Genomic DNA, 243,793 nt, shown 5'->3' with positions numbered 1-243,793 from the left:
GTCAACCCAAGGGATCAAAGCTCTTCCATACATGTCCCAAGTTATTCAGACACCTCCCCCACCGCCCCCTGAATGAAAACCCCCGGGGAGGGGCATCGCTATCTTTCCACCAGGCCCTTTCTCCCTGGGTCACTTTGTGCCTTTTCCCAGATCCGGTACCAACTTAGGGACTTGACCAGCTTCTAGCCTCTCCAGGGTTTTCAGGACGCCAGGGTCTGAGGGGTACAGACCCCATAGCCCCAGGCGCCGGTTCCCCCCTGGCAGAAGCCCGCCCGGGCATGCTCAGACCGCGCAGGTCCGGGCGGCGGCGGGGGGAGGAGGGAGCGGCCGTGGCGCTGGGGCCCGGGCGGAGCTGCGCAATCGTCTGAGCTGCGCACCGACTGGCGGCCGGAGCGGAGCCCACAAGTTGCCGGCAGCGGAGCGCCGCCTCGTCCCGCTCTCAGCTCCTGCGCCCACCGGGCTGCGGCCGGCGCCAGGACGCTCAGCCTGCAGACGCTGACCCCAGATGTGACAGCGGGACCGCAGCTCCCTCTCCTTCCGGGCGCAACCCACAGAGTCTCGCCAGCGTCTCTGCCAAAACCCCAAGGCTGGAAGATGTGGCAGCCGGCTACTGAGCGCCTGCAGGTAAGGGGCACCCGAGAGGCCCCGGGGCCAGCCTGGAAGAGGAGGTGCTGGGTTGATGTAGCCAAGGTGATGCTTTGGCTCATTTTCAGGGATCTACACCCCCATTACACCCCTCCCCAAGACCCCTCATCTCCACAATTCTGTAAGATTCCTCTATGGGAACTGGATGCTTGTGTGCTCAGCCCAGAGCTCCGAACTGATCCAGGGTCATTGGATGATGAAATTGATTAAGGGGCTGCTTCCAGCCTTACAACTTTTGGCCTGGAGGTGTTGGTGCGTGTGTTGATATAAATAACATTAGACTTTCTGAACAGCATTAAAGGTTGCATCCCGCTGACACAATTTACTGGTTGGGGTTAGGATATTTGAATTCAGATCCCCCCTCTCTCTCTCTCTCTCTCTCTCTTTTTTTTTTTTTTTGTCTCTAGGAAAAGACAGAACAAATGATTTGTGAAAGCACGCATTTGCCAATATAATTTGGAAATGTCGAGCTTGGTTTGGCTTGGTCGTGGTATGCGACATATTTTCTTTTTCCCTTATTCATTGGCACTCTCTCCCCTTCATGTCCCCTAAATCCAAGCTTCTGCAGATATTTGAAAGGCAAAAGTTAATTTCAGCCAGGAATGGGGATGTCCCGGCTCATCCCACCAAAAGTTTTTCATTGCTGTCCCTTGACATGCCACGGGGTCTTTGATTTAGTTTCTGAAACTAGGCAGCTGGGAGAGCAAGGTAACACAAGAAAAAGGGGAGTTTCCCCAGATAGGACTCATTCAGTGACACTTTGGTCCTTGGGATGGCCCTGGCTGAAAGATTTGATGACTGCCATTTGCTCCCAAATACTCTCCAGGGGGACAGCAGCCATTCTCTAAATCCTGCAGCTAGACTTTTGGCAGACTCCGGGCTACACTGTTGTGTAGTAAACTTTGAAGAAGTGTTTAAGTGGTAAAAGTACAGTGGGATGAGTATTGTCTGGAGACTTAGGTTAGAGAGGCCAGGATCCTGGCTGACTTGGGAGGGTTCTCAAAGAGCATTCCAAGCTCCAAACGCAGACAGCCCCTCAAATGCTCAGCAAAGCCAACCCTGCCTCCCAGTCTTTATCCACAGTGTGAGCCTGCAGAGGGCATTGCATTTCAGAGAACCAGATTGCCCTCACCTCACACACAAAAAAAGGCCCTTCCCAATGGTCTCCAGGGCGGTAGCTTAGGGCGAGCATGTTCCCACTTATAGAGAGACCTGGATTCCAGGCCAATCCCTTCAGGTCTCAAACAGATTAAATCAACCCACTTGGCTAGCTTTGGAGTTGAAGACGTGGTGCCCAGTCTCCTGACCCCCTCTCTAGTTTATTAAGAGAACATCTGAGTACCCCCGGGGCAACTGGCACAAGGTAATCTAAGTATATTTTATAAATGGTATCAGATGTCACTGGTGCATTTGAATTTCTCTCTTGGTTCAAGGCCTGAATTCGATTCTAGAGAATCAGAACGAGTGAGTGGAGGTGGTACCTGCCATCCAAGTGCTGAGAATAGGTCTTGGAAGCCCTTTTAGAGATGTAGTCACGGGCCCTCAAGGTGGTGTGTGTTGCCTGGACTCCTCTGAGGTATTTGTAGATTTTCATCTGTTAAAATTATTTTTCCTGGACCATTTCATTCCTCTCAGCTTTGCAGCTTATGACCCTTGGCGGGCAAGTAGTCTGGTGCTAATCCTCTGTGGATATTCTTCCTTGATTGACAAGTTTCCTTGCCCTTCTGGAAAACATGCAGATGTATTTTGTCGTGAGCATCTTAGTTAGGGTATACTGTGAGTTTGCTTTGTATTTCAAGGGGCTGTGTTCAAAGAGCCTGGATTTTAGGTTTCGAAAAGCTGTAGTAAACAGGGTTCATCACTGTGGAATAGCCTGGCTCTGTTGCAGGTGAATAACTACAGCCAGGACCACTGCATGGCTCCAGATTTAAAAATCAATCTTAAGTCTTGAGGTTCCTAAAAGCAAGCCAAACTGGGAGTATGTTCTTCCCGCTCATGGCTTCTTCCCAAATCGCTCCTGCATTCTTCTTAAAGACATGTAGTTTATGCATTTCTTTGCTTCTTTGAGAGGAAGCTCTTGAGGCTGAGCTGGTGGGAGGGTTGCTTGTGAGAAGTCCTTAGGCTGCTTGCCTCAGTGTCTCTGTCAAATGGTTGTCTTTGTAGTGTCTTTGCTGTCTGAGATGGTCTCCAGCTCCCTGTGGCTCTCCAGGTATAATCATATAGATACAATAGCTCCTGGTTCTGATGTGTTTCCATGCTCAGATACAAGGGCATGGACAAGATAATGGTGGTAGTATTGGGTAGGGAAGATCAGTGAGCCCCGCTTTTCAGCAATGCCTAAACCCTGCTTTCTGCTCACAGATTTCTTCAACCTTGTCCTGTAAACACACCGCATTTCTCCCCTCACTGATTTTCAATACAAACATTTTGAGAGGAGCCAGAGCACAGGAAATACTTCAAGGAGGCATTTCTCAAACTTCCCAACAGGACTAGGCCATCCATCAGTTGTATAAACACCTAGACACAGGACAGGTACAGGAGCAGACCATAGCGTCTTTTCCTACTTGATTTTTTATCAGTTCCCGCTGGGAAGCTCAGAGGGTCTGGGAATGTGGCCCAACTTCCCTGAGCCCAGACGTTCACCCTCTGACTGACTGTCTTTTCAGTGAATGCAGCGAGGGTTCAGGAGCCTAGGGAGTCTTTCATCAGACTGAATGGTCATTGTCATTATTATCTACTCGCTAACAAAACAACGATGACAGTAACAAAATGCTACTGCTATTTTCTGCCGATTTGAAATTTAGTTCTATGACCCAAATCCAGTCTAGGCAAATGGACCTGTTGCCTTGGGCTGGGCTGAGCTGGGTAATTTCTCATTCAGTCACAAGAATTGTGGCCACTTCATCTGCTCCCTTGAATGTTAAAACTGCTGTGTTGTACTCAAGTTCTTTCCTGGGCGCTTCTGCCATTAAACATATAACGAGATTGAAAAAGACACAGAGACTTAAATGGCCACCCCAGTTTTTGTTTTTTTAAATGTAAATATGAATTCTGTCCTGTTTACCTTCTCCTCTGCAGAGCTGACTTTATTTTCCTCACAGAGACTCGTGAGAGTTATAGATTTTAAAAGAGACTATTGGAGGCAGGCTCTTTTCAGACAAGTGGAGGGGATGGGACTTTCTTTCAGTAGAAAAGGCAATGTTGTCTTTTTTGTTTTTTGTTTTTGTTTTCAAATGGAGATATTATTTCAGCTTTGATACTTCAAAATCTGCCTGAGTTTTCCAGTGGATTTAACGATTCGCTTCTCAAACAAAACCAGGTAAGGGCATTGTAATCACGAGTTACAACCAACCTGGAAGTCCTTAGAGGAGAGGAAGGCTAGCGACTCAAACCAGACTGTCAAGAGGAAAGAAGCCCACAATCCTTAGGCACCTGCGAGTGCATTGCTAGGTTAGAGAGGGACTTGCTCATAACAGTGCATGGCAGATAAGTTCTAGCAAATTCCCTGACTACATACAAAGCACCTTTTCATAAGATGCTCTGTAAAGGTTTCAGCCAAATCATTTCTTCCATGTTTTATCCCCACATCTGGGTTTGTTTGCTTAAGATTGGAACCCTTCTTTGCATCTTTATTCTCATTTTAGCTCATGCCTGTGCCTTGGATAAAATGAGGAAGCACAGAAAGAAAGCCATGGCTGCCGGCCTTTACTTTGGTTTCCTGTTAAGTTTCTGGCTGATAAAGAGGTTGAGATTTCTATTGAGACCTTGGCTGGTGTTGTGACTGTGTAGCTGGCAGAAGCAACTTAATGGAGGGCTTCACTTTGCTCACGGTTTGGGGGGAACACAGTCTACCGTGTTAGAGAAGGTGTGTTGGCTCAACTGACTCCATGGTGGGGGAACGTGCTTCTGGGATTCTCTACCTTTCATACCTCAGAGAGACAGCAAACAGAGAGAGGCTAGGAGGAGGGGTTCAGACTCACTACTCAATGGCCACCCAGCTTCTTCCAGCTACACCCCCACCTCCTACAATGGAGCCACTAGTTGGGGACCAGCCTATGCATGAGCCTATGGGGTGGCATTTCACATCTAAACCATGACCAAAGTTTTCCACCAAAATGTTCCTTGAGTGATTTAGAGGGGGAAAGAGCCTACTGTTCCCCAGGATTGTCTTGTTATGCCTGCTGTATCTTTTCCTGATGCTGAGTGGATTGTTCCAGATTGATTTCTCTGTTATCGTGGCGGTTTCCCTTGTCCCCCGAGAAGCAATAGTGACAAATCCTCTCTCACAGCAGCTGGAAACATTAGACCCGGCTCATCAGGCTGAGCGAAGGCTTGGGCAGTTGGACACTTTGCCAGGACAACTAAATTGACAACAGAAACACAGATGAGAGTGGGGAGGGAGAGCAGCCTGTTTGTGTTCTCTCTCTGTGGCACGGCATTGAGTTTTATATGAATTATCTGGATCATTTATTTCCCATATCCATTTTTATTCACATTTTATAGATAAAGAAATGAGAGGACAGAGAATTGAGTTGTCTAGTCTGACTTTGAACTCATTCTGTATCCCAGGCTAGCCCCAGGTTTGTGATCCTCCTGCTCCAGCTTTCTGAGTACCTGGGCTATCAGCCTGGTCTGCTTTCACATTTCCAATTGCAGACATGTGGCTGTCTGTGTTGATCCAGGGTTCCCTAAAGTTTGACGACTCAGGTCTTTGAGAGAAATAAGTACTTGATTGCATGATGACTGGGATTCCCAAGTTTCCTTTGAGATGCTTTTCCAGTGGAGCACATCGAATTTATCTGAACTGGAGGCTTTAAGTCAAACTCAGGTACCTGGACAGTCTGCCTGAGTTCAGGTAAGACTTAGGCAAGGGGGATGAAGAGAGGCGGGAAAGATCTAGAGTTTATGCTTCAAATAAGAAGCCCCTTTTCAGAGGCCCTGTCTTCCCACCAAATCTACCCTAAATTCTGCAATTTTTGCACCTTTTATCATGAAGCACAAAGCTAGAGTAGTCATTAACTGCTGCCATCCCCTTCCCCAGAATTGAGGTGCTGTTTTCTATCATTAGCTTTCTCCAAGCCAGCAAAATCCCCACTGAATGATTTGCGAAACACAGGTATTGGAAGACTCCCTTTCCTCTAACTCCCCATTGCCTAATGACAGCCTTTTGTTGACCTTTCTGGTTTACCTTCCAATATTGAGCAACCTTTGCATTTTGTTTGATGTTCTGAATTATCTCTCCCCAGCCCCTTCCCTGAACACTGACTCCATTCTGCCCTGTCCCTTAGCTCTGGAGGAGACGCAGTAGAATCACTGTATAGCCCTAAAGTCACTAGAAATCAGTCTGTCTTCCACAGGACTGCAGTGTGACTCCCTAAATAGCAGTGGGCCTGGGCCACCGTATTGGCCAGCAAATAAAATGAATTCAGAGTTTCTCAATGGCTACAGTGTGCCTCTGGTTCCCCAGGGGCACAGATCTGAACAGAGCCACCACAGAGGGAGAACAGGAGGAAATAGTTGAGGTGTTTGTCTAAAGTCTTCCTCAAAGTCCAATGTAATTAACTTACCATCATCTAAACTAAAACCAGAGCTCTGATCCCAATTTAGCAGCTAATTAGTGATAAAAACACCATAGTATGTTCACCAGATCTGACCTCTAGGCCGGAAGACTGACAAGGGAGGTGTCATAGCAGAGGGAAGCCAGAGTTACTTCATAATTTTGGCACATTTCAGTACTCCAGTGTCTCCCCACACCTCCCTTTCCATATGTAATGACCCAGACCCTGCCCCCACTCCCCTGCAATCTTCTGTTTCTTTGTGATCTCACCTCCATAAGAGGCCCTCCCGCAATAATGTTATTGATTAAATTGTTCCAGAAATCGGGCATCATTTGGCTAAAATGTAACCAGATATGTAAACTGTTTCTTTAGAAATAACTTTGATTTAGTCGTTTGCTAATAAACAACTAAATCCCGGTTGCCTAATGTAGTTTAGACTCTGTGTACTTGCGTGCGCTCGTCGATGCGCGTACAGGTATGTGTGTGCACGTGTAAACACAGAGGACAGAGGGCAACCTTGGGAGCTGTGTCTTCGGAGCTGTCACCCTGAGGGCTGTTTTTCTGCTTTGCTTTTTGTTTTTTGAGACAGAGTCTCTCATTGGCTGGGTGCTCATCCAGTCTAAAGAGCCGGCTGACCAGTGAGCCCCAGGGCTGCCACTGTTTCCACCTTCCCAGTATTGTGATTAAAAGCACACACCACCTTGAAGAACAAATTTCGATCCTGCGGCTTAGGTGGCAGGAACTTTCCCCATGGCACTGCCTTGGCAGCCCCATCCATTAGCCTTTTAACTTCTCTGAGTTTTGTGTTCTCTGTCTATGCCTCAGAAGTAGCTGCTTGGCAGAGGGTTAGGAATATCGGATACCCTCACTGAACAGAAGTGTGTCTCTCAAAGCTGATGTCCTGTGTTCTCTCTCATCTGCCATGATCACACACGCATATAACAGAAGGTGGGCATGAGAAGCTTCTGGAAAGGACAGATACCGTTGTGTACTCTGGAGGACTCAGTTTTTGTCTCCAACCTGAACTTAGGATTACTTTGGTGTGTGTTGCAACTTTCACTGTCTCTGAGACTTCTGGCTTCCTCAGCTGGAAGCTTTGTGGATGCTGTAAATTTCTCAGTGGTTGGGTGTCATCGGGGAAGTTCCTTCAGTCTTGTCCGACGGGAAAGTGTGAGCCATTGCATGGAGTTATCCTCACAGTTGGGAGTGGAAAGCATGGGGCCAGTGTTTGGCTCTGCCACTCTTTCAAACATTTCTGAGAGTGAGGGTGGAGCTGGGAGCTGGGTTGTGTCTTGGAAGAAGGTCACAAGCTCTGTGACCCTGGCCACTGGGTTCTCTATTTTGGAGTGGCCGGTCTGGCTGTGAGAGTCTTGGAGATGAGCCTGTGTTAAGGTATTGCTACAACCTTGGTTTCTGCCATGTCACAAACATCTCTAGTGACATTGATCGTCTAAGATGACTCTTAGAAAGTCCCGTGTATTATGGGGGTTGAGAGCCATTTCTCTAGGGGAATGTTTTAGCTCTTACAGGATTCTAAAAGTTTCCAAATCTGTACTTGTTCTCAGTTATCCGTACTCATTCTCAGTTATTCAGTTATTCTCAGTTATACAGTTGGGAGAATGAAGCTTCCAGGGGCTCTGAGGGATACAGTCACCCAAAAGGACAGTAAAGAAAGGGATTGTGAGCAGGAACTTATCAGTGATCATTACATATCCTGCCAGCTTCAATTAATGTTGGGAGACAATAGAAATATTATTATCTATTTGTTGCAAACTTGATTTCATAGACAGTGGTTATTATTAATGATGTTAATGCTGACAGTAACCAGTTTTATATAACATTAAGTTTATCAGTTTGTTGTGTTGCTGTGATAAAATGCCATGCCCAGAAGAATAATTTATTTTGGCTTATGGTTCCAGAGAGAAAGAGAGAGAGGGAGGGAGGGAGGGAGGGAGAGAGAGAGAGGGAGAGAGAGAGAGAGAGAGAGAGAGAGAGAGAGAGAGAGAGAGAATAGCTGTACACTCTTTCAAAGGGCATCCCTAGTGTCTTACTTCCTCTAGAAAGGGTACACTTCCCCAGACATTGCTGCCAACTGGGCACCAAATATTTAAATATCTTAGCCTATGGGGGACATTCTCATTCAATCCAAAATACAGAGTCTCTGGAGCTTCCTTAAGTAACCTCCCACCCCTGCCCCCACCAGCATTTCTTGGAGGAAGAGCTTCAATCTTGGCCTTAAGCCTTCATCCTATATTTTATACTTATGTGTGTCATGTAGAAAATGTTTTGCTGTGTATCGAAAGGATGCCGAACCCCTAAGGAGAGAGATTTTTTCTTTTAATGGTGATAGAATGGATGACCACAGATGCTGGTTATCTCATTAGCTCTCCTCAGCCCTGCATTAGTACCCTCTGCTAACAGAGCCATGACTGGATCAAGACATAAGATCTGGCCACACCCATCTCATCACACATTGTCTAAGCATTTTCAGAGATCAATTTTAAATACTATACTATAGGAGAAAAATCTACTCTCTTTCCAAATAACAAATGAAGCTTCTTGAGGAAATAGCATTTCCCTCTTTTCTGTCTTCTTCCTGGTCTGAGCATAAATGTGATGGCTGGGATCTCAGTAGCCATATTGTGATTCTGCAACAACAAAAGATAAAACTAAAACCATACCATAAGGAGTTTCACTGGTAAGAAGGTAGGAATTTGGATGGTTAAACAGCTGGGGAACCTACCTACCCAGGAGAAGTTATATTGGAGTGCGCCATCTTCTTTCATTATTTAAGCACGCATGTTATATATTGTTATTCATGACTTTGACAGAATGAGTCAAATTCAGGTTCAAACTAAGGTCTCCAAATCTTACTGTTATGGGCTGAACTGTGTCTTCCCGACAGTTATGTTGAAACTTTAACCTCTGATACCTGCAAATATGACCTTACTTGAAAAAAAATGTAGATGCAATCAGATGAAGATGGGGCCAAACTGTGGTATCACAGGACCAATGGCTGCTGTCCTGGTAAGGACAGATTTATAGGCATGGGGACTGCAATGAGGATGGAGGTAGAGGATGGTATTCTGCTGCTACAAGCCCAGGAATGCCAAGGATCGGTAGAAAATGCCAGATACTGGGTGAGTTCAGGAAACATTCTTCCCTGAAGTCTTCGATGGAGCATGGTGGGCCAACTTCTCTAGTTTTGCCTTTTAGCTTTCTAAGCTTGAGGGAATGCATCCTGTTGTTTTCAGCTGCCTAGTTTGTCTAATCTCCTTGAGTGCTAGGAAGCTTGCATGAATAAAAGCCTTCCCAGTTTGTTCATGTGTGTCGCCAGTTTGCCTGTCCCCAGATGTCACTTGCTGGGTCACAGTGTGTTTCCTTCTTCTATTAGCTAATTTAACTTTGAAAACTGTGGAACCAGAGAGAAAACCTAAGCGAGCCGTATTTGTTCTTCCGTCCTCTTCTGATCAGCCTTCCAGGATGAGCCTGACACCTTGGATGTGACATGTGCTTTGTCCCTGAAGGCAGGGACTCTGGGAAATGACAGAATTGCTCTTTGCTATGAGGACAATAAACCTCAATACTAGACAAGATTTTGTGTTGTGATGTTGCCTTGAGGTGGAGCAGGTTGGAATTTCTCCACTGGACTGGATCCAAGTAGGATTCAGAATCTTGTTCTCAAATATGCCTGGTAGACCAGGCTGGTTGAACTCTGCTGCTCCCCTTCCCAATTGGGAAAGCACGCTGATGGCTCAGGGCGCGTGCTTTTCACCCTGACCTCCTGGGCAGATCATTATACTCTTGAACCTGCATACAGGTTGACTGTGTGTGGTTCTACAACTTTTGTATTGTCTTTGGTCCCCACATCTGTTATTTTGAAGAAGGATTAATGTACCAGGAGTCAGCAGATAGTCTCTCCTGTCAAGTTCATCTTTGAGGCTTAGCCTAAAGCCTTCATATCTTTTAACCATGGGAGACACAGACATTTTTCACTCATAGGCAGTGAAGACAGGCCATCTGTATCACTGTCCAGTTGTCCTTTGGCCTCTGTCTCTTCAAGGGGTAAATACTGTCTTGGCTTTTATTCTTTTTTTCAGAGGCAGGTATTGCTGTCTGTCTAGGGATGGGGGAAAATTGAACAGTCACTGGGAGCAAGAGTGTCACACTGCTACTTACCCTGTACGAGCCCTCCTTTCTTTGTAAATAACCAGCAAGAAGCAACAGAAGGAAAGGTTTCTTTTCGCCCGTGGTTTGAGTGGATACCATGGGATGACATGGTGGGCAGAGCTTTTGGAAATCCCACAGTGGTGGCAGGCAGAGGTTTTTCATAACTGGGTGGGTCAAGCAGAAGACAGATCTGAAAGCACTCAAGTAGCTTCTTTCCCTTTCCCCTCTCATTCAGTCCTGCATCACAGCCCATGGGATGGTGCTAAGCATATACAGGAATGGATCTTTCCCTACTTCATGTACCCCGGAACCTCTCCCACAGACATGCCTAAGAATGTGTCTCCTGGGTGATTTCAAACCATCACATTCCCTCAGGATAGAACCTGTCTTATTCCTTCAGCGACAAACCGTTCTCTGTGTTGCTCTATTATTGTAGTCCGGGACTAAAGGTGGATCTTCAGCCCAGCATATGTGGCTGTCAACGCATTGGGAATGGCCTGCCTTCTGTGGTGTAAGTAGCATGCTGCTGTAAGACCACCTTTACTGCAGAGAGTGGACTATGGCATTCAGTGTCCCTGAGCTTGTTCCCCGAGGTTTGAGCTGCAGGCTGTGGGATATGGTCTTGAGAGATGCTCCTCTTTGTTTTTGGAGTTGAATTCTTGGCCTCTGAGTAATACATTCTCTAGGGTTGCTCACACACCACCACAATCTGAATGGCTTAAGTGGCAGCAGTGAAGTGCATCCTGTTTCTAGAGGCTGCACTCCAAGATCAAGGCATGGTGTCCTTCTGAGGCTAAGAGGGAAAATCTGTTGCAGGCCTTTGTCTGGCTCTGGTAGTTGCTGGCATCCCATGGCCTATGGCAACATAGTTCCCATCTTTCCATGGCATGTCTAAATTTCCCTTGACACAAGCACATCCATCTTGCTATATCAGAAAGCTAACTCACTCTAGGATGCTGTCCCATTAACCAATTATAGGCCAGACCACCCAAATTTCCAGACTAAGTCACTTTCTGAAATACTTGGGTTAAGATTTCAACACAGGATTATATTTTCCTGTGTGGAGCAATCCACAACACTCGGTAAAATGCTTACTTTTGGCTTCCATCCACTGATGTATTTCTTCCTATTTAGTCAACCATCACAAACAAATAAAACCATGAATGGTTTCAAAATGGAAGTGTACATAGCGGATACAGGGCTCCATCTGCTGCACGCTATGGCCACTATTTCATACTTGATTGAATTTACTGTTGTGTAAAAGTATCTGCTTAAGGTAACAAGTCAGACAGTTTTAAGGTATGCAAAGAAATTAATAATCCTGTGCAGTGTCCTATCCCAAATCTAATCATGTAGAAAGTCTTCTGTGGTCTAGCTTAGTGGTTGTTTTCTGCCACTTTCTCTGGGAATATTTAAATTTTTCAAATGCACTTTTTAATCCCACTTTCTCCTTTTTGAGGGTCCTTTATTTTTTAGGCTCGCTCCCTTTAGTGACAGGATATAATTCTGTGATGGGGTGGGATACAATTCTGCGATTTGGCTAGTCATTCCTTTGTGAGGGAGTGCTTGGGGTATGTACATGTTCTTTTGTGCTTTTTACTTAAATTAGTGTTGTAAGAATTTCTCCATATTGGGCTAGGGAGACAGTTCAAAAGTAGAAGGCTCTACTAGCATGAACAGAACCCTGGGTTCAGTGTACCGGACTGTAAGACCATTGGAATGTTGTGTAAATGGAACCATTACTGCAATCCAGAGGTTGAGCATAGCATCACCTACAGAATCCTTGAGTTAGACAGAGGTTTTATAGGATAATGACAGATACACAATAACAAATTGGACTGCATCCAAAATTTAAAATCTCGTTCTTTCTAAAAGATACTAGTGAGAGAACAAAAAGGATAAGAGAGAAAACATTTGCGTGCTGTGTACAATAAAGGACTTGGAATCTGGATATATAATACATTGTTAGGGCTTAGTAATAGGGTATATAACTTCATTATAATGGGCATATTGCTTGCACAAAGACGCCACATGGTTGGCAGATAAGCATGTGAAAAGATGTTCAATGCCATGAATCCCTGGGGAAATGAAAACTGAAGCCACCAGGAGGTATCACCATATGCCACCCGAATAGCCAAAATTATGAAGGCTTTTACCAGGGCCAGAGAGATGGCTCGGTGGCTAAAGGTGCATACCTTCAAGTCTGACATCCTGGGTTACATCCCCACAGCCCACATGTTGGAAGAAGAGTGATACCCATAAGTTGTCTTCTGTCTTCTGCATGTATCTTGCGTTGTACACTCCCTCTAACCCCCACAAAATAAATAGCTGTAATGCAAAACAAATATATATATTATATATATAAGGCAGACACCAGACCGAGTGTGAGGGAGGGTGTGGAGAAATCAGAACTCTCCAGGCACGATCTGGCAATACATTCTCCATTTGCTTTCAATCCTGAATTCTGACAATTCTCTGCGCCTTCCATTTTCTTTTCAGTGGAAATTCAAACTTTAGCCTAGAATCTGAACAATTAACTCTGGTGTGTGTGTGTGTGTGTGTGTGTGTGTGTGTGTGTGTGTGTGTGTTATTGTTGTTCTTTTTTTTCTTTTATTATTGTTTAATGTTCTCTACATTGAAATGTCTCTTCATTTAATTATTGAATTGACTTTTTAAAAGTTTTATTTATTTATTTATTTATTTATTTATTTATTTATTTATTTATTTTTCTGTCAAAGACTTACTGTAGCTCAAGATTGTCCGACTTTGTGCTGTACCTTCTCAGCCCACCCACCTTTCCACTCCAAGTGCTGGAGGTACAGGCATGTGCCATCACACTGGCACTAAATGACATGTTCGGATCCATTCTTGTTTACCTAAAGATCTTAGGGTAAAACCTGTGGTTGGACAAGAAATCCAGATGAAAGGTAGAAAGCCAGATCTGGGATCTTACGAAGCCTTCATTTTTCATGGCCTTGCCTCTCAGTCAAGCTCCATGCTCATGTGACTGGCACTTCTGCCTAAGGTTCTGGTTTTCTGAGCTGGCTCAGATCTCAGGGCCACGTTAAAGCCCTATATCCCAATGCCCACCTCCCGTCCTGTTGTTTATAGACACAGAAAGTATTGCTGGTACCAGGGTCCACTGCTATCGCCCTATGGCACTCTGGGCCATCACCTCCTGTTTTATTTTGTTTTGTGTTTTGTTTTTCTTTTCTCTCAGGATAGAAAGCACAAGAAATACATCAACAAAATCATGTGTGGCTTTGGATTTTAACTTGTGAATCAAAATAATATGCCTAGCAGATGGAAGGGCTGGAAACCTTGAGAAATAACTCAGGAGAATGGGAGCTGTGGTGTAGATAGGGTAGAACAACTGGATCAGCAGCCATTGACCCGCAACGAAAAGCAGCCTCATAAATGGCTTTAAGCTAAATATTTAAACATGTTCCTTCCATGGAGGAAGATTTGAGGCATTATACTCAATCTTCCTTACATTTGAGGCAATAAGACTCTGAGAAATATATAAAGAGGCCAGGCAGCAGATTGTGCAATCTGGGGCCATAGTGACATGACAGACACTGTTTTTAATTAACTGGAAGAGAAACACAGCTAGGTGTCTGCTGTAGAGCTGCCTGTAGAATGGTAGGTATTTGCTCTTAACTATATTCTCTTTGGAGTGCAAGCAAGAGTCAGTCTTCTTCCTCCATGATGGCCACAGGGAGATAACTCAGGCTGTCAGGCTTGGGTACAAACACTTTTACCTGCTGAGCCATCTCAGACCCTTTTTATTAATGAGGTCGATTGAGGAGAATGAAAGATGGGTAAGAAAGCAGGAACAGGGAGTAAGGGCAAGTTGAGAAACTAATGACTGTGTACCCACTGATGAAACAGAAAGGTCATGGGGACCACAGCCATTGGATCTGGAACATGCAGAATTCAGAGTAAGAAGTCATGGGTTAAATGCAAGTCTTGTCCTTTTGTATGTCAAGCACAGCCAACACAGCTCTCACCTGCTCAGGGACTAAACATCTGTAGATCTCCACGCTGGTTTGGACCAGCATCAGCATTCACATAAAGATTCCAGATGCCAGACTGATATAATAAGCAATCCCCAAAGCTGCAGTTGGGGACAAATGTAAAATGGCGAGAATCGTTTGTCATAGACTGTTGACCGTGAGAGGATGGTGGGGTCTTGGGTGGGACACCCACGCTTGCACACCTTGCCTGCCTACTCACAGGGAATTGCCTCAGGGCCTCTGCTTTATGTTTGTGTAGATATTTTCTCAACCTGAAAATGGGGATAACGACATTTAGCTCTTGGCTGCTATGAATGTTAACTGGAGTATATGGTCTGTAAAGAGCCTTGTGTAAGCTCTACTACACCACTGGGCTCAGTAAATTCTAATTTAGCTCCAAGGATAAACACGGAATAGAAAAATACAACTTTAGAGTCAAGTAGAGAATAGAGATTTGGTGCTTCCCATGGAGCTCGAGTTCAGAAAGTTGTTCACATGGATCTTACTGCAGAGAGTCTGGAATTTGAACAAGTTTGGGAAGCCATAGGTAAAACGAACCAAGTCTGGTCACATACGACAGAACTTCTCGTGGTCTTAGAGGCCAGTGCTCTATGTGTTTCCAAGAGAGAGAGGTGATAGGCCCAGATCCTTAAGAGTGGAATTTCCAAAGCCCTGGGAGCCTCAGTACAGAACCTGGACTCCTTGAGTTGATAACACGTGGACTGGAGGTTTGGCTCCAGCTTGCAGAAATGCTGCCATTAGTTCTTTCGGTAGATGTTAAAATCTTACAATTTGTTTCTGGGGTTGAAAAATGCCAGGACTTTATAAGGCAAGTTGGATTTTCTGATTCTCTTGAAGATAGGAGGGTTGGGGTAAGCTTGTGCTTTACTTTAGTAGAGCAGCGCATGGAGCCTCCAGCTTGTGCTTTGTTAGATTACATGGCCTGTTGGCCCTTGTAGGTTCCTGAGCTGGGAACCCAATATAGTTCAACTCCTTAACTTTATGAAGGCATAAAAAAATGAACTTTGGGTTGACTTAGAGTTGAAGTCACGACCAGATTGCTTGGTCTCCTGAGTTAAGAAAGTGGGAATTAAGACAGCTTCTTCTTCTTCTTCTTCTTCTTCTTCTTCTTCTTCTTCTTCTTCTTCTTCTTCTTCTTCTTCTTCTTCTTCTTCTTCTTCTTCTTCTTCTTCTTCTTCTCTCCTCCTCCTCCTCCTCCTCCTCCTCCTCCTCCTCCTCCTTCTCCTCCTCCTCCTCCTCCTCTCCTCTTCCTCCTCCTCCTCTTCTTCTTCCTCCTCCTCCTTCTTCCATTGCTCAATAAGTTCCACCATTGTAGTATCATAGTCCCCTCTTCTCTGGGGACATGTGTTTTAGAGTTTGTATGACTGGATCGGGGATACTCAACCAGCCCTTGTCTCCTGGGTAAGCGCTGGCTACTCATTAGATTTCTGAAACCAAAGCCGAGGTAGGCGTGGAGGCAGGAAAGAGTAAGTGGCTACTTTTAATTAGACAAAGACCACATTTCTTTGTCTACGACTCCAGGCAGCTGAACCTCTTCCAGCCAGGGTATTTGGCTCATTGTGGGGGTGATGCCAAACAGTGGAATAGAGGTGTTCCCCGAAAGGAGAATTCCAAAGGCAAGCGGGTGGTTGTTAATTTGATGGGTTTCAACATGTGTATTATCGGCTCATGCAGAACCATTCGGATGCAGTTTCAGAAAACCGAAAGTAGAAGACTTCCTCAGGATGGCCAACCCTTCATACCTAGAGCATCCCTGTTGTCATCGAAAAGATGCTACTCAACACTTTGCAGCCATTTTCTGGGTGCACTGGGAGCCTCCTTGCTTCCGTGTTGACTTAGCTTCACCACCACCCATTGCTAGGACAGATTTCATTATATTTTCAGCAAACCCAGTATCTAGAATTAACTCACAGAGTGTGGTGATGCTGTAGACCTCTTGCCCTCAACCCATCTTCTTGTCTGATAGATATGTCTTTCTTGGATCGGGAAGTTTCCATGATCTGTTTGAGAAGGATTCACTGATTGTTGAAGCTTTGAAACAGTTATCTGTTCCTCCTTACGTTTTTGTGTTCCATTAAAATATAAGCTTTATTAACTTTTCTTAAATGATTGCACATGACACTCACACTCAAATCTATCTATCACCTTTCCATATGCCTACCTACATATATTTGTGATTTAGTTACTTTGTTGTTGTTGTCACTGCAGTAAATTACCACGACGAAAGGCAACTTATGGGTTTATTTTGGCTTACAGTTCCAGACAGTTAGGTGCCCCTAAGGGTGGAAAAGGCTTGGTGGCAGAAGCCAGAAGCTGAGTAATCACATCTTGCCTAAGCACAGGCAGTAGAGAAAGAGAACAGAAAGTGGGACAAGGCTATAAACTGTCCATGTCCATCTCAGTGACATACTTCTTCTAGCAAGTCTCCACATCCTAAAGATTTCATAATCTTCCAAACAGTGCCACCAGCTAGGGACCAAGCATTCCAATACACGAGCCTGTGGGGGACGTTTTTCATTCAAACTGCAATGCCATCCATCTATATTATTGGATCTATTTTCCCAGGGTGGCTCTAAAAACTGGAAAATTTTCTGAAATATTTTATGCCCAAGCCTCTTGTTCTAAGAACAAAATGAAAGGGTAGGGTTGTCCAGAGAATACAAAGTCCTAGATAATATGCAAATCCAAACTACAATTGTGCATTCCACCCCTATTCTGAGATGGGTAGCATTGGATTAATACAGGATAAAATCATTTTTGGAATATCAAATATAAGATAAACATGTCTTTGAAAGAAGACCAGAATTAAACCCCTCAAACACCACTCATATAAGAAAAGGAGGGGCTTAGTCACATTTGGAAACTTAAAAGTTATAATTAAAATTATGAAGTTTTGCTCTCTGAATGTCCTGGTAGCTCAATCAAGGTAAGCAAGAAAAGGTATTTAGTCTTACTCCACAGTATATGAGTGCAGCTCAGCTCACACATTGCCTCATCTCTAATGGAATGGATCACAAGGTTCCTTTTTCCTTTCTCTGTGTACAGTGTTTGTGTGTCTCATACTGGGATTGGATTTAGAACCTCACACATGTGAGACTATGTCCCCAGTGTGTCCCCAGTGTGTCAGTCGGTTCTTTGTAGGAGATGGTGTCCTGGGTAATAGTATTGATTGTAGTTTTTTTTTTTTCTTTCCAAAAGTGTCTCTGGGAGTTGAGAAATAATTCCACAGAAACACAGAGATGCTTATGTGGAAGTTGAAGTGACTTCTGGTTTTATTCATTCGTTTCTGTCCAGCTTCCTTCTCCAAGTTCAGGGCACAGTATTGCAATTGCCCAGGTTAGACTATGTTTCTCCTACTCCAGTGTGGAGACTGCTTAGTGGGTGTGCATTGTGGGGGCTGGGAGGGGGGTGTTGTCAGCTCATTGACATGCAATCCTTTGCTCTAGTTCAGTGAGAGTCCCCAACTAGATTAATCCCTGGAGTTGGAATACTTAGTACAGCAAAAAAAAAAAAAAAAAAAAAAAAAAGAAGAAGTTGAAAGGAGCCCAGTTGCCCATCCTGAAGCCAGGGACCTTGGTAAGTAAGCTACAGCTGGTACCATGGCTCTCCACAATAGAGTTCTGATGGACATACAGGTAGAGCTTTCCCTTGAGCATCGATGTTAGTTTTTGGTTCCTTTCCTAGAAAGCTGTACAAAGAGCTGCATATGCCTACTGGGAAGAGCTAAGGGGCAATACATTCCTCCTATCTACATGGCCTGACTTTATTAAGTTACTGAAGAAACATAATCCTTAGTCTGACATATTCCTGGCCTATGGCTTCCCCGATCTGGTCCATCCCTGGAAGATTTCCATCCATGTTTATCAGGGTGTGGGCCTGTTCTTGGCATCTGCTGTAAATCTTAAGGTTTTTGTAACTTGGCTATTGCTCCCACCTTGCTGCCAAATCTCTGCTCTGGAAAAGCAGAGTGTCACCACTGTTAAGTAAGGATGATTTTACTGCACCCGAAACAATTCAAGCAGTTTTGGTGCACATCACACAGAGAATCCATCTTGTTTGTGAGTCTGGAATGGGGATAGTATTTAGCATGCAAACAGCTGCTTGGACCAAGATTGTTAAAAAGACATGGTCTCAGGCTGGGTGGGTTCTATTTCTTGAGGAACATTTGTGGTTGTTGGTTAACAACGTGAGTGGCTCTGTAGGTTCATCTAAGGACAACATGGAATTCTTTAGGCCAGAAAGTTAAATACCTCTGTCTTTGGCAGTCTGACCTTCTGAGGAGAGACTGATCTTCTCTAGTCTTCAAGAGTCACTTTGCTACTTTGATTTAATGCAAGGCGGAAATCTTCAAAACAAAGCTATCTGGATCCAGGAAAGTTCATCTGGCATTGGTTAGTTTGGCGAGTCCCCCACCCTGCTTCCCACTCACCCTCTGTCTACTGTCTAGGAACCCGATGCTTTATAGAAAATGAATGGTGTTGCAGAAAGTGAGAACCTGGGGAAGCGCACAATCAAATCCCATTTGAATCGTTATCCCTCCAAGGGGTTATCCTTGGAGGGGCTGCATTTAAATCTCCAGGTGTAGAGTCTAGCCTGGGTCTGTTTTAGGAAACTGATGTGAGTGTTACCGTTGAGTAAATTTTCTGGAAGAAATGAGTCTGGAGAAGGAAGAGTACCGAGTTTGTAAACATCTACTGATTCATCTTTCTACGTCTCTGCTGAGTTCATGCTAAATAGCGCGATGCAGATCTGTTTGCTGCTTGGCTCAGAGAATTGGCATTTTTTTTCTTCACAACATAATTTAATGCCTTTGCTCAGCAGAGGTTGACCCTTGAGCTGTGTGTTTGCTCTGAGCAGAGGGCATGCGTGTTGGCAGGCTGCTGTGGAGTAGGAACAGCATCCAATGAAAACTTGGAGGGAGTCCTTTGGAAATAAAAGTTAATTTGCATTTACGAGGGTCTCAGTTTTATATGCAAGGTGGAATTGCTCTGAAATTGGGGTCCACTTCTAGCCTCACTCTCCTCTCTTGGCTCTCTCCTCTCCCTCCAATTTTAGCTGGTGAAGTTCAGTCTATCCCTAAATTTCTTTCCATTCTCTAGAGAGTCATTGAGCCTATTGAATATTTTTTTTTAAAATAGTTTTTCCAAGGGGTGATCGCCACCTCGCCTTTCTCTGCTCTTGCTTTTTCTGCAGCTGTGGGCTCTTGGCTAGCTGGAAGTCACAGCCACACTGAACAAAACCAAACTTGGCTTCAAAGCGTTTGCTTTGTTGTTTTTCTTTCTTTTATTTTTTTCCCCTTTTGGCTTTTAGTTTCGGGGGGGTATTGTGTTTGTATTAGACGGTCATCAAAACTTATTTCTTGGGTTATAACTGAAGGGAAAGTTCTGGAATGTGACTTAGGGGTAGAGTACTTGTCTGTCATGTCTGAGGCTTTGGGAGTTCCAATACCCAGACTTGCAATAACAGAAAGAACAAAAGAAGGCATGCGTGGGAGAGAGAATTAGGAAGCATTGTTATGTTGATACTTTCTTATAAGATGCAACAAAATATACCTGGTAACTTAGCAGGTGCCTGTTTTCCTTAGAGAGATGATGCTTTTTAATCTTTTAATTTCAACAATTGGCCCCCTGAATTATGCAGTTTAATTTTGATCCGAGCTCTTAATGATTACTGGTCAATTATAAAAGGCACGATAGAATGATAATTTCATTATCTTCTTCATTTCTCTGTGTACTTTAGAGTTGGAATGATTTTTAATGTGACACACTTTTCATAATTGTTAGCACTGGAACAATATCACATATCTAATATGAGCAGAATTCAGAGTAGGAAATTAAAAGAAGATTAAGCTTGGCTAGAGTAGAAAGCAAACTTCCTGGCTATATGAGAGCTGGTACCCTGGGGGCTCAGTAGATCCTGGCAGAAGTGTAGACTCCATCAAAGTGTTCTTGTTGTTCTTTAGTAATTCTTGACCAGTGGATCTTGGAACTCGAAGGCTTACGGATTTACATCAAAACAGTCATTAACCATCTGTTAGAGCTAGTCAGATTTAGGCTGTACATGTCCAGGTTCCTGGTTTCTTATTAAGAATGACATCAAAGCCCTCACAGAGTGTGAAGTAATGAGGAAATTTGATTTAAAACAAAGTGATAGATCAGGTGAGAGGAGATACACAGTCAAGACTGACAGTGGCCGTATGAACGAGGGCACGTAAGGACCTGGATTACTGGGCTTACAGAGTTCGGGAAAGGGATGTGTTTGCTCACCAGGGGAGCAGTTTGGGTGGTATTCTACTTTGATTGACAGGTCTAGATTATATTGATCTTTGTTCACTGATGCATACATGACTTCTTATAACGCGTTTATTTTAATCGTATGTATGCCCAATTATGCACAGGAATAAATGGCAAATGAGAGCTTATCTCTAAGACGTCACTTTAAGAAAATGAGAGCTTATCTGTAAGACGTCACTTTAAGAACGTAGTCTGCCCCCTCCCAAGCCATTCTAGATGGGATTGCTCACTGCTTGTGGTTTCGGGATTGTGTGCTGGGTGTGTTGAATAGAAACAGGGCATTATAAACATATTTCTAGGGAAATAACTTAATTCCGCTGTTTGCAGCAGATCTAGGTATAGCCTGATGTAGGTGTGAGGTCTTAGGTGGCTCACAGGTTGTTCTGAGAAGGATGTGAGCATAGCCCAAGTCCCAAGTTGCTAATTTGCCTGTCTCACTTTAGTTAGTGTACTGAACATTTCCTGTGAGAAGATGCGCCTTACGATGTGTCAGCTACTTTTCAAATGATCTAGCTTTACTAAAAGAAATCATTTCTGCACATCCTCATCTATTCGTAAGGGCTCCCAAATTGCCTGCATATTTTCATTCATTAAGCATCAAAATTCTCAGGGTGGGTCAGGAATAGTTTATTTTTAAAATTAAAAAAAAATTCTAAACCTCTTTCTATATTGCATCGAACCAGTCAGATGCAGTTTTTTTTTATTATTGGATATTGAAATTTTACTGAATATCTGGACCCTCACAGTTTCAATGGAGTGGAGAGTCTGTTGTATTTAAGGATGTGGCCCCTTATAGGTCTATCCCATGCCAGTGCATGATCCCACACCCAGAAGTATATGGGCCACACAAATTGGAGTCAATGGGTTACTAAATAAACAAAGGGAGAAAAGAGGACATGAAATTGAGTGGGTGTAAGGGAGGTAGGGGTGGATCTGGGGTGAGCTAAGGGGAACTGTGTGTACCCAGGGTAAATATAATTAAAATGCATAGTATAAAATTCTTCAGGGATTAATAAGTGTTTAAAATATATTCATGACGATATAGAATTCATAACCAATAGATTAAAATGACAACAACAAAAATAACAGCAGCCCCAAAGTAATTGTTATTCCCTCCGCCATTGGCATCTGAAGCTTCCTCCAGAGACACAGGGCACTCTCCACAGGCCGTTCTTGAATCTCTGTTCCTCTTTGGAGTTTCACGTTCCCTCTGTGTCATAGACATGGCGACTATGAAAGTTATCCAGCATTTTTTCTTTCTGGTTTCCTCCGAGTAGAACTTTCCTATTGTGATGCAGGTCCTTCTTTATCCTCAGCCAGTTTGGGGTTTCTTCATGCTGAGGGCACACACCCCTTCCTTTTCTCCTCCATCAGAGCAAACCTTCTTCATGCATAAGTTGCTATGCTCCTTCGGAAGAAAGTGCAAGAACTGACCTTTTTTTTTTTTTTTCTTTAATAAAGGGGATTTCTTATCCCATCTGACCAGCTGGAGATTGGGAGTGAAGTGGTAGAACTTGGAATAATCAGGAAACAGGAAAATTTTTAACAATTTTAAAGATCCCTTTAGCTGAAGGATTTAAGACATATGTAAAAGGTACTCCCCCTGCCTGATACAGACGTGTGGTGTGTGTGTGTGTGTGTGTGTGTGTGTGTGTGTATGTGTGTGTGTGTGTGTATGTGTGTGTGTGTGTATCTCTGTGTCTCTGTCTTTCTGTCTCTGCGGTGTGTGTGTGTGTGTGTGTGTGTGTGTGTGCATGAATATGTGTGTCTTAATGTGTGAATCTTCGTGTCTCTGTCTTTCTGTCTCTGTGGTGTATGTGTGTGTGTATGAATGTGTGTCTTTGTGTGTATATCTCTGTGTCTGTCTTTCTGTCTCTGTGGTGTGTGTGTGTGTGTGTGTGTGTGTGTGTGTGTGTGTGTGTGTGAATCTTCATAGTTTTTAGAATCCACTCATATTTGGGCTTGTTTGGTGGACAGTCCCTCCCTTGAAACTATTTATTGCTACTAAGGTTTGCGGCACAGCCAGTCCTACAGATAATAAATGGGTGTGTGTACCCACAGCACAGCATAAATAGAGTGACTGACTTCAGCTTGCTTATTGTTATGCTGGTATGTAAGCAATGGGGCTTCACTCCTCAATTACGTGTACGCATGTTTCTGGGGAACGGAATATAGAATATAGGAACTTGAAAATGGACCTGGCATTCCCTCATTTTCCTGTAAGCATTTTTTTTTCAGATGTTACATTGAATGAAGATTGCATTAATTTGCATAATTTCCACTGTAATGTTATTTCATGGCCTAAGTGCTGACAGCTATGGAGTTTGAAACATGATTTCTTTGGATGAGCTGGCTGAATTGGCTCCCTGACTAATATGAATTTGAAAGATAGCTGGTAATTACTTAAATGAAAAGGGCTTATTTAGAGTGGCCCTGGGTGAAGTGTTCTCACTCCTTAAGCTCCAAACTGCCCAGACAGGAATCCTTGGTGACTGTTATGTGCAGGTTTTATTTTTATTCTTACAGAAAAGGAGAACAAACAACCTTGTTTTTGTGTTTCAGTCCAGACACAATAGAAGCCCTTGTCACAATTTGGTCAGCCAAACCAAACAGACAGCTGAAACACCAAAGATAGTTTATAACCATCTAAACCAAACCCCAGATGTGGAGGGATGTATTGTAAAACATGGAAGAATTCCCTTGGCCTATATGGGCCTAGATGACGGGAAAGGGGGAGATGATACATCCGGAGACTGTCATGAATCTTCAGCCCCATCAAGTGCTCTCTTTATGACTTTGGGCGATTTATATAAACCCAGGAGCCCCGTTTTCCCCAGTCATTCAAATGAGCAGGATCATCTCTACCTCATGCAGTTCTGAGTATGAGATGAGATCACATGAGTACAAATATTTTTGTGAAATACACTTAAGTGTTTATTAGCTGGAAACGAATGCAAGGACTGGCACATCCTCCCCGGATTTCCTTAAGTAGCTCATACAGTTTGCACTCTGGATATCACGGATGTCTAAGGCTATGTCAGATGTTTGGTTACATGTGTGCAAAGACCTATTCTGACAGAAATGAGAGCTTTTCTCACACAGTCAGGAGTTTCACTGTTTGGTAGAAACTGGTGAGGGGGAAGGAAGGCAAAGGAAAACACAGTGCCTTTTTGACCTCAGTAAGAAGTGCTTAAAAGTCTATGGCAACTTCATCTTTTCCGAGAGGCCTGAGGTATTCAAACCTACATGGTTTCTATCTTAACCCTGCTTAGAATAGTGAGACTTGTATGTAAGATTTATTCTATTCTATTTTAAAGGGGAAGGGGGAAGAACTCTATGAGGGGGCACCAGGAGGGGGGCGGCATTTGGGATGTAAAATAAAATAATTGATTAAAAAATAAATTTACAGGACTGTGTGCATGTCTCTGGATGTGTCCTCAATGTGTGTGTAGTGCCCAGAGAGACCAGAAGGGGCATCAAAGCCCCCGAAGTTAAGGGTGTTTGTGAACTATCTGAAATGGGGGTGCTGGAAAATGTACCCCGGTTCTCTAACAGAGCAGCAAGCACACTTAGTCACCCCCTCTTCAGCCCTGGGGCCTATGGTTAAGAAATAAACCTGACAAATTTCTCCACTAGGAAACAAATCAGAGAGAGCAAGCACAAGGAGGTTTTTGTAGAGCATTATTCAAGAGACTATGTAAACACTTGGATTAATTTAAATACCAGTTAAGTCTAAAGGAAAATTTGTTTCCTGGCTGAGATGAATAGATCTGTGGGTCAGAATTTGACATTGAGGCAACTGAGAAGCAAATTAATCACTCCTTTATGGTGCCCGAGTCTTCTGCCCGTGAGATTTTGGAGGCTTTCAGGATTGTTGTGAGCTCCAAACTCACTAGTGCCCTGTTGGGCTCCTTAGCTATGCAGTCTGAGGTAAACATACACTGTGGTTGCTGATGTAGGAATCTTCTGATGGGGACTCAGAGGAGAGTGTTTAGGATCTGTGGTTCTCATGAGGAAGTGAGAAAGGAACAGTGGCTTGTTCACTCACATGTGTGCCCACACAGACTTGGATGCACACACTTTCTCAGAATATACTCCCTCATAAAAAACAAAGCAAAACAACAAAACCCCAAATGGGGCATGCCTTCTGTAGGTTAGATAAAAAAGAACATTTTCATTTTGCAACAAATACATTATTTGAGGACTGTAAAAATATAATCTACATAATCAAACACGCATCATCAGCCTTCTTATAAAAGATTGCCTGGTTTAGTTGAGTCAGGGTGGAGATAAATTAAAGCGTTTGGAAGGGATGATCTTCTTTTGTCTAATGATGCTGTCTGAAAGGTGGAATTTCAGGAAAGAGGGTCTTGAGTGACTGGATAAACACTGTTGCACTTGGTAGCTTCAAGGGACACCCTGCAGACTCTACCCAACCCCTGCTTCAGGGCTGGCCTCAGTTGTTTGTATGATGGTGTAAGAACGAGGGACACATTTTTGCAGTTGTTGCAGTTGTTTCTATTTGAAAAATCAATCAATCAATCAATCAATCAATCAATCAATCAATCAACAAAACCCCACCACCAGCAGCAAAAAAAAAATGTTGGACCACTTAAAGTTTGACCTTAAAAGAAAAAATCTGTGGATCACAGGGTCCTCTTGGCCTATGCTGCTCTCTAGATAAGGACCCTGCCTTCCATGCTTGGTGTGGCGACTCCAAATGTTCCTAGAATTGTGGTTATGTAAGATTTCACGTCTGCGCTGCTGAGAACTGAAAACTAACATATTTTGTTTACCCAGTGCTGGTTTTTCTTTATTCCCATGTTTGTATTATAAAAGAGTAATTTAGTTCTAGAAAAAGTACATGTGGGGCGCTGTGCCAAGGCCTAGTGCCAAACATGAATATTGTGATTAAAGTATGCCATATTAATCTTTTGCTTGACAAAAACCTAGTGAGGGTGGTTTTGTTGTTCTTATTAACATAGATAATAAAAAAAGAAAGGCGTTAGACCCAAAATGCATGAGCTAGGAAGGGCTGAGAGTTATTCTGCTAGACTCTGACCAGTGTAGATGTGGCCTTGATCTTGAGAAAACAGATTTTATTCCTTTGATATGGGAGGAATGCAACTAAAGATAATTGAGATTAATGTTATGTTTGGCAGTTTCTCTCTTTTGTGTAGTGATATCAGTCCAGAGACTTAATATTTAAAATAACACACACATACACACACACACACACACACACACACACACACACACGCACACACACACACACACACACACGTATAATATTATTTGTGGTCATGTAAAATTTCACTCATGCCCTGCCTGTGTGTCTGTCTGTCTGTCTAATATATGTATCTTCTATCTATCTAAGGTATATGGTATGATAATGACAAAAAGGCAATATTTATTAGTTGAGAGACTGTTTCCTTCCCTTGATCTCTGAGGCACACTTTGTATTGGGCATTGTCTTTATTCTTTGGAGCTCACAGTTTTGGGGTACACTAGACCTGCAAATGAGTAGCCCTAGTGCAATGGCATCGGTGCTGTTGTGAAGAAGAGTTATGAACCCTGTGCCACGCAGAAACATTTCACAGAGCAATAAAACCCTGCACAGAGGAGAGGTCCCTTCACGAAGTTCAAGAACCTTCCACAGAACATGGGAACCCTCGACAGGGGAGAGGACCTTCCGTTAAGTAGGTGAACCCTCCACAGGGGATGAGACGTCCCTCAGAGTAGGGAAACCTCCAGAGAAGACAAGGATTTCTCAAAGAGTAGAACTGTCCATAGAAGACAGGACTCTCCGTGGAGGAGGGGGTGGGAGGTGTTTCCTAGTCATGGGAAAGATCCTGGGCCCAGCTCTGAGCTCAGGTTTGTCCAGATTGTAGTACGTATGACCTGGCGGCTGGACAGCATGAGGATGCTGGAGCAGAAGAGTGCGAAATCTCAGCTAGAACACAGGGACAGTTTGGATGATTCTTCTGTGGGATGTTTCTGATCATGGACCCCATCATTTGAGATCACTTAAGAAAGTGATCTTAAAGAAGACAAAAATTTTATAGATGTTAATTTTAGGAAGATAATTTTTATAGTGGTATGGAAATGTGTTAAAAGCTGAGGAGAGAAGGTAGTTAGGAGGCAGCAGCAAGTGTGGCGGGCCTAACAGGATGAAGACATCATTGTGAGCAGCGACCGGAGCTGAGAGGCAGATATGGCGGGAGCTAGAAGAGCAGCATGCACTGACAGCATAGGAGAAGGCTAGGCCATGCTGGGGTGCGTGGTAGGCTAGACAGAAGAGTGGTGAATGAAGGCACACGGTACCTGTGGTACCCATGGGTAGAGACAGTCAGGTTCTGGAGGAGAGGGAAAAGGTTGCAGTGACCGTGAGATAGTCTGGGTACAAAATCATGATTGCTTAAGTGTGTAGGCATGCAGAACATGTTATGTGATGTAAGCTAAGTCATGGCACACATGTGAGTCCTGGCCTCTTACCAGACAGAAAAGGAAGGCTATATTTCAGTTGCTGAATTAAATACTCCTTTGTACCTCATGATCTAAAGGCCAAGGTCTGTTTCCCTAATGATAACTCTGTGCTTGAGTTGCTTGATGCTATATGTGTCTTATGGTAAAGAGAAGTGACCAGTAAAGGTTAATGAGTTTGCTAAAAGTGGTGAAAACAGAGCCAAATCAGATTTATATTATACTGCTATACTTGATTCTTAAAAGAAGACAAGTTTGATGGGTTAACAGCTGAAAAATTAAGAACACATCAATAGATAGGTGGATAGGTTGGGAAGTATTTTGGTTCTTCTTTGGTCTTTAAGACTTTTCTGTCTGTATGAGAGTGATTTAAACTTGATTTATACACAATTGCACGTGTGTGTGTATGTGTATATGTGAATGTGTGTATGTATGTGCATGTGTGCATTTATATATGTGTGTGTGCATAGCATATATGTGCATGTGTATATGTGTATATGTGCAGGTAAATATGTATATATATATGCATGTGTGTGTGTTTGTGTTTGTGTGTGTGTGTGTATTGTTTAAAAACTTCACTGACTTTTTAGGAAAAAATAGTTCAAGTATCTTTCAGAGTTATAATGGAGGAACTGGCCATACTGAAAACCTGTGCTTACATAAAGAATTATTTTCCCTATTATCTTTGTATGTGGTGTGCAATATTTACATTTTCTATGGCTCGGTAAACAGAATTTTATAGCTTTTCTGGGTAAGAGTAAAAATTTTCATTTTGACTGAAGACGAAAGCAAGATTCATCCTATGAAGCAATAAAAGGCAAGCTCCACAAGTCCAGTACAGGGTGATTGATGAGTGATGGTGACTGCTCCTTAGGTTATAAAGCAGCAGTCCCGTTACCACCCTCCAACGGCAGAGCTCCCATGATCTAAAACAGATCATCCAGTACAGTTAGCACAGAGTAAAATTATGGCAGGAAAATGAAACATAGAGACAAGAGAAAAAGGAGTCAGTTAAAACAGGCCCTAAGATGACACAATTGGAAGAGCTGTGACAAATTAGCTGCTATGCATATGTCCAAGGAACTGGAGTTACATTCCTGGTGCTGTAACAAAATAGCTTGGCCAAAGCAACTGAAGAAAACAGGTTTATTTTCGTTCCAAGTTTGACTTGAAGAAGCCAGAGCAGCAGCAGCAGCAGCAGCAGCAGCAGCAGCAGCAGCAGCAGCAGTGGCAGCAGCAGCAGCAGCATCATGGAACAACTGATTACATTGTGTCTGCAGTCAGGAAGTAGAGAGAAACGAATGCTTTTACCTTCTTCTTTCTAGCTGAGGGAATGGTGGCACCCACCTTTAGAATGGGTCTTCCCACCAGGTTAACCCAACCAAAATAATCTGTTACAGCATAGCCAGAAGCTTGTCTCTTGGGTCATTCTAGATCTTGTCACACTGACCATCAATTTTAGCTATCACAGACATAGGAAACTGCATTTTAATGAATCATCTATATAAGTTTCCCACATTTGTTAGAAAATATTAATTTTCAGATTTAGACCCCCCCCAAAAAAAAACTCAATGAGGGAAAGAAATCAAACAAAACCACATGTAGACAGATTATAGTTAAAAGGCAAAGAGTCAAAAACGTTGAGGAAGTCATGAAGGCAGTGGTGGAAACAATGTTCTGTACATTGGAGAGCAGTGGCAGAAACGACCATTTGCAGAAGAGAGCGGCAGCGCCTTGTATGTGTTGAAGAAGAAGAATGTTCTGTTATCTCACAAGTCTATCTGGGGAGATACACTGCATATATGAAAACTAATTTTCTGCTTCCTTCGTTTGGTGTGTTAGTTAGCTTACCATGACTGCAGCACAATAATTCAGGCAGCTACTGTGTAAAAAAAAATAAAGTTTTATTTAGCTTACAGTGTCAGAAGCTCAAAATCCAAGATCAGGTAGGTCCTTGATATGAATCCTGGTTAGGGCAGGCATAGAAGCTCATTCTTCTGGGAGCTCACTGAGGGGAAAGAGTTACACCTCAAACAGGAGAAGTTGGGGAGATGTTCTGCAACTCCTACCAAAGGCATACCCTATGAATTATGGATCTCTTTTTATGCCCTACTCTTAAAGGTTCATAATATCTCATTAACACTGACATTCTCAGGGCCAACCTTTATATATGTACTTTTGAGGACCCTCTACATAGAAAACTTTTGGGAATCAATGAACTCAAAAGAATAACATTCAATATTGTTTGAGTTCTCAGTCATTGTGAAGTTATAAAAATTACTGTTTCCCATCCATTAACTTCCAAGTGTTTGGGTGTTTGTGTTGTTGATGTTTACCATGAGCTATTTCTTCACAGACTGTCTTGTGGGGGTTTGTTTGAGAAATACTTCTGGGAATGCTCAACTTCAGGAATGGAATTTGATTACATTTATTCCTTATGTTTATTTTTTATGATATTCCACGTTGAAGTGATTTTAGGAAATAATTAGCAATGTAGCCTTCTGAGTCTATAATCATGAAAATGTGTAGTTTTATCTGTATTGCCTTTTCTTTCCTCTAATAATGCACTTTCAGAGTTGAATGGCTTTGGGTTATTGCCAGGTGAAATACTTTCCAGCAGGGCTAAACTGTTCTGTGTTGCTTTGTTAGACTATTTAGGTATACATGGAAATAGAATTCCCACCTAGAGTTTTCTATGCATACTTTATGAGTGTAACAGTGTCAGGAATATAGATTGAATTGCATTACAATAAAATCGTTACGTTTTGGGTCTCTATTTCATTCGAATTTATGCGCACTCTGTGTGTAGTTCTATACAAGGTATTGCAAAGCAAGTGCAGCCAGAAGCAAGTTGTCAAAGTGCTTCAGGACTAATTGCAAGTGATTTGAGCAACTTACTAAAGAAGAACTTCTATGTCTTGAATTTAATTTAGTGATGGATTAAGTGGCTTAGTCCTTCTCTGTGATTGAATGATCTACTGTTGGCTTCGAGGTTGCCAGGGACCCAGAGCTTAAGAGATACTCATTTGCTTTGAATTTGTTTGCTGTCCCTATAGCTCCTTTTCTAATTCCTAAAAGTCTAATATATTCCTTTTCTCCCATGGCTGAGTTTGAGTTCCTCCCAGACTCCTTGTGCCTTAAGACTGATTGACTATGGTGGTGACTGACTATTACATGGGTATTTAAAAGTATGCTAGGTCCTGAGAGCATAGCTCAGCTCATAGAACCCTTGTCTAGCATTCTTAGAGCCCTGGATTCTACCCCTAGTACTGCATAACCTGAGAACAATGGCACATTGCTGTAACCCTTGCACTTGGGAGGCGAGTCAGAAATGATAGGAGGATCAGAAGTTCAAGGCCACCTTTGCTCACATAGCAAGTTCAAGCCAGTGAAGGATACACAAGACCATCTCAAAAGAGATCTGTCCCTTCAGGGAAAAAAAAAATTCCATAATGCATTCATGTATTTGCATCTTTTTCTCTCTTATTTCCTCAAGGAACTGGTGATTCCCAGTCTCTTTTTCCTTTCTAGCAGTGGCTTACTTGGTAATCCCAATGTGTATTTTGGCTCCACCTGCCAGTGTATTAAATCTGAAATTTGCCAGCAGGGTTTCCAATCTGTCCTATGGCAAGCTACCTGTCCTGGAGAATCTGCAGCTCTAGGGAGATTGAGAACCACTATCCAAAGATAGGAATTTGAATGGCTACATTATTCTGTTGATCACCTAGCAGCAGTAGTGAAATAGAATCCAGGGGTTCTAGCAGGGGTGAGAACATATCAGGATGAGACCCATGCTTCAGGTTAGTAAAGTATGCTGGCAAAGTGTTATATTTACTGAGTGTTTTTCTTGTGGATCAAGCCTTCTTATGGATTCAATTCCTTTCATGCTTGATAGCATCTGATGGGTCTGCACCGTCCTCTCTCAGGTCTCAGGTCTGCACTGTCATCACTGTTGTTTTACAGTAAGGAGGAACTTGGCCACTGTCAAGTTTTGTCATGGTTCCAGGATTTTTGGTGCTTGTCAGTCAGTACTAAGTTTGATGCCATAAGTCTGCAGTGCTACTACCTAAGATTTCAAACCAGCCTGTCATCTCCTATCCCTGTCTATGTAGCTCCGGTAAGGCCATGGGATTGTTTGTTTCTTTTAAAGTTATGCAAGAAGTGAAGCCAAAGTTCATGTGCTTATAGATAAGCTCCCATCTTACCCATTTATTTGTGGGCTTATTCGGGCTCCCCTTTAGATGAATATCTAAAGCTACCTTGATCAAGGCGAGTAAACATTAAACTTTATTGCTTTTGTAAACAAATATTTACAGCTTCTTTTCTTTGGAATGTTTATCTTGTTGTGTAAGTAATAAATTCAACTGATCTTTTATCTTTGGGCTCTGGCTTGTGGTTTTTGAAGCTTTCCAAGATCAACTGAGTAGAGATGTGGTTTGGCATTTTAAATAAAAGAAATGGCATCTGTGCAGTTGGATGCTTTTAAAAGCAGTTACTGCTTCAATGGAGATCCCTTCCTACTGGTTGAAGCTCTCCCTTCCTATCTTAAAAGCTTTATTGGATGATGAACGATAGCTTTTAAGGTTTCATTCATGAGAATTGAGGGCTCTACTTTACCTCTAAGGTATTTTGTTTTCTTAACCACCACCAATTAAAAAGGAGGGCATGATGTTTTAAACATGTATGAAGTGGAGAGGAAGAAGGTCCCTAAATTACATTTTAAAGTGACCATATGGCAATATAAAAGCCAAAAAAAAAATTGAGAGTAACCTTCAAAGTTACCAGTGAGTTTTAAGGCAGCCCCATCATTCCCTTCATGCAGATTCAATTTAGCAGGGGAGAATAAAGGAAGGACATTGATTAAAAAGGAACAATTGATTTCATTGTGCGCACGTCAGTATGAATGAGTTACAGTGTCGATATAAATTAACTCCAGTATTAGTAATTCCTCAGACTTCCTTCCCACAGCCCATTTCAATAATTGAAGGCTTGTCAGGCATTTGTAAGAAAGGTACATGCTCATGTGCATGTGTGGGTGAGTGTGTGTGTGTGTGTGTGTGTGTGTGTGTGTGTGTGTGTATGTGTGTGTGTGTGTGTGTATGTGTGTGTGTATGTGTGTGTGTGTGTATAATGTGTGGATAGAGGGGAAAGGAAACTATATATTTCAGAAATGTCAATCATATGCTCCTTCTAGGGTAGCTTTCAGTTTTAAGCAGACTTCCTGTTTAGAATGGGCATAGTTTGTCCTTCCTTGGCTTTCCTTGAACCTATGTCCTTCAGCCTTCTTTCTTATACCACATAGTCACAAACAGGAGTAGCTCTGTTTTGACTTTTTTCACATATGCTTTCTATTGCAAAGTGTTTACAGATAGCTGACTGCTCTCTCTGTCTCTGTCTCCCTCTCTTCCCCTCTCATAAATCCCACGTGTTATCTAGGGAACAATGCCATAATGCTTTTAGAGATCACACTTAAAAGAATGTAAGAATGAGTAGAGGTGGTTCTGTGAAAATTTTTTTTTCTTTTACACTCAAAGTCACAAGGAGACTGTGAATTTGAAGCCATTATGAGGTACATAATGAGTTTAAGGCCAGCTTGAGTTGTACAGTGATACTCTATCTCAAAGAAACACGGGCTCGACTAGGCCTCCATGGCAGAACACTTCTCAGCATGTGCGATGCCCTGGATTCAATCCCTCCACACTTCAAAGTGTAGCTCTGCAAGATTTCACTCCTTTAATAAGTACTGAAAATTCTTCGTGACAGTGACAGTGAGGCACGTGTCAGATTCTGTGACGTAGGAGAAAATGTTATCTCCTGTGCCCTGTGGCTATTTTATGACTTCGTGTCAGCCTTTGTAGCTGAAGGTGCTTGCTTCTGCTACAGTGAAGATAAACCTTCAAATTCAAAATGGAAACCCATGTGAACATATGGGATCTGGCTGTTCTTGTCTCCTTTAGCATCCTTCTATTGTCCTGGAAGCAACCTCCTAATGACTTGGTTCACTGACTGAGGTGTAGGCTCCCAGTTTTGTTTCCTTGAGGGCCAGTTTCAGGACCACAGCTTTCTGGGCAGCTCCCCTGTTCTGCCTGGGTAAGGTTTGCCCTGATTTCTCCAATCTTGATTTTAATTTCTTCCTTCTCAGGGGAGGAAGTCACTCCTTCTGAAAGCTCCTCCCACTTCCTGTGTCCAGATGAGCACCGAGGTGGCTTGGGTGGGGAGGGATTCAAGAAAAAAAAACTGTATTGTAAAAGAGATGACAGAGATGGGAAGAGAGGCGAAGAGAGTAGAGAGGAGTCTGGACCAAAGGAAGCTGTGAATAATAGTGATAGATGAATGTGTTCCAACTGGCATGGTGGCCTTGACAAGCTGAACTTCCAGGATACAAGGGAAATTGGACTTATCATCGTCAGTGATGTAGGAGTAAAGATCGGTATTTTGTTGAGGGTTTATTATGAGCACCCATGCTAGGTGCCTCAAATACTTCTTCTGCTACGCTAGCAATAGTCTTTCAGGATAGATCTCTTGGTGTAGCATGATGACCAGAAACTGTCAGCTTCCTGATGTGGTTCTCTTGGCTTTTTATCCAATCAACTCTTACCTGTTCCCATCCAAATTTCTATCATTGTCTTCCCCTCTCTCCAGTCCCTGACATTTAAGAATATTATGCATAGTTGTTGTTGCTTGGTGTAATAAATTATTGAAAGTACAGTGGATTAAAATATTACAGAGGTGTTACATGGGTGGGTCAGATAGAAATCTAGAATGGGTCTCACTAGACGTAAGTGTCTGTAGCTTGGAGTTTCTTCTGGGGGCTCACAAGCAGGATAAATCTCTTTGCCTTGTCCAGCTGCTAGCAGCTTGGAGGTGCCCTGCTGTGTTCAGGGGCAGCCAGGATTATCTCATGTGGTATCAGTCTGTGCTGAGTGTTCTTCCTCCCCGTTTGACACGTGAGAGACTCCTGTGGTTACACAGGGCTCCGGTGTGAACTGAGTGTGAAGTGCACACCCAGAGCTTTGGGTGTAGAAGCTTGGTTCCTAGCACATGGTATTATTTTGGAGGTTCTGGAAACTTAAGAGATTGGATATAGTTGGAAAGGGAAGATCAATTGGGAAAGGCTAAATCCTGGGACATAGCTTGTTCCTCATGAGGTAATCTCTCTCTCTCTCTCTGTCTTTCTCCCCTTCTTCACCTCCTCCCCTTTATCTCTCCTTTCTCTCTATTTCTCCTTCATTCATTTCCACCATGAGCTTCTGCTCAAGTGCATAGGACCAGGTGACCATGGACCGTGAGCGAAGTTAGAGCTCTCCTCCTCAGAATGGATTTTCTTAGATATTCGGACACAACTATGCAAAACCAGCTAATACAGGCCCTCCTAGATGAGGTTGGATGATCACTCCACTTTAAAATCAGATGATCAGCAATCACAATTCCATACACAAATCCAATCCTGCCCTTGTATCACCATATAATTAATTATCAGACATCAGGTATTGGGATGAGGGTGTCTGTGAGGGGCAGTCTATGATTCTGCCTTTTTTTTTTTTTTTGGTAACATTACTCGGCAAAAGGAACTTTGCATGTGCAATTAGGATGATGATGTTTGAAATCAGATTATCCTATATCACCCAAATCATCGCAATCATGTGACTCCTTCAAAGCAAAGAACATTCTCAGATGGGAGTCGGAGCTGTAACAGAGGGGAAGGTGACAAAGGACAGACAATATCTGAGTCAGCCTGTGCCCTGCTGTGCCCTGCTCCTGACTCTTTTGGAATTTGTTTATATTCAGTCTGTCTGTCTCACATTCACAGAAGGCCTTGACTTCCATTTCATTCTGTTTCAAGCCCAAGGCCCAACTTCACACTCTAGCAGCCAGGTGTTCAATTCCCATGGACCTACCTCCCAAAGTCCAAGCAGTTTCCTGTGGTTTATTTCAGCAGCATCAAGGTCTTAGGCCTTGCTCTATGCTCTGCCTTGATTCATGTTCTGCCCCAGTTGTCTCTTCTCCCTCTTCCTCTTTTGAAGTTACTTTTGTGTCCTCGAAGCTCTGACTGCTCTGACCACGGTGCAGATCAATCCCATAGCATCTGTAGACTTTGGCTGAGTATCGTCTTATTTATTAGATATTCACCATTATTTTGTGATTGTTTCCCATCCAAGCCATTGCCTTTCAAGGGAGGTGCTTCTTAGGGAACTTTGTCAACTACATAACATACTTCATTGTAACTATCAATATGTATAACTGACTGACTTACAGAAAGTATTCTTTTAGAAAAACTAGATGCATGTGGCCATTTCCTTATGATATAGTTTCGTCCCCAGATTCAGTGCCCTGGTTACTTTTAGGTACTTGGACTTGAAGACTCTCTATTTCTTTCTTTAAAAAGTCATTTATTTGACTCTAATTTTATTTTTTAAAAATTTTGGAATCTCACATCATGTACCCTAATCACTTTCACCTCCCAGTCTTCCCATATCTGCATCCACATAACCCCCCGCCCCCCCCACACACACATAAGAAAATAGAAAGGGAAAAATCTATTCCGTGTTATCTATATATTCACTGGGGCATGGTCAAATTCCTAGTGGCCTTCCATCTTTCCCCACCTGCATCCACACCAGAAGCCATCAGCTGAGGATAGTAGTGTGGTGGCCTTTGGAGGGGTGGGGCCAGCTTTCTTGACTCCATGCTGCCCGTATGTCAGGGGAGAAGAAAGGAAGAACCTCTCTTTCTATCTGCATTTACTCAGGGTCTCTAAGGCCTTGCCACATGCCTGTCAGCCTTGACTCTCTGAAGGGTCCTTGTTAGAACATTTTATGTAATTTTCATTCTTGCAGTCTCCCTATATATGTAAAATCTCCCATTCTGCTTTGGACAACTAAAAACTAATCTAATCAGAATAACTCAAATTATGAGGTAAGATTATTATTAAACGGAACATCCAACAGATATTCCTACTTTAATAATATGAATAATAACACACATATTAACCATTGTGTTTTATTTTTAAAATTTTATTTAAAAATATCAAGCAAAGGGCTGGTAATTTATGAAGAAACCCATTGCCTTCCCCTTGTGCCCTCTCTGATAGTAAGGGCCTTGGCATGTATCAACTGAATGGGTTCAACTTTAGGAAGAAATGAAACACCAGCCTATTTCTGTGGTTATGAGAAACTGACTTGAGAACCTCCAATTTCATTTCAGAACAATTTTTTGTTGCTTTAGCTTGCAATAAAACAGTTCCCACATAAATTCATATAACTCATACTTATAGCAATTTCCTGTTTGTGTGAATGGCACATGACCACACATATTTGTGTAGAAGATACATGCAAATTTGTATGTTTTGATGGAATGCAGATAAAGTTGGATGACATCAATTGATGACCTCTTTCTGATAGCCATCTATATACAGGAGTGAGGAGTGCAACATTTGCATGTATTTGTTCCAGGTTCAATAGTTAAACTTGAAGGCCCATGAGATGGTGTTAGTTGGTGACTGAATTGTAAATACTCTTCTCCTGAGTGGGATGATGGCTTCACATATGTTCAGCTACCCTGACCTTCCTTCTGCCATGAGAACATATAACATTTCTCCAGTTCAGAGGATGTAGCCCTCATCAAGTAGCAGAATTGCTAGTGCCTTGATCTTGGGAGTGAACTAGGCAAGGGTAAATATGGGTGATTTTTCCCTTTCTATTTAAAATTTTATTTATTTTGTGTATTCAACTGTTTCATCTGTATATATGTTTGTGCACCATGTGTATGCCTGGTATCTGCAGAAATCAGAAGAAGGCACTATATCTTCTGGCCCTAGAGTGACAGACAGTTGTGAACCATCATGTGGGTGCTGGAATTGAACCCAGGGCCTCTGGAAGAGCAACCAGTGCTCTTAATCACTGAGCCATCTGTCTGGTCAGTGTTCTTTTTAAATTAACTAGACTATGACATTTTTTAAATAGCAGTTCAAATGCCCTAAGACAAAGAAGGAGAAGAAGAGATGTGGGAGGTGAATTCTGTAAATGACATTCTATGTCTAGAATATAAGGATGCAATGGTGGATATAGATATTATGAAATATATCATGTGGGAGTCTTACCAAGGTTTGGGAGTGCCAATGTAGTTGTAAGACTTCTTCTTTACCATAAAACTCCATGTGGTCCCAAAGCCACACAATGTTGAAGTTATTTATGTCTCTACTTCTCAGGCAGGGAGCTAGCCCTAGGCAAGTGTCTCAGAGTGTCTGATCTCTACTGTCTTTATCTATAAAATTGGATTTATATTTTCTTTGAAGATCTAGAAAGCATATATAAGTCATGTGTAATTTTCCTGGAAGGTATTAAGCAAGTGGCTTCTCCATGACATAATCAGTGTGATGGGAGATAAGACATACTCAAGTGATGACTTATTCCCAGGGTGAGTATATCCCACAAAAAGGAATCTTCTTCCAGGAGAATGGGACCATTTGACTGTGAAAATTACAAAAGAAGGCCAATTTGGGGCATGAGTGGCTCTCCCATAAGCCAAGGGGAGAGCTCGGTTCTGAGGTCATTGAGTTAGAGGTCAATGAGTTAGAGGTGTGTGCTGCACTTGAAACAGACCTTGCCTATTTGTGGGCTGGCTTCACTGGTGTACTGGCTACTAGTGGAAGCTCACCTCTGGGCCTTCTGATCCAGTTTCCATGAGGAAAGAGGTGGACAGGGGTGCAAGCATTTTGTTCTGCCTTGTTACTGCTTTGTCTTCTGCCATGAATAAGATTACCTGACGTGGCTGATACTCTCCACACAAAGCTTCCATGATTGTTAAGAAGGTTAAATGGGGCTGCAGAAATAAGTCAGCAACATGCTTATCATGAAAGCATTATCTTGAGTTGGAGCTCCAGAACCTGACTAAAAGAGTCTGCCTGGCATGGTGGCACATGTTGGTGACGGCCCATCCCAGGATGGAGAAAGGTAGATCCTTGGGGCTCACTGACAAGCTAGCCTCATCTACCTGGCCAGATCCAGGCCAATGAAAGACCCTGAATCAAACCCAAAGGTAGATGGCTGCTAAGGAATTGACACTGAGATTGATCTCTGGCTTCTGCGTGTGTGTGTGTGTGTGTGTGTGTGTGTGTGTGTGTGTGTGTGTGTGTGTAATTTAAGGAAAGATTTATTTACTTTGGCTCACTATTTGAAGCCATATATATATATATATATATATGTATATATATATATATTCTATAGTGAAAGGAAAGATAAGGTAGCAAAGGTCTGAGGGAGCTGGTTACAAGATCCTTACAGTCACGAAGTAGGGAGAAATGAATGTTGTGGTCATGCCTTTTCTTATTTACTGAGTCCATGGAATGATCTGCCCACACTTGCGGTGGGTTTCTCCACCTAAATTAAACTATATGTTCCCTGCCTTGGGTCTTTTCTCCTAGGCAGTCCTAGATCCTATCTAGTTGAGAGTATTAACTATGACAGCAGGTAAAAAAAGGCCAATGACTTCCATGGTATTTTTATGAAGAGGTGCTGGGGACACTTTTCAGTTTAATAAATACATTGATTCATGAGAGAAATAGAAACAAAAGAAACATGTCATATGTAATAAGTTTCCACTCATACCCAATATACAAATATATACACTCCATAAATATGATGAGTATGTGGAACATGCTTCTTTATAAATTAAATTGTGCTGGTTTTGAAAGGTGGATTCTGATCTGATTCAAAAAAACAGAAAATAAGATACTTTTTTAATCCCAATAACTCAGCAAAACATTACAAGCAAATATTACAAAAGCCTCAAAGGCAGAAATACATTTCTCTCATTGATTCAGATCCCACTAGGGCCCGGGCTTTGAAACAAACAGTGGAGTCGTAGTGCTGACAAACCAGATAACTTAAGGGCACGTTATACCAAAGGGGCTCATAGAAGTTATCCACAGAAAAACTTCCAATTGTAAAAGGAATAAACATGGTTTTTTTGGATATGAGTGGTGTTTAATCTGAACGTGCAGTGAAGGCCAAGAAAGGTTCACATTGCCAAGCACAGGGCAGACTGAGGAGTTGCTGCACTTCAAACCCTAGAGCTATCTGCCTTACCGGCCAAAACTCATTGCTGTAGCTCCCCACCTCCAGCTCTCCCTCCCTCCCTCCCTCCCTCCCTCCCTCCCTCCCTCCCTCCCTCCCCCCCTCCCTCCCTCCCTTTGTGCTTCCACCCCTCCCTGCTTTCCTTCCTCTTTCCTTTCCTGTTTCCCTTCCCCATCTCTTTTCATTCTTTTATCCCTTCTTGTCTCCTCCTATTCTTTCCTCCCTCTTCTTCCTCTCCCTCCCCAACCCTTTCAATGCCATACATAGTACAATGTGGGACACACTTTTGGCATCAACTCACAGTTTCAAATCCATTTTTATTTTATTTTATTTTAATTTATCCACGGATGCATCTGAACTCTTCCTGGAAGTGTGTTAGAGATGATTTTTTTTTTTTGGTTTTAGATTATTATTAATTCCCAGGTCAAAGTTGAGCATCACAATTAAGGCAGTGTATAAGTAGTGAACTCAAATGTTAGGAAAAATATCAACAGTTGTTTGGCTTTATGATGTCTAAGGCAGAGCTTTCTCCCAGCATGCTTTGTATGTTCATAAAAATATTAATACATACCATATGTGTAAATTAAAGAGCCAAATAAAATTTAATAGATCACTTGAGTCAAGGTATTGACTAAAATGACTGCTTTATGCCAAGTTCTGATTGGAAAATATGAACATCACATTGTAGGGTACATGGGTCATAGACGGGATCACACCTCGGAAAACTAAAGGTGAAATGTTGCTCCATCAGTAAGTGGCATAAAAGAGACTAGTAGTATACAAGTGATACCTACTTGCAAGTCCATGGATAGTCCACATCTGGGTGGTCTTCACTGTTGATTGAGTGGAAATTATATAGGAACTTATTGATCATACTCAGATGACCCCAGTTGTTTCAAACAATGTAAAACATCCAGTCACTTTTTAAGTTGGGGTGTGAATGTGCCTAATGGACAGTTTCGAAGCCTGCAGTTCAGAGTGAAGCCATGGGAGCCATGTGGCTTCTAGGTTACCTCAAATGCAGACTGACATGTAACACTTCTTGGAGAAATCGTGTGGTTCCAGAGCAAAGCATGGATTTCCTTGCTGGCTGTTCATGGATTCGTTCATTTCCTTATACATTGTGGCTCAGCCCCTACTACAAATGGTAATCTTTTGCTAAACACAAATTAATTTAGTGGTAGCACTAGGCCATCCTGAATGTCACTGAGACAGGCTCAAGAAACCATAACTTTCTTGCATTTCAACAGACTCCACACTGTTCCAAGCCAGGGGCTGCTGTTTCTTTGAGATAAGGTATGTTTCTCGTATTAAGTAATGCTAAAGACTTTCAAGGGATCTGGTCTCTGCCCATGGAGAGCTGAATGTTTTACAAGCTTCCCAACTCCCAGTTTGCTTATTCTCATAATAGTTCTGTGATTGGCATTCACACACTAGTAGTCGCCTTTCCTGTGGAGAAGGAAGTAGAGAGTCTCTAAGGTCATTTCAGGAAAGCAACTACAACATGGTTTTAATAGATAAATCTTTGCTTAAGCAGCTAGTGCATTGTTTTAACAGGCATGTGTTTAAGTATTAAGAGTGTGAAATTATCTTTTTATGTGTGTTTTGGATGCTCGTAGATTTCCCATACCTTTACAATAAAGAATATATCCACTGAGAAACAGTTTTAGAGCAGAAAACATACTCAGATACACCCGAAGGTCCTTAAAACTTTGAATATATTATCTTTTAATCTGTAGTTTCTCAACATGCTTTAAAACTACAACTTACATATTTTCAAGATCTATATGTATGTATATACATACATTAAGTAGAAAAGGAAAATTTAGTTTTTGTGATTATATTTTCAACTTAAAAATGTAATTCTCTTAACATAAAAGTGCTCTAAATATGAATTGTGAGCTGTTGGATTGTTCTAAATCAACTGATTGACGTGACTCTCTGTGACTTTAGGTCTTGGGTTGATTAGCTGCAGGTCCTTCCCATTGTGGATTAACAATTCCAAAATAAATATGAGTTCACCTCATAAAACCCTTCAAGCAGTGGTTAAACCAAATAGGAATTCAAACCTCTATATTAATTTTTTTATTACACCTTGTGTAGTTTCATGTCAACTTGGCACAAGCTCGAGTCATTTGGGAAGAAAGACTCTCAACCGAGAAAATGGCTTCATAAGATTGGCCTGTAGACAAGACTGTCCAGCATTCTATTGACTGATGAATTGATGTGGGAGGGTCCAGCTCAATGTGGGTGGTGGCAACCCTAGGCAGGTGGTCTTGAGTTGTATATGAATGCAAGGTAAGCCGTGAGGAGCATGGCCTCTGCTTGAATTCCTACCTCTAGGTTCCGGCCCTGCCTCCTTTAGTGATTAAAGTATTACCTAGAATTCTAAGACAAGTCTTTTCTTCCCTAAGTTGCTTTCTGTTTATGATGTTTTATCACAGCAATAGAAACCGTAAGACATGTTGTTTGTGTATGTGTGTTTGTGTATGTGTGCATATGTTTGTGTGTGTATTTGTGTGCATTTGTGTATATGCATGCATGTGCAAATGTGAGACTGTAGGCAGATTCATGCCACAGCATGTAAGTTGAAGTCAGAGACAACTTGCAGGAGTCAGTTCTCTCCTTCTGCTATATGAGTCCTAAAGATTGAACTCAGACTGTCTGGCTTGGCAGTAATTATCTTACCCACACAGCCACCTCCGCAGCGTAGTGTCTTGAAAATTAACAAAGGTAAACAAGACAATTTAAAAAACAAACCAAATATGTATAGGTGACTCCTGGAAAAAAGAAGAATAGTGAATAGGACACATATTAAAATATATAAATGCTTTAGTATATCAGAGACTATAAGTTGAAAGGAAAAGACAACAACAACAAAATACCCACAGGTGTAGAGATGAGCAGTTGCTGGTCCCCAGCTGTTAGCTTCTTGGACATGGCCTCGGAACTGAAGACATGCTCTGCGTTTTGATGTTGTCAGATCTTTATGTTGACTTTCATCCTCATGCACTTGCGAGAGAAAGCTGCAGCACTTCCAGTGAGAAGTTTATGTTCAAGGAAGGAGGAAAAAAATAAGATTTTTATAAGGGAAATTAGGGATTTGGCTGGTATCCCCAGTACAATTCTATTCACATTATACTGTTCTCTCCCCTTCTTTTCATGTGTATGTGGTGTTGGTATATTGTGGATGTGTGTCCACATGGGTACATGTGTTCACAGGAGTGCATATGTGTGCATATGGGAGAGATGCACACACCCATTGGTGCAAGTGTGTCTGGAAGCCGGAATTGGGTACCAGGAATCTAACCCTTTCATCTTGCTCCTTCAGACAGTATCTCAAACCCAGAATTTGCAGATGCAGCTAGTCTCTCTAGGCAGCTTGCTACGAGCTCCCCCTTTCTGAGGTGGGAATTACAGACTAGCTGTATACCCACCCAGCATTTAAGTGGGTTCTGGGTATCAGAATTCTGGGCCTCTTGCTAGCCTGGCATGCATTATAGTTGCTGAACCATCTCCTTCCCCCTACACCCTTTTGTTCACTTTGCATCCTATTGGCTAGAATTATATCCCAACCCTACCAAGCTTTCAGAGCACCACTAGTCTCTGAAGGGGAAGGCTAAGGAAAGTGGGAATGGATGGTTGACTCTACTTATTCACTTTACATCCCACTCACTGCCCCCTTTCCCGGTCAGCCCTCCTCCTACAATCTTTCCCCCACTCCCGCTACCTTTCTCCTCTGACTGGGTGGGGGGCCCCTGGGTATTCCCCTCCACCCAACCTGGCACTTCAAGTCTCTGCTAGGCCAGGCAATTCCTCTTCCTCTTAAGGCCAGACAAGGCAGTCCAGTTAGTAGAACATGTTCCACAGCTTTGGGGACAGCCCCTACTCCAGTTATTCAGGACCCACATGAAGGTCATGCTCTACATCGGCTACATATGATGTGGGAGACCTGGGTCCAGCTGTGTGTGTTCTTTGGTTGGTGGGGAGAGCCCTAAGGATCCAGATTAGTTGATTCTGTTGGTCTTCCTGTGGAATTCCTATCCCCTTTGGGGTCCACAACCCTTCCTCCTATTCTTCCATAAGAGTTCCCAAGCTGCATCCACTGTTTGGCTGTGGGTGTCAGTATTTATCTGAATCAGCTGCTGGATGGAGCCTCTCAGAGGACAAAGCTCCTGTCTGTATGGTCCAGGATTCTAATAGAGGTAGAAGAGAGGCAGCAGGATAATGGAGCTTATTTTTTAAAAAATTATAATTTAATTACAATGTTCCTCCCTTCCCTTTTCTCCCTCCAAACCCTTACACATACTCCTTCCCAACTCTCCTTCAAACTTTTTTCACTAATCATTATTGCATGCATATATGTTTATATACATATATACATATTCCTAAATATATATATTCCTAAATATAATCCATTACATATATATACATATACATACATATTCCTAAATATAACTTGATCAATCAGTATAATGTTACTAGTATGTATATTTTCAGGGCTGACCATTGGTACTAGATACCCAGTTGGTGTGCTGTTCCCTGAAAAAGGACAATCTCTCCTGTTCCCACCTATCCTCAGTTACCTGTGTTCTTTGTGTAGGGTTGTGGCCTCACAGGACTTTCTCCTTGCAAATCCATATGTTCCCTGGAGTCCGCTTTGTTCAGCTCATGTTTGGGTGGTTCTGCTGATGAGACTCTAAGGCGTTAGCTTCTGTCGTTAGCTGGAGGCACAGTCTCACAGCAAACCTTTGGGTCCTTTGGCTCTTACCGTCGTTCTGCCTCCTCTTTTGCAACGTTTCCTGAACTTTCAGCATGGGGTGTTTTGTATCCACTGGGACCGGGCTCCACAGCTCTGTGTTGTGATTGATGTGATTTCCTGTAGTGGTCTCTATCTGTTGCAAAGGGATATTTTCTGGATGAGGGGTGAGTGCTACATTTTTTTTTTCTGTGTGTCTAGGGCCACATGTATGCAGATTGTTGTTAGGAATTATACTGCGTTAGTAAACTAGTGACCATAGATCCTCCTCCAGGAAGCATAATTTTGCTAGCACGGAGTAGTTAGCTAGGTTTCCAGGAACAAGCACGGTCTGCCTCTTGTTGAATGGGTCTTAAGTTCAATTAGAGAGCTTTTGGTTACTGCTTAAGTATGGGCGCTTTTTACTGTATCTGTATGTTTATTGTGCCGTGCTGCTTGTGGTATGTTTCATAGACATCATCAATGGGTAGAGCTCTTGTTTCTTATAAAACATACACATTTCTAAGTAGCCTTTCATTTTGTATGTTTTTAAAATTTTGCACATATCTGTTAGTTGCTTTATATTTATCTGCCCAAAGCACCAAATTCTAAATTCTAATCTGGAGATGGTGCTCTTACAATTAGGAAAATGTGGCACCATTAGAAGTAAAATGTATGTGTTATGAATTCTTTCTTCTGCATCACCATTTTAATGCCATTGTAGTGACAGTAGAACGAAACGATTCTTACAGGGACCGCTGGCCTCCTCGAGTTCTACCGTTATATAAACCACAAACACAACACCATCCATTCCCCCTGAAATGGTCCCAACCTCAGAAGCATGTGAGTTTATTTTGGATTTGATTTGATTCTTGGCAAGTTTTATGAGAAACATCGGAGGAGCCTGGGGAACTTGCAGTGCTGAGAGGCCTTTTCAGCTCTGGTTTCCTCATACATTTGGGTGTTGGTGAGCTGTCTGCCAGGACACTTTGGACAGAGCTCCGATGGAATGAACATGGCCAAGCTGGAAGGGTACATACCTCAGATGTGTTAATGGGAAACATCCCAGGAGCTCAGAGGCCTAGCAACTTGGGTGGCGTCACATGGATTTGGGAGGTGTCATGCTGTGCTGAGTTCTGCCAGGGTATGTGACAGCAAGTCCTCTTGGCCATCCAAACTAGATTGTTCTGGTAACTTTTAGGTTCAACCATATATCCCTTGATTTATGTATGATCATTCAGAAATCAGTAATAAAATTTTTGGAGGGGAAATTCTATACTTCTAAAAGCAACTGTTAAACTAATTCTTAAAACAGGAAAAAAAAAGTCCAGGGAAAGTTCTTACCTTTTGAGTAGGCCACAGACCTACATGGGAAGTGACATTGCTGTGTAAGTGACAGGGCTGAACTAGCTGATGTACCGTGGGAATTGGTACCATAAACACCAGTGGGTACCAATACTCAGGGATGATTAAGTTTTCTATGAAATGGTGTGCCGTTGTCAGTTATTTATATATTATGTCGACACATGCTTCTGTGTACTTAAATCCTCTCTAGATTACTGACAATTCTAATATAAAATGTATCTTATATGTCAGCTGGGCTGCCTGTTTTACTTAATGTTACTCGACTTTTCATTTTGCCCATTTAATGACCTACAGATAACGCTGGTCTGTGTTTGTGAATGAAGAGCTGAGGAATTGACTCAGAGATTAAGAGCTCTTGTTGTGTTTACAGAGGACCCAGGTTTGATTCCCACTACCCCATGGCAACTCAGCCATCTCCTAACTACAGCTCCAAGGCACCTTGGCGCCCTATTCTGGGCTCTGTAGTCACTGCATGCATGTATGCATGTACACAGAGGTGCATATAGGCAAAACACACACATGGCATAAAAATAAATCTTAAAAAAGAAAGTTTAATAAGGTTTAAGTAAACAATGCATGAATCAAAACCAAAAGGGAAAATCTTTAAGTAAGTGGGCAATATTTTCCAGAAAAAAAATTTCATCTGACATACCAAATACTAAAATTAATTTCAAGTTATTTTATTTCTGGGGACAGACATGAGCTGAATGGGAGAATGGCTGTCACCGTGGGCTCTTGTCCTCACAGAGGGAGTTGCATTGTTGAGCTTTGGAAGTATTTTTTCATCCAGTTTCATAATAGCTCCCTGCCCCCATCTTACAGATGAGATAGTTAAGGTCCTCAAATCTGCTATTGGGGCCCCTTAGCAGATGAGGATACAGCCCAGTGGGATGCTCTAAATTTCTATCTTCAGATTCCACAGCTGCCTTGCCCTGAGGTTTTGTGTTTTTTTCATATTTATATTAAAATACCACAAAGGAACAAGTGAGAGGTTTCTATACAGAAGATTTATTAGAGTACCAATAGATGAATAATAACGCAGCACAAAGCAAACAGTAGAACAAACCAGAGGAGGCATTTACACCTGGCATGATTACCAAAGGGTTAAATTTTGTCGTGTATTTTAGTTGACACACATGTAACACCACGTTGATAAATCCACAAGGGGCATAATAAACATCAGAATACTATGACTGAATCTACTTCAAAATTTGAGCTAATCAATAATAAAAGATATGGAGATTAAAATATTAACTAAGTTTCACTTTACATGCTTCAAAATGAATAATTTAGAAAAATTCTTTCGACCAATGATAGAAAGTTATAAGGCCCTTGATGTAGTGACTATGAGATATGTCCTGTCTCTTTGGAAAAGCAATTTGTCAACAGTTATAAGGTTCATGGAATTTCCACACCCTTAGATGCAGCAATTCCATTCCTGGGAATGTGTCCTGAAGGTCTTATTGAAAGGACAACAAGATTGACGTATAAGAAAACGTTCACTGTGGCAGTAGCTATAGTGGTGAGAAGCTGGAAGCCACTTAAAAGTCCTCAGAGAAGTGACTCAAAAAAAAAAAAAAACAAAAACAAAACTACAGGATCATGTGCCTGGGGAATTCTGTACAGAAACATAACTGGTGTGGATGGATAGGGTGGGGTGTGGAGGGGGGAGCAGGAGGGAGAAGGGAGAGAAGCAGGCTGTCTGGACTTGGTTGATATGGTAGTGTAGGAGACCCACAGGCTCAGGAGAGCTGATACTTTGGGTTCCAGTGAGTTCTGACTTCAGGTATTCTCTTGAAGATGTTAGGTAGAAAGAACGAGTATTTCTTATCAAGCTTGAATTTTAGCAAGACTTTCAACATACTGAATGACTGTGATCCACACTGGGAGAGAAAGCGACTTTATTTAGCTTACCAGTTCCAGTTTAATGCCACTCGGAAACAACCTTGCAGATCTATGCAAATATTCTCCTTGACCAGGTACCTGGGTACCCTGTAACTTAGCTGATGTAATCCATGAAATAAACCACCACAGCCTACATAGCCATTGAGTTAATCATGAAAACCCCTGGTAATGTAAGAATGCTAATGATACGAGCTGAGAAAAGGAACCAATTAAAATGTATTCTGTGTATTTGATTTCCAAAAATGTTATCAGTAAGAGTAATCACATAAAAATAAAAACTGTGAATGAAATGGAATGGAAGTTAGCAGCTCATTTTAGACACTCATATGTGAAGTGTGTGTGTGTGTGTGTGTGTGTGTGTGTGTGTGATATTTATTGGAAAGAGTAGAATTCTGGATGAGTGAAATCTCAGGACCAGGCTGAATAGATGCAATGGTGCCGAGTGCTGGAAACTTTCATGGCTCATACTCAAGTAATTGTCCCTAGAGGGACAGAATGTATACAGAAGCTATGCATGAGCGCTCAAGGCAGCTGACTCTACATAGGCTTAACGTACAACTTTAAGTGGCTCAAAATGAAACGACCAGGTGTCACTTTGTTTGGAACTTCAGGGAGCTTTCAGGATATAAATTCTTCTATTCCTTGGGTTGGAAAGTCCTGGACAAATTAGAATGAGTTGTTCACTGGATAAAATATGCAAACTGAGATGGGAGTTCTCTAAGAGGGGTGAAAGATGAATTAGGATAGATGCATGTGATACCGTTTCGTAGCAATGTTAAGAACACGCCAAAAGCTGAGCAGTTAATTCAGTGGAAGGGAGTTGGGGATATTGTTTGAAACTATTTTGTATTAGAAGCAATCAACTGACATTCTGCAGTAGTTGGAACATAGTTTTTTGCTGTTTTTTTTCTTTAGCTTAAAAAAAAAAATCAAGTCAGCTACCCAATCAAATTCTAGCAAATAAACCTCTGGTGAAAACATTGACAGTTTTAATCTAAATGGCTTCCTTATTGAGTTTTCCAATTACTGTTTTATTTATTTGGTTTTAATTTTATGCCAAGGGGAATACAAACCTATAATAGCACCTCATTAATTTGCACTAATGGGTGGTAGAGTTCTGATTGGTATGTGAGAGCATGCTGTTTAAACACACACAACGCTAATACATCTGTGGCCTTAGAAAACACCTCTGTCAATGGAATGGAGCCCACTGAGCTCTGAAGCCACTCCTTCTTTTCCCAGCTGAGCCCTGACCACTCCCACCTCCTGGCATTGGACTCCCACCACCAAACATTTCTTGGTGCTGCCTTTCAACTGCATTGCTTGTTGGTTCACTGGAGAGCAGGGTCTGTTGGTGTTTTGGTGGTCAACCTGTGTGGAGTTGGAGACAACCTCTAGCTCTCCATGACTTATCCTTCTGTGAGGAAAAAAAATGGTGTTTGTGAGTCAAGGAATCCCCAAGGGTTCTTAGGTCTGAGACTCTCTCATGGCTAATTGATACAAAAGGCACCAGGTCCTGTGCCTCAGTTTCTCTGTATAGAATGGTTTTTGGCGTCACAGAGTTTAACGACAGTTTTGTATAGATTGCTGCAGACTGCATACACACCACACGTTTATTATCATCCTCCATCATATGTCTGTTAGTTATGGCACTCATGTCTGCTTATGATTTATCTATCATCTGTCAATTATCTATCTATCTATCTATCTATCTATCTATCTATCTACCTATCTATCTACCATCTGTCTCTCTGTCTGTCTATCTATCTATCTATCTATCTATCTATCTATCTATCTATCTATCATCTGTTTATCTAACCATCCATACAGCTATCTGATCTATATACTCATCTACATACCTATTTAAGTATCTATTAACCTATGTATCTTCTATATTTCTACCCACACATCTATCTATCTATCTATCTATCTATCTATCTATCTATCTATCTATCTTCCATCTATCATCTGTCTATCTGTCTAACCATCCATACATCTATCTCATCTATTATTCATGCATACACCTATTTAAGTATCTATTGAGGTATGTGTCTACTATTTCTATCCATGTGTCTACCTCTCTATCACATATCTGTCTGTCTGTCTATATCTATCTATCTATCTATCTATCTATCTATCTATCTATCTATCTATCTATCTCTATGTACTTATTTTCTTAGGAAACAAATGTGGATTTTTTGTTCAAGTGCAAGAATTTTATAAAATTATCTATAAAAATCTATGTCATGGTCTTTGACCTTATTCATATACTGTTTACTACCAGCACCTGCTATACTCTAGCCTCTGTTTCAGCCCTCCTCTTTGGACCACTGAAAATGAGTTAGTATTTAAATGAAATCGCCATTTAATGAAAACAAAGAGCTGTTGTAGGATGGTAGATTTGGGGGTGTACAGTAGTGGTGAGCTGCAGTTGTTTGCAGTGAGTCTGGATCTTGTAGGGCATCCTTAGAAGAGCAAATAGCATACAAAAGAGCTTTGAGAAAAAGGAAGACAGGCTTCGAGAACAGGCTAGTTTCATGGACCTGGGAGATCCATGATAAGAAGGGACAATGCTCTTGTATGAGAACAGGGACCATGCTCACAATGACTTTATAGTGCTGTGATGAGCAGACTTTCTTTCAAAAATTATTTTTAATTATGTGCTTCTCTGTGTGTGTCTGTGTATGGGGGTATACACATGAGTGCAGGTCCCTTCAGAAGTCAGAGGTATCAGATCCCATGGAGCTGGGCTTCTGGGCCGCTGCAGAACTCTTCATGTGGATGCCAGTAGTTGAGCTCTAGTCCTCTCTGCAATAGGAACTCTTTATAGCTTGGGCATCTCTGTAGCTCTAGCTGAGCAGATTTTCTGATGGTGATAGGACGCTATTGCAAAGATCTGAATAAATGAGGTCTAAATGAGTCAGTATGTGTGCAGCTTGGATGTGGCTTAGGAGTCTTCTGTTTGGTATCTTTAAATTAAGCTTTTGGAGGTCTTGTGGGTTAAGATATGCCATCGTAGCTCCTCTCAACAGCTGCCAACCATATACTAACCATGACCTTCTTGAGAGGGGACTTGTGTATTCATTAGCTTCTACCCTATCTCCAGATGGAGCTCTTTCTTCCTCCCACTCCTCTAATTCTCTGACCCCAGAGAGATTAACAAATCTCATTCACTTCAGAGTCAGGGCCAAAGAATGGATTATTTCCAAGTGTATTTACTTGATGCTGTTCTCTCTCCAGCAAGGCGCTATCATTAATTACAGCAAAACAAACAAAGCAAATCTTCAACAGCTGAGCTTTGTGTCTTCAAAGACTCCCAAACCTCATCAGCATAAAATAAATTAAATTTGGTGCTTACCTCGTGCACACATCCATTCTGCTGGATCTTTTGATGCCATATTACTGTTTGTGTGGCTCACGCTACATTACTGTTGGCAGTGCGTCCTGCAAAGTTGTCCCTGGCTTTGGTCTAGACTGCCTCTTGGTCCTGGAAGAAATCAGTGCCATCCTTAATTGGCTGCTTCAGCCAAGAGGCTGATGGAAAGGAAAGGACATTTGTAGCCAGCCTTTCCCACAGTGTGTGATATAAAGTCCAGGACTAACCTATCGTGCAGTGGTTGCCTTAGCCTTTTCTGTTTTTAAGTGCTATGATTGAACCCAGGGCCCTCTGAAGGCCAAATTGCTAAACCCAGGCCTAGTTACCTACCTGGTCTCCTCATTTATCTATTTAAAAGCTAAATCTAGGTTACTGTGTTGGTGTACACCTGTAATCCCAGCACTTAGGAGGCTGAGACGGGAGGATTGCCATGAGGCCAGCCTGTGATAAATACTTTTTGAGTAGCCTATGGGAATACACACACACACACACACACACACACACACACACACACACACACACACACACACATATAAAACGTATGAAAAAATCCAAGTTTTCTTGAGATCTACAGTGTCTGCTCAAGTTATATTCTAATAGAGAGTTCTAAGTAAAGACAAGACAAAACAAACAAAAAAACCTACACAGTTTTGTGTGTTTTTAAAAATCTTCCCTCCTTGAAAACATTTTTTGTTTTAAATGAGAGAGCTTGAAGGTTCCCTTTCTGGGGAAGGTTAAAGGGAAATGACAGTGAGAACGTCCTTTGTGGCTTTGACTTTCGCACAACAGTTTCCTCATCTGACAAAGCATGGTGTGCTAGGTTCTGTGAGAAGACAGTTTAGGAAATATCAGCAGAATAGGCCAGATGACTCAGGAGGCAAAGCTTTGGCCACACAAGCCTGATGACCTGGGTTTGAATCCCCTGAATCCTCATGAAATCCTGGTGCAGTAGTGCAAATGCCTTACAGAGAGATGGGAGGCCATGAGAGAAGGCTCAGAAAGGGCTGGGGGCCGCTGGCTTGGGTTACACTCCAACGAAGAGACCCTGCCTTATACAAGCTGGAAAAGTGATAAACAATACTCAAGGTTATCTCCTGACCTCTTTGGCCCCATGCTTTATGGCTAAGCACTTTTACACACTTAGTCATATCTCCAGCTCTTTCATCAATTTTCTCATCTTTCCTGCAATACATGCAGTCATCTGGATGCTGGCCATCATGGGGTATTATGTTAACTTTTCTTTGGCCACTATCTCTGTTGCCCCTCTCATCATCATTTTGGGAGGCAAAGACAAAAGCACTCAATGGTCTCCAGCAATGTGGTTAGTGATATGGTGCCAGGCACACAGACTGACACGGTCTACTAGGGTCTCTGAAAAGAAACCTTAGGCGAGTGTCTGCTCCTTACATGTGTCCACCCATGATACCACTGCTCAACCTGTTGAGGGAACATCCCTGCAGGGATCTTATTTGCCACTAGCCATTGTTAAAAGCTATCCTCCTAGTTTGTTTCGCTAGTTAGTTTGGGAGCCTGCAATTATGATTATAAGGTTTTTCTTAATCCCACATGCCCAGCTGTCAAGACTGAAATGAGGTAGGTCACTCGCCGAGAAAGCCATCTTGTTCCATAGGAACTCTGCTGTTTTCTTACTGGCACTCAGTGATCTCCAAGCCAGGTTCAGCAGAGATAATTCAGGCGCCTCAGTGAGTCTATGGTAAAAGGCGTTTGCATCACTTAGAAAACATAACAGAATGGTGCTCCAGATGTCTGACCATGTCAGTGATTGAATTTTAGCACATTGGCAAATGGCCAGCACATTGATTGGAGACCTATTATATATATTTATATCTATTGTTTTCTGGCTTCACAGTATAATTTCTACTGCCGAGTCTATGTACACACTTGGGCTTTATAATGTAATGTGTATCTCATCATATCTGCACCATGAGGCTTTGAGTTTAAGCTCAGTCCTGTCTATATACAGGGTTTTCCTGAGAACACCACAGTGAGACATCAGTCAGCACTCAGGTATCTACAAGGAAGGTCCAAAAGTAGCTGTGAGGCCCAGACTTTGCTCATGGTCAAGAATTTTCATATTATAGCCACGTACTGTAATGCTTGCTTTTAATCCCAGACCAGGGTAGTTGGAGGTAGGAGGATCCTAAATTCAAGAACAGCCTGAACTGGATAGTAGGTTCAAGGACAGTTAGGACTACATAGTCAGACTCTTCCCAATTAATAAATGGTTGAACAGAACAAAAACTAAATGGAGACAGGAGCCTTCTGGTTCTACTACATTTAACTGAATAAGCATTTAAAACTTTTAAAAATGGAATTATACTGAACATTACTGAAATACAAATGATACAATAGGAAAAACACACTGCAAAACATTTGACAAGCTAACCATCTATTTTATTAATATATGATTTTACAGCTGCTATGGAAAAGACAAGCAAGGCCCAATAAATAGTCAAAGAGAGAAAGTGTAAGCTTGCTGTAGACATGCTAAAAGATGTGTTGCTTCCTTTGATTTAAGGACTATGTTCTAGTTAGCTTTAACTCTCAACTTGTCACAACCTAGAATCACATGAGAAGAGAGTTTCAGTGGAATTGACTAGATCAAAATGACCTGTGGGAAACGTCTTTATTAATTGATAGAGGAGAGCCCAGCCCACTCTGGGTGGCACTACTCCTTAGGCTGGTAGTCTTGAACATTCAGTAAGCCTGTTCATCACCCGTTGACTGACATCCTGTGATTCCTGCTATGCTTCTTTGGTGTGAAGTAAGCTCCTGGATAAAAGGAAGCACTATGTGGAGTAGCAAGCAGGCAACACGGGTGCTTTTAACCATTGATGTGATGTGACTATCTATTTGAGCTACTGCCTTGACTGCCTTCGAATGCTGGGCAGCAACCTGGAATTGAAAGCAAATGAAATGTTTTCCTTCCTTGAGTTACTTTTGGTTATGGTATTTGTCACAGCGACAGAAATGAGACATGAGCAGATTGTAAGATACAATAGTGGAAATCTGACTCTCCCACCCTGACACTGCTCACTCGATTGTATTTCTCTACCACCAAGGCCCTGGGATTTCAGGTCGATGCTATAGATGCCTCTTATATGGGTGTTAAGGATCCAATCACTGGTCATACTCGTGAAGCAAGTGCTTTATCCACTAAGTCATCTCCCCAGCCTTGACTCCCTTTTTCCCCACTGTGACCAAGTAGATACTGAAGTGATAAGAAGAATTTAAAATTGTCGATATAATTATGATATTTAACAATTAATTTATTGTCATGATTCTCTTTTAGTGACAGTTCTTGGCTGGCTTAAGGAAAGCAACAAAGTGCATGGTATATGTTACATTTTTAATTGACTAAGCTTCTATATGTCTGTCTCGACCTAGTTTAGCAGCATGTATTTATCATGTTAAGGATAGAGATTAGAATGAACATGTAATGTTTACCCTGGAGAGAGACAGGAGTTTGTGGCTAGTAAAGATTTGGAGAATGAGCTGCCGTAGACTAGACTATGTGGTCAGCATGTTACTGAGAAGCTGATTGGGGGAAGCATTGTGAACAGAATGTTATTCTTGCAATGGGCCTGGAGGCTGACTCAACACTTCCTCTGCCTTTCTGGGCTTAGTGTTTTGCCTCTGTGTTTGGCGCCGATACTCTGAATTCAATTTCCCTAATTGAAAAAAATCCAGTGCTTAAATCAGATGGATGGTGTGGATAGATGTATTCCTTGAGAGAAATGTCACTCAAAACAACCAGAGATCCTGTTGGAGTTGAATAGGGTTATGACTGTATGGCTGATCAGGCATGGAAGGAAGGTTTAGGGGTGCCCCAGTATGCTGGGCTCATGATCTCCTCAGATACTTTGGAAGTTTGCTTTTGATCTGTGAATTATAAAGACTTAATAGGGTCAATTTACCTGCTCACTATTTCCAAGTTGGTTCAGTCATGAAACCCAGGTTGGAGTTAACCTACTCTGTAACTTGGGTATGCTCGCTCTTCTTTGCTCATGTTGTAGCATTTAATGAACCATGGTGAATATCAGTATTCCTGTCTCGGGGCATCATCATTCTTTATTGCTGGCTACAAAGGGGATCATATTTGGACTGGGAGTTTCAAGAATGAGTTCAGGAGCTCAAGGTCCTGGGATGAGTTTAGGTGGATGTGAATTTTGTGGTGGGGAAGGGCACATACACAGGATAGGGATGGGGGTAGAAGTCTTTCCCTCTGATTCTCTTTTACATTTGCCTTGCTGTGCTTTGTGATAAGGACAGTTAGTTTCCTCTTTTGTTAGACAGAGTAATGTTATCTCTCATCTGGTCAGGCAGTGAGTAAATGAAGAACCTTGTAAAACACTCAACAGAGTTTCCAGATGGTTATTACTTCTTCACCTTGTGGTGCAGACATTCAGAAGGCAGCAGCGACTCCTAGACCCAACAAAACCTTTGAGGACACCAGGAGTGGGAAGGGAGCTTCAGTTTATCTTTCTGTCTTATTCCTACTGGTAGTTTTACATAGATAACATTGTGAAAAATAGCAACATGAACTAGAACATTGGAGAATGCCCCTGGTCATTAGACCACCTCTTTGGCCCCAAGTCGAACACAGAGATTTACCTCGGGCTTGGACCTATTCCTTGGAGAAATTCTTATAGATTTTACTCTTTCTGGTGTATGGGATTCTGGGATAATTTTATTTTGATGGGAGGAGAAAAAGAAAAAAATCTTGCAGTGTTTTAATGCTGTATCCCTCTGTCGGTGGTAGAATATTGCTTCATTTTCAAGTGAACTTCAAAAAGTTGTACTTTGAAAGGGAATTATAAATTTCTCTTGAAGGAACTTTTAGACTCTTAACCTAAGGGCACAGAGGCAATTCTCTCTTTAACACAACTCAGGAGCACAGTATTACAACATAAAAAGAAATCACATAGGTAGTGGCTTCAACTGTGCATTTCTTCATTTTTCTGCCCTGTGTTCCTAAAGCCCAAATTCCAATGATAAGAGATTATAATACAGACCCAGCTTAAAAAGAAACCCAGTGGGTCTGGATTTGTTACATAGTAAACCAGTCTAATGCATTCTTTATTTGTGAAATTCAAAAATTAAAATTTATTCCAGAAGAATGAGTTTGAGATCTGCTAAGAGTCTCACTTGTTGAGAAGTCAACAGCATTATGTCCAAACACCAATTCAGGAAGAAACTCACCAATTTAGAATAAAATTCCAATTCATCAAAATTCACTGAAGAGCTGGAGATGCAGTTCAGTGGTAGAGCATTTGTCCATCGTACACACAGCCTTGACACCGGGGCAAAATTGCAGATTGTATCCAACATTTTTCTCCAAGCTGCATTGGTAAGATATGCATAAAGCTGTATTATGCTGCTTTTTGCTGGAAAAGTTGTTTTCCTGATAACTTCCTTCATGCGGAACACCCTCAAGCAGGTAAGATCATCTGTCATCCAAATGGTTCCGCAAAGCCCAGGAATCATATTCTATGGGGAGATATGGGAGGAGTTGCCCTCTGCATGTCAAATTGCTTTGACTTTGGGACGGAGAATAATGCACCTCCCAATAGCTTATGAGAACATGTCTAAGCCTCGTACAATTTATGTTCACACCAGTAATAGACATGGTCAACCAACTCTCAAATCTTGCTTACGCTGTTCAAGAAAATCACAGACCTATAAGTAACTACTTTTTTTCACACGCCACAGACACCTGAAGATTTAGCATTTGGAAAGATCACCTGTGCAGTCAGTCAGACCCATGTCCCTGCCACAATATTTGTCCATAGATGGGCGAAGGTAGAGGAAGATTGACAGAGGATGACACAGAGCTTTCGTTTCTCAGCAGCTTGTGGGAAACATTGCTGTCAATGTTAAGCAACTCTTTGCTGCTCAGCTTTCTGATTTGTAGTTGACTTCTCTCTCTCAAGCCAGCCTCCAGTATTTCTTCACAGATTTCTCGGGACATTTTTCTTTTCTGTAATCATTTTGCTCTGCTTCAATCTCCTCCTTCCACTTTTAGGAGAGTATAGTACATTACCACGAGAAATAATTTCTTTTTTCATTATAAGACCGTTTTATTTGAAAAGGGATTTTAGAAAACACTGGTTAATGTGATTTTTTTTCAGCAGTGGCTCGATACAGCCACAGAAAGCTTGATTAAATTTTAATTAAAGTAGACTTAATTAAATCCTATTGGGTGAAGCAAATAGAAAAAGTAATTAACCCTCCTTAACTGTTTCTACCAATCCTCTGCTCAGCTTTCAGGTGTCTCCCCTGGAGGGGACTGCTGCTGGGAACAGATACCCAAGTGTGTCTGGAGGGATGGATCCATTCCCCGATTCCACAGTTCACTGGTGGCTTCTATATTATATCTGATGCACAGTATTCAGTCATTTTCTCAACCAAATATTGTCACCTAAAGGAAAGGGAAATAAAAAAGTTGCCCTCTTTGAACTTTATATGTATTTGTACAGCAAAGGGGATTGAACAAAGTGCTGTGATGTCTCCTACCCAGTGTATTTCTTTTTCTCTAGGGTGACCCTCTTATATACACTGCCATATTCTCACCAGTTTTTCCTAAGTTCGATATTTCCATTCTGATTCCAAACATTTGTGGAGGACACTGGAAGTAGAAAGAAGGGCAGGAAGTAAAAATAGAGGATGCATGTCAATGCAAAATTGTCATCACCATTTTTGGTGGGGAGACACCGTGTGAGTTTGAAGCTGATAGTTATGTGGGTTGCTTTTCAGAATGTTCATTCCTTTTCTCATGTAGGGATATTTTCTGACAGCTTTTTCACCAGTCTGAACTTGAGCATCTTATGAACATTCTCAGTGAGACTTCAACTGCTAAGTAATTGGCATACAGCAAGCCGATATAACTGAGCAGGCACAGGGATCTACTCCAGTCAGTAGAAAAGACACATTTCTTTAGGAGAAATGAAGTAAGAAGCCTTCCACTTTCTCTGGAAGTAAAGAAAGCTTCAAGGTGATAAAAGATGCTGTCTCAAACTCCAGGCATGCTGCCTATTTACCCGCCTGCCTGCCCGCCCATCCATCCATCCATTCCATCCATCCATCCATCATCCATCCATCCATCCATCCATCCATCCATCCATCCATCCATCCATCCATCCATCCATCTATCTATCTATCTATCTATCTATCTATCTATCTATCTATCTATCTATCTATCTATCTATCTATCTATCTAATCTATCTATCGCTGTGGTTAATAGGCTCTAAAACCTAACATAACATATAAAATGTATAGAGCGCTTGCCTAGCAAGTGCAAGGCCCTGGGTTCGGTCCCCAGCTCCGAAAAAAGAAAAGAAAAAAAACCATATAAAATGTAACATTTCCAATCCTTAAATGCTGACTTTTTAAGTCACAATCCAGAGCTGGATTCTTAGGCAGTGGCTTTCTTCTATGTGGTGATTAGGTGACTGATTAGTTCTCCCTTTCATGATGGTCCCTACCCCCAACCCTGTGGTCCCATGAGTGAATCCAAGCATAAGCAAAACAACATTTTTTTTTGCTGGTACTGATATTTCCTTAACATTTTAAAAATCTTTGTTCCCAATAGAAATGTCATTCTTTGCTATTGTTCTTTGAACATAGGCTCTCATGTAGCCCAGGTTGGCCACAAAATTGTAGATCTGAAGCTCTCCCTGAAGTCTTCATTTTCTTTCCTTCACCTTCCAAGCACAATACTGTGTACTACCACGCCTAGCACAATTTCTTTATGTTTTTATTCTGTTGTCTAGAACTCGGTCATTGGTTCATGCCTAACTTCAGATGGTGGGGAAATGCAATTCATCTTTGTTCCCAGAAAGGAGGAAAATAGATTTTAGGGATCAGCTAGCATCTCTTCCTTAGACACTGTCAGGGGTAGGGCACATACTGACTGACCAGCAGGCCACACTTGCCTTACCATGCATTTCACTTGACTGATACAGTGCTTGTAGAATGTTTTCTTTAAATGTCAGCAAGCACCCAAAGATCAGGAGATTTCATATCATACGTCGTTTTCTCAGATGTGGCCTTCAAATCTTGAGAGATGGGCAACATCCATCCTTATTCTGGTTTGGCACTGTTGTCTATAACTAAGTAGAGCCTTTGAGGGGCACACGGTCTCTCGTCTCTCTTAGAAATCATTATTCAAGCCTCAATTTCCCCTCTCCCTTCTACCCACTAAGGCCAGATATCAAGTTTATTTACAAAACAATGCAGTTACACCAGATGTTTTCTCCTCTCATCTCTACTTCTGTGTGATCTTACTCGAGGGTGGGAACTAGAGTGTCACAGCTCATTACCACCTGTCTCTCCTTCTCCGGTCCTCTCTTATGACATTGTAGGAGCCACAAGGTACATTAACTTTGACAGAGACAGTGAAGAAATAATATCATTCTTGCTGGTTAGAATGTGTTTCGGTGAGTTTATAAAATCACAAATGTTATTAGAAGGAAGGAAGGCAAGAAGGCGAGGCAGGAGATGAAGAAAAAATGTGTGCTATTCTTATAGAGTGAAGTTTCAGAGTCTCTGCTTAAAATCCTGGCTGCCTTATGTTTTCTAAGCTCTGTTATATCACAATAGCAAATGGGATCCTCTAGAACCAGAGGGTGGGGAATGGGATATTTATGGTATTTATTTATTTATTTATTTATTTATTTATTTATTTATTTATTTATTTATTTAGAAATTGTTACTTAGTTTTCTTACACAGACAGGGTAAACCTCATGAAGTTTCCCAGATGGAAACAGAAGGAGTCTGTTCCTTGTAACCAAGGAATCTGCTGTACCAAGTATGGCCCCACGCATCTCCCTCCCCATTCTACCCTCTGTGTGTTTCTGGGCACTTGTTCTTTAATAGTACAAAGGGGTCTTAAAGAATGCAGAAGATTCTAGAGGCTTTCTTGAATGGAGCCAGGTACTGAAGTTAGAGGTAGAAAGATCTCTTTTTTGGTATAGAGATTTAGACAGAATGATTAGATATTTTTGGAGGAAGAGAGGGAGGTGGAAGGGAGATAGAGAGGAGGAGGAGAGGGAGGAAGAGGGAGGAGAGAGAAGGGAGAGGGAGAAAGGGAGGGAGAGAGAAGTTGTAAAGAAACCCTTACCCCCCAGAAGTGTGTATACCTTGTAATGTATATCTAGAATTATAAGTAGCATGCTAAACTGAGGGGAGTCACTGTGACATAATCCCTCAGATTGTATATAGGATCAGAGATTATACAGTACAATTTGCTGTTTATCAAACACACTGTGATAGCCCATTAGGGCAGGAGGCACCACACTGATCACAGGCACCATTCAGTGAGAGGTAGCTGAGACTCCACAGGCACATGTGGTGCTTTCTGATCTTTGCCAAGGAAATATCTAAAGATGTAAAGTGCTGAGGCTGTAGGCCAGCCAACGGCGAGTATCTCTGTTACGCATGCAGTAGTATCTGGACTTTCAGGAAATGAGTCTTATACATGCAACTTGCAGCACATCTAACAAAAGCACCTAAGAATCTCTGGCCTAAGACAGTTGCCCAAAGAGGAATAACTAATAAATAATATTCACTAGGGAAAGCAAAACTCAACAGAAGAAGGAGCAGTTTTACTGTCATGCTTGAAGAGGCTTGAACCATTGATCTATCAAGCCACCATCATAACATAGTCTTCTCCACCTTGCTTTCTGAAGTGTAGTCTTGGGAGGGCAGTGTCCAATGACTTGAAAGATATGACTCGATAGACATGCAGCACATCATGTGCCACCCGTAGTCTACTGACCCACTATGAGTGTCAGCAGAGGTCCTTAGTGAGTCACTAAGATTGAGGATCACCGTCTTCCCCATCCACTGTTAGAAGGCAGGTACTTTCTAAAGAGATAAATAAGCTCAGAAGCATGTTTCTGTAAATATGAACCTATGGCGTGTTGCCCAGCAGAGCTCAGACCTGGGGCTAGTTGGGCAGAAAGTCTGCAGGTAGGACAAGTGGTAGGAATCCATCACATTGCGTCTGTGGACTGCTTGCTTTTGTACGTCCGTCAATAGTAACTTCACTTAGGACGTCAGGGATAAAGAGCTACAAAAGAATCCATTTAGCCTAGACCGTAAAAACACAATAGATTACTTCATATGGATGGAATCCTATTCAATGACTTTTTGATCATGAAGAAATTTATCTTTCAAAATCTCTCTGTGGGAGGAGGTGATTTATAAGTTGAATTTAAAGGAATTCCAGATAATACAGTCTGTTTAACGCAAATAAGCTTTTATACTCTCGATATGTGGTTCATCACTCACGTCCCCTCCTAACAACTGTGAGGTGGACTATAATGAGTGTCTCGTTGCTAGCAATATATATTAGCGATTGGCTGTTGTAGTTATAGCATCCTTCATCTTTTTTTTTAATATACATGGGAGTGTTGCTTCCCTGTAAGCAAGACTTGCTGATTGGCTTTTAGGAAGATTCTCAAGAGTCCAGCCTGGAAATAAATTTGAGCACCAAAATTTAGCTCAGCAAGTGGTATATATATTTAAATTTTGTTGTTGCTCTTATTAAGGAAAGAAACATTTACATTTTCCCCCAAAGCACACAGGATCTATTTCGGCATCAGCCAGCAAATGCGACGGTAATTGGTGTGTAAGCCGTTCATTCTCCAAGTTTTCTCACGGGGCATAATTTGTCTGTTATTTGTCAGGGATGGGTTCTGGGAGACAACACTCCCATTCATGACAGGCACAGCAAACGCACTAAAACATTATCATAGCTGGGATTAATGGTCCACTATGGATTTATGTCAAGAATGTTAATGATTTGTTTATGAATAAGTGGGCCTGTCGCATGGTGAAACAGTAGCCTGCAGGAGTGCTGAATGGACAGTTTGCTCGCACAGGATTCTCGCAGGAAATAAATCCTCTTGCCAGCCCATTCGCCTCTCTAAAAGTAGCTACTGTGTGGGATCTGAAAGGTGCTTTTTACCTCACTAAGTCCTGTGCTTGTTTCCATTCCTCCGAAAACTCGAAATTTAGTTCATTTAGGATGGAGAAACTAGTCTTTGGAAGACTGAATATGATTCCATTTTCTTTTTAAATTAAAGGTTGTGGGAAAAGAATAAATCAATTTAATCTCTCACTGAGAAACCCTCACACCAAATTTTTTTTGAAGCACACATTTGCAGTAGGTTCTAATTGTTAGATGCAAGTGAGTATTGCCACTAGCAATATGGAGTCTGGCAAATGAGGAGTAGATCAAAACTATATACTGCTTCATATACATATGTAGATTTAAAAGACCCTAGTTTACATGATTCCGTGTGTATGTATGCATGTACTACTTGAGTGACTGTTAGGATGCAGTTTAATGATGTGTATGCTAGCTACTTATTAAGCATTTGCCTCTTAAGGAATTCCGTATAAGAGAAAGGCTTTCTGTTAAAGGAAAATATTCTGTCTATGTGAAAAAACATTCATTTTTCTTTTCACTTTGGAATGGAGTTAGTGTTTGCTCGGCTGGGAGGGAATGCATTTCAGTAGTCAATCCCTTGCAAGCATGAGGGCCCACGTTGAACACAGAACCCTATAAAAGTGACATGGTAGGTACTTCATGCTGGTAATCTCAGCACTGGGGAGGTAGAGACAAGAGACCTGAGCCTCATGGACCAGACAGTCCAGCCCATTGGTGAGCTCAATGCCAACGAGAGAGTCTGTTTTCAAAGAATGATGGCATTCCTAGGTTGGCACCTGAGGTTATCCTCTGGCTTCCACATGGACACTCACACCTGTACCTCCCACCCGACATACACACATACATTTAAAAAAGAGTCAGTGTGAGTCAAGGTTTTCTTGAGGTTAATTGGAAGGATATTTAGTAAAACTTCAAAGCCATTTTGAATGAAGTATTATCATGTTATCTCCGAAGTTTCACACTGGCTGAGATGGAGGACCAGGACGTCCCAGCTCCTCTCTAAGCAGAAGTGATGCATACTGTCTGGTCAACAATGATGCCACCTGCTTAGCCCGAAACCATGTTGATCTCATTTCCTTGATCCTTAGAGCAGTCCTGTATAAAGGACTGTGTGGAACATAGAACCACAGCTCTGGGTCCTAACTGCATGCACAATCTGCTGTTCAGGATACCACAGGTCATAGGCTGTGTGGTCCCACCCCTATATCCCTCTCCTCTTGACTATACTGTGGCTCCCAGGTAGGTAGATGAGGTTGTTGAAGGATGTTTGAAATAAAACAAAAATCATAGGGTCAGATGATAAATAGAGAACTTCTCAATAGGGTATCAAAATCTTTCATGAGGTTGTAGATTCTTGGATTGCATTCAATTCTTTGGCGAGCTAGGTGAAGATATTTTGTTTATTTGTTTTGGCTTTTGGTAGTACTGGGGTATGGTGGCCTGAATTTGGGGCCTTATGCTTGTGAGATATAAGACAAATAGTCTACTAGTTACAACAGTCCTAGTTTGATCATTTTTGTAATACGCTAGATTACCAACTATAGGCGCTTGTCTAGTCATGCATGGTTGGTTTAAACATACTGATTTTTTTAATTGACATCATTACCATTGTCTTTTTATCTGGGTAATAAACATGGTGCTGAAGGCAAGGGACTCACATTCCTAAGGGCTCATTTAAAGAACTTGCTTAACCCTGCTCATTCCTAACTGCAGTCCTGGCAACAAACAGTAGACATATATGTGGACCTGAATTCTCCTGATCATGCTTAAGTTCATCAGCTTCATCATGGAGAACTTCCCTCAGGTTAAGAAGAGAATGGCTATGTTTAGCGAATCTATTAAATCCTGTTTTCACATTGCAATGGCTTTCACTACTTTAGGCCCTCTTATTCCAACAGGTCTGAACAGTAGACTATTACAGTAATATCCAGGCAGCTGACTACATCTGAAGGGTGTTTTGAGCATCTACCCTGCCGAATGGACATTTGTCTCCAGGGTTTGAGGAAGGAAAGATGCACCAACCCCAAGTTGGATGCTAGCAGAACTGAGAATGTCCATCCGTAGTTTGATCATGACCAGGATTCAGCAAAGACAGAATTCCCTGATCTGCCACTGTGTGTGTTTCCAGCTCTTGAATGTTGACACGGGGACACTCTGAGCTAATGATGTGCTACTAGAAATGTCAAATCATAGCAGCCCAGTGTACCAGCAGTAGATCAGAGTCATATGCATTTATGCTGTTTGTTTCCTTTCTACTTCTCTATCTTGGCTGAAGAAATGTGATTTTAGGAAGAAGGAGTTTGCAGAGGAGAACAGAGATGCCTTCCTCTATCTCACTTCTCTGTCAGGAATGAATGGTTTTCCTGGGAGCTCAAGGACACTGACCATCCAGCACTGGTGTTCATCAGAAGTACCAGGAGCTAAAAATGGAGGTCCATTTTTCTATCCAAGTACCCTCCAACCCCCTCTCCTATAACCAGCACTCCAGAGGCATCTCAAAGGGAGTGAGCTCTGTGTATGGGCTTTGTAAAGGTATAAGTCAAACTCCCGGGTTTCTATACTAAGTCTGTACTCTATCTCTGGGTATAGGGTATAGGACCTATATAGTTTTACTTGGATTTCCAATGCTGCCCAAAGTCTAAGATGACTTTATAAGACATTGTGGATAGAATGAAGATTAGTGAATGAAGAAACCTCTTTGTGGTTGAAAGGAAATTTGATCAAATTCATGGGCAAAGTGATAAAAGCATATCATATACTTTTAGAATAAACTGTTTTTACATTTCCACTGAGAAAAAAAATTCCTATTAAAGCACCATATATAATTTTCACTACTACCTAATAAGAACTGATGACCAGAGCTTGTGGGTTTATGTTCTGATATGATTATTATTATTATTTCAAATTTATATTTATTTTAAAGTACGTGACTGTATGTTCTCATGTATGAGCAGATGCCTGCCAAAGCTAGAGACGCCTCTGGACCTATAATTACAAGTGGTCAGAAGCTACAGGGCATGGGGTACTGGAACCAAATTCAGTTCCTCAGCGAGAGCGGTACTGCTAATTTCTCCAGCCTACTATTATATTATTATGTCTCACCTGAGCCAGGTCTTGTGGCATCTGTAGATACTTTCTGAATGGATGACTAGCCACAACTCTTACAGCCAACTGCCTCAGCCCAATACTCCTGGAAAATTTTAAGCCCATACCCAATCCCTTGTCTGTTATTCATTTTCATAGGAACAGTGTTCATAACCCAGGGTAGACATGGTCATGGCATAGATTAAATAATCATGTTATCAAAGAAGCTGGCTTGAATTCCAAGAAAAATTCTTCTTCAAGGTTCAAAGAGAGAAGTAAATAAAACTCAAATGGATGCCCGCCCTGAATTTTGAGCCTCTCCACTCTCTAACACATTTTGGAATGTGGCCTTTTAGTTTTGAAGCAGTGTTGAAAATTGTATTTTTTTAATGCTTCTAGACAGCTAAAGGAGCTAGTTTTTCTTTAGGGATTGCATGATGGTGATCTTTGTGATGGTGATCTTGTCTCTTTTTGAAATGCTGAACAACTGTTTTCCAGATTTCCTGTGACCAAAGAAATAATTTAATCACTGGCTTCAATTTTATTTCTCTTTACATAATATTAGGTAGCAGAGAGAAAAGTCAGCCCATCCAAACCCCCCAAATACTAATATTGTATAAATTGTAGTAACATGACTAGAGCTGAGGTAAGGAACATTTGATCATGACCATAAAATGCCACAGAAACCAAGACAAAATGCAAATCCAAGCCATAGGGAGATGGCCACCCATGCTTATCAAGATGGTCACAGTCAGAACATAGAGAATGGTGTTTGCGTAGATATGGAATACCTTGTGCACTATTGGCAGGGATGTCAAAGGATGTGGCTGCTGTGTAAATACTATGGATTTTCCTTAATAGTTATAAATACGATTACCATATGGTCCAACATCGATATTTGCAGAGTATTATTCACACTGATTAAAGTTTGGAAGCAACAGGGTATCCAGTAGGGAAGGAATGGTCAAGAAAATGTGCCGTTTTACACCGTGAATTGTACTTTGGGTTTTATGTGGGAAAACAGCTTTGGCAAATGTTACAACGTGGATGAAACTTACAAAGTAAAATAAGCCAGACACCGAAGAACACAGGCTATGATGATTCCACTATTGTGAGGTTCATGTCAGGACTGAAAGCATTAGGACGCAGACAGTGAAAGGATGGTTGCCAGGGTGGGAAAGGGGAATTGTTTTAGGAGGGTTGACTTTTCCATTGGGAAGACAGGGAGTTCTGAGATCGATGGTGATGGATTGTCACACAGCAATAGAAATGGATTTAAAAGCACCAAGGAGCACATGGAAACACGACTAAAGCCTTGTATCTTACATGATTTGCTTCTTACCAAGATTTTAAAAATATCAAAGAGAGGACCTGATTTAAAGGCGCTTTCATACGGTTCTTAAAAATATCTTTCCTGAGGCTGAGGAGTTGACCTAGTCTATAAAATGCCTGGTTCACAAACCATCAGGAGGATGTGAGTTCAAGCCCTAGCACCCCCATTAACAAACAAACAAAACCAGTCATGATGGTGCATGATGGTGTTATAATTTTAATGTTGGGAAAGTAGGAAAAAGGAGGATCCTGGACCTGACTGGCCAAATTAATGATCTAAAAATACAGTGAGAAGTTCTGTCTCAAAAGAATAGTGAAGAGAGATTAAGGGAGATACCAGAAGTAGACTTCTGTTTTCCAAGCATCTGCACACACGCATGTGCACACGACTCCCCTGTCTCTGTCTCCTTTTTCTTTTTCTCTGGATGTCGTGGACTTAAAACTCTGTAAATGATATTGCAGGCTCAAGAGGCTAACCGAGGGTGCTTTAGTTAGGAATCAATACTATTCTTCAATTTCATTAACAAATGATAGTTCAAATCTCCTCAAGCAGTCTATCAGGGTAAATGTAGGGGCTAGAATAGAGTTCCAAACCAGGCCAGTTTCTCCTCCTCTTTGAACCTGATAGCTCTACCAGGTTAAGGATTGCTTTTGGTCTAGAACTCCAAATTTTACAAACTAGAGCTAGATGTGGGTAGTTTTTGTTGTTTGTTTTAGTGCGTGGCAATAATTTCATAGTAATGAACCTCATGGTATAGAAAGACACTGAACCCCTGTGAAGATTCAGGGTTAATAACTTTGGTGTCTGCCCTGTTCCTAGACCTTCAGCTATGGACAACCACAGGCTTCTACCACTATTAGGCTTTGTGACTGCTTATGTGGTTTACCTAATTCCACAATAAAATGCTTACATTTCGAATGACAGGGAATACATTTGTTTATTTATTTATTTACACTCCAGATTTTATTCCCCTCCTGTTCCACCCCCCCTTGAGGGTTCCACATCCCATACTCCCCCTCCCTCAGCATTCTTCCCTCCTGTCTCCATAAAGATGTCCCCACCACACCTACCCCACCAGACCTCTAAACTTCCTGGGACCTCCAGTCTCTTGAGGGTTAGGTGCATCTTCTCTGACTGAACCCAGACCCAGGAGTCCTCTGCTGTATATGTGTTGGAGGCCTCATCTCAGCTGGTGTATGCTGCCTGTGCTCAAGTGGAAAGAGGTCTCAGGGGTCCACGTTAATTGAGACTGCTGGTCCTCCTACAGGTTGCCGTCCTGCATTTAAAAGACTATTAAATGGTTCAGGGACAACCATTTCATCCTTGCAGTTGAGGTAATTAAGTCAAAGTAAAGAAGGCGACAGGGTTGATGGTTCTAAATGCAGGCAATTGAGGGATTGGATATACTGGCGACACCACAGGAACTCATCAGTAGGATTGTAGAGACTCCTGCAGATGATCTGTTGCTACAGACAGAAGCAGATATAGCTACTCCCAGTTATACTCAGGGACTTAGCCCAGCAGAGTAACAGCTGAGAGGGTAATTAAAGCCCTAGATGGAGTGAGTTCCTTTATCAAATCTATATTGTATGGGGTCCAGAGCGAAGTTATTTCAGCCCTCTGTAATGATTTTATCTGTGGTATTCTGGGGAAAAGAAGGAAAAGGATGTCCTTTTCTCAGCTAGCTCCCCATGCAGACCCTCGTAAGGACTTGGTTTTAGTAGAGAAGGGGTGCTACTCTGGTGTGCTCTCATGAGGAAGAGTTTTAGTAGCCATGTAGACATGTGCCGAGGACTCTCTTGCCATTGGGACTTGGATGTGCTGGATGAATGAAAGAGCTGAGTGCTTACCAAAGCAAAGAACTGCCCACACGAGCCGTGTTCCTTCTCCAAGTTGTGGGGCTACAGATGGCATCAGATCAGGGCGAGTGACAATTCCCTCTTCTAAAGATGCTGATGCCAAGGTACAAGGACGGAAACACCGAGAGTGTTAAAGTCTGTGTATGTATGAAAAGTACACATGGCAACGTTTTTCCTGTATAAATATGTTGCTATTTGAATACAAGGTTTTGGTGTATGATATGTGTTTCATTATGCAGACAGGCTCTGACTTCAACATGCTGAAAAATTATTGGAATGCCGTTGAAATTGTCCTTGGTAGAAAGATATCCATGTGTTCATCGAGCGGTTTAATTAGGAATTTCCCATTTGTGTCAAAGATGCATTTTCTATGGAACGTGAAGGCGCTTTTAAGGTCAACCATGGAGATGATGTATAAATTTCACTTTTCTATTTGAGGAAGTGTCTAGCCTTAGAGCTGGGGAGATGGGTCAGCAGACGGAAGCGCTTGCCGGTCAGTTTTGAGGACCAGAGTTCAGATGCCCAGAAACCATGTAAATGTCTCTAATCTCAGGAGGCAGGGAATAAGATAAGTGCCCCCCCAACAACAAGGTGATTAGCTAGCCTAGCTAAAACAGTGAGCTATGGGTCAGTGAGAGACCCAACCTCAATAACAAGGTAAACCATGATCAAGGAAGACACCCAGCCTCAGTATTCACACATGCTTCTGCACATGCATGCACAGGTACTCACGTGTATTTGAATGTACACACACATGTATATGCCTAAGTACATCCCAATGAACCTCTGGTTGCTATGCTAGGTACCCAACAGTGAAACCAACACAACTGGGGGAGAGCGACTGAACTGTTCATTACTCTCCAGGGGCTGTCACTCTTATACTGGAGATAAAGAGCAAACATTCCGACCATTAAAACAAACCACCACAGTATAATAGCATAGCACCAGGCAGTGCCATGCTATACAGGAGATAAAATGAGACAATGTGATTCTGGGGAGGGGGTTGTTTTAACTTAGAGGGACTTTGACTATGAAACATAAATATTCATAAGGAGGCTGTCCCATGGTCCTGGTGGGAGATGCATTTCAGGGAGAAGAAACAGCGTCTGGAGGGGTGTGGGGGCGCTCATGTTGAAAACAAGTGTGATCATGGTCTTTAGATCTCTGGGAGTGAACAAAACTCTGAAGGAAAATGAAGTTGGAAAGTGGTCAAGAGATCCTGCCAAGCCATAGTTGGGAGTTTGGAAGCTATGTTCCTCTCTGTGCTACCGTAAAGTCCCATGATAGGAGGTTTAGAATTTCAGCATTTGATTGATGGGAAGCTCATGGTGGGTCTTAAATAGTTGACATAGAATGAATTCTCATAGAAGGAGAGTATCTCACTATGCTTGGAGGATAGACTGTGGTGAACAAGAAAGGAGGTAAGAGGTCACTTGTGAGATGTTGTACTAATGTAGCTAAAAAATGGTGGCCACAAGAGTGGAGGCGAGGAATGGTGATTGGTTTGGGGGATATTTTTTGATTATAGACCCAATAAGGACTATCAGTAGATTGGGTTCAGAGAAAGAAGCTGTCTCTTAGAATTTTAGCTTAAACAAATCAGTGAATATTTGTACCATTCATGAAGAGAACATAGTATATCAGCTCTGGTGGAGGGCAGATGCTAAATTAAGTCACTGCACGCCATGTCTTATAAGCTGTACAGTGTAACTTGGGGGTGCAACTTTTTGAAACTCCATGCAAAGCCCCTGTGTTTCGTTTCCTTTGTAGTACAGTGGGAAAGGTAGATGATAAATTCTGAGAAGAAAATATTTGTTTGGAAACCTAAGATGGCTCTCTCAATGTGCCAATATTTTATAACCTCCTGTTACACTAACCTTGAAAGTAGTTTTTATAAGGGAGTGGCTGGATTTCCAGGACGATCTCAGAAAATGTTCATTTCAGTTGCTCCTTGCTACCTCAGTTTATAATCTTGGGTTTGAGCCAGAGCGCTTGATGCTAAATTGGTTTGGCTTTTCAGGGCATTGACTTAAAAAAAAAAAGTGAAATGCCTTTGAAACGGTTATAATACAATCATAAAAGGAATAACATGATGATCCAATAAATATCAACACTTTGTGATTTGAGGAACTGAAAAAAAAATTCCTACATCCTAGGCAAGGCATTGCCATTCTTGTGCACCCACTGTGAACTTGAAAGGAAAGCAGACGGGCTGTGCTGCTGTCCTCTGGGGTAGTTTGGGAAGAAACTTTGGCTACACTGCGGTGCCCCTCACCTTCCTTTACCATTCAGTACAGCATGGATAGCACTAAACACAGAGTCTTATCACCTAAATCCGCCACATTTAAAATGCAAGATGGAAATTTTGTTTTATAAATAAAAAGGAAGCTTACAACTTAATCTATAACCACAAGCAAAGAGTAGTCACCAAGTAGTACAGTGCTACTGACAAAATTATATAATGAATGGCTCTTCTTAAGATTCCCGTTAGGAGTTTTTGTTTGCTTATTTTTTAGAGTTGGACTCTGTTGACATCAATGCCTAACAATTTTTCACTGAAAAAAAAGGGGGGGTGATTTTCAGTGTGTGCTTTAATAAATAAAACAAAATAAAATCTAAGGAGCTGTTTCTTTTACTTACGAATTTTACTGAATGTTTGTAAGCATTCTTTGTCCTACCAAGAGTTATCAGATTTGATTTCCATCAGTTTAAGTGGCATTGATATTTACATAATTCAAAGTCTTCTTATGCCTCTTCTACCAGCATCCCCTGTCTAGTTCTTAAAGTGGCATGTGTGTGCTAATGTCATTGTGTTTTCTGGTGCATTTCATGCTTTCTTCTCCTTTGATTGTATGTTTTTTTGACATACAGCATCATAGATCAAAGCAAGCACATTGCCTGGAGTCCGTGTCAGCATTTCCTGCATGGTCTCTTCAGGAGTTGTGCAGGTAGCACATAGCACTGACAGTATGCAGCCCAGAGTGAGAATCTGAAGTGGGATAATCTGGCCCATTTCTATATATCTCATAGCTGATATACTTAAACTATTTTGATCGTATAATTTTGAAAAATTTAAGTTTTGATTGTTTCCTTCTTCTACATGCTTTATTAAAGTTTTTTCTCATCAGCGATTCAGAAATTATAGATATTTTTCTCTGAAAATAAGGATTATGTAATTAATGTTGAGGCATGGTTTTGAGTGGCAAAAGCTATATTTTTTTTCTTGCCAAAATTTACAAATAAATGGTGATTTATTCCAAGCATAGGTGGAAGTCAGTTTTTTTTCTTTCTCTCCTTTGTAGACTTTAAAATTATTTAAGGGTTCTATATTTAGGCTATTACCAAGTCATTACTCTTGGATTATATGTATTTCCTTTCAAGATACAGTTTTAAGATTTTAGACTCACAATAACTAACTACTTTGCAAGTCAGTTCTTTTATATTATAATTGTATGATGCTTGGGTTTTAATATTTCTATTTCTTTTAATCTTTACTTTTAGTATATGTATAGAAAAGAAAAGTGTGTGGCATACATTGCAATCAACATAAATGATCCATTTTTAATTATTTTTACTTTTAATGACCTACTTCGATACAGATATAATATGCAACATGTATGACTTTAAGTTAGAAGCATTTACATGCATTACTACAACTCATGTGTTTAAAACTCTTTAAATAGAATTATGACAAAAATAAAGATTTCCACAAAAATGAAAACATATTAAGCACATTAGCTGTAATAATACATGTAAACAGATATAATTTATAACTGGTACCATGTTGGATCATTAAGATTATTAAGTTGGAATAACAAAAGACTGAGGTGATGTCAGGTACTAGAGTGAATGCCAACTTAATGGTACGTGGAGGTGAACCCTACGGAGTTATTTTAAAAATTAATGATTACCTCTAATATATATTACTAAGCTAAAAGAAACTGAATAGGGAAGATTGTCTATGGTACTTTATCACTTAAGGAAAACTGTCAAATTATGAATGGAAAAATGGAAAAATTGAATATATATGTGAGAAGTTTGGAATCATACAAGTGTTCATGGTAAGTGTTCATGTAGGCAAAATATAAAATACAGTAATCTGAAAAGTGAGGAAGGAAATTTGATAGGATTTCTTTGCTATTTTCAGTAATCTTTGACTTTAAGTAATATTGTACAGTGAAGATGTTGACAGTTTTACTCTGGTCTCACTTTTATGCAATATATATGCATAATGAACATAAATATATTTATCATGTATATGAATAATAATTTTTGGATCTTTACGAATCCTGCATAGCACGTCTTTCCTCTTGCTACTTGGTTGCTTGCTCTTGTACACATCCTCACATATATGACCAAATACACAGAACAATAGGTACATTTGATAAATACTGCAAAATTAAAAATAAGCACATCATTGTTTTAATGTCACTAACAATCCTTATTTTTTGTAGATTTGAGTCCAGGATAAAATGTGAACCTTGCTATCCTAATCTTGAGTGGGAAATATCTCCCCATGCACCCAGGCAATTCCTGTTGCATGTTCTGGGTTTTTGAAAAATTTCTCAGAGAAGGTGTCATTCTATACACTATCAACTCTATAAAATCAGTTTGTAAAACTTCCCTCGGCTTTCTGTAGGAAGCAGTATGTGAAAGCCTGCTTCCATATTTGCCTTTCTAGTGACATTTACTTTTCTTCATATCAGTCTGAATTTTTCAAGGGCTCTGTGCTGCTCTTTTCTCCGTTTTAAAGAGAAGTAGCCAAAACCATAAGTTTTGCATGTTATGACAACACTGTGGCTGTAGGTCTTATGTCATATGTTTCTTTAATCCAATTAGACCAGAGGTTCTATACTTTCTTCTTTCATTTTTCCCTTCCTTCCTTCCTTCCTTCCTTCCTTCCTCCCTCCCTCCCTCCTTCTTTCCCTTCCACCCTCCCTCCCTCCTTTCCTTCCTTCCTTTCTTCTTTCCTTCCTTCCTTCCCTCCTTTTACTTTTTTAAAACTTCTGAACTCAAGATTAACTAACCATCTTGAAATTACTTTTCGAAAACTCAGAAGGCTCTCTGAACCCTTGGAATAGCTCTGGCTCAGCTCTCAGCTTAGAACAACAAATTAAATTTAATTCCCTCCCAGAATTTTCATTAGGCTTTCTGAGCTATAACTTAGTACCAAGGGACTAAAGATTATTTTTGTTATACATGGGGGCAGTAAGTCCTCTTTGACAGTATCTTTCCATTCTGCAACTTGAATGTCCTTTCCCAATATTTCTTGCCCTCTGGGGGAGTCACTTTGAAAATAACATATGGCTTCCCTGTTCATTTTGTGAAAAGAGTGTTTAATTTGGCTGGGAGCAAATTGTACTTGACATCAATTTTACTTGTTTTTCTTTCTGAAAGATCTCCTCTAAAAGGTCATTTTCCAATAAGGCTACATATAATTTTATTAAGTGCATACTTTTTATGTGTCAATTAAATTCTTCACACACACACACACACACACACACACACACACACACACACACACACACACACACCAAGAATGAGCAACAAATAGAACCCTCTTCCAAAATCCTCCTGGGACTTGACTCACAGGGCAATGATATTATCACGCTTGTTTACACGTGGTTTTTGTGGTTAACTAACAAGGACTAGGAATATGTTGCTATGTTTCTCGTTAGGTGACAAAAGCTAATTTGACTTCCCTCCTTGAACTTGGGTTGGCTTTTGAGACATGACAGTAGAATGTGACAGGAAGAACTGTTTTTGATTTGGGGAATTGAGGAGGATGAAATCTGGCATCCACTGTCTGTACCCCTAATTTGGACTGTGTTCCCTGGATTCCTGAGTGACCAATGATGTCTGGTCACCGTGATAACAGACTGGAGAAGTCAAAGGCCGGAACACAGTCTTCTAGGAGTTTTGAGGTTCAAAATTGTAAACATGTGATACTTGTCCTTTTAGAGTGATTTGGGTGTGGGAACTGGAGACGTAGCCCTGCTGTTAGAATGCTTGCTGGGCATGGAGGAGGCTCTGGATTTGATTCCCAGCATGCCATAAGACCAAGGGCTAATACTTGATATCCTAGTGCTCAGGAGACGACGGTAGGAAGATCAGAAATTCAAACCACGCTTGGTTACCTGGAGTGTTTGAATCCAGATCGTGCTACTGTGTCTCTCTCTGTGTGAAGCAAACACTACAATGATTGGTTTGGCAAAGCCATACGGCTAGTTAGAGGTGGAACTGGATGCTGAATCTATGTGCTAACTCTTTGATACTTGATGTGCCTCTTAGACTCCATTGACTCACTCCTTCTTCGGTCGACGGGATTTATTTTACTTCGATTTGACTTTAAAACTCCTTCAGAAATCTTAATCCAGTTTAAAAGTGCTGCCTCATGTATTGCATAGCGTTCCCAGGTGCTTTGAACCTATTAATTTTGGTTGAAGTATTAAGAGGGAACATAAGCTTATGAATTAATATGTTGAGAGAATTGAAAAATACCACTAAGCTTTCTTAGGTCTTAGTTGCAGGGTGTGTGTGAGCTGTTGAGCTCGATTTATTCATTTAAGGCCTGGTGAGCCTCTTAGAGAAACCTCAGCGTGTAGTGCTGGGCTCTGTGCTGTAGCAGAACCGAGAGGGGAACTGGGTTGTGTAAGAGTATCAACCCACAAAAAAAGAAAAAAAAAAGTATCAACTCCCTTCCTCATGGGAACACACTTAGAAGCTTAGAAGTACTGGGCCCTATGGCTGAGGTGGGGACCCCCGAGCTGTGTACTAAGGGCTTCCTCTCGCCAAGTTGTGTTCTATTTTTATTGAAAAACCAGTGCCCTCCTCCTTCCAGGAAATATGTGATAATGAAGACACCTGAGACTCAAGTGTCCTTGAAGGGTCAAGGTCATGGAAGCTGCCTCCTGTCAGCCATGCTGAAAAACTCAAGCAACAACTTCTGATTCTTCAATCTCAAATTTTTCCTTTTATAGCTCTGCCCCAGGGTCTTTTAAGAACGTTCTCCCATAATAAAACCCTTTTAGTGACATTTTAATATGTTATGCTGTGTCCTGGGTTAAATAGTATAGCAGTATACCTGGATTTTATTTGCAAAGGTAGGGACTGTTAATCACCAAGGACAATCTTTGTCTCATTAGGGGATACTGTGGCCCTTGTCCACCAGATCATTTCATACAGTGAAAATTTAATAAATAATCTAGCTGCCTCATATTCTTGAATGTGACTGAAAAACTAACTACCACAATAACCCTAAAGTTCCCTCCTCCAAACCAAAAGCAGTAATGTGCTTAGGAAATTAATGAGAAGGCTTGCCAACAAGGAGTCTGTGTGCTATTCTAACAAGAGTCAGCTATGAGCTATTGACGTTTGAGTACAACATAGTCTTACTCCTTCCCTTGACTTTCAACAGACAACCCTCTGTCCTTGTGATCCTCGTTCCACTAAAACAATAGGAAGGAGGAAGTTATGTGCCCCTGTCCCCTATGGTTATTTGATGACAGACTCAGCTTTGTGTCTTAGCTCACTTTCATAGCTTGCAATGTAGCAACATCATATGCTGTTATATTTCTGGTATCAAATCCAGTGTAGACATGCTCCTTGGACAGACAAACATACCCTTTCCATCCCTGAAGTTTGTGAGGTAGTCCAGTACTGGTCCAACTTGGTCATTTGTATAATACAACCACCAGTGTTTAGATACTGAATACCTCTCCCACATTTTATAGACTATGTGAACTAAAGTATTTGCTTTCACTGATTATTAAATTTTCACACCTCATTAAGTAGTACATTTATTTAAAGGAAATATTTAATGCCCTTGACCTCCATAGGAAACTAATGTCATTTGCCATAAGTGAAAGAAAGCAATACAAATAATTATAGTGGGGTTAAGTTTCTAAATTATTATTTCTGAAGTCCCTGAACATAATAGAGTCAGTATACTAAAAGGAGAATCAGTATGTAAGATGGTCACAGGATACTGGCATAATATTGACACATTCTGGCTGTGATGGTCTATGGCCCCCATAGACTCATGTGTTTGAATGCTTGTCCCAATTGGACTGGCACCATTAGGAGGTATGGCCTTGTTGGAGGACATGTGTCACTGTTGGAGTAGGCTTTGAGGTATAATATTCTCAAGCTATGCCCAGGGTAGAACACAGTCTCCTGCTGCCTGTGGATTGAGATGCAGAACACCCAGCTCCTTCTCCAGCACCAGGCCTGCCTGCACGCCATCATGCTTCCCACCATGATGAGAATGGTCTGAACCTTGGAAGTGTAAGCCAGCCCCAATGAACTGTTTCTCTTTTGAAGAATTGCTGCGGTCATCGTGTCTCTTTGCATCAATAGAATCCTTAACTAAGACACTGCCTGATGCCAGCATGGAAAGGAATTCAAGTAAAGATACAATTTACACATACCAAACTATATCTGCCCAGTCCAGCTATATCAGTCATCTCCCGAAGCACAGGATCTTAACCACATTTGAGACTTATTGATTAGACTAAGCTTACTTCACTCATATTTTTTTCTTATCTGGCCCAAACTTTAGTAGGCAGCTATGCACCACTTGAGATTCTGCATCCTTTCTCCTACAACTGTACCAAGCATCAAGACTGGACAGATCATTTGCATGACTGAGTGATGTTATTAGTCTAGTTTTCACACTTAAACTTATGGGGTCCCATAGGCAGTTTTTGTAAGGACTAGGATTGGTGCAGTCCTGGGAATATACACTGGGCATGTGAAGCATTATGCTCAGTTTCCGCATGCATCTGGGTGAGGGCATTCTTGGCATCCTTACATAAGAGCAACCTCTAAAGCTCATCTCATTGTTCTACGTTGTGGCAAATAAAATGTGTGTGAAGAAATACATAGGAACTTGTGCAGGTTCTTATCATGGTTTAGAGGTGATCTTGAGGTAGGCAAGCATAGGGAATACTTTAGCAACCTGGAACTCTACTTGGTTTGGGCTATGCATAGATCGCTCTTCTAATAATGCTATTGGCAGTTTTAAACCCTTTCCTACACATACTGTGAGCAAATACCTACCACTTTTCACACAATGCACCTAACAACCTGTTCTCAATTTAGGATCCCCCATCTGCATTTGGCTGTATGCCTATCTTACTCTGTACAATAGGAAATGTCTCTTTACTTAACAATCCTCACATTTAGATTGTGTTTGATCATGTTGATATGTCTGGGTATGAAGTAGATAGACAAGTGGAACCTAAACTAGTTTTGGGTGTTTGTGCAATAGAGCAAAAGTGTGTGCTTTGGTGAATTTTTAGGGAAAAATCTATTGACCATCTTATTTCTATATGTAGGAATGCATATGATTAGAATCAAATGTATTGGTGAGGAATATATGCAGCTGACAATAGTTATATAATTCAATCTGTCAATCAAAACAGAGAGCCACCCAAACTACATTCTAGTAGCTAGCCCTTCCTTCCTTTAAATTCCATTAAAAGAAGCCCAGCCAGTAACCTGGGACCCTTGAGTACCTTGACTCATGTGGCCTGCTGTCAATCCTGACAGTGTGCTCCTTTCTAAACTGAACTTTGCTTTGAGCAAAGTATTCTTGCTATTTTGCAATCTAGGTATGTCTTTAATTCCTTCCTGAATAAGACACCAAAAACATGCAAAGACCTAACCTAGATTCCGAGCACCAGTAACATCTAGGAAGTTCCAGTTTTCCAGGTTTGGCTTAGATACATTCTCTGTTCTCGGGGCACTCAACGAACTCTAGTAATTGCCATTGGGACATTTTTAATGGGAAAAAAAAGACTTCACATAAATATTTAAAAGCATGCTTACTAAAGACTAAGGAGATTTAAGGAGCAATTAATTCATTTAATCATTTCTTGTTGTAGATTCAGGGTATAAAAAATCAGAATTTCTTTAGCAGCACCATGTTCTGAGTGGTACTGCTTTTCTTTCAACTTCTGCCCAGTTCTTCCCTCCCCTTCCTTTTCCTGCTATTTCTCTGCCCCTCTCTTTCTTTCTCTTCTCTTCTCCTTTGTTCCCCAAAGGAAAGATAAGTGCATTCCAAAGTCTCCAGTCATGGACAGGTTTTCTTCTTGGGTCCTGGTGCTGGAGGAGCATAGCTGACTATGAGAATGAATGGAAGCCAGTCGTACAAAACTAAAGTAGAGATGGCTCTCAAGATGAAGATTCTAGAACGAATGAATGACTTAGACTTCAGTCACCCCATCTGGATGCTTGTATTCAGTGCTATATAACTTATGTCAGAGGTCAAGATAGCTGAGAGAACTGGATTTAAAAGCCAAGATCACACTGGCATGTGCTTGCCATGCAAGCTTGTATTTATACCTCAGAACCTGTACACAAAACCAGGTATCATGACACATGTAATCACAGTTCCAGTGAGATGGTGACAGGTGAATTTCAGGGACTGACCACCTTTCAGGGCTCTAGATCAATGAAGAAACTTTCTTTCAAGAATCAAGGTAGATAGTACGCACACAGACACACACACACACACACACAGAGAAAGAGAGAGAGAGAGAGAGAGAGAGAGAGAGAGAGAGAGAGAGAGAGAGAGAGAGAGAAAGAGAGAGAGACACAGACACAGACACGGACACGGACACAGACACAGACACAGACACAGACACAGACACAGACACAGACACAGACACAGACACAGACACAGACAAACATATAAAAACATATAGAAATGTGAAGGGTAAAAATATTGACAATGATGGGGTGATACCCATGTGTATAATTCAGCAAATATCTGTAAAGCCCTTTCTGTGGATTGATGGGGATGAGCCTAATTATAATATCTTTAATTTTTTTTTATTAACTTGAGTATTTCTTATATACATTTCGAGTGTTATTCCCTTTCCCAGTTTCCGGGCAAACATCCCCCTCCCCCCTCCTCTTCCTTATGGGTGTTCCCCTCACAACCCTCCCCCCATTGCCGCCCTCCCCCCCATAGTCTAGTTCACTGGGGGTTCAGTCTTAGCAGGACCCAGGCCTTCCCCTTCCACTGGTGCTCTTACTAGGATATTCATTGCTACCTATGGGGTCAGAGTCCAGGGTCAGTCCATGTATAGTCTTTAGGTAGTGGCTTAGTCCCTGGAAGCTCTGCTTGCTTGACATTGTTGTACATATGGGGTCTCGAGCCCCTTCAAGCTCTTCCAGTTCTTTCTCTGATTCCTTCAACGGGGGACCTATTCTCAGTTCAGTGGTTTGCTGCTGGCATTCGCCTCTGTATTTGCTGTATTCTGGCTGTGTCTCTCAGGAGCGATCTACATCCGGCTCCTGTAGGTCTGCACTTCTTTGCTTCATCCATCTTGTCTAATTGGGTGGCTGTATATGTATGGGCCACATGTGGGGCAGGCTCTGAATGGGTGTTCCTTCAGTCTCTGTTTTAATCTTTGCCTCTCCCTTCCCTGCCAAGGGTATTCTTTTTCCTCATTTAAAGAAGGAGTGAAGCATTCACATTTTGATCATCCATCTTGAGTTTCGTTTGTTCTAGGGATCTAGGGTAATTCAAGCATTTGGGCTAATAGCCACTTATCAATGAGTGCATACCATGTATGTCTTTCTGTGATTGGGTTAGCTCACTCAGGATGATATTTTCCAGTTCCAACCATTTGCCTACGAATTTCATAAACCCGTTGTTTTTGATAGCTGAGTAATATTCCATTGTGTAGATGTACCACATTTTCTGTATCCATTCCTCTGTTGAAGGGCATCTGGGTTCTTTCAAGTTTCTGGCTATTATAAATAAGGCTGCAATGAACATAGTGGAGCACGTGTCTCTTTTATATGTTGAGGCATCTTTTGGGTATATGCCCAAGAGAGGTATAGCTGGATCCTCAGGCAGTTCAATGTCCAATTTTCTGAGGAACCTCCAGACTGATTTCCAGAATGGTTTTACCAGTCTGCAATCCCACCAACAATGGAGGAGTGTTCCTCTTTCTCCACATCCTCGCCAGCATCTGCTGTCACCTGAGTTTTTGATCTTAGCCATTCTCACTGGTGTGAGGTGAAATCTCAGGGTTGTTTTGATTTGCATTTCCCTTATGACTAAAGATGTTGAACATTTCTTTAGGTGTTTCTCAGCCATTCGGCATTCCTCAGCTGTGAATTCTTTGTTTAGCTCTGAACCCCATTTTTTAATAGGGTTATTTGTTTCCCTGCAGTCTAACTTCTTGAGTTCTTTGTATATTTTGGATATAAGGCCTCTATCTGTTGTAGGATTGGTAAAGATCTTTTCCCAATCTGTTGGTTGCCGTTTTGTCCTAACCACAGTGTCCTTTGCCTTACATATCTTTAATTTTTTAAAATGATATTTTAACTTTTTTAGTGCGTGTGTGTGTGTGTGTGTGTGTGTGTGTGTGTGTGTGTGTGTGTGCGTGCACTTCCCATGGTGAACATGTAGGTGTCAGAGGACAACTTGAAGTCTGTTCCACCATGTAGGTTTAGGGGACGAAACAACAATCATCAGGTGTAGTGACAACTACCTTGACTCACTGAGATATCTTGATGGCCCCAGAACGCATTTGTAGGAGAGAATAGATAGGAGGGAAATAGGGAAGTTGAAGAAAATATAGAAATCTGAGTTTTGCTACCAAGAGGGTAAGAGAAAGCAGCAGTTGGCAGAAATGGGAGAGGCAAACTTAAGAGGTGGTGTTTTCTGTGGGAAACAATAGGATGTTTTTCCTTAGAGAAACACTAGGAAAGAAAAGAAGTACTATACAGGAGGAAAGAGTGGCCAAGATAGCATCTCAAATAGACAGGAAGCAATGTAATTAGAGTACAGGACTGATACTGGTTCCGGTGTTTAGAGTGAAGGACTGAGGAAGCACAATGCAGGGCCTCGGAGATGGGCAGATGCTGAGGGACCTGTTAGCCTCTGCTAAACTTGAACGGATTCTTATCTGCATCAGTTTCTTTTAGAAAGAGGAAAAGTTCCCAGCACTGCAGCTGAGGTAGCAACACTGAGTGGGTTGTGTTAGTACAGGTTCTTGGGGAAGCAGAACCTGTGGGAGACAGGAGATGACTGAGTATGGATGCTCAGAAACCACTAGGTCTGTAGTCACAAGGTAAAGACTCGGAAAAGCAAAGATGCAGTTCTAGTCCCAACCTAAAGCCCTGAGAAGCAGGCGAGCCAGCTGTGTACCTCGTAATTAAAAATCCAGGAGGCTTGAGAATCATGAAAAACTGAGTGCTCAGTCAGCCAAAGGTCAATTTGCCAGCCTGTGTAGCTAGGCCGTCCATATTGTTTTACTTAGGCCTCAACTGAGTGTTGATGGGCAATCTTCATGAGAGGACCAATCTACTTTACTCAGTCTACCAATTCAAGAATTAACCTTAACTTCAAATTGCCTTTAGAGATGCCCAAAAGGGTGTTTGATGAAGTATTTGGGCACCATCACCCAGTTAGGTTGATACATGGGTAACTATCACAATGGTTTACAAGCAGCAGAAATGGATTTGGTCTCAGTTGGAGAGGTGAGAAATTCAAGTGTCAGCAGTGCTGGTTCCTTCTACAGAAGAATCTAGTCTATGCTCTATGCGTTTCCCTCTGCTTCTGGTGGTTGCTGGTGGGTTTTAGCATTCCTCAACTTGTAGGCACATCCTTGTAGCCTTTACTTGCTGTGTTTATAGTAGAGTCCATCTTCATTTATGATAGCCTTACTTTTACTTAATCATTTCTATGACCACCATATTTCCACGTAATGCCACATTCATTTTCTTAAAAGCAAGCACCTAAACAGGCTGAGAAATAGTTTTCAGTTCATAAGAGGAGGCATGGCCCTCAGGTGATGGTGGGTTGGGTGTGGGGCATATCAGTGATGCAGAGAGCAAGGGAACAGTGGATTGAAAGAATGAAGAGGGATTGCTCAACAGTGGGGACTGCCCACTTGGCTTGGTGGTTGTGAACTGCACCCAAAAGCTATTAATCCAGCCAGGGGAGCTATGTGCATGCACCCATGACTGGAGCAGAAAGTTGTTTTGCTAGTGTTCTTCTCCAAGGGAATTTGATGTAGTCATTATTAACCCTAAACAAAAGGAGCTTGCTATGATTATTGACCTTGAAAAGTTAACTGGGTAAGAAACGGTATGAGAGAGTGAGTCACAGAGACCAGGTAGACGAAGGCTTCAGGATGTTGAGGGCTTGAAGATGGTAGGAATCCACCGCCTTCTTGAGAGTCAGGAGATGGTGGGCAGCACTGGATGCTTAATATGGAGCTGTGGCCAGTGTTTCTAACTGCTCTAAATTCAAATGTTTTTTTCCCAAACTACTCTGGCATAATTCTGGGAGGTTTCCTTTATTACTTTATATGTTCTATAATCTGTATGTTTTAGATAACTTTAGGTTCTAAGCAGAACTCAGAAGATAAGGAGTACAGGTGCCACACACACACATGTACACACATGCACACATGTGTGTACACATACCTCTTATCTTCTTTCACCCATGCACAGCATCATCAGCATCCTCCCCGAAATTAGTTCATCTACCACAATTGGTAGGCCTCTCTTGACACATCACAACATCACAATCACCCAGAGGTCATGGTTTACACCAGGCTTCATTCCTTTGCACATCTCTGAATTTGAACACATTTGTAGTGACACGTATCTGCCTCTTTACCATCATCCCAGCCATTTCCACTTCTCTAAAGATTCTCTACACTTGGCTCATTCATGCTTCTCTCCCTCTCAGTGTCTGACAACCACTCATCTACTTTGTCTCTATGGCTTTCAATTTTCCAGAATGTCTCAGATTTGGAATCTTTACAGTAGGCAACTCACTCAGATGATCTCCTTCACTTAGCAGCAGGTATGTGACTTTCCCTTTCCTTCTCCAATGATGCCACTCAATCTTTTTCTGTAGGTGGATTCAGGAGGCGATTACCTTTCCTTACAAGATGTAATGGGTGCCATGTTCATAGGGCTTGCTATATTTCTTAGGTCTTCATCACTTGGTTGACAGGCATCCGTGGTAATATCTACAGAGAGAAATAAAGCAGAGTGTCATTTCTGAGCTATTCTGTTGCAGTTCAGTGGTCCATAACTTTAAATACACAATTTGCATGCTAAGGATACAGAAGAGATTTGAATCCCTTAATATTCAGTATTGATGTCTTGGAGAGATATCCAGAGAAATGGCATCAGGGCAACTTCTTCTCTTCACTGTTATCTTGCTATTTATATGCACATCTGTACGGACATAGATTAGTCACTTCATGTGGTTTATTAATCATTAGCAAACCAATATTTGTAACACTTGAAAATATTTGGTACACAATTTAGTCCTCTAAGCTAGTCCTTATACACATCAGTCAGTTGGCACTCTAGAACACAATGAGACCATTTGAAGATTTCGCAACAACTATTGAAGCAGAACTTTAAAGGATAGGGGTGTCTGATTTGGAATTGGTCTGACTTGGAATCTTTACACAAAAGCATGTGGTTGGAGCCATCATGTGTTTAAGCACTAGAGAATTATCCAGTCCCACTGAAGGGGCGTGTGTGTTTGGCATGCATTTTGGCTTATGCTGGCTGAGATTAGAGCCCTTGAGAGGCTCTGCTGAGCAGAAAAGGGATGGAGTGAAACTGGGCAAATTGAGCTGTTTCTCAGCAAAAGACCTTGTGAGCATGGAGAATCTAGGCTCCCGTGTTGCTTAGATTGGGGACAAATCCAGGACAAACAAATGATAGGCACGTCTGCAGCTGTCTTCAAATAAGTCAGCCCAGCAGGATGTGTTCTCACACTGTAAGATAAAGCCTGCCTTTAGCTTGTGTCTAGCAGCTACCTTTTCCTTTAAGAGAGTTAAAAGATAGACGTTAGACAGACAGACAGACAGACAGATAGATAGATGAACTGGGAATTTTGCAGAATTGAGTTTCTACCAAAGAGAAAAATACAGTTTCTTTCTCCTCCTCCTCCTCCTCCTCCTCCTCCTCCTCCTCCTCCTCTTCCTCCTCCTCTTCCTCCTCTTCCTCCTCCTCCCCCTCTTCTTCCTCTTCCTCTTCCTCTTCCTCTTCCTCTTCCTCTTCCTCTTCCTCTTCCTCTTCTTCTTCTTCTTCTTCTTCTTCTTCTTCTTCTTCTTCTTCTTCTTCTTCTTCTTCTTCTTCTTCTTCTTCTTCTTCTTCCTCTTCTTCTTCTTCTTCTTTTTAGAATCAATGGCTGGGCACAGCAACTAGCATCCTAGTTGCCTACCTAGACAGCTCCAGTATGTCAGGAAGCTGAGGCAGCAGTCTTCAGGCTTCTGGCCCAGGAACATCTGACAGACCTTGAAAAACAGGAATTATTAAGGACTAGCTTATTCTGTTTTGGCAGAACTAAGCTGTCCTTTCCTGTAACTTGTGTCCTCTCAAGAATGGTTCAGGTTTGTAGGAGAAATAGGCAATTTTTGCCCACTGTCCACCTAGCCAAAATGTACAACCTCACCAGGAGGTAGAGATGCTCAGCTGCTTCTTTGAATCCACAAATGGGAAGCTGTTAGGAGTAGATATGTCTCAACAAGTGAATAAATAACATTAAATGTCACATTCTGTGGATGTCTGACATTTTTGAAAACTATCTATGTAAAGTAATTTGGACTGTTGTCCACTAACTACTCTCAGCTATTTGTAATTAAAATATCTTGAAAACACCCTAACAGTAAACTCAGAGCCATGAATTTGCTATCTGGTGCATAACTCAAAGGCTTAAACATCTCAGATCAGTTTGTAATGGCATTAATAGAAGGACTGGGTCCAAGCCTTGTATTCCTAAATGTGTTGTATTGGCATAATGCCTATAGGAGAGTAAGAATATTAATCTCAAGTATATATCTATGATAAATTCATAGCAATGAAAACCTTTAATTTGTATCAAAATAAATTCTGTACCAAAGTAAGAAATTATGAATTCGACTTAGTAACTATTATAAACATTTATACCAAATAAGATTATGGCTACACAATCAATTATAGCTATTTCCTCCCTGTTCAAATCATGACCATTTCTAAATCCCCCAGAAAGACAACTTAGAATAACCACCTCCAGACCCTCGAGTCCAGGGAACTGGGACGACAACTCTTCGTAACTACTTTCAGTGGTATATGGGGGTTGAGATATCATTGGGAGGGGGCAGGGTAAATGGGGGAGTTGTTTGGCCTTAAGAAGGCCACACCAATGATTGGTGTAGTCTCTGATGTCTGTGTCCTGACTGGATCTGGTTGAAAGTCCCTGAGATCTGGAGTTCAAGCAGGTCAGTTCAGCATGTCTGATGATGAGCTTCACCAAAACTGTACATTCTGTAATATATAAATCTCAAAACAAAATTTTTGTGTCATCAAGATAACTTTTTGTTTGACTCTCTGGAATCTAGTTCTTCAGGAGGTCTCCCTTCATCATACCTGATCCATATAACTCTGGAAGGTGTATAGATACTAATCATCTTTCCTAAAAGCCCAAAGATAAAACATTTCTCCCAAATCAGCATTTCCTTCAGTTGGCAACCAGGAAAGATTGTATCCTGTCTTCTCTTTCATAAGAATAATAAAACAACCCAAAACCACATAATCCTACTCATTTTGATAGTAAAAACAACACAAAGTAAATGAACGACTAAGCAAATTAGTATTAGCCTATTTTAGGCCTGTTCTAATCTGTCATGCTAGGAAATTAACCCAAAATTCCTGTGGAGCCCACGTTCAAAGAATATGAGTTTCTGCTAGAGTTTAATATACCATCTATCTGTTATGCTGTCTACCTTGAGTCACAGACTTCTATTAATACCCATTCATAGCAGGCAATTATAACTGCTCTCGACTTGGAGTCAGTGACTAATTTTCCCTATCCTAGTTCCAAACCTCAGAATTTTATAAATTCACAGTTAAATCAATATCTGCTGCAGGAAGTAGGCAGCTTCCGCTCTACAGCTCAGACTCAGAGCAGCCATCTTGTCTCTTTTCACAGCAGGGTATTCCAGAGACCTCTTTCTTTGTTTCAAGTTTCCTGAGCTTGAGACATCACATGACTCGACTCTACCCAGCTTGCCAAACCTCCAAATTTCTAGCTAGATTTTTAGCTAAAGGCTAAGGATCTTAAATTTCTAGTGGATTCTTGTCTGCCATGTTGGACATCATCTGTTATGTGAAATAATAATAAAAAAAAATGGCACCATCCTACACTATGCTGGCAGGGCACTGGAGGGCCTGGCCTGCTCTCATCTTGGTAGACTCTCTGACCCCAGAGCTCTGAAATCTCTCCACCTGGCTTGCTGATTTCCCATGGCGGATCAATGCACCAGCCCCATGCTTCCAAATTCCCATGGCTGGCTGGGGTGACCCACCACCTTACCTTTCTCTGGAACTCAGTTGAGTCACTGTGTGAAGGAAAACACCACACGTTCTTGGTTTAGAACCAACAGGTACCTCAATCACTGGGGGCAGTAGCTAGCATCCTAATTTTTTTTTCTTTTCTATTTTTCGGAGCTGGGGACCGAACCCAGGGCCTTGCGCCTGATAGGCAAGCGCTCTACCACTGAGCTAAATCCCCAACCCGCCTAATTTTGTAAGCTATTCTAAATATAACTCCTCTAGTGGTGAATCCTGATGGATTCGTCATCTACACGAGGGGGGGGGGTTGCTATATTTTGTCCTCCAAGCTTTCCCCGTCCAAAAGTGAAAAATACAATTTCTAATAGGTTAGTAATGGTAAGCTCTATATTTTCTGAAAGATGTTATTATGCCTTTATAAGCGGTATAAAACTTCAGTTATGTTTCATTTAAAACTTCCGGTTGAGTCTCCTCAAGTCCCAGCAGCTTCTCTCTCTTTTGTTGGTATTTGCCCTCAGCACTAACTTTTGAGCAGTGATAAACGTCAACAGCCAAGGATGTTTTCTATTGTCTTCCCAGGGTCAGAATGGGTAGACTCTGTTTTCTGATCACACAGTAGGGTTAATAAAAACCATTTTATCTACTGGTCCTCAGGCTCTTTTGAGAAGGATCATGCTATTCATTGGCCAGTTTTTTTTCCTTTTTCCTGGTTTAGGGGAACCCCAGGGCACACACGTTTGTTGTGTGAATGCAGGTAGGTGCAATGCCTCAGTCTAGGGAGCGACAGCACTGGCAAGATTTGTTGGGTCTTGGCGCCTAGGCGGAAATGAGTCTATTCCATTGCTGGACATACCCAAAACAGAGTTGTGAGTGTGAGCTAGTGATCAAAGGGGTGCACACACATTTTCTTTAGACCACGATTCACATCTGACCTTTGCAGAGGGTGTAGTTCAGGATTGGGGCCATTATCTCTGTAAAATCAGACAGGGCTTCACTCTGAGGCCAGCTTGGCTCCTTTCCTGATTACTGCAAGTGTGTGTCCTCCTCAACCCTGAGTGATACTCAATGAGCATGACTGCTTCCCACCTTCCTTCTTAACTCTTTCTATCTCTTTTGCATCACACCAAGACTCTTTGCTCTGAACTCTTTGAGAACAGTCTTTCTTCCTGTCTGCCTCTAGTATTTGACACTGGAATGATAAAATCTAGTCTCACTATGAGGAGGTTAAATGCCTTTATATCTAATACAATACACTTTGCTGAATCCAACTAAGAAATAGACACGCATGAGCAGCCCGTTCTTTCTTCTTTTTTTAAAAAAAATGTGTATAGTGACTTAATAAAGACGATGAGCCACAGAATTCAGGATATAGACTTAGAAGAGGGCTAGAGTAACTCACAAAGTTCTCCAATGAAAATTAAAGGTAGGGAAACAAGATAATCACTGCTAACAAAAAATTATGACCCTGGTATTTTTCTTTTAAAAATTATTGAAGACAATACTTGTATTAGAACTCTTTAATACATTTTCGAGGTTCTCTGTCCCCTGGTTTCTGCTAAGTCTAGGAGAGGATATGTGCTTGCTGGACTGTACCTGCCCCATGCTTATGTGGCCCTGTGATGGGCTGATTCTATGGTCATCCCCGTATGTTGATAGCAAACTGACGTTTGAGGGGTTAAGTAGACTTCCAAGGTCATGCTCTAAGAAGAAGTGGGTTAGGGGATTTTAGCTCAGCATCCATGAAGTAGGCGTGACTCATCAGAAGTAAAGCTAGTCATAAACAAGCTACCTGTGGGTTCTTTCAGGCCCATAGTAGATAGTTTTGCTACCTTTGGTAATTGCTTGATCAGAAAGGAAAAACACAGGAAAATATCATATAAATTGAATATTTGTGTATGTGTAAGAGCTATGTGGTATCTTTCTCTTCTTTATTGTAAGATTGACTAAAACATAATCAACCGGGGAAGACATAAGAGCTGCGGAGGTCTACCCAAAATAGTTGAAATAAAACCTAACTGATCTGCAGACGGCATTATGGGAAAAGACCTTGTACTATGAAGTATCATTGGCAACCTCAGTGTCAACCACACTTTGTGAGACTTTTTAGGATGTGGGCTCTGAACGCAGGGACTTGGATACCTAAGTGAACTAACATATAATGAAGGCTGCACTGGGAAGGCATTAGAAAAATCATATGCCTCCAGGGCCCAGTCAGAAGGGTGTGTGACTGAGCTGAGCCAAATGGAACCAATTAATGCTGCTTTGCTCATGGACTGAGGTTTGTTTACGAAGACCATTTGCTGGTTGGAAGTCGAGCTGGTTTATCTTTCTTGTTTGTAATTTAATTTGCTAATTGTGTGTGTGTGTGTGTGTGTGTGTGTGTGTGTGTGTGTGTGTGTGTGTGTGTCTTAAAGTTTGTGGGAACTTGGGATTAAACTGCCGAAATCCAGATTTTATGAGCATGTTGGATGCAACTAAGGAAATGTAAAAGTTGTTTGAAATTTACATGCTAACTGTGCACCTGTTTTCAATTTGTCGCTTTGAAAGCCGTTACTTTTTGGAATAAGTTCAGGAAGCCAGGGTTGTATTTGAAGCGGAAGATAGAAGGCAGCAGGCATCTAGATGCCTAAATCCATTTTAACAAGTCACAGAGCTCCCCGGGGGTTCTCGCTCCCCCTGTTGCAATCAGTAGGGGATTTTATGGGGGACTGTGTGCCCAATGTTTTTATACCCACCTTTGTGGCTGCATATAGAGCAAGCTCCACTAATACCATAAAATAATCCATCCTAATGATTCTAAATCATAGATATGTGAGGCATGTTCCCGGTCAGTATGGAATTAAATATGGAGGATGGAAGCCACAATGAGTAAGAATCTTATATGTTTTAGAGCAAACTATCATTTGCTTAAAAACACTGCAGTTCAAGAGGACCTGTGTGGCCTAGGAGAGGATGTGTGAGAATCCCATTTTCTCATGTCATGACGCTGAGTCTGTTTCCCACCCTATATTTTACTCTTTTGGTTCACTTTTTAAAGGTTGCATATATATGGATGGTTTGTCATTTTCCCCCGCTTCTTGGAAATACAGTATTCTTGTTTATGGAGACCTGGGATGGTTTAATTTACAAGTTAATTAGATCATTAACAAGAGTAACCTTGTTTAAAAAATTATATCTGACAAGAACAGAAAAGACCTTTCTCTCCTAATTAGTGACTTGGTCACCTAATAATCAATTCCTTGTTTACTCAGTGTCTCCTCAATGTTTAGACTATGGGACAATCAATGAACAAAGCCTACTTCAGATGGGGTAGGAGATGGGTAAATATATAGTAAACCTACTATGTGGATTGGTTAGCTTTGAGTAATGTCTACAAGCATGTCCTGTTTTTTGTTTGTTTGTTTGTTTATTTTCTTGATATGTTTCAAATCAATCTCAAATTGGTTAGTTAAGTTGGCTAATCCTTTATTGTGCCAGGAGCCTTCAGTTTGGACATGACTCCAGGAGGCAGCTGGAGTAGTTAGCAGGCACCTATTGTCTGCTTCAAGATGGCCACTTCAAGAACTGGTGATGTTTTAGAGGAATAGTTGCCATTCAAAATGACTTTCCATCGCTGTGAGTTGGTGCTGATGTTGGTGAGGACCTGAGATGGGATATCCTGGTCAATCCCTTTGTTTGCTTGTTTGGGGGGGGGGGCTGTTTGAGCTTTATAATAGCATGGCAACTGGATTTTTAGTTCACTGGTTGCACTGGAAGGGACATAGAAACCCTCTCTAATAGTAGGTGTTTCAAATAAATTGCATCTAAATTGACCTCTTTTAGTACCCATTGCTTATTCTCACAGTGTTTCTTAACTTGTATTGCCCTTTTGTTATCATTTAATACACTTTCAATGAGTATAAATTTTAGATTTTGGCTAAGGATTAGAGGCATTTTAGGATTTATAATGGAAATATTTGTAATACAGAAAAATTATGTAAAGCATAAATGTAGTATTTCAGTTTCATGGGAGGTAGGGAGGTGACTGGGGAGAAAAGTGTCCTTGAAGGAAGGCTCAATTGAAGGGACCACTAATGTAAGAAAGTCTGAGAACAAATGCCACCGTCTGTCCTCTTACACCTATGGTTCTTCCTCTTACCCGTCTATAGCATCTTTCAGCTGGTTGTAAGAAGCCTGCTTCTCTTCCTAACTTACCTGAAAGCGACATCCTGGGACTTTATGTCACATACCTACAAAATGCTCACAATCAACATTTGGTAGCCTGAATTAACATGGGAGAAGGGACAGTGGACTTGGTCTTAGTTAGGGGGTTTTCCAGAACTAGTAGCTGAGATAAAGGGTTGAGTTCAAATGCATGCTCGCTCAGCGTAGGAAGCACTAATGCCAGTGAAGGAAGTGGATGTGGAAAGAGACCAATGGAAGGGATGTCATGACTTCCGTTGCCATAGGGATGTGAGGGGAGTGTGACCTTTAGAAAAAGACTTGGAAAAATAAAACTAAAGCAATACACACACAAACAAAAATTTGCCCTCCGTAACTCTGCTAAATCATTTCAAGCTCCTGGCTGCTGAGGTGGGAATCTATACTCTCATTTTCTCATCAATTGCTTGAGGACTCCACAGGTGTGAATTCTGTGAAAGCTTGTTTCTGTGGCTTTGGAAGGAGTCCTGGGCCCACGGGCAAGGCCATCAATAGTGTTGGCTCTGCGCTGCCTTTGTGCTTTGTGATTAAAACAACCTTTGACAAGAGGATGGATGACCTGTGTGAAAAGGGGTGACTCTCCATGGCAGTATCCCTGGTTGGAGTTCTGCTTAGGGAAAACAGGAAGAATATCTCTGGCGTTCAACTTAGTGGGCTCCTCCAAGAGTGGCTGACTCAGTAAGAGGATTAATGAATTTGGTTTAATAACCCAGTGTGGGAATTTAAGAGGTGTGTTTTTTATTGTGTCAACTCAGGGGAGACACAGGGGTTGGTAATGAACCCTGACAGGTGTTAGGTGTTCTTGGCCTTTATAACCTCAGAGAAATAAACCGACTAACCACAGAGCAAAACTGTTGTTGTTGGCAGCCTGTGCTTCGTATTGAACCATTTTTATTTTATTTTATTTTATTTTTTTTGTGACTGTGTAGCTTAGAACTCTTGCCCACTGAGTTCACCCCTCCCAGGTCAGCCTAAGTCCACTGGCGGCTCCCCTTGAATATTTAGGATTAGTTAGACTCATGAGGAGTGAAAACAAACCGTATCGATGGATCGTGACCCAATACAGTATCTTTGTTTAGGTAAGTGGGCAACATTGAAGGGTCTACCTCCCTTTCTTGTTATGAGATGAGCTCTACCCACTGCCTTTGGTGTATATTTTAAAATCCTAGATGCTAGCCCATCATAACATCGCTGTATTTGGAGAAATACAAAAATAAATAAACAAATAAAAAAAGAAAAAGAAAAAAAGAAAAGAAAAGAAAAGGAGGGAATGAAATTGCAGACAGGTTGTTCACCAGGGTCCTAATCCAACATGACTACTCTCTTCACAAAAAGTACATTTGGACACAGAGCTGGATACAGAGGGAAGGTAATGTGCAAATACACAGAGTGAAAAAATGGATATGTATTTGGACCAGTGCAGCTACAAGCCCAGACACATTAGGGATTTCTGACTGAAAGTAGGGGAGGCTCGTTAGCTGGAGCCGTCAGTGAGTTTGTATGGTGCTGCTGACATCTGCTTCCTACATCTAACCCCTAGACTCAATAGATGAGAAAGGTATTGTTTAAACCAACCACTTTCTGCTATTCTGTCCCAAAGCTCTCTCCATCTCCCCCACTCCCTTTTTTTCTGCCACCAAACTTTTTCAAATAATCGTCTTCCAGGCTTCTGACTTCTTGTACCCTTCCTGTCACCTGCTGCTCCTGCCAATATTTTAGGTGTGCCTCGAGTTCTCCCTGCACATCCGACACTCACTTCACTCAGAGAAAGGCTGAGAGCTCCTTCCTTGCACAGCGAAAACACTTGGTCGTTTGCTCACTGCCATGGTTTGAACTCTTGGCCGACATAACAGGGGCTTAAGAAAGACCAGCTACAAGGCAGCCTGCCGCCCGGAGAGCTTCTCTGTACAGCAACAGAACCTGCCTTGCCAGAGGGAATTTGTGAGGGTTCAGCAGGACTTAAGTGTGTTGTAACCATTGCATCCTCACAGCACAGGGTCCCAGTGCGTTTCTGTATTGGCAAATCTAAAGCAAACACATTGTCAAGGGGGTTTCTAGATGGAGTAGTCTGACAAAGAAATGGAAGGGAGGAAGTGGGAGGGGAATGGCATGAGTGACTTCAGTGGTGTTTGAGTGGAGATAGTGTTCTAACATTCTTATTGCACTCTTCCTGAACCGAGTGCTTATTCATTTATTTATTAAACATTCATTTGGTCACGATCATGAGCTATTTTATTAGGAACTGGAAAAATGAAAAGGAGCCAGTGGGTAAGCAGAACTGTGGGGTGTCCTAGCCATGAAAATAGGAAGTATTGTGTATGCTAAAATCCAGCTAAAAGGTAAGGAGAGAGCTGGCTCTGCTTTGGTCACAAGGTGAGAGGACGCAGAGACTTTCAATAGATGCATTGGTCATTGAGAAGACTGTCAGCACAAAAGGAGACTTGCTGTTTCTGGAAATGTGAGCAACTTTTACTTTAAAAAACAGAAACTCTCCGAACGGCCTCAGGCCTAGCAATTAAATCCTCTACAGATGACTTTGGAGGACCATGCCCTCTGCTGAGTCCTTCTCAGAGTGAACTCTGGCTTACCAAAAGCTCTGGCAAATCACCTTCCTGACCGCTTGAAGCCCAAAGAGAAAATTATTTTTAGTTTCCTTCTAAACTGCCAGACCGATGCTCATTCCTGCATAGCCTGGTCCACAGGTCTCATCTAGCACAAATGAAGTGGAAGAAACCCCAAACGTGTGGGAATAGAAATGGACCCATGTTTAGAGTACTGGTGGGCATGTGCTGTGTGTTCTGATGAGCAGAGCACACACAGTGACCACGAGGCAAAGCCTGTGAAATCTGGATGGGAAGGTGCTCTTGAGGCTGTTCTTGGGAACCAAAATGAAATCCTTTGGGGAAACGTGAGAAGGCATCTGGATATTAAGATCATGATATTTGGTCTGATTTCTAAAGCTTGCATTGTTTTGTGTCCTTTTCATTTTTTTTTGAAAAAATATGTTTATTCAGATTTGTCCTGATTCCCTGCCCCGAGCCCTCACTCTTCCAAGAGAAAGATCAGCACGCTGTGTCCTCTCTCGCTGTGCCCTTGCTTTGATTGGGGTTTCAAAGGCAACCTTTTGTTGTATGAAACTCTCCTCCATCAAAGAGTGACATGATGGGATCTACTCCACCTGTGACTTGCTACTATTGTTACAAATAACTTACATGGCACTGGCATGAAATCCATGTGCACTGGCTTCTTAAATGATAGAAAATACAAATTAACAAAAAGAACTAAGAGGATAAAAAAAAGCTACAAGTAGTCCAGCAGCCTAGGAATAGCTCATATTCATATGTTTGTATCTGTGCTTTGAGATATTGGTAAGTGGTTGTCCAGAAGGGAAATGATAAAGACTTATGGGTATGTCTCTCTGTGTGTATGTATGTATGTATGTATGTATGTATGTATGTATGTATGTGTCTGTGTAAATGTGTGTCTACATCCGTGTCCTTGTGTGTATGTATATGTGTTTCTATGAGTCTCAATATGTGTATTTGCATGTGTATATATGTGTATTTGTATGTGCATGTGTGTGTTACTGTGTGTCTCTGTAGATGAGTATGTGTGTGTGTATACATTTACAATAATACTCTAACAAAAGCAGAACAGATAGAATTTTTTTTAGGCATTCTGATGTGAGAACCCAGAGTTTCCTAATATCCTGATACTTTTCTCCCCATGGTGGTCATTTTATACCTACAGTAGTAACTAACACACATGCATGCATGCATGCCCGCACACACACATGTACATATTCTCCTTTTTTAAAAAGTATAGAATAGAGTTTATTCGAGGTATGGGGAGGGGAGTTGAGAGGGTAGTAGATACAGAGAAAGGCAGAGAGAGAGAGAGAGAGAGAGAGAGAGAGAGAGAGAGAGAGAGAGAGAGAAGAGGAGTAGAGGCAGGCCATAAGGAGACAGCATGTAGGGAGCGAGAGGGGGAAGTGAAATGGGGAGGGGGGGAAGGGACAAGAGGACAGAGTTGAGAGCAAGAGTGCATATCTTAATTTTTAAAGAAAGATGTTTTATGAGAAGTCAGGAAAGACTCAGAGAAGTGTACAGAACCTAACCGCAGTCAGATATTTTGATGCATAGTAGAGCTAGTATTTTGGGAGTTCTAATGCCTTCTGATTCATAGTATAATTACATTGATACCACAAAATCAGGTCTGTTAGGCAGGTCTAAAGGACCAAGTGACAACTTCTTTGTCTTCTTCAGATAGAGGTAGCAGAAGAGACCTAGGAGAGCTGAGAACTGAGGCTGCTGTCATCTATATGGAATGTCGATTTTAGTCATGGTTGGCCTCTCACTTCTCTGGGATTCACTTTCTTTTTCAGGAGTGAAGGAGTTTCCCAGAGTCACCTGGAGAGTGCGTCTTAGTACTATGGAATTTCCCCAGAGGGCTGTAGATCTGTATTTCTACATTGACTTATGAAGGAGGCTTGGGGTAATAATGTCTGTGGGAAAAGCTGGTAGAGGAGGGAGGGTTGCTAAACACATCATATATGAGAGATATAAGTATCTAGTTGAAAAAAACTTAAGGTTAGAGGGATTGATAGACAGTGCTGGGGTGCATTTCAGAACATTTAATGTATGTGTTCCGAGCATTCTTTGATGTGCTTTGTTTTTTTAACTTACTAAAAATAAGAGTTTTACTGGTTTCTGCCTAGGATGTGGACAGCTGGACAAAGGATTGCCTTCCTCTTACTAACAAGAAAAAGTCAAAGAATTAGTGAAATAATAACTTCTCTTAGACACATAGAAGCATTCGTTGCTATGAACTCCATAAAGAAGTTTTGCTGTTGAAGGTTAAAGATGTACTAGGCTATGGTCATAGCGATCAGCTGTTAGGAATCCATTTACTATCATGTCCCTATAGCAGTAATAATAGTCATAGTAATAGGTTGTCACCTATGGCCTATGTCATGGCTAACCACAGTTTCTTCCACCTAATAATGGTGACAGATAGGAGTGTCATCTTGTTAGTTACTTCCATGACATTTGTGTCACTGTTACACCAGCAGGCATGTCTTGTCAGTCACTACTGTGACTCAGAGTTAACAGATGCATACAACTGATGGTTATTCTTCCTCTCCAAAGTGTGCACAGCATCTTCCAGCAGCTTGAAAGCTAATAAGTAGGGATGAAACTTACAGATGAGTACTAACTTGATTTCTTCATGTTCTGCAATATAAGTATGTGGTGTATGCAGCCAAAGGGTCTTTCTGCCAAGTTGTATATTGAAAATAGCCTGTAATGTATGGGGATCAGCTGGTCTACTCTGTCCAAAACTATGAGAAAGTAACCCATTGTTAGGTTAATTTGTGTTAGGTCTGGGACTTTTTTTTTATTTATTAGCCTGTGGCATAGCGCGGGGTGGGGAGGTTGTAGCCCCATTACAGGGTAACTCTGTTTAAACTCTTTCTCTTCGTGATCTTTAAATTTTTCAAGATTTCTACCTGTTATTATTTATGGTACTTCTGCCTATCTGTAGTTTTTAAAGGGTAAGTTCAGGTTACTCAACTGGGAAAGGATACTCCTCAAAGGTACCTGCTCTCCTCAAGGCATCACATCAAGGTATAAGTCAAGTCGTACCATAGTGTGTCCTTGTGGAGGTGGTTGCTATGTCACTGGCAGGTAATATCTTCCAGGTTCTGTAGTTTTCTTCGTAGATACATCTGGGGAGATTTTTAAAGACAGTAGAAAGATCTTGATTTTCATCCCATTTGGTTTATGAATGACATGTCTGAACATTGTGGGTTTTGCTAAATGATGACTTTAGATTTATTGCTTCATGTGTATTTACTGTCTTGATTCTCTTGTAGGACTGACTTCATCCTTCCTCTTGCCCACCCTCCACCTCTCCCTTTTTCCTTTCCACTTCCTTTCTTCCCTGCAACTTTGTTTGCCACCATACTAACATATTCAAATTAGTAATGTGCATAGATGTTTATTGTAGCTTATTGATTATTTTTATTGCTTCTCCAATTCCCTAGCATTAGCTAATGAGAGCTGCTTCTGCTGACTTTCAGGGCTCTTTTCAAATTGTTCATCTTTTTATGAGTACTTTTGTTACTTGAATTCTGGAGTTCCTAAATGGTCGCCATCTGATACAGAGTAAATCAGTGTAACCTTTCAGGGTTCTTGGTTTTGTTACAAAAAAATTTAAGAATGGATTCAATTGGAAGCATAAAGACAATTTTAATATATTTTAAAAGAAAGCAATGAAGCCTTGAAAGCTGTAAACTTCAGCAGCTACCAAGAGGAGGAAAATAGAGGAGAGAAGGGGAAAAACCATGGCATTGGAGGGCAGATATCTGGCTGGGAGACAAGCAGCCATATAGTGAAAAACACCAAGAAGCTACAGAAAAAAGTAAAAAATGTTAAGGTAAGCATGATTATAAAAGAGAAGAAAAGGAGAAGCTATGATTTTCTGAATTAGGCAGAAAAGCAGGCAGCCTGTAAGTCACTGCATTAGACGAAGGAGTTTTGTAAAGGAAAAGTATGATATCTCTATAAGGGAGTAATCAATATGCCAATCTTTAGAATGACTTAAGGTGAGCCCAGCTTCTTAGGAGTTGTCCTTAGCTTAAGTGAGTGAAGCAGCCTAGCTGGGATGAGAATCTATTCTCTAGATTGGAGGTATATTTTTCTTCCAACACTTTCTTTATGATTTTATAAAAGTACTTTTCATCTTTTAAAATGTTTTGCCCGGGGTTGGGGATTTAGCTCAGTGGTAGAGCGCTTGCCTAGCAAGCGCAAGGCCTTGGGTTCGGTCCCCAGCTCCGAAAAAAAGAAAAAAAAATTCCACAATAAAATGTTTTGCCCATTTGGGGTGTGTGTGTGTGTGTGTGTGTGTGTGTGTGTGTGTGTGTGTGTGTGTGTTCTGTGCAAATGCATAGTGGAAATCAGAGGACAGCTTGCAGGGACTGATTCTCTCCTACTATGTGGGTCTTGGGAATAGAAATCAACGTATCAGTTTTGACAGTGTCCCTCTACCTGTTGAGCCATCGTGATGGCCTTCTAATCTCATTTTAAACTTTTCTTGCCCAAGCCTTACATGTCAGCCATTTATCCAAGGACGCTATTGGCTATTAATTTTATATCCATTTAAGATTAGACTCCAAAATCATTACAAAATATCAAAGTTTTGCGCAGTCACAGATTTTTTTGGGGATGTCTTTGGACTCTTAGAGATCAGACTTCGAGTGTTAATATATTCAACCCAGAATCCTTTTTCGGTAGTGTAGAAGACCAGCGAAAGGAGGGTGAACGGTCATATGGACCTATTCTTCCTCCGAGAAATAGCTTTGCTAGGGTATATAGGCCGTCCGATGAGTTATACACTTAAGTACACTGTTTGGTAAGTTTTGATGTTTTTATGCATTGATGAAATCATTCCCAGACTTTTTTCTCATGATCCTTCCTCTCGTTTCTCCCTTCCACATTGTTCCCACCCAATCACTGCTGTCAGTTCCTTCCTATGCATTAAGATATATTTTCCAGAATTTTCCATGAACAGGATCATACTCTCTGTTCTCAGAGTAACTGTTTAATGAGTCACCCTTGCTGCAGTGAATATCAGTATTTTATTCCCTTTCATTTTCTGGTGCATTTAAAAAATCTTTTAAGCGTATTTTTAAGTCTTTCATCTAATAAGGAAAACTTGGGCTGCTTTTAGATTTGGCTGTTGAAAACATAACTTTTTTTATGTGCATATACCCTAATCACCAATTTGTTTGTTTCTAAACTATATGATTTTTGTATGTTGATCATATATTATTGTTCAACCTTGGTAGGCTCAGTCATTGATTTAAATAGTAGTTTTGATTAACATGTTCTTGTGTATAAGTCTTAAGTGACTCGTTGGAAATACAGACGTTTTATATTTTCTTTTCTAATAGGGAATCTACTAATTTCTTTTGCTGGCTTTACTGTACTGGCTGTTGTTGTTTATTTCATGAATTACTTGAAAACAAGTCAATCCTTTGGAATCTTCTTCTGAAGATTTGCAGGGAGCCACAGGGTCTTGCCCAGGGACTTGAGTGTTGTACCCAGAGCCCCGTGGTTTCTGAGTTTCCACCTTAATTGGAATGAATATGCAGCTTGTACAGCTCTGTGTGCCTATCAGGAAGGGCGATCTCTAATCCTTTCCAGCAGTTCTTTTCCAGCCTGAGAGAGTTTCCTTCCATGCATATGCTGATCAGCTCTCAGCTGAATATTCAAGAGGATCTCTCTCTGTGCATTTCTTCTCTTTGTTTGACCTCTGTCTTCTTAGTTGGAGGAGAGTAAGTGCTGGGCTCTAACTATTCTCCTCCACCTTGCACCTGTGTCCTACAAAGGTCTGCAAGGTTAGTAGTGTGACAATCTCTCTGGGTTGTATTGTATCTCTAAGGGGTGGACTTTGTTGACAGATGGCTAGTCCCTGGAAGATTGTTGTTTCAGAGTTGTTCAAGGTTGTCTTATAACTTTAAGTGAGAACCCCTCTCCTCCCTGCTAATCCATGCTACAGAAAAGCAGAAGTAAAAACGCAGAGCTTACCCAGTTAAATTCTTATTCGGTCCAACAAAACTACAGCACCAGGAGTGAGGATGAGTTAGACAAGGGTCTGAAGTGTATGTATTCCTGCCCACGTGTATTGAGTTGAAGGATGGACAGCAGCGTTGGCCTCTTTGTATTATCGTTTGTTGGTATCTTCCACTCAGACCCTCTGTATTAAAGTTTCATAATTTAAGCACAATAATTTATTCCAGCTATGCTCGAAATTTTCTTTAGGAGAGAGTGAAACTTTTATTTTGTGTTTCTAGTGTTTGCCATTTTTACATAAGAAATTGCAAATCTAAGTGCTTTTTAGGGTCAACCAAGTAATGGATAGGAGTGAACTGAGGAAGACATAAAATGACTATTAAAAAGGCCACTGGTACTTATTCAGGAGAAGAAATCTTGCCCTGAGGGTGAGGGGAAACTGCGGTCAATTACAGAGGAAAGTCCTGGGTCAGTAGAGGCAGAGGCACCATCCAGCAAGAGTTAATTATTGCCTTGAGGGAATGCACATTGTTTTGCAGATCTGTTGCTTTTCCAAGTGAAATAGAAAGCAGATTTTAATTATTTATCTAACAGTTTTTGAATAGCTTCAAATTTTAATCACAATGCAATCTTTGAATCAAATAGCATATAAACCTGCAGGCCAAATAAACCTTTCAAATTATAGTTTGCAATCCATGCTTAGCAACAGAAGAATTGCTTACAATTAGAAAGACTAGAAAACTAACTTTTACTCATAGAGAAGTAGCTTAGAAGCTTATAGAAATGACTTAGGAATAAAGTATACCTATTTTTTTTTCAAACTGATCTGAAATATCCATATATCTCAGGGTTTCCATTGCTGTGAAGGGACACCATGACCAACACAACTCTTATAAGGACATTTAATTGGGGCTGGCTTACAGGTTCTGAGATTCAGTCCATTATCATCAGTATTGGAGCATGGCAGCATCCAGGCAGGCATGGTGCAGGAGGAGCTGAGAGTTGAATGTCTTGTTTGGAAGGAAACAGAAGACTGTCTCCCGTGTGGCTAGGAGGAGAGTCTCAAAGCACAACCCCACAGTGACAAACTTCCTCCAACAAGGCCACCCCAACTCCAACAAGGCCACATCTCCTAATAGTGCCACTCCCTGGGCCAAGCATATTCAAACCACCACACCATACATACAGAGGCACACGGGCTCATACACATACACACAGTGGGTTCTCTTCTCCATATCTTTCTGGTGTCATCCTCTGTTGTCTTTCTTGGTCAGTGACATAAATGATCACATGTGCTACTGTGACAAAACACCTGAGCAAAGCAACTAATAAGATACTGTCTGTCCCATCAACAGGAGCTTGAAGCAGGGTCACATGGACTCTTCGGTCTGGACTCAGAGAAGAATTATTGTGCCTAGGTGTCCTCTTCTTTCTCTTCTGCAGCCCAGGACCTCAACCTAGGGTTGAGTCACTGATTCCACTCACTTTTAGGGTGTGTCTTTACTTATCCACTAACCTAATTAACATAATCCTTTACAGACATGCCCAGGGCTAGCTATTCCTGAAAGCTATTCTCTAGGTCAGCAGTTCTCAACCTCTTGTTGGAGGCCCCCAAAAGACCATCGGCAAACACAGATGTTTACAGTATGATTCATAACAGTAGCAAAATTACAGTTATGAAGGAGCAGTGAAATAATTTTATGTTTGAGGGTCACAACAACATGAGGCGCTATATTAAAAGGTCACAGCTTTAGGAAAGGTTGAGAAGCACCGCTCAAGGGGATTCCGGAGCCTGTCAGGTTGGTTATTGATAATAACCATGGTAGTCAACAACAGAGCACACGATAGATACATTTCAATTGTGTTTCATTCTGAAAGGCATGGCGAACTCATGGGATCTGCAGGGACGTGAATTAGGCTTTTGCTAGATGTAAGCATACAGTATGCACCTCCTGGCTATTATTAGTCATTTTCCAGCCACCTTGATTTTCAGCTTCACTGTGGTGATGCTGTGGTACTCTGGGTTTACCAGCCATAGTCCCAAAGTCCAATAGTCGTTTTCCTGACAGTTCAGACCCGCCCAAGAGAGATGCAACAGTGTTTCCTTTTAGTAGGAAAAGTAGAGTTCTTAGAGAGAGACCATATTCGCCTATCTTTTATGATTGTAACATCTTGTTATAATCTATCTTTTATTGTATTAGTTGTGACTTTTTAATCTCTTACTCTGCCAGTTTACACATTAACTTCATGCTAGGTATGTACGGGAAAGGAAAAGCAGTTTACCCAGGATTCCGTTTTACCTGTAGCTTCGTTCATCCACCGGGAACCTGTGAATAAGGGAGGTATAGTCTAGGAATTCAAACATGATTTTGTTAATATGTATATGCACATATACATGTGCGTGCATGTGTGAGTATATGTTTATTTATATACTTAACATAGGCACACAACAACCACCCCGAGTGAGGAAGCCTTTGCTTCTATAGTTCTTTCACTGACTTGCTGGCTGGGCATATAGAACATTTTTATGTTCCTCCTATGTATTTTCTTGAGTGAATTTGTTATGTTGAAGACATAAAAATGCTTCTACAGTCTAAACTGTGAGTAAATTTGGTTGTGCGAACACAACTATTTTCAGTTAGTTTAATAATAGCCCACAGGCAGGCTTTTAGACTCCTGGGTGTTTAGGTATTGGTTCTTTAAATGAAGCCTGTACTGTTTTGAGTAAGGCGTTCAGTGGGAATGACTGATTTGTAACCTGAACATAAATGCTAATATTCTATAGGTCTTTCTTTTCTTGAAACAATAGTTTGATAGACTATATTAAAAAGATAATTCTTGAAGTTCAAATGGTCCAATTTTGTATTTGTCTTCTAGATTAAGGGAGACTATCCAACTGGGATTAATTTTCAGAAAGGGCAAATTAAATAGACAGACATAACCCTTTACATAAAAATACTTAAATAAAGGTACAACTTAATTGAGCAAATTGTTCTTTATTTACTCTTGATTACTCCTAATTATGAACAGATTGTTTGCTATTTAGTTAAAAAGTTATTTTGCTTTTAGGCTTGTTCTGTGAAATGCAAGAACAAAATATTTGGAAACTGAAATTTAAAAATTTTATATAAAAATAGGCAGAATATCTTATAAAAGTGACCAAAGAGCATCACCATGATTTCTTTTCTCATATTCGGGGCCCGATTATACTTTACTTAAAGTAAATTTAAGCTTTATTCTTTTTACATGTGCTTTTGACTGTAGTTTCAAGGCCTGCTGGGTCCTCTCTGCTTGCACAAATTAGCAATTGCTCAGAACACTGAAGTTTTCTATTACTCTGCTCCCCCAACTTGTTCCTCCAGGTCCTCTTCAGAATATGTAGCATTTTGAAGCATGACTAGAGCTCTGTTGAATCAGTAATTCAGAAGTTACAACCGACCACTAGGGTTGGCATCAAGAAGTAAAGAGGGTGAAAGATTAAAACCATGAACCTGTCCCAATTTGAGGATAGAGTTCCGCGAATTTCATTTAAAAAAAAATGGGACAGGACTTGCCTTCCAGAGAATGCTTTATGGTTTGGATACTGTATCAATACAAAGGTGAGATACACCCAATTTGAATTGGTAAAATATGTAAATCCCTGGTGGCTAAACTGTGAGAGATTAATGTCTGAAAAGGCATAGAAGGCGAAGCCAACTGTAAAATTATACAGGGCACAGTGATTACCCCGTCCGCATAATGGGGTTTGATTTAGAGGCTCTATTTTGGGATCCCACAGAAAGCAGCAAGTGCAGAAAGCTGGGCTTTGTCTCATTTGTCTAGGGCAGTGCCCTAATTTTTCTCCCTTATTCACGTCCCCTTATGAATGAATGACACATTTTCTTTATGGAGCTCTGGGCAGCTTTGGTTCAGAGGCAGCCACAGTCTTTCCAGCCTCTGCTATGCTGCTCCACTTCTGCAGCCTTGAGATAAAGCTACCAGGTTGCATGTTCCAAAGGTGCATTCTCCTCATTGCACCCACATAGCTGGGCAAAGAGCTGGTGACGTCCCTTCTTGACCTGTCTGAGTCTAGCATTTGAGGACAAAGTATACATGTTGCATGCTTAGAACCAGCGTGTGATGAAGTCATGCTGCACACAGTAGGATGCTGTCAGACACGCCTACATTTTGCTACATCTTTGAATGAGGTTTTGATCATCATTGGGCATTCATAAGCTTCTTAATATTGCCGTTTTTGGTGAATCCCACATTCTGTTATGGGGTTGCAACCCAGTTTGTAAAGCAATGTTTGAGATTGTGAGTGGGTGCTTTACCATAGTGTCTTAATGGTTCAAAGAAGTATGAAGCTCACTTTCTTTTAAATGATGGTATGCTTGTGTTTCTATGATTTACAAGTGTAATTGCATACCAGTTTTGTTAAGGGCTGCAATTTATTTTCGTGTGTGTGTGTGTGTGTGTGTGTGTGTGTGTGTGTAATATAAATATGATTATAAACCATACACATTTAAATTATATCATATATACATATATTCATATATTTGTATATATGTATATATATTTGATTATAAATACATTATTTATACATGATTATAAATACATTGATTATAAATAAATTATATTTGATTGTACTACTTATTTTATTTGCAAGAATTGGATACCTGTCAGGTCCACTAAAGCAGGAAAAATAATGTATTGCTTCATCGTAGTGTAAGACAGTGTGAATATATGAGTGTCATATACATCCAGATCCAATAGCTAAAGGATGTCAAAGTGCTGTCTCTCCTTGTTACAGCTTTTATGCCTCTTCCCCATTCAAAAGTATATCAAAGCTGGCCATTTGGTTTCCTAAAATGTGGCCATATCCATCAAGTCTCAAATAGAGGCACAGAACTAGTAGCATATACAGATCCCGCACCATGGAATTAGCGTTTGCCCTCATGGGAGCTGGCTAGTTAAGCCAGAGGTTGAGACTGGAAGGCAGACTGCCAGGAAGAATGGGCCGGGACTCCCAGACTTGGGCTCTTCTACAGTAGAAGTATTCTTCCTCACCAGGGAAGCCTAAGCTCAACTCTTAAAGAGTCTTTCAATAGGTTGTTTGGACCCCATCAGATCATCAAGATAGTCTCCCTTACCTTAAACTTTCAGTCTTGTCTACAAAACACCCTCACAGCAACACCCGGGTGAATGTTATGCTTAGTTACTGGGCACTGTGGTCTAGACAAGTTGGCACATATATTTGCTCAGCAGAGTGGTCATTTGAGGACTCCTGAAATACAGGCTTAGCCCTGCTGTAAATGCTGAAACCTTTGCACCCTTACATGAGTTGTGTGCAGTTAAAGAGCTGACCATGGCAGTTTACTTTTAGATGAATATTCTTATATATGTATATTATTCAAAATAATAGGATGTCTAGGAAGGCTTAGATGAGGTAGCAAGAAGATAAGCCTCTGAACTTTGATTTAGAGATCATCGCTTTAAATTTGTGCTTTGCATTTTCCTTTTGGCACATTCATTTTTTTTTAACCTTCCAGAATGTTCCTCAGATCTTTGCGGTTAGTAAGGCAGCATTTTAGGACCCTCTGATAGTTCATGAATTTAAGCAGCCTGTACATTTGTGTTTCTTATGTTTTTGGGAAAGACACAAGATAAAGTAACTACAGGATTTGATAGAGATGATAAGGTGTGGGGAGGGCGTGGGGAGGGCGTGGGGAGGGCGTGGGGAGGGTGTGAGGAGGGTGTGGGGAGGGTGTGGGGAGGGGAGAGACAGTGCTGAGTCTGTGTGAGCACAGCTCTCTACATAATATGCAGGCTCCAGTACAAAATGCAAATTCAGTGTCTCCTAATCAGAGCCCAGGAAAAACACATAAAGCTTCTGCTTGGCTCTTGAATCTTTCTGGGAAGGTCTGTGTGGTTTCTTCTTATTATTTACTATTTAATACTGCTCCAAGGGAAGAAAAAAACCAGGAAGCTTTGGGTGACTGGCATGAGCTTTGGTGGTGCTATGTCCACCTCCGATGCGAAGCTAGGGGTATGGTAACAGCTTGTATGGTTGGCACTTTCTAATTGAGACTGGTTTGCTTCTGTCCAAAGACAGAAAGTGCCACAGGACACTGCCCTGCCTATTTGAATTTTATTTCTAGATATGTGCTCATTACACTTTACCTTGGGCCAGGCGACGAGCAGGGAATGATTGTAGGGGGCAGTAACTGTGGTGGACACACCTCTCTTTCTTCCTGTGCATTTATTTCCCTGTGGGTTGCTGCCTGATACAATGAAGGGAAGCATAGGAGAGGCCTCCTGGATTGCTGTGTTTCTAGGACACAGCTGACTTTGCATCTGAGGAAAATTCTGACTCCTAAGGGTGGCCTCTTGGGCTATCTGTATCATCAATTCCTCAGTCATAGGCTTAACTTCTTACCTTACTCTCACCTTGACTCTTGATGAATTCTAGGTATCTGGTCCCATCAGAATTCTCAGTCACGGGCATCACTGATATAAGTGGGAGACAAGGATTGAGGAGATCCATGCTGTGACTGTCTCCTGAATGACTGTGCCATGCACCATCACTTGAAAAAGACAAATCCAAAGAGACAGTTACTAAAAGTTTTGTAACAATCATACTAAACCAAGCAAGAAGCCCCATCGGGGCGTGACTTCCTTGAGCGCGGGACTCTGTGTGATTGCATGGGTTGCATGCTCATGAAGCTAGGCATAGGCAACAAAGGCTTTTGTGAAAGTAAGGGAGTCACCCTGCCAGACATGTTGGGTAGAAGCAGCATGGCTAGAGGTTCCAGGTCCCATGTGTCTTTGGTGTAGTCTCAAACACTAAGGCAGCCACTGTGACTGGATTCATGATTGGAAACATGAGGTTGAGAAATGGAACCAGAGAGACAGTTAGGCTTCTGAATTATGAATAGCATCAACGGGTAAATTAAGGGCTTTGGATTTTTCTATGAACAGATGAGGATAGGAAAATTTGGGCACATTTTAGTTTTAGTAAAGGCATGGCATACTTTACCGTAGCTGGAGTTTAGAAGAACCATTTGGCTTCTGTGTGGTGATGATTTATACAGGGGGGCTGTTGGAGTGAAGGAAACAAATATTCTAAATGAGGATAAAACCTCAGACTGGGTGGTATAATGTCCTGGTTAGTTTTTATGGGCAATTTGAAGGGGTTTAAAGTTACCTGGGAAGAGGAAACTCCAACTGAAGAATTACCTCAACCACATTGGCCTGTGGCCATGTGTGTGAAAAATATGCATGATTAATGATTGATGTGGAAGGACCTGCCTACTCTGGGACATACCGTTCCCAGGTAGCTGAACTTGAGACAAGCCTGTGAACCAGTCAGCAGCATCTCTCCATGGTTACTGCCTCCAGATTCATATCTTGGGTTCCTATTCTGACTTTCCTCAGTGACGGACCAACCTGGAAGTGTAAGCGGAAACAAACCTTCCCCTCCCCAGGTTGCTTTGGGTCAGAGCATTTTATCATAGCAACAGAAGGGGAACCAGAACACACAGATAGCAATGGTTAGACAGAACCATACTGAGAACAGTTTTTAAAACTGTTGCATTGGGCTCCCTATTGCAAAGAATATGTCCCTAGAATTTTAGCTGGAGACAATGGAGAATAGCCTACTGTGTAGAAAATTTCCTAGAGTCCTATAGCCAGTTTGGGAGGTTTTCCGCCATTGAGCCTGTCATTTGTCCTTTCCTGACATCGTTCCTGGTGATGCTGAGTCTATACTGATCATATCTCTGAACGTCCATAGCCATGACACCTTGGAAAAGCTTCTCAGATGATAAAGTCTTGCGTGAGATGATGCCCCCATGAACTTGTATTTTTATGTTCCTGCTAGGGACTGACTGTTCCCCACAGCGTCATGTTAGTCCAGTCTTCATAGGATGTTGCCCTCTCCATTGAATAGTATCTCTCAACCTCACTCCCTACAACACACTTACCAAGACGAAGCATTTGCTACTAGGTTTGATGTGCAGTCGAATCAAGGTGCACGTCTAAGTGATTTAACTCTCTTGGTTTATTTTCTCTGTCTTTAGCACTTCCAGACCATGCTGAAGTCTAAGTTGAATGTCCTAACACTGAAAAAGGAGCCCATACCAGCAGTCATCTTCCATGAGCCGGAAGCCATTGAGCTGTGCACCACCACACCGCTGATGAAGGCAAGGACTCATAGTGGCTGCAAGGTACAGTGCAGGAGGTCAACAGTGTTTCTTTTCATGGGCCAGACAAAAGCATGTCTGACATGAGGGTCTTGTTCTGTGGTGTTCATGTTTTAAGAATGCAAATATCACATGACTAGCATGCTTATGGAGTGATGCCAGTTTGAACTCACATCTTGATTTTTTTCTCAATAATAGATTATTTCTCATCATTTTGGGGACATACACCAACAATGTAAATATTGGTATGCACGAATAAAATAGTATTCTTATTGTTCTTTCAGTGGCTATGTGGAACTTTGAGTTTCAAAGGGAATTTTATATTTTAATATTTATTTTTCAAGTGTGTGTGCATGTATGCGTGTTATGTGTGTGTGTGTGTGTGTGTGTGTGTGTGTGTGTGTGTGTGTGTGTGTGTGTGTATGCAGGTGCTCTTGGAATCTGGAGGACAGCATTGATAGATCTCATGAAGCTGGGGTTTCAGGCAGTGGACATATGTGCTAGAATCCAAATGCCAGTCTTCCGCAAGAGCAGCAAGCGCTCTTGAGTTTTAAGCCATCTTTCCTGTCTACAGAGAGTTTTATCTCTCATGGTAGTTCTTCCTTTTGTATTTGCAATCTGAATAAAACATGTCTTAAAGAATGAGAATTCCCAACCCTGAGTAAAACAAAATACTTCTCCAACACTTGAACCTTCCAAGTCCCTTTGTGGGTTATTTCTTTCCTCAAAACTTATACTAATTAATATTTATGCCTCAGAATCTATAAAAGCCAAAACCAAACCCAACCAAAACAAAAGAAAAAACCAAAACAAAAAAAGAAAGAAACAAACCCCCAAAGCACCTTTTTCATTCATGCCAACCATAATACTGACAGAAAAAAACTAGAGACAAAATATTCAATTTTGGTAAGTTTTTGGATTTTTTTCCCCCCTCATATCCCTTTTGTTTTTCTTTTTTTGGTTGTGTTAGTGAATATAGAAATAAGTTTAGAGATACCAAAGAAAATATGTTTTATGTGTATTTGCCTTCAGGAGTTTGTTTAGAGTGGAGAATATATAATCAAGGGTAAGCAAATGCACATTTGCTTATGACTTTTTTTTCATCTCTTGGATCCACCACTCTCCTTATTTGTTGTTGGAGAAGCAGGTCTTACATAGCTGTGGTCAGGTTGGAACCTGCAGCCATCCGGGGTGACAGTAATCTGCACAAACCCTCACACACACCCATTCATTCCACACATAGTTACTGCATACTCAGTGTCTGACAGGCTCTGGGGCAGAATGTGGGCAAGACCCACAACATCTTTGTGGAATTTTAACTGCTAGTTTCGAGTCACGGGAGAAGAAAACACATGTACTCATCCATTAGCCGGTGAGAGCCAATTTGTAAAGCCCTTCTGGAAGTGCCTACAGATTGAGAAAACTAGGAATTCTGGATCTCTCATGTCCGTGTGGGCTTGCTGTCCCTTTGGAGGGAAAGAAATGGGTCGGTGTGCTTAGAAGAGTGAGGAAGGTTGACTGGGATGGGGAGACTGTGTGAGTGGCCTTGGGTCTACTATGTGTAATTTTTCTGGTGAAGAGCCAAGGTGCTAGGGAAATATTGATGGCATTTGCCAAGTTACCGGAAATCAAAACTCATGTACACCTTTTAGCAGATGTGCTTATGCCATTTTAAACTCAGTTACTGTTAGAGAAGATGGCGGTGTCCTGAAGCGAGATGAAGTAGGGACCATTGTAAGGAGGACAGCTTAAGTTGATGAAGCACACAGATTGTGCTTAAAATGTTTTTTTTAAAGTTACAGAATGAAAAGTAGTGGGCGATGACTTTACAGTGCCAGCCTGGTCTGCATTGTGAGTTTCAGGACACTCAGAGTGATACCCTGTCTTAAAAACAAAATAAAACAAAGCAAAATAAAACAAAACAAGTCATAATAGCCTCATTCACACATGAATGTTGTGTGTGTGTGTGTGTGTGTGTGTGTGTGTGTGTGTGTGTGAGAGAGAGAGAGAGAGGAGAGAGAGAGAGAGAGAGAGAGAGAGAGAGAGAGAGAGGCGATAGGAGGGAAGGAAAAAGAAGGGAAATGGAGGTAGGTAGATGGGGGATTTTCTAGGAGAATAAAATTGTATAACCTTCATTTTTTCTTTCTAGAAAGTGTATAGAGTTCAGCATTTATCTTTCCTTCCATCTACATGTACTGCTCTTAAGCTGTATTCATTCATTTATTTCCAAAAGGATACTGGGGAGCTGGGGAGCTGGCTCAATGGTTAAAGAGAACACAGTGCTTTCTGCGAAGACCAGAGCTAGGTTTCTAATGCTACTCTCAGGTGACCCACAACCACCTGTAACTCTAGTTCTGTGACAGAGGTCTCAACTTGTGTGTCACTGCCCCTTTGGAGGTCAGTGACCCTTTGACAGGGGTAGAATATCAAATGCTTACATTATAATGCATACCAGTAGCCAATTACAGACATGAAGTAGTAATGGAGGTAATTTAGGGTCGGGGGTCACCACGACATGAGGAACTGTATTAAAGGGTCACAACAGGAGGAAGATTCGAAAAGGATGCTCTAGGGGATCAGACACCCTCTCCTGGCATCCAGAGCTTCTCTCGCTCATGCAATGACCATATACACATATTCATAACTGATTTTTTTTAAGAAGTTGGGGAGAAGTGGATTTCCGGTAAGGAGATTGCAAGGGTCATTGTGTAGGTGTCAGTATGTGTGGCCAGCAGGACAAAGGGTGGCTGCCTGTAATTTTAGCTGAATTGAGGGGAGTTTCATCTGTAGCCAAAGTGAAAAACACCCCATTAGACCATCAAAGAACCATGTGAACTCTGCATCCTTACACATGGTAGAGATTCCAGGCATGGATAATGAATGGCACTCCTAGAGTCAGAGATCAGGGTCAATAGTGCTTCAAGTCTCTGAGCAGTTCTGTTTTATCTGACCCTTCTATTTCGAGGAAGAAAGCCTCCAACACGTGATTCTCAAACTGTGTGATATCGACTTCATACCCCTAAATTTTAACTGCAAACATACCAAAACTGTCTTTTTTTTTTTTCAAGGATAATACCATGTTTGTTTTCAAAGTCATATCCCTTTGTTTATTTTTTAAAGGTTACATCTTGGAAATTCTGACATTTCTGTTTAAAAATCCCCAAGCCTCCCTCCCCCTGCTTCCCCCGAGTCATCTTCAAGAACAAAGTCTAGTGTTTCCTCTCTGCTTCTTGCCAGTGAGTAACTCGGCTCACAAAATGCCAGCTGCAGAAGGAACTCTCTTCCCGACTCCTGAGCCCCAGGAATAATGAACATAATGTAGCTGGCCCAGCTGCAGGGCCAGTGTTGGGGACCCTCCGTCTTTACACAGAACTGGTTCTTTTTTCTCCTAATGGCTCCTAAGACGTACTTGCATAACTTTTAATTTGGGAAGGGCGAGAGGCAGGGAAAATCAAAGGGGAGGGAGTTGGGAATGGTTTAAGGTCAGCATTACAGAGACCCTCCCTCGCTCATCTCCGATATCCTGCTTCCCTCTGATCTGTATTCTCAGTGGGTCCTGGAGAGACTGCTGTGCCAGGCTATTCATGTCTGGGGCAGCTGGGGCTTTGTGTGTTTTCCTCTATTGCTGCTGCTTTCCTTTTCTTCGGGGTAGCTTTTTTTTTAAGCCACATAGCCCACTGCACCCCCAGGACTCTTGCTGGGGCTGCTTCGAGCATCATAGGGGCCGCATCTGATTTTGCAACAGTGGTGACAGCTTGTGGCCCCTGTCTCTTGCATAATGGGATTCTGGGTGGCTTCGCCTTCTTAGTCTGCGTTTATTGAATCAGCACACACTGAAAGTTCACCATATGTGGGGATCATAAAGAAAGGGGTTGTAGGAAGTGAGGTGGGCAAACAGGCAGAGGGAATAGGAGGAATGCTCAAGCACATTCACCTCAACTCCTTTTCTTTAGGAGAAGGTCTTCTGTATCCTCACTGTGGGGTGACAGTTAACTCATATGGAGTGTGTGCCACACATGTGTGTCTAATGGTTAGCATGTAGAAGTCAGAGGACAACTTCCTGGGTGTTGGGTCTCTCCTTCCAGCAGGTGGGTCCTGAGGATTAAATTCAGGTTGTGTTTGTCTTGGCACCAGGTGTCATTACCTGCTGAGTCATCTCACTAACCCAATCACAGGGACCTCTAAATACTATTGCCTATATCAGAATCCCCAAGGATTTTTCTGCAAACTTTTCCATTGATTATTTTTCCCTTAATTAATTTGTCCATTTAATATCTCAGTTGTAGCTTCCCTCCTCCATGTTTCACTCTTACAAGTCCCTCTCCCACTACCTTCTCTCCTTCTCAGAGAATCGGAAGTCCCCCTTGAGTACCACCCTATCTTGGGACATCTAGTCACTATAGGCCTAGGTGCATCCTTTCTCACTGAGGTCCAACCAGGCAGTCTAGTCAGGGGAAGGGGATCCAATGGATCTGGGATAGGGGAGGCTCCACGAATCTATTAGGGTGTCTCTAGCTGTTATACCCAGAAGTGGGGGATATGGACTCTGAAGTTCCCGGGAACTTCTATTCAAATACTAAGTGTTAGTGACCAAGGGTAGGAGGCAGCACTCAAAAATCTACCATAAAATTTACCTAAATTTAAGGTAGTTTGGTGCCTGAGAACTTTACCCACAGAGGGGTGTGTGAGAGAGGTAATATAAATGTAATGCTGGCCAACTGGCGCTTTATGGTCCAAATGGGAGTCAACAAAGCAGATCGTGACATCTGATGGGGAATGGCTGTGGAGTCTCTGCACACATGGGTGTTCTGGGTCTTTGTCTTATCCTCCAGGGGGCGCTGTCCTACTTTGCACAGACTCAACTTCCAGGCCAGGTCTATGCTCCACAGTTCTGATAGAGATTATGTTGTTATGATAATGATAATGATCCTGAGCAATGATTTAAAAAAAAAAACTAATACAGAAATTGTGATCCTGGATGCACCTGTTTGTTGACACGTTTATTGTGTTTCCTAGTATAGAGTGAGTTTATCCTCATGACAACTCAGCCGGCTAAGGACATGTACACCCCAACATCACAGGGGAGCTAGTTGAGACAGGAAGGCATCCCTAATCCTGTCTTTGGCACCCAGTGAAGAATCGACAGAATCCACCTTTGCCATAGTCTATGTAGTAATGGATTCTGGTACTCCTTCACAACCAGACTAATGCTACATCCCTCCATTGGTCCTTTTTGAAACATTGACAGTTTGTATCATCAAATTTCAAGTCACTTCTTTTATACATACCTAAGTTTCTGTGCTGTTTAGGACTTAGAGCCAGGGCAAATGTCTAGTATGGATTCTTTCCCCACATTTCTATTTTACTGAATTGTAATTTCAATTACAAATTTTCATTGGGTACTATGTGCAATGATTAAATCAGAGTACTTAATGTTTCTATCCATAGACGTGTAAAAAGTTGTTGACAGAAGAATTACTGAAAGGAATGTAGTACTGTGTTCATTTCAATAGGTTACATATGATATGTGCTGGTCAAACCATGTTAATTAATACTTTAAACATTTTATCTTCATTGTGGGTTCAGAGTCTTTTAAGTCCTCTTTAATATTATCTATAAAGTATGTAATAGTTGGTGTGAACCATAGCCATTCCACTCTTCCCTGAACACTGAGACTTTCTTTCTTCTGCCTTCTGCTTTCCACACTGCCACGCTCTCATTTCACTCCTCTCCATCCCATCCTCTGGAGGTCACCACTGTGCATTGCCACAGAGTTGTCATATTTTAGCAACCACACAAGATACACAGCTTTCCATAGCTGTGACCAAATATTTGATATCCGCAATGCAGATGGAGGAACGAATGATTTTGGTCCGCGGATTCAGATGACAAGTGCTCGGTCCTGTTGCTTTGGGAGAGTGACAAAGCTGAACATCATGCTAGGGCGAGCATGGTAGAAAGAGAGCTGGGAGAGGAGAAGGGGAAGGGGGAAGAGAAAAGGGGCCATGTTTCCAGTCTTCACCAAGAGCACCATGCATACCCTCTTCTTCCCACCTCCCTCTCTTTACCATTTCCTGACAATGACCTCAGCTGAGGACCACCCTTTAAGACACGATCATTGGGTGTTATTTAAAATCTTAACCACAGGGCTGGGCAGGTAGCTCAGTTGGTAAAGTACATGCTGAGCAAGTAGGACGACCTGAATTTGGGTACTCAGTGCACAAGGCTGCTGGCCATGGTTGCGCTCGCTGGGCATCCCTACCACTGTCTAGGTGAAGGCTAACTGCAGAGGAAGATGGATCCTGGAAGCCCGCCCACCATGAGCATCCTGCCTGCCTGAATTGATAAACTTACGCTAGGCATGAGACCCTGTCTCAAAAAATAATGATGAAGAACAATTGAGGGAAGACACTCAGTACTGACCTCTGCCCTCCTTGTCTGTGTGTACACACACATGTGTGCACACACACAATAAGCAGTAAATTCACCAGACACTAGTGTCGCATACACACACCACACAGGAAAAATTAATATCTGAACCAAATGACAGAGAACATATGTTTGGTCTTTCTGATTCTGGTTTATTTTTCTTAATATACCATCCCCCAGCTCCATACACTTTGCTTCAGAAGATCCCATTTTCTTTATCTACCATGTCTATTTTACCAGTTTATCCACTTTTGGGCATTTAGGTGGATCCCTTTGGTGGTTTGAATAGATATGGTTCCCATAGAATTATATGTTTGAATGCTTGGCCCATGGGAATGGCACTGTTAGGAAGTATGGCCTTGTTGGAGTGGGTGTGGCCTTGCTGGAGTAAGTGTGTCACCATAGGGGTGGGCTTTTAAGGTTTCTTACACTCAAGCTCCACCCAGTATGAGACACAGTCTCCTGTGACCTGTGAATCAAGATGTAGAACTCTCAGCTCTGTCTCTAGCCTGTATGCCGCTATACTTACACCATGATGATAAAGAATGAGCTTCTGAAACTGTAAGACAGCCCCAATTAAATGGTTTTCTTTATGAGAGTTGCCTTGGTCATAGCAATGGTCTCTTCTTGACAATGGAAACCCTTACTAAGACAATCTCTTATCTTAGTTGTTATTGGGACTTGTTTAGCAAAAATATGAGTATGCAAATGTCTTAGTAAGCTGTTGGTATAATTTCCTTTGCATCCAATATCCACATGTGGGGCAGCTGCCTCATTTAGCAAGTATGCTTTTTGTTTCTTGAGGACCCTCCGTTCGGTTCTCCATTACGGATTTACTGTTTAACGTTTCTGTTCAAAGTGCAGAGAATTAGAGTTGTCTTTCTTGCCAGCATCTTTTGTTTTTAGAGTAAAACCATTCTCACTGAGGCGAGGGCTTATTCGACTACAGCTTTGGCTTACATTTCTCAGATGCTAATATAGTTGGCTAGATGTGATGAAAGTGTTTACCATGACACTTTCCCTGATGGAGACATTTATTTCTATCTCCCCATTTTAAATTTGGATTATTTGGAGATTATTTTGTTAATTGCATTTTACATATTTATATAATCTATATTTATATAATTTATATAATTATATGTAATACATTTATAGAATATATAAATTTATTTATATCATTTATTACTTATAGGTTGATGTTCTGCATGTCAACCCTCTGCAAGATGAACGTTTTGAAACATTGTTTTGTCCCATTCTGTAGGCTGTCTCTGCTTTTTTTCCCCTGTGCTGTACAAAGATCCCAAAGATACAGTCAGGAAAGCAAATAGAACGAGTGTGTGTTATCTGTTGGTCATGCTTATTTAAGCGCAGGAACTTATCTTATTTAATTGGTATAGAATTTTATCTTTCCTTACAAAAATTAGGAAGCAAGTGTGCTAAATATTGTCTACCTTTACTCAAATCACACCAATAATTCAGTTTCTCCAATTCAGTTTTCTAAAGAAAAGGGACGACCTACAGTAAAGGCGATATACCTTATTATACAATAGCTAATTATGTATAACATGAAATATTCTACATGTAGCATAAAATTTGCTAGGTAGACTCACACATAGATGCATGCACACATACACACATGCATACACGACCCCAGCGAGCCCAGTGAGTTCTCATATATCCATGTCGATGCTTTGTAAAGTCATTCCATAGAAATCCTCTCATATTTCACGACACTCACAGGTTTGAACCAACACGTCAGCAGTGTGGTGGCAGGGGATTGTGACTTGTCCTACATCGTGTGTCTCTTATCTAAAGGATTTTATAAAGCCCATCATTTGTGATCATTTCGGAGTATAAGGACTTGAAGAAATTGAAGGAGCATAACCGGAGGGAGCGTCTCAGTGCTAGAACTGAAGGCCAGGGTGCAGGAAGGCAGGCCTCAGGTAGTTAGTGTCAGTTTGGAGCTGAGTTCATCTGCCTCACGTCCGGATTTACCCAGTCCTCACCATACACCTTCTCAGTGCAACTGGAGATCGTGAGGGATGGATGCTCTCCTGGGCCATGATCCTTGCTTTGAGCACGGAACATAAATGAGGAAGCAGATGACACTCTTCCTATTTTCCTTCCTTCTCTCTCGCTTGCCTACTTCCCCTTCAGGATGTGACCCTGTTCTCTCTGAAGATTGTACGCCACTTTCCTTGAGGTTCTTTGAATTCAGCTGGAGCAGCAGTACTCCCTTGGCACCCGGGAAGGAAGTATGTCTTCGGCTTTCTAGTGCTGGGATAAGGCACCATGGCCCAGAGCAACTTGGAGCAGAAAGGTCTTATTTTATCATACACCTCCAGGTAGTCCTCTACTGCTAAGACAAGTCAGGGCAGGAACTCAGGCAGGGCAGAGATTTGGAGGCAGGGACTGAAGCAGAGGCCACGGAGTGGGGGTGCTTTAGTGGCTTGCTCAACCTGCTCTCTTATACCATCCAGGACCACCCACCCAGGGCTAGCACTGTCCACAGTGAGCTGGGCCCTCCTGCATCAATCACTAATTAAGAAAATGCCCTACAGACTTGCCTAGAAACCCCATCTCCCAAAGGCATTTTCTTATTTGAGATTCCCTCTTCTCAAATGATTTTAGCTTATGTCAACTTGACATAAAACTAGCCAGCACAATGTGGTTGATTGATAGTTTCATGGGACTGCAACAGAAACGTTTCTGAGCTGGGGGGTTTTACTGACCATATCATCGAGTAGTTAGTTATATAAAACAGCCAGTCCAAAAAGTGAAACCCAGCCACTAAACTTGTGATAAAAGCTCCCGACTTGGACTTAAACACACTTAAAATCAGCACCACATGCATCTGTTTCCCACATTTGAGATTTTGTGTTTATATGACCTGGTGTGTATTTAATTAGGATAGTCATGCTCTGGCACTTTTTCTTCTCACTTTAAACAAAAGCTAATCACATATTTTTTTTACCCATTACCTTCCATTCACATACACGAATCCAGTGATTTCTAATTATGTAGATTTTCCTTTTCAAAATAAACGTCTTATTTGAATATCAAGACAGAATTTAAGTAAAACGAAGACTAACACATTAGTCACTTTTGTGTCTGACACCAGCAATTCAAGCAAAGGAAAGGCTTATTTTGTTCATGATGGCTTAGGCTTGTGTTTGTGGCTGCTTGGTCCTGTTCAAGTGCCTAGAACTCTTGGCAGCATAACTCTGTGCTAGGACACTCAGTCACGGGATGATGGAACCTGGACAGAAGAACTAAAGCAGCAGCCGGTGCATCCTATGGGATGTGCTTCTGGTGACCTCCTTCCTCCCTCTTAGACCCACACCCTCTCGTCGCCCTCTGAATTAGGCTGTCGTATTTTGAGTTCATCAGAGGATGAATCCATCTACTCCATCAGAACCCTTCATCTGAAATGTTCCAGAAATATCATCATGACACACCCAGAGAAGCGCTTCACTGATCTCCTAGACGTTACGCAATCCAATGGAGTTAACGGTGGGCAGTAACTATCACAAGCTGAGATGCACAGAGTAGACTTAGGGTCTTTATTGTTAATGTCCCTCAAAGTCGGGGCGGGGCACAGCTAATCCGTGTTTTCTTTCTTCTTTCGAAGAGTCTTCTGTAAGCAATCTAAACACTCCTATTTCTTGCCCCTTTAAATTTGAGGGGGAAAAAAACTGACAGTAGCTAGAAGCTGTTGTTTAACAGATAAGTTTTAATTTAAAACTAAATTAATTATTGTCAGTGGCCACCGGGAGGTCAGAGGACAGTATTGTAAAGTCTCCTTTACTCTCTCCACTTTTATATAGTTGTGGAAATTGAACCCAGTCCCCCAAGCTTGCACTGCAAGAGCCTCACTGAGCCTTCTCATGGACCCTAATGGACATGATTTTAATCTTTCTTGCAATGGTCACTCCCTGTGGACTTGTGAATTTCTTTAGATTTTTCCTTCCTTGAATCTATTCTCCCACCTCTCCCCAATCTTCTTTTCTAGGTTTCTTTCCTCATTTTTACTGCAGACTCTTTAATTGTCGGGGCATTAATGGAAAACAAAGATAAACAAAAACCTCGGATGCTGTGGGCTGAAATAATAGTGAACTCGAACTATGGTAACTGAAATGATTTGGTTTCTCCTCTGTAAATTCTAACAGGAGGGTTGACTGCCATGCACTCTGGGGATTCACCTAGAGGTCTTGCTCTGTAATATCAAATGTCTGCTTGTCCTCACGTGAGGAGTTCTTAGTTTGGTTTGTTTTATGATAACACAAGTTGGCTTAAGAAGTCCAGGCCCAAACTCGGCCCAACCCAGTGCACTGCAGAAGGCTTCGTCCTAATATTGCAAGCAGTTGCCTTCAAATCTATTCTGACCATATTGGACATGTTGCTTGTCCCCCCAGAGAGCAGGATTTATCTTCAGAGCACTGATTATTCTGGATGCTTGGGCTCTGTGGAGGTGCTCTGCTCTGGAGCTGGGAATGATCCAGTTTCCTAGGACATGGCAGTTACTTCACTAGAAAGAGGAAAATATGTGCCTTGGGAAGATGTGCTGCCATGCCCAACTTAAAAAAAAACAAAAAACAAAAAACTTTTTAATTGTTTTTTTTTTTTTCAAGACAGTTTTTCTGTGTAGCCTTGGCTAACCTGGAACTTGCTCTGTAGATCAGGCTGGACTCAAACTTATAGAAATCCACCTGCCTCTGCCTCTGTAGTGCTGGGATTAAAGGCATGCATCACTACCTCTGGGTTCCAAACTTTTTAGAATTTTGTTTGTGGAGGTTTAACTAGCCAGTCAGTACTTTTACCGACTAAGGTCTCATCTCTCCAGCCCAAAGGTATTGTTTCTACAAGACTGTGTGAAAACCAACTAAGAGTCCTGGTTCTCTTCTTGGTTATGCAGATGACGTGAGGAGCTACTGTGTGTTCTTGCTGCCTTGGCTTCCCTGATAATGATGAATCATACCCTAGAAACAACTGAATTCTTCCATCCTTCAAAAGTAGAATAGTGACTCCCAACTTTTATTTAGAATATTAGAAAAAAAATACACTCTCTGTTATTAGTAAACCCCGGGTAATATGGTATAGATAAAACTTTTGATATGATTTTCTTAATTTTTTTGCTTACTTTTATTTTACTCAATTTTTAATTTTAAATCAACATACCTTTAAAATAGGTTTTAAAGGTGGATAGGGAAAAATTCTTCATATATGAGAAGTTTGTCTGAAAAGTTATGTGCCAGAAACTGTGTCCTAAGTGGTGATTTTTACAAATAGCCTCTTCTCAGCCAGTAACTTGGGCATTTGTCTCTTCCTGGGCCCGGATCAGAATTTCCACAGTTTCAAGGACAGTGACCTTTTCTGTCTAATTTGTGGCTTGTCTTGTGTGTCAGACTTGCTGGTATGCTCAGCATAATAATTGCAGGCTTACTCAAGTGCACATGAAAGAATTCTGTTCTGGTTTTTCTGGAGGCTGCTTTATGGCTTCAAACAGCAAAAGTGTGTATTCTCCCAACATTCTGGGAACCAGGAGTCAAAAAACCAGCTCCACTCGGCAGATGTTAAGGTGATACCAGAGCCATGATCCCTCGGAAGGCTCCAGGGGGAAATCCATGCTTCATCCTTTGCTGCTTGTGGAGGTCGCAAATGTTCTTGGTTTGCGGTTCCATCACTCCAGCCTTTGCCTAGGTGGCCACACTGCCCTTTTTCCTCCCATGCCTTCTCCCTCTCCTGTCTCTTACAAGGATACTTGTAGCTGTATTTAGTACCCCATTGAATAATCCAAGATAACTAACCCTCTCCAAGTCATTAATAAAACCTGCAATGATCCTTCTGTGTTGTGGTAAATATTATTTGGGGGTTTCTACCCCTCCCTTAGATCATTTAGTTCCCAAATAAAAAGACACAAAACCTTTATATTTGTAATAAGCCTTAAAGCACTAGAGATGGGCAAATGTCAATCTTCTTTGCTATTTTGTCTACTTCTCTGTCAATAATCCTGAGATATCATTTGCCAGGTTCTACCTCTGCTGCAGCTCCTCCAGGTAGCCAGCCCTCATGGCTGTGTCTTCCCAATCCACCTATCCCATGATGCCTTCTTCCTCCTGCCTCCTCTCTCTCCCCATGGTCTCTGCCTCAGACCCCAGGCCCAGGAATTAAAGCTCCACCCACCTCTCTTCTGCCCAGCTACAGGCTATAGACATCTTTATTCACCAATAGTTTTAAATTAAGGAGCAAGGTTGGCACAGCAAAAGCTGGCATCCATGAGAATTCCCTCTTATTGAGGCAATTAGACATTGGGATACAGAACTTAGCATTGCAATACATAGCAACAGACCAAACCTCAACAAGTCTTCCTTATAAAATAACATTTAGAGGTTCCAGGGTTGCCATCTAATGTCTTTGAGTGACATTATTGAGCTGGTCACAGATGACCTTGTACTTAGAGAATTCTAGAGATTCAGGCAGTTCCATGATTATGTCTCAATGTGTATTATGGTATTGTCTACTGATCTCTGGAGGACACCGGGATCCGAGAGTGTGTAAATACCTTGGTTGCATGGATTCCTCACGATATGTCATACAGTTCCAACACTCTTCAAATGCTTGCTTTTCTGTGTTGGCTGTAGAATAATGACATTGTCAGAACAGATGTGTGGGATTTATTATTTTTAAAAGGTATTTTGACCAACAGTTGAGTGGATGGAGCCCAAGAATGGATAGAACTCATCATATAATATTTATATGTTCACATATATATATATATATGGCATATAATACACATAAATAATGCTTATATACAGCTCATTGTTTAGACTAAGTTTGCCATTTCTTGAGCCTCAGAAAATTATTTCATTGGGTTTTAGAAAACTCTTGAAACTAGAAAAGTGAGGAAGACTATTCTGTGGAAAGGGCATCTTGCCATTATGTTGCTTGAAATGGTTTTGTTTTTTCTTCATTTCTTTTCTGAAAAAGAGGGTTTTTAATATTCTTCATGGGGTGGGGATGCATAAAGATGGCTCAGTGGTTGGCAGCGTATACTACTCTTACTGAGGGCCCTCGTTTGGTCTCCCATCCATATGGTGACTTACAACTATGTGTAGCTCTAGTTCCACGGAATCTAATGCCTTTTTTTCTGGCCTCCACAGGTACACATATGGTGCACATACATACACACATGCAGGTACTTAAATATGAAGTTAAAGTAAGGAAATCTTTAAGAAATTAATACAAAATCTATATGGAATTTGGATTTCATATTCTTGGTTCTGAGCATTTCAAGTCATGGGTCAGTGTTGTTAAGTATGTTAAACATTCATGAAAAAGAAAAGAAAAGAAAAGAAAACAAACCAAAAAAACCCAACCTTACAGTTCTACCACTGTGAATTGATGCTTTGGTGACCATTCCCAGAAAATCTTGAAGCATCATTTTGAACACAGGATGGAAAATATGTTTACAGTAGAAAGCCTGGGGAAAGCCCCTTTCTAGGTTGGCCACTCCCCTCCCCCAGAGAGTTCATGTTTGGACTGTTCATTTCAAACAATTTGTTGGCTTAAGTCTGAATATTTTAGTTTAATTAATATTTGAATGTTGAACGTATTTCTTCAGAAAGTTTGTTCATAATTCTGTATGTTTCTTGCATATATTCTATGGATAAACTATTGTTCCTGTATGGTAAATTCTGATGGTTCGGCCCACAGAAACACCACATAGAAAAGAAATTAAAGTGTTGAAAACTCATTAATGTTGTATTTCCAGGTTTCTAGACTCTTAGAAGGTTGTTAACAACCTTCAAAACAAAACTCTAGTTTATTCAATAATAATTTGTCAAGACCTTCTTGTTTATACATTTCTGAGTGAGCGTTCTCAATACCATTTATTTTCCCCAGTGTTCCATTCACTTTTTGCATGAGAGGTATCTGTACAGAGGAAATGATCGTAATCAAGGTCAGCTTGCTATTTTAAGACTATAAACTACTATCCAAAGACTATACATGGACGAACCCAGGGCTCCAGCTGCATATGTAGCAGTGAATAGCCTTGTTGGGCACCAATGGAAGGAGAAGTCCTTGGTCCTGCCAAGGTTGGACCCCCCGGTGTAGGGGAATTTTGTGGGGGAGCTAAGAGGGAATGGATGGGGAGGGGAACACCCTTATAGAAGAAGGGGAGGGAGATGGGATAGGGGGCTTATGTACAAAAAAAGACTACTTTAATTCATTATTTTGCTTAATGGAAAACTGAGTGTTACCAAAGTGTCTGGTTAGATTGATAGTCACAGACTGCTAAATTAGCCTCGTGTAAACTCTGATTTTCATTTCTAATTGTTTTTTTATTCCTTCAGTTTTAATGCTATCCAAGTTACAGTCACAGAGAAAGAGAATACAGTGGTGCGAAGTACTAATCATAAAATATTTTTTGTTTGCCCCTCATAAACATAGTTATTTTAGGTGTTTCTCCTTATATTTATTTTCATATTTCCAAATGGTTTCTCCACCACTCATGTTACATAATATCTCCTGTTCCCTATTCTGGTAGGTAGAGATTTGGGCCACTAACAACTTTACCCATTGTTTTTCTGCTGGTTTTCTTACATAATTATTTCTGCAAGTTCAGTTAAGTCATTATCTGAGAGGTAACTTCGTGTCCTTCAGTGCACCGTGATTTCATTCCTTACACTGAAAGCTCTTTGAATCTCCTGTTTTGTTCTTGTACTTGGAAGTATTATGGTTCCATTCCATGGTATATGAGCTTTCCTTCTGTTTATCCATCTGATGGTTGTCTCAATTTGGAGACTCTGGCTCCTTGGTAGTTTAAGCAACTCGAAGTAGAATCCTGATCTCCTTTCCTAAATCGAGAAACCTTTTGAGAGATAGGGACACATGATATAAACGGAGATGCTCTATCTCAGGCTAGTAATTCTGCTTCGGAGGATATGGCCCCTCTGTGCAGGTTCAGCTGCTCTGTACGGCTTCCAAATCTCTGCCCCGGCCTCTTCTGTGTGACTGTGTTCTTTCCCTTTCATTTTGTGCTTTCTTTATATAACTTCAAATTTTTCATTATGAGTTTGGGAGAGAGGGCGAAGATAAATATTTAAAGTCCTTGCCATCTGTGCCCACAATCCCTCTCTGAACTATTAAAACCTCCCTAAAATTAATTTAAGCTATTTGAACCTTTCTTTTTAAAAATATCTTTTTTGGTGATGGAAACAATGAGGTTTAAATTCACACTTGAACACATATTTATAAGGCACCTGGAACTTTTGCCATAACCAGACCTATATGAATACATAAAGGTTGCTATGGAGATCCAGACCCCCTTGGTTGAAAATAAAAGCCAATAAACTATAAGCCAATGGGGTGGTGAGGAAGATACAGATGTTAAAATTTCAGTGAATAACCCTTTAAAGAGGTCACAAAATACTTTTTAAACATGGAGGGGCAGTTCTTATTAGATTTCTGGGTGTTTGAGCAGGAGGCAAATGCTGCTGTGAGGGTGGGTGCAGATGTGGCTTTCCTTGCTCTACTGGATGCTCACTTCTTTGTTTTTACTGAAAATATTTTACATTCATTTATTTGGCAAGCCAAGTGATGTCTGGGCTCCTGTGCATACCGAGTTCTGTAAATGAGACATTAGTCAGATTGGCATTTGTGAGTCATCAGGCATCTTCATAAGCCAAATCGGGGGATTATAAAATCATTTACTCAGGAAATGGTGGGGATAAATGAAATTTATCATCGTGGGAGCCAGGAAAGTTACCTTCTGAGCTAATGACCTCACTGAACCTGGGGGTTTTATTATTTATTTTTTCTGTGTGTTCCATCTCGATGGATTATGCATTTGCTTGAAAAATTGTTTCTGTGACACTTGGGGATAGTGCTAGAAATTCTTCGTCACCACCTGCTATGTCTGCAATGTCTGCGACGCCCTGGAGGTGTCATTTATTATCACAAAGGCATTTTCCTATTACTGTGTTTACAGGATGTGTGCTGATTCCAGCAGAGAGAGCATCAGGTCATTCCAGGCTTACCTCCGAGTCCCCCATTTTGTTTCCCTCATTCTCTCCTCCAAGCTAGTCGAAGTCCTTGTATACCTTGGTCTTACCTCCAATGTTAACCCTCCACAGGCCCAGGTTAGAAATACCACAGGAAGGGCTCTTTAGGGCTCTTGGTATACATTTTCTGTTAAACAATCTCTTGCTTTGATGACTTCAGACACCCCCTTTCTGTAGGAAAGACTTGATGAATCCACAGTCAATACATAGAGAGATTCTGGCATTCCATCCAGAGAAGCAGGAACCCCTAGTGTCCACACCTATCAGGATCCCAGAAGAATCTTTAATCAGGGATCACACCACCTACATTCTCCTAAGATCCAGAGAGGAAACACAATCCCAGGAACAAAGCATTCACTCAACAAAACAAGAGCAGATAACAGCTTCTAGAATTACAATGTTCCCAAACCTGGATGTCTAGACCCTACTGTAGCAACACAATCAATATCAGATAGGACACTATGTCTCCACTAAAGCCCAGTAACCCTACCACAGGAAACCCTGAGTGTTGTTGCAACACAGTTGAGGCACAAGCTCTAAAAAATAGCCTTTATGAATATGATACAGTTTGTAAAGAGGAGAGGAATAAATACCTAATCTATGAAAACACAAACAAAAAGTGGAAATAAATGAATAAAACAGTTCAAGACCTGAAAATAAAAAGAGAGTCATTAAGAAAACCCAACTGGAGGTTTTCATTTCATCTGGAAATGAAAAACTTAGGAAGTTGAACACGAACTGCAGAGAGAAGTCTTGCCAACAGAATATAAGGAATGGAAGACAGAACCTCAGGTATTAAAGACATGATAGAGGGAATAGATGGCTCAGTCAAAGAAAATGTTAAGTCTGAAAAGATTCTGGCACAGTACTTCTAAGAAATCTGGGACACTATGAAAAGACCAAGTCTAAAAATAAAAGGAATAGAGAAAGGAGAAGAAACTCAGGTGAAAGATACAAAAAGTGTTTGCAACAAAATCATAGAAGAACATTTCCCTAACCTAAAGAAGGAGATACCTATCAAGGGACAAGAATCATACAGAACATCAGATAGACTGGATCAGAAAAGAAAGTTTTCTTGGTACATAATAAAAACTAAACACATAGAACAAAGAAAGAATATTAAAAGCTGCAAGAGAAAAGGACCAACTAACATATAAAGAGAAAAGAGAACCCTATTAGAATAACATCTGACTCCATTCAGAATTGAGACCCTAAAAGCCAGAGGGGCCTGGACAGATGTTCATAGACTCTAAGAGACCACAGACACCAACCTAGGCTGCTATACCTAGCAAAACATTCAATCAAAATAGATGAAGAAAATAAGACATTCCGTGATAAAAAATTTAAGTAATATCTTTCTACAAATTCAGTTCTATAGTAAACACAAGGAGTAAATTATCCTAGACTGACAAAACAAAAGAGGAGAAGCACACATACGCGCGCACACACACACACACACACACACACACACACACACACACACATACACACCAGCACCACAACAAAATAACAGGAATCAACAAACACTATTCATTGATATCTCTAACATCAATGGACTCATGTCCTCAATAAAAAGATAGGCTAACAGAATGGATTTGAAAACAGGATTTATTCTTCTACTGCATCCAAGAAATATACCTCAACTTCAAGGATAGACAGCATCGCAGGGTAATAAGGATAGAAAAAAAAATTCCAAGAAAATGGAAGCTCATGTAGTTACTTTAATATCTGACAGAAAAGACTCCAAAACTAATCATAAGCGATAAGGAAGGATACTACATATTCATATTAGGAAAAAATCCACCAAGAGGGTATTGAAGTTCTTAATGTCTATGTACCAAACACAAGGGCACCCACTACTACAGCTTAAATCATGCATTGATCCTCAACATATTCACAGTGGGGACTTCTATGTCACCTCATTGTCACCAATAGATAGCTCATTCTGAAATTTCCTAGAGGTTCTGAAAATAAGTTATATTTTTTTGTGTGTTTAAGTAAAATGTTCTGTAAATATCTGTTAGGTTCATTTGACTTATAATGTCTGTTAGGTCCAGCATTTCTCTGTTTAGTTTTTGTCCACATTACTCATTGAAAAATGGGTCAAGACAGAAATTAAGAAAGAAATGAAAGACTTCCTAGAATTGAATGAAAATGAATACACAGCATACCCCAAATTATGGGATGCACTGAATATGGTTATAAGGCACAAGTTCATAGCACTAAATGCCTGCACAAAAACATTGGAAAGATCTTGTACTAGTAACTTAGCTGCACACCTGAAAGCTCGTGAACAAAGAGAAGTCACAAACGAAGGGGGAGATGGCAAGAAATGAACTCAGAGATGAAATCAATAAAATAGACACAACAACAAAATGATATGGAGACTCACTGAAACAGAGTTGGTTCTTTGGGAAAATCAAGAAGATTGACAAACCCTCACCCAAATTAAATAAAGGGCGGAGAGAGAATATCCGAATTAACAAAACTGAATAGGGGACATAACAACAGACACCAGTGAGTACACCACTCCTGGTCACATGCTTAGCCATCTCCTTTGGTCTAGTCATAACAGAGAGAAATAGCAAACAACCTAGATGGTCTTCAATAGAAGAATGGAAACAGGAAAATGTGGTATATTTACATCATAGAGTATTACTCACCTCTTAAAATGAAGTCATAAAATTTTCTGGTAAATGGATGGGACTGAAAAAAAAGTCCTGATTGAGGTAACCCAGTTCTGGAAAGACAAATACGGTATGTATTCAGCTATATGTGAATGTTAGCTGTTGCCATTGGTAACCAAACTATAATCTTTATAACCACAGAGGTTAGGTATAGCATAAGAAATTGAGGTGGGGTTGGGGCAGGAAGATCTTCCAGAAAGGGAAGAGAATAGATAGAAAGGGCAATGAGGGGTAGTATGGAAACCCAATACATTAGAAGCTTCCTAAAATATATACATATATGAAGGCTGTCTAAATGAAATTACTAAAGAATTGTGGAGACAGAGCCACAAATGACCATGTGTTTTCACTAAATGAAGCTTCCAGTACCACGATCAGATTACATTTCATTGAGGATGTTGGATGTAGGAGTGCCATGGGAATCCATAAACAACTCAGACCAAGAATACAGATTGCTCTCCCCAATCTGACGGCAAGGGCTCATTGCTAAAGATAACTAAATAACTCACTGACTGCTGAGAAGTCAACTGGTACCTACACAGAGCCTTCGCCCTTACATTCTAGCATCTTCAGTCCAGGAAGATACTCTGCCAAAAGAGAAACATAATCACCAACCCAGCCACAACCCTTCGAGGTACAATAGTATCCTGTCTGCAAGACATACTAGTGTAATGGTGGCCCAGTGCCTGAGGGAGTAACCAGTGTCTGGTTTGACTGAAGGCCAACTCTAGGTGATAGAACCCATAACTGGCACTGCTTGAGTGACCAAGAGCCTGCGACTAGATAGCCCAAGGAGTAAAACCAAACACTAGTTTCTAAAACACCACCAACAAAATGTACCAAGAAGAGATTCCTAATTACATTCTGCTATACTCGCAGATTAGAGCTTTGCTCAGCCATCATTAGAGAAGCTTCCTCCTTCAGCAGATGAGAACAAATACAGAGACCCACAGCGCTAAACACTCAGCCCTAAATTTTCATCAGTCTCTATCAGTTTCCTGTCCTCAGGGCTCAGGGAATTCTGCAGAAGAGAGATAGACGGAATGTAAGAGCCATACATAGGAGATGAAGTAAACCAAGGCGAGAGGACCTCGAGATGAACATGATGGACACACGTATGAATTTGCAAAGATTGAGGCAGTATGCATAGACCCGGGAGGGGTCTGTACTAGATGGGGTCTTAGAGCTGAAAAAGATGTGGATAGATGTCCCAATTTCTAACCAAGAAGCAATCCCCTATTGTTAACTACTTCTAAACGTAAATTTAGTTTTCTACAAGGGAGTCTCATGGGTAGACTGCACGCCCAGCAGTAGATTGCTAACAGAAAATGAATTTAGTGGAATCTTTGGAGAGTCCTTGTCTCATAATGCCACGTCAGGATTCTTCCTGATTTTCTTATTTTAATATTTTTCATTTTGTGTGTATGTATATAATATACAGAGGCCCACAGCCCTAAACATATGCACTATACAACTATACAACACACACACAATACAATATTCTCTTCTTTTATACTATAGGTCCTTTATATATCTATATTATGGCTTTATATATAAGATTAGTATTTCTATGGGATTCCTGAGTTTGTGAATGAGTGATGTTTCCAGCTTCAAGGTCCTGCACCTCTTCTTGGGCTCTTTTCCATTTGTTTGTCTTGTTCAATTTCGATGAGTTGTTTTTGTTTTATTTTGTTACATTACATTACATTATGTTTTATTTTATTCTTATCCCACAGAAGCTTGTTTGCCTTCTAATGAGAGACAACAACGGGGAGGATCTGGATGGGAGGGGAAGAGAGGAGGAGCTGGGAGGAGTAGAGAGAGGGGAACCATAATCAGAATATATTGTGTGAGAAAAAAATCCATTTTCAATAAAAGGAGAGGGGAGGGAGATGGAGAGGAAAAGGGAGGAGGAGAGGGAGAGGGAGAGGGAGAAGGAGAGGGAGAGGGAGAGGGAGAGGGAGAGGGAGAGGGAGAGGGAGAGGGAGAGGGAGAGGGAGAGGGAGAGGGAGAGGGAGACAGATCAGTTGACAATGTGCTTCTTCTCACCAAGTGTGACCTCCCAAAAGAGTGAGAGCGGACACATCCTAGCACCACGTACCTGCCGGGTTGTGTTGAGGCAGAGTCAAAGACTGACATGGAGACCCAATAGAACACTAAGAATTTAGTTTATTTCCTCTTAGCCCTGCAGCCTCCTACTCTGGACTCTACAGTGGTTTTCCTTTTTAATGGCATGCTCCCTTAAAATAAAACATTAATTCTAATTAAAAATATATTAACATCCAGGTTCAGGCTAAACCTATGTGTCAGCTATTAGGCATCGTGTATATTTTAAAATAGTTAAGTCAGGAGTAAAGGATACCTACCGTATGTGTATCTTGTTGGTTGCAGTGGTTTCATAGCAAGGTTAAGACAAGACCCTTCGTGAATGATAGTGGGCACAGATCCAGGCTTCTCATGGGATTCGTAGCTTTATGAATGTTCTGCTGACTTCTTTTCAGGTACTTGGATGTTCTATTTACTCCACTGTAAACTCAGGGCCCTTTTAGTCATGTGACACTGTCTATGTGATACTGGCAGGTGGATTGGCCAAGGCTATCATGTCAACTTCTATAGTAAACACCAGGGATGCTGAACTTGTGTTATATTTTTGAAGATAAAATAACTGCTGATAGAAATATATGTTTTCTTTCAGCAGTGCAATCCCATTATGCTGGGTGTCTGGCATGTATTCTGTAGATGATCGCCCAGGAGTTCTGGCTGAGGGAGATGAAAAATTCCTTTGGTTTTGTAGAAGAGCATGAAAATGCATGCACAATTGCCTGCTGTTGTTTGAGGGGTCAGGTAGTTGGATCTAGAACAAAGCCCGTCCTGAATCCTGAATCCCAGACAGTGGGTGAGGCTTAGTAAGACTACTGGCAAACGGGTTTTAAAGCAGCGTTGGCGTTGAGCCTTCTTGGTGTTTGGACCAAGAGATGGTGACATTGTTCCCCTCTACTGCATCAGAATGAAATGTATGAGGATGAAGGACTTAAACGGAAATGTGACTCATGTAACTTTACCTACAGTCTAAGATTCCGTGACAGGTGGGACCCAGTTAGTATAGCCACAGTGGGTCACCAACGCTATTATTTGAAGATAATATTTTAGCTCTATTTGTTTTTAGGAACAATTTGCCCCTGGTATGGGGAGATTTAGACAGAAAATTATTATAGTTGTTCACCAAGTAATACATGTTCCTGGAAGAGAAAGATGCTAAAAGCATGTCATCTTAAATATGGAAATCTATAGATTGTGTTTAAATAAGACAATGCATTTTCATTGCATTTACAAACTAAATCCTTCATTAGTTGATTAGCCTGTAGTGATTGCGTTTTTAACAGTCAACATTAGATTCACACTAATAACGATGGTGCTTAAAGCCTCATTGTAAAGAAAGTGTCATTGGGGAAACTTTCTTTTTCCCTGTTCATAAACGTGGCTGAGTGCTTTTACAGTCATATAAAGCAAGAGAAAGAATACATACATCGAGGGTGGGGTGATGCTCAGTGAGGGAAGTTCTGGAGGTTGAAACATGAAGAGCTGAGTTTGGAGCCCAGGACCCATGTAAAAGCTGGGATCATGGTGGCACAGGGTCTGCAGTCTTTGTACTGGAAACAAAAGGGTCCCTGAGCTTGTTTGCTAGTCAGACTCGCTGAATTTGTGATCTCTGGGTTCAGTAAGAGATCCTGCCTCAAATCCTAAGGTAGAGACAGTATGGAATATACCTGAAGTCCTAAACTGTGGGTTCTTCATGAACACACACCCCTAAATACACACCCCCTAAATATACACACATATACACTCACATAGTTAGACACATATACAGACACATATTGGAATGGATAAACACTGGGACTCTGGAACCCACTGTGCTAGCTACAATCGCCTTCCCACCTGGCACGTATCACTGTTGCCTCCTTCAGAGGTTCCAGGACAGAGCAGGGACCTTTTGCTGTCCTTTATTCTCTGAGCCCCTGAACCTGTTCTACTTTTCCTCAGAATGGGGTTTTTCAGTGTGAGGAGAATCCACATGCTCTGTTGCCATTCGGCCTTCTTCAGTCATCTGTAGAAGGCAGGTGCTTTGTCTACCCTAGGTAGAGAGGTTGATGGGGATACTGTGTCCCAGCAAAGCCTCTTCTGGTTTCTCAAGACAGTGTTCATCTAGTACAACTTCCGATCATCTTGACATGTCTCTGTTTGTAAATTAGCCAAGCAAAGTACTTCCCTTATAGAAAGCATACCTCTTGTCATTGGTCTATGGATTTATGGGATTTAAATTACCTGCATAATTAAGGCAGATGCATTTGCCCTAAGTACACATACTCTGTCTGCTTCTACATAGAGCACTTGCCCTGCCTTTAATGTTACTTGGCTTATTATTATTATTATTTTTATTACTATTACTACTGTTATTACTATGATGTTGATGTCTGTGAGTGTGTGAGGATGAATTTCTTTTCTGGGATATTGTATATATCCCACCCTTTGTTCATCTCTCTGCTTTGATTCAGGAAATACTTTGTTTAAACTATTAATATTTCATAGCAAACACTGGACAGGACTTGGTGTCCTTGATTTGAAATCTGGTTGGTATTAAGTGCTAATCCTCCAGTGAGAGGGAAATGGCCTCTTTACAGTGAAGAGTTACAGTGAAGAGTTACCTATAATTTTGAGACAAGGGATGATAAAAGCGTAAGTGAACATACTTTGTGGAAACAGAACCACACGTTCTTTCTATTGAGGTTTACTAGTCCCAATTAAGCTCCTTACCCATACAAATATGCATAGTGTGTTAGACAGCGGTCACTCTGGTCCCTTTGCTCCTTTGTTCCTGGCGTTCTCTCAAATGTATTAAATGGAGCAGCTACTCAGGATGATTCAGAAAAGGGCACCGCCTTGTACATCTTATTTTCCTTGAATTTGATGACATGCACAGAGATTTTTGTGATGGAAGGGAAAGGATCATGAACTTAATTTATTAAGGCTCTTAAAAGTATAAGAACATTTTAAAAGGGCTTTGGGCATTTTTTCTCCGTTGTGGGTGAACTGAGGCAATGTAGTAGAAAAATCTCCATTTGCCTTGAGGGAGCTTGTGTCTGCACAGGCTTTAGCTCACGCCTCATTTCTTCACCAGAAACAGGTCTCCTGTGTGGACGTGCGATGGATGTTGTTATAGGGCATACGAACCTGCTGTTTAATGCTCGACGTACCATTGTTCCTGTCACCTCCAAGCTGGTTACTGTTTTCTCCATTGCTGCTGCTTAGCGTGTTGGGCTAAAGGAGAGGGAAGACTTTTGAGGGAATTCTTTGCTGAGTTTCCTCCGGGAATCAAATAGCACTAATAGCTTCCTTTGTCAATGTGTGTCCCTGAGGCTCTGGATAACCAGCCAGTAGATTTAAATCAAAGGGAGAAAGTGCCAATCCTTAATTGATTTTTTAATGGAGGGTAAACAGTCCATTATCTGTTGTCCTCAATGACCATGGAGAGACTGCAGAAGCTATTTTCCTAAGTAGGTGATTTACTTGGGGGGGCAAGAGTATGTGACTACATCTAGGAGAGGAGACCATTGCATTTCTAGAATGATCCTCTTTATTTAATAACTGCCAAGGCGTTAACAAACCCAGCTGTGTGGCTGCCTATTGTTGTAGAAAAGTTGCACTAGATTCAGTGACGTCAAGCAGTAAATTAAGCAGATGTTGGAGCTCTGGAGGTTCAGGAACTTGGTGTGGCTGTGCCGGCGAGAGCTATTGACCAGGTCGGTGGTCTGCACTGATAGCTCACCTGACAGCGTGTCCCTTGCCAAGCACACTAAGAATTGCTGGCAGGATTTGACTTCCTAGAGGTTGGTGGCCTGATGATTTCAGGTCCTGGGTGGCTGTGTGCCATGGCTTTTCTCAATTCCTTGCCACAGGAATGTCTGCCTGGAGTTGTACACAGTATTAGAACTGGCTCCCATGCTGGCAATGGAGGGAAAGAGCCACAGAAGGACAGACTGACAGAAAGCAGACTCTTTGGAACCAGAAGCTGGGGGTAAGCTACTGAAAGCGAGCTACAGCCCTGTTCAGCCCATGTTCAAGGGAAGACTATGGAACCTGGGTTTTGGGGAGAGTAGGCTATTGAGTGCTGACTTAGAAATGACATGCCACAAATTCTGACGAGTCTTTGGGAGGCCATTCTATTCACTAGCCAACAAGAAGAAAACAAGAATGCTGCTAACAGTGTTGAGGTCTGTGTTTCACTCAACTGCTCTTCTTTCCTGAAACACGATCCATTCTGCTTCTGGCCCTACATACCCTTTTGAGCAGCCTTCCTGACTCAGTAGGATGGTTCCACACACACACATCAGCTCCCCACCCCCACCCCAGCCCCCATACACACACTTGTACCTCCAATTCACCCTCTTAGATTTCTGGACATGCTGGAGGCTGATCTCACAACAGTCCTATCATTGCTGTAATCAGTGTTCAGTGCCTTTGCTGCCTCTGCCCCAGGATCTCTCAAGGTTGTCATGGGCTGTTGGCTGCGACAGTGGTTCCAAGTGAAAGGTCACCTGCCTCCAATTTCATATAGTGCTTTGCTTCAGGTAGCATTTGGGGCGGGATGGCACCTTTGTAACAAGGCAGTCTCTTTGGCCATGAGTCTCGCATAGCTTCTCTTTTACTGTGCCGCTTACTGTACATAGAACAAACATTACTATCACCACCACCACCAGCACCACCACCACTACCATCACTATCGTCATTGTCATGTACATGGAGGATGTAATCTCTAATCAAATGAGCCTCTTTTTTTTTTTGGAAAGGAGAAATGTCCCCCAGGCAGGTGGTAAAGGGACTGTTCTCTCCTTCATGACTGTGTTAACTGCCTGTCTTGATAACTAATACAGGAGGCTGATACATCCTATGGCAATTATCAAAGGTTCTATTCACCTACTTAACCTGGAGTCCATCGCCAGCTTTGGACTTTTGGATCCAGAAGCCAAATTCTATTTCTGGCTTTCCATAATTGCCTATCCTTGAACATCACCAGCTGGGTCTGCCTCACGTCCGGGGAGTGGGAGGAATATTCACCTGCCAGTATATTCACCTGCCAATATAGTGAGTGTTCAATGAAACGGTGCCTATTCTGCTTCCTGCCCTTACTTTGATTTGTTTTAAATTTCTTCAACTCAAATACTAAGACCTTTCTATGATTGGTTTTCACTCCTGCCCCTTTTCATACATCCCATAAACTTTACCACTTTCACCTGGCCAGAGGTTACTGCCCAGTGGCATTCAGTGTGTCCATCATTGTTCCACGATATCAGCACACTCTCCCCCTCATCGTCATCACCCTACAAAGAAGCCTCTCTGCGATCCAGCACTCTTTTTCCATCTACTTTGCCCACAGCCCTTGGCAACCACTAATCTACTTTCTGTCTCCACAAATTTGCCTATTCTGGATGTTCCATTTAAAAGAAAAAGGAATGTACAAATACATGGTCTTTTGTGTCTGGTTTCTTTCACCGAACATAATGTTTTCAAGGTGTCTCAATTGTTTTCGCTTTGCCTAACTGTCACACTGATGTGCGTTAGTCACAGGAAGAATGGAACGGGAGAAAATAACTTGAAGTGTATGCTCTCGGAACGGTGGGTAATGGCAAGATTTTCCTTGTGGGAAGAGGAGCCATGTGAACCAGCAAAGCTCTAGAGAAAGGACCGCAGGATGGTGCCAGTCAAGTCCACCTTCCAAGGCACAATGCACTCCCTTCTCCCTCATTCCCTCCACCTGCACTTGTGTCTGCCTCTACTTTTTCCAGCTTCTAGTTTCTGGCTCTGTCTTTCCTTCCCTTTCGTTCATTTGTCCTTTCTATCATTGCTTCTTTGTTTCTTCTTCTCTCTTTTGTGCCCCTTGTATAGAGGGCCCAATGGGTTAGAACTCAAAATTTTCTCTTGCGGCGGTTTGTCCCAACAGCCGAGCAAAAGTCATGTACATTAAAATTCTCGACATAAGAAATTGGTTTTTTTAAAATGTGTAATGTGCCATTTGAAAGAATAAAGTCATTACATTATGCTTGGTAAAGTAAGAACACAGAATATATTTAGAGCTAAAAGGATTTTTCACAATCTAGTACTCCATGTCTCTTTAAGATGCTAATAAGTCAGATAGTATCACAAAACCCCAGAAAAAAATTTCTGCATAAAATGATACACTAATAATGACAGGAGTTACGGTCTGAAGCGATTGCTGATGGCTTGATTTTACTTTTCTTTGTTTTCATTAGCTTCGAACTTTTCTGTAATGCACACATTAACTTCAAGAGTCTGATGGGTAGCTCACCCTGTCATTGGAAGGAAGCTGACAGCAAAGCTTGATCCTTGATAGCAAAAGCAGGGATTTGTCTTTATTGTGAAGAGAGATCACTTGTGTCCTGTGTTCTCGATGTAGTGCTTTCCGTACATCATTCCCTGTGGTATCTAGTAGTGTCTGGATGCATTCCCTGGTTGTCATGCTAGGCAGGTGTTGCTGGCACTGAATAGGCGGGTGCCAGAGATATGGGTGAAAGGTGCTGAATTCATAGAAAATGCTTTCCCACAATCCTCAATATGAGAAATTCCAAGGATGAGAGACTCACTAATTTGCTTCTTAAAATATTTTTAAATCAGTTCATTGGATAATGTCAGTGGGCATGGAAGAGATCAAATCAATTGGATCGTTCTTTAACAGGCATGGAGAGTTAATTTACCATTACATCACCTGCAACACTGCCCTTACCTAATTCTCCCTGGATCAATGGTTGGTGTGCTCTTAAACATCACCCTGAACCCTCATGTTCTACCTGCGTCTCTCAGAAGGAAGCCAGGGGATTTATTTGAGGCTATGCAGCTGATAGTGATTCAGTACACAGCCTTCTGTGGAAGAAATTAATAAAAGTAATTTCCAGATAGAGTGCATCCAAACCTCAGAGAACTGGGAGCATCCCGGCCTAGGGAAGAGTGCCACCTACTGAATCATGTTTGTGCTTTCTTTGCGTCTAATTTATGCAGGTTTCTGCCTGGTGTGTTACTTGTAATTATTGAACTTGGGCATCAAGAGTTACCATTGCTAGAACTTTAAAGAATACCTATTGTTAAAGGATGCTTGCTGGCAGCTGATGGTGTGATTAGAAGCAACTGCGAAGGATTCTGTGCCAATCTAGTTCCTGAAGTCGCTAGCTGGACAGAGATCCTAAAGACCTTGTATTCATTTGTAGGCATTGCGCCTGGTGGGTTCTCTTGAGTACAGTGCTGTGAGCCAGACCTATCACTCACCACAATTACCACAAACAGTTAAAAACTCATCGTATCATTTCCTGTTGTTACCAAGGACAAAATTACCAAACCACGTAGATAGCCTGGGCTACAATAAAAGCATTAGTACTTTATCCTTCTTTAGTATAGATAGCCTGGGCTACAATAAAAATGTTGGTACTTTATCCTTCTTTGAGATGTCAGCTTTGATTTTTCTTCTTTGTGTATTTTAAAAACCACATACTTAATTTCCTTCTCTCTCTGATTTTTGGCTTTAGTGCTTTTCAACAATTTCAGAAGTGCGGTGCATAAATTATGATATAACTGTTTAGTAATGGCCACAGTTTTTCAGTAATTTGAAAAAAATCATTTTGGACTACTTACTTAATTGGATGGGTCAGACAATTTGTTGCCATGGTGAATGTTCTTATTGAGATTAAAGGGTTTGTCTCATAAAATTATATGCCTCTGTTTAATATGTTAATTTATGCTTCCAATTAAACATTTAATTACATAATGAGGCCTCGATTAATTTCTAACCTGAGTCTTAAATTTAATTCATATAAATGCAGAATGGTATATATTAGAGACAAATTAAGAATCTCTAATTAGAATCTTTTTTCAAGATTTTAGAATTCTGTATGTTAATAAACAGGGTGGACTAGGGTTGTGGCTCAGTGGTATCCTGTTCATTCATATATATATATGTATATATATATATATACACATATATGAATTCCTGGGTTCAGTCCTCAGCATGAGGTGGGGATTTAGTATCAATGAGTTCTCAGGCAAGGGCCTCGAGAATGCACAGAAATGGCAAATGCTGGATTTTTTCATATTTATTTATTTGTAATGACTATACAACTCAAAAGATAGTTTTATGAAGTTGACGATTCACTTTATGTCCCCTGTCATATGGACATGGTGAGTCATACCTTCAAGGTGATTGGCTCCCCTGTTGTCACACTTGGAGAAGGGAGAGCTATGGTCACTGAAGTTCATCACAGCTGTGATGCTTAGAGGATGAAACTGTTATAGCCTAGCCCTTTGCTCTTGGATGTAAGGCGATGTCCTTCCATATCTTTCTATTCTCTTAGTTGACTTGAGCTAATTGACCCTCAGTGCACTTTCAAAAGTTGTCAGTCCTACCAAGAGCTACTCATTAAATGAATCAGGTCACCCTGTCCCTTGAACCAAAGAAGGTAAGCATCAAAGAAACTGGGTCCAAGGATCAGAAAGATGTTCAGGGTCTTCCGGCCTCCTTCTAAACTGGCTTGAGATTCTGCTGGTGGGAGTGTGGTCCTGATGTGACAATGAATGCTCCTACTCTACCTCAGAGAACTAGTCCTGTTGTAAGTGCCCCTGGACAACAAATGATTTTAAGACAGATGAATATTAATATTTATTTCCTGCAAGTCCGAGCCTCATTGCTCCTTCAGTAAAATATCACCCTCCATTTTAAAAGGAGAAAAATAAAAATAATATTTCTTTTAAAAGTATTTTAAAAATTGTACACATATGTGTATAAACTTGAGAGAGAGAGAGAGAGAGAGAGAGAGAGAGAGAGAGAGAGAGAGAGAGAGAGAGAGAAAGAGAGAGAGAACACCAAGTAGAGCCAGAAGAGGTCATCGGATGCCATGGAACTGGAGTCATAGATGCTTGAGTAATAACATATGGTTCTGGGAATGAAACCCAGGTCCTCTGCAAGAGCAGCAGGTGTTCTTAACCACTGAGCCATCTTTCCAGACACAATAAACTTGTTTAATAATTGCATGTTGCTTGGTTAAAACTTTGCCATTTATTTAAAGTGATTAATTCCTGCGATCATGACTTTTAATTGCTGAGTAAGGTCGATTAGTGAAATACAAGTCTTATATGAACATTCACAGTGAGTGTTGAGAGAATGGAGACTTTTCCCAGTGTAGTAAATTATTACAAAGTCTAGCTAAAAGGCTAACTTTATCACGTGTGAAGAAGATACTCATTTTACATGATGTTCCGCTAAAATAATCAGTATTTCATGTTTAGAGTACTGTGTTCAGATGTTAGGGGCTGAATCGTGATGTTTCAAAATTAATTTGTTGGAATATCAACAAATTGACTTAGAATGTGACTTTACTGAGAAAACAGGTTATGGCTGTTGTCATGAGTAATGGAGATCATGTGATGGGAAGGGCCCCTAATTAAATAGAAATAGTCTGTTAAAGAGGAGAGAGCTGGGAAAAAATTGTATGGAGGAGACCTTGGCCTTAGATATCTTAGGTTTCTGGCTCAGACATAGTCCACAATGACATGTGTGTGTATGCTATGCATGTATATATGTTTGAACATACATGTAAATGTGGAGGCCAGAGGTCAAACTTCTGTGCTGTTCCTTTGGAGCTGTCCACTTTGAGTTGAGGACAGGGGATAGGGCTGCTCACTTGACTGGCACTCATTGATTGGGCCAGGCAGAATGGCCAGCAAGGCAGCAATCCAAATGACTCCTTATCCAGCCCTTAGTGACACTCAGTATCACTCAGAGCTAAGACCCTTCACTTGCAACTAAGACTCAAATGTATTACCTTTAACTCCTTTTTTAAAAGCTATCAGTAAAAAAAAAACTGTGGTTGGTTCTGGAAATGACCCTGAACAGACTCAGCACTGGCAGGGGCTCCTTAAGATCAGAGTGGAGTGTCCTTGAGAAAGGTTTCTTTTTCTTCAGTTTCTGGTTGGATCCAGTCAGAGCTCCTTTGCTCTAATTTGTGCCAGTGATGTTGCTGGTAGGTTGCCATGGTTACCTGAGAGCACTGGGCAGCAGGGTAGGTTTTCATTCTAATGAAAGTGAACATTACAGCCGAGGCTATGGGTGCTGCTCTTCAGGGCAGCTGCCTTCCTCATTAGATAAGGCAGTCACCCACCTCACAAGGACAACCTTCCACTTGGCTAACTCTACTGTTTCTAAGGAAGATTCTATAATGCTGGAAGAAGAGACCAGAATGTTTGCTGTTAAGAATGATCTTTGTATTATCACTTTCCTGTAGATCACTACACCAAAACATCGATAAATAAAACTCTCTAAATAGCTGGAGTTTGGTTCAGTTTTGTACCTAGAACCCGATAGGTTATGCAGTTGAGGAGAGCTGCCAGACAATGAAATGAAAATTAATGTTCTTATTACCATAGTGACATTTTGGTTTGGGTGTGGAGAAGTACTTGTGATTGCCAAGACAGAATTTGAAGTCAATGAATTTTCTATACAGCCATGTGCATCCAGAAGGGAAAATAGCAAAAGCGGCCGGGCTTCAGAATAAAAGCAGTTTGGATTCAAATCACGCTGTGTCCATAAAACTGTATTGCAAAAATCATTCATTCCTCTGAGCTCCACGTGCTTCTTCCTTATAATTATCATAAATTAACTAATTATATTAATTGATGCATCGCTATATTATATTATGTATTGTATTATAATTATAATACATTATATAACATTAATGTGTTAATATGTAACTAGATATTAATTAGAATCATTAATATATAATAAATGTATGCTCATTTTGTAGGATGTTGACAAGAATTAGCTATAATAGATATTAATGGTCTGAGAAGCAACAGGTAATGTGTAGAATTTATTCTCATTTGTTTTTAAGCAAACGTTTTAGATTAACCTTGAATCAAAAGAAGCTTAGCAGTTCTCACTGCATTGCTCGTGTGCCCTTCTAAGGCTTGGGTGACTTAGGTGTTGCTCTCTAGGGGTAAATTCACTCCATTCATATAAAAAGACTGTTGGACTTTGAACAATTTTCTTGTCAAAAAATAACCCATTTACCCCCCCCCCCTTTATCAATGAGAGTAATAAATGAACCCCCCCTGCACATCTCAGCTTGAAATAAATTATAACCTGGTACAGTTGCATCATTGATGTGCAGTAGCTGGTTAAAGGGGGGAGTACTACTTGGATCAAGGGTGGGAAATATTTTCTAGCTAGCGAATGGAGTTTAAAGGGAATGTGTGTTCCTAAGTTACATTTGGAGGCAGGACTATGGGACAAGGCTGCAGACGTCAAATCTTCTACCTGTATACCGTCAGCTTTTACACCTTCACCTACACCTTTTACACCTTTAGCTGTAAAGAGAACTTTACGTTTATAGAACTCACCATCCATTTGCGGTTTGTTAGAAGATTGCTTAGAAACTTAACTTGCTATAAGCAATCTATAATGATGACATCTAGGGAAAGTGAGGTACAGACAGAGCCCCACATATCACTGTCTAGGCGGGATGTAAAACACCCTCAACAGACCAGCACACCCAAGGGAAGTCTGCACGCAGGAGTAGGAGTGTCATGGAGGCCGGACGAGGGAACCAAAGAAAAAGTGGTTGGTGGGTGTTGCCAGTTCTGAGAAACAGAAAGAGCCAGGGCCAGCATGGGAGAGAGAGAGAGAGAGAGAGAGAGAGAGAGAGAGAGAGAGAGAGAGAGAGAGAGACGGCAGAGAGAGGGAGACAGAGATAGAAAGATAGATGGACTGGGGTAGAGATAGAAGTAGATTGGTGTACAGACAGCAGACATTATTTCTGGCATGTTGCTATATCCTAACCAAATGCTGGACTGTGACAGCCTGCTACACTTTTTCATGATCTAGATGGTAGCTTTGGTCAGGATGCGTGTTAGTCCACCAGGGGATATCGGATACTTTCTGAAGACATTTTTGGTCCTCACACCTAAGGAAATACTAATTGTATCTGATGGGTGGAAACCCAGGGTTGTTGCAAGAAGGGATGCTTTGGCCCCAAATGTCTATAGTACTAAGGCTAGGAAGCTCTGGTCCCTGTAATAGGAAAAAGAAACTCCTACAGGCCGTGCCATATCTTTCTTTCTGACCAGTGTGCTCATAATACCAATGTCACCTTCATATGCTTTAGTTGCCATTTTTGATTACTCAAGTCAAGAAAAAAAATATGTTAGATGCTGATAGATGTTCTGTATCGTGCTTTGGATATAAACTTGTAATCTCTGTGATTTTTCAGCAACCTGTGGTTTGCTCAGTTTTGGGTCTCTGGAATAATGTAGTAAGAGTAATAGTGCTTAGTTATAACTACTATATTCATTTTATAGAGCAGAAAGCAGTAATGCCAGGTCTTAGTAATCAATGGATGTAAACAGCCACACGATCCTTTCCAGTCTCTCTGGGCTCTGAGCTAGAAAACTTTTCCTAGTCCCTGGTGAATGAGGGTCCCATGAATCTGCACACAACCAATGAAATGTCGGCATCTGCATACAACCAATGAAATCTCAGCAGGGGTGGTGTCTTACAGGTTCACGTGACTTAATAAACATGCCAGTTTGATTTGTATTCTTTTGTCCTCCATGACATCTTAACCAAGAGGTCATCTCAAAGAAGATGGAACCATACGTTTAGAGGATCCCGGACTCTGCCTCTCTGCTTGGGAAAATGTAGGTCCTGCAGCCAGGAAGCTTAGTTCTGTAGGTGGCATAAAGAAGTGAAATGAAAAAAAATTCCTGGTGTTAAATACTAAAATGTTAGGTGATGGCTAAAGAGGTTAGCTCTGACTACATAACAATGACCTAGACATGTGTGGCCACAAGGCTATGGCTCATGGCTGGTTCCATGCAGAAAGTCGCTCAACTGAATGTGCAACTGTAAATCCATTCACAAAATTGATGCCTCTGAATGTGCTCGCCTCTCTGATTTTCACACCGCCTCATCTGAGCCCCGTAGAACAATCAAAGGGTTCACCAAACCCATTCGTTAGCAATGTACATGGCGAAGGGAACTCTTTACAGCCCAGGCTGTCATTTTCATAATTTCACGTTCCTTTACCTTGCTTGAAGATTCATGAATCTGTATATCATCATCTAAATGCCAAGAGCTACATGTGAGTCTGAGATTTAGTTGGGGATAAAAGTGGAATACACAAGATTTGTGTGTGTGTGTGTGTGTGTGTGTGTGTGTGTGTGTGTGTGTCAGACCATTCCCAGTTGGTCTCACATCTCAGGAGACAATGCTTATTACTTTCCAGGTTGTAATTTAAATTTGTTAAATCGCCTCCAGACCCATCGTTTTCATGCAGCACAATGGAAAAGCCCCCAGAGCTTCAACTCATTCTGCGTTCTGCTATTTCTCCCACTCCAAAGCCTGCCTCCATTGGGACTGCCTCATCACTGCTTCATAGAAAATTGGGGCCGGAGTGTCTTGGGGCACTTCCCATTTTGTAGTGTTTCTATTTTGAGATGTGTTCTGTTACCTCTGATGGATGAAGTGACACTGCCTGTGCATTTTAAAGTCATGCTGTGGTCATGTTTGAAGGTCCCCATGGAAGGCTGTGGAGAGAAATTAGGCCTGGTGACTGTAGCGAGAATCAAGCTGGTAAACACATGGTGAGTGGAGTATCCTCTGTTGCCCCCTCTGTGTTACCAAGGAATGTGGAGCCGTAGCTACTGTAGAATCTAAGCAGAAGCTTTTTCCTTATACACAGTCTGCTTGTGTTTCTTCCGGAGAGAAGGCTTTCAGTGGTCAACTCCCTGAGTGTGTGGAACCCAACACACATGTGCGCCATACACACAGGAAAATGTGCACACAGTGTACACAGCAAATACGGTGACCACGCAGTGCTCCATGTTCAAGTTTTTGACAAACCTTCTTTGGTGTTTATAAATAAGCAACATGGATAAGTAGGTCAGCTGATATAACCACGAGGTAGGGTATTGTTTGGCAGTAAGAAGACATGGGACATACATGTTTGCTACAGAGCTCATGAGCCTTGAAACTATTATGTGAAGTGAGAAAAACTTGGCTGCTGAGAGTTCTAGGACCTGCTGTCTGCAAGATGCCAGAGAAAGGAGTTGATGGTGTGGTTTATAGTATGCAGGCTCAGAGAGGTGCTGATGATATAGCTAGTGCTGTAAGTCTGAAGGTCTGAGACCCTGAAGTGCTGAAAGCAGGAAGCTGCCGGCATCCCAGCCCAAGACTCATGCGGGAGGACCAGAATGCAACTTTCTTCTCACTTTTTGTTGTATTCAGTTTCCCAGGAGACTGGATGTTGTCTACCCACACAAGGGGAGGGCTTTACTTCAACCACCCATTAATGAACTAATCACACACACACACACACACACACACACACACACACACACACACACACACACCTTTAATCCAGGGTCTGGGCATTCTGTGGTCAGTCAAGTGGATATAGAAATTCTACTTCTCCCAGTAAGTTCGGGTCATTGACTGCTTCTCTTCCTTTGGTCCCTTTGCCACCTTGCCATTCTCCTCATTCCTTAGACAAGAGCAGCCGCCATCTGTGGTGGCTTTAAATAAAGAATGGATACTGTGAGGTTAAGCACTGGAGTTATTTTACCCACTGACCAGGAACTAACTTTTAAATTATTTAAACTCCCCAGGTATTGCTCGTCTTGTGAAGAAGGCAGGTCAGTAGAAAGCACACTGCCTTGACAGTGTACTGACTACACAAGTTTAACAAACCGTGAGCTTCCCCTGGTCTCACATTGCACTCCAAGCTATTCTGGATACACTATCCTCTTGCCTCCATTTTCTGAATGCTGGGACATATTTTCTTTGTTGTTAATAAAAGAGAAAACCTAGTGTCTTGCAGGTATCAAAATGGTAAATAAAGTGGTACTTGTAAAAGATGTTTGTTATGGAAGGCAAGATGTAAATAAAATCACCATGGACATAACACATGTTCTTTTAGCATGGTTTTGTTTCTCTGGAAACTAACAGCATGGGCTCCCCCAGCTTCTACCCACTGGTGTCCTTTAGCAGCTGTAGCCCTGTGAACAATATTCTCTCTAGCATTTCAAAAAAGACAGTTCACGCAAAGAAGGCAAATTATGTGTAATGACTTAGAAGGCAGCCTGAGAAGCAGTTTGCCTAGCTGGAACTATTTTGAGCAGGTAAATGCAGTTTTGTAACATTGGCAGAGATTTCCGTGTGTTGAGGGGTCTTGCTTCTGATATAGACCCGATTCCTTTGAATCATTTTATTAATCATGGTCTTGGAAGTATTGTTTTTTTGGCTCATTAAAAAAGATAGCACTTCCTTAGAAAAGACCATGCCATTCACTAGAGAACTGAGGTAATTTTCTCTCTACATATATCACTTCAGCTCCTTTTATGTTGAAGACTTTGTCCCAAGAATAGCATGTTAGCATTTCTGAATTGCTAGTGAGCACACATGTACTTTTGACTCCTCTCACATTTGTGTGGTATTAGCCATTCCTTCTGTTCTCATAAAAACTGTCCTATCTCAAAACATGGATGTCTAGAAGATTCCTGGAAATATACCTCTGATCTGAGACCAGAAATATGCAAGCTTGAACAGTTCTAGAAGCTTAGTGTCAGGGAGCAAGGAAAGAATCCAGGCAAAGGAAGAGGATGCACAGAGATCCAAAGTCAGCCAAGGTCTAGACATGTTTGAGAAATAGAAGATACAGTTAAGAGTAAGAGCTAGGACACAGTGATGATAGGCAGATGTCATCGATAATCTGTTGACCTTGGATCATGCAGAAGATCTTTATCTATGCCACCCAGCATGGAAGTTATTAAAAGTTCTAAGCAGACAGTAGTAGTACCAGCTTATCTATAGAGAAATGAAGAATAAAAACAGGCAGAGCTATATTCTTTAGGAGATCTTGGTGATAATCCAGACCTATGGTAATGTTGCCTTTGGTGTGGTGAGAGCTGGACAGAAGAAGCCATGAAATATTTCAGCTGGACTGTGAAGACAGACCTTGGGGGTGGGGGCAAGGATTGAGGGAGAGGAAAGATTTATAAAACTACCCAAGTGTGATTTTTGACAGATTGGTGAGTAACATGGTAACCAGAAGGGAACCAAAAGTTTTCTCATTTGGGGCAGAAAGAGCAAAACTGTAAATGATAGAAGAGCCATTCTTTGATTACTAAGCTTATATGTGGGACATCGAAATCAGCATGTCAGTCTGAACTGTGTCGACTCAGGACTGTCTGAAATCGACAAACAGACCAATGGAGGAGAAGCAGGAGTACACGAAGAAACCACTTGAGCAATCCACTTATTGAGTGGATAGATATACACACCTGAGCTATCCACTTATAAGAGCTTTACACTCTTCTCCTGGTGACAAAGTTCCTCACAAAAACGACATAGAGAGGAGAGGTTAATTTGGGTCACTGTGTCAGTCCCTGTAGCTGGGAATCTTGGTACAGTTCACAGTGTCTAGCTACAGCTCACACCAGAGGCTCCATATGTCTTGGTGGATCAGGAAGCATGGAGCTAAGGCCAGAAGCAGAAATGGATATTGCCTTGAAGGCCTTGCCCCCAGGGATTCATCTCAGATAGCCAGACCATATTACATAAATGTCCTACATCTTCCACAAACTGTCCCTAAGGTGACAGAACACTCCAATACAACCTCTTTGCCTTTAGACTTTTGTCCTGTTGAGCTTTCCTTGTGTCCAGTGGGAGGTATTCCTTCTAAATCCTGAATACTACCTTCAATCTTATTGCCCCCACTGTGGTCCTTAACTGGGGAGTTTTCCCATAATATATATCTCAATGGAACAGTAAAATAGGCCCAGGTCGCTCTCTTTAAAATTATATTATCCATTGATGGCATTATCTTCTATCTGTTTTTACACACATTGTTATGGTTTGAATATAAAGCATGCCTCACAAATAAAATATTGAAAACCGATTGCCCAGCATAGTTAGGTTTAACAGAGCATGTCTGGTGTCTTGCTCCTGTAACCAGTGTTTGCTGATTGACTATGTGAGTCTTGGGAGTGAATAGCCAAACATCTAAAAGATAAGACTTAGGTGAAAGATTTTAGAGACACAGATTGGGAGATGATTCTTTGTGAAGGACCCAAAGTATGCATTTCTTCTCTTTAAATTTTGCTTTGAAACCTGTAGTTCAAGGTAAATCTATGGTGCCCTGCTGGGGAGATTGCTTGCTTTGCTGGATTGGCTGAACTGGTCACACAAAAGAGCAGGACACAAAGGCTCAGCTGGGTATAAACACATGCAGTCCATTATTTGAAAAGCAATTTTACAGATTTAACTCTCTCTCCTCATACCAGTGATAGATGGAGGAGTGCAAACGCCACCATTGAAATGAACTTAGGTCTATCCTGGATTGGTCAAGAGTGGGCAGACTATATTGAGCCCATTAAAATGTATGGAAAGTTTATCGCACAGTGTTCTAGAGATTGCTGGGATGTGAACCTTGGCATCAGAGGGTTTATAATGAGAGTGGGAGGACAAGGCAGATAATTCCATCAAGGTAAATTCTCTCTCTGTTAGCAAGATGTGTTATCAGCGTGGGATGGAGGCTTTTAGGGGAGAGAAATGTGGTACTGGGAACTGAAGCTCACCAGCAGTCAGAGCAACAGTAAAGGAAAGGGCCACCTGGCACTCACATCAAAGTGAAGACAGCAAAATGGCATGGGGTGAATTTGTGAAGTTGGAGGGGACTGGAACTGCTAACCTAAGGAGTGGGACCCCGCATAGGTGACTGACAGGTAAATTGTGTATCTTGCGAGAGCACAATCTGTCTCTGAAGAGAGGGGAGCAGAGCAGGCAGAGACTGTGAGTGTTGACCAGGAGGTAGAAGAAAGAATTGCTGGTGGAAATATGGCTATACTCTACGGACAGCAGTGGCCATGAGGAATGAGGAAAACCCTGGGTTTTAGGTTTAGTTTTGTAACTGGATTCCTATGGGGTCTCAGAGAAACTGGACCAGTAGCATGTGGGTATGTGTATGGCTCCTATCCATCTTCTCCCTTTGCCCCTTCCTACTTCCCCAAACCTTATCTTCCTCATGTGCTTATTCTGAGAAGATATTGAAATGAACTGTTTTCTGTGCTTGTGGTGTCTGAGTCCCAAGTTTATGGGGCTGAGGCAGCAGCAGGGTCGTCCAGGGAATGAGTACTGATTCAAAGGTTATCTGTTAGCAGAATTCTCTCATCTTCTTCTTTTATTCTTTTTATTGGATATTTCTTTATTTACATTCCAAATGTTATTCCCTTTCCTGGTTTCCTGTCCATAAGCCCCCATTCCCTCCCCTTTCCCTTCTTCTATAAGGGTATTCCCCTCCCCATCCACCCCCCAGTAGTGCCCCCCCAACAATCCCTTACACTGGGGGTCCAACCTTGGCAGGACCAAAGGCTTCTCCTTCCATTGGTTCCCAATAAGGCCATTTTCTTCTACATATGCAGTTGGAGCCATGGGTCAGTCCATGTATAGTCTTTGGGTAGTGGTTTAGTTTCTGGAAGCTCTGGTTGGCTGGCATTGTTATTCTTATGGGGTTGTAAGCCCCTTCAGCTCTTTCAATCATTTTTAGGGCTCTTCAAGTTTCCAATTGATGGAGTGAGGTCCACTCACATCAGGGAGAATCATATGCTTTGCTGTTTAACCTAGTGATATAAATGACACTACTGCCTGAAAAAAAAATTCACAAGTGTCTACAGTGATACTGTAAAAATTAGATGGGTACTGTGGCCTAGCCAAATTTATCCATGAAAGCAACCATCCCTTTTATTTGTTCTTGTTTGGTTGGCTTGTCTGAGCTAACTAGAAATCAGACTTCAAGCTCTGAAGCTATCCTCAGGGGTTGGCTTTGAGTCCCAGTCTCCCATTGTCCATGTATGTGTTTTTACACAATTACAACAGCCTTTCTGTGTTTTGATCTCCCCATTTGTAAAATGGTGTGAGTGTGTGCATGCATGTGTCCCTGTGTGCATGCACATATCCGCGTGTACATGAGGGTATGTATGTGTGTATGTATATGTGGTGTGTGTGTGTGTGTGTGTGTGTGTGTGTGTGTGTGTGAGATGTGGTGCAGTATGTGCTTATGGTTAAAGTTGTAGGTGACCTAAGACAACTTATTGTCAATACCTAGGTCCCTCCTGGTTTCCTTGTGGATGTAATAATGATACTGGGCTATGAAACATGGGTCTGTTCCAATTCCAAGCCGGGATACACTTATTCGTCCATTGAATCAGAGTTAAGAAAAATACTGCCTAATAGAAATGTAAGTGTGTGGGCTGTTTTGGTTAACCCATACAGTCATAGGATGAGCAGAAAGTTGAGTTTGTATGACTGATTTGAGCCACACAAACTGGTTAGTGCCATTCTTGTCAGGACACACTATGTAGGAAACACACATTTGACTTGACATGACTGAGAGAAGCCTCACGTAGGGTCTGATGGGAAATCAGTTCTCAGCACTTGCAATGCAGGTTTGGGTATGTAGTTACCTACACGGAGACAGGCCAGGGGGTCAAACTGTCATGTTATAAAGAATTGTTCGTGCTATACCATTGCTCATTATAGCATACTGCTTGTGCTATAAGGTTAGATTGGCTGATTGTGTGGACAAACAGCATTTGAAACATCCTGACATCTGTGTCTGAGTATAGAGTTCTGTCATTCCCCTTCAGGTATGAAGTATACAGAGGAAGAAAGAAGGCTCATTTTTTTTCCAAAGAAATTTTATTTTAGAAACACTTTACCTATTCCACTTAGCAGAAGCATTTCTAAATGTGATATGTATTGATCCACTTGAGTATATTGCTAGAAAAGGTCAGGTGTTTTCATCATGAACTTGAACATGAAGGGAAATTACCTGACAAATCAGCAGAAGCATTTTCTTTTCTTCCTCTTTTGGAAATACGTGTGTGTGTGTGTGTGTGTGTGTGTGTGTGTGTGTGTGTGTGTGTGTATGCATCTGTGCATGTATCTGGGTGTAAAGCCCAGAGGTTGACTTTTGTGTCTTTCTCCTTTACTCTCTGCCTTACATTTTGAGAGAGGATCTCTCACTGAAGATAGCGTTCACTGATTAAGCTAGCCAATGAGTCCTAGGGATCTTACCCCTGTCTTTGTCATGCTGGTATAGCATGTGAATCTTCTTCTCTACTCTCTGGCTTTTCATTTGAGTGCTGGAAACCAAATTCATGTTGGTGTGACAAGTCCTTTATTGACTGACCTCTCTAGTCCCTAGAGACATTTTTCTTGTTAACAGTGAACTCAGGGTAATGGTCAGCAAAGTCTAAACTTCCTGTCTGCCAAGAACAGGACTTAACTTGTCTTTTGTTTTGTATGTAAAGAAGTAATTGCAGTGGGGATGAGAAGGGTAATAATGGGCGAGTCAATGGAGAGTTAGAGCTTTCTGTGGGTGGGAGAGTTCTAGCACTGAGATCCAAGAAGTTCCTGCTACAGGCAGTAGAGATACTCATGTCTGTTAAAACTTTCTGATTTACTGCCAACAGTTTTAAGCATTTTATGACATCAGGTACTCATCTTTACTGCAGTCGCAGCAGTTTAAATGTGATAGTTATCTCAGGTACATTGGGCCAGCTCTTTTCACCTTTTCTGGCAGAGCTCCACTAGAATTTCTGTCTCTGACATTTTGAGCCAATTTTCAAAAGATTATTTCCAAATCAGTTTAAATTGCTTCCATTGACATTCGCTGTTATTTAACTATTCACATAATTAGGAGAGTGGGCTCACTGCTGCCCTTGGACCGGAGATTTTAAGCCTACTTTACTTCTTAATCAATACATTTTTTTTATTAGAAGGCTTAAAAGGGATTTAAAGCACATCCATTAAAATTCTGAATTCTCACTTTAGAAGGGTGTACTCATTGTTTCAATGGTATGAAACATTCAATTTGTACAGACAAAGACCAGAAAAATACCATCTCCTGTGAGTGAAATTGAAGTATGGGGAGTCTGTTGCATTTGCTTTTTTTTTTTTTTTTTTTTGGTTCTTTTTTTCGGAGCTGGGGACTGGAACTCAAGGCAGGAACCTGGAGGCAGAAACTGAAGTCTTGGGTACCACAGTTTATTAGATTGCTTTCCTTGGCTTGCTTAGTCTGATTCTTATGCACCTGCCTATGGGATGGCACCATCTACAGCGAGAAGGACACACCCACATTAGTCATTAATCAAGAAAATGTTCCCAGAGACTTGCCTACTGACTAGTATGATATAGGTGATGTAGGCATTTTCTCAGTTGAGGCTCCCTCTAGCTTGCCCCAAGTTGGCAAGAAGTCAACCAGCATAGAGTAAAAAGTAATATTGTTGAATTCTTTTGGCCTTATCTATTTCTTTCTCCCCATGCTTGTGTGATTTCTGAAAAGATTTCAAACAATCTGCAATATTCGAACTCCAGATTTCTGGGCCAGAAAGCATCATTCCAGACTGAGCATCCCTTATTGGAAATCCACAATGTGAAATGTGCTAGAATCTGATACTTTCTGAGTGTTCTCATGGTGCCTCATATGAGAAAGTCTTCACCTGACATCCTTGAATGGACCATAGTTAAAGTACAGATGAACTGAAAAGTTTTGTATCACATTACCTTTATGATAAATGGATAAAGTTATATGAATATAAATAAATTTTATCTTTAGACTTGGACCTTAGTCCCCATAAGATAAATTATTACATGTATACAATATTCCCAGATCCACCTGGTTCATTTTGATTCACCATTAAGGTCAGGGAAAAATCTTGGCACATGCCATAAGACTAGGGAAAAGCACATAAAACTACAGGGTCTTCTTGGTGTGTTTACTGAACCTTTCTGGTCTAATGGTTCTGTTGAACTCCAGAGACACTGACTGGTCTTTGAGGTTTTTTTTCATGGAAAGAAAAGCCAGGCCATTGGCCAGTAGATGAGGTGTATGCTCTAAGATCCTTACCCTCCCAGCCACAAAACAACTGGAAGTTAGGTTATCAAGCAAATGATTAGAGAGCTCCTTTGCACATTTATTCTGCATGATGAGGTGGGGAAGCTCAAACAGGAGAGTTCATGACGGAGACAGCTGTGATGACTGGATCTACTCCATGCTGAGGCCAACAGCCCTGGCCAGACGTCTCTGCAGCTGCTCTTTGTTCAGTGTCTTCAGATCTGCTGGGGTAGGTTTTCCCTCCACCGACCAAGCCAAGGAGGAGTCCACTGCAGGAGTCGCATCAGTTTTTTTAGGATGCATGTATTTTAATTAAAAAGTATAAAGTACATTGGTGGGGACAAAAGGAAAGCAGATATCACACCAGCTTTCTGTTGAAGTATGTCTCCGCTATGCCTCTCAGTACTCAGAGTGATTTAAGGCTGCTATTGGGAGTGGTTCTAACCATCCATCTCTTCTTGCCCAATTCCTTCTGGGACAGCAGTACATGCTGGCAAGGCAGCGGGTGGGAGGTAATGATGCAGCTTGTGTCTTGGATTGTCCCACATGGGACTCAGTACACATCCTCCAGTGCAGTCACAAGTGTGCTGCTGGCTTACAAGGGCTTTTCTTCTTCTTTAATTGCCTGGAAAATTTCATGTTGTTTTTCTGATTCCTTGCCACGAACACACAAATGCACTGTGTATTAGAAGGAACCCAGGGACTTCTGCGGCATAAAGATTTGAGTTCACGTGTATCTCAAACATCCCTCAATGCTTTATCCTGAAGGTTCAAGGGATCTGCTCACGTGGATGATTTCGCTGTCAATTTATTTTGGTGACTTTCACTGCAATGTTTTTCTTTGTTCTTCACTGTTTTGTTTTCTTGAGCAGAATCTCACTCTGTAGTCTATCCAGAGTGGCCTGGAATTCCTTATGCAGACAAAGCTGGCCTCAAACCACTGTAATTTACTTGCCTCAACCTCCCAAATGCTGGATTACAGGCAGTATTCAAACACATTTGACAGACTTGCACTCTAATATTTTAACAAAAAAATGTAAGGACTTAAATTTATTGTCTGTTTTTTATTTTTAAGTAGTCCTGTAGTCACTAAGACCAACAAGTCTAGATATTACTGAACTTCCTTGTGACATTTCATTATGAGAGTTCTCACCGCCCATACTTGACCATTTGAGGTAACCTAAGCATTTCTTACAGACTATACCATAGCATCATAACATCTAATTGATAAACTGTATTTTGTTTTTTTACAAACAGTGTTAGTTGGTTTTTGTTACTGAAAAACTACTCAGTTGTTCTAGTTCCCTTTCTGTTGCTGTGATAAAAAATAGCCTGACACAAAGCCGCTTTGACAAGAAAGGATTTGTTTTGTTTACAATTTTAGATTACAGTTCAGTCCTGGGGTATGTCAAAGCACTGTGTTCACAGTTGAGGGCAGAGAGAGAATAAACACACAGATCCATGCCTACTCACTTTCTCCTGGCTTTCCCCTGTTTTACCCAGTTTCATGCTCTGTGCCTAGGGAATGGTGCCGCCCACAGTGCATTGTGTCTTCTCATGTCAGTGAACAGGACAATTCTACATAGACTTGTCATGGGTCAACCTGATCTGAATGATTCCTCAGTTGAGACTCTCTTCTCAAGTAATTCTAGGTTCTAACAAATTGACAATTAAAAACTAAATATCACACTTGGAACACAACAGGAAGGAACAACTTATTTGTTTTAGCTCATGGGTTTAAGGTCTGAGGTTAGTTGGCTCTGTGTTTATGGGCCTGTGATGAGACAGAGCTTGATATAAATAGAACAGAGGAAATCTACTTTGCCAAACAGAAAACAACAAGAAGAAAGGAATAGCATGAAGTGTCCAAGGCCAAGATTATCCCTTCAAAGACATGCACCACAGCAATTCATATGTGTCTATTTCTCACATTCTACCACTCCTCAGTAATTTATTAAAAGTTAGGATTGGTAAATGGATCCAGCTATTGGTTCTGTCAGGGCCTTCATGCCCTAATACCCTTTGCAAATATTCCAAAAATCATACCCAGTGGAATGCCTCATGGTCTCCTAAGCACTTCTCAATCTAGTCAAGATTACCCATCATGAGATCATTCCATCCACGACTTCCCACCAAATGATGTCCTTAAACCATAGCTAATGTTCAGAGGGGGAAAAGATCATACTACCATCTAATATGAAATAACTATCCCGATTATAATCTTAAACATTCTCAATTTCTTCCTTGAAGTTGTATCAGCTCCTGTAGTGGTAAAAAGTTTAAATCCAATGTTGCCTTTAGGAAAAAAAAATCTTAACTATGACTTTGTATTCAAAAACAGAGAAGAGGGAAAAAAGTTATATTCTTCCAATATACTGTGTTACAGAGTAAATTTTTCCACCCCTAAAGAAAAGACTAAAAGAAGAAGGGAGGGTTGAACCAAAGCAAGATAAATCCTAGGAAAGCAAGCATTCAATTCTGCAGTATTGTGCCTAGCATACAGGTTCAATGGTGACATAATAGGTGCTCCAAAGGGTTTGACAACTCTGATCCAATAGCTTTGATAGCTGTGGCCCTCATCATTTTCTCCTGGGTGGGCTTTATGCTGCCTTCCAGCTTTCCTTGGTTGATGTGCCATGATGTTTAAGCTTCCCAAGTTAACATCATTGGTGTTGCTCTTGCTGTTTCACACCTTCCTTTCTGGGAATCTGACCCTGTTACATACACATCCTCTGAGCCTTTCATTAGAAGTCTGGGTAGATGACTCCTTGACCACACAATCCTGGCCTCCTGCATCCCTGCTACACCAGTACCTTGTGGGTGACACCAAGGTCTGCCATGAGCTCCACAAGTTACCAGGCTTTCGTGAACTGTGTGTAACAGCATCCAATCACCCGGACAAGTGAACACAGTGACTCGAGTCATTGGCAAACAATTTTATCGGTCTTTGTTCATGTCCGAAACCTAACGAACAGTCTGCATCCCTCTTGGCTTCAGCTCCTCAGAGTTTTATGAGGCTTCTAGATTTCTCTCAACCCAATTAAGTTGACTAGGCTAACCATCACAGGAATGCCCCAGATTTTGCTAATCTTATATTAAAAGTACAGTTTCATTTATTAATATTGAGCCTGATTTGTGGGATACTCTGGAGAACTCAAGGTTTTCTTTTTTTCCTACTGCCAGAAGAAGGAAACCAGTCATTATTCAAACAAGGGTGTTAGCATGGACAACCATAGTACCTGTCTCTGCCTCTCACTCCAACTTCAATTTTATTATCATTCATTCTTACTTCACATTTCCCAGTTCTTAGAATCACAGTGTCTTCCTCACCTCTGCACCTTTGCTTGTGTGGATCCTTCCTTCTGCTTAGCTCTCTTCCCAATTTTTCTTTATCTTGTCTCATGGGAATCAGTCTTCCTGTCTCTGGGAAGGCTCCATTTCCCTCAGGCAGCATGAACTACTCTTTCTAAGTGGTGCTGAATGGGCTGTTTGGAACCAGGGCACTCCCTCTATTCTAGATCTTTCTTTTCTATGCCAAAACCTGCTGTGCTGTTGTAAACTTTGCAGGCAGTGGTAGGCCACTGTTTGCTCACTAGCGCATTGGTGCCATATGTCTCTCAGTATTGTGTATTCCAAGGGTGTATGGTGACCACCAGGTGAGTTATATGGGAGCATTAGACTCTCCTAGTAAGTCGAGTTAATGGTTCAGCAAAGCCACAGCTGGAAAAGGTACTTTGAAATGCTCTGCCTCTGGTCCTTAGGATTTCTGAGACTAAATACTAATACTAAAGGGGAATGTAGCCTACTGAGAAAAATTCCCATTCAGTAACTTTAATGAGACGTAAAATAGTCTTTTTTTCTCACTTGCCTTTTTGTTTTGTCAAGAAAATGTATAGTTCTTGTCAAGGTCAAGAAAGTCAAGCAGGGGAGCATATCTCTCTCTCTCTCTCTCTCTCTCTCTCTCTCTCTCTCTCTCTCTCTCTGTGTGTGTGTGTGTGTTTATGGATTTCTGGTCATTTTCTTTTAAGATGGCATAACTGTACATCTGCTGAAGTAGTCAAATAATAAATGCTTGGGAGAAGAACTTTTCAACTTTAATGTTTCCACAGGACACCTGAGACTTCTGTCAAATGCAGATTCTAGCTTAGTAGCTCTGGCAAGTGCCTTGTGACTGCCTTTTCTCACCAGCTTACAGGAGAAGTCATGCTACAGGCCATGGAGCATGCTGAGAGTAGGCAGCATTAACGCTCATGGGGCGTCTTGTTATTTTCAACAGATGAGCCTTAAATGCAAATCTGTTTTCTTTTGCTTCAAAATGATAGCGTGATAAAGGTACCACTGTCAACTTGACTATGGGTAACTGGTGTGAAATGAATGATTATCAGCTTCCTCTCATGCAGGGTGTTGTCAGAGTCTGTGTGAGTTTGTTTTTCTGATCACCTCCATCCTATTTGGTGAAGAAGAGAATACCCTTACAGGAGAACATCATTGTCTCCAGAGACTAGGAAATCTTATTCAGTGATTCCGAAAGACAGCATCCTATGAGCTAACATCCATGGTTAATTTTGATTGTCAACTAGATTTTATTGACAAATGCCTCATAGAACTAGGAAAACACCCCATGGAAAGACAAAGTGTAGTTGTGGATGGCCATAGGTAAGGAGTCCAAAGGAAACAGCAGAGAGCCCATAGTGCAGGTGTCCTCTGGCTCCTGGCCACTACAGGGAAGCGGGTTTTGCCATATGCTTCTCCTGCCATGGTTTCTGCCTCATCTCATCATCACAGTTATAGCTCTAGCCTGCCATGGGTTGGAAACCCCGAAACTGAGACCTGAAAGAAAGTCTTTCCTGCTTTAAGATTTTTTTCTTAAATGTTTGTCACAGTGTTGGAAAGCCTGACTAATGCATATATCTACTGTAACAAAGTGCGGCTTATCTGGTGGTTTAACGCTGTAGACATTTATTTTCTAATGGTTCTGGAAGCCAGCAGCTAGAATCAGGGAATTGGCAGTGCCATGTGCCATGTTCCCCATGATGGCTCTGGAGAAGACGTTTTTTTCTTTCAGCTTGTGGTGGTTCCAGTTGTTTTTGACTTGTGGCAGCATCTTTCAATTCCTGTTTACCTTCTGTGTGTGTCCTTGACTTTCAGATTACCTTAAGTCTCTATTAAGGGTAGCAGTCATGGGGTTGAGATACCACTTCAAATCCAAAATTGATCTTAAATCTATATCCTGAACTCAATTGTATCTTCAAAGACCATACTTTCAAGTAAGCTCTCATGCATAGTTACTAGGGGTTTGGATTTACACGTGCCACTTTGGAAACTAATCCACAATGACAAAGTTACCTGCCTCAAGTCCCCTCTCCCTTGACTCATAAGCACAAAGCACCTAGAGCTCTAAATAGAAAGAAAAGTTTTGTATAAATTACCCTCTTGTACCCATTGCCATGATCTGACTGTGGAGTCCCCTTAATAAAGGGTAGAAACCTAGTAGTCATCACTGCAGTAAGAGTTGGGGGTACCTTTGAGATGATCCCCATGTGAATATATCGGGTACTTGCTTGTTACTGTGACAAAGTTCCAGATAAAACTGATGTAGGGAAGGAAGGATTCTTTCTAGGGGCTGGGAGGGCTAAGGCCAAGGTTCAGAGACTCTGAAGTCTTGTTCTTTGCTTCGTGGAAGGCACCTACTGTGGCTTCAGATCCCTGAATCTATCATGGATGTAGAATAGCAAGATTGCTGTTCTTGGCAGTACGTGCTGTGGTAACAAAAATCCCATATACTAGTATAATAAACTACAGAGATTCAGTCTTACAGTTCTAGGGGCTGGGAAAGCTAAGGCCAATGGAGCAGCAGGTTCAGAGTCTCTGAAGACTTGTTTCTTGCTTCATGGAAGGCACTTACATAGGACAAGTGAACTCTTGGCTTTTTCATTACGGAGATAATGATGTTTGAGTGTGAGGTGTGTCTCCTCCCCTCCTTACAGGCTCCTGTATTTACCTTTAATCTCCACATGGTGGTACTGTCTGGTGAGTTTGAATAGCCTTTAGGAGGCAAGACCTAGTTGGAGGAAATGGGTCCCAGGGATATGGGCTTTGAGGATTATAACCTAGACTTGCTACCTGTCTCTTCTGTTTCAACTCTATGGAGATGTAAGTAAGAAGCTTCTATCTACTTCCTCCATAGCTGTGAATTGTGCAGTGCCCTCTCCTCTGAGATGGTCTGTATCCTTAAACTGTGATCTGAAAGGAATCCTCCCTTCCCTTTATCTGGAATTTTGTCACAGTGACAAGCAAAGTACTAATATATTCACATGGGGATGGGTCGCTTGATCTTATCATCTCCAAGATGCCCAACTCTTGTTACTGCTGGAGTGATGACTAGGTTTCAACCCTTGAATATTAAGGGGACCCACACTTAAGTCAGGGCAACAGGTGCAAGGGAGTGATTTGTGCAAACCTTATGTCTTATGGACAGCTCTGGGGAGAGGAGACGAGGCAGGTACCTGTGTTGTAGTCCTTGCTCCTATGGTGGGAATTGTCACAAGGGAAACAACAGTGAAGCATTGCTACATTTTGTTTGTTTGTTTGTTTGTTTGTTTATGGTGCTAAGGATTTAACGCAGGACCTCATTTATGTTCTTATGCTAAACAAGCATTCAGCATCCTACTATTCCGGGGTCTATCCCCAGTATCCCCAGTCCCTCAGTTACAGGAGCAAACACAGCCCACACAAAGGCTTCCTCGAAGCTGCCATTTAATCTTTGTAGTATGCGATGCCTGACACTGTATGTCACTGCAGAGTGACGCTAATTTGGGAGGCATTTCCTGCAGAATACCAGCCTTCATTTATTTACTCCTTTCTCCCAATTCCCCCTTTAACCTATTTCTTTAAACCAACAGTAGGCTTTGTGTTTGCCTTTCTTCCTCCCTTTCTAGCTCCCAAATGACCGAGCCATTGTGCTGTATACCATTTGTACTTCATCCCCTTCTAGAAAGTTCTAATGGATTTTCAAGCACTTGTGTTGTAGTGCACAAAAGCCTTGTTTTGTTGTTGATTCAGTGCTTAAGATGCAGATGAATTCAGGTGACTGCGTCTTCCAATGTGAAGGTAAACTGGAAAGGTTGTTCCGTTGCTTGGAAGAAGGCACAAGTGTTCACCTTGCATAAATTAAGTTCCATTTAAAATGTTTCATTTTATTTCATGGGTATAGATTTTTTTGTCCTCAGGTGTATCTATGTACCACTTCCATGGCTACCTCCATTGGAGGCCAGCAGTTAATGTAAGAACCCCTGGATCTAGAGACAATTGTGAGCCACCATGTGGGTGCTGGGAACTGAACCCTGGGCCTCTGGAAGAACAGCCAGTGCTCTTAACCACTGAGCCATTTCTCTTGCTTCAAGTTCAATTTTTTTAATCGCCTGTTTCCTTGGCTAGGTTATTTCCAAAGATCCAGATGACACATGGCAAACAAACTTCTCCTTGCATCACTTCACCGGAGCATTCTGAGGCTGTTTGCCATTAGAGAGGCTCTGTTCTTATTGTCTAAAGTACTAGGCGGTTAGCAAGCAGCTACTGGGAAATGCATGGGATTCAGTGGGTGACACTGTTTCTTCCTAAATCTAATCCTCTAGCCTACCCTGAGCCATCCCACCGCATTGAGCTGCTTCATCTGTAGCTTTGTTCTTAGGCTCTGATTTCCAAATATCAATGTTCATTGCATAGACAGGCACCCACACTGTAATTACAGCCACAGAAAAGCATAGTCAATCTACTCCTTGGTGGACAATGAAAGCTGAACCAGAATACACTGACTTTAAACTGCTGCCTTTAAAGAGGAGACTATGTGTCTTATGCCAGACTTATTACTAATGAAATATAACGTCACTGGGGGAAAATATGCTACTTTGGTTTTTCCAACTATTTGGTCCTGACATATGAACTTGAATTTGTGGATCCTTTAGCAAAATAATTCTTTCTTCAGATATTTCCCTACACATTTTTACTTATGCGGGTTTTATTGTACAAAAAAATGCTGGATATAGTGTGGTAAAAGTAAAACGATGTATCTGTCTGCAACAGATCTGGGCTTGCACTTCTTACTAGGATATGGATTTAGAAAAAGTACTTCTACTCTTTGAACCTCAATGTTTTGATCCATGAAATGGGACCGTTAGAGTTTCCACCTGATCATGTTAGTTGGATGGCTAAGAAGGAAATGTATATTAGGTTATGAGTCCAGACTTGTCCTAAGGCTGCCCTACTCAACAGAGATCTCAAGTGCACATTGTAGCTTTTTAAGTTATTCTAGTAGCCATACTGAAAAGGTGAGAAGAAACAAGAAATTCATTTTTCATAATGTTTTTATTAAAAAATTTCATTTTAATGTGTAATTGATATAAAATTATTTATGTTATGTGTCATTTTATTTCTCTGTAATCATCATCCCCAGTGATTCTGATATTCTTGGTCTGGTTGTGCAAACAGAGTTTTCCAGGTTTGTGGTTTATGGCATAGATAAAGAATCTTGGGTATTTGTACCAGGTATGGAACACCTCCCATTGAGTAACTTGATTAGGGGTGTCTTGGAGTACCACCCCTCCTAAAAACCCAATAGAGCCTACTGGCATTGTGTTTGGTTGCCCGCCAGAACTTGACAGTAATATTTTGTTGCTGGAAGTAGCAAATGCATTGGTCACAGGCCATAGAGACAGGCATCTGGTCCTAACCTAGAAACTCCATCCTTGCTGGCCGGCTTACACATTCCCGGAGGTGCTGCGCTGTCTGCTGGAAAGGAAAGTCATTAACAGTATTACCCAGCTGTGAACCCTGCCAATTACAATAGTGAGAAGTCTGGCAAGATATGACCATGGATGCAATAGAGGCATGGATGTTTGAGGCTCAGCTAACAGGTTTCTGAATGGATTTGAGACCTGTTCCATAAGAGGCACTGTAACTCTGGCTAATAGCCTGTAGATCTAGCTGGGCAGGAGTCATAGACCCCATGGATGAATCTAACATTGCTCCTGTTTTGTTAAATGGACACAGTATCTGGATGCTTCTCAATATTTGCCTCTATACCCATAGATTAATGTGCCTCTCAGTTTATCAGAAAAGTTGCCCCTTATAGTGGATAGCAGCGAACACAGTCACTACTGGTCAAAGTGCAGAGAATAAGTAAGTGACTATGGAGGGCCCACCCCTAAATGGAACATCTTTATCATATACTTTCCCCAACAGCACTACTGCCATGAGACTTAGAACAAGGTAATGAGGAGACAGAACAAGGTCTGTGGTGGGGATTGGGACAAAATAATGTCTTCTGAACATGACAGGGTTACTGTGCTCATGAACTCACAGCAGCCATGGTTGTTTGCAAAAGACCTGCACAAGATCAAGCCAGTCAACATTCTGGCATGAATGGGGGAAATTCACATGACATTCCTCTATTCCCTTAGGAGCTCTCGACAGTTGATGGCTGCTGGAGAAATGAGAGCCGGTTTTCTTTAAGGGTGTGCCCCATCCCAAGTTGACTGTGCTCCATTGGATGGCCCCATATCTGTGCATATCTGCATAACACTAATTGGACTTAGTAGAGTGGGCAGCTGGTAAATGGCAGTTGTGCCTTCAGGGACTTGTACTGAAGATGTGCTAAGGTCCTAAGAAAGCCTTTGATACCAGTCACTTACATGTTCTCTTAAGTAGATGTGGTCTTAGTTAGGGTTTCATTGCTGTGAAGAGATACCATGACCAAGTCAATTCTTATGAAGGAAGACATTTAATTGGGGCTGGCTTACAGTTTCAGAGGTTCAGTTCATTATCGTCATGGTGGCACATATGGCAGCATGCAGGCAGACATGGTGCTGGAGGAGCTGAGAGTTCTACATCTTGATCTAAAGGCAATAGAAGAGGACAGCCAGGAGGATGCTCTGAATCTCACTGACCAGACTTGAACTTATATATGAGACTTCAAAGCCCTGCCTGCACAATGACACACTTCCTCTAACAAGGGCACACCTCCTCCAATAAAGCCACACCTCCTAATAGTGCACTTTTATGGGCCAAGCATTTTTGGACCACTATAGATGTATATTTGCTGACAAAGATGTTTGATATGTACTCAGTCTGCACCAGGCTGGGTGTTTAATGGATGCTTTTAGAGGTCCAATTCATTGACAGCAAGTGCCAGCTCCTTCTGATCCTGGCATTGTCTGAGGCTCAGGTTTCTCATTTGTAGCTGTGGTAGCCTTTGGTCTGAAGCCACACTTTTATGAGGGCTACTGGCATGAAGTATTGGGCAGGCAACAGCATCAAACTTGGGGTCTGATCTCCTTCCTGCAAAGTCTCCTGGGCTCCATGCTTACTCATGGCTTCAGGTGATGCAGACTCTGAGAAAGTGAGTTGCAGAAACACTTGAATAGCTACAGGAGCCAGTGCCTGGTATGATCTTTCACTTGCCCCAGCCCATTCACATGGTACAGATTTTCCTAGTTCATCTCTCAGGGGCTAAGCCAAATCCATGTTCAAACAGACTGTTCCCTCAGTCCTGAGGGAATGGGTTGCTGAACTGGGTGTGCAGGGTTTAGCTACAGGCAGCTGGAAGGACTCCTTCCATTGCTAATTTAATCTCTCTTCTGGGCCGGAAGCTTCCTTGGCATGTGGGCCCAGATCAGATTGGGGGCCTGGCTAAAGGAAGAGCCTCTGATCTCCCTGGCTTATGGAGATCCCTACTTCTTTATTCTGAGACTGGATAGGTGGAACTGCAGCTGGTGAGTTTCCTTGCACGAGGGTGTTTTGAATGTCTGTTGGTCACTGAGCCATTCTGAAGCTTTTATTTATTAAAACAAGCTTACCACAAACAGTCCCTTAAGCACTATTTACATTTCTTCATAAACTCTTCTGATCTCTAGCATGTGTGCAGTTCTCACTGTTATTGTCATAACAGCTGATCTTTTGTCTTGGGGTTTTATTCGAAATAACAATATGTGGAGTATCTTGGAACTTATCTTAAGCTCTTTCCACAACAGGAGTTTATATCCTGCCCATGTCACATTCTCAAGGGATACATGGAAACACAAATGTATGCCCAGCATGAATTTTTCAGGAGATGGTGTTCTGCCTCTAGAGGCTCTTTTGCTTAGTATTCCTGACGAGTCTGTGCTTTAATCATTTGGGTGTGTAGGTCACCCAGCTGATCATGTATATACTTTGTGCCATGACTAAAGAGGTTATACATGGCCTTGACTTTGGACTGGTTTCGGAAACTCCTGTTTCTTGTGCTCATTTCTTAAGTTCTTTCTCTGTGAATATGCATATGTGTGTGCATATGTAAGCATGTATGTGTGTCCCTTGCACATGTGTGATGTACTTTCCAGTGCATCTACCTTTACGAATGTGACCATGCATCATTAAGAACAGAAATTATGGACACTGGAGAAATGGATCAGTGGTTAAGAGAGCTTGGTGCTCTACCAGAAGACCCAAGTTTGGTTCCCAACTTTTAGGTCACATGGTTCACAACTACTTGTAACTTCAGCTCCAGGACATCTGGTGCCCTCTTCTGGCCTCTGAAGGAATGTGTTCACATGTGGCGTGTGCGCGCGCATGCGCGCGCACACACACACACACTCATCCATGCACACACAAATAAATTAAGGAATAAAAAAGACAGCAGGCAATGTGAGAACTTGAAAGCATTAACAGGGCATCTCTGAGTGAGCATTGCTACTGAGTCTTCATGTAAATTGTAAGCTGACGGTAACCTTGAGCAATTTCTCATGAGTTCAGGGCAACAGGAGTCATAGGAGAGTATGCAATTCATTCCTAATGAACAACACAGCCAATAGTTGCTATACTGTCTTGGGCTAGTTTGTGTCCAATAAGCTTGTCCTTTGGAAAATAGACCATATCTGCTTAGCTATTCAAAATTAGCTGAGTGCTGTAACGTTCCACTGTTCAGCATTAGAGCTCTTGCTTGTGTTAGGATCTCACCTGTGTCTTACATGTCTCTCCATCAGAGAGCTCTTGGAAATCTTGGTAATCATAGTCCTCCTTTGTGAGGCCAATCGAAGACCAATACACTTAGCAGATTGATTGTGGTTGTCTGGAATCTGTGAGTGGCAGTTTATTCGAATCTCCATCATTCACTATTTATGATTGAGGACAATGTGGTCGATAATGTAACCTCAGATGAGGTGGTCAAAAGATGAATTAGCTACTTGCTTCCCAAAACATGGGCTCTTGTAGGAAAGGTAAGTAACCAGTTCAGGTAGACTTGCTATACACAGAGTTAAAATGCCTAATAAGAAACTGGCTAGTGTTTAAGACCATCTTTTTCTTGGTGAGGCAATCACAGGTTTTGGGAGATGGTTACCAAATCACCATCAGTCTTGGAGAGAGTTCATGTGTAACTTCAATATATTAGCTCTAGGCTTGTTTTCATGACCAGTGACCAAACATGCCTGGTTCAAAATGTGGCTCACTTCCTGCATACTGCCAAGGCTCGTGTAGCTATCAATGGAGGGTTCTATAGGCACAAGGTCTCAGCTCTTGTTGGCAGTGAACCACTGTGTCTCAGGACCCTCACTTCTTCCCCTGAATTCTTTGTACTTCTTGATGGCAAAAGAAAGACAGGGAAAATTACGCTCCTTCACTAAGCATGGGTCACATTAGGTGCATTTTGACTCATCTTAGGAAAACAACTGAGGGCTGTCCTATAGCAGAATATCTGAGCCCATGAGGGAGCCTCGGACATGGATAGACCCTAGGTGTATCTTTCACATCTAGAGAACAATTGCTATTACATGGGATTAAAGAAGTATTGTCATCTAGATGGTTCTGTAGAGAGAAATCATAGCCCTAAAGAGAGTTAGTTCCTTCAAAATTTGATATCTGTTGGGCAAAGCTTATTCTCCCTGCCTGAAAGACCTCTTCTCTCAGAGGTGGTATGTTCTCCAGAGCTTCAGGGAAAGTTGTCCTGAACACTGAGATATGTGTATAGAAGGTAGTGTATCAGCCTGCGTCCTTCCAGGTCCCCTGTATGTGATAGCTTTGCTTACTTTTGAGTCTTTATGCTAGATTGAGGTCTCCAAGAAAAACACCATATTTAATAGGACTTGGGGGTAGACAGGTCTTTCTCTATGGCTTCTTTTTCTATGTCGTTAAGATGACAGTTGGATTTTCTTATCAGGACTGAGTCCCCACACTCACAGGGAGGCACCAGAAACCATGCATGGCAGCTTCACATGAAGCAGTTTGGCTTATTTTCCAGAGGAAAAGCTGCCTGCTCTGAACTGGTTTGTGAGGCAGCAACTCTGTGTTGGTCTCTGTCCCTCCTCACCCTGGCCTCACCTGCTGCTTCTACCTGTAGCACCTTGCACCACAGCCCTGACTGCTAAATGTTACACTTTTAATTTTCTCTGGCTCCTGTCATAAACTAGAATAAAGCAAATGACTTAAAACACAATCTTACTTATATATTTACTTTTTTGCAAACCCATGTTTCTTATTATTTCTAAATTTGCTCTAGAATACTTCTATATGGCATCACGTACATCACAAACTTAATAATGTGAATTTCTTCAGATTAGAAGACTGCTGTGACTTGTACATAGTTCAGATCTGAGGGTTAGCATATGTGTAATTCTTCCCCAAAGACTGAAGAAGACACATGTCCTTGTCGTCCTAATTTCCAGAGGTCACATGCATCCCCCTGTATGGACTTGATATGCACTTTTAGTGTTGAACAGACATCAGCAAGCCACTGCTCTCAGCCAGTCCCACAATCAGGAGACTGCACAACCGACACTACACAAGTACTCTGTTGCTCAGAAGTATTGCTTAGTCCATTAGGCATATTAACTGCATTTTGACTGAAGGTTTTTCTTTAAAGATTTATTTATTATTTATAAGTACACTGTAGCTGTCTTCAGACACACCAGAAGAGGGCATCAGATCTCATTACAGATGGTTGTGAGCCACTATGTGGTTGTGGGGACTTGAACTCAGGACCTCTGGAAGAGCAGACAGTGCTCTTAACCACTGAGCCATCTCTCCTGCCCCCTGAAGGATTTTTTTTTAAAACATGCAATGTGTTTGTTGGTCTATCTATATAGTACTGTCATGAGTTAAGTGGTGTGACTAATACCTTTGTGACCTTAAGCAGCTGTCCTTTGCATTATATAATAGACAGAATTTATGAGCTATAAATGATTCTCAGTTTAATCTAGATAGTACATACACTATTTGGCACAATTAGAGGTAATGGGTCAGCTGACTGACTTAACTGAGTTATTGCTGCTGAAAAACCAGGACATCATGGTGTGTTATACAGCTCATTTTCTGCATGTTCCTGAGCTTGGGTTTGGTATTCTCTTGGCATAGCTAGAGTCGTTTGTCAGTTCATCAGTCCGTCAGTTGCTTTTAGGGTATGTTAAGTGCCCTTTCAGAAGCATCAACGCTCTCCTTATTTGCATTTTCCATCCTGTGCTGTTCCTGGATGTCAACATTTCCTTGATGAATATCCAGCAAGGCAAAAACCTCTCCTCCATCTTCCTCAAGTTTCCTGTGGGGAAGAAGCCCTTGCTAGTCAATTTCGCCAATTACTCGGAACTCTGCAAAGCACAGCCTACGTATTGGGTAACAGATCACTGAGGATTTATTGAGTGTGGACAGAGCAGCCATATTGCTGAGATGTGCACAGTGCTATTTAAAGGAATGGGCTGTCTAGTTGCCAGACCTGATGCTGTGATGTCAGGCTTCCTGAACACCTGGGTTGCCAAGGAACAGGTAAGCACAGGGCAGTGTTTCTGACTTGGACTCCTTCGCTGCCGATTGTTGTTTGCAGCCAAGCTCTGAATCCCCACGTTCAGTAGATTTCCATTACCAAAGCAGAGCTAGCGTGAATTCCATCTGCACATTGAAACTTTTAATGGTAGAACCATCTAGGGATCTAGAGGATCTCAGTTCTGCATCTATATGAGTGGGGTTAGGGGTTGAGCTCTGCACACACAGGTAGATGAGAAGAGAGTCTGGGATGTATTCATGTTTGCGTATAATTGAATTATTGCCTGAGTCAGTAGCAAGAACAAACCAATTCTGCATTGTTTGTATTGTACACCTGCACCCTTGCTGTGTGTGAGTAACCTGGGGCCTTTATCCTCGGTGGGTACATGCCTGGGGACCTTTAGAGGTTGTCACTTCCTTTGTGGTTTTTACAAAGTGATTTCCTGGAGATAGATTTGATTTGGTTTCTAAGGAAGAGAGCTGACTTTAAATTGTCATTAAAAGCTGGGAGAAGGAGAAGGCTCTGAGGGGAAAGGTGCTCGCTATGCAAGCCTGATGCTCTGAGGTTGATCTTCACTTTAAAAGCTCGCTGCAGTTGCTTACACCTGTAATCCCAGCCCTTCTCCAGGGAGGCAGGAGGCAGAGACAGGAGAACTGGCCTGAGGAGCAAGCTCACAGACAATCCAGCCAGATAATGCAAGGTAGCAAGAGAAACAACAAGAGACACCCTGCCTTGAAGCATGATTGAAGGAAAATCCTGAAAAGCTATCCTCTGATCTTCAAATGCCTAATGTGACATGTGTGGGCTCCACATCCACACTCACATCCATATACCCCAAGTTAACTACTTAAAAATGTTAACCTATATGATCTCTCTATAAACTATAACAGCTTCATTAGTTTGGATCCTAAAAAAAATGTGTCAGTCATCTGAAGCTACTCTAACAAATTCTGTAGATTTGTGGCTTAAACAGCAGAACTCATTTCTCCCAGTTCTGAAAGCTGGGGTGTCCAAGATCAGGGTGCGACATATTGTTCCATCTGGTGAGGGGCTCTTTCCTGCTTGTAGGTGGCTAGCACCTTGTTTCCTGACATGACGTGGAACAGAGAATGAAGAGAAGCAAACTCCTAGTAATAGCCCTTAGAAGGGCACTACCTTCATGGTGAGGGCTCCTCTCTCACGGTCCAATTGCCTCTAAAAGTCTCACCCACTGATGTCCTCACATCACCCTAGAGGTCCATAATGGATTTTGAAGAAGGAAGACTTCTCAGTAGACTAGGGTCAGGTATCTCACCTTAACGTAATGAGAGAAATGTCTGTGAAAAGCAGAGGGGATGATGGTGCTCTACTCAAATGTAGAAGAACTCGACTCTAGTTTGCAGCTTCATCCTTGCAGGTTTTTTTTTTTTTTTTTTTGTAGTTTTATCCTATAGTCAGGAGTTTCCTTAAATAAGTGGCAAGTCTGCCAGGAAAGGATCTAATGTTTTAAGTGCCTCTTGGAATCTCTTCCTCTCTTGCTGAATTTCATCTCACAGTATCATTCAACAGTGGTCTTAAACTTTATGTTGTGTCTACTCCAAGTTTATAACCAAATAAACCCCCATTTTTAAAAGTAAGCTTCTACTTCACATTAACATTATGTCCTTATTTATTTCATTTGCTTATTTATTTATTCATGTGTGTGTGTGTGCATGTCTGTGTGTATGTGTGTGTATGTGTTTATGTATGTGTCTGTGTATATGCGTGTCTGTGTCTGTATGCCTGTGTGTACATGTGGGTGTGTATGTATGTATGTCTGTATGTACTTGTGTCTGTGTGTGTACGTGTTTGTGTGTGCATGTGTGTATATATGTGTGCATGTGTATGTATATGTATGTGTATATGTGTCTGTGTGTGCATGTGTGTATATGTATGTGTATGTGTTTATATATGTGTGTGCCATGTTTTTCACAGCATTCTAGTTGTGTGTATGTGTGTGTGTGTGTGTGTGTGTGCTGTGTGTGTGTGTGTGTGCTGTGTGTGTGTGTGCTGTGTGTGTGTGCTGTGTGTGTGTGTGTGTACCCTAACTGCCATAGCATGTGTGGTCAGCATGTGAGGTCAGAGGACAACTGGTGGGAGTCAGTTCTCTCCTTCCATCATGTAGGTTCTAGGGATTGAACTGAGGTTGTCAAGCTTGACTTTGAGCACCTTTATCTACTGAGCCAACCTGCTGCCTACTCTCCCATCTTTTCTCCGCCCTACATTGTGCAATAGGCAAAGGTTTATATTGGTGGCATGCCTTTTGGTGTTAAATGTGTTTCCTGAAAATGGCCTGTGTCAAAGGCAGTAAGTAGAAATTTACCTGCGCAGGTGGTTAATAAACCTACATCAGTTTCCTCCATATCTGCTTCCTCCACATCTGCTGCCTAATGAGTGGTGGGGATGAGGATAAACAAAATTATTTTGTTATTTCTATTCTTTAGTTTTGATGCCTTTCCAGAGTCTGTCTGTCTATCTTTCTGTCTTTCTGTCTGTCTCTCTCTAATTTAAAATTATATTTTTTTATTCTTTTCTAAATATATATTCTGGAAACATTTTCCCTGATTGTTAACTTACTTATTCAACAGTATGCAATTAGGAACAAGAAAAGTAAGACATATTTTAAACTGGTGGACTGGGATATTGTTCATTTGGTGGGCTAGTTAGGCTCTCTACTGATGTGATAAAACACCATGACCAAAAGCAATTTTGGGGAAAAGGGTTTATTTCATCTCACACTTCAATAGCAGCCTATTACCAAGAGAAGTCAGGGAGGAACTCAGGGTAGGAACCTGGAGGCAGGAATTTGGTGGCAGGAACCTGGTGGCAGGAAGTGATACAAAAAGTATGGAGGGGTGCTGCTTACTGGCTGGTCCACATGGCTTACTCCTTCTGCTTTCTTATACTATCAAGGACTACTTACTCAGGAGTGGCACCACCCACAGTGAGCTGTGCCTCCCCCATATCAATCATTAATTAAGCAGATGCTCTGTAGACTTGCCTACAGGCCAACCCTGTGGAGGTGTTCTCTCAATTAAGATTTTTTTCTTCCTAGATGTCCCAAGCTTGTGTCAAGTTGACATAAATTCTAGCTAGCAGAGTTGCTAAAGTTGTCATTGTAAAGCCCTCCATTCAGTCTCTGGTACTGTGTCAACTGGGAATGCCACTGCATGCCTATCCTCCCAGCACTGCGGAAGGAATTAGAGGTGAGAGGATCAGCCTAGGCTACATGAGATACCTTCTCAAAAAAGAGCCATAACCAGGTGAAAATATTAATTAAATTAAATTAAATTAAATGTTTTCACTTCTAATGTCAATGAAGGAAAGATGTAACGTCGTTAAAGAAGAATAAGAATTCTGGTTCTTGGAAGTTTTCATGCACAGACCAGTTTCCCTAGCAACTGGGTCCCAGGATATTAGGTTGAGGTCTGTTTTAACTGCTCTGGCAAAAGGAAGAACAGAAAAGTCCTTAGAATCCGTTTAGCATCATGGAAGTGTGGGGCACAAAGCCATGTCGATGCAGACCCATTTGGGGGAAAAAGAAGAAAGGAGTCAGGAACAAAGATCGGATGGATTTGGTTGAGCAAATCCCCCTGGGCTGCCAAAGTACACAGTCACATAACTCGTTCACCTTAGTCCCTGCAAAGGTGAACTCATGGTGGACTGTGGGGAGGAAGGAATGTGGGAACAGAGCCCTGGGAAGTGAAGGAGATCAAGAAGAAGAGAAGTGCATAGCTCTGAGATAGCCACAGAATAAGCAGCTGATTGAGGAAAGGTCTTGCTTGGGGAGTGAAGTGTCCCAAAAGTGAGTTTCTGTTTACAGAGTAAACGGCCAATAAAAGAAATACATTAATAAATGCTGGCAAAAGTTTGCTCGATTCAAATTAATCATATTTTTTTTTCTGAAGTAGAATTGGAATGGGCAAGGTGCATCCTCCTCTCTAGTTTCTAAGTAACCATTTGCTTAAGTCCAGAAGGGTGATTGGAATGCAAACATGGCTACCTCACATGTAGATGATTAGACCATTTGGCAGGTAGACAAAATTGCAGGCTCTGTGTATATGTGCATAGTAAATGTCTGTTGGAATGAAATTTTATCCCAAACTCAACAAAAAGAGTAACTACAATTTGAACCACAAGAAATATGTTTCTTCTGAGACAAACAGAAAGTTATGGGCACAGAGTGGCCATTTACTTTACAGCTATTTAAAGATATTTTTCACATACTTTCAATATGTGTATATTGGACAAAGGGGCTTTATTCCTAGCTCCCACGAAGTCTTGTTGTAAAGAGACCTTTCTCATTCAGAAGAGTTTCCCAGTTCTCAGGGCCGGATTCTCCTGCTTCTTTTTCTCTTTTGTGTTATACAGGTACTCATTAGTGAAATGAATTCAGAAAGAATCCTTGTCTATCTCACTCAGTTTACCATTGAGGAAAGGGACCAAAAGCAACAGCTAAGATCCTTCCTTTTGGAATTTTGCACCAAGACTAGAACCTGTATTTTGCACTCAGTCTATACCTGCTGTCAGCTGTTAGTCTCTAAGACTTCCTGGAGGCTCAGCCCTTGACCCCTAGATTACAGACTCAGACCTTCGTGTCTCAGTGATGATTCTGCACTGAACAGGAGCTCTTGGATCCATGCATGCTACTGCATGTTCTAAACCTTAGCAGTGTGAGTTTGTCCTTCCAGAATCCCTAGTTTTTGTCTTGGATTGATTGGGATAAACTTTCCACTCAGTCTCACTTACCTCCAAGTTTGGCTATTGAGAGCCAAGGTCTTCCTCTTGCCCATCTCCTCTGTAGAATCAGACAGTTGGGATTTTATTGGAGTCTTATTCTTTACCTCGTCAGTAAAACTCAAGAGAGAATCTTGATCATGTTAATAAATGAAAGAGGAATTTATAAATATTATTTACCAGGGAAAGCAGTGGTTGGAAGGTCTTTCTACTATTAACCTAGGGAGTGTTGAAGCCATTTCTTGCCATCCATTCAATGACACTTCACTCTTTAATACATACCTTTTCTTTTCACTGTCAATTAAATGCATTATTTTACACATAAACCCTGTAGGTTTCATACTATTTGATACTTATCATTTTGGAGGAGCCATTAGGAAAGGAATATATCAACATCTGACTTAACATAAGAATTTCTCTGATGTGATGGTTAATTTAAATTATCAACTTGACCAATCTAGAATTACCTGGGAAGGGTGTTTCAATGGGCATTCTTCAGATTAGGTGGATCTGAGACACTGCCTTGGAGGATTATATATGACATTGTTATGAGAGGTGGGAAAGCTACCACTGTGGGTGGCAACATTCCCAAGGAAGGGGATTCTGAACTGAGTAAGAGTCAAGCTGAGCATCAGTATGGATGCTTTTAATCCTCTCTGTTTCTCATTATAGATATGATATGATCAACTTTCTTAGGCACCTGCAGCTATAACTTCTCTGCTATGACAGACTTTACCATGGAACTTTGAGCTAAGATAAAGCCATTCTCCTTTTTTTATTGCCATTGTCAATATATTTTATTACAGCATTCATAAATGAAACCCAAAAGCCCCATGTATACAGGTACAAGCTAAGTCAGTTCTATTAGCAGCATCCCATCTTTATGGGCTCAGGCTTTTAATCTTGAAGTTCCAGACCTTAAATTAGATGAGATCTGTTCCCCCAGAGCATTCCAAGTGTAACATTCTTTCTTGTGACAAAGACCATGGAAGATGGGTAAGCACAAAGCAATTGTTCTGTCTACGGCACTGTTCTGCTAAGTCAAACTTCTCCATGTGAGATTTCCAAGAAGGTGGCCTCAGACCAGTGTAATGTGAGTCCCAGAAGAGGTCAAAGGAGCTGCATTTTCACTAACACTCTATGCCTTTCTACATTGCAAATCCTCGAAGCATTCATTTTTATCTTGCTGCAGCGGTGAACTTCAAACACGGCTGTTTGGTAGAAATGTTTTCTTTTTTAATCAAACACAGGATGGCTTGGGCAGGCTATTTTCACAGCTGAGCTCCCATTGCCGTGGATTTATGGTGTGCCTCATATGTTCCTGCTTTGGTCTCCTCTTCTGACTTGTTTAGTTTTTGTGACACATCTGATTGCCTTCTCCTAAGCAAGACCCTTGTCTTGAGATCCAACTGTGGGGTTGTTAGGATAACGACACATGGCGGGGGTTAAGAGACACAGTTCAGAACTTGTTTTCTTTTCTGACCGAACACAGACATGATGTTTTTCCTTCGGTGGAGATATAATCCAGGTCTGAATCTCTGAAAGCTTTGAGGAATTAGGGTTCTGGTGCTTTCGCTATTACTCATGTGATCTTCTTTAAAAAGCTTTACTTCATTATCTTTAGCTGAACCACTAGGTGGGAAAGATAAAGAATGTGAAACATAAGCCAGGAACTATGCTGCAGGGACGCAGAGTCAAGGCTACATTCATCTTGTTATCGTCTCTGTGGCCCTCTTAGTGAAACCACTCCAAGATTTGGATGTCAATGGTTGGAGATCAAGCGGTCCTTATTGATGACATGTTAAGAGAAAATTGCTGAATAGTCTTCTGTATGAAGACTGGAAATTATCTTCACTTCATTTAGCAAGAATATTGCCTCCAAAACAAATTATTTAGGTCAATGCTGACACTGTCCAAAAAGCAGCATACCCCTTTACTCCGTAAAACGAGAATATTAGCAAATGCTGACAGGATGATTCCCTTCCTTAATTTAGATTTTTCCAAAGTAAAAGAGGCAAATGACTGCCATTTCTTAGTTCCAACCTCGATGCAAATGTCTGCATGAGCTTAAACTGTAATTCTATTACACATATGGTTGTTTGGCTTATAGGCAATTGGATAATTTTGCTCACTGAATTGGATATTTATATGCAGATGTTTCTTTCTGAGTTACTTCTTGGACTCTTCCCCAGAATTATTTGACAGGCTTCTAGATGTTTCCAGTGAATTCGGAGTGACATGCAATAAGAAGCTGGTATTGTTTCTTTTCTCTTACATTGGCTTGTTGCAAAGATGGGTTGATTTTTCTAACCTAAAAATATGCAAGGCAAATTGGATAGAGCCACATCCAGGAGTGGCCAGAAAAACTGAGTTATTACACACATGTAAGAGCGAACAGTGGCTTGATGGCTACAAATCAAAGATGTTTTGTAACTCTGCCTGTATCTAGACGTGTTTTTCAGTCTGTGGCCTTCTGTCAAGGGCTGAGGAGTCTATTTGAAGTTAGGGAGTTGGATGCATCATGACTAGGATCTGCTATGTGTAATGAGCTGACAGATCCCAGTGTCTATAATGAGCATCTCTGTGTGAATGGTTTCCGATATGAAAAGAAATTTGCTTATCAATGCAAGGAAAGCCATTGGGATGTTAATTTTATGTAAACGTTTCTTTATTCTAATTTACTCCTCCCCTAAATGAAATTGGGCCTCTAAAAGGACAAGCATAGAAAGGAATTTTAGAGTAACATATTAATCAAAACCAGCTCCAAATTTGTATAGAAAAAAAAATGTCATGGCACTTTTGTCCCCAAATGCAAAACAGGTGATTTCCCCCCTAAATATCATTTGGAGGAGGCTTACCTATTGTGACATGAAAATCTTGGAGGTGTTTTAAATTCTCCCATTAGAGAATGGAATCCCATTTTGTGGTGTATGCTTTTCTTTTCTTTCACTTAGACTTTGAGATGCAGAAGTCCAAGTACTAAGCAAAGGACAGAAGCTTTACTAGGTTAATCATTCTAAACATTTGCTGGTTTTCTGTCTCTCAGCAGTGAAGTCCTGTTTTCCTATGTTTAAGCAGTTTAGGGATTAGAAAGGATCAGGAAGTGTGGCTTTGCTGTACTTTGGGGTTGGAGAGAATTTCCTAACCAGAATCATAAGGGTAAACTATGCACTACATGAACTGGAGTTCACAGCAAACAGCTGCACCTACATTAAATATTCCACAAGGCTGATTGATCACTGGAACTTGACTGATTGTGGAGGGGGTCACAGGTCCAGAGACACATTGTCTAAGGCTATTGTTAGCACACTAAATTGGCCATTTGCTGCCTTCCTCCATGTGACTTAACGTCCTTGTGACTATTCAGTTAATCCTTCAGGAGCGTACTATTAGACTTCTAGTTTCCACTAGTGTAAAGTCTAAAAATGTCATCTGATATTACCTGAGGTTTCTTGATGCTGTTATAAAGCACTTTGACAACACAACTTAAGGGAGAAAGGGTTTTCTTTAAGTTATAGTTCAAGGTCCAAGGTGGTGGGGAAATCAAGGTAGCAGGAGTGTGAAGCAGCTGGTCATGCTAGGTCTTCAGTCAGAAGAAGAACAACGAACATATTGTTGCCGTTCAGCCCTTTTTCCACTTACACCACCCAGGATCCCAACCAAGGGAATGGTGCCAACCATAGTGAGCAGGTCTTCCTACATCAATGAAAGTAATCCTGATGATTCCTTCCTCCCTGAAATGTAGTTGATTATCCCTATGAGAGTTTAACAGGATTGCAACACTGGACACATCTTACCTGCCATGTTGGTATTATAGTACAAAGGGCCCATCACAGGATAAGACCACTAAAATCTTTTTTCTCCCAGCAGTTTGCAAAGCACCTTTCAATACTATAAAAGAAGGAACTCTGCCATGTAATTTATAAACTTCCTTTGTAAAGAATCAAAGTTGACTACCCACATCTGATTCTGACCTTATCCTATCACTTTCTTGCCTGTGGTGGAGTTGGTGACAGATTCCAGGTCTTAAGAGGCTGCTTGATCTCCCTCTGTCCTCTGTTAACATTGAAGCTCATGTTAGAAAGCTAACTCTCTAGTGTAGGAGGAGAGACGTCAAACAAAAAGCTGACCACTGGAGGGACACATGCCAAACCCCACAAAGAGCAGAGCCTGAGGCAAACTGGGTTGAGACTCCCAGATGCCCAGCTAATTCTGCAGGTATCTGAGAAATAAATGCTTCTTGCCGACCCCTGCTACTGCTGACATGTTTGTTACATAGCAACAGTTAGTTGGAGCAAGGAAGGCTAGATAGGAAAGAGCAGAGAAGGAGGGATAGAATCAGGCTTTTGAAACTCCTGCAAGGTATTGATAAAGAGTGTTCCCATGCTGTGGTACCTGGGCATCACTTTTGACTTGATAGGAAATGGATAGCCATGGAGTTGAGTGCTCAGAGGAACAGATGTTAAGTTGGAGGAGAGGGAGTACATCATAAGTTTTGCTTAAATGTATAGACTGTTCTCACCCCATTTGTAAGGAAGGAATGGATTGAGAGAGCACAGGCCCAGTACTGAAATAAGTCTCACCAGCACTGTGTTCAATTTTCATTCCATGAGAGGACATGTTTAAGAATGGGTCTAAAGGATTAGGCTTTCTGCATGTATTCAAGTATACTCTTAAGACCTATTTGAGCTCCAGCCTGTGAGATGCGCATAGCTACCTTCAGGAGCTCCCAGGGGTCTCCGAGGAGACATGAAGGAGTGTTAACTTTATTGACGGGGCTCTTGGGTTTTACCCATTCTTCACAGTTCTTATTGTCTAGTTGAATGGAAAACTGTACATGTTTGTTCTCAATTTGGATGATTTTGAGGTGGACACCTTCCCTCAGAAACCACAGAGAAAGTGTAAGCAAATTCTTCGAGGAAGACTTCTCAACTATTTGGGACCCACTGGGCCGGTTTCTTGGCATTTCTATTTTCTCTTTGCAAGATAGATACAAGGATGGATAGGTAGGCAATTTAGTAAGTAGGGTTGCCAAAAGCTCTGCCTCATTAATTTCAACTTTTTTCTTTTAGGTTGGACCATATGACACCTAACACAAGAATGCACATTTCTTAGAATCCTAGTTCTGTCCTTTACCCTGTACTGTTGACTTACAGAGGAGACCCTTAGATGCTATGGCACTAAACAAATACTTACAAACTGAGCTGAGCTAAAGGCATTAGCTTGAGGGTTATACATCCATATTTGCAGCAAGGTAAGAAATACCTTGCTGCTGAACTCTTCACTGTTTGTGAATGCAAACGATGTTTGTCATGACTGGACCTCAGCACAAGCCAGAGCAGCTGGCATCACCGTCCAGATGAGCTAATGGGATTTCAGAGCTAAATGTAGTTTAGCTGTGTGTGAGCAAGATATTATATATCCTAGGTATATGTTTGTACCAAGAGTAACATGTTCATCTGAGGATAAAAATAATTAATGTCAGAAGGCAGACACTGATCCTCATAGATGCTGGGTATGTCACAATTCTCAGCTATTTGACAAAAGAGAGCCAAATAATTTAAAGGAAAAAAGAAATCTTCGTGTTCATAGTTTCAGGCCACCATGGGGAGTGGGGCAGGTATGGAGAGCAGAACAGTCCAAGTGTGGTAGACAGGAAGGAGTGAGAGAGAGAGAGAGAGAGAGAGAGAGAGAGAGAGAATATGAATTATGAATATGTCTGTGCTACCTGGACCATAGCTCTCACCTACAGGACAGTACTGCCCACACTCACACTTAGGACTGGCCCTCTCTCCTTTTTCTCACAGGTAACACCCAGAGAAGGGCTGTCCTAGTCTCTCTGGCCCTTCTTCATCAATCAATCAGTCAGTCAGAGTTAATTATCACAGACATCAGTGAAAATCCTTGCTGGAGTCCAGATGGAGGCTACCATCGTGTCCACTGTGTAATATCACTCATTCTTATACTGCCTGTTTAACGTGACTGAAATAAATTTGAGTTGCTTAACCTTAGACATGTCAACTTAGAAACATAGAATTTATTTCTTACTGTACTGGGAGCTGGGAATTTGAAGAGCCAATGGCCAACAAGAGGTTGCTTCTCAGAAGACCTATCTGTCTCTGTAATCTCACAAGGCAAAGGCGTTAAGGGCCCTCTATGGCTTCTTTTATAAGGCCACTGATAATCATGAAGGTCCCACTCTGATGACCTAATCGTTCCTCAATGGTAGCACCTTCAAAGACAGGAGGACAGCATTTTAACACAGGGGTTTTGGAGGGCCGCCTGTATCCAGGTTTGATGGTGTTCCCTAAAAGTCCTCCTGTGCTTTAACCCTGTGGACTTTCGTGCACATGGTTTTGGAAGGCAACTTAATTCCCATTTTCTAGGATGACAGACCCTGTCCTAATCCAATGAGCAATAGCGTGTTCATTGTTTATAAATTGCTGTGTGTTTATTTTCATATTATAGTGCTAGTATTTACAGATAACGTAGCCTGGAAGTACATCTATGAATCTGCCACCATGTGGGAAAGTGTTTACTCGACAACAGAGAGAATGGGTAAGAGAGATACAGGCAGATTGTCTAGTTCAAATGTGGTTCACTGTAGAAGAGTGCGATCCCACGGGACTGACACAGTTCTCTACAGTATCAGTCACATAATACTTGCTCAATAAATGTTTCCACGGGTAAGTTACATAATGAATGTTGCATCCATGCATGCATACATGAATGATATAGTTCCATCAGCTGGCTTTACTCTGAAGTCTTTGCTTAAGCTCTTGCTTTCTGAATTAGAGCATCCACAAGGATTAGCTGCAGAAAGCAAAAAAAAAAAAAAAAAAAAAAAAAAAAAGAAAGAAAGAAACCAAGTATGTTAACCAGGCAGGTGGACAATTTGTATATGAATCGGATACTTTAGAATTAGCAGAGGAGCTGGGGGTAGGGCTTATGGTGTTTTGCACTGCATGAGAATGTTTTGATCCTGGGGTCAAGAAGCTGGAAGCTGAAAACCACCAGCTTTACACTTGCACCTCAGAAGCCACCTGCCTTCTGTGAGTTGCCAAGGAGATGCAGGATAAGTAGCCAAAACTGCTATCCCATTCCTCCCCTCATGTAGGAGGGACATAGGGTAGCAAGACATAAATCTCACATTCAAATATTAAATAAGTAAATAATTGGACTAACCCGTTACTTGGCAGGTCCTCTTTCTTGTGTTGTGTAGGGTCTGTTCGATTATTTCTAAGTTCATTAACGTACTTGATTAGACATGACACAATGGAGCAGATTACAGTCCTGCGAGGCTGACACGCAGCACCAGCTGATGTATGAGATCCTTGTCTTTATTTTGGGAGATGTGAAAGGGGAGTGTGAAGTGTAGTTAAGCCCTGCACAGTAACTACCGTCGTGACCAGACTTGGTTGGGATAAATGAGTAACTTGACCAGGAAAAAGCTGTGGAAACTGCTCACATGTGTTTCCTATTTGGTGTGCAAAATTCTTCTCAATCAACGAGGCCTTTTACTGATTTCGAGAAGCACAAGCCACAATCCATCTCAATTCTGGTCTCTCATTCATTCTCCTTTCTACCCTCTGCCTATCATCTGTCTACTTTGTCTATCAGCAGTGGAGCACTTTACTGTAATACACTCAGAAATATACTTTCTGGGTGCTGGGTGCTGGCAAAAGAGAGTTCATCACCACAGTCTCAAGCCTTCATTGCATGTCTTTAGAAACAAAGGCTCCCTGCCCTGAACAAATCACCAAGAGTTAGCTCTTTAGTATTCAAGTATTAAGCGTAGCATTTTGGTTTAATTAATTAAGCATTCCATAGACGTTCAACATTGTTTCTGCTGTTAATTAATATGCCTCCTAGCATTTCAAAGATTTCATACAATAAAATCAGCAAGAAGAGGTTCCTTGGGTAAAGCACTGGGGAAGCCTTTATGTTTTTACCTAATTAGTGTGACTATAAGAATCCCTCACCGGGGAAACAGTAGAGTCTAAAAATGAAGGTTATTCCGAAGTCTGGCTTACTACCTTTTGCCTCTAAAGGAGCCCAGTATATGCAAGGCTGAAAGAACATCTCAGTAGAGATCAAATAAACCCATGGGACCCATGGTACTGAGGACAACATGAAGCTGAGGAACAGGCCATTCTGTATCTGGTGCCTTTTCAAAGTTTATGAGTATTTTTCAGACATCATTATATATCTAGAGCATTGGGAGGTCAATCAAGTCATAGTTGCAGGCTGTCCACAGACATGAAATCTCTTTTCATTTTATATCTAAAAAACCTTCCAAAGAACAGAAATTTTCTGCACAGTTGTGACTCAGATCTGTAACCACAGCTCTTGTTATGGCTGAGGTAGGATGATGCTTTGAGTTGGAGGCTAGCCTAGGCTACAGAATCTTCTTAAAGATAAACAAACAAATTAAAAATTGAAATAAGAAACCACCCAAAACCAATCAATCATTTAGAGCTAAAAATAGATAAATGCCCATCATGGTATTGACTAAGTCCAGAATTTAAATATAAACAACTAGTATAAACAGGATAAGAATTCCCAGATCTACAAAAATGTTCACATTGCTTATTTCCAAAGTTATTAATTTGAAAATAAATGTATGTTTTTTAAAAGTAGAAGGCAAATTTTTTCTAAATTTAATTTTTACAAATTGCTTTATCTCATACTAAGAAATTTTGCGTTTGTCCAGTTTATACTTCCTTACAGAGATCAAGAGACCTGGAATTGAATTCTGTGGTTTGATGGGTCAGTTGGCTAATGGAAGGACAAAGAGACATAAGCAAATGGTCATCGTTCCTTTTCCGTTTGTCCTGGTCCTTGTTCATCACAAATGCAGATGGGGTGTGAATAAGCCATCTTTTTCTGGGTCTGTAGTCACCAAATGTGGATCCGAGTATAGTGACTGGCTCTCTCTCATTTTCAATTCCATGCAATGAACTCCTATTGAAAACTACTTAAGTTTAGGTATAGAGTTTATGTGAAGGATGAAATGATTGATGAAATATTTTAAAGATTCATGCTCCTCTGGAGACAGAGGACACTCCAACTTCCTGAAGGTCCAAGGAAGTTACATCAAAAAATGCATCATTACGCTTCCTTCATTTTTTTTAAATCTACCCACAAGGATGTGTAGTAGAGGATCAAGGAGATATATGTACTTGTAGTTCTAAAGCTATCTGTGCTGTTACAATAATTGTAATAGCCATTGTCATCTTCAGAGATTATTTAGAGAGACAACACATCAGGGCTTATTCTGGTTAACGGCTTAGGAGAGTCTGTAGTTCGGCTTTGAAACTTAAGCCTTGGGAAGTTTCACTTTAGGTTTCTTGTATCCATTCCGGAAATGATAATACATAAAGAAATGAGAAGAAGAAAGCATCTTTTACATAATAAGTGACTCTATTTCCTACTGACACAAGCCATCTCCTTTGAACTACTAAGGAAAATAAAGTAAATATTTGTCTTGGGCCATATCCTACTGGAGAAGTGAGCTGCTTACTCATTGTAAAGGGTGCCCATTTAATACATGAGATAAAGTGGGCTTTGCTCAAAGTCCTTGAGGGTTAATACGATTTCCTGTTCACTTGACATTCAGTTAGAGTGTGCTGAGAAGACACTAAGTACCCAAACCTTTGCTTTGGGACGGTCTTCTAGTTTGGCTATGGGTTTGTAGAGTCCTTTTAAAAACAGTTATAAAATATATGCTGTGGCAAAGATCGGTTACTTTATCCTTGCTTCTTGGTCTGAGTGTTCACCTCTGCTATTAATCAAGAATGTGATTCTACTTGGAGCAAAGAGAAGCTATAATTTCTCGTGGCAGGTTGGGATTAAGCAGGGCCAGTTGGCATGCCCGGGAACCTACCAGCTGAGTCAAATCATTACCACAGGCTTCATTGTGTTAGGTTAACCTGAAGACAAAATTGAAAATGTCAATACCACTTCCAGCTATAAAGAAGAGTTTTCTTTCCTTTCTACTTACACTGAGTGGAAACAATTAACATGTCCTAAGATGTGCCAGGAGACCTTCCACTTTGCATGCTACAGTAGGAACAAAAGTGTTGAGAAGACAATGCTTAGAACAATGAATAATGAGGAGATGGGCTGATAGCAGGAACATGTGTCTTCTTTGGCCTGCATTCTGTTTACCACCTCATTGCAAGGGCTAGTGGCTTAGACAAGGAAGGTCAGGGAAACCTCCTTGTGTATAGTTTATTTAGACCTAGAATGCTGTGCCTACAATAATAAGCACTATGTCTGGTCGCCAACAGAATGTAAATTTTTAAAGGGTCCCATTGGTGGTAAGTTATTTCAAGAGCCTTCAGTAAAGTAAATGCTTTCTCATCTGCAGACTTTATGTGGGTTTCTGAACATCTCTGCCTGGTTAAAGTGGCATGAATTATGGAAACAGCCAGCAGCTGTTGAGCTCTCTGGCTACTTCGTCACTGTCCAGTTAACCCTTCCTATCAGTCTGCCATGAAGTTTGTCCGTGTGACAGGTCCCCTTTGACAGGACCCCTGTGGCACTGACCTTTTTCAACTTTCTGTAGCTTTCATAAAAGACCATGACCAAAGCAACTTGTAGAAGTGTTTATTTGGGCTTATATTTTCAAAGGGATAGTAATCCATCATGGAGGCTGTCTTAGGGTTACTATTGCAGGGATGAAACACCATGACTAAAAGCAACTTGGGAAAGTAAAGGTTTATTTTGATTATACTTCCACATTTTTCTTCATAGTGGAAGGAAGTCAGGGCACGAATACAAACAGGGCAAGAAGCTGGAAGCCAGAGTTGATGCAGAGGCCGAGGAAGGATGCTGCTTACTGATTTGCTCATCATGCTTGCTCAGCTTGCTTCCTTACAGGACCCAGGACTATCAGCCCAGGGATGGCACCACCAACAATCGCCCTCCCTCACTAATCACTAACTAAGAAAATGCATATGATCTTATAGAGTAGTGTTTTTCAACTTTCCAATGATGTAACACTTTAATATGGTTCCTCATGTTGTGATGACTCCCCAACCATGAAATTATTTTCATTACTACTTCCTAACTGTAATTTTGCTACTGTTATGAATCATCATGTAAAGGTCTGTGTTTCTTCATAGTCTTAGGCAAACCCAGAGGTTGAGAACCATTGAAATAAAGGGATTCTTCTCAGTGATAGCTCTACCATGATATTAGCTTATGTCAAGTTGACATAAAGCTAGCCCCACAAAGGAGAGGTAGCAGACATGGTGGCAGGTACAATAGCTGGAGCATGAAGCTAAGGGTTCACATCCTAAACAATAGCACAAAGCATAGAGAGCAAGTGGGAAGTAGGGTAAAGGTTTAAGCTCTCAAAGTCTTGCCCTTCAGTGTCATACTACCTCTAGCAAGGCCACACCTCCCAAACCTACCCACCAACTGGGGATCGAGTTGTTAACCATCATCTAAGCCTGTGGGGGACATCCTTGTTTAAACGATTACATTTAGCTAACACATGTGACTGAATATGACCTAAACTGAAATGGTTTGGTGTTTTCCTGGCCTTCTAGGCAAACACTGTACTTGGGATAAACATGTCACTTGTGGATAGATGAGTCCTTAGAAATACCCCTGGATCAGTGTAATTTTCATGGGACCACAAGGAAGCTACCTACATCATAGTATAACTTGTGACAATAATACACACATAAATTGTGACTAAGTAAAGAGGTGGTTGGAACCAAGTATCTGTCCTCTACAATCATGCTTTTCTTTGCCTTCTGTATAATAGACATTTGCTCCTTGCTTATAATCACAGAGTAGAGGGTGCTGGAAAAATTAATACTGCATGCTTGCTTGTGACTAGTTTGGAGTAGGGTTACTTCTTCCTACGACAGTCATCCCTTTTTTGTTCTCCCTTCTTGTAGGCATTGCAGCCCAGGTTCATGCCTCACTGTCCTTAACATCATTATCTGAAAAACTTTGGGTCATCCCCCCCTCTCTGATCAAAAGCTCCAGATATAGAATACCATTTAGAGACTGTCCTAGTTAGGGTTTCTATTGCTTCAATGAGACACCATGACTAAGAAACAAGTTAGGGAGGAAACAGTTTGTTCTGCTTTTGTTCCCACATTGTAGTCCATCATTTCAGGAAGCCAGGACAGGAACTCTAACAGGACAGGAACCTGGAGGCAGGAGCTGATGCAGAGGCTATGGAAGGGGGCTTCTTACTGGCTTGCTTCTCATGGCTTGCTCAACCTGATTTCTCCTAGAACCCAGGACTAATAGTCCAGAGATGGCACCACCCACAATGGGCAGGCCCTGCCCCATCAATCACTAATTTATAAAATGCCTTACAGACCGGACTACAACCTGATCTTCTAAAGGCTTTTTCTTAACTGAAGTCCCCTCCTCTCACATGATTTTCACCTGTGTCAAGTTAACATAAACTAGCCAGCACAAACTATTGAAATTTTATGCACACATTCGGTTAGGTTAAACCTATAATTCTATATTGCCATCATTTGACAGATTAAATACTTGAGAAACCAGCTGGGCATACCAGGCTGAAATGTCCCTTGACACTTTTTCTTCTCCCAGACTGGCTTGGTGTCGAGAATCCTGTGATTATTTTCTCTCAGCTGCAGCATTTGGTAGATTTGATCAGGCACTGCTTTCTGCACAGGACACCACGCTTTTATTTGTCCAAGGCTTAACTTTGAACAGCGTGCATTCCTTACCCTCTCTTGGTGAGATAAATGCCATTAATGCTATGAAACAACCTATTTTTGTAAGACAGAAAGCTTCATTTTATAACTTAGGACAAGGAAGCTCAGGCCGTTTCATACATGATGCCATCTTGATGCCCTGGAGAATTCAGCAGGCTGCTAAATAGTGCCTCTAAAATGTCACTTGCATCAATAGGCCACTTCTCTCCTAAGCTTGTCCGTGGTGCTCTAGTGGCTGCTAAATCAGTCTGAAGCCTCCTGGCCAAATTTATTTTTTCTTATCTGTAGGTTAAACCCTTCCCTATACCTGGATTCTGTCTCAATATTTTCTCTTAAGTCTTACTTCTGAGCCTTAGTGCTGCACATGTTGTGTGGCATAATTATATATTTCTGTATTTGGCTTTCCCTGTGTGATGTGAAGCTCATTAAGCATTCAGATATGCCTCAACTCCATTTGTTCCTTTAGTGTCTTGCAAAAGTATGGTATCTAATAAGTGCTAAGGCAATAGCGATTAAGTCAATTTGAATGTATCTGTCAAATAGTCAATATTCATTCAATCATCCATTCATCCATCCATCCATCCATCCATCCATCCATCCATCCAGTCAGTCAACCAGTCAATGTTTATTTCATCCTTATTTCCTTCTTATAATTTGCCAATAGCTGTAAGAAGCAAGAACAGAATAATGGCATCTGCCAGAGAGATGATTCTAGGCTCTTAGAGGAGGACATCCATTAGATAATCCCATAGAAATTCTAATTTTAGTATAGATGAGGATGAAGCATTGTGCGCAGACTGCTTGATTTCGTCTGGTACCTTAGAGTTGATGTTTGCATAGAGTTGATGTTTGCATTGCTTCTGGATGCAGAAAGCATCCACAGAGCTTTAAAGACTAGTAGTTAGGACGGAGTTGGGTAGCTACACCAGGGAGAGAGCAAACAAGAAGTATAAAAGCACAGAGGTGTGAGGTGGGGGGAGTGCGCAAAGCAATGCATTGAATTTGTTAGACCCCATACTCTAGGGTAAAAGGGAGGCTGCAAAGAGAGGGAGGGACTGTGTAATAAAACCACGAGTGCTGTGAACCTCATCCAGGAGACAGTGAACAACACTGCGGGAATTTGAGAAGGAGCAAGGTAAGATTCATACCTGGCTTTTATATGTTCTTTTACAAGAACCCTGGAAGTTGAGAATTTGCTCAAGTCTGCTTTTGGTCACGTGAATGGTGGGCACATAAGCTTCCTACTATTCCTAGGTCATGTATGTTAGACTGGAGCAAGGGAAGGAAGACCTTTGTCCTGTGCCTTCTCGGTTGAAGGGCTGCACAGCTGCCTCTTTCTCTCTGGCCAGCACAATCCTAGGACATCTCCCTGGCCCTAACTTGAAGCTTCCATGTCAAGGATCCTCACGTAACACTTTCCTTTCTTGCCTTCTGTAACTTCAGACTTACTCTGGAATGTTCATGATTGGGTGTGCCTTACACGTGGCCCCACCCCTACAGTTCAATACAGTATGATCAAAACTGAATACACCTAGCCACTGGGCCCAAGGTTATATCCTTTTAACTTGGGGTATATTGATTATTAAAGGTTCACAATATTGTCTCATTGTATTTCTCTTCATTTATCTTCTCAAATGGAATGATGCAAGATACTGAACAACTCATTTTAGAGGAATAGAAACACTTATTCCTTACCCTTGTCTGTCCCGTCTCTAGGGTCAGCACTCAATAAGGAACCATACCTGAGAGAAACACTGGAGAAATGAGCCAAAGAATCCAAACGAGGCTAAGAAAGATCAAAAGATGGAGAGCACAGAAGGAAAGAGAAGCCACGGGAGGATTTTTATAAGATCTTTTTAGAGCTGCCCCTTCTCTTCTTCCTTAGGGAAACTATAAAGTTAAAACATTATTTAATAGAGGCATTTGTTTTTATTGGGAAAATGCCTTTGCTTCTTGGGAAGAGTTTTACTTGCTACAGATAGAGTCACTGAGTGAATAATTTGTATAAAGCAAGTGTGCGGATAAGATATGTCTTCTCTGGGATTACGCTATAAATCAGAGGCTAACCCTCTTGCCTATTCATTTAGGTTTATGCTCATTTCAGGATGTGATTTATAAATTTAATCTAAGTTTGAGTGTACAATGACTTGAAAAAACAAATGGAACAAGGTCTTTTAAATAGGCTGAGTTTACATGGCTGCCCAGAAAGAGGGAGGGAGTTTTCTTTAAGGATTCTATCTCCATGCTGTAACAGGCGGCCTCACACCCAGGCACAATTTGTCAGCACTAACTGAACTCAGAAGAAGAAGAAAAAAACCATGAAATTGGGAGGGAATATTGTGAATGATCAAAACACATTATATGCATGTGTGAGATTCAAACAATGTAAAACACTTAAAATGTTTAGTTTTATTCTCCCTGGCTTTCAAACAAGTTGCCTTGGAAAGTTAACATGGCTTGTTTTGTTTAAGCAAATGTTATAAAAATATTTTTATTTAAATTACATTTCACAATTTTTGTCAATTTTCCTGATTATTCTCTGAAATTAACTCTTCCCCTCTATAATGATACTGAAAAAGAAAAAGAAAAATTAATTATAATCACAGAGCATCATAACACGCCTTTAATCCTAGGGATGGGAGAGAAAGGCTGGCAGAGCTCCATGAGTTCAGTATGAATCTGGTCTACAAAATGTATTCTGGGCCATGCAGGGTTACATAGTGAGACCTTGTCTTAAAAAAATTATAATCTGGGAGCAGTACACAGTTAATCTGCTAACCAGCCAATAGTATGAATTTTTTAAAGTTTTAACTTTCTGAAAAAAAAAAAAACGTTTTAAGACCCACTAGAATATATAGGTTCATATATACCATACAATATTTTCTCTTATGCAATATGAATAAGAATTCTTGGAATGACTATTTTTCTTCTAGAGATTATATCTATTATATATTATATCTATATTATCTCTATCTACATCTACCTATATCTATCTATCTATCTATCTATCTATCTATCTATCTATCTATCTATCTAATTTTACAGAGTATCTTTATTCCCTCTTGGTTTCATCAGTTCTCTCTGACTTTGTCTTTCTGTTTCAGTCTCTGCCCCCTTCTCACCCAACTAGCTCATTTAATGCTGCTACTGTGTGCCTCTCTGTGAGGCCATCTACTGGAGCATAGGTAGATCTCAGAGACTGCATCCTTAAAGAAAACTGACTCTTTCTCCCAGAAACCAGCTAAAGATAGATTACTTACAAGACCTAGTTCTGACCTACAGTCTTGGCCCACACTTTTAATTCCAGCACTCTAGGGGCAGGCAGATCTCCATGAGTTCCAGGTCTACAGAGAGCTCTAGGACACCCAGGATTACACAGAGAAACTGTATTGTGGAGGGCAAAAAGGACTTTGTTCTGTTTGTTTGTTTTATACTTGACACATCAAAATAATTGCACAGAATCACAATGTAACTAGGGCATAGTATTAGGAAACAAAAATTACCCAAAACAACCTTTAGAATCCATGTTTATAGGGTATGGGAGAAGAATGAAAGACACATATTTGTGAACCGTCACAAAGAAGATGAATTCCTTGAGAGAACACATGCAATGCCAGGTTAGGCAAAAGTGCAGCCCCGAAATTTGATCTCAGAGATGGGAAAATCATCCATGAAAGCAAGAGTCCTGAAGGACTTAGGAGAAACAGGGTGATCCGATCTGAGAGAGGAAATGAGGAACAAAGGCTTGGAGTCAACATTGGGAAAGTTACTGGAGATTGGGGGTTGGGAGGGAAGTTGGGAGTTTTCAGAACTGAGGCTACACCTAGGCTGTTAAGAAGGTATTGAGTGTTTGAAAAAGAGAGTGATATTCTCAAAAGTCTACTCAGGACTCATCTTTTTAAAAACACAGGCTACTGTATCTTACCATGAAACAGACTCAGAAAGTCTCATAGACGTCATGACCATCTATGTAGTTCGTCCCTCCTGATATGGAATAGTAGGCAATCTGAAGATCTTTTTCTGAGAAATGTATCAGAAGCAGACAGTGCATTCTAAAGCTTCTGGAAGTAAATTAGGAAAAGGAAGGTATAGAGGGTAGGTGTGCAAATCCAGGGAGTGATTCTGAGTTCAGACCAGTGATGTACCAGGAGGGCAGAGACAAATGCAGTGCCCTTACAGGGCTTCTCAGGGGAAAAGAATTTAGGAGCTTAGTTGGTTCTTCTGTGTGTGGCATTGAGTGGCAGAGACTAGTGAAATGTGCGGCAAGTGCCCTGTGGTTGTTTGTCTGAGTGTGCTCTTTATATAGCAGGTGCCCCCTTTGCCTGTTGCATATCAATGCCACTATTATCAATACAGCCGGACTTTAGTCATCTTTTAGAACTTCCTTGGATTTATGGAATTAAACTTCAAAATCCAGACATTTAAGATGGTGGAGTTCCTTGTAAGCGATGGGTGCATGCTCACTGATCGATGGTGGAGATGACAAGGCTCAAAGCTTTGATGAAAAATGGGAAAGGAATGAAACTCGTCCTGACATGCTTTACTAAGATACCAATATAGATAATGATCACAGCATATAAATCTTATGCAATTATAAAGTCTACACACTTAGCTGCACTGGCAGAAAAATATATTAATATTTGAACTAGTCCATTCTATTATTTTTAAAGCCTTCCCATCACTGAGCTTAAAAGACTGAATTCTCAGTGTATGTTTTGACATCTACTAACAGGTTTTGACTATTTAAAGGAAAAAGAGATGTCACTTGTTTTTCTTCTTCATTTCTGTACCAGTTTGTTAACAACAGGTAAATGTCTTCCTCCACTTAGGATCTGGGTAAGCACACCTATCTGAAGAATTTATAATTTATGGAGAATCATGAGATGACAGTTAATGAGGAAAAAGCCATTGCCATCTCCTAAGTATTTCGTTCATAAATGCCCATTGGATTTTACCAATGAGTCAGAATGCATTTCTAAAATATTATTAAAGTCTCCCATGAAATTTGGATTTCTTGGGTTCGTTTCTTTTTCTCTTTCCCTCTCTTTTTCTCCTTTTCACTTGATTAACTCTATGCTTCTTTATTTTAACCCTCTCTCGTAACAGTCTTCATCATTTCTCTTCTATGAAATATCCCTCCCCTTGAGGTGGGTTTTCCTCCGTATTTTCAGTTTCTGAGAAATCAGATATCTTAAATGTCATTAGCCACACAGATTGTAGCACTCGGGGATGTTCTTATGCCGTCGTTAAATGCAGCGTTTACCATCCGAAGTTGCTGTTTTACAGGCCCTGTAAAACTTAGCTATAAAGCTGACAGTTCGTCAGTCTGGATTATGCTTTAATCATTTCTATTTTGAAGGAGATTTAACAGCTCTCTATTAAATATCAATGATGAAATAATGTGGAGTGTGATATAAAGCCCTGGGCCTGGAGAACACACAAGAATTTCTCACAATAGTGCAGGAACGATGTTGTTTCTACATATTTGTGCACATTCATTTTCCCTGGATCATTTTCTAGCACCTAAGAAAGTAAGGTTTATTTGATTAAAAGTTTCTTTCCCTCAGATATATTTCATAAATTCCAATGACTTTAAAATATTCTGAAGTGGTCTAGCTTCTTGCAAAATGATCTTGTATGACAAATATTTTTCAACTCAGTTGATTTGCTTTTGTTCCTAGTTTGATTAAATCCGAAGGTTATTTGGATATGAATAATGAATGCATGCTGACATTGTGAAAAAATGATTCTAGCTGTGTCGGACTTCATGGTGTCTAGACTGTTCACTGCACATGTATGTTAGGACAGCACACATACTTTCTTACCTCTGGGTACACAGTGCTAGCTTTTCTCAGGACTGGAGAGTACTGATGTGTGAGAGACTTGTCCATTCCAAGTACCGCTAGCATGATGCATGGACCACAACGAAATCCTCTGCCTTTTCATAAAGCTCAGTTTTGGCAATAAATTGTCCTTTTAAAGTCACGATCTGGAGCTCTTGGCCTGAATTATAATTTAAAGATGGCAGCAATTACCCAGTTTGTAATGATAACTGTTCTAGGCCCTGCAATTCAGTTTAAGCACCTTGCTGAGCAGATCTGTCAATGGGATGGAGAAAATGGAGAGATATTATAAGCTTCGATTCCTGATTGGGCCCTGTGACACTTTGCACCCTAGAAGATCTTTTGCTCTTGATTTCGAGCCTTCTCTCCCGATTAAACCTCTGCCTAGCTTTTAACAATTATGGGCAGAGCATGTATCAAGTTTGATGAGTACCTTGGCTTGGAAAACAGTAGACAGAAAACTGCTAAATCTGTAAGAATACTTTTTTTTCATTTACTTTGTTAAAAAGCTCTAGGGCAATTTTAACCGTAGTCTAAAAGGAGAATCTCAGGTCTATTAAGCTGTAAATCCTAGCAGCTGCTGTGGAGACTGGAGAAGAGAAAGGAAAAAAGCCATGCCATTGTGTTAAGCCAGCATGGAGGCCAACCTCCATGTGCCTGGAAGGCAGCTTTAGCAAAGAGTGAAACCCATCATGTAAGAAAGCATTCTTAGGAAAGAAATGCAAAGAAGAAGAGGAGATTGGGCTTTTCTGAGTAATTTTGAAAACTGGGCAGATTTACACAGCTGTGTGTCTACATCTCTTTAAGAGAGGGCGGGAATTCTGAGGAACAAATGTATATTATTATGCCAAAGGGTGTAATTTCTTCTATGTCTTTAGCAAGGCTTGAGATGAACTCACCTACCTGGCCAGGTGACTGAAGTACTCACCAGAATGTTAGGTCTTTGCTCAGGCCAGGCATTCAATTTTCTTGACCAGAAGTTTTTCCTTAATGTACCCTTGCTACTGTGCTAATAGTCCCTCCTCTAAAAGAGTAGCCCTAAAATCGCTTAGAAAATGGGCTAAAAAGGGAAAGTAGATAACCCACTTTTAATGGAAATCTAAGGATCCAGTTCTAAAGTACCTCGGATTGATCATCGCACTTGATGAAAACTACAGTCAAGGTTGCCAGTGCAACTAACTTCTTTTACTGGGTTTGGAGAAACTATTCATAACTTTATAGAGTTAATAGACATCTGCACGTTGACATTTGAATAGTTAAAATGTTGAGTCTTTAAAAAATAAGACTCCCACGTCAGTTGAAGATGTACAGCATTTTTGTTCTCTTGGCTTATTGTTTATGGAACTTTAAAATGTGTAGAAAGACATCCTGCTCATAATGCACTTAAGAATTGTGTTATTGGATTTCTAAAAGGATGCACACATTCAATTATGTTTTGAAAATGTAGGTTCTGTTGACAAGAAGGGGATTAATTCATTATTTTGGTGAATTTATATGTGTTCACTTAGGTGTCTTAAATCAGGAAGAGTGATATTGGGCCATTTGGGAGTATCAAATAAGAAAATGTCAGTATTGTGGCAGTGACAGACATTAAATTACTTTTAGAAAGATGATGTGCAAAATGTTTTACTCAGAGTGAAGAGATGTTTCAAAATAGAGTAGAGACTTTTATTTGGGAGGAGCCAGGGTAGAGACAGGGATGTTTCTCTCCTTCCACAGATCCTCATTTCACAATTTTACCTGCTTGGTTATGATTATAAACTAGGAGATGCTGCAGAATTTTCTCTTCTCCAATAGACTCTTGTTTTCCAGACATTCTATTTAATCTTGCTGTTACGATTTCCTCCTAAGGTTTAGTGGCTTCAAATAGAACCTCACATGCCTGTGAGTTTATGTATAGAAAGATGGTAAAAGACAAAACCCAACATTCTTTATCCAGAAAATAAAGGAAGGCCAACTGGACTATCTATCTGCCTTTCTTCTTCATCACTAAGTGGCATGATATCAGTATCTGACTTATGTGATTAGTTATGATTAGTTATTAGTTATGCTGCATAGAATCCTTAGCAAAGAGCCTGATGCCTCACAAGTGCACCTATGATGTTACCTTCACACAGGGTGACGCCATCACCTAAAACGGGTATAATAAAGAGCCACTTTAATCCTGTTGCCTAGAGGATCAGAAGGAAGTCAAAGGCGCTGTGGTATTTGAAATTGCGATTCTTCCAAGGTCAGCTCAGAAGTAATTCATCTGGAATCCAATGGGTAAAACTTTAACCACAGATGCTTTAGATCTTATCAATAGGAAGTTCTGGAACTGTAACCAGGCCTTGGTCATCTACATCACAGTGATAACCATTCCCTCCACTATGCCTGCAGCTTTCTGTCTCCCTATCCAAGTTCACATTGACCCTAAAGCTTGTTTTTCTTTTGCAAAGGTTAGAAAAAGAATGTTTCAGCTACATTTATTATAAATCTTCCTGATAATGTTTTGCTTGCAGGAAGATGGGCGATAGGAGGTAAATTTTAATATCTCTTCTTGGCTCAACTTCCTTTTCTGTCACACCTTAAATACAGTCTCACACGAAAGTAAGGATATCATTACATAGGGATTAATATTTTAAAAACTTTTTACAAGGTGAAGGTTGGACTGAGGACTTTGAGAAAGGTTAGAAGATAGTAGGCTATCTGGAGAGCTGCCAAGCCCCTTAAGAAGCAGGTGATTCTTAAATGCCAGCCATACAAGGAAAATACTTCAGTTTAGGAACCAAGGGGGTTGGTCCTTGGTTGAATTACCAGTCATTACTGAAAACCGTAGACCCTCTATGGACAACTTCCTTATTTAACCTTTCAGGATTTCTCTCTTTCTTCAGCAAGTGAAGACTTTAATCGTCACCTACAGGGGTCACAGGGGCATGAAAATAGGCAGTATCTGGAAAGCTCTGATTCCCAGTTTGCCCTCCGCCAAACAGTCCCCTCACAAAATATGTTGCTGTAACCACAGGATATTAATGATGTCACCTCTTCAGTGTCTCATGACATGAGAGTAAAGGTCATAGCCTATTGTTTAGACCCGGATATGCTTTTGATCTTAGGGATGTTTTAAGGCTTTGTTCTAAGTTTTCCATAAAGGAGGAAAAACCACAAGATTCACCATGCCCAGATATGCATAGATGGCTGAACATCACACCGGCAAGGGTCAGGACATCCTATTTCAATTGTCTGCCAATTTCCATAGTAAGCTCTTGTCTTCTAGAAGAAACAAATCTTGGTTATAACAAGCTAGATTATCTGTAGCTTATTATAAAGGTAAACTGAGGTATTATAAGATTATTTCAAGAGTTTACTTGAGCCTATAATTGTTTATGAGTGAGAGAACCCCAAATCAGAATTCCCAGGGTACATGAGGGCTCTTTTGTGGGAGAATACAGAGAGAGAGCAAAGCCAACATAGGTGGCTATGATCCTGCTGTTGTTTTAGCTAGCCTACTCTATCAGATAGTTCTTCATGTATGTAGGTTAGAGTGTCTGACTGGTCCAGCTTAAGTTCCTTCATGTCTAGTACAGGCATTAATTAATGCCACCAATGTTTTGCTTATGCTTTCAAATCAAGATTTGGGTTGAAGCCCAACTGGTTTTGTCTGGCTTGGAGATCTTTGAGACTGGGAAATGTAATTCTATAAAAAACGTTTTGATTTGATGGCTGCATGCAGATGAGGGGTGGGGACAAATGTCACAAGTCAAACATCAAAGACAAGCAGAGAAGCTACCTAGTTTCTGACACTCAGCACTTTCTTCTGATTGGCTGTTCTTCCTCGGGCAGCCCTCACATCCACTCTGAACTCTCTTCTTGCTAGATCTGTTCTGGCTCCATTAACACTGGTCACTTGGCAGTCATCAAGGTGGGTGGCTTCACAGCTGATGGAGGCATCTAGAGGTTTCCAGTAAGATGTGGGAGGAAGCGTAGACAGTGACAGTCTCTAAGGCATGCTCAGTGCAGTGGACAGTGGAACCCAGGAGTCACATGGCCTAGAGAACGAAAACCTATTGGGGATTTAGTGGCAGACTTTGGAAGTAACTTTTCTTCAGAAGTCTGGAGACTCTCTTACATAGAATAAGGAAGGTCACCTCAGCAAATGGAATGCCACCATTAATGGCCTAGAAAATGAGATGTGACCCAGAACATGCATGGTGGATGGGAGGTTCTATATGCCTTTCCAGGTGTGGCCACAGCCTAGAGAGGAGATGGGTGCAGGTGGATGGATGTTAAGGATGGCTTCTTTTGCCTTGCTGGTGAGTAATGTTTCCATAGGTGGGTAGACACTGCAAATCGCTCTCACTAGTGGTCTACAAGAAATGAGAAGGGTGAGGGATGTTGAAGGAGGTGAGAAGACTACTAGATGTAGAGGGTTGAAGGCCAGCATTGAAGCTGAAGGGGGAAATGAAGGTTACAGAGGTGACCAGTTGCCTACATTTCACATATGAACAACCTAGTACAATGTATGCACTTCTTATCCCCATCTTACTATCATCTGCCACCAGATGTATGCACTTAAAACTCAATGCAGGTCTTCTATAAGCTCATCATGCCTGTAAATGCCTTTAAACCAAGGAAAGAGTTATTGAAAGGTCATCATGGTATATACTTAATACGCTGAGTATAATCAGATCATATAGAGCTAGAAGGAAACCTATCAAGACATTTGAGGGTCTTAATGAGTCTAATGGAGAGACAAAACCACACTTGGCATTGCTAATGGTGTTCCCATACTCTCTAGCATCTGGTGGCAGAACAGAGAAGGGTAACAGGGTAGCACTTAGAAAGGATTATTAGGCTTGGCTACTGTGTTATCTCTTCTGAGTGTAAACTTGTTCTCTTTCAGATATCTGTGTCTGAGAAGCCAGGGAGTCAGAGTATTCACATAAACTGCTAGTAGCACCATGCGTAGTAAAATGGTGCAGTTTGGTGAAGCGGGTCTTGGTTCCTCCAGTCGGGTTACTCAGCCGCTGTTATTTTGTTAATGTTTCTGGCTGTTTTCATGTATCAAAATATGAGAATGGCTTTAGGTTATTGGCAACCCCTTGAACATCCTGCAGATGTAGCTATTCTGACCAGCTTTGTTTGACCTTATCGAGTCACACCAAATGCTGTATGCCCCTTGGCAAGTTGTGTTGTAATCCTCAATTCCTGTTCGCCATCTTTGAAGGCAGAAACTATTGTTTACTTTTATAATTCCACCACTTGGAATAGCCTGTTAGGCATTGACCAATTCTTAAATATATAGAGACTTGGATTCCATCATGTGCCAGTTTCTGGTTCTGTTTAGCTCCTTAACCTTTCTCATCAGTTGTGTGGCTTACAGCATTGGCTAGCCACTTGTTTTCTCTCAACTGCAATGGGATTAGAGGCAGAGATCATAACTCATAGGCCTTGACTTCTGTTACGAGTGTAATTAAAATACCCAATTTCTTTACACATGGCATATCTCAGCTTTGAGGAAAGTCATGTGTACACACAATAACAAACTCTATGTGAAACAGAGACCTCAGCCATCATGTCTCTGTGTGCTACTCTGATTATGAGAGAGGTCCGGCATGATACGCTCCGGGTTAGATTAAGAAGACGATAGCTATAACTGGAAGATGGGGGCCTAAGGAAGCATCCCGCACCTGGCTTGCACTCTCCTGACTCAGTCTCTGATTATTCAGCCACAACATTCTTTTTACTCAAAAATTGTGTGCAATGTGTGCATTTGTATATTTTCTCTACTTGGATGTGGGTATAAAACAAAGATTTAAGGAGATGTGGTACACTATTCTTAATATTCTGCCTGATGATAGATTATTTTTCCATTCCCCAGACACCTAACAGGTTCTACTTTTACCATATTTTCATACAAAATCTGATCACAGCAGGAAGAATAGATACCAGGATTGCTTAATTCCAGATGGTGTTCCCTACTCCATATGAGAACTGAGCTATCCCTGTTTGCCACAGAAAGGCAGCTCCAGAGTCCTCAATTCTTGCTGTTGATCCAAAGAAGCATCCCTGGTAGGCATAGAAATGAGTAGCTCAGTTAAAAGTGAAGTCTGCCAGTTCTGAGCAAAGACCCCTCAGCCAAGGTCTCTCTTGCTAAACTCCCAGAGACTGTTCTGCTCATCTGTGGAAGCTGTTACCCTGATAATCAAATTATCAATATGGGGCCAATGACTAGTACCTAGTCATCCCTCTCTTGAGCCTGGCTGTCTCATAAGGCTACTATAGTCTCATTAAATGTCACAGTTTTCATAGCCACCATCTGTTCCAGACAACCATTTGCTATACCCTTCCAGGATGCTAGCACATTTTCCATTAGGCACTTTATAAAGTCCACATTATATGGATTCTCTTCGGTATTAGAATACAAGGAGAGTAGATTTTATTGCTCTTTAATTATGTTTTTCCTCCAAGGCCTTCATTGAGAAGATTCCAGTATGGTCACATGCTGGCAGTTGGTATGTGACTCCTCATATAAAACAAACTTCCCATCCTGGTGCCCTCACAACAGAACGACTATGTAAAAATTGGAGAATTTAAAATGACAGGATTAATCTTGGCAATTGGTCACATTGTGAAGTGGAAAGTTCAACTCTTCCTTTAAAGAAGGTTCCTTGAAAGCTGTATTTCATATATAGCCCAGGACAGTCTCTAACGCTATAGATTGCCTACAGGCTAGATGAACTCAGCTCCTCCATAATTCAATTTGTCATTCTCGTTTGTCACCCTTCTGCTGAGAGTTACTATTCACTCCCTCAGTCAAGTGTCAAGTCACCTAGAGGACATCTGACCTCATTTTGTCATTCCTCCATGTAGTCATATACCCATGATGGGGAGGGATCAGGACAGCTTCTTGTTTCACCAGTTGTGAACATGGTCTTCTTTCACACTTTTGGCAGCCCTTCCAATGTCTGCTTCAACACCTTCAGTCCTTTGAACAGAAAGATCCCTCTTCAGGTAGAGAGCATGCTATTTGCTGACCGGAAGTTCTGGAGTAGTTGCAACAATTGGGTTTGGATACATCACACAGTTCTGTGTATTACCAAGACACTCATTTCTTCTTCAGCCTCAGTATTTTCTCCCAAACCTGGGTTCTTTAGGCCTCGGTCTTGAATCTTTTCCAAGCGGATGTTACCATGACCCTAAGCCTGGCCTTGGAGCTCCACTCTGAGTTCATGGTACCCACGACTCCAACACTGGACCTGGCACATGTACTATATATGACACTTTTGTCACATGATCACTCTAAGTGAGCTATACACCTGTTATACTCCTATCCCTTTGATAATGCCAGCATCTGGCATATATGCTCAGTCAATATATATTCAATGAAGAGAAATTCACATTCACTTTGGAAGAATGGAACAGGCCGAAAAAAGTTATTCAACAGATTTTACAGTTGGTTTCCCAAATGATACTTGCTGGAATCCCCATGTGAAGTGAAGGCATGGTCTCTCTGCTAGCTGGTTAGGCAGCACTGTTTGATGGAGTCCGCAGTTCCTGAGGGCTTTAGCATGGACAGGAAAGAGGAAACCTGAGTGGAAGCTTGTACAATTCGAGACTCAGATTCTGCTGCCCTTTAACAAAGTGATAATCTATGCAGGAAACTGCATGTGAAACCACCTACCACAGTGCACCGAACACAGTAGCTGTTTGATTTCCTAGATGACGGTGCATGACTGTTGTCAATCCTGGCATTTCATCTTGGTCAAGACTTTTCAGTGTCTTTTTCCAGAATTCAGGTCACTGTGGGTGGTATAATTGACCAGTCCATCCTAGTGTCCACTTTGAAAACTAACCACACAACATAAAACAACTTAGTCTCCCTCCTTTCCTCCCCTTCTCTCCTCCCCCTTTTACTCTCTCCCCTTTCCTCTTCTATTCCTCCCTCCCCTACCCACACCAATTTCTATCAGCTCTCCTGTTTCTTATCCACTTCCTAATTTCTCCCCCATTCCCCCTATTGTATTATTAAAGATATTTTATTTAATACCAATACAAAGACATAATATTTTTGGATGCAATTAAGCCACCATCGCCTCCAATTCTTCTCCTATCTTCCCCTTTCCATCACCACTTCTTTTTACATCTCCTCTTACAGAAAGTACTCTGGAAAATGAGTAAGTCTGTGCTCAAGGTGGTTTTGATTTTTATGGCTGATTGCTGTATCATTGTTGTTTATCTATTGTTGGTGCTGTTTCAGGTTAAAGGATTTTGAAATAGTTTTGAATTATATTTATAAAATGTATATTGGGACCGCAGAGAAAAAGATTTCAGTGCTGTTGCCAGAACATGTAATTTCACAGCTATCTTCCTTTCGAAGCATCCCCCCGTCCCCCAACCCCCTTTGTTACTTTTCATGGACTTCTAAGGCTTTTGGAATATAAGTTGTGCTTATGGAGGTTTGGTTTTGTAGACAAACTTCTAATGAATGGATCTTTGGAACACAATATAATAGCCACTGGCAGACAAACTAGACTCCATTTCCATCACCATCTTCCCTCTTTTTACTCTTCAACTTTATCTCCCCATGTGAGTAACTTATGGGATGTAGTTGAGGCATCTCCACTGGGTTAGGATCCTCATCAGGTATCTCTGAAAGATTCAGGACAGAAAAGATCAACAAAAGCAAGCAGTTGGCAAAGAGTCATAGCAGTAAAATCAAGAGAACCACCTGGGGAGTCACGTATGATGCCCGTCACGTGGGCATCTTTGCCATACAACCAGCCTGATCTTTGGAATGTCCATTTAGTGGGAGAGACTCACCTTCTCTGCATTGGCACTTACTGAGTTGTAACCAGTAAGGAGACCTGTAGGGTGCCTCTGCTGGGAAACAAATTGCTCTTGCCTGGCTCTCTGTTCAGTAGAAGAGACACCATGGGAGAATCGCTGATGTGACCTTATCTCTTCTTGTGAGAAGACAGCATTTTCCATTAAAGAAACAGAACTTTTGAAAACTATTCAGTAAAAAGATCATGCTTTTTTCTAATGTTCCAAGCTGACTTCCAACATTATTTTATTATACTCACTAGTCTGACGTAACGCCATGCAAAATATGAATGGGAACCAGTTCTCTGGCATCCAGGTTCTCATAGACAGCAGCTTTTACAAGCTGTGGGAGTTCTATGTATTCTGGTCACTCTTCTACAAAGGGACCCACAGCCTTCCACCTCAGCATAGTTGACCTTGCTAATTGTACCTTAACTCTGAGGAAGAAAGAACTTTGCGTTGCTAATTGCCCTTTAATTCTTTTGCAAACACGTGGCTCAGCAGGAAACCTTTGTCCCATTTCTGTGGCTTATAGCATAGCGATCTTAAATCTCCTCTGCTCCTCTCTGGCATTTAGCGAGTCGGGGGTGGGAGGGTAGAAAAACCAGTGCATTCTCTGGACTGTCATAATTTAAAGAAATTTCCTATGTGTATGATCTCAAATACCTTTTCAACATCTCTCTGGAAAATTAAAACAACCCAGAGAGGGTGGAGGGAATAGAAGAAGAAGGGAGGGGAAGGGAGGGGAAGAAGAAGGGGGAATGGAAGGGAAGGAGAGGGAGGGGGAGAGCCCTACCGGTCTATAGAATCTACAATATTATTTTAGCTAGATTTTAATTCCCTAGTGATATTTCTAATACAACCTTTAGGTGTTTTACTTGCAAGATTGGCTTTTGTTCCTAGATAATTGTAGCTGCCACAGTGCAGAGCATTTTCTCCCTAAGATTGAAAGCTGTTTTTATTGTGTACCTGTAATTCAATGAAGCAAAAAGACAAAGGCTTCTTCGTAGGGGGAAGGCACGCTGGACAGAGCCAAAGATGAAAAATGAATGCTTTTATTAACTTTTGCTTTATGCTGGGTTGAAGGGTTTGTCTGTTTCTGGGGTTGCCACAGCAGCATTCAAAATATTTCAAGGTCAGCAAAAAATAATTTCTGTGAGTTATAATAAAGCTGTGTATATTGTTTTTTTTACTTGGAAGAAAACTTAGAAAAATGCTGTTAGGAAAAAGTTGATAATTTCATTTTGAAATAAATAACTTTGTCTCCTAGGGCCATATGAGGACCAGGTAATTCTGTGTCTCTTTTCTTTACCGTTGGGAATGAAATATCAGAAAATTAGGTCTCTAATATTAGAGTATATCAGAGTATAGACCATTAGGGATATTGAATAAAATTATTTTAATCATACTGGCATGACAATTTGTCAAACTAGAAATTGATTTTAGCAAGAAATATGTGAGGAACTCGATTACCAGATTGCTTGCTGGCTGTATTGGGAAGAGGCAAAAGGCACATCAGGCAAAAATGATTAATTTAGTTCTGGGCTGTAATCACAGAGGAATTACTTTTCATTTTTTAAAAAGGAGACTCATTTATGCTACATTATATTGAGGCTTTATTGATGTGCTTGCTAGATTTTGCATTTCCTAAAGACAGACCACTTAGTCATATAGATTGCTGCTCTTTGAAGAGAGATATGTTCAGACGACAGGTAGGTGGTACACCCGATGAGAAGCAGTATCTGTCATCTGTGGCTATGGTACAGCTGTATAACAGATCACCCCAATCTCGCTAACTCACTATGTAGCAATATCTATATCTATATCTATATCTATATCTATATCTATATCTATCTATCTATCTATCTATATGGAGAGAGAGAGAGAGAGAGAGAGAGAGAGAGAGAGAGAGAGAGAGAGAGAGAATATCTGGGGGCCTGGGTCAGTTACTGTTCTCAGAGTTAGGCCTTCAAGGCTGTCTCACAGCACTCCCATTGTTTAAGTAGTCTGGCTTAAGTAGCTTTGAGTAAGATGACTGATTAGCCACAGAGCAGTGTCCATGTGTACAGCCATCATAGCTGTTGATGGATTAACTTTTAGCTGGAATTCTAAATTTTGGGGGTTTGCAGACTAGCTCTACCCAACCAGTAGGGTCCAGTTAGAAAAGGGGCCCAGTCTCAGAGCCTTGCTTCTGTCTAAAGCAACAGACACCCACCTTGTAAGATTAGGTCCTAGCTGAATGACAAATGTGGAAATGTTTGCCGACGTCTAAAACAACAAAATTCTGTGGCTGAGAAAGATCAAAATCTATGTCTGAGGTTATGTTCTTAGACTGATTAGAAAAGGATCGGGTGATAGATTCGTGTTTCTTTTTTTTTTTTTTCTTTTTTTCAGTCAAGGGCAGTATGACCATCAGTTTATCAAATGATGTGTTTTGTATATACAATATATATATATGTATATGTATATATACACACACATACATATGGATAGTTTAAAGAATAGCTTTATCAGTTTCTTTTGTTTGGAGGAGGGCTAGGCTTGAACAGAGAACCTTACGCAGCTAAAGATATGCTCTACCACTAAGCTCAATCTGTAGTTTTATTTTGGCTTTCAGGTATAGTTGTCCTAGCAACTATTCAAGGAAAATATATAGCATATGTTACATTTTTAGTTGTAGCTAAAAGCAGGCTTCTTATTTGGAAAGTAAGGGGTTAACTTCTGTTGGATATAAGGTGGGGGGGGGGGTGATTCCCAGGGCTGGTTATCCCTCCTGTGGAGATAGTCCAAAAAGCCTAGATGACACCAGAAGCTTCTAGGAGCTCTTGGCTCTGGTTTACAGTATGTAGTGGAAAAGGGATGCTTTTCACTTGAAGAAGCAAGGACTTTGCCCATTTCATTCACAATGCCTCCGATATGCCATCAGCAGCCTGCAGTGGTGTTGGTGCAAGATAAATGTTTGCTTTCAGATGACCAAAGGCTTGTTTTGCTTTCTCTGCTCACCTGGAATATTTATGTTTTCTGAATTCACAGATTTTTAAGACTCTCATTTTGTGGACTTCAGTCAACCATTTTCTCTAATAGATGTAAAAACTCAGATAAGAAATAAAACTATCTGGGAAAAAGTCATTCCTAAAAGCAACAGAACTTAATATTTCAGCCAAACTTCTGTGCCTATTATGAATTTAAATATGTATTTTCTTACCTTGCAGATGCTTTAATTGACAGAAATGTGGGTTCCATCCACAATGGTTCTATTATGTTTAGATTTACAAATATTCTGTTAGATTCGTGTGCACCAGACTTCTGCTGCTTGAAGTCATTGCTAACTAAAGCATCACTTTAAAAGTGTTTTAACAGCACTTATATTTGAAACACAGGAAAGAAGAAAAGTAATTGAAACAAAGCTATGTTTTAGCACTAAAGTCATTTATTGAACCTATTTCTACACACACACACACACACACACACACACACACACACACACACACACACTTTCAAATAGTTACAAATTAAAACTTGACTTGCTTTCACTGTTATGAGCCCACTATCAACATTTGCAGAGAGCTGACTGCTGGAAGTTTAATTGAACGTCTTTTCCTTTTACACTAAGTTGAGGCTTGGTAGCCTCTGGGTAATTTTCAGACCAGGTTTATCTCCCTGCCTAAAATGAGCACTACCTCCAGGTAAAGTTAGATGATGAATTACCGAGTAAATTTAATTCATGTATGAGGGCTTCTGGGGAGAATATGGACCAACGTGTAAAACTGTCTTAAAAGCAGTCAGTGTCTTATCCACCTCAATTTGTTGAGAAGAATTCTCTGCAGGCTAAGGCCCGTTTGACAGTCATTAGATGGGAAGGTCCTTGGTAGCAAAAGAGATCGCCAATCAGCTCCCTGGAGGAGTGGGAGCTGTTATGAGGTCTTATTGCTGGCAAATTGGTTAAAATGGGACCCTTTAAAATTGAATACTTAATGTCAGGGTTTTATGCTAAATTCACTACTATAAAGATACTTGAAATTTCTTTGCCTTAATATTCAGATATCTGTGTGTGAATTTTTCTGGGACTCACAAGAAGGCGATTTTTGACCATCCTTCTGAGACATTCTATCTTTGAAGTCCACATCTATGTGGCAGTGTTATTACATGCATGAACTTGTTTACTTCTTTGGCTGAGGACTTGGGCATCATGATGTTATTTAACCACATCAGGGAAAATGGGAAGAAGGATGAGGAAGGGGATTACTTCCCAACATCTTTGGATGGGAGGGCACAGAAAGGTAAAAATTTATGGGACTCTGAACCCATGTTGCTTTGTCTTTTTGCTGAGCCTGATCAGTAAAATATGTCCTATACATGAATGCTAGGCTTTCCTGAGGGAGACACATGATCAAACCCTGGTTGTAGATAGTAAGTGAAAAAATTGAGGTCATGTTGTAAGTGGAACATATTACTTGTTAAATGGACTGTATGGTATGAAGGAAGAGAACGGAAGTCTCTTGAAGGATTCATACTGAACTGTAAAGCTAGGCTACACTGGTTTGTGACAGAGGAATAATAAGATAACATACTATGTATATATATGTATATATTCTATATATTATATTGTACATCATACATTATATATGTGTGTGTCTGCATACACACATATATCTATATCTATCTATCTATCTCTATATATATCATATACGTGTATTCACATATGCATACAATGGAATATTTTTCGTGAACAGACTAATGCTTGCAGGAAAATGAATGCAGCTAGAGAACCCTGTTAAGTAAAATAGCCAAGTATAAGAAAGATGAAAGTCATGTTTGCTTTCATTTGTGGTTCCTGACTTTCATATAGACTGGTAAAATTGTGGGTGTATGTTTATAGAACATGAGTGCATGTAAAAGGGATTTGGTGTCATCCACTTGTAGTCTCAGTACTGGGGAGGAAGAGATAAGAGGGTGCCTCGGTTTGCTGGCCAGCCAGCCTAGCCTAATTAGTAACTACAGCAGGAGAAGCTGTCACAGTAGGAGAAGCTGCATCAAGAAATAGCAAGTGAGAAAGATACTTGACATCAACCACTGAGGTCTACACATAGGCCCTCACATGTGCAATACATACACACAGTGTACAAGCATACACTTTATGATTTAATAATAATAAGCAGCCAGAAACCACAGGGCCCTAAAGCCATTGTTATCAACTCCCCTTATTCTGCATGTTTATCACTTTTTATGAGCTAAAATTTGTTCTACTAACTTTTCATCCTTTTTGTTTTCATCAAAGTGTATGGAGAACTTCCTTTCTGTACAGTCAGAAGAAGAAAAGCAAAGGGTTTCACACCTAAATGGTCACAGAGGCTAAAAATCCTACAGAACTCACTGATCTCGAGAGGGGACATTTTGTGGCAAGATTCCTAATAGCCATACTCTTTTGTCTCTGTGGTGACTTGTGCAGGTACGCTGTGTACATACGCCAGCATACATACACATAAGCACCCACTATACACAGGGGCAGTACTTATGGAGCGGGGCCATAGCTTCATTGGATCTTCCCAAATATACTAACATTTGACAGCTACTCAAAGGCAATATTGATAAGGACCCATGATGCATTTCAACAGAGCCCCCTCTTCAGATGTGTGCAGTCAGTATGTCTGCACTCATGAGGGGCTTGTAGTGACTACAACCTTGAGTCTTCTGTGTGCAATGTGGGACCCTGTTGGAGAGCCTGTCCATCCATTTTGACAACCAGAGAATTCTCCAGGGTTTTGTTCTGTCATGGTCCTCGTTAGACATTGTGATGTGAGAGATGTGCTTTCTCAGGGGATAAGGATGATGTGCTATTGCTTATCTGCCTGGAGTCTTACAGCCTCTTCTGATATTGCTTCAGGGACCACAACAGAGAAGACCCTGAAAACTGGGATCATTTATGTTGGAGGAAATTTTATAGACAGATGGCTTTACTGTCTGGGAATGGTTCTGTGATCAGTATGTGTAGGCTTTTGACTACATGGAGTTCATTATAAATATGAGAGACATGGAGATGTGAATGTCTATATCTAAATCCATATATGCATGTAAATTGACACATAAACTTCCCCTAAGGGAATAGTGAACTAAAATAGTTCTTAGAGTACAACATGGTGCTTCTGGGGAAATATGGCTTAACACCACGGCTCTGTGGCGATACAGCAAACATTTTTAGAGTTGAATGTGTTCTGTGTATATGGTTTTTGTGTGATTTCCCCCTCTGAATTAAGAATAGCACAAAGACGGAGAGGATTTTCTGATGTGAGTGCAGTGGGATTACTGATTGACTAAACTTATAAAAGAGATTACAGCATGACTCCCGTGTGATAGTAAATTCCTGGTTACCTGGTCTCTAGCACTCAGCGGCTCTGTTGTCAGAACCCACTGGGGGAATGATCTTTTCATGGTGCGTTTCTGCTCCTTTGCTTTTACTGCCTTGCAATTCACATAAATTCAGGCTTTTGACCAGGACTGCCAGTACCGACGGTTTTCTTTTTCATCGTTCTGGACATTGTGGGCAATCGAAGGAGATGTAAAACAAAACGAAATACCAACATTGGAAGGAACATATAAACCTGGAAATAGAAGACTGAGAAATTGAATGGGCCATTTACAAAGGAAGCAGTGTGGATCGCCAAAAAGCACCCAAACCACACCATCTTATTGGCAACTAAAACAATAACAGGATAATAGTTTCTATTTGTCAAGTTAGTGGAGGTGGTAACAATGGCAGCTACCCTGAAAAGAGTCTGGTACCTGGGAAGACTCTCATATGTAGTTACCAAATATGGCATGGAGTAGATGTCCCTGAAGGGCAATTAAATTTACATATCAATATCTTAAACATTTTAATGTACATTGCTACAGCAACATTGCTCCTAGAAATTTGCCATAGGCAGAGTGTAGTTTTGTGTTGCTCAACACCTTGAGAATCTAAATGAAACTAATGAATCCGCTCTTGGAAAAATTCAAGCACGTGATGCAACCGAATGTGCGGGTAATTTCTCTTGTTGCTTAGTGATCGACAAACTCCAGCAAAATGATAATTCCTCATAGTGCACACATCACTTTTCATTGTTCCTACCGCACAGAATAATCTGACTTTGGCAATTGGAAGAGATCCAAAGCTCTGGGTAACTCCATATTTAATAGATTTCATAAGAAAATTGTGTCCTGATGTATTGTATAGCATTATATTTTTATTTATTTACTTTAAAAAGTTGAGACAGGTAGCTGTGCAGAACTCTCTATGTATTAGAGGACTTTGGACTCGTAGTCTTTCTACCTCTACCTTCTGAAAAGACTGGGATTGTAAACTAAGCATGTATAACCACAAACTAACATACTTCATCTAAATAGAAAAGGAAAAATGGTGGTCAAGATCCCCTCTACTGTCTGGATGAGTCTTATCAGTGCCTTTAACCTGAAGGTCCTCATTTTTCTCTTTTTCTTTATATTTTTGAAGCTTAAGCAATGTCCTTGTGGCAGTTTTCTCGGTTTTGATAGAACAACTCAATGGAAGAAAGATATATTTTGTTTCATCGTTTCTGCCCTTCATATCAGGAAGGGCATAGTGTTGGGAGCAGCTTGGTTTATGGTGCCAGGAGCATTTTGTGTTGGCTCTTCATCAGGCAGCGGTCGGAGAGTAGAGACAGCTAGGCGGGAACTTAGGAGTATATTCCAGAGTTCTACTTGACATTCTGCACAGCCTTAAAAATAGTGCTACAATGTCTGGAACTAACACTGTAAACATGAGCCTTTGGGGGACCCTGCAGCTCCACAGCACAGCACACTCACCTCCCCCAGCTCTGTTGGTTGTGCTTTCCTTTGATCAAGTTTGGGTGACTGACAGGCAGGGAGGGTATCTTTGCAGCATCTGTTCCTGTATCATTTGGTTGGAGTCAAATTGTCCCCTGTAATTGTATCTCTCTATTTGTAATTGCTAAGTGACTCTTGGGGAAGTGGCTCTGTGGCTATCTATCATCTCATGAAACAGCCATTCCTAGTTTTAACACCTACTGACAGTTTTTAGCTGAAAGGTGAATATAGTGTAGCTGCCACATTATGGCTTTGTAAATTTCATCACCTTCTCTCCCTTCATTAGGTATCACGAGAGGCTCTCTCTCCTTTACATTTCTTCATTCATTCATGTAAATAAGAACGGACTCTGATTCTCATTGTAATACTTGGCACCACTATCATTAATATCAATCACCAGACAGCCCTTATTTGGTCAATAGGATGGTCGCCAGATGCCCTTCAGATATCCTATTGTTATTCCATTTTTCTACTCTCTGGCACAGTTCTGAAATGGTCTCAGATTTTTAACTGTCAGACTTGGAACCAGTTTTTTTTTTCAGTAAAGCTGGTTACTGTGAGGATACTGTTCACAGGCAGCTGGACACAGCTAAGAACATGTGTACATGTATGTATGCAATCATGTGCACAAAATCGACTTGTGTGTTGGTACCAGCATCTGTACATTGAAAGCCATGGATTTTAATGACTTAAATGCCCCCAGGAATGTCCCAGGGCTCTGTTAGCCTTTTGCCTCTCACACTGACTTCTAACAGTGGGAAACCCAGTTCTTCACATTTGCTATTTTAAATTTGCAGCTCTGGCAAGCACGAAGTAGGTCCAGGATCACACATCTGCACCACTTTGTAAGGCAGCACACAGCAAATAGAACTCCACAGTACCTTGTAGTTTCTCTTGCTCAAGGACAGAGTGTTGGGCTACTCGAAGGAGACATCATTTGAGGGATTTGTCCCCTTCTCTCTGGTTGTATACTTCCTTTGCGGCACAGGGAGACTGCCCCACTTTTCGCTTTATTCCACTTTGAACGATTTCTCTCCATTCCGGTTGCCTGTATTAATCTCAGTTTCCCTGATTCAAGAAACCACAACTGTGCAGAATGATGTTTTAAAAACTCATTTCCCCAAGCGTGTGCTCTGTTCTCACATAACCGTGAGATTTGAATCCTATTACCAGCCACCCACTGTTGGAACCAGTCCCTGTTCTTTCTGGGTTTCCTTTTTCCAACTGAGCAAATTCATAAAACTATGAGCCCTTACTTCATCTTCTTCTTGTACAAAGCAGTAACTTTTTAGTTTGCTTTGGTTCCCATTACAATATAGCCCATAAGCTCTTCCCTGTGAATAAATTCTTCTTTTTATAGTATACTATAGTGGATCTAATCTATTTTTGTAATAGTATCTTAGAGGGCTGTCCTGTAACTTACCGAACCGCTTTGTTTTGTATGAGCATGTAGGTTTTTATGTGTTTTATAATCACGAGTAGTAATACGATGCATAAAGTTGTGGTGCATTTTTATATGGATGCAATATCTATGGTAAATTCCTAGATGTGGCAATGCAAACACAGAAGGAAGAAGCGAATTACACATGAACAATTCCATTCTAAAGTGTCACACCAGCGTGCAATCCAGTCATCAAAAAATGAGAGTGACTGCTTCATTCTATTCTTGCCACCAAGAAAGAGAGTGAGGGGGAGTTTAATGGGAGGGTCTGGAGGGAGGAAAAGAAGGTGGGCATGATGTTATTTGTTGTATTAAATATTAAATCTTGATTGGGTGTTTCTACCCCATCTTTGATCATTCAGTTCGCAGATAAAAGATACAGAACCTTGGTATTTATAATAAGCCTATAAATCACTAGAAAGGGGCAGATATCTGCCCTCTATGCTGTTATACCTACTTCCCTGACAATAACCAGAGATATGACTTCTGTCTGTATGGCTACTGTTGCTCCAACTGGCCAACCGTCATGGCCAGTTCTCATGATCCCTTATCCCATAGTGTGTTCTCTTTTCTCCCCCTTCTCCCTTCTCTCGTCTCATGGCCCTACCTCTGACCCCAAGTCTGGGAACCAGAACCTCACCTACCTCTCTTCTGCCCAGCTTTAGGCTGTGGGCATCTTTATTCAACCAATAGTTTTAAATTAAGGAGCAAGGTTAATAATATCACTTGGTGTATATGAGGATTTCTTCTGGGGGGCCGTATTTAGCATTAGAATACATAGAAAAAGACCACACCTCAACGGTAACTATACTTCCCAAATAAAAGACAATTCTTTGAAAGATTAAAATCAGGAAGGTAATAGAAAATGGAAAGACCAAGGGAAATGTGCTTTTTACAACATTTCTACTCCATCTTCTGTGATATTCTATGAGACGTAAGTATAAGGGTTGTATTATAGATACATCCATAGGTGTTGGGATCACCACGGTTCCCTGTTCTCTGTATTTTGACCAACTGTGGATTTCATATACTGTCTCTACCTGTTGCAAAAGGAAGCTTCTTTGAGAAGGAATGGGGGCTCTACTGGTCTGTGGGTAGAAAGATAAGCATTTAGGAATTATATTGCTTTAGGATGATGACAGTAGTAGGCTCTCCTTTAAGCAAAAGACCTTGTTTTGAAAAAAAGGAATAAAAGATCAAGGTAAAACAAAACAAAAGCAGATTCCAGTGGAAATTTGTGTCAAGGTTTTCATTTCAACTTGTCTTTACTGCTCTGTAGGACATGGCCATTCAGGATTGTTTAACCTTTCCCTTTATGTCTACCTCCATAGAACACCTACGGAGAGCTGTGGCCCTGTAAACACTTGCCCTGTATCTGTCCCTTCTCACACAATGTTGTACATTGACAGTCTTTTCAAACATCTAGTGCTTTCTAGGCTCTACTTCCGATGAGCTGTGCACCAAGGAAAATAGACTGAAAAATGCTCCAAGGGCTGAAATTGGGGGCATTATTCACCTACCACTGTCCCTGTTCCCTGAAAACACTCCTCAGGGTTCTTCTCAAGCGGTCTTCTTGGTATTGATTTATCATTAAGGGAATGTTCTCATGTGACCATTTGGGGGTATACAGCAGGCTTCTGAACTTCAGTCACACCCTCAATATACACAGCTATTGAGAAAGCAAGAGTGAATCACAGACTTGTCATAACATAAATTGTGCCACTGGGTGGCTCAATCCTGGGTCTCACCATCCTGAGGTGAGCTCTCCAGATGGGGACCTGGCGAGAGAATGTGGGCTGCAGTGTGGTATCATTTTTATTAAGTGCCTTTGTCTTCAGGGAGCATACTTCAATGCCCTTTAGATAAATTGCTTCCGTCTCAGATAATGACAGTGACAATATTTCCAAGCTTCACATAGCCAAGATCCAAATGACAGGAAAAATATTGCACATTGGGATTGCTTGGTAAGTGCAAGACAGGATGTAATAATCTCATCTTTCTGCCTTATTGAAACGAGTTAATATAACATGGATAAAAGAAGCAAATTTGTCAGTTAAACATGTAATAGTGAGATATATGCTAAACAGAAGTTTTACACACATGTACATGTTTTATATATAAATATAAGTATATGTTTATATATACACACATTCATGTGTGTCCTATTTTTAACTTCAATGAAATACCTATTGAACCTAATTATTCCTGGGTATAAAGTCTTATTTAGTTTACTATCTCTATAGTATATATTTACATTTTACAAAGACAATCGATTTCTCAGGAAAGTTCCTATAAATGTGTTTTTAGGTTCTGTCAATGGACCTCATGAAAATGTTGATGCATTCAAATATTCCTGATATCTGTGACCACAGGAAAGATTACTGAAATATTACTCAACCTGAGCTTGACCATAAATCTGCTACAGAAAATATGCACTTGAGAAAAACGTACTGTTTGTTTTTTAGCATTGTTGGTACTGTTATAGACAGTATCCTGATTAATTAGGCAGATTCCTCGAGGGGTGGTAGTCTTGTAAGAAATGGCATCAGACCTATCTTCCTTGTGAATATTGTTTAGATCAGTGGTTTCTACTCTGATTAATGATAGGTCCACATTTTCTATCTTATGTGCTATACCTTAAACTATTTCCTTCCCCCTCAAACCTCAACATGTAAGCGAAATTTATTATTTGATATATATTTTTTCATGCTACAGGAAAGATGCTGTCAGCGAACACTTTTGAAAGCTTTTTTTTTGAAACATTAAAAAACAGTTCATAGATCAATCCCCTCCTTTTACTACTTTGCTGAGTTTTTCTGGGATCCAGGAAGACTGAATGGAGGCTTCTCAACCCCATGGAGGCTGATACCTAAACCAGGCAAGGCCTTTGGGGGCCTGCTGGCAGGCTGACCCCTAACTGAAGGGATCCCCAATGAGAGGATTGATTGTTTACAGTAGATAGTGTCAAGGGGCCTGAATCTTACTGTCCAAACTTAAGTCCTGGTCCCCAGCTAGCTTGGACAAATTATTTCATCTCTCAGGAGTCCCTTAGTCTGTAGAAATAGCATAATCATAAAATTTGCATGTGGGATCATAATGAAGGGTCATAATCTATATAAACATTTCACCAAGAACCATGGAGAAAGGAAGCCCCAAGTAACAGTCACCATCTACGGTCCAATCACCGTTGCTGCTTTTGAGTCTTAGCATTCTGGAATTCATTTCAGTCACTTCCTGTCTGTCTTCACCTGCCATTGTTCTAGAATCTGCCATGCTTATTATTTTGTAAAGAAAACAAACATCTGTGGTTTTCACCAAGAACACCGTTACCTTTTAATTCTTCCTTTGCATATGAGAGCACATGATGCATGTTCATCAGGAGCGGATCTTGCCATTTAGGATGTAAAATGTTTGGCTCACGCCACTACTCCAGTCCTCAGTGTCCAGTGGAGATTTGCTTCTCTTTGACCAGCAAGACGAGAGAAGATTCAAGCTGCGGTCATAAATAGTGCCCGTGTTTTCTCATTTCCAGTTCTCTGAAGTATGCCAGTGGACATCAAGGACAGCAAAGGAGTCTCACTGCAGCTTTTGACCCAGGGTTAACAGTGGCTCTTGTTTTTCTCATCTTCTGTCTTGTAGCCCAAAGGCTATGAGGCTCTCCAGCTACGTTTTCTCCACCTTCTGCACCTCCTGGGCTATTTTATATCAGCCAGAGAAAGGCAGCTTCCTACAGAGCATGAAAGAAGAACGCGCTCTTTCATATCCCAAGAGAAGCTTCTAGAGAGCTTTTGTTTTCAATGGGCCATTTTGTTTTATTTTATCTTATTTCATTTTATTTATTTATTTTTTGAGAATACCAGAAGTACACTGGATGGATGGCCAGCTTATAAAGCCAAGCTCCTGATCTTTGGAAAGCCCTTAGTTGCCAGTATGTGTGAGCTCTAACCCAATCACCCTTCCACCTTGTGTCCTTGTCAAGGGTCCAGGTCACCACCATTCTCATTGCGTGCAGTCTAGAGAGAACGGAGCAGGTTCTAAGCAGGATGAAATGTGGACTGGCTGTTAGGAGAAATGGTGTTGGTGGCAATGAGGACCGACCTCAGAAACCCTGGCTTATTTAGCCACAGCTGAGCAGGAATTCATGAATGGACAGCTCATTCTTGAGGAGGGATTCCAAGGACAAAGGCTCTGTGGATCTGATGCTGTCAGCACTGTGGACATGCTGTGGGTCCCTCGCACATGCAGCCTGAGTACTGTTCTGTGCTGCAAATGTCCTTGGATAATTGAGATGGTATAAAGCTTACTGACACTCACTGCACACACCATTTGGAGTGTGAGTTTATGACAGCAAATAACACATGGGGGCAGGTTTTCCTTTCTCTGCTATCTGTTTATTGCTCTTAGAGAGAATTGTTTACACACACACACACACACACACACACACACACACACACACACACACACACTTTTTCCCTACGCCTGACTTTCTGACCACAGAAAAGATGCTGATGTTTACATACTGAGGCCAGCTCTTACTCTGCCTGAAGCCTGCCCTTGTCATTTTATGTCTATTTATTACTTCCGGGAAGTAAAGAACTAACAAAAGCACAAAAGTAAGGAAGCAAGAGTGAAAAGTCTATGTCCCAGTTTGGGCAGTTAGTGACCTGTTTTGAAATTTGAATATTTTTGTAACTTAAGCAGCCCCAGAAGATTGCCCCTATAATGGACAGGTCTTAGAAGGAACAAATCCACGAAGGAAACGTTCACTTCTCTCATCCATTCCCTCTCTCCCTCATCATGTGTATCTGTCACTGTTTCACAGCCTTGTTGGTGGTGGGACATCCTGAGGTAGCACACACTCATCGAGCCTGACGTTCTCAGTGTCCTGTAGCCGAGAGGCTAGCAAGCCTCCCACGGAGGGTATCTAGGCTAGAGATATTTTGCCTCAACGGATGCAGATGTACAAACAGGCAGTGCTCCATGCTCTAAGGGATCTGCTTGCCAATACCTAGCTACTTCTTGACCCGGTATACACAGGGTGTGTGGTTGCATGCACAATGTCATTGAGTTTTGGGCACTTTGAGAAAATGAATCTATTTTTTTAATTCCTTAAATTTATAGATTATAGCTATATATCTTCACAGGGTGCAGGAAAATTGCTTGTACATGCCTACACTGTGCAACTATAAGCTATGTATTAATATTCCAGATATTTAACATTTATTACCTTTCCAAGATGAGAATATTCAAAATCCCATCTTTTAGCTATTTTGGGTTATCTGATGCAATACAGCTAGCTGCAATCTCTCCTCTATATAGTGGTATAGAGGGGTACTTGATCTATTCTGTCTGGCAGTCACTTTGGACAGGTTAACCATGATCTCCACTCTTCTACTCCCCAGATCTCCGCAGCTGATTATCCTGCTCTCTCTTTCTGTAAGCTCTGCCCTTTTAGATTCCATATTCTTGTCATTTGTGAGAGCTTCCAAATAAGAATAACATCTTTATTTTTAAAGCATCTTGGCATATATGGATCTGGAAAAGAATTCTTTTACAAAAGTGCCAGACAATTGAATCTTGTTAATCATTTGGAAAGACTAATTTCATCTAAGATGTGATGAACAGGACAGCGATGATGAACACTTGGAGGGACGTCACCTGCAAATGGGGATATCTCTCATCTAATAGAAAAAAAATGTTGAACAGAAATTCAGACTCTTTTAAGCTCAGTGCTTCACAGATCACTAAGAGTTGCTGACACGTCTAAAGTTTTATGACAAAGAGTGTCCCTAGTGCTGCTCTCTGAATGACTCTGGGTCTGTCTCCTGTTTAGATCTAAGATCTAAGTTTTGAACTTTGGACAGAGTTAGTAATAAGAATAACCCACCTTGAAGTAGATGTAACGGCCCACCTTCAGTCCCAGTAGTGAGGATGGTAGAGTAAGGCTCATCTCTGTGACTTCAAGGCCAGGCTGCTCTACTTAACAAGTTCCATGCTCTCTGGAGCTTCAGAGTGAGGTCCCGTTTTTAAAAATCTCCTCCTAGTCCACAGAGTGTCAGTGGATCTGATGTACGACATGCTTTTACCGTCACATGTTATACAAACATCCTTTAGAGCCTTGCTCTTCCCCTGGAGTTTGATTTTGTTATGGACATAGCAAGTGATGGGCTTATGTAAATGATGACTTGAGACCTTTAGCACAGGCTATTTAGTGGCTCTTTTTCTGTAACTGGCGAAAGCAGACACTACCTTAGCTGAATGGGTTTCATCTATGTATCGTGTTTTACCCCAGTGCTTTAAAATTCCCTTTCTAAAGATCTATGCATTATTAAGTAGCTTTTATTATTGTCTCATTAAAACCTTTGAGTTTTGAATCTCTGCTCCATTCTTCCCCAAACATACTTCCAAAGTAAGTTTATTTTTCTTACAGATCTTTACCTTATAGATAGTAAACATTCATAAGGAGACTTACACTTTTTCCTTGGCTGGCTGTCAGAATTTCATTACTAGGAACTGGCTTTTTATTTGGATGAATCAACTACAGCTTTTAATGAAGTTTTTTTTTTTTGAAAAAGTACCTTTTAATTATCTTGCAGTGGAATTCTCTGTATAACTTTTAGAAAGAAGTGTGTGTGTGTGTGTGTGTGTGTGTGTGTGTGTGTGTGTGTGTATGAATGAATGAGAGAAAGCTGAAAGCATATCAAAAGAATTCCCCTTCCTCCAGACTATCTTTCTCTCAAATATAAACTGGATTATTTCTAGTTTCAAGAAGTAGAATGAATGTACTTTGTACTTTCCCATTAGGCACCCAAATTAGTTGTTTCCTTATGGGTGTGTATGTGGGGGGGGTCTGTGTGTGTCTCTGTGTGTGTGTGTCTGTGTGTGTCTGTGTCTGTGTGTGTGTCTGTGTGTGTGTCTGTGTGTCTGTGCGTGTGTGTCTGTGTGTGTGTTTGTGTGTGTCTGTGTGTATATGTGTCTGTGTGTGTATGTGTGTGTGTGTCTGTCTGTGTGTTTGTATTAAAATACATACAACATAAAAAGCAATCATGGTAAGCCAGTTTCGAGTATGTACTTCAATGTTACCGACGCAGGCATGATTCTCTAGCCCCCTTACCTTCACTGAGCAACGCAACTCTCCCAGGATTCTTAACCAGAAGCTCAGAATCCCCCAGCCAAGATCAGCCCATCCCTGTGCCTTAAGCTTCCATGGCCCACCAACCTAGTTTCTGTCTCTGTGGTTATGATAGCTATACGTTATCAATTATAGTATGCAGCTGTTTTGTGACCTGCCTATTTTATTGAACACTAACAGTCTCAATGCACATTCGCCTGGATGGTGCTGGGTATGTGGGTTCTTTCCACACTCCAACTCGTAGGCATAATGGGTCCTTTGATCTTGAACATACAAGTTATCTCATTAAGACCCAGCAATTTGCTCTTTTGAGAAGGACAAAAGAGTCATGTGAATCAAAATCTGTTTTATCTTTTGATGAACTACCCATAGTGTTTGTATAGGTTGAATGTGTTCACGATTAAAGGCCAGTTCTCAGGTTGGCACTGTGAGACGGAGCAGAACTTTGAGGAAGGTGGGAATTAGTAGACTTGAGATGCTTTTGAGCAAGTTTGCTTATAGTTCTTGAGAGAAGGCTGTAAAAGTTCAAGCTGTCCCCACCCACTTTTTTTCTCTCTGCTTCTGCTCGGCATCTAACCTCTCTTTCTGTTGATGTCCTGCTAAGATGTGCCTCTCAGTTACCCTTGTCAGAAGCCAACCAATGCCCCCCAGTGCCTTGCCCCAGTTTTGGACTTCAAACTCCCAAATTTTGGGCTATGCCATCCTCCTTTATAAATACATAGGCTGGGTCAAACACCCTTGTTTCCTTTCTGCTGTGATAAAACTCTGACTTAAAGAAACTTAGGGGAGAAGACGATTTATTTGCCTCACACTTCCAGGTCACAGTCTGTCAGTGAAGTGCATCAGGGCAGGGGCTCAAGCAACAGCTTGAAGTAGAAGACACAGAGAAATGCTGCATGGTTCATCTGCAGGCTAATGCTTAGCCAGCCTTCTTCTATAGACTTGGGACCGCCCTCCCACTTGGGACTCACCACACAGTGAGCCTCTACATCAATTACCAATTAAGACACACACACACTCACACACACACACACACACACACACACACACACACACACACACACACACGCCTATGGGCCAATCTAATTTTGACAATGAAGAGATGACTCTTAGGCTGTGTCAAGTAGGCAAAAGTATTTTACTGTCTGACGAATAAACTAACCAAGACATTTTTTCTGTGCTATTTTAAATCTTGCAATGGGGTATCCAGTTTTTCATCTTGCTAACATCTCCTGGGATTGTCATTTATTGTTTTGGTAGCAGTCATAGTAATGAGTTCTAATAGTATTAATAGTATTTCCTTGCAGTTCTGAGAATTGTTATCATTTCTGAAGTAATCAGTGTCTGAGTTAGGTTTCAATTGCTATAATAGAAAACCATGACAAAAGCGACTTGAGGACAAAAGGGTTTCTTTGACTTAAATAGCCCAGGTCACAGTCCATTGATAGATGCCAAGGTGGGAACTCAGGACAGGAACCTGGAGACGGAAATGCTACAGGCTAACTCACTCCTCCTGTCTTGCTCAGTTTGCTTGCTTATAGCCTCCTAGACAGTTTGCCCAAGAGTGAGAGTGCCCACAGTGGTCTGGAACCTTTCATATAAATTATCAATCAAGAAAATGCCCACAAGCTTACCTACAGGTCAATATAATGGGAACATTTCCTTAAAGGAGGTTCCCTCCTCTTAGATGGCTCTAGCTTATATCAAGTTGATGGAAGCCGGCACAGATATCAATGTTGAGAATCTTTTCACATGCTAGTGGCCATGGGTCCATCTTCTGCAGACAGAAATCTATGAAAGGACTATGCCTTAATCTTTTCAGTAGCAGAATTGAAGATTTGCATTGCCAGGCCTAGAAAAATTATACTTTTAAAGGGAAACTCTTGTTTCAGAGAGAACCAGTGTACAAAAGGTTGCCCTAGAACCTCACTTTCATGTTTTAAAAGTTTGTATGCAATCCTCTGGTCCCACTAATCATAGTCAATGACTTGGAGCCATTGTGACTAAATTCCATTAGTCTCTTTTGCTCTCCTTCCGTGGACCCTGCTCTAGGATTCACATTCATAGTGTTTAGAGCTCTATGTCTAAATTTAAACCAAACTCTGCATAGATTTGAATTGTTCTTTAATTGACCCCTGAGCCTTCATAACTTCTTTAATAGCAGCACTGCAGTAACAACAGGTCTACCCATTCCAATGAAGATGAACAATAGCATATACTTCCTGGCAGACTATGAACAAGGCCACATGTGTAGTGGTCAGAGGACAACCAGTGGAGGTCAGTTCTCTCCTTCCAAAGTGTGGGGCCAGGGATCAAACTAGAGTCTTCAGGCATGGTAGCAAGTGTATTTACCAGCTGAATCCTTTTGCACTTCCACAAGCATTGTTTTTTTAAAAACAGTATCTGAATCCTTTAGAATTATTTTTCCTATTTTTAATAGTGTCTATCTAGATATTTGATAACCTTGTATTCTAGTCTTATCTAATCTCTCAGTTATAGTCACATACCCAAATGCCCATCATTTCAAAAACCGTTTAGGCTGAAAAAACAGATAGGCATTGTTGCATTTTAAGACTTCTCAGCGGAAGAGGAAAATCCTGCTTCAGGCTGTACTTCGGATAGAACACTTTTTGTGTCTTTGGTATTAGCTGGAAGCAAGCAGCATAAAGGAACTCAAGAAGGGGAAGGATTTGGGGAAAGAATCCAGCCAAGAGATAAGCTTAATAAAGGCTTTGTTTTGCAAGACTCGCAGCCTCCTGATTTCCTCCTCTCCTTGGGCGATTGCATTTCTGAATGATTGAAAATAAACTTCTAATGACCTATGATTTCAAAGAAATGGCAAATTAAAGGAAAGATCACCATCAGCCACTTTAAAAGTGTGGGGAGGGTGCAGGGGGTGGAAGAGGGAAGATGTTCTTGAAGTATTAGACTTTTAAAATATCCAACTCTATAGTTTGTATGAACTTGTCCTGGAGGAAACCTGGAAGAAAGAAAGGGAAAAAATTCTGCTTCCGAGGGTCAAGGAGTATGCGTACCCATGCAGGGGGGCATACCCTTTGGTGTGCAACAAGTTGCTCTTCCTATCGGAGTAAATAAACTCAGGGCATCATGCTGACCTCTTGCTCTGTTTCCTGTCACCCATCTACAGGTCACGTATCTGGGCAAAGTCTCTACCACAGGCATGCAGTTTTTGTCTGGCTGCACCGAGAAGCCAGTCATTGAGCTCTGGAAGAAACACACACTGGCCCGAGAAGAGGTTTTTCCAGCCAACGCCCTCCTAGAGATCCGGCCATTCCAAGTGTGGCTTCATCACCTTGATCACAAGGGAGAGGCGACAGTGCACATGGATACCTTCCAGGTGGCTCGCATTGCCTACTGCACAGCCGACCACAACGTGAGCCCCAACATCTTTGCCTGGGTGTATAGAGAGATCAACGATGACCTGTCTTACCAGATGGACTGCCATGCAGTACAATGTGAGAGCAAGCTGGAGGCCAAGAAGCTGGCGCACGCCATGATGGAGGCATTCAAGAAGACTTTCCACAGTATGAAGAGTGATGGGCGGATCCACAGGAGCAGCTCATCTGAAGAGGCTTCCCAGGAATTGGAATCTGATGATGGCTGAAGGAACTTTACGATGTTCTAGCGAAGGCAGCATTTGGGCAAGGAGTTTCAGAAGCTAAATGTATTTGCAATGATTCAAATTTGGTACGAAAAGACTGCCAACCTATTGGCTGATCACGCTTGTTAAATTCAGAAGAGTGATTCTAAATCTAAAGATACGTATCATTAATTATGTGACATTGAAATCTGCTGCTGCCGTGACCTTTAGGAGAGTAGGAGTACAGGTGGGGAGGAAGGTTCCAGACTCTCCTCTGGCTTTTTTTTCCCTCTCCTATTCTAACACTTCCTGCTGGGAGATCTCCACGCCTATTTTCACCATTCTCAGGCAAATACTCTGTGGCTGTAGTTTGACGGACTGTTCCGATCTGCCTTATGAAATCCAACAAGAGTGTTAGCGGCATCTCTGTGATCCCTAGGTGGGCAGGTGGCGTGGGGAGTTGCTGCTGTGTGTGGAGGCTGCAGGATGGAAGGGACACGTCCATGTGGGCTGACTGGTTGCTCCTCTCCCTTGGCATGTTTGCAGACACTCTCCTCAGTCCGTGAATCAGCACAGCTTGGATTGAGCTTTACAACTAACAGCACGCTAGATGGCAGTTAATTCGCAGTTAAAGATAATGCTTTTATTTACATGAGTATAGCAAGTAGTACCCTCCTATTGTATTCACTTCCTCTATTTTCTTAGAATTCTTGCAACTAATGACTGTTCCCCTCCTTATCCCGTCACCATGCCACCATGTTCTTTCTCCTTCCAGCCTCCCAGCATGGGATGAAGGCTCAACATATTGCAGGACTCCAAAAGGGAAGAAAATAAAAAATTAAGTAAATAAACGGTCAGCAAACCAACAAGGAATCTAAGACATCAGAAACCCTAGGAAGGAAGGGAATGAATGGCCAAAGCCTATGGCGGCTTCCCTTTAGCAAGCCCTGATTTATAGTAACTTCCTTGGTTATGAGTCTTGTTGAATGAGTCTGCTTGGAAAGCGTAAACTCTGACGTGGCAATGCCCTGGAAGTCTTGCCCCATCATTTAACAAGGAACTCAAGTAGGCAATGAGTGAAATCAAGTTTGCCTAGAAATCCCATGTCTTTCCAGGAACCTAAAGGGAAACATGATCTTGTTGTCCTGAAAGTGATATCTTAGAGTCAGAGAACTATCAGTTCTGATGAACAATTCTCATTGGCAACTCGACCTCTCTCGTTTTCAGGATATTTGCCACTCATAAAAAGTCATGGAAACATATACACATTTAAGGTGAATAGACACATTAAGCTGGCAAATGATCTACTTTTCTTTCAAGTAATATTGCTCCTTTAAAGGGTGTGTTTTTATTTCTGGTGATGTCAGGGGCCACGGGGTACCTTAGAAGCCTTAAGTGAGAGCTAATATAATCCAGACAGCAATGGTGTTGGTATTTTTGGTCTGTGTACCCGTGTGCCCGTGTGCCCATGTGTGTGTGTGTGTGTGTGTGTGTGTGTGTGTGTGTGTGTGTGTCCCCTGTGTGGGTCCAGTTTCAAGGCATGTACAGTAAGCATGGAGTCATATTGATGAGGACTCACCTCCTGAAGATATGCTTGTTGCTTTATGATATATGTAAACTATTCTTTAGATAAATGCATTCACTCTTTAATAAAAGTATGTTTGTGTTAATAAAGCCAGGGTGTTTCATACTTTATATGAACTTCCCTTCTTTTTTTTAAAGAAATGGAAATTTGACATGTAAAATAAATCAAACTTGGTAAACAGTGAAAATTTATCTATTTTTTTTTATTTTAAATTGATCACACAGCACATTCCTTGTGTTTGGAAATCTTTTTCACTTTGTTTTTCATAGCTTGATGCCCCTTAATTGAGAGGATAATGTTATTAATGGTGTTGACCTTCATGCTTAATGTTTTGGATTTATTTCAGAGAAGAATGTTCCCAATCATTTTACAAATAATTTCTATTTAGCCCCTGCACCCGCCCATATACAGGAAGAACTCATCCTGAATTCTGAAAGGTAAGCCTGGAAAGATTCCTTTGGAGAGTGGATAAAATTGTCTCCCCTGGGCTGTGATCTCTCAGAATGGTCACATTAATAAAGCAAAGAAGTTGCCTGTGGAGCAACGTCCTTCACGGAATCAGTAACGAACAAAAAGACTTCGAAGGAGAAAGTATAGGCGCCTGCTGAACAGATGCGTTCAAGTGTGGATTATTACCAAAGTCTGATGGAAATGGCACTCCTCTGGAGTTGATGTTCCCCCAGTTTTTGTTTTATACTCTTGTCCTTGAATTTAAAAAAAAACAAGAGAGGAGAAGGGAGGGGAGGGGTGATAGGAGGGAAGGGGGAGAAAGGAAAGGGGAAGTAAAGAGGGAAGTAAGAACGAGATGGAAAGAAAGAAGAAAAGAGCGAGGCTGGTACATCTCAAAGCAGTGACATCTCCCTCCCCCAGTAATTGGCCATCAGAATCCCTGTGCATATATGGTTATTTATTAGAAAAGTTTTTTTTTTTTCTGAAATTCTGGTTTGAGTATGAAGTGTGACATTCTATGTAACTGGCTTGGATAATACCAACACAGGGTTCTTCTCGGGAAGATGGGTAAGTAATTGAAGCTAAACACAGACTAATATCTTTGAATTAACTGACGAAGTGTTCTTGACTGTGTCACTCCTCTAAAAGGGATGTGCCAGCCTTTCATTGTGTTTTGAGTGTCTCCTGTTCCCTTCTGTAGTAGAGTTTCTGTGTTAGTAGCCACGCCCTTTGCTTTCATGATCTTTAGCTCCCATGCATCATACAACCCAGTGGTAATATGGAGACTGATATAGCATTGAGGAACCTGAGATCTACATCCTTGGCCACAGGGACCTAGCCAGGACTTGTACTGAGATCCACTGGATGGTGTTGCACATTTGCTGTGTTGAGGCAAAATCCATCTTCTTTGGATTTTCTTTTCCTCTCAAAGCCTAGTTTATTTTAAATTAGAATACTAGAACACTGTAAACAAGCCTCCCCCTACTCATTCTTGAAGTGTTTTTTAACAGGAACAAAATTGTAAAAGCCAAGGTCCAAGAGATTTAATAAATAGCATAAAATTTTGATTGAGTTAGTTATTTTTCTGGCTGTGGGCAACGGACAAAATTCTCTGATTATCCTGCATCAAGGTACCCCTTTGATCTTGTTTTCACTAGGATATGCAAAACCTTTAAGTCAAGAGCCGAGGAGATGGCTCAAGAGTTAAGACCAGTGCTTGCTGGTCTTGCTGAGGACCCAGGTTTGGTTCCCAGCATCACATCAGATGCACTGCCTACACATGTAACTTCATTTCCAGGGGATCTGATGCCCCGTTATGGGTCCTGTTAGTCATTGCTCTCTATGAACAGGGAATGCACATAAAATAAAAATTTAAAACCTGAACAATAAATAGTAACAACAACAAAACCCCAAACCCTCAAAATCAAGTCTTTCTGCTACAGGATTCTATAGTTTTATGTTATTCACTGTGGTTCCCAACTACGCATCTATTTTTATAATTACACAAATGTCCATTTAAACCTCTTGGGTGTTAAGTTGTCTTTAGGATTGTGGAAATTGTATTTTTGTTGTTGGTGATGTTCATGTTTTATCTCCAACATCCCTGGCAGGAAACAGGAGGGACTAATTAAATTTCTTTTAGATGCTGCTGAATGGATAAAAGGCTGCATAGGTAGAGGAATCACCATGTCTAGGATTCACTGGCTCAAAGACAAAATCCTGGAATTCTGGAAGGTTCCCCAGAGTTTACATTTCCCAGTTTCATCAAAGATGAAAAAGTCAAAAGAAAATAGCTTTCTACTCAAATAAACCATTTCCTCTTAACTAATTATGAAAACAAATGGAGGATGTTTGATTAGATGGAAAATAACACTGTTAGATGAACCAGACAACTGAAATATAATGTGCATGACTCAAACTGACAGATGAGAGATTCATAGCACCCATGTTTAGCAGATTACAGCATGCTGGTCATACAATGGTTTCTACTTAATTTCTGTCAGTTTTAGCAACGAGATGTTGGTGAAGGCACATTTCCATTCTCACAGTGGGATACATAGGGATTTATCTGAGTTCTTCACAAGACTCATAATATAGAAAATATTTTATTTTCTTCTGTTCTGTAATATTTTGCTTTTCTCTTTTACTTTCTTCTTCTGTCACCTTAACCCCCTGCTTCCCATTTTCCTCCTTTCTGCCTTAATTATCTATATTTTACATTACAGGCTTCTTCCACTTTTTAGGAGGGAAGAAAATCCGAGACCACACATGCTGGGGTTCATGGTCCACTAATGCAAAGTCTGATATTATCCTTGGACACCACATGCATTACTTACTTTCTTGCTGCATGTAACCATTTGCTTTTTGTCACCCTGATACAAGTTAGCTAGGATTATCTGGGAAGACACAACCTCAATTAAGCAGATGCCTCCATGAGATTGGCCTGTAGGCAGCTCTGTGGGGATGGTTTCTTGATTAATGATTGATATGGCTGGGCCCAGCTCACCAACAGGGACTACCATTTAAATATATAAGCCCATGGACGACATTCCTCATTCAAACTACAACATTGCAGGTTATCCCTAACGTCTTTTATTTAAGTGTTTAGTTAGGCGGAAGATGATAGTATTTTCATCAAGTACAACAGCATTTCTTAAGGATCCCCAAAGTGTGTTCTTTCCATCTCCCAGATATACCCTAAGCTAATTTTAAGTGAAGACGAAGAACTTGTAGCCATGAAAGGCAACTCCAAAATTCTTATTGGTCTTCAATAATTCCTGTGAGATGCCAAGGTTTGGCTCTCGGAACAAGTTTATAGAATACATTGTTCAGTAAAAGACAGTATGCTTCCTTTTCATCAAGAGTTGTCAAGTGACAACAGTCTCCCCAAGAGGATATGTGTGATGTCAAATACCAGCCTTAATAATAAAAACAATCGACAGGACACAAACCAACTGCCCAGGGACAAAAATCTAACTCATCTCCATATGGACCATTAAAAATAAAAGATATTTGTTGAAAATGAAAATAAAGACCTTGTCTTGGATAGTTCAGCAAAGCTGATGTTTACAAAGATATTGGAGTTTTCCAACAAAATCATCTGGGGTTTTGTAAACCCCATCAAAATTGAATATTTAACAAGAATCCTAACAACTTTTGCTTTGAACATTTGGTTTTCAAACATTTCATATCCTGCCTAAATCTTCCCTGGCTTGACTTGGAGGCATATTATTAGAAGCTACTAATATCCCTGGGAAATGGAATTCAGAAAATCTTCTATGTATGCAAAACATAAAACAAACACTAAAATGACAAATCTCCTCCCCTTTGACACAGAAATAGAGCAGTTGAAATAACTGAAATGAGATCTAATTTTTGGTTAATTAAACTTTGAATTCTTTTCTTTGCTCATAGGTTATTATTTCTTTAAATTATCAAGACACTAAATCTATCTATCTATATATATATATAAATAATCATCTTAAGCATATTAACTGTATTGATATCATATATACATCAGTTGTAACAATCATATTCAATGTTCTGATTTACATTTCATGATCATTATTGTGAGATTTTTCAGGTTTGCACAAGCTTGAGTTCACACTAGACCAATACTAATTTAAACAACCAGCTCTTAATGGCATCCTGAGATTGACTCCACCCAGATTGTGCTCTATGCTGAGTCTTTAGTAAAAAAAGCCAAGTAGGTTTGTTAAAACAAGTTTAAGCACACAGGGCTGGTGCTGGGGCAGGTAGGGATTCAGAGGTGGAGGAGCCATCTTGTGTCCACTAGCATGGAAACGGTGCCTTCTGTCCAGTGGGTACATTTTTCCACATTCCCCCTTTATCCATGCAGCTGTGAATGGTACACACATCATGGCTCTCGAAAGTATGAAGTGGTTGATAGTAGAACTGTTCTTCTTCTTCTTTTTTTTTTTTTTTATTAACTTGAGTATTTCTTATATACATTTCGAGTGTTATTCCCTTTCCCGGTTTCCGGGCAAACATCCCCCTCCCCCCTCCCCTTCCTTATGGGTGTTCCCCTCCCAACCCTCCCCCAATTGCCGCCCTCCCCCCATAGACTAGATCACTGGGGGTTCAGTCTTAGCAGGACCCAGGGCTTCCCCTTCCACTGGTGCTCTTACTAGGATATTCATTGCTACCTATGGGGTCAGAGTCCAGGGTCAGTCCATGTATAGTCTTTAGGTAGTGGCTTAGTCCCTGGAAGCTCTGGTTGCTTGGCATTGTTGTACTTTTGGGGTCTCGAGTCCCTTCAAGCTCTTCCAGTTCTTTCTCTGATTCCTTCAATAGGGGACTTATTCTCAGTTCAGTGGTTTGCTGCTGGCATTCGCCTCTATATTTGCTGTATTCTGGCTGTGTCTCTCAGGAGCGATCTACATCCGGCTCCTGTCGGTCTGCACTTCTTTGCTTCATCTATCTTGTCTAATTGGGTGGCTGTATATGTATGGGCCACCTGTGGGGCAGGCTCTGAATGGGTGTTCCTTCAGTCTCTGTTTTAATCTTTGCCTCTCCCTTCCCAGCCAAGGGTATTCTTTTTCCTCATTTAAAGAAGGAGTGAAGCATTCACATTTTGATCATCCGTCTTGAGTTTCGTTTGTTCTAGGGATCTAGGGTAATTCAAGCATTTGGGCTAATAGCCACTTATCAATGAGTGCATACCATGTATGTCTTTCTGTGATTGGGTTAGCTCACTCAGGATGATATTTTCCAGTTCCAACCATTTGCCTACGAATTTCATAAACTCGTTGTTTTTGATAGCTGAGTAATATTCCATTGTGTAGATGTACCACATTTTCTGTATCCATTCCTCTGTTGAAGGGCATCTGGGTTCTTTCCATTTTCTGGCTATTATAAATAAGGCTGCGATGAACATAGTGGAGCACGTGTCTCTTTTATATGTTGAGGCATCTTTTGGGTATATGCCCAAGAGAGGTATAGCTGGATCCTCAGGCAGTTCAATGTCCAATTTTCTGAGGAACCTCCAGACTGATTTTCAGAATGGTTTTACCAGTCTGCAATCCCACCAACAATGGAGGAGTGTTCCTCTTTCTCCACATCCTCGCCAGCATCTGCTGTCACCTGAGTTTTTGATCTTAGCCAATCGCACTGGTGTGAGGTGAAATCTCAGGGTTGTTTTGATTTGCATTTCCCTTATGACTAAAGATGTTGAACATTTCTTTAGGTGTTTCTCAGCCATTCGGCATTCCTCAGCTGTGAATTCTTTGTTTAGCTCTGAACCCCATTTTTTAATAGGGTTATTTGTTTCCCTGCGGTCTAACTTCTTGAGTTCTTTGTATATTTTGGATATAAGGCCTCTATCTGTTGTAGGATTGGTAAAGATCTTTTCCCAATCTGTTGGTTGCCGTTTTGTCCTAACCACAGTGTCCTTTGCCTTACAGAAGCTTTGCAGTTTTATGAGATCCCATTTGTCGATTCTTGATCTTAGAGCATAAGCCATTGGTGTTTTGTTCAGGAAATTTTTTCCAGTGCCCATGTGTTCCAGATGCTTCCCTAGTTTTTCTTCTATTAGTTTGAGTGTGTCTGGTTTGATGTGGAGGTCCTTGATCCACTTGGACTTAAGCTTTGTACAGGGTGATAAGCATGGATCGATCTGCATTCTTCTACATGTTGCCCTCCAGTTGAACCAGCACCATTTGCTGAAAATGCTATCTTTTTTCCATTGGATGGTTTTGGCTCCTTTGTCAAAAATCAAGTGACCATAGGTGTGTGGGTTCATTTCTGGGTCTTCAATTCTATTCCATTGGTCTATCTGTCTGTCTCTGTACCAATACCATGCAGTTTTTATCACTATTGCTCTGTAATACTGCTTGAGTTCAGGGATAGTGATTCCCCCTGAAGTCCTTTTATTGTTGAGGATAGCTTTAGCTATCCTGGGTTTTTTGTTATTCCAGATGAATTTGCAAATTGTTCTGTCTAACTCTTTGAAGAATTGGATTGGTATTTTGATGGGGATTGCATTGAATCTGTAGATTGCTTTTGGTAAAATGGCCATTTTTACTATATTAATCCTGCCAATCCATGAGCATGGGAGATCTTTCCATCTTCTGAGGTCTTCTTCAATTTCTTTCCTCAGTGTCTTGAAGTTCTTATTGTACAGATCTTTTACTTGCTTGGTTAAAGTCACACCGAGGTATTTGGGTCTATTATGAATGGTGTCGTTTCCCTAATTTCTTTCTCGGCTTGTTTCTCTTTTGTATAGAGGAAGGCAACTGATTTATTTGAGTTAATTTTATACCCAGCCACTTTGCTGAAGTTGTTTATCAGCTTTAGTAGTTCTCTGGTGGAACTTTTGGGATCACTTAAATATACTATCATGTCATCTGCAAATAGTGATATTTTGACCTCTTCTTTTCCGATCTGTATCCCTTTGATCTCCTTTTGTTGTCTGATTGCTCTGGCTAGAACTTCAAGAACTATATTGAATAAGTAGGGAGAGAGTGGGCAGCCTTGTCTAGTCCCTGATTTTAGTGGGATTGCTTCAAGTTTCTCTCCATTTAGTTTAATGTTAGCAACTGGTTTGCTGTATATGGCTTTTACTATGTTTATGTATGGGCCTTGAATTCCTATTCTTTCCAGGACTTTTATCATGAAGGGGTGTTGAATTTTGTCAAATGCTTTCTCAGCATCTAATGAAATGATCATGTGGTTCTGTTCTTTCAGTTTGTTTATATAATGGATCACGTTGATGGTTTTCCGTATATTAAACCATCCCTGCATGCCTGGGATGAAGCCTACTTGATCATGGTGGATGATTGTTTTGATGTGCTCTTGAATTCGGTTTGGCAGAATTTTATTGAGTATTTTTGCGTCGATATTCATAAGGGAAATTGGTCTGAAGTTCTCTTTCTTTGTTGTGTCTTTGTGTGGTTTAGGTATAAGAGTAATTGTGGCTTCGTAGAAGGAATTCGGTAGGGCTCCATCTGTTTCAATTTTGTGGAATAGTTTGGATAATATTGGTATAAGGTCTTCTATGAAGGTTTGATAGAATTCTGCACTAAACCCGTCTGGACCTGGGCTCTTTTTGGTTGGGAGACCTTTAATGACTGCTTCTATTTCCTTAGGAGTTATGGGGTTGTTTAACTGGTTTATCTGTTCCTGATTTAACTTCGATACCTGGTATCTGTCTAGGAAATTGTCCATTTCCTGAAGATTTTCAAATTTTGTTGAATATAGGTTTTTATAGTAAGATCTGATGATTTTTTGAATTTCCTCCGAATCTGTAGTTATGTCTCCCTTTTCATTTCTGATTTTGTTAATTTGGACACACTCTCTGTGTCCTCTCGTTAGTCTGGCTAAGGGTTTATCTATCTTGTTGATTTTCTCAAAGAACCAACTTTTGGTTCTGTTGATTCTTTCTATGGTCCTTTTTGTTTCTACTTGGTTGATTTCAGCTCTGAGTTTGATTATTTCCTGCCTTCTACTCCTCCTGGGTGTATTTGCTTCTTTTTGTTCTAGAGCTTTTAGGTGTGCTGTCAAGCTGCTGACATATGCTCTTTCCTGTTTCTTTCTGCAGGCACTCAGCGCTATGAGGTTTCCTCTTAGCACAGCTTTCATTGTGTCCCATAAGTTTGAGTATGTTGTATCTTCATTTTCATTAAATTCTAAAAAGTTTTTAATTTCTTTCTTTATTTCTTCCTTGACCAGGTTATCATTGAGTAGCGCATTGTTCAATTTCCACGTATATGTGGGCATTCTTCCCTTATTGTTATTGAAGACCAGTTTTAGGCCGTGGTGGTCCGATAGCACGCATGGGATTATTTCTATCTTTCTGTACCTGTTGAGGCCCGTTTTTTGACCAATTATATGGTCAATTTTGGAGAAAGTACCATGAGGAGCTGAGAAGAAGGTATATCCTTTTGCTTTAGGATAGAATGTTCTATAAATATCCGTTAAGTCCATTTGGCTCATGACTTCTCTTAGTCTGTCTACATCACTGTTTAATTTCTGTTTCCATGATCTGTCCATTGATGAGAGTGGGGTGTTGAAATCTCCCACTATTATTGTGTGAGGTGCAATGTGTGTTTTGAGCTTTAGTAAGGTTTCTTTTACGTATGTAGGTGCCCTTGTATTTGGTGCATAGATATTTAGGATTGAGAGTTCATCTTGGTTGATTTTTCCTTTGATGAATATGAAGTGTCCTTCCTTATCTTTTTTGATGACTTTTAGTTGGAAATTGATTTTATTTGATATTAGAATGGCTACTCCAGCTTGCTTCTTCTGACCATTTGCTTGGAAAGTTGTTTTCCAGCCTTTCACTGTGAGGTAGTGTCTGTCTTTGTCTCTGAGGTGTGTTTCCTGTAGGCAGCAGAATGCAGGGTCCTCGTTGCGTATCCAGTTTGTTAATCTATGTCTTTTTATTGGGGAGTTGAGGCCATTGATATTGAGAGATATTAAGGAATAGTGATTATTGCTTCCCGTTATATTCATATTTGGATGTGAGGTTATGTTTGTGTGCTTTCATTCTCTTTGTTTTGTTGCCAAGACGATTAGTTTCTTGCTTCTTCTAGGGTATAGCTTGCCTCCTTATGTTGGGCTTTACCATTTATTATCCTTTGTAGTGCTGGATTTGTAGAAAGATATTGTGTAAATTTGGTTTTGTCATGGAATATCTTGGTTTCTCCATCAATGTTAATTGAGAGTTTTGCTGGATACAGTATCCTGGGCTGGCATTTGTGTTCTCTTAGGGTCTGTATGACATCAGTCCAGGATCTTCTGGCCTTCATAGTTTCTGGCGAGAAGTCTGGTGTGATTCTGATAGGTCTCCCTTTATATGTTACTTGACCTTTTTCCCTTACTGCTTTTAATATTCTTTCTTTATTTTGTGCGTTTGGTGTTTTGACAATTATGTGACGGGAGGTGTTTCTTTTCTGGTCCAATCTATTTGGAGTTCTGTAGGCTTCTTGTATGTCTATGGGTATCTCTTTTTTTAGGTTAGGGAAGTTTTCTTCTATGATTTTGTTGAAGATATTTACTGGTCCTTTGAGCTGGGAGTCTTCACTCTCTTCTATACCTATTATCCTTAGGTTTGATCTTCTCATTGAGTCCTGGATTTCCTGTATGTTTTGGACCAGTAGGTTTTTCCGCTTTACATTATCTTTGACAGTTGAGTCAATGATTTCTATGGAATCTTCTGCTCCTGAGATTCTCTCTTCCATCTCTTGTATTCTGTTGGTGAAGCTTGTATCTACAGCTCCTTGTCTCTTCTTTTGGTTTTCTATATCCAGGGTTGTTTCCATGTGTTCTTTCTTGATTGCTTCTATTTCCATTTTTAATTCCTTCAACTGTTTGATTGTGTTTTCCTGGAATTCTCTCAGGGATTTTTGCGATTCCTCTCTGTAGGCTTTTACTTGTTTATTAATGTTTTCCTGTGCTTCCCTAAGTGTGTTCATGTCTTTCTTGAAGTCCTCCAGCATCATGATCAAATATGATTTTGAAACTAGATCTTGCTTTTCTGGTGTGTTTGGATATTCCATGTTTGTTTTGGTGGGAGAATTGGGCTCCGATGATGGCATGTAGTCTTGGTTTCTGTTGCTTGGGTTCCTGCGCTTGCCTCTCGCCATCAGATTATCTCTAGTGTTACTTTGTTCTGCTGTTTCTGACAGTGGCTAGACTGTCCTATAAGCCTGTGTGTCAGGAGTGCTGTAGACCTGTTTTCCTCTCTTTCAGTCAGTTATGGGGACAGAGTGTTCTGCTTTCGGGCGTGTAGTTTTTCCTCTCTACAGGTCTTCAGCTGTTCCTGTGGGCCTGTGTCTTGAGTTCACCAGGCAGCTTTCTTGCAGCAGAAAATTTGGTCTTACCTGTGGTCCCGAGGCTCAGGTTCGCTCGTGGGGTGCTGCCCACGGGCTCTCTGCAGCGGCAGCAACCAGGAAGACCTGTGCCGCCCCTTCCGGGAGCTTCAGTGCACCAGGGTTCCAGATGGTCTTTGGCTTTTTCCTCTGGCGTCCGAGATATGTGTGCAGGGAGCAGTCTCTTCTGGTTTCCCAGGCTTGTCCGCCTCTCTGAAGGTTTAGCTCTCCCTCCCACGGGATTTGGGTGCAGAGAACTGTTTATCCGGTCTGTTTCCTTCAGGGTCCGGCGGGGTCCTGCCGCTCCTGGGCCCTCCCCCACGGGAGCCCAGAGGCCTTATACAGTTTCCTCTTGGGCCAGGGATGTGGGCAGGGGTGAGCAGTGTTGGTGGTCTCTTCCGCTCTGCAGCCTCAGGAGTGCCCACCTGACCAGGCGGTTGGGTCTCTCTCTCACCGGGTCTGGGAGCAGAGAGCTGCTGCGGGCCGGGATCCGCGGGTGTGGGACTTCCCGAACTGTTCTTCTTTAGTGAGATCACTTGCTGATTCTTCCTCCTCCACCTCCTTCTTCTTCTTCCTCTTTCTCGTCCTCTTCTTCTTCCTCCTCATTTTCTTCTTCTTCTTCTTCTTCTTCTTCTTCTTCTTCTTCTTCTTCTTCTTCTTCTTCTTCTTCTTCTTCTTCTTCTTCTTCCTCTTCCTCTTCCTCTTCCTCTTCCTCTTCCTCTTCCTCTTCCTCCTCTTCTCCTTCTCTTATTGCCTATTGTTAACCTCCACAAACAGTTCATAATGAGTTGGGGAAAGGAAGGGAGGTGACATTTTGGATAAAGCTGTTCCAGGTATCACCTCAAGGGGCATTTATGTAGGAATATGCCTCCTATGGTTGAAAAAAGTTGAATCAGAATTCAAGAATACCCCCACTGGAAGTCAAACACAGCCATTTCACTATACTACAGCTTTGTCAACCAAGCGGCGCACCACCAGTGGCTCTGAGACCATTGTTTGGAAGAAAGATACCATACCTGGCTATAGTTCTTGTCTCACTCCTAATCTCAGAATCCAAACAACCGTAGGCTGACTAAGATGTCATTGCATCTTGGAAGCTGTGGTATGAAAAAAATTTTTTTATAAATGCAATCATTGTTTTCTTAGTGACATTTCTTCCCTGTTACTCCTGAGAAAAGGTGTGACACAACCCATATGTTAGAAATAAGACAAAACTTAATAAGGAAGACTTATTTCATTCTGGAGACCCAAAGGATGAGGTTTATGAGGCCCATGAAGTAATTCACTGGAACCTGGAGATAAAAATATGTCACTACTCTTACTCCCAGAATCTGGACCACAAGTCATAAGTCTCAGTTTTTCCTTCTTCCACCTCAATCCTGCCACTGTCACCAGGTCCTATTAGGACTGTTGCAGGGAGGGGCTCATCTTATGACAGGTGACAGGAAGATTTGAAGAAGGAAGCAGAAAGTTGTACTTTATCTACAATTTGGTTCGATAGCTCTAATCATGTCTTGATATCTGACATTAAACTTTTGACTATGGAATGCCACAGAACACACGGCAAGCTCCTCAGATGAGTCTTCTAATAAGTACACAGCCCTGGCCCCATCGCTTTCCTTGTCCTCAGAACTTCTGTAGAGCCCTAGTCCAAATTCAGTTTTCCAAGACTTTCATCTAAAATCTTTCACACCCTCTTTTCTCCCTTCCTACTTCCCTTCCTTAATTTTACAATTCAGTGCAATATCTAAGCTCCTTTTAAAGAGGGATGCCATTGACCACACCAGGCATATGTTCAAACCCTGAGTCAGTATTGTTCTGAGTGAGAAACTTATTTACACTGGCCTCAAGTTATTTATTATTATTATTATTATTATTATTATTATTATTATTATTATTAGTAGTAGTAGTAGTAGTAGTAGTAGTAGTCGTAATAGTAGTGGTAGTAGTAGTATTTGTACTGTGGAGTAATGAATGCTTGACTGAGATGCACTGAGTTGAGGGAGTCCCTACAAATGTCATACAAAGAAACAAACTACTGGAAGAGATAAGAATGATAACTCTGTGCAGATTGATATCATCAGCCTGGATCAGACTTCATCAACTTTGAGGAGCCTAACGGTAAGTGGTTTATTCCCAATGTATTTAAGCCCAGTATAATTTTTGGGGGAAAGGTTTCCAGGCATACTACAATCCCTGGTAGTACAATTACATCAAAACTCAACTCAAGGTGGGTGTCATTTTTTTCCAAGAAGATGGGTTCTAGAAACAGGCTACTTTTACTAGCCTGAGTCTGGCCTGGTCTAGGTCATACAGATAGCATAGAAGTCATTTGGGCTGTTGACCACTTCTGATCCTGGTTGTGAGAGCTTTGGGAAGCCTTTGGCTATAAGGGTCATTTAGATTATTAGCTACCTCAGGCCCTGATTGTAGGAGCTTGATATGGCCTGGGCCAATAAATAACATGATCATCAGGCTGTTAGTCACCTCTAATCCTTAGCTTTCTGGATGGAAGAATGGGTTTTTCATCTTTCCCATTGGAAAGACAATCCAATGTGCTTAACATTCCTGGTTTCTCTGGAGATCTTCATGCATAAGGACTCTTGGAAATTCTCATGAGGGTCTTGGCATTTTCATACCCCCATTTAATGTCATTTAATGTTCCCCTCTGTGTTTATGGCTTCTTTTAGATTCTAAAAGATAGAAGAAAACACCTCCACAGTTATGTTTGATTAATACTGTTCAATACTTCTAAATCAACTCCATTCCTGGCTTGAGAGCTTCCAGGCAAGGCTGTCCAGGAACTCCATGTTACCAGTTTTCCATAGAACTTACAAAGTTCCAGCAGCCAAATTAAACTCTTCAAACAGAAATAAGTGAAGTCCACGTTCTACCTCTGTATAACATCAGTATATCATTACCTCATCATAATCTATAAAACGCATTATTATATAGATGTTTGATTCTTATGTGGCCTTTGAAATCTTATATGTATTTTACATTTTGCTTTGCATCAAGTGTGTGATTAGCAGTGACCACATTTTATGGCACAAACCATGAGGGTAAGAACAGAACTTGACTTCCCATTCACAGAACACATCTCGCTGGCTGATCAGTAGCAGCAACTTGTAAGTGTCTTGTCCGTGAGTAATAGCTTGAACATGAGCAACCCACCACAGGCATGGATATAGGTTCATTGTCAAAGGCTCTGTGATGAAGTACCACAGGTGTGGTAGCATCACCCAGAGACATGTACTGCTTCATATATTTGGGGACTGGGTAAGGGAATACCGTGTCAAGCCTGATTCTTTCTGAGACTTTTAGGGAGCTCCTGCTTCCTTCCTCTCTCCTAGTTTTTGGTCTCCTGTTGGCAAGCAGTGGGTACTTAGATTTTGTTACACCATTCCAGTATTTTCTTGCTTTGTATTTGTGTGTGTGTGTGTGTGTGTGTGTGTGTGTGTGTGTGTGTGTGTGTGTGTATGTATCTAACTTCTTCCTTTTGTAAGGACACTAGTCATCAGCATATGTAATTATTTCCTCTAAAGGGAATCATTCTCTTAGATTCAAGAAGCTAAGGGCATTTACTAGCCTCTGAAAGCCTGTAGATCTTAGGAGGCTCAGGAAGCTAGGAAAAGAAAATTACAAGCTTCTCAAAGTCCCTCCCTGGAGTTATTAAGGCAGTGAACAATGCTTTACAGGGGAAGAGACTCCCTTGTGTGGAACCGCTTATAACTTGACAGTGGGTGGGATGGTGGGTGTGGGTGGGTGTAAATGCTCCAGGAATGTAGGATGCATGAGTCATTGCTGTGCTTGGGTGGGCTTTTTCGTTATAAAGATTCTTGAGAGTCATTCATGCTCATGTGAGCAATGTCAATTAATTCATTGATCCACCAAGTTAGATGTGGGTAGAATCCTTTCCTTAGTTTGTCATTGGTGCCCTATCTGGGGTAAACATTTTTCATCTCCCCATAGGTTTTATAAAATCTCTTTTTTGGAATTTAGAACAATTCTCAGATACCATGGCTTAATGAGCAGGTAGAAACCCAATTCAGTGTCTGATAGGCTAGATATTAATGTCAACTCTTCTCCCTAGGCTCATAATTAAAGGGACGGAACGTGGTTCCATTTCAGGTCGGTTAATTCCAAATTCAACATAATTTCCTTTGCTGGCTCTTCAGGGAGCTTTCAATGTCTAGACTTAATCATCTTCGCCATCCAGAGCAGTGCTTGGATTATCAAGAATCAATAAGAATGCATTCATAGCATACTTTAGTTAAAATGACTTTCTGGGCTTAAAAGATAGTTTTGGGGATAAAGTATCCCCTGCGTAAGCTGAGACCTGAGTTCAGATCCTTAGCACCTACATGGCAGTACCCAGTGAAGTAGAGGCATGCTGGTTCTTGGAGTTTAATGCCCAGACTGCTTAGCCAGTTTATGAGCTCCAGGTTCAAAGAGAAACTGTCAAAACATAATGTCAAAAGTGATGGGGGAGAGACATGTTGCAGATCTCTGGAATCATCCTCAAGTGTATACATGATACATCACAAGCCCACATAAACATATATAGTCTTACACACACACACACACACACACACACACACACACACACACACACCTCTGTGACCATAATGGCATACTCCAATAATCCCAGTACCTGGTAGGCTTTATGAGTTTGATGCTAGCTTACACTGCATAGTGAGTGCTACCCAGTCTGAATTAAACAGCAAAATCTTTACCTCTCTCAGCAAAACAGAACCAAAATTCACTGTGAAGCAAAACAAAACACACCTTACAAAAAGCAAGAATCTTTCACTTTACCTTTTCAGATCTTCCATTTTTTTCCTCTCTCTTTTTTGTTTGACTGTCTGGCCATCATTGTTTTCAATTGCCAGTTGATAGAAATGAAACAGAGGAGAGAAAGCAGTTGGAACATTTTAGAAACATAGCTCTATTCTCTGTGAAAACATCGGCTAACTTTTTAAAACCAAACTTCCCAGGCCAAGCCAACTCTACTCTAAGCCAATGCCCAGAATTCCCTTGTGGCGACCCTTGTTATTTTAGAGAGAATTGATATTTCCAACCATCCCCATATGATCCAACTAAAATCCCCACATCACAAAGAGAAGTATCTTTTGAAGGCCAGAATTTGGGATTTGCCAATGATGCTGGAATTGTAAGACATTGGTGCATCTGCAGACTGAGGTCACATGGTTAGGTCCCATCATGCACCACTCAGAAGAATCAGATTCCTTTGCCTCACCAAGAAAGTGTGTCTTCTGCCAGCATTTAAAACAGTCCCAGCGCCACTCTGCTCAGATAAGCCCAGACCAGCACTGAATTTGCCAGCACCCTCTGGAGCTTGGAGAATTTATTCATGTAGACTGCTTTTCCAGGCTGGCTATTCAATTCTTTCTGTTAAAGGTCAGACTTTGTTAGATTATGATTAAAGTTTCCATATTTTAAATAAGTTGCCCCCCTTTTTCTCCCTAATCTGGGCTCCTGTCAGAAGACTCGGGGAAAGTTTTATTTCTTTTTCCTTCTGAAAATTTAATGAGTCTTGCAATTCCTTTCAGCTTAATAATTTGGGAAATGCTAATGTTGGACTCTCCATAGTGTCACTGAACTGTACAGTGGTGGCTGCTTAGGAGGAATGTGCAAAACACGGTACTGGGTAATCTGCAAAGGACTTTCTTTTTTTATAACATTAATTATTTTATTTATTTACATTCTAAATGTTGCCCTCCCAGACCCCCTCCCAGAGTTTTTCACCCTATCCTCCTCCCCTTTGCCTCTTTTACCCCACCCCACTCCCAGGGCATCTCCTTTCCCTGGGGCATCAAGTCTCTACAGGATTAAGTACATCCTCTTCCACTGACACCAGACAAGGTATACTCTTTGGTTGGTGGCTTAGTCTCTGGTAGCTCTGAGGGGTCTAGGCGAGTTGACACTGTTGGTCTTCCTATCAGGTTGCCAGCCCCTTTAGCTCCTTCAATCCTTCCCCTAACTCTTCCACAGGATTCCCTGACCTCTGTCCAATTATTAGCTGTAAGTAGCTGCATCTGTCTCAGTCATCTGCTGGCAGAGCTTCTCAGAGGATTGCCAGGCTAGGCTCCTGCTTGTAAGCACAACATAGCATCAGTAATAGTTTGGCACCTGCCCGTGGGATGGATCCCAAGTTGGGCCAGCCACTGGATGGCCTTTCCTTCAGTCTCTCTTCCATTTTTGCTCCTTCATTTCTTTTAGACAAGAACAATTCTGGGTCAAAAATTTTGAAGGTGGGTTGGTGACCCCATCCCTACACTGGGGGCCCTGTCTAACTACTGGAGGTAGCTTCTTCCGGTTTCAACTCTCCACTGTTGAGCATTTTGGCTAAGGTAAACCCCTGTTGAGTCCTGGGATCCTCTCACATCCCAGGTCTGTGAGACTTTTTGGAGGGTCTCCAAGTGTCTCCTCTCTCAGCATCTGCATATTTCCATTCATTCTCCTGGCCCTCTGGGCTTCCCCCCTGTTCCTCTCATACATGATCCTGCCCCCCTTTCCTCTCTCACTCCCCTCTCCCACCCAGGTTTCTCTCTCCCTCTGCCTCCTGTGATGATTCTGTTCCTCCTTCTAAATGGAATTGAAACATCCTTTCTTGGGCCTTTCTTCTTGTTAAACTTCTTATGGTCTGTGGGCTGTATCATGGATATTCTGTACTTTTTGGCTAATATCCATCTATCAGTGAGTACATACCATACATGTCCTTTTGGGTCTGGGTTACCTTACTCAGGATGATATTTTTTAGTTAAATTCATTTGCCTGCAAAACTCATGATGTTCTCATTTTTAGTAGCTGAATAGTATCCCATAACTCTGGAAACCAATCTGGTGGTTCCTAAGAAAATTAGAAATAGCATTACCTGAGAACCCAGCTATATCACTCATGGGCATATAGCCAAAAGATGCTCCATCAATCCACAAGGACACATGTTCTACTATGTTCATAGCCACCTTATTTGTAATAGCCAGAAACTAGAAACAGCCCAGATGTCCCTCAACTGAAGAATGTATACAGAAAATGAAAAGGACTCTAAAGCTCTTGTTTACAAGCTAAAGATGTACTAAAAAGTGAACTTAGAAGAGTGTTTTTCTGGATATATTTCTATGGTGCGTTTCAGGGCAAGGTGGTGTTGAATAAGCTATTATTTTAGTGCACAATGCAGTGAACTTTCTGCGTCATGGGACCCTACAGATGGTGAGAAATGGCTGGGTTGATGATGAATGAGAAGTCAGGCTTCATTCAATATGTATTTCTATTGGCGTATATTCATTATACAAATTGATAGGTTTCAAAACGGTACTCTCATGCAAGTATACCATGTCCATGTCCAGAGTCAGACCCTGCCTTCCTTTACCTGACACCCCCTGCTGTTACTTCCATCCCTTCTTCCAGTTAGCTTCACTTCCACTTTCCAACCCTATGTACATACATGGTTCTATACCCCTCTGTATACCCTAGGATCCACAATGAAGAAATTGTGCTGTTTCTCTTTGGGAGTCTGTCTTACTTTGCTTAGGAGGATGTTTATCCAGTTGCGTCCATCTTCCTAACAGAACCAACCTAATGCAAGCATGATGTTGGCAGATCTAGGTAGAGTCTTATCAGTAAGCTGTCCTTCAGTCACTATGGATAAAGAGTTGGTGCTGCAAAGCATAAAGAAACATGATGTAATCCACAAGGACCAAGAGACAGCTGTGACTGAGCCCAGGACACTCTGATTTCCTGGCCTGGCATTTACTTGCAAGCTTCACAAAGACTCTATCATCAACCCATGTGCCCTCTTGGTCTCCTAGGTGACATTTCTACTTTCCAGAAGATTAAACTAGATAATTCAGAAGTTTTTATTGGGCCAGCTGTTGCTGGACTAGTTATTAGTGACTTCCTTCACTCTCAACCCTTGGAGTGACAACCCAGGGTGGCTCATTCCCTTGTGAACCCCTGAGAATGTAGAATTTCTTAGAATCTAGAGTCTAACCTTCTCTACTACATCAATCAGAAATCTAAATGATAAGTCAGAACTATATTAATATTTAAATTTGATAAAATAGAAACAAATATTTAGAAGCATAGCATGCACCAAACATTAAACGTGTTTTGTTGTTGTTGTTGTTATTGTTTGTTTGTTTATTTTTCTGGAACAGGGTCTCACTGTGTAACTGCGAATGGTCTGGAGCTCACTATGCCAACCAGGCTGGCCTTGAACTCATAGAGAACTGCTTGCTTCTGCTTCTCTACTGCTAGGATTAAAGGCATATGCCACCATGCTTTCTTATGCTATGCTCTAATTCTATATCTCACAGAAGTCATATACGGAGATGATCCTCATCTTCATTTGTATTGAGGAAGAGCTAGGTGACTCTTTTGCTAAATACCCATCCTTTAGAGCTCCTTTGACCTCTAAGTCAAACATCATATCTAGCTGCTGGGTAAAGGGAAAGCCCTTGCATTGAGCACACAGTACAGAATTACTCTAGGATTGTCAGGAAAATGTTCTGACCTGGCTCTCTTCTGGACCACACCTATCCCTGTGGTACCTTTCTTCTTGGTTAAATTACAACTTGGAGACCACACCAAAGCCTTCATTATTCAAAGAGGAAGGATGTCCTAGTTAGCTTTAGATATCAATCAGCTGTAGGCTTATCTAGTAGAGTCTCAATGGAGGGATTACCTAGGTGAGACTGGTCTGTGGCCCTGCCTGTGAGTGATTATCTTGATTAATGATTGATGTGGGAGTGCCCAGCCCATTGTGAACAGCACCATCCCTAGGCAGATGGTCTTGGCTGAGCATGAGCCAGTGACTCAGCGAGAGAATGATCTGATAAGCAGTGTTCCTCCTCGGTTCCTGCCTCCAGGTTCCTGCTCTGACTTTCCTCAACAAGTGTTTGTGACTTAAAGGTGTAAGTCAAATTAGCCCTTTCCTTCCTGGAGGAGTTGCTTTTGGTCAGAATGTTTTATCATGGTGATAGAAAGGATACTATACTGGGGCAGGAGGAGGAAAAAGAGAGAAAAAGATGCACAAACTAAATAATATTTCAGGCTTCTTTATATATTTTGATAATGTGGTTAGAAATGTTTATCACCATTTCTAAGATGAGCAGAGAGATTGATTTCTCTCTTTGTTCAAAGTTAGATTGAGCATCAGACATTAGTCACTCTTCATATGGGGGATGTTAGAAGGCAGGACAGGAGTTATATTTACATTAATGGGAATGTGAGCATCTAACAACAATATTTTCTTAGTTTCTGTTAATTTTTCAGCTTGTATGTTCAGTGGTAAAAAAAATTCAGAATACACTGGGAAATAAGGACAATGAGGCTAGGGAGAGACTACATGCTGTTTGTATATTTAGAGGACAGAAAATAAATGAAGGTATAAAAAACTCAATATAGTTGAATACGAATGGTTGGATCTTTGATTGGTTTTGAGACCGTCTTATTGCAATAAATGTGCTGTTTTGCACAATACCACCCAATCCAACTACCTTTGAGTGGCACTGTGACAATTTTTGTAACTTTAGTAGGAGGTTGGCCAATGCACTCTAGTTCATTGTTCAGTTTTAAACCTTGCAATTTCCAGGATCTCTTATAGCTGTCATCAGTCCTTTTGTGCAGTTCACCCAGAGAGCGCTCTCTTGTTCATCCCTATCATCTCCTTTTCATGTGTTTAGCTTTGGCTTCATAACTTTAAGAACAGATGTTAACATTTGCAATCTGATTGTCATTCCAGGGAGAAAGCTGACAGCTCTGTTGTGTTGCATTCTCCTCTGCAGTTTTATTTCAAAGCTGATGGGGACTATTTAGAAAGGAAGGGAGTTAGCCCTGGACTTTTGTCACAGAGCACTCTTCCAGTCTGACTATTTCATAGTGTGACTATGAAATGAGGGGTGACTGTTCCAGAAATCTCCCCATGTTCCAATAACTAGGCGATGGTACTATATGAAATTATATATGGAAATTATTTAAAGTGCACATAGGCACATCTATAAACATTTAATTTAAAAGCACTTCTGGGTGCTGAAGAGATGATTCAGTTTAGAAGAGCTTACCTTGCAAGATGAGGATCTGAGTCCCATCCTTAGAACCCATGTTTAAAACAAAATAAACAAATTAAAATTAGGGTAGGTGGTAGATGCTTGTAATCCCAGAGCTAGGGAGGCAGAAACAGGCAGATCTTTAGCCTGATGGCCAGCCGCTCAGCCTGATCTTCTGGGCAACTCCTAGGCCACTGAGAGACCTCAAAAAAGGTAGATGGTACCCAAGGAGTGATGGCTGCTGTTATCCTCTGGTTTTCGCATGCACATAAACACATTTATGTACACATGTGCATGCACACACATGCATACACACTCAAAATGTCCTTCTCTTTAATTTTGTTACTCTTTAATTTTGTGGGGGGAAAAAGAGTCACATTGTTAGTTTCCTTAGTGAAGATTATTCTCAGAAGACACAATATACTATGAGGTGTATACTAACAGCAGACATTCTATGAAACCATTTCTACCGAAAAATATGCCATCTGGAAAGAAGCAGTTTGTGGGAATGTGTATCATTGTGATTGTGTCATTCGGGTTCATGATGATGGTAACTGCAGTGTCTACATAGTTTTCTAGTAGGAAATGGAACATCACTTTGAAAGTGACGTTATGGATAGCCTTCAGTTAAGATCTCTGGCAATGGTTTTGTGTATTTTAAACTGAGAGGGCCTGAATGAAGCTTGCTGAGATTTTCCCGTGTGCCTGAGCGCATGCAGGAAGTGCAGTTGAGTTATGGGGGTGCTTGTCTATTAATATGGGCCAGAAACCTGCTCCTGCGATTAGTCAGACGCAAAGCTGTGGTAAGACATACCCAGATTCTGCAGCCCTCTGTGCCACACTTTCAAGGTCACACCTGTGATCTTTTTATAGGTTATCCCCCGTGCCTGGAGCAGCCCCAAATCTCTGTTCCTCAGTCTTGGGCTCAATCTCACACCATAGCAATGATTCCTCAGCCTTTCGAGTTGACAAAGTTTTACATTACCCCCAGCTTGCATATACAAATATTTTTTGGTTTTGTCCTTACCATGGCTATCATTACATGTCAGAGGCGTGGCTATGAGAATACCTGCTTCGTGCTTTGTTACTTCTCTACTGCTGTGACAAGACACCATGACCAAGACAACTTTATTATTATAGTTTGATGGAGGCTTACATGGGTGATGGCCATCATGTTGGGGAGCATGGCAGCATGTAGACAGGCATAGCACAGGAATGGTACATGAGAGCTTACATCTCATACACAAAATGGAGGTAGGGAGAACAAATTGGGAAAGGTGAGGGCTTTTGAATCCCCAAAGCCCACCTCCTGTGGTACACCTCCAACAAGGCCATACCTCCCAGTTTTACCCAAACAGTGACATCCAACTGGACACCAAGTATTCAAATATATGAGCCTATGGATTCCATCCTCATTTCAAACACCACAATGAGAAATACCTAGCCTGAGTTCCCTAAGTGCCTACCACATGTTGGCTGCTAGAGGAGATTCACGCGGCTCTTCTGAGTGAATTCAATGACTAGGATTTGAGATGGTGACAACTTGTCTTGAACTCTCATCCTCTGTTCCCTGCTGGCTGCCATAAGTGGGGGGTGGCTTGGCTAGCATGTGTCCTTGTTTGCTGGCTGCATTCAAGCACAAATGGTGACCATGGGATAGAGATTGCATTTGCTTGAATGTGTCCTGGGCAGCTGGGGGTGGGGTGGGGTGGGGATCAAAGGCTAATTCCTTAGCCAATAGAATCCGAGTGACTTCAAAGATATTTCTACCATGGGAAGATTTGGAAGGAGCACAGACAAGGGCTAAAGTCTGGCTGTAGGAAACATTACATCTGCTGTTCTGACTTTAGCTCTCTATTTACCGCATCACAAATGGTTCTAATTTAGCACCAACCATGTGCCCAAAGAGAATGATAATGAGCGGAATTACAAACTGTGGGAAACAGAAAAGGCCTTGCAGAATAGCTTGCTGGGTACTTTAATGTTTCCTCACCCATAGTCTTTTAGGGTTGGCCTTTGCTTCTTAGAAAAATGACTACTACTTCTCAGGAGTAGGTGGCCAAAGAGCAAGTGACACTAGCAAACCTCCAGTCCCTTCAGGACCTCAGGCTTTTCTTTTCTATATGTAAAGTAAGAGGACTATGCTGGATAATCTTTGACTCCCTTTGGATTGTGAATTATACATTATTCATAAGTAATCCTCTATAATTCTCAGACTACTTGATTTCCTGGACATCATTTCTAAGTCCAAACCTTACATTAAACAGTTTGATATAGAAAAATCAGCATTACTAATGGGTGGTACTGATAGATATTGTACTACATGTCAGTCTAAGTTATGCATTAGAGACAGCAGGAAACTTAATTCCAGTGACCTTAGGTGTGGCATTGTTACTAATTCATTTTCACATATAGGGAGACTGACACTCAGAAAACCAGCCCCAAATCTTCTAGAAACTAAGTGAGAAGATTAGGATTTGAACCTATGCACTCTGGTTTCAGAGTTCATGCTAACCTTGTTTACAGACAATTTTTCTATACAAAGTAAACTTGCTTTTTTATTTATTTGTTTATAAATTGTATCTTTTCCAAAAGAAACTTGAAATGCCTCATTAATAAAAGCACTATATCATTTACAAAAATGTATGTAATATAGAAGTAGGAAAGAGTGGCATATAAGTGAATAAAGTCAATATGGAAATTCTCACGGATACTTCACTAAAGGTGCACTTAATATGTGTTTTGAGTGTTCCAGTAGTGAATGGAAATATTGAGGGAAAGAAGGATAAAGAGGTGGTGGAAATCAAGCAGAAAGGCAGAGTTCCCTGAAAGCCTGCCACCTGTTCACTACTAGAAGAGAGCCATGTGGTTCTTTTGATAGATAAAAGGAAAGAAAGAGGGAAACAGAGAGAAAGAGAAAGAAAGGAAGAAAGGAAGAAAGAAGAGAGCATAAGAGAAAGACAGAAGGAAGGAAGAAAGAAAAAAGAAGAAAGGAAAGCAGAGAGAGAGAGAGAGAGAGAGAGAGAGAGGATGAGAGAAGGAAGAAGGGAGAAGGCATGAATAAAAGGAAAGAAAAGTCAAACCACCTAGAAACCTCATCGATCTGATACAAAATTTAGAAAATAAAACATTTTCTGTGCTCTGAAGAAATTATTCTGAAAGACAGAAGGGTGGTGACTGCTAGTCTAAGAAGTTAAATGAAGCAAGTCAAAAAATGATTCAGTCACAATAGGCACTCCTCTAAGCTTTAAGAAACAGAACCCGATTTTATTCTTATTCTTAAAATGGTATTTCAGTAATTTCACAAGATAGTATGGTCTCCTGCAGTATTTTCTCTTTCCTTTCTTCTTTGCAACAATATGTACTCTGGGACAGTGGGGAATGTGGCCACTTATGAGCTTAGCCTTCTTTTGTCCTTGGCAAGACAGTTTCCTCTCTGACGGAATCTGTAGTACATTCTTGATCTGGGGACATGCCTGGCATTCATAATGCGAGCGTCTTACCTGCAAGTTCCACAAGTTCCCATGTGCTCTCATGAATGCCTCTGAAGTCAGAGTATCTCTTCTGGTCAAGTCACTCCACACTATTTCTTCCTTGTCTTCAAGAATAAGCTATATATTTATTATTTGAAACTACAGCCTAACACGGTCATGGGTATAGTCATAGTCACGGTCTTGGGAGATATTTAAGTTTGGGAGCTCAGGAGGATTAAAAATCCACAATTACAAGCCTTCTTGTAGGGTTAGCCACATTTTTAAGACAAGATAGGAGAGATCCCCATTCCCTTTTCTGTCTGTCATGTGAAGAAGATATAAGAAGCAGAAAAGTCTTTGAAGCCAGGACGAGATCCCTCACTAGGAATCAAAATGTCTGGTCACTTTTTTTTTTTTTTTTTAGGACTTTCTAGTTCCTGAAATCATGAAATGAGTATTGTTTAATTTGCATAGTTTATAAGATTTAGTTGAGGCCTTTGAGCCAGCTAGAGTAGTGTTTGGTGCCAGAAGATATTGGTGGAACCAGAAGGTCACAGATGATTAGTCTCAAGTTAAATTTTAATGGAGTTTGTGATAATAGTGTTTAGGTCTGCTTGGCATCCATTGTATGTTCATGCCTTCTGATCATTCCTATCTGGAATAGGATTATCTATTCTGTGCCTGTCATAGCAATAAATTTATCCTGGAAACAATTTATCTGCTGTCCCATATTTACAGGGGAAGATTGCTTTCTATCAACTATGTCTTGAGTGACATGGCAGGGTGGTCTCAATGACATTTTGTCAGTGTCACAGGTCTGAAGGCCAGGGTCCGGGATTAAGGTCTTTGCATGGTAAGGTTCTAGTGGAGGCTTTGCCTGTTAGTTCGTATTTGCCTTACTGCCTTTACTAGTGAGTCCTGTTGAAGAGAAGGGCAATGAAGAGGAGCAAATGGTGTGAGGGGGAGGAGAGGGAGTTGTAAAAGAAACGATAACAAAGCTTCCTAACGTCTCTACCCATAAGACACAAAATCCGTTATGAGCTTTTTCTCTTAGAATCTCTTCTAAGGATGGTTTCTTCCAAAAGGCCCCCTTC

The 243,793-nt window shown here is 41.2% G+C and overlaps 1 protein-coding gene across 2 annotated transcripts; it reads left to right on the top strand.

Annotated features, from left to right (window-relative positions):
* The first annotated feature begins 365 nt into the window (after positions 1-365).
* Positions 366-219,063, top strand: Pid1 (phosphotyrosine interaction domain containing 1). Of its 2 annotated transcripts, none has more exons than NM_001379478.1 (3): positions 366-624; positions 107,064-107,210; positions 216,839-219,063. In NM_001379478.1, the coding sequence occupies exons 1-3, from the start codon at positions 595-597 to the stop codon at positions 217,313-217,315; spliced, it is 654 nt and encodes a 217-aa protein (NP_001366407.1). In that variant the 5' UTR covers positions 366-594; the 3' UTR covers positions 217,316-219,063. The 2 variants fall into 2 exon arrangements, with proteins under 2 accessions (NP_001366407.1, XP_038940041.1); XM_039084113.2 differs by lacking the exon at positions 366-624 and adding an exon at positions 8,194-9,343.
* Positions 219,064-243,793: the final 24,730 nt, after the last annotated feature.

Source organism: Rattus norvegicus, chromosome 9 (assembly GCF_036323735.1).
Source record: "Rattus norvegicus strain BN/NHsdMcwi chromosome 9, GRCr8, whole genome shotgun sequence".
In the NCBI taxonomy this organism is placed as follows: Eukaryota; Metazoa; Chordata; class Mammalia; order Rodentia; family Muridae; genus Rattus; species Rattus norvegicus.
Note: the sequence above shows the minus strand (reverse complement) of the source record. Positions and strands in the feature narration are given on the sequence as shown.

Bases quoted from the DNA above. Each gene is read 5' to 3' on its own strand.
- Pid1 (XM_039084113.2), top strand. From the start codon at position 9,170: ATGCAATCAGATGAAGATGGGGCCAAACTGTGGTATCACAGGACCAAT. The intron at 9,344-107,063 runs GTGAGTTCAGGA...CTCTGTCTTTAG, and splicing joins TAGAAAATGCCAGATACTGG to CACTTCCAGACCATGCTGAA. The intron at 107,211-216,838 runs GTACAGTGCAGG...ACCCATCTACAG, and splicing joins GGACTCATAGTGGCTGCAAG to GTCACGTATCTGGGCAAAGT.